This window comes from Prionailurus bengalensis, chromosome B2 (assembly GCF_016509475.1).
Source record: "Prionailurus bengalensis isolate Pbe53 chromosome B2, Fcat_Pben_1.1_paternal_pri, whole genome shotgun sequence".
In the NCBI taxonomy this organism is placed as follows: Eukaryota; Metazoa; Chordata; class Mammalia; order Carnivora; family Felidae; genus Prionailurus; species Prionailurus bengalensis.
Window position 1 is genome coordinate 94,199,407 of NC_057349.1, and position 243,793 is coordinate 94,443,199.

The following is a 243,793-nucleotide window of genomic DNA, read 5'->3' on the forward strand; positions in this document are numbered from 1 at the left end:
TATTTGTGGTTAGTGGTACAGTTTTTCATTTTTTATAAATCATAAAATTGACCTCTGTTTTTGTTCATATAAGACTTTCTATTTATAGTAAATGGGCCAAAAACAACAAGGAATTATATCATACACACACACACACACACACACACACACACACACACACACTACCAGGAAAGAAAATATTCTCTAAAATTAAGACAATTGTAGAGAATTATCAAAAAACTCCAGTCTCTGTACTGTTAGTACAATTACTGTATCTCAAACAGCCCTTCGTTCCTTCAACAAACCCTTCATCACACCTCTGTTTAACACCCTTAAATAGCTTTCCGGTTGCCATAGGAAACAGACAACAGTCCCTACTAGACCTACAGAGTATGCCAAAGCTCTTGTACACCCAGCCACCTCATACTCCATTCTGGTTCTCCAAGTTCCAGCTGCACCTGCCTCCTTTTGAGGCTTCAAAATAAGTCCATCTAGTTCTTGTCTCAGATGCTTTACATATATTCCCTCTGCCTGAAACACCTCTCCTGCCCCACAGCCCCATTCGTGCTTCAGAGCTCAGCTCCTTCATCACTCCCCACATGCTTGGTCAGGCTCTCCTACAAGGTTCTCATGGCACTCTCTACTTCTCTAATTATCCCCTTGTCACAATCAGAATTAAACAATTAATGGTGTCTGTAAGTTGTCTCACATCTAACTCTTCTACAAGAATGTAAATTCCATGAGGGAAGGGACTGTGAATCTCTTATGTCTCAATTGTCTCCAACCTTGGGAAAGTATCTTGCGCATAACAATGTTCAATGAATATTCAAAGAATATTAATGGGTATATAAACAAAAAGCCCACTCACAGACATTGTGTTAGTTACCAAGAAGACAGGAACAAGATAGAACCCAAAATTACTTCTGGGGCCCCTGGGTGGCTCAGTCAGTTAAGTGTCTGACTCTTGGTTTAAGCTCAGGTCATGATCTCTTAGTTTGTGAGATCAATTCCCACGTCAGGCTCTGAGCTGACAGCACAGAGTCTGCTTGGGATTCTCTCTCCCTCTCTCTCTGCCCCTCCCTTCCTCAAAAATAAATATATAAACATTAAAAAAATTACTTCATTAATTCTGATATTGGTCTTACGGAAGCCAACTGCTGTAATCAGATCAGAATATTATTCATAAGTTCAGATATTTGGTTTTTTAGGCTTGTAAAGTGTTCCTGCCAGCAGATTGCAACTCAACCTGTGATATTTTTACCTAACTCTTTCACTTGCTTATTTAGATCCTGGCTCAGGATCTGGCCTATTTTATCTATCTTTGATTCTATTAATAGCTAAAATTTCACTCTCCAAAGTAAGTCCTAATTGTACAAAAGAAATATTCTTGTATATTTCACTGCTCCTTTATTGTGGGCAAAGCAACAAACAAGAAAACAGCATAACAAGAATAAATGGGATTATACCAGTCAGAGATTTCCAGAGAAACAAAACCAAAAGATCTATCTATGTAGCTATCTATCAAGTGAGAAAAAGAGATTTAAAGGAATTGGCTCATTTATTTTAAGAAGTCACCTGGCCTCTTGATTGTGGGGGCTGGCGAGTCCAAAATTCAAAGGGAAGACTGGCAAGGAGGAAAATCAAACAGGATTTCTACATTATGATCTTGAGACAAAGTTCCCTTTCCTCCAAAAACCCTCATTTTTTACTCTAAAATTTTCCAATTAATGAGATGCATCCCACTCATATTATAGAGGGTACTCTTTTTTACTTAAAATCAACTGATTGTAAAAGCAAATCACATCTACAAAATACCTTCACAGTAACATCTAGACTAGTGTTTGATGAATCGGGTAGCACACCCTGGCCAAGTTGACACATCAAATTAATCATCAGAAGGACTCTGACAGATTGTATTCTTAACTACAAACATTCATTCCTTCCTATCCCCAGTGAGAGGAATATACTTTCCTGCTCTATGAATTGACATTATTTGCTTTGGCAAATGAGATACATGCTCATTCTGAGACAAATTCTTCCATGTGATTTGATGGTTTGACTGTTCCCTAGTGTCATGAGAATGGGTTTGTTACATAAAGGGACTTTCTTTTATTTTAGACCCCAGAATTAAGTAGAGCAGACCAAAATCTAGTCACCAACCTGGATTAGAATTTAAGTATAAGCAAAGCCACTATCACTGACGTACCACCACTGACATGTAACATGAGGAAAAATAAGCTCTTATTTATTTCATAAACTACTGATATTTGAGGACTATTTGTTATACACAAATATCACTAGCAAAAGCTAACTAATACAAACACTTTTGTGAAGCTTGCCACCTTTGATAGTACAGCTGATCCTTGAACAGTGCAGGGATTAGAGATAACTGACTCCTGCACAGTCAAAAATCCATGTATAACTTTTGACTCACTAATAGTCTGCTATTGACCAGAAGCCTTATTGATAACATAAACAGTCAATCAACACATATTTTGTATGCTATATGTAACATATACTTGTATAACATATACTGTATTCTTAAAATAAAATAAGCCAAAGAAAAGAAAATGTTAAGAAAATCATAAGAGAAAACACATTTACAGTACTGTATTTATTGAAAAAAATCTGTGTATAATGGAATTCAAGTCTGTGCTGTTCAGGCGTCAATTGTGTAAGGCATTGTACCAATCCATTTATGGTTTCCAAAAAACCATTTATGTTACCAATAATAAATATGCATTAGCTATATGCAGCTCATTATTACCTGGATAGATACACAGCATGGCCTCTATGGTAGAGATTTTATGTTTTATAAAACATAATGTAAGCAGAGCTATTTAAAATTTCTTTAGGATTCACTACGTTTCAGACAATCTTCTGAGCCCAGCATGTCCAGAGGTGAACGTGACAGTTTCTCCCTTTAAAAGCCAAGAGACTAGTGAGGAAGATTGTACATGTCAATGTGTAGAATGACAGGAGTGTTACATTAAAATATACCTCATGAGTTATGGCTATGCCTCTCTGCTGCAGCCTTCTGACCAAAGCCTTCCTCACATGCTTTAAGACTTGATTTGTTACTACTTTCTTCTATTGGCTCCTGAGAAAGATCCACTGCCTTAAAACCAACATGCATACACTCACCTTTTCATCTAAACACTCATCTTTCCTCTTTGTTAAGAGAACACAACTGAATGGCAGATACAATCATGACTTGGAATCCCATCTTTCCTCCTAGTCCATAAGTCCCTTTTGAAATTCAAATCAAAACAGCTCTTCTCAACATTCAAAGTTGTCTGTCACCTGTCCCAGCCAATGTCTACAGCCTTACCTCCTGCCACACCCAACATGAGTATTCCACTCCAGTCAATTTCCTCACTGCTGCCCCAATGTGCCCACCATGCTGCTTACAAAGGAGCTTTTGTCTCTCAGCTTCACACTCGGACTTCTCAACTTAGCTTTGTGGTGCTGGCACTGGACTCTACAAATCAATTCTCTGTTTTGCCAGGTGGGCTCTGCCAGTAATGTGCATCCAGGGAAAGGACAGGGAAAAGAAAAGGCTCTTGCTCTTTCCTATTTGCTCCCTGCTTTGGTCAGCCTCATGAAGAGTTCTTTGCCCTAGAAGGGGCAGTTAGTTTGGTCCTAGTTGCAGTGGCAGCTCTAGTTTGCTGCTTTTTTCTTTTCCCCAAGACTTCCAGAGCCAACCCTGGCATGCCCCACACAGATACCAGCACAGTCCCTCTTCTGTGGTTTGAGTCCTACCTTCTTGGGATCATTCCTCCAAACTTCTAAATTCTAATAATCCCAACTTCTTCTCTTTGTTCCACCAACCCTAGAGATAACTGCTGCTTCTTGCAGGCACTGCCTCTTGTCACACCTCTTCATCTTCTTTCACCTTTTCATTTTTCTAACACCTGGTCAGTAATTCTTTACAAGAAATTCTCCCTGATAAATAAGTGGTATGGTTTCTGCTACCTGACTGGATCCCAACTGATACACCCTAATATAGCATACTTACTCTTAACTCTTGATTTGGTTTTGGTTTTGCTTTTACCCCATGTTTTCCCCTCAAGTCACTCTCTTGAGTTACTATGGCTATCACTCTCTTATCCTCCAGTACTTGACTCTAGCCATTTTTCCTTGACGGAGGCTTCTGCCCCAACCATTCTCTCCCTCTGAACTCCAACAGTATGGTGCTTACAGGAAGATACACTCTCCATGGAATGCAACACGGAGGACTGGAAAGGAACCTTTCCAGGTCTCAGAAAACCTGGTTCAGGGCACCTGGGTGGCTCAGTCAGTTAAGCGTCTGACTTTGGCCCAGGTCACGATCTCATGGTTCATGGGTTCGAGCCCCACGTTGGGCTCTGTGCTGACAGCTCAGAGCCTGGAGCCTGCTTCAAGATTCTGTGTCTCCTTCCCCAACCCTCCCTCCCTCCCTCTCTCTCTCTCTCTCTCTTCCCCTCCCACTTTCACACTCTGCCTCTTTCTCTCAAAAAAATGAATAAACATTAAAAAAAAATTTTAAAGAAAGCCTCATTTAAGGACCAGCTCTGCTACTTACTAGTCCTATGAATTTGGGTCTCTCTGGGATTCAGATTTTTCCCCAAAACAAGGGGAAATCTCTCAACCCCCTTATAACTACACTCTTTCAGAACTGTTTTCTGTTTCTTTCTGGTGAATACTGTCTTTCAAAGAAGATTATAACCACCTTAAGGTCAAAAGCTTTGCTTGAACTGTCTTTAGTTTGCCTCCCATCCTACCCCATCCTTAGGATGCCTGGCACAGTTCTGTGGACTAAGCACACAGAGAGGGATCTCTAAACCTCTTCCAAGTAAAATCTCATAATTATATGGAAAATCTGTAAACCAGAAGTTGCAAATTAGTGGTATGGAAATCAAATTCTTCCCATAAACATGATTTGTTTGGCCCATGGTGATTTTTTGTTAACTTGCTGCCATGATTTTAAAACTAGGTTTTATATACAAATTCAAAATGCATTTTTCAGATTTCACAGATGAGAAAATTTATGATGAGGAGGTAAGGGAAATTGTCCAATGTCAAGAACTCCATCAAGATGAAAATGGTCACTGAACTATGAATGTCTCTTTTGATTTTGGGGTTCCAACCTCCTTGCTTCTGTAAAATGATACCATAAGTGGGGATGGAGGAAAGAGTGCTATAACAAAGGAAAGTTTAAATCTTGAACGATATTGGTCTTTGTCATTTGCCAAATTCTCTCATTTATCACCAATGTACAACAGGTTTTAATACTCTACATAAGACTACCTTAAAACATTTTCAATGCAATTTTATTTTCAAGTAATTATAAATGATCAACATTTCATTTGTATTGGCATTCATAATTCACAGAATTCACTGTGATTGATTTTGAAGAAAACTTATTCCCTGTAACGTAAAATTAATAGCAGATGCATGACTGAGGAAAATTTTTTCCTGCTGTTTTCATAGCTTTCAAAACTCTCGGACTATACCCTGAGTATATCCCAGATGCTATGCTGTCCCCCTCACCAACTTAATTCACTGCAGCATCTAAAAGTGGTGGCTACTCTCTCATAAAACTCTTTTCTTGCTTTCTGCTTCAAAGTAATGACAGCAGCCACCATTTCCCAAGCCCTAACTATGTGCCACATAGCAGATTAGGTGCTTGATAAACACTACCTTGATTAAACATAAGGGAAACTTTGAAAGTAACATTATCCCCATTTTACAGAGAAAAACAGATGAAGTTCGGAGACAATAAATAGATTGCCACCAATGACCCCGTTAGCATGAGGTGGCACCAGTGTTCTTGACATGGTACCATCTCTCTCGGTGTTCTTCTTCTGTTTCCTCTACTTCTTAGCCTCTTCTTCTGCTGGACCCCAATATGTTGGTATTTCTCAGGCTTCCATGTTCACCTACGTCACTGATGAATATAATACACCAGCAGTACATGGCCATCCCGCTTCAAGACAGTACATAGTTGTAGTTAAAAGCGGGATTCGGTGCCCAATGATACTCACTCTACCTTTTCCCAGCTATATGATCTTAGACAAGGTACTTAATCTTTCCAGGCTTTATTTTCTCATTTAGAAATGGGATAATAGAGCTATCCCAAGGGTTAAATGAGATAATACACTTAAAGCAACTGGCATTTAATACATATTCAATAAATATTATTAATATTAATATCAATATCATTAAGAATGCATTTCATAATACATTTAATACTTATTCAACAAATATTATTAATATTATCATTTTATTACTATTATTGTAATTCTTATTATTTCAAACTTCCTGGTTCATGCCACTGTAAGTATCCCAATAGCCCTACAAACTCCACCTGTCTACAACAAAGGTTTCATATGCTCTTGCAAGCCTGTTCCTCCTCTGCATTTTCTTTTATGATGAATGGTACTGGCACTCTTCACTGATTCACTCAGATCAGAAATCTAGGTAATTTCCTGCTCCTAATACAGGCATTCGCCTATGGATTGAAGAAAAAATGCCCCAATTATTAGCTAACCTCTAGAATCTATCATCCATACTTGCATAAGAGGAGTCTCTTTCAAAATTTCAAATCTCTTCACATCTGCCCACCTCCTTTAAACTCCCTCAGTAGGTTACCATGATCTTTAAAATAAAATTCAAGTCCTTCAGTAGAGCACACACAGCCCTTCAACATCCAGTCTCTGCTGATTTTCCAGTCTAACCTTGTACCCCTCCATTCCCCAAAGGCACAAAATCACTATTGATGCCCTGAACAGAAACTAGTCATCTGTGTCTTAGAATGCTGGCAAATGCGGTTTCCAGGAGTCAATAGTGCCCTCCTGACTAACCCTTCCTGCCCTTCTAAATGCTTCTCATGCCCTCTTCTTTCCACATCTCTGACAGCTCCCAAAGTTTGTTAGGCCCCTCCTGGGTGATGCTCACAGCTGCCCTTACCTGTTCCTTAGCTGGTTCACAGAGAACCCTTGCTGTTGGTCAGGCTGCTCAATCTCACTTTCTAGACTCTGGGATTCCTGAGTTGTTTATCAGCCCCATAACCTAGATCTACACAGTATACAAGAGAAGCATGCCAAGGAAAAACTGCTAGAAACTCTAGCTAAGTTCTAACACAAAAAGCAGGCATCTGGATGGTACAATTACAAATTGTATGTGCAAACATAAAACTTTAGTGATGAGAACATCTTTGAAATCCTTTTAACTTACGTATGAGAACCAGAGAACTTCGTTAGGTGAATTATTCAAGTTCATACAGCTGTTCATACAATCTAGGCTCATCCTAGAACACCAGTTTAGAAAAGGGTAAGCGATCTGAACCTATGTCTCAAAATAGAACACAATTACCCTTCAAGCTCACATAAATAATGTATTTACTTATAATCTGTCATGTTATAGAAAGGTCTGGGACAGTGTGGAGAAATACTTAAAATAAGACTTTAGTTTTCTTACAGCTAATGAAAAAATTCTACAATGGTGGAAGATGGAGATTGTGAAGTGGACAGGAGTATGAAAGCTGAAAACAGGTAGGCTAAAATCCCTAGTGAGATTAAAATTTAAAGTCCTGCTGTAGGAGCTGGTGCATTTTCTGAAAGTGGATTACAAATCTGCCTGCAAGCTGCTTGACAGCTAACACAGAGAGGCAGGTCGAATCTATTCTTAAATCATAGTATAAGATAAAAACCAGCCAGTGGCTGTGGAGAAATCTAAAAGGAATTTCTCCCATGGGTCTCTGTGAAGAAAAAAAAATGTGAAATAAAGCAAATGATGCCTTTAAAATAATTCTGAGTTTCACAATATCATTTGTATAATTTTATTGGATAAAGGCCCAAAGCCTTAAAAAGTGCAGTTGAGGAAAATTGAAGGGAATTTGGTGGAGGGCTAAATGAGATGGGATATATCTATTTCTCCAAACAAAACATGCTGTGCACTCCATGAGGGCAAGCAGCCCCTGTCTTGTTCATCGTTGTGCTCTGTAGTGCACCATCTCCCAGAATAAAGAGTCTCAATGGTTCAAAATGTTCAACCCAAAAACCAAATGAATCAATCTCCACCTCAATCAAATGAGAAAAGTAAAATGTGAGAAGTACAGCTTTTCAAGGCAGGACCACATTATTGACTAGGATCCCAGCAGACATCAGTTCCAGGCCTTACATTGGTATGCAAAGAATTTGAACAACAGTTTCAGAAGAAACATTTCAAGTTTGCAGTTAATATTAAATTGGAAGAGACAGCAAATAATGAGAAACAAAGGAGGCAGATAAAAGGGTTTTAGATATTTCAAGTACCTACCCAGCTAATAAATGCAAATGAAGTTCAGTGCAGATAAGCACAGAATTATGAGTCTGGAAGCAAAGAAGAAAAAGGAGGACTATCTGCTTAATGGAAATGAGCTGCACGGTGCTGACCAGGAATGAGATCTGGGGAATTATTGCAGAAGAAATCCCTCAAGCTTTCAACCCACTTTGCTGCAATGGAAAAGAAACATGATGATGAGCTGTATTAAACCACAATACACAACTATCAAGTCACGCTCCACATTGGGTGAAAATGAAACCACAGCAAGGAAAGAATAAGATTTTTTTTAATTTAAACTGTCATTCTATTCAGGGCAAACCATCCTCAATGATTTTTTTTTTTTTACATCTCAACCTTAAGTAATTGTCTTCTCCAGATTTATTTGGAATGTGGTTTCTTATGATTTGCTTGTATTCTCTGCCATTTCATATGCCATCCCACAATTATTCAAGGATTGCCAGAATATAGCCATCATGCCTGATAGCAGGAGCCATCACTGTAAACACTAGAAGACACTTGGATTACAAAGGTTGAGTGCTTCTTCTGCCAAAGCCTTACATTTTCTTTGTTGGTCAAAAAGAGAAGCATAGGTTCATAGCTTTTAAAGTTAGAAGACATTCTAAGTACCTAGTAGCTAATACTAATACCATGTTACAGCTGAATTCTCCCACTCAGAGGTCCAGTGATGTCACCTGACCACATTACAGTTTACTCTAGAACTATCTGAGTCAAATTCAACACACAGTTGAAGGAGACAGGCATGGCAGAAGGAATACCTAAAGGTTTCCCTGGCCAAAAACAGACCTCCCTTTTCTGGCTTTGGTTCCTGAAATCCCATGTTCATTCATTCAGCAAACATTTCTTGAGACCTTACTAAGGATTAGGTACGGTTCTAAGTATTGATGATATAGCAGTAAACAAAAGAGATAATATCTTTACTTTCACTGAGCTTAAATTCTAGTAAGGAGAGAAAAACAATTAACAAATATACACAGAAATGAGGCAGACACTCAAAAGTAATGGGAAGTCCCAGAAAGATAATGGAGAAAAACCAGAGAAGGGTACAGGGATTACTTAAGGAAAATGATCAAGAAAGACTATTCTGAGAAGGTGACATTTAAAGTCTTAAAGAATGAGGAGTCCATAGGGAAACACAATTATGACCTGGATAAATTAAGGCATTAAAACAATAATCATTTACTAAAATCTTATTCCAAATTAATTTCTCAGATTTTGAACCTAATAACTTTGTAGACTATGTTTTAAAAAAAGGACAGAGAATAGATTATATTTCATATGAAGGAAGGATACAATGGGTTATAAACACAGGATTCAGACTAATGAGCAGGCCCTCAACCTTGGTGAAGAAGAAAACCGGGGAAAATGCTTCCTGAAAAGGACTGTAACCTGAAGGGATAGAAGAATCTGAAACACAATTATCAGAGTATAGTCCACTAGATTTAGTCCCATTTTCCCCAATAATACCCTCACTATAGAGATGGCATTTTCTTCACCTAATCAGTGGCTTCCACATAGATAACTTATATAAATGAATAGTGGTTCACTTTTCTTCTGAAATAGGAAAAGCTGTAGGATGCTGTGGGGGCAGCCTCTAAATGATCCTCAATGGCCTCTGCCTGCTGTTATTCATGCCCTGTGTAGTCTTCCCTCCTGAGTGTGGACTGGACCTTGACATTCATTTCTGTAAACAAAATTCAGGGAAAGTGATGAGATATCACTTCTGAGATTAAGTTGCAGAGACCATGGCTTCCCCCTTACTCACTTACTCACTCTGAGACAAGTCAGTTGCCATGCTGTGGCCTGCCATGGAGAGGTCCATGGAGCAAGAAACTAAGGAAGGACTAAGTCTTGCCAACAACCACATAAGTGAGTTTGGAAGCAGATCCTCTCCCAGATGAGCCTTCACATGAGACTGCATCCCCAGCCAGTGCTTTAATTGAAACCTTGTGAGAGAAATTGAGGCAGAGGCTTCTAGCTAAGCCATGTCCAGATTCCTGACCCAGAGAAACTTTGAGATAATAGATGTTTGTTGTTTTAGGTTGCTAAGTCTTTAGAGTTATGTGTTACAAAGCAATAGATAAGTAACAATTACACCAAGAAAGCACTTCTTTCAAATTGTGTCCTTCCTCCCTTTAACATCTTGTACTTTCACCCAACACTGCTTATACAGTAAAATTCTGTCTCTCCAGTCTTCTTGAGTAAAAAAGAAGCTGAAGGTTGGGACTAGAATGAGGCTACCTACAAATGTAGCAAGTTAAAGGACAGTAATAATAATTAGCCATTAAATTCCTTTTAATTCTGAATATAATTTCATAACAATATCACATGGGATATTAACAAACCCTTGCAAAGTGTCTGTTATCTATAATTTTAACTGTTTGCTCAATCAGTCAGAAATTGACGATTTTCTTTCCTGCAGTTAGTCTGGGGCATCCCTAAGCTGAGGTAACCAAGGAATACCTCACCTTCTCCATCTGAAGAAGAGAAGCACATTCCCAGCCCCCCATCAACTATATGTATTAAAGTCAATCTCTACTTCAGCTACTGTTTCCTGGTAGCCCCTTGAGGCTCCCACTTTGACTTCACCATTCACAAAAGCAAAGAAAATGTGACAAACTCCCAACTAACACCAGCAAAGAAAATTAAATCAATTGAGATCATTAAGAGTTTGTAATTCAAATTGAATTACTTTTGGATTAAATACCATCATTTCTCTAATATAAACTCATTTATTTAGCTGAACCAAGGAGGAGATCTTATTATATCTAAATTAATAATACACTCCTAGGGGCGCCTGGGTGGCGTAGTCGGTTAAGCGTCCGACTTCAGCCAGGTCACGATCTCGCGGTCTGTGAGTTCGAGCCCCGCGTCAGGCTCTGGGCTGATGGCTCAGAGCCTGGAGCCTGTTTCTGATTCTGTGTCTCCCTCTCTCTCTGCCCCTCCCCCGTTCATGCTCTGTCTCTCTCTGTCCCAAAAATAAATAAACGTCGAAAAAAAAAATTTTTTTTTTAAATAAAAAAAAATAAAATAATACACTCCTTGCTTATCTTTGAAAAGTTAAGGAATTTCTCCAGAACACTGTACAAGGTTGCTCCGATCATCCCAAAATAAATATAATACTAATCAAAATAGACAGCCCCTACAGATTACCACCACTGGCTATTAGCTCTAAGGCACTACACAGTAGGTCTTCTTGAGCACAATAACTACAGTGATATTAGACTTTGCAAATTCAAGGAGGCAGTTCTGGACTGCAGAAAACTTCCAAATGTAAAGACAAAAAAATGCATTAAAAAAACCTTGGAAAGCATTACTCCCTTGCCTCATGGCCTCACCATGAGAGGAACCAGTCCAACAGGGAGAATCCAAAGGAGGAAAGCCTAGGAGAATTCCCCCACTTCCACCCCTTTGTTTTAATCTTTCCACAGCATTGGCCTACACAAAAATCAATACATACATCAACCTTTTATCATCAATAGGTCTTTCAACTAGGCTACCATTCCGGAAATAGCCATAGATTCAAGGCCAAACTCTCTGCTGTGGCACCACTGAATGCCAAGTAGGAACACCTAAAATATAATTTGGCCCTAACAACACTGATCCTCCCCACCATCATTTAAAATTTGTTTTATGGGAAGCAATAGAGAAACATGCCTTTCCTATAAACCACCTATAAACTACTCTTGACATATATCACTGTATATGTTTAAGGCATGTAGCATGATAGCTTGATTTATATATATTGTGAAATGAATACCACAATAGGTTCAGCTGACATCCATTTTCTCATTTAGGTACGATAAAAATAAAAGAAGAAAAGAAAAAAGCAAAAAAAAAATTTCCTTGTGATGAGAACTCACAGGATTTACTCTCTTAAGAACTTTCCTATATATCACACAGCAGTGCTAACTATGGTCATCATGTTGTACATTACATCCCTAGTACTTATTTATATTATAAGTGGAAGTTTATAGCTTTTGACTATCTTCCTCCAACTCCTCCTCCCCCACAGCCTCTGTCTCTGGTAACCACAAGCCTGATCTCTTTTCTATGAGTTTGATTGTGGTTTGTTTGTTTGTTTGTTTGTTTGTTTCAGATTCCACATATAAGTAGGATCATACAGTACTTGACTTTCTCTGACTTATTTCAGCTAACATAATTGTGTATATGTACATACCACAACTTTGTCCAGTCATCCATCAATGGATCCTTAGATTGTTTCCATGTCTTGTCCATTGTAGACAAGGCTGCTATGAACATAAGGCTGCAGATATCTTTTCACATCAGTGTTTTTGTTTCCTTTGGATATATTCCCAGAAGTAGAATTTCTAGATCACATGGTAGTTCTATTTTTACTTTTTTGAGGATCCTCCATATTACATTCCATAGTGACTGTACCAATTTTACAATCCCACCAAGGGTGCACAAGAGGTTTCCTTTTCTTTACATCCACACCACCATTTGTTATCTTTTATCCTTTTAAATGATAACCATTCTAACAGGCATGGCATGATATCTCATTATGGTTTTAATTTCCATTTCCCTAATGACTAGTGATGTTGAATATCTTTCCATGTACCTATTGGCCCTTTATGTATCTTTTTTGGATAAATGTCTATTCAGGTCCTTTGCTTATTTTTTAATTGGATTATTTGGGGTTTTTTCTACTGAGTTGTATGAGTTCTTTATATATTTTGAATATTAACCTCTTACAGATATATTATTTGCATATATTTTCCCATTCTGTAGACTGTCTATTCACTTTGTTGATGGCTTCTTTTTCTGTGCAAAAGCCTTTTAATATAGTCCCACTTGTTTATTTTTTATTTTGTTGTTTGTGCTTTAGGCATCACATTCAAAAAATCATTACCAAGACCCACGTCAAGGAGTCTTCTTCCTATGTTTTCTACTAGTTCATGGTTTGAAGTCTTACATTTAAGTCTTTAATCCATTTTGAGTTAATTCTTGTGAGTGGGGTAAGACATCGGTCTAATTTTACTCTTTTACATGTAAATATCCAATTATCCCAGCACTATTTATTGAAAAGATTATCTTTTCTCCATTGAGTATTCTTCACTCACTTGTCAAATATTAGCTGACTGTATATGCTTAGGTTTATTTCTGGATTCTCAACTCTGCTCCACTGGTCTATTTGTCTGTTTTCATGACAGTACCATACTGTTTTGATCATCATAGCTTTATGGTATAGCTTAAATCAAGACATGTGATGCCTCCTGCTTTGTTCTTTCTCAGGATTTCTTTGGCTATTCATAGTCTCTTGTGGTTCTATATAAATTTTGGGATTGTTTTTTTCTATTTCTATAAAAAATAACATTGAAATCTCAAAGACTGAACTGAATTTATAAATGGTCATTGGTAATACTGGAATTTTAACAATGTTATTTCTTCTAAACCATGAACACAGGATACCTTTCCTTTTATTTGTGTCTTCTGTGATTTCTTTCATCAGTGTCTTATAGTTTTCAGAGTAAAGATCTTTCACCTCCTTAGTTAAATTCATTCCTAAGTATTTTACCATTTTTGATGCTATTATAAGGGATTTATTTATCTTTTTCAGAAATTTCACTGTTACTGTATAAAAATGCCACTGATTTTTCTATGTTAATTTTGTTTCTTGCAACTTTACTGAATTCATTGATTAGATCTAAGAGTTTTTTGGTTGAATCTTTAGGATTTTCTATATATAAAATCATGGGATTTGCAAAAAAGGCCAATTTTACTTCTTTTTCCTGACTGATTGCTTTAGCTGGCACTTCTAGTACTATGTTGAAAAGGTGCTGGAAGCCGAGCTACCCAGTCTGAGTGGCAGGGCCCAGGCTGTGGGCGGATTGGTGATTGCAGGGCAGCCCACTGACAGTGAAGCTTCTGGGACTCCCGCTTTTAGGTAATTTGGCCTTAAAAGTACCTGGGGAATTGTCTGTTGGGGAATTGCCCTCGGCAGGCCCCCTGGGAAAAGAACCGTTAGGGAAGAAAATAAGCTTCCGCAAGAAATTGTGTGGCCTTACGTTTATCCCTTGCCATTCCCTATGGAGACTCCTCTACTTACAGGAAGGATAGCCTCATGCATTTGCCAGCAAAGGCGGCCAACGAAGGAGAGACATATGGATCCGAAAGCCCCACTCCGGTAACTAAGGAGTGTATCTATGGACACAGGTCACTCTGACCCCTAGGCCCACCTGGCACCCAGGAGGCATTCCAGTTGATGATTGAACCTAGTCGGTTAAAGTACAGAATGGTTCATTGGTTCCTAGGTGCATTGTCTCTCTGAGAATGTATTAGGCATGGGTTTCTAAGGCCCTCTTGGCCCCCTCCTGGCACCTCGGACCCAGGCAAACACTTTTGTTCTTCAAAACCACGAATGGTTCAGGGAAGCAACTAAGAGGTCATGTCCCTGTAACTGTTCCACTTGAGGTGTTGAAAGATAAATGGCCTTTCGTGAAAACAGCAAAGAAAATACTTTATAAATTATAGATAAACATAGATACATAATAAAAACAATAAAATAAATTAATCAATAAGCAAAGGGCAGGAGGGAACATTATGACAAAACAATCATGTTATTCCTTATTAGGAGGTTATACAAAGGAACAATTTTAGAATTGGGAAAAGTTAGAAAAACAAAGGGGCGCCTGGGTGGCGCAGTCGGTTAAGCGTCCGACTTCAGCCAGGTCACGGATCTCGCGGTCCGGGAGTTCAAGCCCCGCGTCGGGCTCTGGGCTGATGGCTCAGAGCCTGGAGCCTGTTTCCGATTCTGTGTCTCCCTCTCTCTCTGCCCCTCCCCTGTTCATGCTCTGTCTCTCTCTGTCCCAAAAAATAAATAAACGTGAAAAAAAAAAAAAGAAAAACATAGATGACGTATGTTACAAGAAAATCACTAGCATATATAATGCCACGTTTACTGCAGTAAATCGGCCAGTTCAACACACTGCTGTTGTCTGTGTCCATTTTTATTTTTTGTTTTATTTTATTTTCACTTTTTCACCGATGCCATTCATCCTTCAGGAACCCCTGGTTGCTGGAGCTGGTCTCTGGCAAAAAGGAGTGATGAGAGTGAGCATCCCTGTCTTATCCCTGATCTTAGAAAAAAGATTTAAACTCTCACCATTCAATATGATGTTAGTCATGGACTTGTCATATATGGCCTTTATTATGTTGAGATATGTTTCTTCTATGCCTAATATGTTAAGAATTTTTATCATGAATAGATGTTGAATTATGTCAAATGCTTTTTCTGCATCTATTGAGATGATCACATGATTCTTTTCTTTCATTCTATTAATATGATGTATCACATTAGTTGATCTACATATGTTAAACTATCCTTGCTTCCCAGGCATAAATCCCACTTGATCATGCTATATATGATCCTTTTAAGGTGCTGTGGCATTTTTTATTTTATTGAAAATTTTGACATCTATATTAATTAGGGATGTTGGCCTATAATTTTCTTTTCTAGTAGTGTCTTTTTTCTGGTTTTGGTATCAGGATAATACTGGCCTTTTTGTAGAATGAGTTTGAGAGTGCTTCAGTGTTTTAGAAAAGTGATGTTAATTTTTCTTTAAATGTTTGGTAAAATTCACCAATGAAACCATCTGGTTCTGAGCTTTTTCTTCATTGGGACTTTTTTTTTTTTTTTTAATTTAATCTCCTTAGTGGTAATTGGTCTATTCGGATTTTTTATTTCTTCCTGAGTCAGGTCAGTCTTGTTGTATATTTCTAAGAATTCTCCCATTTCTTCTAGGTTGTAACATCAGTTTCTTCTATCAGTTGTAATGTCTCCTTTTCCATTTATAATTGTATTGATTTGATCCTCTCTTTTTTCCTTCTGGCTAAGGTTTTGTTAATTTTGTCTATCAACTCAAAAACCAACACAGTTTGGTTAATCTTTTCTATTGTTTTCCTGTTCTCTATTTCTGCTCTAATTTTTATTATTTCCTTTCTTCTGCTGACTTTAGACGCAGTTTGTTCTTCTTTTTCTACTTCTTAAAGGTATGGAGTTAGGTTGTTTATTTGGAATCTTTCTTGCTTCTTAATACAGGCATTTCCTACTATAAATTTCCCTCTTAGAACTGCTTTTGCTGCACCCCACAAGTTCTGGTATGTTATGTTGTGTTTCTTTTTTTGTCTCAAGAAACTTTTAATTTCCCCTTTAATTTCTTCTTTGATCCATTGGTTATTTCCATGTGTTCATAAAATTTCCAGTTTTCCTCTTGTTACTGATTTCTAGTTCCATGCCATTGTGCTCAGAGAAAACATTTGATATGAATTCAATCTTCTTGAATTTGCTGAAACTTGTCACCCAACATGTGGCCTTTCCTAGAAAATGTTCCATTTGCACTTGAGAAAAATAGCGTATTTTGTTGTTGTTGGACAGAATGTTCTATATATGTCAGTAAGGTCACTTTGGTCTATAGCATTCTCAAATCCATCATTTCTTTATTGATTCTCTGTCTGGATGATCTACTGATTGTTGAGAGTGGAGTATTAAAGCTCCCAACTATTACTGTATTACTTTTTATTTCTCCTTTCAGATATGCTAGGTTTCGCTCTCTATATTTAGGTGCTTTCATGTTAGGTGCACAAATTGTCATACTTTCTTGATGTGTTGACCCCTTTATCATTATACAATGACCTTCTTTGTCTCTTTTTACCACTTTTAGTTTAAACTCTATTTTGTCTGAGATGAATACAGCTATCCTCCTTGTTTTGGTGACCATTTCCTTGAAATGTCTTTTTCCATCTCTTCACTCTCAGTCAGTGTGTGTCTTTAAGGCTAAAGGGAGCTCCTTGTGGGCAGCATATTTGGATCTTGTTTTTTTCTTATCCATTCAGCCTTTATATGTCTTTTAATTGGAGAGTTTAATCTGGGACACTTAAAGTAATTATTGATAGGTAAGGACTTACTATTGTAATTTTGTTAATTCTTTTCTAGTTGTTTTGTAGATCCACTGTTCCTTGTTTCTTATCCTATTGTCTTTTTTGTGTTTTAATGTCTTTTGATATCAGTTTGTTTGACTTCTTTATGGTGTTCCTTTGTGTAATTACTATAGAACTTCCCCTTGTGGTTACCATAAAGCTTACATATCTTAAACTTATAACACCCTATTTTAAAACTGATAGAAACCTGGAAACAACTTTGAGTACCCCTGCTACAACCTTCCTCCTGCTGCACCAGGGGAGTGGTTAAAGTAAACAAACAATGGCCAGGAATTACAAACCTTCAGCAGCTTGCCCTGTTTCACAAGGTGGAACGGGGTTGACTGGAAGACCTCCTTCTGGAATATGACCCCCCATCAGGTAATATTCGAGTGGCAACTGGAATGTCACCTGGAACAGCAAGACCAGGCTCTGGTGGTGGTCCCATAGGGACAGGAGGAATTCTGTCTTCTCAAATCAAAGTTGATGATTGTCCTGTAACACAACTAGGTTTGAGTGGAATGAAAACTGGAATGAAAGGTTCCCAGAGGCAAATTTTAGACAAATCTTATTATCTTGGATTTCTTCAAAGTAAAATAAATGAACTTACAATAGAAGTTAATAAACTTCAGAAAGATATAGAAATGTACAATCAAGAGAATTCAGTGTATTTGTCATATGAGAAGAGAGCTGAGACTTTAGCTGTTGAAATCAAAGAGTTCAAAGACAACTAGCAAACTACAATAAGCTGATAGATAAACTTAGTACCAATGCTGAAATGGAAGAAGTAATGAATGATTACAACATGCTTAAAGCTCAAAATGAGCTATCCACACAACATATGGATATCATATTTACTGAAAGACAAGCGAAGGAAAAACAAACTAGAAGGGTAGAAGAAGTTGAATAGGAAAAGCAAGCAGCAGATGACATTATCAGAAACACATCTCCTGAAAAACAAGTCAGGTACATAGAAATGAAAACCACAAATGAGAAACTGTTGCAGGAATTAGATACACTTCAGAAACAGCTAGATACACTGAACATAAAAAAAAGAGAGCTTGGATGCTGAAATAGCACACTCCCAGGTTAAATAGGAGGCTGTACTGCTGCACAAAAAACTTTATGAGTTGGAGTCCCATCAAGACCAAATGATTGCTGAAGACAAAAGCATGGGATCTCCAATGAAAGAAAGAGAGAGATTGCTCAAGCAAGTTAAAGAAGATAATCAGGAAATAGGCAGCAAGGAGCAACAGCTAATAGACATAAAAGAAAAAATAAAGCAATTTAATGAAGAAATTAGACAACTAGACATGGATTTAGAAGAACACCATGGTGAAATGAGTCAGAAGTATAAGGAACTAAAACAGGGAGAGGAAAATACGGACACTTTCATTGAGACTTTTGAGGAAACTAAGAATCAAGAACTGGAACAGAAGGCACAGATAGAAGCCAACATTGTTACACTTTTGGAGCACAGTAGTATAAATATAAATTGTATAAAACAGATATCCTCTATCACAAACCAAGAGCTGAAGATGATGTAGGATGATCTCAACTTTAAATCTACTGAAATGCAGAAATCACAAACTACAACTAGAAATTTGACCTCAGATAGCCAATGTCTACAGTTGGATCTACAGAAAATGGAGCTTCTGCAAAGTAAGATGACTGAGGAACAGTATTCTCTGAAAAGCAAAATTAAGCAAATGACAGCTGATTTGAAAACATATAATGATTTTCCAGCTTTAAAATCATCAGGTGAAGAAAAGAAAAAGAAATTACATCACGAGAGAACAGTATTAACAACCCGTAGAAATGCCTTTAAGAAAATAACAGAAGCTAAATGTAAACTATGAGATGCTAAAGACACAATTGCAAGAAAATGAGACACATTCTAAGCTTACAAATTTAGACAGGAAGTGGCAACACCATGAGCAAAATAATTTTGGATGAAAAAATTCATAGCAACCAAGAGTCAAAAGAGTGATTACCAGTCAATTATGAAAAATGTGACCAAGCAGATTGCAGAGTACAATAAAAACCTCGTGGATACTCTACATAGCATGAGCAGAAACTGAGTCTGAACCAACTGCAAGTCTCTGTAGCAGTGTCCTCCACTGCTAAACTTTGGACAAGCTGACTGAAAAAAAAAAAAAATAGCTTACCCTTGAAGAGTTTTACCTAAAATATTTGAGTGCTATAATTTTTGTGACCTCTTTGAAAAGTGATATTTTAAATAATAGTTCAATAAAAAGTTTGCATACAAAATAAATAATAATAAATAAAACTGATAGCGACTTAACTTCAATAGCATTCATAAACCCTACACTTTAATTTCTCCTCCTCTCACACCTTACATTATTGCTGTTACAACTTATATGCTTTTTATACTATGTAATTAATAACAGACGATTATATAGGTTTTTTTTAACGTTTATTTATTTTTGAGACAGAGAGAGACAGAGCATGAACGGGGGAGGGTCAGAGAGAGAGGGAGACACAGAATCTGAAACAGGCTCCAGGCTCTGAGTGGTCAGCACAGAGCCCGATGCAGGGTTCGAACTCACGGACCGTGAGATCATGACCTAAGCCAAAGTCGGACGCTTAACTGACTGAACCACCCAGGCGCCCCAATAACAGACTATCGTATAGTTTTTAATACATTCATTTTTTATCTTTAAAGTTAGCATTGTAAATGAATTACGCACCACTATTACCATATTTCAGAATCTAATTATGACTATATATTTACCATTACCAGTGAGACTTACACTATCTTTTCATGTTTTTATGATGTTAACTAGTATTCTTTTACTTCCACTCAAAGAACTCCCTTTAGCATCTCTTGTAAGGCAGGCCTGGTGGTAATGAACTCCCCCAGCTTTTGTTTGTGCAGGACACAAATGACAAGCTCATTGCTAACATCATACTCAATGGTAAGAGTTTGTGTCTTACACAAACAAAAGCTGTCCTTTGTTTCTGAAGGACAACTTCTCTGGGTATAGAATTCTTGACTGACAGTTATTTGCTTTCAATATTTTGAATATGTCATCTCATTTTCCCCTGGCCTGAAAGGTTTCTTTTGAGAAATCTGTCAGTTATCTTATGGGGGCTCCCTTCTATGTAACTTCTTTTCTCCTGCTGCTCTTAAATTCTTTCTTGGTTTTTGACTTTTGACAATTTAACTATAATGTGTCTCAGTGTAGCCCTATTTGGGTTCAATTTATTTGGGGTCTTTTGGACCTCATGGATCTGGATATCCATTTCTCTCCCCAGGTGTAGAACATTTTCAGCCATTGTTGCATTAAATATATTTCTGTTCCTTTCTCTTTCTCTTCTGCTTCCGGAATTCCCACAATGTGAATACTGTTTCTTTTCATTGTGTTCCATAGTTCCCATAATCCCATTCACTCTTTTTCATTCTTTTTTCTCCCTGCTCCTCTGGGTAATTTCAAATGCTCTATCCTCAAAGTCACTGATTCTTTCTTCTACATGGCCTAGTCTACTTTTGAAACTTCACTGAACTCTTCAGTTACTGTATTTTTCAACTATAGGATTTCTGAGGTTTTTATGGTTACCATTTCCTTGTCAAATTTCTCATTTTGTTCATGCATTATTTTCCTAATTTCATTTAGTTGCCCGTCTGTGTTTTCTTGTAATTAACTAAACTTGCTTATGAGGATTATTCTGAATTCTTTGTCTGACAGTTCATAGATCTCCATTTCTTTAGGGTCAGTTATTGGAGCTTTATTAGTTCCCTTGGTGGTGTCTTTACCTGATTTTTTATGATCCTTGATTCCTCATCTTGAGTAATTTAGCAATCAGGATCTTCTTCCAGACTTCACAGGTTTGCTTTAGCAGTGGCAGCTCTTCACCAATAAGTTCAGTTTGGGTTTCTGGGTTATGTCTTTGGGCAGGTGGAGCCTATTACCATGATCTATTTTGGGGCAAGGCAACTGTTCAAACTCTGAGGACAAGGATGGGGGATGTGCCACTGGCTGGTAAAAGTTGGATAGGGCTTCTGGCTTGATTCCTACCCAAGTGAGCTGAAGATGGACTCCATAGTTTCCTGGATTCTGTGGTCAGGTTCATGAGATAGTTGGGTAATAGATAAATTCAGTAATAGGTGGTACTATGAATTAGCTTCCCTGTCCTCATAGGGCAGCAGGATGGGACCCAGGACCTATACAGCTTATTGTTTATGTACCTGAATTAGTCCAGAGTGTACAATGAATTTCCTGATCTAGTGAAGCCATCAGTTTTGCTCCTCAGACAGGGAAGAAAAGCCATGGCTGTGCTCTCTATTTAGGTGCCACTGTACATAGGACTGTTGGATGGGCTACAGAGCTTCCCATGTACTCTGGCTAGGTTCCTTGGTCAGAGAGTCTAAAGGATATATTCTAAGCCCACTGCTGAATACAAATTAAATTTCCTACCTGGCACAGTGGGAGAAGCATCCCTAACAAAGAGCAGCCAAACAAAGGTAAAGCTCTTTGTTTGTTGACTTAACTTATACCAACCTGCACCCCAAGTTCCCTGACCAAGCAGGACCACTTGACTGTGCCCACCCACCTCTCAGCTCAAGTGCTGCTGGTCCACACACCTTCCAGGAGTTGTCTCCAGCCCTTTTGGTCTGATAGGGCCAGAAGACACTCCACAGCAGGTGGGGATGTAACTTAGCTCAATGCCTGGGTGTGAGTAAACAGGGCTCTAGGGACGTCAAAATTCATTTGAGGTTCCACATCACACAGATCTGTACCCTACTTAGTTCCCTAGTCAGAGGGCAACCCAATCTGCCTCCCTAGTCAGACATCAAAACCACTGGCTGGGATTACTACTTGGGCATCATATGTATGAACCCGACCTGCCAAGATCCATATGCTGATTTTTGCAAGCCCCTCCTCATTTACCCATCACATTCAGATTCCCATTGGTTGAGCAACACAGATGCCTCTTCAGTCTTTGTGGTATGAGATCAGAGTAGGGGCTCCCACAGAGCAATGCTGGGGGGAGCCAGTGGTCCCCACTGTGTTCTCTTTTCCCGCTGAAGGACTGGCGGCTCAATGGAGACCTGTTGGTGTGGTGCTGCACTGGCCTGGGAGAGGGGCAATGCAGTCAGCTCTCGTACCATTCTACCACAGTCTCTCTTGATCTCTGTGGTACAGGGGATGTTTTAGCTTCACCCATGTATTAAGGGATGCTCTCAGTGGTATCTTGTTCTTGAATTATTCTCAGTTGTTTTTTCTTGTGAAGAAAGCCAAGTCACCACTGTGGTAACATCAATGCCACCATCACCCAGGCATTCACTTTTTAATCTGTGTCCCTTACATTTACACTAGTGCTCAGGTATTAATGAAAACAAATGTTTGAAAAGTCAACAATGCTTAGTATCCTGCACTAAGCACAAGGAGCACAAAAGAGCAAAGTGGGACAAAGACAATGGTTTTTTTTAAATGTATTAATTTGCTAAGCTATCAAATAAAATGAAAAAAAAAAGAAAGGTTGATGTAACATCTTTTCATGAAGAAAACAAAATTGGGGCACCTGGGTGGCTCAGTCAGTTAAGCGTCCAACTTTGGCTCAGGTCATGATCTCACAGTTCATGGGTTTGAGCCCCGCATCAGGCTCTGTGCTGACAGCTCAGAGCCTGGAGCCTGTTTCAGATTCTGTGTCTCCCTCTCTCTCTTCCCCTCCCCCACTTGCACTCTGTCTCTCTCTCCCTCCCTCAAAAATAAGAAATAAACATTTTACAAAATTTAAAAGTAAAAATTATTCTAGCCTTCATCAAAATTGGCAGTATTTTCCATAATATGTAAAATTCATCATGGTTACAGGGGAAGCCTATGAGAGAGTCAATGACTTTAAAAACTACAGGATGAAAAAAAGATATGATTGTAGAAGTTTCCTTATATCCACACTTCTGACCCTTAGGAAAAGCAAAACTGTATTCATTTGAAAGAAGTATTCATATAAATGATACTATATTCATTATATAGAATAATAAACATACTGGTTAAAATGATTCTGTAAATCGAAATTAAAATACTTAATGTTTTAATGTTTTCACCTTACAAAATTATTTAAAATCCTTCATTAACTTTCTAGAGAAGTTCCCAAAAATATATCTACATTAGACTTCCCAATCCCTTAAAGGCATAACTTCATTAAGCCCTTTTATTAAAATAATTCTCCATAAAATAATGCTCTAAAAATAAAGTGATTTAAAAATACGTCCTTCACAGGAGGAAAAACTTGTGAAATCCAAATAAAGTCTGTAGTTTAATAGTATTACACCAATGTGAGTTTCTTACTTTAATAAATGTACCATGGTTATATAAGATGTTAGCATTAGGGGAAGCAGGGTGAAGGATATACAAAAACTCTCTATACTGTCTTTGTAAGTCTTCTGTAAATTTTAAATTATTTAAGAATAAGGTTTTTTTTAAGAAAATCATATTTTGAAATTCAACATGATACACATTTGGAGAAGAAAAACTTCTAACATTTTATTTGGAGCCTATTCATTAACATGCAATTAAAAGACAACATGTGTTCCTAATTGACTTCTGACATGAAGCCTATTTTATAGATCTAGAGACCACACTAAGGCAACAGGGTTATGACCAACATGAGCACAATATATTTGTATTCTCACTCAGGCCACAGCCTTTCAAAGTCTCTGTAAATCAACACTATTTTCAGTCACAGAAAAGTAGAGGAAGCAGTTCCTTCTCGACTAAGATTCTCCCAAATGAGTAAAGCATTTTAAAAAGCAGATATTATGAAAAATCATATTCATGAACAAAGCAGAATAATGAGTTTACTTGTCCATGTTCATTATTTACATGGAAATATTACATATAGAACTAATATCTATCTTGAGTCATGAGAATGTTGAAGACTTTGTGACTGGTAAGACACATTATGTAATCCCTTAATAAGTAGTGAAATCCCATTACACCAAAGTGTAACGGCGTCTACATAACTGCCCAATGAAGAACCCCATTGTCAGCTCAAACGCAACATGGAAATTATTGTTCCTAGCAAAAAGCCAAAGGAACTCATAACCTTCCTCTTCACAGACCTAACCAAGAAAATTACTCAGATGGAAATGGATAAAATGCATAGCCGAGAAAATAGAAAAGTTGTCATCAAATAATAGTGGACATAAATATTTTACAGTATATCAGAGAAAGCAACCCATGGAATCTATAGATGATGGAGGCAAAAGAGATCAAATCTTTACTTAAATCTGCAAGGAATAAAAAGCATTCCGTTACCAGGAAGGTTTGGATTCCAGCATGAATGAATGGGACAAGGCAGAATAGCATGGAGAAAAGAGGATATGGAAAGCCTGAACAACTAACAAACAGGAGAAATGGGAACCAGACCACAGCAGAAAACTAGTTCCACGGTGATCAGAGATACAAAATTACAGGTCATCAACTCCTAGTCAGTAAGGTCCACAAATAAATAGCTGAGGCCCTTGATACACCATCTGATATTTTTGTTTAATATAATTGTACTTAAACCAATAGTATAGTAGTACACAAAATAATGTATATAATAAATAATATAATAATAAAGTGCAACTCACATTCCACAACATGGGTTCATTCATTCTCAATACCTTTATTGTCTTAAACCTGAGTTAAAGAAACTTTCCAGGTCTTCATAATCCTTCCTGGTCACCAGACTAAGTGACCACTCTGATAATGGTGTTCACTCTGTGCCTGGAGGGGCCCAGGAGGGCAGGAGGTTAGGCTGACCCACCACTCACCTTCCAATGCAAAATGCTACTCTACCAAGCCTTGTTTCTGGGTGCTCCAAACTAAACCTCATTCATTTGACTATGTTTTACATTTAAAATGAAGTAGCAGTTGCCACTGGGCTCAAAGGAGAATAATGAAGTATTTGTTTTCAAACAGGACATTTGAGATTTATCCATGTTAAGAACTGCCTGTTTACTAGTATGCTTAATCACATTGAATATATGTTACAGATGTTATTTTGTATAAATATTTCATAATTCAAAAGAAAAAAGACTGTTGAAAGTTCTAAAATGATATTTGCATACATATTTACATATGTATGTGCACATAAACATTTATACAGATACAAAACATATATATTAGCCTTTATATCTCATCTTCCAAAACCGTTAAGGAAATATTTTATTTTCACTCTGTAGTCCTCCAAAGAGGCAGCAAAAAGCACTGCCTATTATCTTAGTTTCAGATACTCAAATATAAAAGTCACAAACCCTCTGCAGTATCAGGCACTGAATCAGTGAAAGAATAAGGAACAACTTTCAAAACATTAATGTCACAGTTCATAAAAGTTATATATCTTATTAAGATTTCACCATAAATAATTTAATATTAGTAAAGATAATTATTTTTTAAATCCATTAAATTAGAAATGTACTACATTTATAGCCCATTACACAGGTCTCCAGAAGTTCTGAGTATACACTGAAATAAGATAAATGTTCTTATCATTTTCTTCTCACTTTCATGACTTGAGGTTAATTGTAAGCTTCTAAAAACAATCTCTACTTCACTTGAACTAGCTTCAAATGAGAGGTCAGCAATGAAATAAGCAAATGTTTTTGCTAGAGGTCTGGTTTCAATGAACATGTATAAAAACACTTATTCTTTAATTCCTTGAAGCATTTTTTTAAGTCAAAATATTTAGTAAGGGCATTTGGCCTTCTTTCCTAAAAAGGATTATAGGTGCTAAGAAAATCAAAGTATAATGGAAATGGAGGATATTTTAATAAAATGTAAAATCATTAGACTATTTCAGACTAAAACTCACACTTGCCCAAAGTATCTCCACATCACATTCCCTGGGGAGAGCAGTCCCTAGAGTAAGGAGCAAGCAGAAGAACAAAAGAGGTCCAAACAGTGGACTCAGGAACCTTCTAAGCACTCATTGTTCTTCAGCAAATACTTGCTGAATGCACCCAGGCTTGGCACTGGACCACAGGGAAACACTGATGAGCCAAACGACATAGCACCTTTCTCCTGGAGTTGACACTTAGCAGAAAGGCAGACAAGAAACCAAGTATTTGATTTACCCTTCTAATAATGGCTAGGAAGAAGAATTTGAGAAGGACGTTTTCCAGGCTAGGTAGGAGACTCAAATACATTTAGGGAGATGGGGCAAGTAAGGAGAGGAACATCCATATCCTTAAATAAAAATGATGAGGAAGCCAAAAACAGCCTCAATATGGAGAGATCATTCTATGTTACAATGTATTTCACATTCTATGTTACAAAGTATTTCACATGCCTTCCCATTTAATTTTCACAGCCCTATGGGGGGAGAAGACGGGGAGGATTTATTGTTTCAATTATTCAGACCAGGAAATTGAAGTTCAGAGAGTAAGGGCACTCACTTAAAATGCCACTACCTAGGCAATTAACCCTTCTGTGGGTAGTCTTCACTGGGGTGAACCCAATGGGGATCACACACCCTAACCACACAAGAGGAGTTTGCTGCACTGCCTAGACAACAGAGGTCCAACAGAGGCCATTCCCAAGAAAACGTCCTCAGGATAAAGACTTTCCTCCTTAAATAGCCTTCAACAGGTGTGCGGGTAGGGGTGCCCAGATGGCTCAGTCAGTTAAGTGTCCAACTCTTGACTTTGGCTCAAGTCATGATCTCACAATTTGTGAGATAGGGCCCCACATCAGATTCTGCGTGCGTTTTCTCTCCCATTCTCTCTCTCTCTCTCCCTCCCTCTCTCTCTTCCAAAATAAATTTTAAAAACATTAAAAAAAATTAGTGTAATAGTAGGCATGTCTTTCTTCTAGGGCCCAAAGAGGGAAATATTCCACCTCATAGTCCAAGAGGCCCCAGAAAAACAGAAGAATCTCTTACAAATGTACTTTTTCAAAAGAGACCAAATAAAATTATTTCAAAATATGATACTATTTCATAATTACATTAAAAAGTTTAGAGAGAAAAAAGCAGGGCAGTGCATACATTCTCTCCTTTTCATTTTTTTTTTCAAGGAAAATAACAAAACTAATCGGGCCAAAACAGTTTCCTATATCTACTGTCACATACTAAAGGGAGAACTTTTCTTTTTCCCACCACCTCTTCCAAAAATTGCAGCACTGGATGAGACTGGCAGGTAACTGTATAACCTTTGGGGTTTTCTTTTCTTCTTATAAAACTATCATGCTGCACACATCTCAGCAATGTGTCTGTCTTCTCTTTACTGAAAGCAGCTCTATAAAATCGGAATACAATGTAAAAGACGACCTCAAGCGAGGCTCTGTGGTTTGGCTATAAGAGAGGCGGTGGTGCTTGGCATGCAGTCCCACATCCAGCCCGTGGTTCTGGCTCCCTGAGAGCTTTGCAGGACTGCAATGCAGTAAAGGGTCTCCATAAATGAAAGGAGATCGGAGAGGGGGAGTGGGAGAAGGAGGTTGCAATTTCCTTGCGTGTATCGAGCCTGAGCATTTTCTATTTCAACTAACTATGAAGAATCATGGCCTTGTTTTAAGGATTTCAGGAAAAGAAGACAATTTAAAACCAAATGCCTGCTCTCTACTATGGCAGTTGTATTGGCAGGCTGTAATTTGTCAGAGGGAGATAATGGAAATACAGTTATGCTTGTATAATCCATGGGCTCTTTATCAGCTAGGTAAAACCCAAGGATACAGGTGGCAGCAAATCTTTCTGTCTGGGAAAAAAATCTTTCACTTCTGTAGAAGAAGAAAAAGAAATTTCCACCATTTGGTTATACAATGCAGCTCCATTTCATTTCTTTGTAGGTAAATCTGAAGCAAAAGGAAGAGGTTAATGGAGGAAAAGAATCTGTGGGACAATGGGTATGTTTCATATCACATATGGAACATGAATGTGCATTAGTCAGAAAGAGAGATTTCCATTCATGTCCTGATATATCTTTAGCCCGTAATTTGGAAGCAAGTAATGTAAATGACAGTTCTAAACAAATCACTCCTTTGATACTAGGATTGCAACAACCAGAACCTTCCTTTGGGGGAAAAAGGTGTTGTAATTAATGCAGCCAATAATTTGTTACATTTGCTTTGTTTTCATTATTTCCGGCTTTCTAAAAGAATGTAGTTGTCAGCAAAACCTCACCCTTATCTGAAAGTATTAAACAAGCAATTACTAGTTTTGTAGTGAGAAATAACATACACAGATATAAATGTGATTGGCTCCTTAAGAACCATGTAAAGTAAACCCTGAAAATTGCTTCTTTATTCAGATATCGGCATTTACTTCTGAGTTTCCATTTTCTAGGCTGCATGTTTTACTCTGAGATACAATCTTGCTTCATCTTTTCAATGTCAGTATGTCAGTCTTCGCCTCAGTCAACAACGATGAATATAGAGCTTATTTAGTAAAAAACAGAAAGTACATGCACAGACTATAAAAACACCATGTAAATACATCTCAGGATATGGTAGCACTAAATTTCCATTTCAGCATATCTTGCAACCACACTGCATAACACTAAAGAGACTACAGTGAAATGACATTTCAGACCAGGGCTTCCCTGCATGGTTTCTATCCTGATCAGTGTCTGCACTGTTTAAATGCAAAGAGTACAAGACATAAATCATAAGCTCTTTCTTCCGCTTAAATATCCCTTACTGGAATTTCATTCTCTGTAACCTCAGGTGAGCTTCAAGAATGAATCCAGCCATCAGCATCCAGCCACACAAATTGCAAACCATTCTCGCTTTTTATGTTCTGATTCTTTGGGGGAATACTTGCTCCCTGGACTCTCACACAGTCCAATTTTACCAAACCCCTGAAAGTATTGGGGTGCTTCTCCAACTAACAGCATCCTTGTCAGGATTCAATGCAGCAATCTCCATAAAGAACATCACACAGCACCTCACACATGGCAAGTGCTCATTAAATCATGAGTCATATTTTGGTGTCATCATAATTGGTGATTTTCTAGCTATTTTCTCTAGATCAGAATTTCTCACTTCAAAGTGTTATAACACACCCAGAGAAGGACTGTTACAAAGGAAACTGCATGATTTTTAGGGGACCTGTATTAAAACTTTGGCTTTGCCACTTAACAAGGTCATGACCTTGAGTAAGTTATTTTAACTCACTTACCTTCAGTTTACTTATCTGTTCAATGGAGATGGTTATACTTAGTTTAAGGTTTGTATGAAATAATAAAGCTCCTCACCCCAAGAGGCAGTATGGCAGACAGTTACAGAGCATGGAAACTGGGTACAAATATTCGTGCTGCCAGTTGCTGTGTAACCTTGAGTTCTTTATCTGTGCCTCAGTTTCCTCATCTGTAAAATGGGCATAATAATAGTGAATATGCCTAATTTGGCATTGTGAGGATTGAATGAGTTATAAATAACTTCCAGAAGAGTGTCCAGAAGGCAGCAAGTATTAGTTATGGTGATAATTTTCCTTTTTTTCATTTAGTAATGATATATTTATTGAGCAACGACTATGCATCTGTCACTGTGCTAGTCACTGAGGATACTAAAACAGTATAATCCCTGCACTATGAAATTTAGAATCTGATGGGGAGATAAACATTAATCCAATTACCACATAGATAAACGTGTACTTACCAACTGAGATATGTGCTTTGAAAAAAGGAAAGGTTTTATGAAAACATAATTAAACAGAGACTGTTCCCTTGGCGAAGAGGCATTTGAACTGAGAGCTGAAGCATAAAAAACTAAGTAGGTAAAGAGGACTGGGCAGATTGACCCATGGAAAAGGAGCCATATATGCAAAGTCCTTGTGGTGAGGGAGTATGTTGTACCAGAGGAAGTGACTGGAGACTGGAGGAAGAGGAGGCATGATAGGAGCCGAGGCTGGAAACATGCCAGTGCCACACCATTCAGGGACTGTAGGTCAGGGTGAGCACTGGAGATTTCATCCTAGGATAATAGGAAACTTTGTAAGAATTTAAGCACTAGAAGTCAAGGGATGTTGGTGGCGACATAATCAGATTTTCACCTTAAGATCTTCCTGACTGATAGGACCTGGATACAGAATATTTTAGTGTAGGCCTGGGAGACCAGTTAGGAGGCTATGGTGGCTGGTATTAGAGCTGGTGGTGGAGAAGAAATCAAATGGAAAAAAACTGAGTGAATTTAGTTTTTGGTCTGTTAGAGTGTAGTAAAATAGTTCCCTTTCCTTGGCCTATCATTGCTTGGCACAGGTCTTCTATACCTAAACCCAGGGCATAGCTAGAGACAGACATGTATTATCACACCCTAGAGTGGGACATGACCTAAGGGTGGTCTGGGTCAGAATGACAGGAGTGAGCTGAGGCAAGCACTTTCACCCGGAGAGTTTTCCCCCCAGGCTCCCCAGACCGACCCTCGCCCAGCCAGAGCAGAGAGCATCACCCAGGAGCTCTGGGGACCATAGTAACTTCACATATGGGGCAGGGCTACAGCTACTTTCTGCTCCCGCTGCTGCCTCTTTGCTACCTGGCAAAGGAAATCAGCCCCGAGTCACCTAAGATCCACTCTGAGGTCTATGTCGGTGATCAATCAAAACAGTATCCATCAATCTTCTTTGTTACTTTGTTACTTTTTGTACTTCTTTGTTACTCCTTTGTTACTTTGTTACCTTTTGTACTTCTTCGTTACTTTGTTACTTTTTGCCCGTCTTTGTTACTTTTTGCCCAAAAACACTGCATAATACAACCTGTGCACATTTATCTGGTAGGTCTCATTCTTCGTCACAGGGAATAGATCAAGTGTCAGGTTCAGCCCCTGTCATTACTGACACGTCCCTGTGGAATACTGTTACTAAGCCTGGCTCTGTAATGAAATTGGTTCTCTTTTAAGCTGCCACTGATTGTGGCAATCATCTATTACTTAATACTGACTTTTATAAACAGATTCTCACTCAACAAAAATTCAGTATTTATTGAACACATACTATGTGGCATGCCTATGTCAGGTGCAGGATACCAGAAGATAAGTGGCCTATCCCCAGTGTCAAGTATCAGCAGTCTAGTGGGAAAGACAGATATAAACTAATTACAACACGACATGGAAGTGCAAAAATGAGGGGCATGAATAAATTGTAGAAACCCAGAGCTGGATATAATTAATTTCTGTCTGGGGTGGTACATAAAATCTCCACAGAATTTGTTGCAAAACACAATAAAAATTAGATAGCCTTTCGATTAACAACTTCCTTCTGGCATTTTGTTCTTACCCTTTAACCTCATTGCAATTGCCTTGTAGTTCCTGTGCTATATTATTAATGGAAATGTTTCCCCTCATTATCCAGCAACTTTGTTACATAGACAATTATGTTCTGGAAGATGCTTGAGAACTTCTTTAGCTGATAAAAGAATTAACCTTTTAGACTAAGGCACCACTTACTGCTGGGCACAACTCTCAAGGATTCTGATCACTCAGAAAATACACAGCATCTGTTTTGCATGTGTACGTAGTATAACCTAGCAAATAACTATTCATAGGAGTAAAATTTTATTACAGCAAAGAGATTAAACAATAATAACCCGCAAATCTTGCTTCTAAAACAATCCAGTCTTATTTTTTTTGAGCTTCCAAGGAACAGAAATGTCACAAAAAAACTCTGGGGCCCAGGGCCAACACTACAGGCACAACAGTGGTAGCCATCTGCATATAGTGACTTCAGGACTGTAGGAAAACTACCTTCACAAAAAATACCTTCCTCAGTGACTAGACTACTTGGACACTAGTGGGGATGTGAACACAATGCCCTCCTACATTCTCTGAGAAGGAAATGAATTTTAGAACATAAGAATTAGGAGACAGGTGACTCCTACTCCAGCGTCTCTGGAAAAACGTCCTTCCTCCATCCTATCACTCTCCATAAACCAAAGAACAGAATCCAATGGCTTTACCCAGGCACTCAAGGCCCTCTACAATCTAATGCCAACCTCCATTTGCCAACTCGTATCCCATCGTCCCTACAACATGTCCTTTATTCTAACCAGACTAGCATAACCATTATCCTCAGTTCCTGCTTTCCTCTTTCCCTTCAAGCAGAGATTGGGGCAGGCAGAGTTCTGCTGGTGATAGCTACACTGGCAGCTCCATTTTCTTGAGGGACGTCTTACACCATTCAGTGAGTTCCAAAGTCCCAAATTATATTATCGATAATCAAAATAGCAACTAAACCAAAGAGTAATCTCAGAAATAAACCTCTACAAATAGACATCTGACCAAGGTAATAAACTAAAAGAACAGGTAGCCTTCCTGAGGCATGCAGATTCTGTGCCCTTAAAGGCATTACAGAACAGATTAGGCTTTAAGCTGAAAATGGTGTGTTAACCAAATCTTTGCTACCAAATGAAAGATAAGGGCATAATCACAAAAAAATAGCTGATATTTATTGAGAACTTGCAGTGTACCAGCAACACTGTAAATGCTTTATGTGTATGGATTCATTTAATCCTGACAGGAGTCCCCTGAGCTAGGCAATGTTTATTACACCCACACCCTAAGTGAGAAAAATGAGGTTGGAGGTTGAGTCATTTGCTTAAATCCACGCAGTGCTTAAGTAGAGAATCAGAATGTGACCTCAGTCTAATTCTGGAATCTATGCTCTTGACTCAGTAGCCAGGTAAAAACAAACAAAAACAAACAAACAAAAATCGGTCAATAAGCAGAACTATATACAAAGTGGTTCCTCATGTTTCAGGTTTTCTGGGATAAAATACTGATTAAAAGTCAAGAAAAAGGATACACATGTTATTTTCTATAATTGCTAAATTCTTTGCTTTATCCAACCAAAATGTGAAAGAATAAAAAGCCTTTATATGCAGGAAAGATGAGCAATGTCCTGTCCCAAATTACAGTTAAGTTTAAAGAACTAGATTAAAATTTTCTCCAAAGGTCTAGATGAAAGAAACACTGACCTACCAGGTTTACTATGAATTTATCCCATTTGGCAAATGCCTTAATCTAAAGCAAGTTCGTTATTTTTTTAAAAAGTTTTCACCAAAAGAAAAGATTTCATTTTAACTTTATATTTACCTTAATAGTTCCAACCATGAGTCATAATAATTGCTGTATACAGTGAATATTTCACTTGGCTTGTTTCTAAGTTACACAATGGAATAATATGCATCTATTAAAATTACTTTTACAAGTAGTTTTTAGCAAGGGATAAAAATTATATTAGAGTGTCAAGTGAAAATGACAAAATTTTATATTTAGTATGACTATATCACTGGGAACATATATTCATAAGAATATGCAGAAAATGTTAGCAGAAAATGCTGATGTTAATGAAATGGTTGTCTTTGAGTTGCAGCATGTTCTGATTTTTTTTCTTTATGCCCTTTTATATTTCTACTTTTCTAGAGTCAACATCTTTACATTTGTAATGAAAAAAAGTAAGACTCTAAAGTAAATATGAACAAGAAAGTCATTAGCAATCCAAGTTCTGTTTCTACACTCATCTCTTGTAAGGAACATTTTACCATCTAGTTAAGAAAATTCTCTTTGAACCACACACCAGATGTAAGTTTACCTTTATGAGACCTCTCAGTATTTTATAGACAGCCGCTAATCCAGAATAATAAGGAAAATCAGGCATTCTTTCTCTAGAGGGGAAAAAACATTTTTTCTCTAATTTACAAGAAATAAAATGGGCTCTGTATTACATCTGAATCCTGGTTCAAATACTTCAGCAAATTAGTTAAGCTCTCTGAGCCTGAGTTTTCCCACATGTAAAAAGAAGTTGCTATTAGAATTAAATTCAATAGCATACATCAAGTGGCTAGCTCAGATGACTGCAGTCCCAGCCCACGTCTGATGGCAACTGCAATGCTTGTTCCTTTTTCTCTCTCTAAGCCCTTAAACCTGGCACTGCGTCCATAATTGGGAGGAAACACAAGTAAATTTCCCTTAAGAACTGCATTTTAGATTCACCTAAAATACCAGTGGCTCCAAATTGAGGGATATAGAAAATTTACAGTATTTTCCAGTCAACATGTTTATTGTTCTGGTGAATATAGAATAATTCCAGTTCTTAATGATCATTTAAATTTCTGAACAAAAATGAAAAATGATGTTACTTGATTTTAAACACATTTTTCACAACATAACTTGTGTTAAATTTAATTATCTTGCTTTTATTTCCTTTCTGTCTCTGTCTCATTTTCCTTCCTGATGTCTTTATTTCTTTCTTATTTTGGACATATGGACAATGCAATAGTTACCTTATTAAATACCAAAAATGTTAAGCATGATCTTAGAGCTAGGTAACATATCAGGTACAACTTGACTGATAATACTAAAATATGTTATAATCCCCATATGTCAAGAAATATATCAAAGAAAAATTTTTTTCTGTTTAGTGTAAACAATTACTAGAATAAGTTAGAACCCTCATGTGATGTGTATGGTGGGCATCTTCTTGTGAACATTACAATCTCTGCCTCATCTCCTGACCTTCAAAGTTTCCTTAAAAGCAGTCCAGTCCTTTCTAATATAGTTATTTTAACCAGGTTTTACAGATCATACAGTCCTTCTTACCCAGTATCAGTGACAGAACAATTATAAAATAGGATTAGATAAGCATAATTGAGATTTTATCAGAAGTGTGTCATTTCTATTAGCATTCATCATTCTTCTATTTGTGGCACTGGCAACTGTTCTCACTGCCCTGCTAATTCCATTTATTTTTTCAGTCCTTATATTAAATAAGACCCATTCTGGGAAGCCTTTTCTGAATCCCACTCCTACCCCTCACCCCAACTCACCACCTCAAATGACATTGGGGGCTCTCATTATATTCTCTCATTGTACACTAGATTTTTACTTTATACCACCATCACAACAGTAATGAATTCATTACTAATATAATCCTCTGCTTAATGTCTATCTGAATAAGCTGTGACTTCCATGGGACAAAGATGTACCTATCTTGTTCATCTTTGTACCCCAGGTCCTCCAGTGGTATCTGACCTAGAAAAGATGCTCAATAAATAACTTCTGAATAAATGAACAAAGCCAAAATTTGGTGCCAATGAAAATATCCAGGGTTACGCTTTCAGCTCTGGGTAAAAGAGCCTAAATATCAAGAGTCCATTTAGAATCATACTGTATTCCTTGTGTAGTTTAGTAAAATATGTCAAGGAACCATTTTTCAGCTTGTAATAAATATCTACACCAAATAAGCAAAGTCTGGCTGCCATTCACACAGGCATTTGTGTTACCAAAGAATATTTACAACACAGGGTTGACAGCAAAAGATGCTTTCTAAATTCAGAAACATATAGGCTACTGCTTCTCCAAGTACCTTTTTTCCTGAAGATTTACTATGACAGTCAATGAAATATCTACTTTCAGATATAACAAGGGCTATTTCTGACAGTTATCAGAAAGATGATATCCACTGAAGAGAGAATATATTATGAGGCATGAACAAAATTAAAATCAGAAGAATTTAAGTTCGTGTGCTCGGAAAGAATATAAAACAGAAATTTCTCTAGTGAACCATGGTCAGATTCTCAAAGTTGCCCTAAAGTCCGTAATAATAAACAAGCCCAGAGAGCCAACAAGATCAGTTTTATGGAGCACAGTGAGTTTTTTGAGCTGCTGGAATGTTTGCTGTGGAGTAGCCTCTAGGTTTATACATTACTTTAATAACGTGGTAATTCAGGTTACTCTGCTTGCCTTCTGAAGTCATGATAAACTGCTTCGTTCTGGGACAGGAACTAGGCATGGTGTCAAGTGGGCAGCTTAAACTCCCACTGTGTGCTAAAAAAGAAATAATGAGAACACAAGAGTGAAAACCAACGCTTCAAACCCTCATTATAGCAGGCACAGAACAATTAACAAAAAGCAACACCAAAGGTCTTGAGACAACATGGGCTTTTTCCTAACTTTGTTCAACAAATAATTTATATGCCAGACACTGAGCACGATTTTAGTGATTAAGACAGGTACGATGCATGCCTTCACTGTTATTTACACAATGTCTTTTCAAATCCAAAATACAAACACTAGTTTCTAAAAAGGTTGGCAAATGTTTTTTACTTGTTTATCATTAATGAAATGCTATAAATGGCATGGCATGTGTACCCAGGCACTTAGAAACCTTTCCAAGAACTGAACTAGACTTTGTGCTCACGAAGGACTACACATGACAAATGAGTGACCCAAATGATCAAGACTAAGAGAGTCCAAAAAGGGAGGTTCTCATGTCCCAGATGGTACTAGAGCTGGGCTTTGAAAAAAGTGAAGACCTGGAGAAAAGGGAAGAAGACCTTGAGCACCTGTGGAAAGACACAAGGAAGACATGCACGCAGGCGTGTTGATGGCATCCGAGGAGACGTCAGTAAGCAGGTCTAACTGAAGCATAAAGTACCAGTAATGAAGCAATCAAAGATGGGGTTGGAAAGGTGGGAAGACTTCTCAAATACCTTATACTTTATACTGTAAAGTTCTGAGCATTCATAAGAGACCACTGAAGAAATCTTTGCATTAGAAAGACGAATCTGGTAATAGTTCCTAAAATCTGATTTGAAAAATGGTGCCAACTGGCTTAGTTAGAATCACCTGGAGCACTTTATGAATGACACAAACCCCAAGACCTTCATTCCCTCATTCCTAGTAACTTAGAGTATATCTAAGAGAAGAAATGTATCTTTTTTTAATTTATATATATAACATGTAAAATATATATACTATATATATGTATTATTTATACACATGTGTATTTTTAACTAGTACTTTAAGTGATTTCTTACATGATTCTGAGGCACAGCCAGGCATGGAAAGCACTGATATAGAAGATAAAATTACTGAACTGGCTTAGGAAAAGTGACAAGGACCAGGCCTAGGGAGAGTGTGGACTGGCCTGACTTGAAAGACAGACAGACTGTTCAGTCTAAGTCAAAACTCTTAGGTCTAATTGACATCTGGAAATATTTGTAGGAACTTTTGACCCCCAAAAGTACATTACTCTCACATCGCTGTGCTCAATATTCAGAATAAAAGGTTTATTATGCAAGGACTCTAAATGAATCAAAAACCTACATCTGCACATATTGACTCCATCTGTTTTCTCCTACCCCCATCCTGTGAGAAGAAGACAAGCTCCTCAAATTAGAGAACTTACTCCCTGCTCTATCCCACCCCAACAATGGCATGAATCAATGCTTACGTGAATGAAGAAAAACCAGTCTTTTCAATCACTGGAAAAGAAGCAGATGCCATTCATTCACAGATCTTTGGAACTATATCTAAAATACCACAGGTGAAAACCAGAACAATTCAGTTATGGCCACCATGAATACTGAGTGCTTTTGTATGCTCTGTAGGGTTCCAACATAGGGAAGAGACCTGGGAGAAACTTAAAAAACAATGAGGTAAGGTACAGAGGCAGAGTAGCAAAATCCTCACAGTGGACTAATTTCAGCCTGATTATAAAGCACCTGCCATCTGTGAACATCATGCCTTTCTAGATTTGTTGTTGTTGTTGTTGCTGTTGTTGTTGTTGTTGTTGTTGTTGTTGTTTCACCTCCTAAAATCTGCAGGAGAAGTTCTGGTTCATGAAGCAATTCCTTCTCTTCCCATTTGAATTCTAGAAGTTTGAGTTTAGTATTTGAGAGTTCTAGAAATTCAGAGTTTAGTATTTAGGAGTTAGTAGAACTTCCATATTTTTTTTCCTGAAAATGAACAAGACTGTAATGGCTTATATAATCAATTATTATTCCTTTAACCCAGATTTTTAAAATTTTTAATTTTGCATAATTAGTTAAAATGACCATGTTGTTAATAACCTAGTTTCTTCATTAATGACCTTTGACAGCATCAGGCTGACCTTCAAGGAGGGAAACTGAGGCTCAGAGGCTTGATGCCATGCCTGAGGTCTCAATGGTTTATCAGCATCAGAGTCACCACTACAACAAGGTCTTTGCATTCAAGAGTAAATTCTAGGGGCGCCTGGGTGGCTCAGTCCATTAAGCTCAGAGTCTAGGTTTCAGCCTAGGTCATGATCTCAGGGTTTTGCAGGGTCGACCCCCACTTGGAACTCCGCATCATGCTCCATGAGCTGATAGCACAGAGCTTGCTTGGGATTCTCTGTCTCCCTCTCTCTCTGCCCTTCCTCCATTCATGCTGTCTTTGTCTCTCTCAAAATAAATAAATAAATAATTTTTAAAAAAGAGGAAATTCTACAGTATGATGCTGCTTGTCTTAAAACAAAGAAAAGCCTCAGATTTCATGTATTTTAAGTTTAGTGGTTTTTATTACATAGGCATAGGCATTTTTCCTTCAGTAATCAAGAAGCAACTCAATGAGAAGCCAGTTTTAAATTTTTGTGGGTGAGATTCCGGATTTCAAATAATTGTTTTACCAAATAAGAGAAATTAAGTTGTCCTTGAGACAGATTAGGATGGGAAAGCATAAGATATATAAAGTATGTTTGGTTTCTCCAACAGTTTTTAATAGGGAACATTGCTTGGGGAGGGGGGGTGGTGGGGGGCACAGGTGTATCTGCCCCTGAAGGTAGGACTATTCCTATTACTGGCATTGTTTAAACTCACTGAAGCATAACAATACAAAGCAGACCCACCTGGTTTTCTTAGTGTTCTTAAATTCTCTACAGATGGTGTACCCCCTAACTGACTGCCCTTGGTAGGCACCTTGCAGAGGGCCAAGCAGGAACTGTGCTTAGAGATAACCTGATGACACAAACCACTGCCACAAATATCGTCATCAGGGGTAGAAATAGTATTAGAGAAACACTGGAAAACATTTAAGATCTTAGTGAAGATCTTAGTAAAGATGTTAATTTCTCTTATTTGGTAAAACAATTATTTCAAATCTGGAATCTCACCCATAAAAATGGGCAGCAATGAAAGAAAAGCAGTTCAAAGTATATCTAGGTGATACGTTGGATGAAAGAGCTCTGCGTATATGGCACAAGAAAGCTCCACAGACTGAATGAAAGACTGTTCTAGATTGTTCAACCTCCTAAGACCAAAGGAATTGGCCTCAATTCCTCCATTAGGATCAGGCCTGGTTTGCCCTCACCATCCATTCACTGATGTATTAACTATTAATTGATAGGTTACTGTAAAAAAGAAAAAAAGAAAGAAAAGAAAAGAAAAAAGAGAAAAAGAAAAAGAAAAAAAGAAAAATAGAGAATATAAATACTATAGAATAAATTCAATGAAGCTGGAAGAACAGCTCAAAATGTGACATGGAAAAAGGGTCCTCATGTACTTCACCCAGCCTCTTCCATTCCTTACTTTGTGCTGTTAAGGATAAGTATCCAGGTCACCCATTCCTTCTAAAGTCTATCCTGTGTGGTAAGGAAAACACTTTAGATTCCTGGGTGAGGGTCCCATGACCTGGCCTACTAGGCAGGTGTCACTTTTTCACTCACAGTTCAGATTCTAACCCTTACCAGAGGTATAATGAAGACCTTCACAAACAGGGAAACTGACTATAAGCAATACATTCCTCCATCCTACAGTGAAGGATTCTGCTGTCCAGGGTTTCATGGCCTTAACACTAAGGTCAGTGCTAAGAACTATGTCTGCCTCTCAGACAGTCACAATGCACTTTAGTCATACCATACATTCTAAATAGTCACATGCTGAAGAAACATGTTTAACTTCATTTTACCAGGTATTTCTGCAAAATCGGTACAGCACAGAACTATTTTTCTGCAGAGCACCTACTAGTATGAATATATGTATAGACTGGAATTCTGCATTTAGAGCCAAGTGAAATTAGGGAATTCACCCCTCCTCTTAAACCTATTTTCTGAAACAGACCAGTTCAAAAGTCCTATACTTAATATTTGATTGTACAAATAAAGGGATAACTTTAATTACAGAATTCCAAAATGTAAAGGCAAGGCTAAATGGTGGCAAATCTTGAACACAGAAACCCTCTGTTGCATGTATTACTGGGGTTCATGTATGTTTAAAATTTAATAATAGTAGAACAATGTTGAATATCTCACTGATCGCATGTACCTTACATGCACCTGGATATACGAAGCCCGTGAGCACTCAGCTGTTCGCCTCAACTTCTCCCACACCCCAAGAAATCACTTTCTTTTTCTAGTAATGAAGTATCAAGAGGTTAAAAAAATGAGTTTTACCTTTTTTTTTTAATTTTCAGCTTAAGTTAATGACCCTTTTCTATCACTTTTGGATGCAGGGTATCTCCACTTTACAAAAACAGCTACATATTTCTTCAAATGTATGCCATCATTTAATAGGAAGTTTTTTAAAGTCTTAAAAATGCATGGGTATCAATTTAATTAATGTGCTATTTAACACATTTCTAACAACCTGTTATATTGACACTATATTTAGCAGATGTTATCTCTGAGGACAATTAGTTTTTTTCATCAGAGAAGGGTGTGGGAGGTGATAGATTATTGTTGCCATGTAAGAGGAAAACTTCACATTCATTACTATAAGCTTATAGTCTATTTTTTCTGGCACCTCTAATTTTTTTTGTCACATTCTTCCCTTTACCTTTAAAAAAACCTCCAGAAGTGGACTTTCTCTCCTTAGGGGCTGTTAGTTACAAGATGCCCTGAATCAGATGTCATTAGCTGATACAACATTCATCTTCGTATAGAATTAGAAAAATCACCAAATAATGATTAAAGACAGAGGGTTTTTAAATATTCTAACCATACATCTCAATTCAATATTGATTTAAGTGATTAATTTTTCTATGATGATATGGCATCATGACCAATCAAATATAATGTTTACAAGATGCATTAATCATAGTTTACAGTTTTCTAGAGGTATGATGGATAGCGAATGTTTTTTTTTTTGAATCAATAAATGCAAAAAAACCATTTGCATTAGAAATATGGGAGCAGACACATGACCTGCTCAATTTTTATATGTCTTCAAAATTCCAGCAGCCTCTTAATTATAAACTCCATATTAGTTTATATTTAAGGGTCTATTTGATCAGCTTGTTTTTATCGTTATGGAACAATGGAAAACAAGTTCAAAACATGGAGCTATTTGTGCACTTTATACAATGTCAAACTGCAAATAACAACTAGCAGTGTGATCTGTCCAAAGAAAAAAATGTCCAAAAAAAAAAAAAAAAACAGAACTGTATAAAAATCTATGTATGTTTCATTTCCTTGGAGAAAAGTCAATATTTAAAGATTATACCTAAAGTATAGTCAAAAGAAATGCATCAAGATTTTGCTAAGCAGAACTGAGATTTTGTGACAATAAGGGTTTCCTCTCACAATTCTATATTATAATATTTCTATTGTTTTTTACTCTTTATACAAATCCACGTATTCACATCATTGATTTTTTAATTTATTTCTATGTGATTTTGTTTACTGCTGCTTTCATCTTGTTCACTTTTGCTCCATTTTTTGTCCTTTTTGTTGGAATCTAGTAATTATACACATTCAGTTTCAGAGAGCCTTCCAGACTCTTAGCTTACCCCTATTTCTTTTTTTTTTTTAATTTTTTTTTCAACGTTTATTTATTTTTGGGACAGCGAGAGATAGAGCATGAACGGGGGAGGGGCAGAGAGAGAGGGACACACAGAATCAGAAACAGGCTCCAGGCTCTGAGCCATCAGCCCAGAGCCCGACGCGGGGCTCGAACTCAAGGACCGCGAGATCGTGACCTGGCTGAAGTCGGACGCTTAACCGACTGTGCCACCCAGGCGCCCCAGCTTACCCCTATTTCTAACACAAGGCAACTGCCTACATTGTTTCAATGGCTGCACCTTCCCTGGAGCAAATTTCTCAAAGGTCCTTTCATCTTGACATGTGCTAGAATAGGGCCTCCAAATACGTGGAACTGGGCAGGGGAATCTCAAAGTAAGCACTGGATCATATCATGTGCTTTCCGGCATTCCCCGGACAGCGCCACTACAGACGAGCATAATGATGTGAGAATGAAAATCATAACAAAGGTGATGTGTGACCGGTCTCACATCCCTGACACATGTAGCTCCAGAGTCCAGGCTGATCTGCCCATGGGCAAGGTGGGACACAGTGTTCACTGCTTGTCACCAACACCAACAATCCCAGTACCAACCCCTAAACAGTGTGTTTGATTTTTAGGAAATAGACTGAATTGATCTGGAAATTTATCTGAATTCAAAACGTTGCTTCTCTAAGTTTTGCATTTAGTTGTTCCCTCTGAAAGTTTTAACCAAGAGATGTTTCACTTCACTCAGAAAACAGCCCAGTGCTTGAGAGAAAAATAATCTGAAAAGTCTCCAATGCCACCCAATGATATATCAAATATGGGATTCATTTATGAAAGCACCCTTTTGGGGTATAAGGTTAATATTAGAGAAGGCAGTTTGAAAACACTATTTTATATAACCAGCTTTTCGCTGTGTTTCATTTGACACTTATCTAGGACCTATTACATAACAGGCATTTGCTCTACACTGAACACTGAAGAAACGGATAAGACTAACCCTGCTCTCAAGGAGCCCAGAATCTACTGGGGTTAGAAGACAAAAAAATAAATACTTTGGAATAGAAGCAATAGTGCTGTGACTCAAAAACAAAGAACAGTAAATATTTAAGGTCTGAGCAACTAATCTGCCCAAGGATGTCAGAGCCAATCCAAGACAGGCAGTGAATTTGAATTGTATTAAAGAATTGGTTAGGGGCGCCTGGGTGGCGCAGTCGGTTAGGCGTCCGACTTCAGCCAGGTCACGATCTCGCGGTCCGGGAGTTCGAGCCCCGCGTCGGGCTCTGGGCTGATGGCTCAGAGCCTGGAGCCTGTTTCCGATTCTGTGTGTCCCTCTCTCTCTGCCCCTCCCCCGTTCATGCTCTGTCTCTCTGTCCCAAAAATAAATAAACGTTGAAAAAAAATTAAAAAAAAAAAAGAATTGGTTAAAGTTTTCCAGGAGAAGAGGAAATACGTTGCAAGAAAAAGGAAGACCACGTGCAAAAGCACAGCCATACAGGAACTTGGTATGTCCCAGAAAAGATTAAAAGGTCCTGAGACAACAGTGTGGGGTGTTTGAGGAGGAGCCCCAGCAGGAGATGAAAGTGAAGCAGACTGATGTAAAGCCCCTTATAGTAAATATACATTGTCTGCCCATTATCTGGTCTTTGATGAAGCGCTCCTCTACTCCTCCTAGTTGGGGAGGCTGACAACACCCTATTTTTGGCTCTAGCTGCAGACAGGTGAGCAAAGCCTGACCCATTAGAATGCTCCATACACTGGACCAAGTGGTAAGTTCAAGAATAGATGCATAACCAAAACTAGGCCAATCGGAATCCCAGTCAAGTCTACCAGCAGATCTGGCTTGGTGTGTATAACCTGTTCAGCCACAAAGACCTCTTCAGTCAACTCAAAAGCATCCTATACTTGGTTTAATGGTCTGTTATTGCCATTTTTAAATTCTCAATAATTTTATCTTTGAACTTGTGCTTTATAAGTGAAGTCCTACAGGACAACAGGGCATGCACATGAGCAAAGAAACTACACACTCTATTTGCAGAGTAGCATTTATGATGCCCCATAAACACAGCCTTCCAGTAGACCCACAATGTGTAGCAGTTCTGTGAGACTCAAAGGACAAGGTAAGTATGTTACATTTAAAACTGAATAAGTAGAGGTGCTGACAGACCCAAGAGACCACACTTCCCATTTGAACCAGAATTTGCTTCCAATGCAGAAAAAAGGCAATGGCACTTTACAAAACAAAAACAGATAACTTCATCATATCCTTTCTTACTTGTGTCACTTCCCTTTACTAAACAAACTCACTAAAAACGATGACACAGAAGGAAAGGAAAGATAGGGTATTCATAGTTCCTCTTCCGTTCAGTTATTCCTTATTCATTGCTAAGCTGAAGGGCAAAAGTGGAATGTGAGTGTATCAAGAAGTAAAATAAAAGCAGTCGAGTTCATTTTATACAACAATTCCATTGGTCTGGTAAGAACAGAATATATATGAATTACACATATGAATTATAAATTGTATAATTTTAGTGCTTCCAAGTATGAATTAAATGCTCGTATATTTGCATTGAAAACTAGCATCGTACAATATGATAAATGGTTAGATTCATACTCATTCTTAACATTTTAGTTTTTCTTTACTTGGAAAAACATTATATAAGAAACTTTTAAAAACACAATGTCAAGTTTAAAGACAATACAGAATTCAAAAAAATACTTTATATTTTAGTACCTTTAATGACACTTTTTTCCTGGCATTTGAACAAGAGACCCCACAAATTACATAGCAAGCTCTGGCTATCAGGAAAGATATTTATTTTCCCCTAGAATCTCAAGTTAGAAGGGCAGTGTGAGCTGGAGTCTCATGACTGTCTTCCTTGGCCAGGTGGATGAAGTCACTTAGTTCTTAAATTGTTTGTTGTAATTTTTATTTATTTTTGATGGGGGGGGGGGGTGGGGAGAAGAGAGCACAAGTGCAGGAGGGGCAGAGAAAGAGGGAGACACAGAATCTGAAGCAGGCTCCAGGCTCTGAGCTGTCAGCACAGAACCCGACACGGGACTCGAACTCATGAGCTATGAGATTGTGACCTGAGCCAAAGTCAGACACTTAAGTGACTAAGCCCCTGAAGTCACCTGTAATAAGAAAAACTAAAGCAAAAATGCAAAGAGTAACATAATTGAGAAAGACAAAAGAGAGAATCCATACTGTTCTCTGAATCCATACTGTTTGAACTTCTGGATGTGGCCAGACCACAATTGAGGTCACATTTGTCCTTCTTTGTTATGTAAGTCAACAAATTATTTTTCTTTTGGGGGGAGTGGGTGCTTAAATCATTTGAACTGGATTTCTGTCACTTGCAACCAGAATATCGACTAATTTAGCGTCATATGCAAAGCATATGACAGAATTCTTAAATTCATATTCTTAGAAGCTGAACAGAGGCTTTAGAGAGTGAAGAAGACAGATGATTTGGATTCTTTTTAAAATTGGATTTGTAATTCCAAATGATAAGATATTTTTAAAAGATATAAGTAATATTTGTGAAAGGTAGAAAGATACCAGTAAAAATTAATATGCATGTACTTACTACCCAATTTAAAAATATCTACCAGTGCCTTTGATGGCCCATAAGACCTTCCCCAATTACTCCTCTGACTATTTCCACTCACCCACCCAAAGGTAATCACTGTGAACTTTGTAATTGTCCTTCTCTCGCTTTTCCATATAATTTGGGTGTTTTTTTTCTGGTAAACTGTAGAAAAAGTAATTGGAGGAGGCTAGTCTGAAGACTAGCAGACAGGGGTAGGAGACAGGATAACTCTGAGCTCAACTTATCATCATTTGTGTGTGCTTTGGGTAGCCACTAGATCATGTTTCATCAAATAAAATTTAGGCAACTGATAAATGTATAAAATTATGTTGCTTTTTTTTCTGTTCTTTTTTCTTTTTTTCTTTTTTCTTTTTTTTTTTTTTTTTTTTTTTTTGAGAGAGAGAGAAAGCAAGTGCAAATGAGGGAGAGGGGCAGAGGGTGAGGGTGAGAGAATCAAGAAGGTTCCACACTCAGTGCAGAGCCCAACACAGGGCTCAACATGGGGTTTGATCCCATGTCCCTGAGATCATGACCTGAGCAGAAATCAAGAGTCGGATGCTCAACGAACTGAGCCAGCAGATGCCCTTAAAATTACATTTTTTGAAAGTAGAAAAAGCATCTTGCCCAGTTATTCCAGCACAGAAATGATCTTTGGGTTTGGGGTAGGGACACAGAGGGTAGTAGATTTGCTACCTGCCTCACCAGTGACAACCAGAAAGGGAAACAGAAAAGAAGAACAAGAGAAAGAAAAGAAAGGAAAGGAAAGGAAAGGAAAGGAAAGGAAAGGAAAGGAAAGGAAAGGAAAGGAAAGGAAAGGAAAGGAAGGTACAAACAATTCTGTTTCATGCTATATCCTTTCCCAACATGTAAAAAAGGTACCTGACACATAGTATGGTGTTTCTCATGACTTTATATAGGACTGTCCTTTTCCTTCTATCAAATTCATTTTAAATGAATCACAAGAATTAAAGAAGGACTAGTCCAGAGAAGTAATCCCTAATTATAAAATTTTGTGCAGTATGGCACTGAGTTGTAGGTCCATAGGAACGGAGTTTCCCAGTGTGAGTGGAACCTTCCTTTCACATCCTCACATTCTTGCTGGTTCACAAAATGAGAACTTCTGCTCTAGCTGTAGACACTGTAGCTACATGGATGCTACTCACTGGCTTCTAGTAGGAGGGACATTTTTCCTCTGTGTTTTGTGATGAGAGCCTGATGTTCAGTAGTTCACTTTTCACCATTGGATGGATCAAAGGGTTCAAGGCTACTACATACGAGTGGCCTCTCACTCAGGTTCTCTAAGCCCAACAGGTACGAGTGGGTCATAGTACTTCAAGGAGATGGCAGGGGAAATACCACTCTGCAGGCCCAACCCATCCTCCATTCATGTCCGAAACTTGTTGGGGAGGTAGTAGGAAGCCCATTTTGGCCCCACATTCTCCAGTTTTATCCATAATAAAATTTCCATGTCTATTTCTGTGTTTTATTCTCATTGTCCATTTCCTGTGTCTATTTCTCAGTTGGTTCAGAACTCAGAGGGGAGATGGAATTGACTGAATGGCCCCCTTGAAACCCCAACATACAACATCTCTCAAATTATATAATCTAATTAACTATTTCTGAGACTGTCTCATAAATCATAGAAAATTTTCTCTCCACATGAAGAAATTAAATGGTACAAATGAATATATAAGAAGATTCTGAAGAGTAGGAAAAAAGACAGACATGTAAACTCTATGAAAATCAATCTTATCCCTACTCATAAAGTCTTCAATGAAACAATGTGATTTTTACCCTCCTGTTTTTCTATAAGCCATAGTCTCCTCAAATACAGATTCAGGATTTGTAATGCTCTCCAGACTCCATGCAACAATCTCCAAATACTTAAATCAGCAAAACAAATTTACCCATGAACAGCCTAGGAGCTGCCAGCATCAATTAAAAATAAGTGGTGTATAACAAATTGATGAAGGATAATTTTGATGCAACACCATTTCAGTTTATACAATGCCTTCCATCTCTAAAAATAAGCAGACCTGAATAACAAAAAAAAAATCCCTAAGAAACAAACAAACATTTGTTCCATTCAATAAGAACAAATTGCTTTTATGTTATCTGAAAGGGTTTAGTCAAACAGAAATATTGGCACTGAACCACAACATTTGAATATTTTGGCAGAAGTGCTTTTAAACCATTCCTCTACATAATTTAATAAAAATGGCACTACCATTGGAAAAATAATGGAACAGAAAACTTTGCAACATACAATCAAGTTACCATAAAATGTGAACATTATAAAAGCAGTTAAGCTTTATTATGTTGTTCATGGTTTATATGGGACTTACTCTTTAATGCCCTTGAAACTATATTTTTTTAAAGATGAGTTTTAAAATAACATGACTTCAAATGCTACAAAATAAAAGTTTCTATTTTAAAACCATTGTCTCCAAATAAATAAGGAAGAGCTGTTTCTAAATAAGCCCAGAAATCTTTATTAGTCAGTACTTTTCAGGGCCAGTTTCTCACCTTCCACTCCAAGTTTGGGCATCTTCTCATTAGTTCCTATTATGATTGCTCCAAATCTTTTCCATGTTTCCCAGGCTCTAGTGCTATGTTCTCCACCAGACTCATAGTGATGAACCTGTGATACTAAGAAACACCTCTCATCTTCTCTTCCTCTCTTCCCCCAAATGTCTGGAGAAGCTCTTCCTTTATTCCACTTTGCCCTCTACCTGTTCCAATTCCCTTCTCACCCGCAACAGCCTCAACACAGACTTCTCCCTGCCCTCTTCCAGTGATGCTCAGGGCCCCTCTTTCCCCTTTCTCTGACAAACCATGTGACAGATTTGGATCAAATCCAAATCCCAAAATCACTCTCCTACAGCAGCCACCGAGGTCATGCAAGTGAGAGAAATGAGCTGGTAGAAAGGATAACCATCAGGGACAGGGGGTCAAGAAAGCACATTATTTTCTAAAATGGACAACCAATTGTTGCCAAGAGGAAGCAAAGGCCATTGTTGTCAGATCTCCCAGTTTTTTCAAGAGAAAGAAAAAATTATGTTTTATGTGAAACCTCCCAATTTTTAAATATTGAAAACTAATTTTTTTTAGTCTTTGAACACTGTGGAGCACAACGACGTGCAGGTCAGCTAAAGCACAGTGCGAAGCACGTGTGTAGCTAGTCTCTTGCCTCTGTCTACACTTAATACCTCCATGACTCCAGTGTCTTTACCTGTTTTGCAGTTTGGCTTCCAACCACATCACTATACTGAAACTCGATGCAACACTCTCTGGCTTCTTCTCATTCCTTACCATCCCTAAATTGCCACAGCATTGGACATCAGTGATTGACACCGATGACCAACTCACGCTCCTGGAAGTCCCCTCTCTTGGTGTCTATGACATCGTGTTTTCATGGCTCTCTTCTTCCCTCTCTGACTTTCTCAGGCCCACTGTCTCCTCTTCACCTCCCACATCTATCTATACTACCCTATAGTGTAGTATAAGGAGGTTCACATGGAGCGAATAACTACACAACAAATTCCACAGGGCAGTTTCTGAGAGGACAGTATCGTAAGGTAAGCATCAATCATGCTTCTCAGGGGAGATATTTGGCAGTGTTTCTGACCCTTGGATGCACATTAAAATCACCTGGAGTGGAGGGCCTTAATTGGCCTGGATTGTAGCCTGGCCTCAGGAAGTTTTAAAAGCTCCCCAGATGATTCTAATGTGCAGCAAAGCAGAGCACCCCTAGTATACTTGGTGACTAAGTAAGTGGGTGACTATTCAAAATTGATGACTCTCACCTTGTGCAAACTGCTGCTTTCAGGGTATGCCAGACAGTGTGGCTCCACATACTCATCCAACAAGGATTTCTGAGTGCTAACAAGTGCCCTGCACCATGGCCCTAAAGGAAGGCAATGGAACTGGCCAAGCCAGCACTAGTTGCTAAAAGCATCCTTTCTCTGAGTATATCCTGTATAATGTGAATAAACTTTTCAGTGAAAACAAGCTGTTTGTTTCAATGGAATATAATTTATAGAAACTTCTCTTATACCAAAATTTGCCCTTGGCTTATAAATAGGAACTTTCCAAATCTATTTTCTCTCTCTCCAATTCTGAATACCCTTATCAAATTTATTTCTGCATTTCCAACTACTTGGTGGACATTGCTGTTTTTCTTCTCCCTACTATCCAAATCTTCTCCTCTTCCCAATTTCCATTATGATGTTTCCATTCCCACTGGAGTGTGAAATCTTGACCCAATCCCTGACTCCTCCTTCTAACTTCTCCTTTATATCTAATACTGTTTCTTCTCTCACTCTGTTACTGCCATCTCACTGTATCTCCCCATTCCCACCATACCTTCCAACTTAAGACACTGCTACTTCATACTTGACCTAAGGCAAAGGTCTTTAGTACTCTCACTGTTCCCAGCCTGTTCCTTAACTGGTCCATTGGGCTCCATCATTGTTTCCCCCTTCTTACAAATCTTTGTTGCATCTTGGAGGAATAGACAGCCTGGGTCTGCTGAGCTATTGTACCCATTCCCTTGAGTAAAGACTCAGAGATGTGCTGACCCATTCTGGAACAGTTTCTTGTACCTGGTGAACAGGAAAACCCAAGCTAGACTCTACTGTGTGGTAAGTAGGTGGCTATGAAATCCACCCCCCCCTTACCCCCCAAGAATGCAAAGGTGAGCCTCTCACTCCTGGTCAAAACCTCACCCTCAGAAATAGATTGAGTAGTTAGGAGTAACTTCTACAGGAACTTTGGGAGAATGATGCCTCCACTTGGGAACATGCCAGTCTCCTGTTTTATGTAGTTATTTCCAAACGGGGATATTTCTGGATCCTCTGCCACTAAGAATTTTCATCCTCTTGTTGCATCTATTGGCATCTTTCTGTATTCCATATCACCCTCCCAAAGCGACAGTCCCACAGATTCCAATACTCAATAATTAAGATCTATTTTTCTTAGAGCTGGTATCCTAGGCCCTTCCCAATCTGGCTTCACCATCCTTCTGGCCTTGATTCCCACTACACCTTTATTTTTACCCTGTACTCTGGTCTCAATAGGCTGCTTGTAACATTCATTAAGGCCAATAAGAGTCTGAATCACTAAGATGCCCCATCCTAAAAAGGGAATGGCCTTTTATATTTTCCATTTACTGAACTAAAAAAACACAACATTTCTGAAGCTAAAACTACAGCATAATGAGAAATGTTGGAGATTATCATGAAAAGTTATTCTTGATGATTTTAATAAAAGTTCTGTCCATTTCTCACTTTAACATTATGACTATAATTTTATATAACACTTGATAACACTTGACAAAGTGCTTTGCATATATTATCTCTCTATTACATACAATCATCCTGTGAACACCTACAGATGAGAAAGTGGACACACAGATATTATTTTTATTTTCCCAAGGTCGCACAGTGTATCAGTGGCACAGATGGTTCCCAGTCCCATTTGCCATAATTTTAAAATTCTATGAACATTCTACTACCTGGTCTTGCTTTATTTACTAATATAAACCTCCACACTGTTCACCAAAACTTACAATGAGAATTAATACAAAAAAATACCTATCTTTGAGAATTTCAATGCTAAGCTTTCTTGATACTGTTCTGACTCCTTTAGGGCTGTAATAAGGAGAATATGTCTCTCTGTAGATTAGTATCATTAGGAACATCATATACTCAACGAAGACTGTCCACAGATGGAGAAAAGAAAGCTTGTAAAAGGCACTGGAACTGAACAAAAAAGATAGTAATGAAAAGGTAAGAAGACAAATAGCATTTCAGTGATTACACTGTTCAGCACAGAAACCTGTCCATCATTAAATATTGGCCTCTTTATGTTGTTATGCAAAAATCTAATTGCACCATTTGCCTTCTATTGTGCTGTAGAGAGAACAAAAGAGCCAAGCATCATTTCTTTATTACTGTCATTTGCCATGGATTCCAACACTAGAAGGAAGAAGTAGAGATAATGTAGAACTGCAAGAATCTACTCTGTTCTAATACTAGTGAAGATAAATGTGTGTCCCCAGGAAAACCTTTGGCATACAGATGGGAAAGGGGCTGGGAACAGCTGAAGTGAGTGAAGGAGGCATGAGATGAACTCTCAAGGCCTGTCTCATGGCACACTGCTTGGAGGGCTCAAATGGCTCAAATTAAAAGTAGTCAAATATGAATATTTTTCACAGAAACAAATTTTACTCACTTGTAAAAAAGAAATGCTTCTCAAATCTTTGACTTAGCTATCCCACTTCTAGGAATTTACCTAAGAAGAAGAAATACACAGGGATACCTAGGTGGCTTAGTCGGTTGAGCATACAACTTCAGCTCAGGTCATGATCTTGCAGTTCCTGAGTTCGAGCTCCATGTCAGGCTCTGTGCTCAGAGCCTGGACTCTGCTTCAAATTCTGTGTGTGTGTGTGTCTCTCTCTCTCTGCCCCTCCTCTGCTCGCTCTCTGTCTCTCAAAAATAAATAAACATTAAAAAAAATTTTTTAAGAAGAAATACACAGACACATTCACACACACAGACACATTCACACACAAACAGACACAGAGTCACTCATACCTATGTGATAACAGTAGTTGAGTAAGACGAGGATGGCAGAGGGAAGACATGGAGAGGTTAAAGGAGATTTAATTTTTACTGTGTCCTGTGGTCCCTTTGCATTTTTATCATATAAACACCTATTATATATATGAAACTACCTAAATAAACAGGATTATTCTTAATTCATGCTTCAAATACACATAGTCTATAACCCAGAAATGTCTCTTTAAGCTTATTTACAAATAAGCACCAAAATCTGTACAAGGGTATTTGGTGCAGTAGTATTTATTATACAAAAATCAGATTGAATCTAACTTCCAGTCAGCAGAAGAAGAGTTTGATAAATTCCAGCACATCCATTCAATGTAAAACGCTGCAGCCATGAAAAGGAATAATATATCTACACACAGAATACTCTGCAAAAAGCAGAAAGCCTAACTCACCTACCCATATTAATCAGCCTTGTTCTTTGTTCATAAATCTGAACAATCAAGAATTAACGGTATATAAGGAATAGCAACAATCTAAAAGAGAAGGACCAATAGAAGCAAAGGAAACAACTAAACTGGCATGGAGGGAAGTCACTTACTATTCCCAGAGATATGTGAGATAATAATATAACCTCCACCCCCTAAAAATAAAGAAATGGAAAACAAATTGTTCTTAGAAACCAAAACTATGATTGATAAATATAAAAAAGATCATATGTATTATGCAATCAAAACAAAAAGAGGGGTGCCTGGGTGGCTCAGTTGGTTAAATGTCAGACTTCCGCTCAGGTCATGATCTCACAGTTCACAAGTTTGAACCCCCACATCAAGCTCTGTGCCAACAGCTCAGAGCCTGCAGCCTGCTTCAGATTCTGTGTCTCCCTCTCTATCTGCCCCTCCTCCACTCGTGCTCTGTCTCTGTCTCTCTCTCTCAAAAATAAATAAACACAAAAAAAATTTTTAAAGAGAGAAAATATGAAAGAAAAATTGATACACAGAGGATAAATCTTTAAGAACACATATTTACCTAATAAAAGTTCTAGAAAGTAAGAACAAAAAAGAAACAGACATAAAATAATCAAATAAACGGTTGAAGAAAATCTCCCAGAGCTGAAGAAAGACATAAGACTTCATACTTGCAGTCCCAGTGACAGCCAAACAGAAGAAATGTACAAACTCTTAGGAAATTAAGAACCCCAAAAATAAAGAGAAAATTCCAAAAGACTTTCCTGAGGATGAAACAAACCAACAAAAACAAGTTTCTTACATAGGAATGAGACACAGAATCACAGGGAATTCATTATCAGTTACACTAAATGCTAGAAGATAGCCAAATGATGGCCTCAAATAAAGTGAAATTAATTTTGAATCTGAAATTCAGTACCCAGGAATCTAATCAAATGTGAAGGTAACATAGATATATCTTCAAACATTAAAAAAAAAAACTGAAGCAATTAAGCAATCCTTATCAAAATAACACCAGCATTCTTCACAGAGCTAGAACAAACAATCCGAAAATTCGTATGGAACCAGAAAAGACCCCAAATAGTCAAAGCAATCCTGAGAAAGAAAAAAATCAAAGCTGGAGGCATCACAATTCCAGACTTCAAGCTGTGTTACAAAGCTGTAATCATCAAGACAGTAAGGTACTGGTGGGGTGTTGGTTGCAGGGGATGGGCTAAATGGGCAATGGACTTTAAGGAGGGCACTTGTTTGGATGAGCACTGGGTGTTACATATAAATGATGAATCACTAAATTCTATTCCTGAAATCATTATTACACTATATGTTAACTAACTTGAATTTAAACTTAAAAAAATAATAATTAATATAAAAAAAAATAAAATTTCCAAAAAAAAATCCTGAGACAAATCTAAATTAGTTTTAATTGGGCCTTTTAGATGGCCACTTAAGCACTTACTTTTCCTAAACTATCTGTTTTTTACAACTAAATATGCAACCTGTTGCCTTCTAATTTCTTTAATTCCCTCTTCTTTTCTCAGGAGAGAGTTCTGTATAATTGAGTATGCTATAACTAGATGAACCCAATCAAATGACTCAGACTTTGGTGTAGGAAGATAAATATCAGTGAGATTCTGTAGGGACAGATAATGTCAAAGATACATTTAGGAAGTGTCTACTTAAAGTTTTATGAAATCAATGCATTTATGTATTTTTCCTAATGAATTTGTGTAACATGTTAAAATCTTCACAAATGCTGAGTTTTAGGACATCATACAATAATATATAATTTGCAAAATTATGTTTAATTTCTTTACATTTTTTTGTTATTTTAATATTCACAAGTGTGTCTATTCCCAAAGAAACTGTATGTGTCTTTATATGAAACAAAATCTTTTGGTATCCTTAAAAAAAAAAAAAAAAAACCTGAAGCAATTAAAAAAAAAAAAAAAAACAGAGGCAGTTTATTTCCCCTGTACTCTACTACGGTTCCTTTTTACCTACTATGGTGGATCCATATTAAAGAAATATTATTATTAAGCAGCAAAACAATCTTAAGAAATGATGTCTTTCTTATATAGAAAAGAAGACCAATTAGAAGTATCAAGAGAAACAAAGAAATAAAGAAGAGACTGTGGTACAAATAGTGTCATGGTTTTGAATAATTGACAATGTTAAAAAAAATTAAAGTCCATTTGATCTTTATGCTTAGAATGTTCTTTTATGAACACAAGTTTTATGACATTAAGATGATATCTTCTCCACAGGTCCAATCATACTATTTTGCTCTACAAAGAAAATATTTTTTATTTTATAAAATTATAAAAACTATTGATTCTCAATTTTCAGAATCAACCTACTAACCAACATGGAAAACATAATAAATATAATTACCAAACAGAACATAAATATATCTTGACAACATAAAATAATAACGTATCTGATGATAGCTGGGAGTTAGTTATATGGGTAGCGGGGGCTGGAAAGGATAAGAGCAGGAATTTCCTCATGATAACAGTAGGGATCCAGAATTTTGTCTAATGTTTGCTAGGTCAAGAAACAGGGCTATGTAAATAATTCAAAGTTATAAAAGTAATGAATAGAAAAACGAAAATGTAATGAACTCATGGGGCTAGTAGGGTAGATATGGAAAATGGCATGGAATCAACTGATAGTGTTTAAAGTTGATAAATCATCTTATGAGTGTTTGAGATATATTTTACATAAAAATTAACTTTAAAGTATTTCTTAATGGCTTCCCCTGGGAAGTGAGGTCAGGCTGTAGGGCAATAAAGTCTTTTCATTTTTCTTTTATTCACATTTATGCTGTTTGAATTTTTACTTCTATGTTCTTAAGCTTTTTTATAATTTTTTAAAATGTGCTTATATAAATCAGCTCATAAATTCTAATCAAGACATTTATATAAGTATTATTATTAATGATAACAGTAATAATGAATAATAGTTAAATTTTACTCAAGGCTTTTTGCATGCTAAAGGTTTTTTGTTGTTTTTTTTTTTTAATGTTTGTTTTTGAGAGAGAGAAAGAGAGACACAGAGCACGAGCAGAGAGAGGGAAGGAGGGAGACACAAAATCTGAAGCAGGCCCCGGGTTCTGAGACGTCAGCACAGAGCCTGACATGGGGCTCGGACCCACAGCTCATGCGATCATGACGTGAACCGAAGTCGGACACAACCTAAAGTGAGCCACCCAGGCGCCCCACATGCTAAGGTTTAATGAGCACTCCCACAGAACCATCACAATTATGATACAGATACTATTATCTCTGTTGTTTCATGCATAAGGAAACTAACACTTGGAGGTTAAGTAATTTCCCAAGGTAAAAACAGCAGACTCCAGGGGAAGTAGTACTCAAACCAGGTCCGCTGACTCCAAGGTAATGCTTCTTTTTTTTTTTTTAATGTTTATTTATTTTTGAGAGAGAGAGACAGAGACAGAGAGACAGAGCATGAATGGGGAGGGTCAGAGAAAGAGGGAGACACAGAATCTGAAACAGGCTCCAGGCTCTGAACTGTCAGCACAGAGCCCAACGTGGGGCTTGAACTCACAAACCGTGAGATCATGACCTGAGCCAGACTGAACCACCCAGGCGCCCCCAAAGATAATGCTTCTAACCACTACAGTCTGCTGCCTGTACTTATCCTGTGATTTTTGAATTTGCAGACCCTATTTTTTCTATCAGCTATATCAGCTCTGACAGATGTTTATTTGAATTCAACGGTGGCTCCTTTGAAGCCGATTCCCAAGACCAACATTTTATATATCAGCTGCACTCAGTGCTAGAAGATGACCACAGATTCAGAGAGGGAGAGAAGAGATAATTCAATACCCAAGGATATCATCAAATGTAAGGCTGAGGAGCACCTGGCTGGCTCAGTTGGTAGAGCATGTGACTCTTGATCTCTCCGTAACTTCAAGCCCCTGTTGGATGTAGAGATTGCTTAAAGATAAAATCTTTTTTTAAAAATACAAGGTTAGGACAGAGACATTTTCAGACATAAATAAGTCTGACTTTATTTCCTTTGTACCCTTTCACAAAAAATTGCATGAAGATTTATGCCACGTGGGGAATAACAAGTCCCAGCACAACTGGACCACTTGAATTAGGGAAAAAAAAAAAATCAGTCCTTCCTCTCACTAGAAGGTTTATAATTAGGAAAACAAAAAAGTCAGCACCCCTAACTTCATATGACAAGTTACTTAGTTACTACTTTTGGCAAACAGGATGGTAATTCCATCATTCAATAAGTGTTTAGAATCACATAGCTGGGTGCTGGGGTATATGGCAGTGAACTACAGACATCATTTTGAGGAGTTCCTTGAGGGGCACTTGTGGCCCGCTCATCTCAACCAGCCCTCCATGCCTACCATCACCACCATTATTCTGACTTTTCATGATGATTTTAGTTCTGGGAGAACAAAACTTCAGGCCCTCCACATATTCCTCCCCTTCAAAGGACTGCTGTCTCAAGTCCATCCTACATAAAAGTTCAGAAACTATTATTATAGCTGAGGATCTAGTGGGGATACACAAACAATTAACCAGAATTATATAATTCATGACACATACATGGGTGATGAAGGATTCTAGTTTTTTAGTATTTATAATATTTTACTGTTATATTGTTATATTAAGTGATAGAACAAGAAGTTATGGGCCAAGCAATACAACACAGTTTCAAGGTAAACGATAAGAGTAATCAATCACAGGGGTGCCTGGATGGCTCAGTTGGTTAAACATCCAACTCTTAACTTCAGCTCAGGTCATGATCTTAGGAGACTGAGCCCCGCATCGAGCTCTCTGCTAACAGCGTGAGGCCTGCTTGGGATTCTCTTTCCCTCTCTCTAAGCTCCTCCCCCATTCATTCTCCCCCCAACACACACACACCTCTCTCTCACACACACAAAATAAATAGGTAAACTTTGAAAAAGAATTCTAAAAAGAATAATCACATTTTTCTTTTTTAACACAGTTTGATTAAGTTATGAATTGTATTTTTACATTTCAAAAGTATTTAAAATCTCCACATTGCTCATATAGGTATATATGCAAAAATCTCTTTGGGAAGTACATGTTTCCATTTACCAACTTCAAACAAGCGTCAGAATAGTACATATTACTAAGATAACATGAAATGCATTCTTTTTTCTGAATCCTTTTCATAAATCCATGACCAGATATTTTGCAGAAGGCTCTTCAGCTTAAAGTAGAAGTTCTCTTCTGGAAATAGCTAAAGAAAATTTGAGATGTTTAACCACTCCTTTATGGGTCAAATACAGATATGCTTCAGCCCTCAAAGCACAGCTAAACTTTCAGTCATTGACTGCCTTAGTTCCCATTTCCTTCTTTCCCTCAATGCCTTTAAGCTGAGTCCGTTTACCACATTGGTTTACAGAAAATTCATTTGATGGTTCCTCCCAGTGCCTTCATACCAAACAGTGAAGTTTGATTAGAGATGTGGAAAATTATGCTACCCATAGTAGAAGTGACCCAAATCCAACCCTGTCTTCCCCCTTGCTAAAAGGATGCCTTTATTGTTTGGGTGTTCCCTCTCCTCTGTATGTGCTGGTACTCAGGAAAGGAAAACAGACCCACCCCACATCCCTGATTTCATGTTCCTATTGCCAACAATTAGTTTGAGCAAGAGCATGTAGTATAATTCTGAATACTGTGATGTGTAGGAAATCTTGGAAAGGCTCTCCTTATTAACAATAAAAAAGGTTGAGGATAAACATCCCCTGCTGCTGGAGGTCACTATGTCTACAAGGATTCCCAGAGTTGTGGGCAGCCATTTTAGAACCATGTGGAGAACTAAGTCAACAGGCCCAGGAGGGCAGAACAGAAAGATGCAAAGAACTCAGGTTCCTGCTTTTTTGTCAAGCAACTGAATCAGTCAATCTGCAGCCCTCCCTCCCATACTCATACTTCCTGTTATGTGAGATAATAAATGTTCCTCATTAAGCCATTTTTAGTCAGTTTTCTGTTACTTAGCATATAACGCATCCAGATTGGTACATATGAATTAGTTCTCTCTGTTATCCCTCTCTTCCTCCACTGAGCCAACATTTTAAATATTCTTAACATAATTTAATTGGTATTAACATTTTTATGTAGGTAGATTTTGGCTTTCTTCAATGATAAATTTAAATTTATCCTCATGTTTTATACTTTAGCTTAGCAATCTACTTTAAGAAACTGAATCTCATCAAAGATACCTGGTTCCTATACCCATACTAATTATATTTTTTTAAGGTCATGCAAATATCAGTATGAGACTACAATGTTTTTTGATAACCAAACATATCCATTTTGACCAAAGACTCTTGCCCCTATTAAAAAAAAAGAAAGAAAGAAAAAGAAAGGAAGGAAGGAAGGAAGGAAGGAAGGAAGGAAGGAAGGAAGGAAGGAAGAAAGAAAGAAAGAAAGAAAGAAAGAAAGAAAGAAAGAAAGAAAGAAAGAAAGAAAGAAAGAAAAGACTAGAAAAAAACTCAGTTATATGTCGAAGCTTTCTAATTCCTATGCCCAACTTTTTTTGGATAGACTTTCATTACAATTCCTTGAAGCCTATTTGGCTTTCACAGTTTAATTTCTTAGCTTTGAGTTAATATTATTCCCCTAATCTCACTAATCCCCTGAGGAAGATGAACATAATGGTGAACTTCATATAAGGAATATTCTATTAAATTTTGAAAAGATTAAATTGTATACATAAAAATAAAATATGAATACACATTGAATTTACATAACTTCCTGCCCAAATTTCTAGATTTAAGCCATCTTTTCACCAATTCCATTTCCAAACATCCCTCTACGTGAGCTTTATCAAGACAAGTGTCAGAATTCATAAAATCAACCAGAGCAACTGAAAGGCCTATGTTAATTATAAATCATAACACAAGTCAAGGTTAATTACACTTAGATTTAAAATGTTTTGCTTGAGGATGCTTAGCTTAGTCTAGAACATATTTTTTAAAACGAAATGCTTACGTAAGATAGATTAACTTTACCCACAGCTGGGGGGGGGGGGAAGCACTAACCAGCACTATTTAAACATTGCACTTTCACCTTAAAACTAACAAATGCAAGAAGTTTGAATGTAAATTATTCTCAGGGCTTTTTAGCTCTTAAAAGGAAATGAATGTAAAGGCCATAATCTCTTAAGCACTTCTGAGCAATAATAATTTTAAAAAATTCTAACTGGGATGAAACTAAAATGCCAACATTTATTTATGGAATTTGCAGCCAATTATGTCATACAAATGCTTTACTAATATTTTCTCATTCCTGCGTATTGTTCTAAGAGTTCTCCAAAACAAAGCCTTAAGTTTAAATCAAAGTCAAATTGAATCCACCCTACCATATTTTTAGTGACTCTCTGGTTCCTTATAAGGAAAAATATTGGAGATGGAATTAGAACTTTTGGGTAACTATAAGAATGTGAGAGAGGAGGGCACCTGGATGGCTCAGTCAGTTGAGTATCTGACTCTTGATTTCAGCTCAGGTCATGATTTCATGGTTCATGGGATCAAGCTGGCATTGGGCTCTGTGCTGACAGCACAGAGCCTGCTTGGGATTCTCCGTCTCTCTCTCTCTTTCTCTGACCATTCCCTACTCATGCTCTCTCTCTCAAAATAAATAAACATTAAAAAAAAAAAAGAATGTGAAAGAGAACAATCTTACCCAGTCTGGAAAGTGGGCATGGGATTTCTAAAGTACAAGTATACTGGAAACTCTAATATGAAACTGAATGGAGATATTCTACAAGTAAAAATATAAACCCTTTTCCTCAAGGGAAATTCAAAGTAATTTTAAGAATTGTACTTTGGCTATGCAGCATATAAATGTCTGAGGGATCTAGTAGAAGATATACAGAGTTCTCATTTTTCTAATTTTTTGAAAAATCTGAAGTTAATACAAAATGAAAAATGTAAAAATGCTTTAAGATGCTTAAAATTATTACTATTTTCACATGAGAAATTAACTCAATTGTCTAAAATTTTAGTTTCTGACCAGGGTCAAACTAGGTAAGAATTTTAATGTGTTGGAAAAAGCTTCAATATGTTGTCCATAGCCTCAAATCTTGTCTCAGTTGTCAGTGGTATTTAAAGACACCAATCTCCATAGATAGATATTTATTTCATATGGCTGAGTTTTACATAGAAGAGATACTGCAAACTCCATGGACATACACCTGAGTTTGGATAGTATCTGAAATCTGACTTAAATACATTGCTCTTTTATTTGGTAGTTTATCAATTCCTGTCAAATTGCTTCATAACATTTCTAATTTTATGTTTCTTAAAAATAAATCACAGAATTATAGACCTAAAATGACCTATAATTATAGTCATACACTCAGAGCTCAAAACGATATTACAGATTATCCTAAATGGCACAGGGATGTGAAGGGACTTACCAGAGGCAACACACTATAACCTGATATATAACATCACACAACATAACACAACAGTTAATTTCAATATGGGAACAAAGACTGGCTCATATCAAAGACATTCTTGTAACAATTAGGGTATTTAAACATGGAATGACTACTAAATAGCATTATACCATTACTGCTAATTTCCTTAAGTATAACAACTTATAATAATAAGTTATGTTATAGAATATAATACATAATAATTATATTAAAAATTATATAATTAAGTATATTTTGTTATATAAATAAGTATATTAAATATAACATAGTTTTACTTTAATACACTTATACTTAATATACTTATAAAATAAATATATAATATATAGTTACATAATAATAAGTTATAAAAATAAGTATATTCCCATTGTCTTTATTCTTAGATGATGCTTGATTTATTTATGACTTTGGAACTCATTATTAATTTTCAAATGGTACAGCATATGCATCTGTGTGTGTGTGTGCACGTGTTACCATATTGAGAGGGCAAGATAAAGAAACTATGAAAAAAATGTTAACAATTATTTTATTTACATGGAGAGCACATGGGAATTCAAATTTTCTGTACTTTTAAAAATACAGAATATCACTATACTTCACCAAAAACCAAAACAGCTCTCATAATAGTACTTCGTCTCTCTCACATTAGTAGCACTGGTACTAGTGACTTTGTTTAGAGCATCACTGATTCTTTATAAGCAGACAGCTCTTAACAAAGTTGATTTTTCTCTTTTTCTTAAGTACGGTGATTAAAAGCCAAAACTTAAGAGACAGAAATGGATGTCAGAGATGGTCACAATCCATTTGACAAACATTTATAAAGTATCCACCAGACTTGTGAAACAGCATTGGCCAAGATATGATCCTGGTCCTAAAGGAGCCCATGATCCAGCTGGCAACAGAGACATGCAAACAAATAACCACAATGATAACTAAGGTACCTAATACAGAGGAAGAATAATAAACAGTAGATACAACTGTATTAATAACCAGTGAGAAATGAAACTCACAATGATGACCCTGAGTCAGAAGTAAAAGGTCAAATTTCATTTCATATACATTTAGAAACTTAGAGAAATTAAAATTATATTTTATAAATACTATTGTGAAAATATTTTAATAACTAAAGATTTAAAGCTTACAGAAAAAAATGTTTTTACTTATTAAAAATTTTATTTCCCTGGATAGTGTTGGGGAGGAAAAACTTCCCTTCTACCCTTCTAGGTTCTTTGGCTGGTCTAATAATTAAATTAACATAAAACAGTGTAATGAGAGAAAAACAAATTTAATTACATTACCAGGGCCTCATTACGAATGTAAGACCTATAGGCAGTCAGGCAAATGAGGCTTATATGTTACCCTGAGCTAAGAAGAAGGGAGCAGAGGTTTGGGACTTCAGAGGGGAAGAAAACAATTCACAGATAGATGGAAACAGCAAATGTTTAGTAATCAAACATTTGCCATGCTATGTGGAGAAGTCTTTCTTATGTCAAACAAACATATCTTTGGTGACCGCTCTCTTCCTGGTGCACACTCCTTATCTATCTAAATTATTTTGAGCAATTAAGGGAGAAGTAAAAAGAAAAACTTCTTCAGCCTTCTGTGTCTTAAAGATAACCTACCTAAAATAATCCTAATGCCAAAGAGACACATTTTGGAGTGGCGATTTTGCTCTCCAACCGTAGGATGTCTCAATATTCTTCAGTTGTCAATTCTTCCTAACTTGATCTATTGATTCAGTGCAATCCCAATCAAAATTCTAAAAAGTGATTTTGTGTATCAACAAATATATAAACTAAAATTTATATGAAAAGACAAAAGACCCAGCAAAAGAAAAACCAACACAATACTGAAGAAGAACAATGTCTGAGGACTGATACTACCTAGCTTAAAGACATACTATAAAGCTAAAGTAATTATCCAAACAGTATGGTATTGATGAAAGAATAGACAAAAAGATCAATGGGACAGAATTGAGAGCCCCAAAACAGACCTACACAAATATAATCAACTAATCTTTGACAAAGGAACAAAGTCAATTCAATGGAGAAAGTGTAATCTTTTTAACAAATGGTATTGTAACAACTGGACATCCATATGTGAAAGAAGGACAGAAAGAGAGAGAAAGGGAGGGAGGGAGGAAGGGAAGAAGGAAGGAAAGGAGAAAGAGGAAGAGTAAAGAAAGGAGGGAGGAAGAAAAAGTAAAATATAGACACTGGCCTTACACCTTTTACAAAAATTACCTCAAAATTAAAATGGATCATATACCTAAATGTAAAAAGCAAAGCTATAAAACTTCTAGAACATACAAGAAAATCCAGGTGACCTTGGGTTCGGCAATGAGTTTTTAAACAGAACAACTAAAGCACAAGCAACGAAGGAAAAATTACTAAGTGGTACTTCATGAAAATCAAAAACTTCTGCTCTACAAAAGAAAATGTTAAGAAAATGAAAAAAAAGGCACAGACTGGGAGAAAATATTTGCAAAACATATAATGAAAGACTTTGTATCCAAAATATACAAAGAACTTTTAAAACTCAACAATAAGAAAATAAGCAACCCAATTACAAAATGGGCAAAAGATCCAATCAGATACCTGATTAAAGAAGATATACAGATGGCAAATAAACACGTGAAAAGATGTTCAACATCATATGTCAGAGAATGGCAAATTAAAACGTCAAGGAGAGACCACTATATTCCCATTAGAATGGCAAAAAAAAAAACAAAAAAAAAACAAAACAACAAAAAAAAAACCTAACAATATCAAATGCTGGCATCGATGTGGAACAACAAGGACTCTCATTCAGTGTTGGTGGTAACAAAAAGATTCAGCCACTTTGGAAGAGTTAGGCAGTTTCTTACAAAACTAAACAGTTTTATCATATAATCCAGCAATCACACTCCTAGGTATTTACCCAAATGAGTTGAAAACTTACTTCCACACAAAAACGTGCACACAAATGCTTATAGCCGCTTTATTTATAATTTCCCCAAGCTAAAAGCAATCCACATCCTTCAAAAAGTGAATGGATGGGGCGCCTAGGTGGCTCAGCCAGTCAAGCATCCAACTTCAGCTCAGGTGATGATCTCACAGTTTCTGAGTTTGACAGGCTTGCAGCCTACTTCAGATTCTGTGTCTCCCTCTCTCTCTGCCCTTTCCCTGCTCATTTTCTTTCTCTCTCTCTTTCTCTCTCTCTCTCTCTCTCTCTCTCTCTCTCTCTCTCTCTCATAAATAAACATTAAAAAAAAGACCAAAAAGTGAATGGATAAACAAACTGTGAGACATCCATACAATGGAATATTATTCAGCAATTAAAAAAAGAGCTATCAAGCCACTAAAAGACATAAAGAAATCCTAAATGCATATTGCTGAGTGAAAGAAACCAATCTTAAAAAGCTAGGTATGTTATGATTAAAACTACATGACACTCTGGAAAAGCCAAAACTATAGTGACAATAACATCAGTGGTTGCCCAATAGTTCAGAACAGGAGTAGAAGAGGGATAAATAGACAGAGCATAAGGGGTTTCTTAGACCAGTAAAACTATTCTGTAGGATACTATAATGCATACATATAGAACATTATGCATTTGTCATAACCCATAGAACTGTACAACACAAAGAGTGAACCCAAAGGTAAAATATGTTTTTTTAGATAATAATAATGTATCAACTACAGATATTAATGATACTGTATCAATATTGGTTCAATTATAATAAATGTACCACATTAATGCAAGATGTTAATAAGAGGGGAAACTGATTAGGGGAGAGAGGGAGTATATGGGATGTACCGCTCAATTTTCTGTAAACCTAAATTGCTTTACAAAGTAAAGTTTATTAATTTAAAAAAATTTTTATGTAATATTCATTTTCCCCTAATGCCAAATAACAAGGCTCCTTTGGAATAAGCATGTGTTGCTCACAGGTAAGTCTTTATCTACACTAAACTGGCTTTTTATGAATTGTCAATCACTTTTAGATATGCTAAAATAATGAGCACATAAATTATGGGTAGGCCCTGGGCAGAGTTTGGAGAAGTGTGGTCTTCAAACCACCTGCACCAAAATCATGTGGATGCTTGTTAAAAATCATATCCCTACTAAATCAGAGCCTCAAGGGGTGGGCAATCTGCATTTTTAACAAGTTCCCTGGGGATTGTGATGCACAGTAAGCGTGGGAAGTACTGCATTAATAGTGTATAAGGATACTTAAGGAATACTCCTTTTATTTTACTGCTTATAAAAAGCAAACAATTAAAACATACCAGCTGCCCAGTAATTGAGAACAGGTTTTTCTTCATCTCCCTGGCAGAAGATGACAATCAGTGACTTATTTTGCAATTTCAGGAATTCTAGCCATAAGGACTAAATTCTCCAGAAGCACTTTATCATGTAACACCTTGTTTTTTTAAAATACTGGTTTTTCAAGAAAGAAATAACTAGATGGTGAAAACTAGACTGATGCTTATGGTCCTTTTGTACGTTTTTTAATTGAAGCTTTATGAATCATAGTTTTAATAAAGGATTAAAGAAAAAGCCGATGCTGTATCATTTATTATTTTCCAAACTGAATAAATATTTTTTAATAAAAATTTCAGATGACACTGCCAATTCCTTTTTTCCCCAAGAAAATTAATTTCTATGAAATAATTCTGGTCTTGCCCTTTGCAGGAAGATATAATTTTACTCTGTCTATATCAAAGAAGGTCACAGAGTCAGAACACAGGGTAATGCTTCACAGCAAAGCCCCAGAACAATGATAGAGTGAGCCTGATCAATCCTAGCTGTCATCATTTCTTTCAGACTCTCCACCTTGCCCTTTTGTGATTTTAGCAATCCACCTTTAAGCTGTATTGTATTGTTACTACCCAGATTTATCCAGTGGTCAAACTTCAAGCAACCTTAGCCATTCATAACATAGCAGAAACATACGTTTGTCAAATCTTTGCGTTACCTTTCTGTATCCTCTCCCTGCTGCTCTAACATATCATTTACAGTCCTTCCTTAGTAGAAATGATCTGATGGGAGTCATTTACACTTATAATCTAAGGCAGTGCTGCTCAAATCTGAGTGTGTACCAACTGTCATCTGGAAGGCTTGTTAAAATGCAGATTGCTGGGCCCCACCCCCACAGTTTCTGATTCAGGGGGTATGAGATGGGGTCTGAGAATTTGCATTTCTAATGAGTGATACTGATGCTGCTAGTACAGGGAACACACTTTGAGAACCACTAATATAAGGTAATTTACACTTTTGTTTGGTATTTGTTCCAGATACTATTGTGACCAGTGTTGTGATTTATGTAAACTGTTCCAAGACTCATTAGAGTGAGCATCCTAATTAACAACCTCTGGATGGTATATTAAAAATGATGCAAATTAGGGGTACCTGACTGTCTCAGTTGGTAGAGAATACCACTCTTGATCTCAGGGTTGTAAGTTCGGGCCCCATGTTGGGTATAGAGATTACTTAAAAATAAAAATCTTTTTAAAAAAAGAAATGATGCAAATTGATGACTCCTTTTGACAGTACAGTGGTCACAGCACCATACATAATCATTTTTCTATTTTCCCAAAGAAGATCATGCAACAAAAATCTCAAGTTAGCACATGAGAACTCTGGCCTTTTACTTGTCAACCAAGTCTTAACTAGCCAAATCTCGCATCTGCCTCCACCTTGAAAGCACTTTCACTCAATTTCCACTTGCCTACCTGCAGTCTTGCCTAATCTTTTGGAACATGGATCCACTACATGAGGACCTGTGTCTTCCCACCATGAACCCACATCCCCCACTGCCATCCTGCAGAACCCAACCTATGATTCTGATCTCATCGTGGATCCTCTCCATCTTGGCTCCCTGAGTACCTGAGGAGTTCTGGCCCAATTCTTTCCAGGGCTCCCAGGACTTAGTGTGGATAAATCTTTGGCATCAGTCCTCTTGGCTGCCTCTCCCTGACATGATTTGGAGAAGCATGTTTACTCTCTTTTAAAGGGAATTAGAAGCATGCCAAAGATGAGGTGAGGTAAAAGCCACAGTGGGAACTGGGTAAGTGAATGGGGGTGCCCCCCTCAGTAGATGGCAGGAGAAAAGGGAGCTTTCACACATAGGAGTGTATTGTTGAAAGAATATCAAGTCCTGCTTCTTTAGTTGATGTTCTCCAATATTTTTCTTAAGTGAAGTGACGACCAGAGTATTTTCTCACCTTCCCAGAAGACTGGCATGCACTGCAAAAGATGTAGCACTAGGAAGATGAAGATTAAGGCCACAGGAAACCAAGCAACAAGAAAAGTGGGCCACTTTGCCAGCAGAGGGCGGCAGACCACATTACAAAAGGACCCCATCCACAGCCACTATTCCCACAGGAAGTCCAGGTCTGTAACTACTGCTCATTATGGGGACGCTGAAGGGAGCACACTGAAGTATTACTGTTGCTTCCCTGTTGTTATTTCTCATGGCTCTAATACTAACAGGGAAATGTCAGCATTGCATAGGAAAATAGCACAGGACTTGGGAGAAGCTGGACTCCAGCATTTTCTAGCTATTTGACTTGGTCAACAACCCAGAGCCTCCATTTTCTTTTCAGTGAAATGGAGGGGAAAAAATAATAAAACCAAGAGCAATCTCATGTGGCTCATCAACATCACAGGTTTGCCCATGGGGTGATGAGTAAAAGGAAAAAAAAATCTTTATGCACAAACATTACTTACTTCTCAGAGAAGATATGGGCTGTGAACTCAAGACAAAAGAAGTGTGTTAACCCCCAAAAGGCCACCTCAGCTCTTCACAGGCTCCAATGCTCAAGAATTCTTTAACCTTATTGCTATTGTTCAAGGCTATTTGGGGCACCGGACTACTGAGATAGAGGGGATTTCTAGGGTAGAAGTCCATTCAGGGAGGTACCAAATCCCACTCCGTAATTAATGGCACAGAGGAATCCACCCCAATCACAGGTACTTATGTGACGCTGGCAAAAGAGAAGCCAGGAGCCACAGTGCAGAGAATTAATGTGGGGGAAGATTAAGAGAAAGACCAACGGGCACCTGGGTGGCTCAGTCGGTTAAGTGGCCGACTTCGGCTCAGGTCATGATCTCGCGGTCCATGAGTTCGAGCCCCGTGTTGGGCTCTGTGCTGACAGCTCAGAGCCTCGAGCCTGTTTTAGATTCTGTGTCTCCCTCTCTCTCTGACCCTCCCCCGTTCATGCTCTGTCTCTCTCTGTCTCAAAAATAAATAAACGTTAAAAAAAATGTAAAAAAAAAAAAAGAGAGAGAAAGACCAAATCTAGGGCTGTCTTTCCCAAATAATCACTGGAAAATTGCGGAACCAATCCTCCCCAGGATATCTCTGGGAAAATATTACTTTGATTGTGTGATTGCATCTTTCACAGAGCATACGAGAGCACTGCCAGGCATTGCAAGGCAGAAGCTAAGAGCTCCAGTAGTTATGGTATGCCTTTATGGGGTTTCTGTGCTTAGTTAATGTTGAAAGAAGCACAAAATTTAAATGCCAAAGTTAAAATCACAAATTCTGGACTACACTACAAGTCAGAGTTCCAGATGATTTCATTCCATTATGTGACAGGCTATTAATTGCAATCACTGCACAGAATTTTTATTTTAGGACAGCTAAGGTTTCTCCTGCCTGCAAGTCCCAAGCAACATAGTCCCCTCTGCTACAGAAATTACTCTAACCAATTTTCCCGTCATCTGCCTCACAGTCTTGTTCAAACTGACACCTGAGAGTTAATTTACACCTTCCTATTTTATAAAACAATCCCAGAAGAAGGTACCAAATTCTCTCTCCCATTTGAATTAAAAGCCTAAGTTCTGATTTTCAGTCTCTGCTATGTATTATATAAATGGGAACCCTTGAGGAGGACACTCAGATGAATGCCCTACCAAGCTAGTTACTTTCAAATCTACCTCTACCTCTTCTTTAAAATCCAGCTAACAAACAAATCATTATAAATAGTGCCTTTTTAGAGAAATGGAAGGTATCACCACTGAATTGTTCAACAAGGAAGTTATTAACATAGGTAGGTGAAAATTAGAACCACCTCTGAATAGTCATGTATTTTCTGAACCTTAGAATAGATACAGGGACGTTTATAAATTGAAGATAATATGTATTCGAATTTTTTTAAACTAAAATATATTCAAGACCAACACAGGTTTCTTCTGAATACATGTGGTATTATGTTTATCACTGACACTGCCTGTTGCCTGCCTTCCAGGCAAGTACGTGATAGTATTAACACTTCCCTGTCCTTCTGAAATTAGGCAGGGCCAAGTGAACTGTTTTGGCCAATGAAATGAGACAGTAAATGCACGCATCACTTCCAACAGAACATTAGAAGAGCCAATGCCTGATTGGTCTGTTCCCTCACCCAGCTACAGTGTCCAGCTATGTAGCCTAAGCCCCAAGTAAGAAAATCATGAATCAAAGGCTCCTCGAAGGCAAAACAGACACGTGGTACCCATGACTGATGTGCAATAAATATTTGCTGTTTTAAGCCACTGAGATTTGGGGGTTGTTTATACTGCAGCATAATCCAGCATAGCCTGACTGATGCCACATCAGAAAATCGTACCTTAATAATGCACCAAGACACAGGCTTTGTAGAGGCAGAGGTCAGGGAAGGTATCACTGGGCAAGGTTACAGAGAGATTTAGTTCTCAAGAAGTGGTAGGAAACTGCAGAAAGAGCTAAGCTTTCAACACTGAAACAGGCCAGGTTCAAAATCTGGCTCTGACAACTATCCCTGATTACAGAGGCAAGTTCTTTAATATCTCTAAGCCTCCGTTTTCTCCACCAGAAACATGAGAATAATAATACCCTCCTTAAATGAGAACCTACATGCTGTAAAATATCACACAGTAAAATATCAATATAGCTTGAAAATAGCTATTATTATCACTTGTTCTTATAGAAGAGAATCTGAACATGAAAAGTGCAAGAGCAGAATAAACATTTCCACTTGTTCATCCTTAAAAAAATGCTATGTTAAGCACTGACACTTAACATTTTCTAGTTAAACAAGCCCTGTACAGGAAATACAAATTTTATGAATAGCAGTGCTGGCATCTTATGAATGCAGAAAATAATGAATATATAGATGTTAAGTACACAGCAAGTCGATGATAGAGAGGGAATTATTTATTTACTCAATTTATGAATTTGTGACCTTGAAACTCTTATGCAAAAAAAGCCATTAATCCCAATTTGTAAAGTACATGAAACTAGCAACACGAGAGGTAATATAGATAAAGGACAACACAAGAAGAATTAGAATGGCTTTTAAAGCAACATTTGTCTTCTCCCTTCTCATTAAGACTGTTTTAAAAGGTGAGGTATATTCCTGACCCCCAAAATTAAAATTCCGTACCCCAATCAATCTGGTTTTGTACATTGAGATATACTGCCTTCCTCCACAAGCTCTAAAAGATTTTATAAACCCTGGGGTAGCCAGAGATGAATTTCTTAATAAAAATTCAATTTGCAGGGTTTAGATATTATTTACCTCTTGATTGGAGAGCAATGTGTAAACCTTACCCAGCATGGCTATATAACTTCTTCCTCTGGCAATGGGAGTAAAATTGATTGGATCTTTTCACGAAATAACACATGGGTTGATACAATTTTTTTTTTCTCTCACATATCACATATGGCCTTGCTATTTACTTTCTGTCAAAATAATCCTAGCATGCCAGCCACCAGAAAAAACATAAATTGTTATCTAAGAATTTTCATCTTTGTTTACTAAACGATTCTGTCTATAACAGATTCTTCCTGCTCACCAAATCCACATAGGGCGAAGAAAAGGATAATTTGGGTTTATCCATTTGTTTCACCTTCATCAAAAATCTGCTGACACCAGTCCTTGCTTCTCATTTGTACTAAGGACTCCTTTCCTTATTTTGCACTTCTAGAGCTATTAGTTCTCTTCAATAATCACTCAGAACTTAATTATACCTCCAAAGCCAGAAAAGACACATCTACTAGCCACAACCACATGCCCTCTTCTCAGTCACACAGGCCAGTTGACGGCCCTCTTTGGACTTGGCCATGTTTCACGTTTCACTGGCAAGACAAGATAGTCCATATGGGCATGGCAACACAAGTGTTTCAGAGCCTAAAGGAAAATCCATCCTATTACGTTCTCTCTGTATTTATCAGTTTAGGTCATAAGTACGTGGAAAGAATCCCTCCTTCTCATAAGGGAGTCATTGCTGGGAATGGGAAGCATGAACACATGTGGCCCTGCAGTGGCCTGATGTGCCCCCTAATTGAGGTCTCTGACCAATGGCTGATCATCCAGCTAACCTTAAATTCAGGGAAAAGTAACAATAATAAAAATAAAACACTCGAATATCATAGCACGTTGTAGGATAATCATACAGCACCCACAAGCCCAATAACACCGGGGGGGGGGGGTGCGTATTTCAAAGTTGAAACCTGCCTTGGATTCTCCCTGGGGCAAGGAGAGAAGATACAGTAAAGGAGACATCGAATTGAAACTACTCAGAAGCCTCCAAGTGCTTCAGGCTGAAAGGTACCAAGCACGATGTAAAAAACTGGCTGGGTAGTCTGCATTTCCTTTGCACTACATCCTGGGGATCTAGTTATAATCATGGTTGTTACTGATCAGAACTGGACTTTGGTTGATGGTGTGTGAAGTGGTATAAGGATGTGTGCTCTTACGTGCAAACGTACACAGCTCATTGACTTTACTCTCAAACTCCTACACAGTGCTCATCAAAACATTATAGGAGCTGCCCCAGAGAGGAATATCCATCCAAAACAGTCAGTTGAAAGATAAGACAAGGACGGTGTAGCCAGAGAAAGGAATTCCAACATGACAGATGTTTGACTGCTGTAAGTTCAAAAAAGCAAAGAAAATGAGAAACAGAAGCATGAAGCTGAGGTTAGAAAGGCTTCTTTCGTGAAGGCCTTGCCCAAGAGCAGCTGCTCAGAGAGACCAAACTGCCATATAGGCACCTCTAAGAAGACAGTCAACAAGAAGGCTTTACCCAAAATGCTAAAGATCAGAAAGCTGCAGACATCTTAGTTCCAGCCTAGAACATTACAGGTCAGAAAGAGCTGGCTTAGAAGCCTCTGGTAAGAGATAGTAGTGATAGCTTATTTTGATAACATACAATCCAAATAAAGTTGTGCTTGCTCCTGCTTTAGGACCAGCCTATTTTTAAAAACAAAATCCTGGGATGCCAAGGTGGCTCAGTCGGTGGAGAATCTGACTCTTGATGTCGACTCAGATTGTGATCTTGCTATCGTGAGATCAAGCCCCATGTCAAGCCCCATGTCACTGAGTGCAGAGCCTACTTGGGATTCTCTGTCTTCCTCTCTCTCTGACCCTCCCCTGCTTGTCCTTATGCACGCACATACACGCCCGCTCCCTCTCGCTCACTCTCTCTCAAAATAAATAAACCTTTAAAATTTTAAATTAAAAATAAAAATAAAAATGAAATCTCAACTCTGGATCACACCTGAAGATTTTTATTAAGGAAAGCTGGTTGGGAAGCAAAAGAGGTATACATTACAATACACAACACACACTTAAACTTTCTAAAAATCCTCTTTTCTCATCTCTGCTCCTAAAAGTCCTACTTCTTGGAACAGCTGCCCCGTTCTCATTCTCTATTTCTTAACATGTTCCAGAATCAGTAGGCTCTACTTCTCATTAGCCTATCAGCATCTCTCCTGTATTCCTCGGACAGTTTCAGGTTCTTTCTTATGTTCAGTCATCATGCTCTTCAGTGTCTTCAGGTTTTATCTCTGACCATTTCCCCAAGTAGATCCAGTAGCTTTGCAAGGAAGAATCCTGGCTCCCAACAAGACAGAAGAAGGAAAAGGACTATCTAAATTGTTCTCTGAATATTCATTTTTCATTGCACACACACACTCACACACAGGTACACATACAGACACTTACACAGCACAGTGATGGGATACATGGAGAAGCTACAGTCATTCAAACATTCACTAATGAACCTACTCTGTTTATCCCACTCTTTGCAACAGCATCTATCCACTCCCAAGCTCTCTGAGGTCATCACTTTGGTTAGCGCCTGGCTATATTAGTATCATATTACTATAAACTAAGTCCCTTGAAACAACACAAATTTATCCTTCTACAATTCTGGAAGTCAGAAGTCTGAAGGGGTTAATATCAAGGTATTGGAAGGGCTTGAGCCTTCTGAAGGTTCCAAGGCAGAATCTGTTCGTTGCCTCCTCTAACTTCTAGAGGCAGCAGGCTTTTGTTGGCTGGTGGCTGCATTACTCCAATCTCTTGTTTCCAGCCTCAATCCACCACTCATTCCGATCTCTTACCTTCCTCTTATAATGACCCTTGCGATTACATCAGACCCACCTGAATAATCCAGAATAAGATGTTTATGATCTTGGAGTGCCTGTGTGACTCAGTCAGTTAAGCATCTGACTCTTGGTTTTGGCCCAAGTCATGATCTCGGGGTTTGTGAGTTCAAGCCCTGTATTCTCTCTCTTCTCTCTCTGCCCCTCCCCCACTCTCGTGCTCTGTCTCTCTCTCTCTCAAAAATAAATAAACTTAACAACAACAAAAAATCCTTATGATCTTAAGAGGCTTCACTGAATCATATCCACAAAGTCCCTTTCACCACATAAGGTAACATTCACAAATTCAACAAATTAGGATGCGGACATGACTGGGGAGGCCATTATTCAGCCTATTACACTATTAGATGTCACAAACTTTATTTAAAAAAATCAGTACAAATTCAATGCAAGATGATCACAAAGAGAAACTGTCAGACTTGCAAAAGATGAATGAATTCATAGTCAACAAAAGTTATGGTTGAGAACTGCTGAAATTATGAGCAAAGCCATTGACAAATGATGATTCAGCAAGACAGAACCTGAAACAATTGAAAAAAAAATAGAAAATCAGCAGGAAGAGTAACAGCTGGGTACAGCAAAGAAAAAATTATGGAAATACTACCTGATTAAGAGAGAATCTTGGAAAACTGATGAAGCTCCTCAAATTTTTTGCTTATGATGAAAAATGTGAAATGGTGTATATATGATCATCCAATTGTCTTACAGATTTTTTTTTACCAAAAGCAAATCAATCTGGATTCATTCCTTACTGAATCTAAGTTCATTATTATAATTATTGTTAATTTTATTCCAATAAGAAAACTTATTTTCGTAAGTTTTTAGTTTTAGTTTTCAAGGCAAGAAGTCAATTTAGGCCTTTTTCATATTTACTAGAACGTTTTGGTCCCTATTCTAAATGGATTCATTTTAAATGGCTATTTTCTTATAAAAATTAGCCTTAGAAAAAAATAGGGGGTTGGGGGAACCCTCCAAAGAAGCCAAAATATACTCTAAAGCAAAAAGGAAGAGGCCCAAAGCCATAGCACAGCTGAAGGGGGGAAGCTATGGAGACCAAGGTTCTAGGACACCTTAAAAAGAGACCATTTCTCTATCTGGGACAAAGATTTTTCCCCTTATTACAGCCCAGAACTTCAGCTGTGGGGGAAGAAAATCACCAGTCTGGTAAACTTCACACTACAAAGTGATCACAAAAGCACAATGCCATATGGGAAAGTATTTCACATTTCTGAAGGGGGAAATATCTACCATTTACTGAGTGCCTCCAAAATGCCAAACAGGATAGGATACATTGTCACTAATCCTCCACAAATTAAGTGCAATCCACCATTTACTGAACAAGAAGCTGAGATTCTACAAAAGTTGAATAATTTTCCCAAGATCTCACAGATAGGAAAGAGCAAAGTCAGGGAGCAACTGGAATATTCCCCACCCTACAGCTTCTTTTACTACATCATGTTTCTTAGCATAGTTGCATGTCATAACAGGTGTGCCCGTGGTCTCAAGAACCTGCCTTTCCCTGACATAAAAGGACAGATGAGACTGACTGGATGTGTAGGCCATAGAACAACAGAAAGATCAGGAGTATAAAGGGAGAACATCTTGTCTTAGGTCTTCTTCAAGATTTGTCATTTTTGTGACTTTGAGCAATAACAATGTTTAAAACCTCTAAAAAGATCTCTGCTTCCTCTGTAAAATGAGAATATTATTAACATTTGTCCTCATACATTTGTTGACTTCAAGAAGTCAAGTTAAAATTCAGATGAGTAGCTAGTAAAACTCAGTATTAAAGATAGCCATTTAATGCTACCCCAATAAAGATACCAATAGGAATATTTGGAATGAAACAAGTTAATTCTAAAGTTAAATATGGAAAAATAAACTTGCAAGAATAGTCAAGGATGGTTTTTAACCTACTTTATAACTGGATTATAAGAAAATAATGAATTTGACTCCATAACAATTTTTAATTTCAGCTTGAAAAGAAATCACAAAGTGGAGGAAAACAGCCCCACTATTCTTTCCATTCTTCTTGCATGCCTCAGGTATTTTTACTTGCTATTCTCTCTGCCTGAAAATGCTCTTTCTCCAGGTTGCAAATGTCAAACAGGAGAACCTATCTGCAATACACATAAAGATTCCAATATATCAATCAGAAACTATCAACAACTCAAAGGAAAAAATGGGCAAAAACAGTAAGTCACAGAAAATGAAATACAGGGTGCCTGGGTGGTTCAGTCAGTTAGGCATCTGACTCTTGATTTCGGCTCAGGTCATGATTTCACGGTTCATGAGATTGAGCCCCACAACAGGCTCTGCACTGACAATGCAGAGCCTACTTGGGATTCTCTCTCTCTCCCTTTCTCTCTCTGCCCCTTCCATGCTCTCTCTCTCTCAAAATAAATAAAATAAACTTAAAAAAAGAAAGAAAGAAAATGAAATACAATGGTTTTCCTACATGTTAAATAGTCAAGCTTTCACAAAATAAGTGAAATTCCAATAACACTATGATTCCACTTTTTAGCAATCAGATTAGAAAAAAACAAAACTTTGACCGCATTATTATATTAGAGAGATGAAACAAATACTCTTATAACAATGTTTGTGGGAAGGTAAGTAGAACATACCTTCTGTTTGGTTCACAACCTTGGGAACGTCCCAAGTGAAATCTGAAATTAGCTCCCATACACAAAGGGCAAGGAGAGACCCAACTAAACAAGCAGATCACTCACTCCAGACTGGTTGGTAGCAGGTTTAATAAGTAAGGGAACTTAAATAAAGGCGTGATTTAAATGGCTACAAGAAAAGTAGATTTCTATACATACCCGTCAGAACTGTAAAATTTTATATAGAGCCCTTAATGGAGTTCAGTCAGGTATCCATCCAGATGGTCTCAAGAACACATTACTCTCTGAAGGCTGTGTCGTTGAAAACAGCTCCAGCTATGGGCACGGTGTGTAAAAAATATATTCTAGGGACAGGGGAGGGGGTGATGAGCCTCTAATTGCCCAGGTTCAGCTCGAAGATTAACTGGTGGTCATGTCCTCATCTCTTCCAAAATCAACCTCTTTACAGAGAAATTTGGGAGTATCTACCAAAATGTAAATGTACAATTTTTTTTAAGTTTACTTATTTATTTTGAGAGCAAGAGTGAGTGAAGAAGGAGCAGAGAAAGAGGAAGAGAGAGAAAACCCGAAGCAGCCTCCACACTCTCACTGTAGCACCCAAGGTGGGACTTGAACTCACAAACTGTGAGATCATGACCTGAGCCGAAACCAAGGGTCTGACACTTAACCGACTGAGCTCACCCCTAAATATACAAATTTTTGACACATAAATTCTACTTATATAAAAATATCTATGAGAAGTTTATATATACATATTATAACCCTAATATATACTGCAAAAATACTCTCACATATACACAAACAAGTAAGTAAAAGGGAATTAAACGTAACTCTTTTTTTGGTAATAGAAAACAATCAGATAAAAATCAAACACCCTTCACTGAGGACCAGTTAAATAAGTGACTGAACACACACATTCTGCAGTCGATGATGGTAGTGAACGAGCTCCAAGTGATATTACTATATGAAACAAATCAAGCTGCAGAACAGAATATACGGCATGCTACCATCAGTGAGTGTTTTAAGCGATATGTGAATACAGTTACAGCTGCACATTGTAGGATCAAGGATAGATGAAGACTTTTGATCATGTTCATTATCTACTCAAAAAATTACAGAAAAAATGTTCAAGCAAGGCCTTGGGCAATTATCTGTGATTTTCCTCTGCCAGCACCACTGAGACTTGTTGTTGACACAGATAAGGAAAAACTAAACGTACATCATCTCTCACTGTTCACCGAACACTGAATTCAGCGAAGTCTGAATTCAATGGGAGATATATGATGCAGTGCAAATACACAGGAAGCACAGGAGCTGAAAGACCTGGGTTCAGTTTTCAGCTCCACATCATCAAAGCTGTGTAATCTAGAAAAAGGCACTTATATTTCAAACCTCAGTTTTCTCAACTATCAGTAGGAACAAATCTAAAGAGGTTTCCTGTGAGGCTCCAACTGGGTAATGATAAAACTGAAAGCGCCATATCAGTTTAATGTGACACAAACATGCTAGTTAATATCTAATTCATATCTAAGAATTTAGTGCCATATAAACTGAAAGTGACATAAACAAGCTCATTAATAGATAATTAATTTTTAAGAATTAAGAAACTCAGTGGCCTGAGTAGAAGACAATAATCTGGAAAAATCTTAATGAAGATCACATGGTAATGAGGCTTAAATTTAAAAACCCACAGCTGCATCAGGCAAAGATGTTTAATGTGCCAAAGGAGACAGCACCATCACACATATGTCCAAAGAGTGGGGTGTGTGTGTGTGTGTGTGTGTGTGTGTGTGTGTGTTTGGGGAAACATAGTATTTTCACCGTTCAGCTTGAACCCCAATCAAGATGTCTGTCTTCTTCTTCGAGGAATTTCATGAATTCAACCCTTCCCTCTGCCCTGACAGATGCTGAACACAAAGCAACACAACCCGGAGGCAGCTGGCTACAGAGCACAGAGCTCAATGAAAGGCAGAAAATTATGACAAGCCATTTCCAGGTGCACCAGAAGCATTTGGTCAAGTAAATGTGAAAGCCAAATTTCCATACAATTGTTAAAAACATGTTATTTATGGGGCACCTGGGTGGCTCAGTCAGTTGAGCTGTGACATCGGTTCAGGTCGTGATTGTGTTGTTTGTGAGTTCCGGCCCCGTGTCGGGCACAGTGCTGACAGCTCGGAGCCTGGAGCCTGCTTCAGATTCTGTACCTCTCTCTCTCTCTCTCTCTCTCTCTCTCTCTCTCTCTCTCTCTCTCCCTCTCTGCCCCTCCCCCACTCAAACTGTCTGTCTGTCTCTCTCTCTCCCCCCCCAAAATAAATAAACATTAAAAAAACATGTAATTTAAAAATCTAAATTTGACTAACCTCAAATAAAAACTGAAAAAAAAAACCCTGCAAATAATACTAAGGACCCTAATATAAGGAAAGGATACTACACATGAAGTAAGAATGAATAGAATGACCAGTAGAGAACATAAAAGTCAAAAAAAAAGGAGGGATCAGACAAATCTGGATATGAGGATTTTAATATCTATCTGCAAATTCTGCAACACTTCTGTCATCAGAAGTTATGTTTCTAGGTTCTCTGCCTTTGAATCTGGGTTGACCTTAGTGAGAGTGACTTTCCTAGTCATGGACCTATGAAATCATAAAAGGCCCCGTGCTCAGAGGGCTCCTTACTGCAATCTTCAGATTCTTAGCAACCAAAGGACTCACATTTTCATTTTGTAGTGCCACCCCCCCAAATTATGTAGCCAGTCCTGCTTCTGAGCCTGGGTCACAAAAGGCAATGCAGTGTGCACTTGGTTCTCTGGGACACTTATGCTGAAGCCTTAAGCCACCACATGAGCACTCTGAATTAGTGTGAGGCCATCATGCTGTGAAGAAACTAAACTATCCCACCCAAGGAGACTACAAGTGCTGAGTCTACATGAAAAGAGAAGTGCCCAGCCAGCACCCAGATGCCCTAGGTCCCTGATGTTCCAGTTCCAGAAAACATAAGACTGTAAACACAGGAGACCTAGAGCCAGAACTGCCCAGCTGAGCCCTCCAAATTCCCAATCAGAAATTGTCAAACCTAATATAGTAGCTGTCAATGTTCTATGACTTTAAACTTAGGCTGATTTTTTATTTTTATTTTTTTTTAATTTTTACAAAACAGTTAACAGGAACAGTGGAATATGCCAGACTAGATTGTATACCTCAAACCTTAAGTTCCTAATCTTTTTTATGACTGAAGGAGAAAAGAGCAGGTAACAAAGAAAAGAGACACTTTCTTTAGCCCCTTCTCTAGCTATTAGCCATGAAACAAGAAAGGCAGTCAGTTTGGGAGAGCAACTAGGCTTGGTACCCAAGAAACAAAGTACATCCTGACCAGTCAGTGCCTGGAGTGGAGCCTCATCCTGGAGCCCAGTGAGCCAGGGATGCATCAACCCCAAGAGCCTTAACTGAATGAGATAAAAAGAGTGAAAAGAGACCTTATCTTATTAATCTAAGTAATCTCCATTTGCTTTGTGTGTCTCCTGGGATCAACCTCACACTTGCTGAGCCCTTCCGAAACTCCAACCTCTGATGTGGTTTGCAGGACTAAGGGATAACGGCAACCATTCATCAAGAACTCTCATCGTGAGCCAGACTCTCCACCTACACTTGCTCTCATTCCATAAACAACACCATGGAGAGGGTTTTATTGTACCCATTCTAGGAGTTAGGGAAGGAAGCTTAAAGTAATGAGGTAACTTTATAAAGCTGATGTCTACTGAATGCTGATTACGTGCAGCTTCTACTGTGTGTTCCACATGCATTATCCCACTGCTCCCTAAAGTAGGGAATAACACCATCCTTGTTTTACAGCAGATGATACATATTTCAGAGGTTAGATAACTTGCCCAGAATCAGAGTGGCCTTGAGAAAGCAATCCTCCTCAGACCCTCTCTTCTATGGTAACTCCAAAGGCCAGGCTTTGCCCACAGGATACCTTGTTGCCTCTTTGTAAAGCTCCCTCTTTAGAAGAGGGAAGGAGAAGCGAAAAACCATGGGAATATATCCCCAAAACCAAGAGCATACTGTACACACTGTACATTAGCCAACTGACAATCAATTATATTTTTTTTTTAATTGGAAGAGGGAAGGAGAAGCAGTGCCCCTAACATCAAGACTATGGTCTTTGTAGGGTGAAAGGGGACATGTCCCTCAACTCTCATGGCCATGTTATAAGATTATTGAAAGGCACGGACTTTACAGGTTGGGAGATGCCTGAAACATATTTTATAACAGACTATTATAAAACTTCACTGAGTTCATTTTGTGCCCCACAAGGGCTCCTGTCAATGGAGTGTGCCATTCAGTTTAACAGTAGGAAATGGTATAGTATAAGATCTGGCAGCGGCCTAGGGAGAGCTCTCTGGAAACATAGGAGCTCATCTTGCCTCTACTTGCATGAAATGCCTTTACATGCCTGTAGACCTACCTGACTTCTGTGTGGTTCCACTTCTCTAAGACAAGGCAGCTGTACTATCCTGGTTGGGTCTAATCACCATTATGCAAGTGACATGAAGCAAAAAGAAGTCTAAACTTTTTCTGTCTTTTGGCTTATATTCACAGGTTTTTTATAACTTTCAGAGCCAATTTTGTTGGCAGTTCCTAAGGTTAGCAGCATCAACCCCATCAAACACCTCTTTTCTATCTCCTAGATGGGATCTTACACCGTCTATTCCCAATCATTGCTTCTTGCTTATTGTGTAAATTGCATTTATCACTCTAAAAGGACTTGAAACATCTTGACTGTTTTCTTCTTTGCGGAACTTGAAATGCATCGATTTCAGTTGCTACAGCCCTAGCTATATGTTTATTATCTGTCACTTCTAGTTTACTTAGAAGTTGCCTCTATAGAACCTAACAGTCTAAAACTAGTTCACAAAAGAAAGAGAATCAACAGCCATATTTCATCCAAATGTTGACACTTGCCACCCACCTTCCCAATTCTACTCAGCATGTTTCCACTGGAAAGACCCTGGCATCAGAGGACTTTCTCTCCTTCAGTGGCCATCAGAAAAGCCTTCTAAATGCCTCCACTTGCTAGAAGAGAACAAAGTTGTCAAATTCAGATCACAAATTTAGACCTGTGACCAAATTCAGAAATTCCTGGTATTTCTCTCACCATCATGAAGTATGTTACACAGCAAAGCCATGTGAACCTCAGTTTCCAGGACCCCTATAAAGTCAAGAATATCTTTACTCCAGTTAGGTCCTCAGAAATAAAAGCAGGTCTAGAGAAGGAAGGGTAGGCTTTGAAGCCAGATGGATGTGTTGTTGGAAAAGTCATTTAACTTCTTTTGAGGGGTAGTTTTCTTCTCTATAAATGGTATAGATCAAGGTTCTGTAAGAATTAGAAATAATATCTGAAAAAAACTTGTTGTCATGCTTAACAGATAGAAGGTCCTCAGTAAACAGTAGCTATTATTGCTATTTAAAGAAACTAGTATAATAGCTTTCTTTTATTTATTTATTTTTAAATATTTATTTTTGAGAGAGGGGCAGAGAATAAGCAGGGGAGGGGCAGAGAGAGAGGGAGACACAGAATCTGAATCAGGCTCCAGACTCTAAGCTGTCAGCACAGAGCCTGACGCGGGGCTCTAACTCACAAACTATAAGATCACAACCTGAGCTGAAGTCAGACACTTAACTGACTGAGCCACCTAAGCGCCCTCTTAATGGCTTTCTTTTAAATGTTAGTTTTATTTTTGGTTTTATTTTTAACAAAGTCACACCTGCACATATTTTAAGGGGTAAAATGGGGCTATCAATCTTGTTATAAAAATGCTACTCCTTATGTTATGCTTGCTTCCTATTTGAAATGCAATGACAAACTGTTTTCTAAATTGGTTCGATCCATTTACACTCCCATGAGTCCATAGGCTCTTTGATTCTGGAAACTCTTGTCCTTCAATATTGAGATATTTTAAAAATTATTTTTGGGCACCTGGGTGGCTCAGTCGGTTGAGCATCCAACTTTGGCTCAGGTCATGATCTCACAGTTTGTGAGTTCAAGCCCCACGTCAGGCTTTGTGCTGACAGTGTGGAGCCTGCTTCAGATTCTCTTCCCCGCCCCCTCTCAAAAATAAACATTTTAAAAAAATTTAATAAATAAATAAAATTATTTTTGGTCTATATTCTGGCTTATTTCTTCAACTTTATCTTCCTACCCTTCTGCTGAATTTTCATTTCTTCTCTCATACTTTTAATTTTTAGAATCTCTTACAGTTTTCTGAATGTTACTTTTTATAGCCAATATTTTTTTTCTCTATGGCTGCAATATCTTCTTTCATCCCCCTGGTTAATAATTTCCTTTGGTCAGGGGTGCCTGGGTGTCTCAGTCAGTTGAGCGTCCAACTTCAGCTCAGGTCATGATCTTGCAGTTTGTGGGTTGAAACCCTGCATTGGGCTCTGTGCTGACAGTTCAAAGCCTGGAGCCTGCTTTGGATTCTGTGTCTCCTTCTATCTCTTCCCCTCCCCTGCTCATCCTCTCTCTTTCTCCCTCTCTCTCTCTCTCAAAAATAGACATTTTAAAGAATTAAATAACATTAATAATTTCCTTTGGTCATATTTTTCTCTTCCTATTGTCTTCCTAGTGCCTATTCCCTCCAAGATTGTTTTTCAGGTTGTTTCCGTCTCCATCAGCCTTACTAGCACACTTTCCTAAAAGGTTAGAAGATCCCTGGTTGTCTGCCTCTAAAAGTGTCGCACCAACAAGTTCATTAAAGCTCTGTGTGCATGGGTGAGACCTGGCAACTTTGTTCTGTCTAGTCATCTGCCTAGGTGTTTCACTGGCCGCCATTCAATGTCAGGAGATGAAGGTCTTTCTCTTGCGCTGGTCAGATTTTTCAGATCAGACTCTTCCAGTCTCCTACATATACATATAGATGAAGTCTGACTCCATATTCTGGGAACGAGTAGAAGAAATGGACAGGGAATGTATCAGTATGTGAGTATTCACTTAATCTCCCCGTTTTTAGTATGGTCCTGCATAAATAAACCTAGTTTCCTGCCAGGGTAAGTGAGAGGCAGTCACCTGGTTGTGCAAAGTGGGAAAGAAGGTCTTAAGATCTGTTTCTATGTTAATTTGGAAGATACTTTATTTCTTCCCAAAACAGTTGAAAAGAAGGTAGTTTGTCCTGGTTGAGTTGACTTTGCTCCATAAGAAGGAAAAAAAAAGTCCAGATGTGTTCTATTTCTTGCTCCACCTTCTTCTAGGAGGTCCTCTTCAGATGGTACAAGTCAACTCAACACATGATATCTATATTCCAGCTCACAGGAAGAGAGGAGAGAGAAATTGGAGGAAAATTAACTTCTTTTCTAAGAGCCTGACTCATCACATCCTATTAGCTACAATTTATTCATGTAGCCATCTCTCCCTGCAAGAAAGATTGGGAAATGTCATTGCTAGCTGGGCTGTACATGCTTAGCTAAAACACGGTGATGAGGGGGTTCCAAAAGGCAGAAACAGAGATTGGATTTGGAGACAGGAGCCTTCTCAGCTGTAGCTTCTCAAACAGATTTTCAATCAGTCCTTCTGTTCTTAGCCCTACTTCCACTTCCCCTTCTAGAAGAACCTGTGACACTAACCTGTGACAGCTTTCTTGGGGTTTTGTAGTGTTAATAAGATTGCTTTTTTAACTTTTACAACTGTGGGCCAGGATTCAGAATTCTCAAATCCACTTTACTTTTTGGAGATAATCCACCTGTTCTCTAGTTTCCCAAATTTCCTGGCTGTTGTCTTCTTCTGATCTCCTTTTCCTTGAAGATGTATTCTTTGTGAAATACAATCTTTTATTCTTATTTTAGCGGGACTGGGGAGGGAATGGTGGTTAAATATGTGTGCTCCATCTGCCAATTTTAAACAACTATGATTTTACCAATACTGATTTTTAATCAGGATTAAAGGTGATAGGCATCTACTTTCGGTCCTTTCATTGGTTGCCTTTCATTTACTCATTTATTCATTCCAAAGGATTTAAAATATCTGTTACATGGTAGTCATTGTGATAAACACTGAAGAGACAGTGGCTTTATTAACCTTAGAGCCCAAAGAAATAAACAGACAGTAAATACATTTTAAAAGTCACATCTCGGTGGCTCAGTTGGTTAAGCATCCAACTTCAGCTCAGGTCATAATCTCACGATCAGGTTCACGAGTTCGAGCCCCATGTTGGGCTCTGTGCTGACAGCTCAGAGCCTGGAGCCTGCTTCAGATTCTGTTTCCCTCTCTCTCTGCCTGTTCCCCACTCATGCTCTGTCTCTCTCTAACTCTCAAATATAAACATTTAAAAAAAAAACTTTAAGAGGTAAACATTGAATAAAAACTTAAGAAACATTCAATAAATAAAACAGTACACTGGGCTAGAAAATAAAGAGTTAAGAGAAGGCCTCTTTGATGTGGTAACACTTGAGGTAAGATTTGAAAAAGACCTAGAAGCCACCAAAGCAAAGCACATGTGCTATGCTTGCTTTGTTTCAGGAATTAAAAATATGCTACTGTGATCTTGTGGCTTCCCACTTTTACAAATTCCTACTTCCTGACTGCCAAATAGTACCACAAAGTTTTTTCTTGTTTTTCTTTCTCAACTTATAGTTGGTGGTGGTATAATGACATTACCCTCTGACTCAAAAGATAGTTCACATTTTAGTTCTGCCATTTTCCAGCTGTGTGACTCAACCAAGTTTTTCAACTTCTCAGAACTTAATGTCCTCAGGTAAAAAGTGAAAAATTATGGAAGGCTTATAGTGAGAATCAAAGCAGATGATTCATGTGGAAGTACCTGGCATATAGCAGGTACTCAGAAATTGTTGAAACTAAATCTAAATATTGAACATGTTCTCAGGTACATTAATGGATTCTTCCCTAAAGTGGCAAAAGACCCACCAATTCGTTTTCTACTCAAATAATGAGAAAAAGAAAAAAAATCTGTGAATGTAACAAACAAGTATTTTAGGGAATGAAATCAGAATGAATGGGTCAGATCCATGTCTCTCCCCGCTTAGAATCACATCTGATGGTGATCTTCAGAAGCATGTTGTGTAAGGCAGTAGCTATGCCCCCCAACATCTGTTTCAAGGGTGGGATGTAACATGCCTCAACATTCTACCCTCCCATAACCTATTACAGAAATACAGCTAATGGACTTATCTAATGTGCTTTGAATAATTCTCCTTTGGCAGCATGTATAAACTTTTGGGAAGTGTAAGTTCCATAAGTTTAAATTTGAAGTACTCCAGTTTATTTTTCTACAACTTAACGTCTTGAATACTTTGTAATGCCCCAGGTGATATTATTTAGACTTAATTCAAGAAACCTTGATCATTCACTTCCTAGACATACAATACTTTGTTAATGTGCTGGGAGGTATACAAGGATGAACTTAACATTTATAGTCTAAAATTACAGACAGTTCCAAAAGTCCTTTTTCAATGATTGGGAGAGCACTTAATAATCTTACAACATTCCAGAGTAATCACTGTGAATATCAGTTACTATTCTATATGGTCATACTTGTAAGGAACGGCTGAATAACGTCTATAAGATACAAAATAGTAGCAAAAGATTGAGTTCTCTTCTCACTCAGTTCTATGTGGAACTTGGGAGCTTAATATTGTAGTAATCCAAATCCTGAGAGAACTGCCCTTCAGATTCTGAAGTATTCAGGAGCCAGGCCTGTCCATTTTTGCATTCTTAGTATCTAAAATCAGGTGTGGTATGCAGTGTGCACTTAAAAAATGTGGAGGGTTGAACAGAGAGATGACTGTCTAAGGCCTTCTTTTTCTATTTATTGCCCTAGAAAACACAGAGTGGTAAACACTGACATTAAAGACATTCCACTATAATACTGAAACTTAGCATTTGCCTTGCACATAGTGATGCTACCATTTCCACAGCAGCATGTATAAGTGTGAATAAAGGGTTAATATCAGGCCTGGCTGAGGCAGGCCTGCCTGAGAATGACCTCCTGCCTCCCATGGCCTTGTTTCCTTGGAAACAGTAGAGTTAAGATAAATGGGGAACAGTTGTCTCTCCCTCTGTATTGTGTAAAACAAAAACCTGGGCTGAGGGATCTGTGAGCTGGCATGCAGACCTCAAGCTTGATGAAAACCATATACAAGACTGGTGGGGGAAGTGGCCTCTTTGTGACAAGGTGACCCCACCCACCCTGACTCTCACACCTTGGACCTGTGTGAGTGAGGGGGCAAACAAAAAGCTGCTACTAAGGTAGCTGCTAGGCATCCTCATGAGCTGATGACACTATCTCCTTGCTGGTCTTCGGCTGTGTTTCCTTCCAGGAAGTTCAGTAAGAGTTGTATTGATTAAAGCCTGTCTGTGTCTCCTGAGTCTGATTTGCCAACTCGAATTCATAATGGCAACTGAGCTGATGCAGTCAGTAATCTTCACAAATGGCTCTCCTGCTCCCAGATGTAACTTTCAGCACAGAGAAAGGGGGAGTTAAAAAAGAAAAACAAAAGAGAAGAAAAATCTCCAATACTATGTTCCCCAAGATGGAAAATAAAAGCTTCTCAAATATTGGGGGATGCCATGAACCCCAGGCAAAACGCACACCAGCTCCCAAGAGGTCAGCACACTTGATGGTCACATCCCAGCAAATGAGAACGAAGGGGATTAAAATTAATCCAAGTGCCAATGTCTGGTGTAGGCACTGCACAATTTAAACTGCATTACCAAAGAAAGGCCATTTGGGAAAGGAAGTGCAAAAGAGAAAAAGCAGGATAAGGGTAATTTGATGACTAGGAAAAGGTCAAAGGGGCATATTTGAGAAGGTCCCTCTGGATCTGTGAAATAAGAGGGGATAAAAGCACATGCATGTTCACTGAAATTAAAAACCCTTTTAGGTTGTCTTCTCTGCTAAATTCTTAGGACTTGAATGATTTTAAACTCCTGAAAGCAACTCCTTCCCCTCTGAGTGAATGTTTAGCCACTTTAATGTGCTTTACCTGGGACTTTTGTATGTGCCTTCAAGCTAGGAAAAGAGTTTTAAGAGGGTCTAATTCTCCTTTCAGGCATATGTATTTTTTCAAGCACCAAACAGAGTCCACAAGCCAATGAAGACCAAAGAAGCCATGCAAGTGACATCAGACAGAGCACCACCCAAAGGACTTGGTTCAGAGCACTTATGACCATCTTTACTACCGTTGATTCATTATCATTCATTTTTTTAATGTATTGAGAGCCCACCATGAGCAAATCAAATTGGCCCTAAGTTTCTTCTACTTAACTTATTCCATGTGTCTAGTTCCAAAGAGAAATGTGCTACAGGTCATTACTCTCCACATATTTAAAAACATCTAAACAACCTACAGTGGATCAATTCCAAGAAATATTGATAGTTTTAGTTATAGCAACATAAAATTAGCATACATGTCTTTGAAATGATACCCCTCCCTCCAATAAAATCCTATATGCAATATATTTAAAGTAGCCTAATCGTGCTAATATTATTTTAAGAAAAATTGCTTATATTCCTACAGCCCTTTATATGTCTAAATACCTTGCATAAATCATCTCATTTTTATTCTCAATAACCCTGCAAGGTAGCAAGGCAGATATTATCATTATTCGGCTGTCCTAGAAATACAAAGTAGTTTAAAAATGCCCATAAGAAGACAGAAAGTTGTTAAATGACCTTAAACGACAACCCAGATAGTCTGATTTCTAGCAAAATCCTTTTTCTACTATACAACTTAATAAAAACACAAGTTTTTTTCAGTTCACTTCTATAAAATTTCAGTTAATAAAAACAAATAAAAGTTGTTAACTATCTCCTCTCAGAAATAAGGTTACTAAGTAATTTGTAGGGGATTATGTAAAAACTCAAGCTTTTGAGAAACACAGAGCCATTTCTGTGATGCTACTGGGTAAGGAATTCATTCCATTTCTTTTTTATTTCCCAGGAGGGATTTACTAGACAAATACCAAGTTTAAAAATCCATATAGCTCAAGCAAAGTTCAAAAAGTTTAATTCCAGCAATATGAATAGTTTAATTTCCTGGGAATAAAAATTTTTTTAAAAATCAAAATTCAGACCCACTTCCTTTAGTATGCTGCATTCTAACAGTTTACCAAGCTCCATATTTTGTTTCAGGACAGATCTAGTGGGCATTGTAACCCTTTGAGGTAATCTTCAGATTTGCTCTGAATTCTACTGGAAGATTCACACTTTTATAGTTGGGGGGGGGGGGCAGGAATTAATGACTTCTGTAAAGGATAGAAAAAAGTATTTATAATGGGATTTAGGGGCAGGGGCTTTGCAATTAAAAATACCATTTAAACATTTTACTTAAATCCAACCAAACTGGAGTGTCAGCACAATTCTATTCGTTAATTTTGACATGATTTACTGAGTAAAATCCCCTTAAGTCAGAAGCTGACCTCCACAGCATTCAAGCTTCCTGTGGGATCAAAAGGAATAATAAGAAACATGTTACTACTGTAAAATAAGCAAGTCTGGTGTTGTGCCATATGTCTGTTCCTATGTTGTCAAATAGACAAGAATGCAGCAAATACTCAGCAATAACAAAATAAGTGTCCAGAGACCTTTTTCCAACCAACAAGCCGACAACTCAGCAACTTCAAACAGATTTTTTTTTCTTTCAGAGCCAATTCACTTGCAGTGTAGGCTGATAAAGCAGTATTAATCTCCTGCTTTAAATCAAGTTTCTGTCACTGGGCTCCATTAATCTCCCCCCTGTTATCAAGTGTCTCCATGGCAGGAAATTATATTTCTAAATTGAATTTTGTTCTGTTTCGATGTAGTAAGAAATATTTTCCAGACTACTAATAGGATGCATAAAGATTGTGACTCTGACAATACCGTTAGATAAATAAAAGCTATAAATTAAACCCACCTTCATTCACTAGCAAGCATAATAGCAAAATAGAAAGCATTGATTACCTGGAAAGAGTAATCAAATAAAAGATTTTAAATGAAAAGTGAGGTAGCAGATGGTTAACTTTTTAATTTACCTTTTTATAGCAATTGCCCATAAAGGTAAAAAGAAAAAAAATCAATCCAATGAGTCTCCTGGTGCTAATAAAACACATATTGATTCTCAGTGCATATGCTTACTCTACAAGATGCTCAAACCTGGTTCTACCACTGGTAATAGAAGCAGATACTGTTTACGAGCACTTCAGTGGAGACAAATTTACAGTAAAGCGATGTCTCTGAGCTAGATTTATTATTAAAGAACAAAACTTTATAACCACAAGCAACAAAGAGATTTCGTTTTACGGTGAGGGATCCACTCATAGGAGGCCAAGACAACTCAAATGGCAATTCAGTCGCTGGAAGAGGCCTTCAAAATTACAGTCTCCCTTTTTGTCAGTGAACAATAGTGATTTCAAGAATGTTTAGGGTTTTTTTCCATTGATATAAATTTCCTTGTACTGTCTCCCTTAATACAGGTCTAGTTTCTCATTGACAGTAACAATGTGGAAAAAATCTCTTCAACCACTTATTGAAAACGTGGTCCCAAGGTGGTCCATTAAAACTTTGCATACTTAAAGCAACATTGCATGAAAGAAGCTTTTCATTGTGCATCAGTGTAAGGGGCTTATAGAAGACGTAATTAATGCTATCTGACAAATGTACAGAGGAATGTGGGGAAAGTCTTCCAGACAGAAGAGAGATGAATGGATACCAGCACCTCTTTTCTACTCTAACCTACAGATTTTAACCTGAATAGACAAAATAAATGGATCAAATCACTATACCCTCTTTAACTTCACATTCAGAATACCATACTTCAAACAAAATTACCATGGTGATTTAAACCACTGTTACATACACTATCTTCATCAATTTAGGTATTTTCAGGTCTCATTAAACATGTAAACCTTATTTATAATGAGTAAGAGAATAATAACAATGTGAAGTCACAGAACTTAAAGTTTACAAAAGTAAAACTGAGAATCTGATGAAAATTATAAAGAATACCTTCAAAATAATAAATCAATATTAACCAGAACTAGAAAGCAAACTGAAACAGAATAAATTACTTTCAAAAGAAGAAATGCAACATGTTTTTCTAAATAAAAGCAGGTAGTAAAAAGAGAAGTCAGCATTTGAAAAACATACATCCTCCTCTTTTACCATCTGAGAAGATCTTACCTACATATGTGAGAAAGAAAACTACAGCATCATAAACTACAGGTCAGAAGTCACATTCCTTAAGAGTAACAAGCAGTAATGGTACGTTTGGAAAACTCTGAAGCTTATTTGTTATTATTATCAACACAATTTTGACTAACATGTAGACTATAACATGTTCCTGGGAGGAATGGCAGCAAAAGAGAATGACAACCATTATTTTTCTATATGCTGCAATTTGACAATGTATTTTGCATAAAGCACACCACCAGATGTCTAGCCTCTGGACTCACTTTTTGTTAGAAAGCCCATCTCATCAAGTGTGATGTACATTTCAAGCATTTACATCATGCTCTGTTTAATGCCAAAAGGTTTGGTGGGATTCCACATGGAATTAATTTGTGATGCTGAAAGCCAATTCAGGACAGTCTCAATTTCAGGCTAAGTCCATCTGCCAAAATGTTGCTTCGCAACATGAAATGCACTTGCTCATCACTAATTTTCAGAAGTGTCTCTTAATCACCTACTGATATATAAAACATAGAGTTCAACTGCTATTCATTAAGGGGAAAAAATATATATATTGCCTAAACAAAGCACAAAACAGAAGCCACAAACAAGGACGTAAAAGCATTTCAGTTCTACAGTAGAGAAATTTCCTATACTGCATGTATTAGAGTTTTCCAGGGGCGCCTGGGTGGCGCAGTCGGTTAAGCGGCCGACTTCAGCCAGGTCACGATCTCGCGGTCCATGAGTTCGAGCCCCGCGTCAGGCTCTGGGCTGATGGCTCAGAGCCTGGAGCCTGTTTCCGATTCTGTGTCTCCCTCTCTCTCTGCCCCTCCCCCGTTCATGCTCTGTCTCTCTCTGTCCCCCCCAAAAAATAAAATAAAATAAAACGTTGAAAAAAAAGCATCACCTTACTTGGCAAAACATCTTTACATACCCAGTTGTGTGGTTCAAAAGTTTCTAGTTCTAAATATTTATAGTTAAAAAGAAAAGTGGTAGAAATCCACTTCACCTTGCCTTTACCTGAGATTTGAAAAAGACTGATTGGGGCACCTGTGTGTCTTAGTCACTTAAGCAGCCAACTCTTGATTTCAACTCAGGTCATGATCTCACAGTTCATGGGATCAAGCCCTGCATCAGGCTCTTTGCTGACAGCACGGAGCCTGCTTGGGATTCTCTCTCTCTGCCCCTCCCCTGCTCACTCGGTCTCTCGCAAAATACATAAATAAACTAAGAAAAAAAAAAAAAAGACTGATCAACTACACATCAGAACATCAGGATATGGCCAGAGGCTTTGTTCTTCAGCTGTGAGATAACGTTTTCTCAGGAAGGAAATCTTAAGAAAGGTATCAGGAAACTAAGAACTATCCCAGTCATCTTTAAAGAGCTCAAAATACTTCAGAGAACAAATGTTCAACCACGTTCTTTTTTTTTTTTTAACAGAGAAATCAAATCTCAAGATCAGCCAAGGAAAAAAGATCACAAGGAATATCCTATCTCTATCTCCAAAAAAAATAAAAAAAAAAGAAAAAGAAAAAGAAAAAAAAGTGGCACCCATTTTCCATTTTTAAAATGTAAGTATTTTTATCACTTCCAAGTATAACATTTAAATATATTGAGAGCTTTTCTCTGAATAATGGTGCTGAATTCTCCATAGTGTATTTCCCACACCATTCTCCTTGAATGTCACATTGCCCAGGAAACTTTCTTAAGAGAGCCTTACTTCCAAAAGATACCAATCCCTAAAACTTGAGCTGAACAGGAGAATAAATGCTTGATTTTAAAGCATTTTTTCAAGTTCTAGATGAATAGAAGGGACAACTCCCAGGACTAACATAAAGTATCTTTGAAGATCCAAATTAATAAATGACTGATTAATCAAGAATCAAAGCTTAAGAAGGGAAGAAAGTTCACTGACATGGCTTCTTAATACCTATCTGGTTCAAAACAGTCAATATTTATATTGAAAGGCTAAAGCTAATAATTTTTTTCCTGTCTGTATCAGTCTTAAAATACATCAAATCTACAATATCCTAGAATTCCTCCAACTAAATTCTTCAGCAACATCTATCTCCAATCCACAACATGAGGAGAAATATAGCAGGATACAAAAAAAACTAAAAGAGCAGGGTCTCTCACCTTAACAGAGTTTTAAATTCACTACTGCCATTTTAAAATTTGAATATTTCCTATAAACATACAGATTAATGTTTTTTTTTTTTCTTTAATTGTAGGATCCAACATCACTGGGCCTTCATTGCAGTCTGGCAATAACTGATTGGCAATGAGTAGCTACTGTTTAATCCATCGGTTAGACTATCTCCAAAATCCTTCCAGGAACAAAAATCTGAGTGCCTAAATAAGACTGTAGTTAGTTTATTGTTAAACTTTTCATTCAAGTAGCATTAACAAGGTGCCTACGTGTCTCGGTTGGCTAAGTGTTTAACTCTTAAGTTACTCTTTCTCTCTGCTCCTCCCCCATGCTCTCTCTCTCTCCTGCCCTCTCTAAAATTAAAAAAAAAAAAAATTAACAGCATTAACAAAATAGAATTCATAAGTGTGAAGCTCAGAACACTTCTTTGATGTGAAAGTGAATTTCAGAATTATGATTCTTAAAAATGACAGGGAGGTTCCTCTTGTACTAAATAAAGCAGGACTGCCTTACCATGGCAGCAACACATTATCAGTAAGGTAAAACTAACCTATCCCATGATGGTCTAATCCCGACTCTCCCTCCCTATTAATGAATGAATAATTCACCAATGCTTGGTGAATTCTACTTCACAATGATAGGAAGAGACAATTTCAAAGGATCATAAACCAACATTGTTATGAACGTTTGGCCACCACAAGCCAGTTATCCTTGTGGTAACTCTTCTGACACCTCCTACTTAAAACTTACCAAGATATCAGAAGGATCATGAGGGCCTGTTTTCACAATGTGTATTCACACTGAAAATCAAGATCAAGGGAGCATTTGTCCTTCTGCTCCATGGAAGCTCACCTTCCTGAGCTCACCTTAGGACACCTGCATTACGGTTTGACAGGTATATCACCCCAGGCCTGTATGGCAGCCTGCCAGCCCCCACTGGTAATGTGCTTGTTGAACAAGATTTGAGAAGGATGGCCCACTCAGCGTACTCAATTATGTTGAAGAAGGCTAAGGCACCATCTTCATCCAGACTCCCAACCTTGAACTGCAGCCTCTTGAAGACCTCTTCCAGGGCCTCAGATGTCTTCCAGTCAAGGTAATGAATCTCACTCTTGAAGCTCTGCATACACCACCCCTGGACCAGAGAAAGGAGGTTCCAGGGGCAAGGAAGAAACACAGGTGGAGCTAACCAAGGTGGACTGTGGTCTAGGGCCAGGCCAGGGCTGCCATGAAAGAGGAGGCTGCCCAGCACATGATGCTCACAGGACCTGACATAGAGACTGACAACTACACCAGGCACAACCTGACTGGCCACAGCCCCATCCAGCTGTACCCCTCTGTGCCCCAGGCTGAGCCTAGAGAGACATGGGGCCCACTTCATCACGGAACAGTGTTCTATGCATGTGTGTGCCCTTATCACCAAAATCATATGGAGCATCACCTACCACAGCTGGCTGGCCTTCATGCCTTTGTGCTGCTGCTCTGGGCTTCCCTCATCTGGTCGATGTGCAGCTGCCACCAGCTGGCCATGCTCTGATCACCTTCCATCCTGCACTACAGGCTGGCACTATGTGGGCTACCCTACATGTGGGTCATGGAGGAGTGTCCTGAGCTCACCACAACCCTGGCCCTGTCAGCCTAGCCATCTGGAGCTAGAGAACACCTGCTACCTCTGCTTAAACCTTGGTTCCATGGTGCTGTACATTCTTACCTTCTGGCTCCTGCTACACCTGGTGTATCAAAAGGTAGCTGCTCGGGTGCCAGAGTAGCTCAGTCGTTTAAGTGTCTGATTTTGGCTCAGGTCATCATCTCACAGTTAATGAGTCTGAACTCCACATCAGGCCCTGTGCTGTCAGTGTGGAGCCTGCTTCAGATCCCCTGTTCCCCTCTTCTCTCGGCCCTGGTCATGCTCTCTCTCCCTCTCTCAAAAATAAATAAACATTTAAAGAAGAAGGAGGAGGAGGAGGAGGAGGAGGAGGACTGGGGAGAGGAAGGGTGTGGGGAGGGGAAGGGGAAGAGGGAGGAAGGGGAAAAAGCTGCTGAAGGTGAAGACCCCACTGCACTAATGGAAGTCACCACGGAAGACACAGAGTTTATGTAGATGCTGTTACAGAGCCTGGGGGAGCCAATCACGGGTGTCTATGCCAAGTACTGAATCTACATGTCTGATGGCATGTTCATTGGTGTCAGCTTTGCTGGCTGCCCCATCATCTAGAAGATCGTCTCTATGTTCCCCTTTTTGCTCTGCCTCACCCTCTTCCACATCTACTATAGCCGGTAGCAGAAGTTGTTCAAAGCGTTCTGGTGGCTGGGTGTAGCCTACACCATGCTGGTGTTCATCGCTGTCTATACTTTCCAGTTACACAACTTCACCATATACTGGCACAACCTGATGGGCAATGAGCAGTTGGGGGACCTGAGCCTGGAGCAGCTCAGCATGTCCAAGTTCTTCTCCAGCATCTTCATCCCTGGCTTTTTCCTGCTTCCCTGCATCCTGCACAGCACTCCTTCCACCAGCCCTTTATGCAGCTCTTCAGTCTGAAGCATGTCCCCTGACCCGGCACCACCTCCTGTGCTGGGTTCACAGGCAGGGTGTGGTAAGTGGCACCCCACTGGTCCAGCAGCAGGAGGAGGAAGAATAGGTTTCTAAGGACAAGGGGCTGAGCACAGCTGGCTCCCACCAAGCCACACAAGTTCCAGAAGCAACAGCAAACAAGTGGGGCCTTGTGGGCAAACAGCTGTTGGAGTTGGCCACTGGCTTCTGGGATGTCCTCACCGACATGCAGGTGTTCTTGTGATAACTGCTAAAGCTGCATATCTTCAAGCTGATAGTCTTATACACTATCTGGATGGCCCCAAAGGAGGTGTTAATGATGAACCTTTCACTGGTTGTGCTGTGGGCCTTCATCCTGCTTTACCCCCACTTCTGGTCCATGGCTTCTTGCCAGTCTACTGTCTGGATCGGCATCATCACCCTGTGCGAAACTGTCTATCGAGATCATCAACCCCATGAGTACTCCAAAAACTATACTGAACCCTTTCTCAATAGCACCAACTTTCAGAAGACAGAAGAAAAAAAAAATCAGTTTTTGCTATACCAGAGGCCCATTAACCCTGCTAACTGGTTTGGGTGTGTGGAAGGGCTTTCCAAACCTGGGCTACATCCAGAACCACCTACAGACCCTACTGCTGCTGGCATCTGAGGCCACCATGTACCAATGCCAGGAACATCACCATCCACAACACCTGCTGGCCCCTGCTGTCTATAAATGACAGCACTCTCCAGTGGCTGAGCCAGGACTTGCTCAGCTGCCTCAAGTTCTTCTTCTACAAACTTGGGCTGGGGATATTCCTGATGGCCGTGAACGTGTTTGGGCAGTGCAGGAATGTCATGATCATCCTGCATGGCCATCCTCACCCACCAGCACTCTGGTCAGTGCCTCTTCCTGGCACTCTTGCTGCTGCACCAGTACCTGCTGTACCTGGGCATTCTCCCCACCCTGTGCATAAACTACCTGTAGCACTGGGGCCAGGCCATCCTTGTGAACTCCACATGCAAGTGGGGTGCCTGCCCAATTTATTCAGGGCCCCCAACTCTACCAACCTCATAAATGACTTCCTCCTGCTGCTCTGCACCTCCTGCCAAGCACACAGAGGGGTGGCCAGCATCAATACTGACCACCTGGAGCCTGTGGAGGGGAGCCTAACCCACGCCCAACTTCATTCCCTGAAGGTCCTACCTCAACATGATGAAGGTGGCCATCTTCTCATTCCTCTTCTGGTTGGCCTTAGTCAAGGGGGCCACTCACATCAGCATCTTCAAGCTGGGCTACGTACTAGCCTGCTTATACCTGCTGCTCTTCAGCACCAAGCTGCAGAAGAACACACGTGCCTGCCTCCTGCCATGGGACTGCCACATTCTCTATACACGGTCACCACCATCATCTCCAAGAACATGCTCTTGTTCCTGTCCTGTATGTTTGTGGAGTAAATGCAGAGCAACTTCAGCTGGGTCACTCAGCTTTTATTGAAGTCAAAGGTTACTATGACTCCAAGGAGACGCTGGGCAGGAACCAGGACTGCCTGCTGCCCGCGGAGGAGGCCGGGTCCTCTGCGACGGCCTCTGCTCCCTGTTCTTGCTGCTGCAGCGCTGCCTCTTCCTCAGCCACCGCTTGCTGCACATCGAGGCCAAGGTCCACGCCACCCGCCCTGCAGGCCTCCAGGAGTTTCGCCCTCTACAATGCTGTCAACCTCAAAAGCATCCACCCGTGGCACAAAGCAAAGAAGTCCCTGGCACAACTGTGCCAAGCAGGAGAAGCACAGGCAGGACCCAGCGGGCGGTGGTCCGTCCCAAAACCAGGAGCCAGGGCCCGGCAGTCCAGGGGGCTTCTCCCTGACGCAGAAAACAGTGGAGGTGGCTGTGGCGAGACCGCCCCCGACCCGTCCACTTCCGCCCGGGACTACTTTCTTTTCGAGTCCGACAGTGAGGAGGCGAAGGAGGCCCAGTCCACGGACCCCAGGCGGGGGGCACAGAGCGCCCTTCAGGTGGCACAGCAGGAGCGGGTGTCCAACGTCCCGGCAGTGCTGAGGCGGCGGTGGCAGGGCCCGGCAGGACAACTGTCCGCGGGACGGCCTGCGCCCAGAGGCGGAGCCAGCGGAAGGCCTGGCGCAGCCACGTGACCCAGCCAGAGCTGAGCACGAGCCCCGTGGAGTTCCCGCAGGGAAGGAGGCCTGAGCCGAAGGCGCGGGCCGACGTATTGGCTGCACAGCTTCGCGCGGCACCACAGCGCTGAGAGCGACGTGCTGCGCGCCGGTGCCAACTCCACTCGCAGGATCTCCTTCGGTGGCGGAGAGACGCACCAACGCCTGCTGGACCAGCTGTAGGAGAGCAAAGCCCAGGCCACGCTGCCAGGCCCCTCAGAGGCCCGCGCTGCACCAAGCACAGCATCAGGTGAGCCGCTGAGCAGCACAACCGACGACACAAGCAGTCCCCTCAGCACCGGCTACAGTACCCTTAGCAGCAGCAGCAGCAGCGAGGAGGAAGTGGTCCTGAGCTGGTGGGCTTCCCTGTGTGACCGTGGGAGCTTCTAGCCCACACTGGCAGCCGGACGCGCATGGGCAGTGAACCTCTCCTCACCAGGCACCTGTGCGTCCCAGAGCTGGAGAAGGCCCAGCGGTTCGCGGTGGGGCAGGGCCAGGCACTGAGGCTCTTGTAGACCACTTACTAGTGTATGGCCGCCCACTCGGAACTGCTCTGCTCCGTCCTCATCGTCCTCAACCACGTGGTCACCGCCTCAGCCACCTTCCTGGCGCCGCCGTGTTCATCTTCCTGTGGGCCATGCTGTCCATCCAGTGGCCAAACAAGCGCTTCTGGATGAAGGCCATTGTCCTCACAGTGTCACCAAAAACCTGTTGCAGTTTGGCTTCTTCCTCTGGAACAGCCACACAGTGATGCGGCGCTGAGAACAAGCCCTGCTTCGCTCCATGCATCCTGGGCCTGAAGAAGACTGACAGCTACATCACCTATGATCTGGTGCGCCTTGTGGCCCTTTTCTTCCACCTTCCCCAGATGTTGTGCTGTGGTCTGTGGGACCACAGGGAGGACCTGCTTGCTCCCCAAGAAGCATGACAGGAGCAGTGAAGAGAGGGGCTGAAGAGAAACCGGCTCATCCAGACAGCCCTGCTGAGACCTCAGACGGAGGAGGGCCCCACAAGGAGCCATCGCCCCCACCAAGGAGGACATTCAGGCTGAAGTGAGGGACCGGCCTAGGGACAAGTTCCCAGTGAAGCTCAAGACCCCCAACACAAAGTTCTTTGGCCACATTTTAGGAGGGAGAGCCCAAAACCCAGAAGACCCTCAGGAGCAGGGGACAGGGGCTGCTCTGGGAGAGAGAAGGGGTGGAGTGGCCCCCAGGAGAAAGTGAGGGCAGCTGGGCTCCACCTACGGAGCTCCTGTCTGTCCCTGGCCCAGAGCTATTGCTAACTCAGAGCATATATCAGCAACAGGTGGCAGCTGGCCAGGCAGTCTGGCAGCTTGATGACCGCCACTCAAGGAAGCCAGCAACCCCTGAGCCACACTCTCCTTCCAACGCTGGACACTCATGTCATGGTAGTCATCCTCCTCTTTGGGCTGCAGCTCCTTCATAGGGTTGGCTTCAGGCCTCCTGGGTACACAGATGTAATTGGGGAAGCGGTTGGGGATGGCCTGTAAAGGGTACCCTCCAGCAAGCTGGCTGGCTGTCCTTGTACAGTGCTGTTCCACAGTGTGATTCTCAGTGTACTCCATGGAACTGCTTTTGGCCAGGTCTTTCTGGAAGTTCCAGGCTGTCTCTTCTCTGTGTGAGTAAAAGCATTGTTCCATCCAGTGTTTAGCTATGTTCCGTTTTCCTTCGTGACTCTGATACTAAGATGCAGTGGGCACAAGTATTTGGACTCTATACCAGTTGGCTCTCACTGTAATGTTCTTTTCTATCCTCCGTGTAGTTGGAGTCCTCTCCTGTCATTGATTACTGGTACACAGTGTTCTGCTGGACAGAATGCTAATGGATACCTGGGTTTCTTTTGGGTGATCAAAATTGCCTAAGCTTAGATCATGATGGTTGCACAACTCCACAGATATATTAATAGATGACATGGCAACAGTGCTCTTTGTGGATAAAAGTTCACTACAAATTCACTAAAATTAAAACTCTGTATAACCAGTGCTTTCTGTAGCCTGGGTCCATGTAAGGATTATACCCTCCGGGGACTTAAATTCCCAAGAAGAGAGAAGCCCATCAAGCCAGGCTTCTCATGCCCTCCACTTTAAACATCCCAGTCAGCCTCCATATTCAAAGATCTCAAGAAGCCTAAACATAAAAGCAAGCTGTGATGCAAGGGATAGTGTATAGGAGACTTTCCTCTAACACTAGTTTCAATACTTTCTTTGCTGATCCACCAGAGATAAATTGGATGTCAACTTAATATCATCTTGTCCTACAACTCATGCAGGCTGGGAATGTAATGTCAGGCATTAAGGGTAAATTTCACTAAAATCAGATATTCCATTCATTTTAAAAAAAATTTTTAACGTTTATTTTTGAGAGCATGAGCTGGGGAGGAGACAGAGACAGAGGAAGTCACAGATTCTGAAGCAGGCTCCAAGCTCTGAGCTGTCAGCACAGAGCCTGATGCAGGGCTCGAACTCATGAACCATGAGATCATGACCTGAGCCGAAGTCGGATACTTGACCGACTGAGCCACCCAGGTGCCCCTCCATTCATTTTTTAAAAGATGGTTTACGTTTTAGCATACTGCTACTTCAGCCGTCTTGATAGTATTGTTTCTTCTATTAAATTCCTAGGTCTATTCAGAAAGGGGAAAGGGAGAGATGCTTATATCCCCAAATATTTTCCATTGTTCATCCCAGAAGATGGATCCTTTTTACTCCCAAATCTAATGGTAGTGAATGTTGTATGAGTGTGGAGCAGAGTGGTACCTCAAACATTGTTACTGATTTAGCAGTACATTGGGCACAAGTAAAGTTGCTATTAAAAGCAATGTACTCTTCCCTCCCTCACATATGCCTGGGGTCATTTTTGTTTGGCATTTATGCTCCCTCACATTATTACAAAACTGTACCCCAGAGAATTGCTAACTCAGTTTTCTCTTTACATCACTACATTCGATGTATTTTTCACATCAAGGTGTTTCTATAGACGACAGAGTTAGAGTTCAGCTTTTTCTAGCCAAAGTGTTTAAATTTGACTAGACAGCAGCAATTGCTTTTTAATCAAAGCAAACTGATCTGTCAAAGGCAATCAACTCAGGGAAGTTATTCCGGGAGGATCCTAATAATCCCGATGTATCACACTGCCCTATGTGAAACTCAGCCACTGAACTCTTGACATAGTGTCACAAGCACTTAGGGGAATTAGTACATACAGCTGAACCCTATGTTCACACACAAACTCTAGCCTCTCGTGCATAAGCTAATGATTACTGCATTCGGTCTGGGGAGGAGCACACTGCTGTGTGTGGTGATGTCTGTTCATCTTTAATGATGTTATGTCACCTAGGCTTCATATTGTGTCATGTTCACAAGCATTTAGCAACAGGATGCTCCATTCCTCTAGATGTAAATAAAAGTTTGTCATGGTTATTTTTTTTTAATCACCTCCTATCTTTTAACAGGGGTTCCTAACCTCTTAATAATGCTTATACCAATTTAGGGCTTTACTGTCACCGGGATCTTTAAGTACATTTTCTTGTTTAATTATTGCAACAACACTTGAGAGGTCTATAGACATGGTAACATCATTTACCTCATTAGTAAGTTACAGAACAGAAACTCAAACCTAGAGCTGATGGCTTGAGGTTTTGAAGTCTTCCTGATGCTGTAAATCTTGGTTTTGGAGCTTTTGTTCTAGTGTTAGGATTAGTAGGATGGGGGGGGGGGTAGCATTGTTGAGAGTCTTGTCCCCAAATAAGGCAGCCCTGTCAGGTTCCCTCTGCTCCCCACAGAGAACCCTAACAAACTTACGATAAAGAAACAAAATAGATGAGGAGGCAGCAATAATGAATGGGATCTCATGGAAGGCTGGGCTGAAAATTCTTTCTAAGTGATGATACAGGTGTTCTTTGAGAATTATCTCCTCTAACAGTTGGAGGAGAACTTTAAGAGAAATAATGACACACACTCAATTCAGTCAGAGGGCAATGAAAGAAGAGATTGGTTACCAGACAAGCTTGGAAGAATAATAGTAATATAATAGCTAATGTATATTGAGCACTAATGTATAGTGCTAATGTATTGAGCTAATGTATATTTTCCACTATTCTGAGTGCTGTATGTATATTAACTTATTAAATTCTCATCACAACCCTCTGAAGCAGGTACTGTTACTCTGATGAAAAATTGAGGCAATAGGATGTTGAGTTACCTGTTACCATACAGCTAGTAAATGTTAGAACCAGCATTCCAACTCAGGCAAACTGATTCTCCAACTTGTGCTCTGATTATTGTGTGGTAGTAATGGTGAATTTTCAAAGACTTCCTGAATTATGAGAAATTTCATTTGCTTTTCTGACTTAAAGACAATAATGAGTATTTCCATCTCAGGCAGTAATTGTAGCCTAAATGGTCTGACTGACCCTCCCTTTGAAAACACACAAAATCAATACAGAATATTAAAAGGAAAAAAACTTTTTAAAATATACTAATAAACTGGCAAGAAAGTAAGGAATACTTAGGTGCCTAAAATCACGTGAAAATGTGGACCCAAAGAGACAAGCAGAACCCCGAAGTCAGTTTTCACTCTGATAATATTCAATGTTCCTGTAGACCTTGATCTTTGATTTCTCATAGGGTCATAGGCCATGGAGACACAAGTGGCCTGACTGGGTGGAGAGACTAATAGGAGACTTCAGTGACCCACAGATCTACTGCCTACATTAGAGATAATAAGAAAAACTAACTTTTCAATCCCTAGGTGCTAGTAGAGGGCCAAAAAAAAAAAACTCTCCTAAGAATTCATAACCACAAACAGACCTTTATTTGGGTTCCTAGTCCAAATTTACACTACTAGAGTGGTGCCAAAGAAACTTCAGGTTAAGAATATGGTTTAAATTATTGTGTTGGTAGTGCACTCAGATGCCTGGAAGAATCAAAAGCGACCCCACTCAAAAGGGGCCAACTGTAAAGTCGATTCCCAAAGAATTCCCACAGATAAACTACCAGACAATAAAATCTAGAGTATCACAAAACACATAAATAAAGGACCGTGAGTTTAGGGCCATTGGAAACTATAATCATAAGAATTAGACCCCAGAAGACACCAGAGAGTGTAATTATGTAATAGAGAATGACAGGTGTAATCTGGTACTGTTTCACTTCAGCTGTTCCACTTATCTCTTGCTTTCTATCCCTGGGCTTCTCTCATGTCAGTTAGGATGTATTCAGAAGTCAAGAAGGCACTCATGCGCACACATCTGGAATTATGGAATGTTGCCATCCTGGGGCAACCTTTGACCAAGGGAGTATGAAAGTTAATGGATAAATGCCCTCATTTTTCACTCTTTTAGTGGACAATTCTAAGGTATGAGATCTTCAGAAGTCATGATGGAATTGAGTCCCAATTGCCCACAGTGAAGATCAATCCATAGGACACCCTTATATTGGCTTTCCCTCCTTTCCTTGTTTCACTTTCTCCAATGTTTCCCTGGGTTCACTTCCTCCAATAAATTATGTGCCTGAGAATTTAAAATATGAATAAAGAACAAAAAAAAAACACAAAAAGGAAGGCTCAAAAAAAGAACCAAATAGAACTTCTAGAAATGAAAAATAAAAGTTTTATTTTTCCTTTATTTATTTAGATATAGAGAGAGACAGAATGCCCAAGCGGGGGTGGTATGGGGGGAGGGGTGGAGGAAGAGAAAAGTGGGGGAGAAAGAGAGAGAGAGAGAGAGAGTCTTAAGCAGGCTAAGCAGGCTCCACACCCAGTGCAGAGCCCGATGTGGGGCTCGATCCACCCTGAGATCATGATCTGAGCCAAAATCAAGAGTCAGATGCTTAACTGACTGAACCACCCAGACACCCCTAAAATAATTTTAATTTAAAATTTAAAGGATGGCTAAACAAAAGAATAGACACAGCATAAGACAGAATAAACTGGATGATAAATCAGAATATTTTGCATAATGCAGACAGAGACACAAGCATATGAAAAATCTTGAAGAGACGGTAGAGTGGAAATATCTACTTTTACAAAAGTCAAATTGGAATGTGTGAAGGAGTGAATAGGGAAACTTTGGGGAGACTATATTCAAAGAAATAATCGCTGAATTTTCTAGTTTGATTTAAATCTTCAGATTCAGGAAGTACTAAGAAAAGAGAAAAACAGAAAAGCTGGATAAATAAAAAACAAATTCATGCTTTTTTTTTTAAGTTTACTTATTTTGACAAAGACAGAATATGTGAGTGGGGGAGGGGCAGAGAGGGTGGAGAGAGAGAATCCCAAGCAGGATCTGCACCTTCAGCGGGGAGCCCAATGTGGGGCTTGAACTCACAAACAGCGAGATCATGACCTGAGCTGTAACCAAAAGTGGCATGCTTAACTGAGCCATCCAGGTGCCCCCAAAATCATGTTTTAATAAACATTAGCACATGAAAATAAATTTAAAATATGAATTATTATGTAAATTTAAATTAAAAAATGAATGTGTTTAAGAGTGAAGGTTATTGGATTGGGTAAAAATAAATCCACTTATAAGCTGCTTTAAAAAGAATCCTGTGTTTGTGCACCTGGGTGGCTCAGTCATTTAAGCATCTGACTTTGGCTCAGGTCATGATCTCATGGTTGATGAGTTCCAGCCCCACGTTGGGCTCTGTGCTGACAGCTTGGAGCCCCACCTGCTCTGTATTCTGTGTCTCCCTCTCTCTCTCTGCCCCACCCCTGCTCATGCTCTGTCTCAACAAATAAACATTTAAAATTTTTTTAAGTAAAATAAATAAAAAATAAAAAGGATCCTGTGACATAAGGATAACTAATAGTTGAAATAAAAAGATGAAAAAAAAATATGCACATTGCAGATAACCAAAATAAAGCTGATGTTACAATATTAATATCAGACAAGATAGATTTTTAAGACAAAGGGCATTGAGACAAACTACATAATGAGAAAAGGTTAATTCACCATCAGATATAAAAATTCCAAATAATAAAGCTCTAAATAATATAGCTTAAAACTATATAAAGCTAAACTTAAAAGAATTACAAAAAGAAATAAACACAATGGTAGAGCTGAAGAAGTTTTTAACACACCTCAGACCTCAGTGATTGATAGCCCAAAAATCAAGTAGAAAAAAATTAATAAGGATATAGAAGATTTAAACAATACAGTTAACAAGCTTTACCTAATAAATATATATAGAACATTTCACCCAAAAAGTGAAGTATTTCAGGCCTCTCTAGAAATGGTAATTTACAAGAACTGAATGCATTCTGGGTCAGTGTTTTAAAATTCAACTAATTTTAAATGATTGGTATCACACAGATTATATTCTTTGCCACAATGCACTTCATAGAAGACTGAAGCACAAATGGCCAATAAATTATAAAAATGCTGCTAAACTTTTTAGTAATAAGGAAAATGAAAATTTGAGTCACACTGTGATATATTTCACACTGACTCTCTTGGCAAGATTTTGAAAATCTGACAATCTGAAGTGTTGACCACAATCTAGGAATAGTCACCTCTCTTATACACTGCTAAAGAAAGTATTAGCTGATATCACCACTTTGGAAAACCATTAGGATCACCTATTAAACTTGGAGAGGTGCATTCCCTGTGATCCAGCAATTCCCCCAGAAAAACTCTGGCACATATGAAGACATTCAAGAATACTTATAGCAGTATTGTTTTAAAACAAAAACAGGAAGCAGTACAAACGTCTACCTTAAACAAGGCCACAATTAACAAGTTATAATGTCCCCTTATAGACAAGTGTGAAACTCTTCTAGGAAATATAAAGCATGAGACAACTGAACCATAGGCACACACATATTTAGTTTTACCAAATTGTTCTAGAATTATTTTTTGGAATGGCCCTACCAGCTAACACTCTAAATATCAGGGCTTAAGAGTTCTCACATGGTCATTAAAATTTAGTATTTTCTATTTTCTAATATTTGCTATTCTGATGTGGAACCTAATTTTTATTTGAAACTTGCCTGTTTTGTTTTGCATCTCTTCATATACTTGTTAGCCAGCTGGGCTTCTCCTTCTGTGAATTGCCTAACCATGTCCTTTGCCCATTTGTCTCTGGGTTTCCTGTCTTTTTCTTGTTGATATGCAGCATTTGTTTATATATTATATATATATCAATCCTATGTTGGACTTAGACATTATAGATCTCTTTTCCCCATCTGTCATCTGTCTTTCTGTATGATGTCCTTCAAATGAAAGAACCTCTTAATTTTGGAGCAATTTTTCACCATAAAGTTTGAATTTTTTGGGTCTTAAATGTTTTCCTCCACCTTCAGGTCATAGTCTTTAAAAATTTTTAAGGTTTTATCTGTAAAGTTTTTTTTTTTAATTTTTGAGAGGTTATTTCTTATTTTATAGTTTTAGCAGGTAGTGCCTAATTTCCAATTAAATTTTCTGATTGGTTATTGCTGATAAAGACAAACGCTATCATTTTCATCCCATTAGTTCTAACAGTTGTTCTGTTCAATCCACTTATTTCTTACGTAATTATATCTGCAAATAATTTTCTCTTTCCAATCCTGATAACTTTTACTTACTTTCTTTACAGCATGGCATTAGTCGAACCTTCAGTATTATGTCAAACATTAACAGTGATATTGAGGATTCCTGTCTTGGAGCAGATCTTGATGAGAATAAAGTTTCCCCATTAATATGATATTTACTGTAGAATTTTTGGTATACAATGTGTCTTTATCAAATCAAGAAATTCTTTTAAATTCTGAATTTTGACAGTTTTTATCTAAAGGGACTGAACTTTATGAAGTGCTTATTTCTACACTTATTGATGTAATCATACAAATTTTCACCCTTATTCCAATAATGTTCTGACCTCATGAATTGTTAAGATAATAAATGTTTGTGGTTTTAAGACACTAAATTTGGGTAGTTGGTTACAGCAGCAATAGAAAACTACATAAAATATGTAATTCTCATAATTTTACATCTCCTTTATAAATTGTAGCAGGGAGCAGTTAAGAAACTTGCCCAAGGTCACATAGCTGAGGAGTCAGGCTGGCTCATGGTTAAAAACCTATGTGATTTTTCAGATGTGACCATGGCAATTACAAAGGCTTTACCTGGCAAGCCTGGTGGGAGAAAGCTGCTGCCCCCCACCCAGACTTGGCACACAGCCAATGCATTGCAGTCTTTGAAGGCAGTTGCAGTCCACTCAGGCTCCCTGCTTACTCATGCTCTTCACATATTTGCATTCCTAGCCTGGTGTCTTCATCTCTGGGTCTCTTTATCTGAGGCCTGGGGCAGAAGCCTTCTTCAGGTGCTTCTGCTGAGTCTTCCTTTTGACGGGAAGAAGTGGAAACCCTGAAAACACTTTGTTCCACTGTGACTTTTCCCTGTGATTTTCCACTCCTAACTTACCTCCTTCACCCTCCCCTCAACGATAGGGTCCATAAAATTGCTGCAGCCTTTAGTTCCAGCAACATCCGACATCTGTGCTGATATACCCAACCCTGGATTAGTGCATCTTTCCATGATGGAATGTGACAGGGGGCATCAGTGCCTCCTCCAGTTTTATACTCTCACAGGTACCATTGCAGCAGATTAAAGCCCTACCTCTTTCATTCTGAGTTTGTTGCATTAATTAGCTACTCTAACATCTGAAGCTCAGCCCGCTTTCCCAGCTGAGGTGAGCTCCTAACAGTTACCAGTGCGAAAGCTGGAATTCAAATCCAAGCAGTTCAGTCTAACCCTGTATTCCTAACCATAATGTGCTACTGCCTCCCCTTGTGTTAGAACACTCTAGTCCAATAGATACTGGCGAGGATGTGGAGGAACGGGAACCCTCTTGCACTGTTGGTGGGAATGCAAACTGGTGCAGCCACTCTGGAAAACAGTGTGGAGGTTCCTCAAGAAATTAAAACTAGATCTACCCTATGACCCAGGAATAGCACTGCTAGGAATTTACCCAAGGGATACAGGAGTGCTGATGCATAGGGGCACTTGTACCCCAATGTTTACAGCAGCACTCTCAACAATAGCCAAATTATGGAAAGAGCCTAAATGTCCATCAACTGACAAATGGATAAAGAAATTGTGGTTTATATACACATGGAATACTACGTGGCAATGAGAAAGAATGAAATATGGCCCTTTGTAGCAATGTGGATGGAACTGGAGAGTGTTATGTTAAGTGAAATAAGTCATACAGAGAAAGACAGATACCATATGTTTTCATTCTTATGTGTATCCTGAGAAACTTACCAGAAGACCATGGGGGAGGGGAAGGAAAAAGAAAAGAAAAAAAAGAAAGGTTAGAGAGGGAGGGAGCCAAAACATAAGAGACTCTTAAAAACTGAGAACAAACTGAGGGTTGATGGGGGGGGGGGGTGGGTGGGAGGGAGGGTAAGGGGTATTGAGGAGGGCACCTGTGGGGATGAGCACTGGGTGTTGTATGGAAACCAATTTGGCAATAAATTTCATATTTAAAAAAAAAACACTCTAGTCCAAAGAACTTATCATGGTGACTTAGACAGGACAATAGAAGTTGACTAAGGTGTACTAAACAGGTAAACTCAACAAGAGTTGGTAATGGGTCGGATGTAGAAGGTGAGAAAAAGGGAAGAATAACGGATGACTTTTCGGTCTTCAGCTTAGAGCAATGAGGTAAATGCTGGTGCCCATTTGCTGAGACAGGAAAGATTGGGATGGGGTGACAGGTGGCAGGGGGACAATGGAGAAACAAGAGATCATCTCTGGATATATTTAAGGTTTCAGATTCTTAATAAACACCCAAGTGAAGATGTCAGGTAGGCCACTGGATATGGAATTTTGGAATTTGAATGAGAGTATTACTTTTTTTTTTTTTACAGTTACAGTTTTACTTTTTTTTTTTCCTATGTCTAGACATTAGGAAAAGAGAAATACTGTATAAGAGAATACTGTGCAGATACCAACTTAAGCACTCCTCCCCACTCAAACAGTAAGCTTTCAGAAAGAATCAGATATTGCCACTCTTCTGAGAAAAATATAGAGCCATCTTCAAATATGGTTGGTATATGGACACAACAGTCTCCAAATTATGAAAACTACCAGATCAGAATTCTCAAGGAATGACTAGAATCTAGAACTGAGAAAGCTAATAATTCACTAAGTAAAAATCTGAGAACCCAGTGACTGCCACACATTAGCCTAGTTGTTGCAATTTTATCATTTTTAACCTGATGTTCAGTTTTGTCCAGTCAACAGGGTGAACAATTTATTTGTCTCCATATCTAGAGAGCAACTTAGTAATTCAGTTAGGCCAAATATTTGAAGCTACCTTGGATACTCAGTTTATGTTAAACCCTTCTTCCCCTATACAAATACATTTCTGTAGCTGGCTTTTATACTTAATCATATGCTACACTGCACAGTTTTAAAATCTGTTTCAAATATGCCTTCCATCTGCCCAACCCAATTTCATTTCCTTTGAGGGTAGGGACTGTGACCCAGTCCCTAAACCAATGTTGAATACTTTTAAGGGAAATTTGTTGATTTGGAAAGTTGTCTCCACTAACTGCATATCCAGCACTCACCTAGGATGACTCACTCTCCATTTCACTCAACTAGACTCCATTCACTCACACAAGTATACAGTAATAGTCGTCATAGTCTCGGTTTATGGTTTTAATGGTATTGCAACATTAGATTCACAACATATTTCCAAGCACCAAGTATGCTTGAAATTGAACATTTTTATAAAGATAATAAAACTTAATGACTACCCATGATCTATGATCTGACAATACATCTGTTCTTTTTCATCTTGAGATGGTAAAATACCCACCCTAGCTCATTGTGGCACAGTGGGAGAGAAGAAATATAGTCCTATTAATCACTCTTAACTATCAGCTTATTAAGTTATAGTTTCCCAACAGGCTTGTCTTACATGATTGCTAATAGGCTGCAGGTGTTTTTTCCAAAAGAGTCTTTTTACAATGCAGTTATGTCATAAAAGAGACAGCATGGAGTAAAAGAAAAACTGGTGGACTAAGAATCAGAAAATCTAGGTTTTAAATTCTAGTAGTAAAGTAGCCCTGAGACATTAAGCCAGTCACCACTTCTCTGATCTCCACAATTTTCTCATCTGCAAAATGAGAGGACTTATTATAAATTTTAAGAATAGATTTATGACATTTATACCAGATCAGTAGGCAGGTAATCATAGCCCAGGACCTAAGAATTTCTTTCATAAAGGACATTTAAAAGAAAAAAATCTCTCCACATTAAAATAGCTTAAGCCAAAGTGTAAAATTGAGATTTGTTACTATTGTTAACTTTTAAAGTAAATTTTGTTACCTAACAACTGAGGATATGCACAGGAATAGAGGAACATGTTTCACATGAAAAAAAAAAAGTGACTATTGACACATGTTAATATGCCTAAATCGTCCTGAAAACAACCACAATTTTACTATTAGCTAGAAACTCACTCATAGACACAGCTATTATAGATACATTTTGCAATTGATGAAAGGGTTGCATTCCAAAAGCTTGTAAATCCGTTTTTGGAAAACTTTGTAAATGGAAGCAAGGTTTCTAGTTTAACCCATAAGGGCATAAATAATTGTTGATATACCTGAACTATATAATATTAAATGCTCAACTTATATATAGGTCCTGAGAATGGGGCTTGGGTGATATTGATGAGTCTCCTCCCCTGTTCTTGGAAAGACTAGAAGTAAGCAATGATTAAAATTGATTTACCTTTATCACACCCTTCTACCTCTCTAACTTTTTACACTCTGATAGAGCACACAGCCCTAATCATGCTGCTGAAACAATCCTATCCAGTCCTACCTACCATCAGTTTCAACAGCACTTCCTTGAACCTTTAAATAGTAATTTCACAACTGTGAAGCAGTTGATGGATATTTCAACAAATAACCCAGACAACATTACCACTCCTAAAGTAGAACTAGTGTTGAAAGAGACTGTTACTTATACAAGCAAAAATATTAGAATATTTAAAATATTAAAACTTATACAAGCAAAAATATGAGAAACCTCTTAAAAATTTTACAGAGATGGTCAAATAAATTGATACATTGATACGACTATTATGCCAACGTTTAAAAAATGTTTACAAATAAGTTGTAATGACATGGCAATTGTATAAAATAAAATGCTAAATAATTAAAAATGATACGTGCTATGTTCTTTATGAGCTCAAGTATTGAAAAAATGTATTAAGACTAGGAGCTAATAAAATTGTTGGGTAGACGACTTGTAATTTATGGCTTTTCCCAAGTGAGTACATGAATCCATGCTTTCCAGATTTTCCCATACCAGTAAGTGCTATTTAAAAAAAAAAAAAAAAGAGGAAAATCAAGGGAAAAAAGTATAAATTCAAATAAATCTCTAATAGGTAGAATTTTAGAGAGCTATAAACAGTGCTAATTAACAGGGAACGTGGAAATAGAGTTTTGTGAGCAAAAGAGCATTCCTTTGTTTGCAAAAGAGTTTAATTAGGAGACTTGTGTGTGTGTGTGTGTGTCTTAATTGAAAGTCCCTTACTGATCCTGCTCCCATAAGAGGCTGCCACCCAAAGAAAAGGGGAGGGGGAACCAGGTGGTCAAGGAGGGGTCATCCCAACATTCCATTTACATAGAACTAAATAGACAAGCACAGAGTCACTACTGAGGTTAGAAGTTGGCAGCATGGGGGGGCGCCTGGGTGGCGCAGTCGGTTAAGCAGCTGACTTCGGCTCAGGTCATGATCTCACGGTCCGTGAGTTCGAGCCCCGCGTCGGGCTCTGTGCTGACAGCTCAGAGCCTGGAGCCTGTTTCAGATTCTGTGTCTCCCTCTCTCTGACCCTCCCCCCCCCCCCCCCCCCCCGTTCATGCTCTGTCTCTGTCTCAAAAACACACGTTAAAAAAAAAAAAAAGTTGGCAGCATGGGAAGAGGATAGAACAGGTGGGGAATTGGGAGTTCCATTAAAAAATCTCAGCCCCCTCCCAAACTGGGGTGCCTTGGAGGAACTTGGTCTGCTTCAACCCAAGAGGAATCAGAAGATCAAAGACGGTTTGGGAAGACCATAACTGTCAGGGATCGAGGGAGGAAGAAGGTCCAGGAGGTGAGGGGACTATTTGGGAAATGGGCTGAAGAGATGGCCATTCCCCTGCTGGGATCCCCCAGGCCCTCAGGTCTGGCAGGACAAAGGCAGCCTGCAACACCCATGGGCATGTCTGGGGCTGCCAGATTCTCCAGGGCAGGGGGCTTAAGGGGGCTTTCAAAGGCTTGCCCTCCCGGGAGATGTCAGCACTGCCCCCCAGCTTCTCTGCCAGGGGCCAGGGGTCCTCGACCTCCTCATAGCAGTTTACTTCTAATTCATGCTTGATCTCCATCAGCTTCTTCCTGGTGGCGTCCTTGGAGCTGACACAGATCATTTTACTCTTAAGGGGTGCACACAGGTGCACACCAAGTCTTAATCTTGCTCTCCTTGGTCTCAAAGGTTGTGTCGTAGAGGGCATAGCAGCTGTCCTTGTCTGGGAGCATCTTGACAAAGGTGGCATGGGGTCTACAGTCTGGCCCACATCAACTACCAGAATCTCCTTGCCCTCCTCCAGGATGATGTTCTTCTTGTCCTCGCCCAGGCAGAGGAGTACTGCCTCCTCTGGTGCTGGGGGCTTATGCACCTACCTTCATGTCACTGAACACTTTGATGACACCCTCAGAGACCACCACAGTGGAGGCCATGTTTCTGGAAGCAAAAGGGTGATAGCAAGGAGAGTCAGAAGAGAGAAGAGCCACTGCCACTGCCAGGATCTGACTGAAGGAGACTTATTTTAAATTAATCACATTATAAAACGGTAAGTTTTGTGGTTATAAAATATCACTTATTGCTATTGTTGTGGATTTTATAGATCCAATAAAACCTATTACTGATACTTGCTTCCCTTGAATAAAGATACTAGACATTTCTTTTTACATATACCACATAGAAAATAACACAGGCATGTGATTTAGACAAACAGGAAAAAAAGGTTATACAATGAAGGAGTCTTCATCCCATCTTACAAAGCTTTCCCACCTAGAGCAATAATCCATGGCCCAGAAATTGTTTCTGTGTAAAACTATCCCGTGTAAATTGTATTTATATGCTAATCACTCTTCTATACATCTTACCTCATTTAACATACCTTAGAAACATTTACGTACCAGTATTATACATGTATAAATCCATCTTATTCTTAGCAAATACTACTTAATATTCTCCTGGATGGCTGTAATTTATTAGGAACCCTTTACTAATGGACATTTACTGACAGACATTTAAATTATTTCCAGTTTACCTTTATAACAAGGCTTCAGGGAACATTCTTATATAAATATCTTTATGTACATGAACAAGATTACCTATGAGATAAATTCTTAGAATTGTTGAGTGAAAGAGTATATGTACATTTAAGAAATCTGATATTGCCAAATTGCCTTCCAAAGAATTTATACCAATTTACACTGCAGGGGAACATTTCCGATCACAACAGATTCCTTAAAGAAAACTCCAATGCTATCAATGGCCAGGAGGGTAACATGAATTAGTAAGGCAGGCTGGAGTAAGAAAATGGTCAACTGAAGAGCATATTCAGTCAATGAAAGAAGCAGCTTCAAGCCTACTATGCCTTCTAGAAATCTATGCCTAATATTGTTATTCCCTTGATGTCTCAAAAGCCTAAAATCTAGACTTATGCATGAAATCTCTAGATTTTTAAAATGTTGACAACTCATTACATTTCTAGAATCGGCAAGACAGACAAAACTGTGAGTGGCAATCATGTTCTGGGGTTCCAAACTGTGGCCTATGCTTTAAAGCCTTAATTTCCACCTCCACATCCAACAAAGACTGTCATGGCTTTACTTGGTGTGTAGTGTACAGTTTTAAAGCTGGGATTTCCTTAGATTCCATTTTGGCTTTAGATGAACAAGAAGATTTTATTAACAACATGGTCACTATTCCCTCAAAGTATTTGAACAACTTCATCTACTCTTGCCCAGATGTTTTTATTAATCAGTTTCTTACATTAGGGTCCTTTGCCCTACATGATTCTTCCTTTAGAGTGCTGTGTTCCTCTGTTTTCTTTGTTATATGGAACTACAACATGTATTAAAGGTTGAGTCATTTTCCTGTTAATCTTTTACCCGAAGGAGTTGAAAATCTCTAGTCATTTTTCTAAACTACTTTGCATTCAACATATCCATCTACTTACAGAAGAAATTATGGGAATAGAGTATATTAAAAAGACCTGCTGCCTCTTGCTTATTTTCAATCCACATAAAATATTTTATATAATAACTACATTCTTATAGTCAAAAATAAAGACAATATAAAAATATAAACCCTGAAATCACTAAATCTGTATCAAAAAATATTCAAATTCAGGGATAAAATACCATGAGATTTTTAATATTTTATTATCTCTTCTACATAAATAGTTGCAAAAGAACCAATCTGACAAAGCCAATATATTATATGATTATTAATGGAAATGAGTATTTGTAAAAATTATAATTATGAGCAATATAATTTTAATTATTTTTTAAGTTTATTTATTTTTGACAGAGATAGAGTGTGAGCATGAGCTGGGGAGGGCAGAGAGAGAGGGAGACACAGAATCCGAAGCAAGCTCCAGGCTCTGAGCTGTCAGCACAGAGCCTGACACGGGGGTCGAGCTCACAAACCATGAGATTATGACCTGGGCCGAAGTCAAATGCTTAACTGACTGAGCCACCCAGGCACCCCATAAGCAATGTAATTTTAAAGAGGTCAGTTATCTATTTAAAAACTCAGAAGGCAATGACCTCTTATACAGATGAATTTTGAAAATCAAAATTTTAAAATTAACTTTATTTATTGTAAATAAGCATGTGAGTCTTAATTTTAAAACTAATTATAATTTTTAAGAATTTCTAGTTTTAAAATTAATCTGCTGAGAGACTACACACACACACACACACACACACACACACACACACCCCTACAGTAACAAAAGAAAACTAAGACATATATTAAAGAAGCTTTATAATGTAGCGAAGTTTTCAATGTATACTGAAAACATGAGCGAAGCTGTTCATATGAGAAAATCTGCATGAGTCATTTTACCAACATTGATGCCAGTAGACAGTGTATTTTTAGTTTCCAAAGGCAAAGTTCTAAAGATTCTACATAGGCAAAGTTCTACAGATTCCTCTCTTAGCACTTCTAAATATGTGAGTGTTCTATGCTGTAACTACTCAAGTGTACCTTTTCAAAAGAAAACTCATAAGATCACCTTTAAAAGCCCAAAGCTCTGTATTAGGCATATGTCACTTGAACTCAACATTTTAACCATGAGAAACAAATAAGAAGTTCAAAATTACAAATTTAAATTGTAATCTGCACACTGGATTACTTCTTCCAATGTATCATCAGAACTCAGAGATAAAACAAAAGTAATGATGTGGTAAAATATTATATTTAATTTTACCTAAAATATAAATTAAAATAGGGCATAAGAAAAACGTTGAGACCATAATACATATATGGAAAAGTGACCACTGAAAGATGCAAATAATTCATACAATATAAGCTTTAATATATAAATTAAATGTCATTTCATCAGCTGTTAGTCACATCAGTCTAAACTTTATATATTAAAATATTAAAAAGCTAAAAAACATCATTGCAATATAGATTCAATATGGGAAAATACATATTTGTGGCTTTATACACAATCTAAATTAATCCATTCTATACAATAGTTGTCCAAAATATAAACGGCACTTTACATGCAATAGAACATACCAGGCTGGATGTCCTAATATAATTTAATATATAGGAAAATAAAGAGAAAACACCCTTTTAACAAGACAGTTATATAGTGTAGGTGGAATGTAGAATACGGTTTTGCCTTGACACGATCTTGGATACGAGTAAAGAAATATGAAAAAGGACAGTTTCTACTACTTTCAATTAGCATTTTTTAAATTGAAGACTACTGTGATTTTATATTTTCTAATTGTATCACAAAGAGAAAACAAAAAAAGGAAGCAGGGAGAGGAGGGTAGAAAGCGTCATCCTTTATGAATTTTAAACATCACCCCTGCCTGTGGGCTGCATTTAGGCTCCTTTTCTGTTGACAGTTTCCTAAATTATTTCTGCCACTTGGAACTGCGCATCAGTAATCAGACGAATTTTCCAGACTTAAGCCATTGTGTAACCATAGCTGCCACAGTGTAGTGCCACAAGAAGTCTGTCCTTGAGTATTTCTTTACTTGGGTATTCAGGTAACTTGAGCATGTTGATGCTTTAAAAGAAAAATATACCACCATTAAATAGGAAATCTATGAAATTTCTGATTGTTTTGTCTAGCAGTGAAAACACTACTCAAAATTAACATAAAACCACGCTCTAAATTTGCATTCAAATTGGAAAACCCTGAAGAAGTATTTAAAAAGACAAAAAAAAACAAAAAACAAAAAACTGCTGCATTGCAGTTTCCTTTAGCATGCAAATGTAGTGAAAGAAAATAAGTTCCTTTCAGCCTAAAATAAATAAGCAATAAGGGAATTTAGTTTGAAGTGATGGTGTAACTCAGTGATACTTATGACAGGATAACTTCAGTGATATGTGAACTACATTTAATTAAATTAAAGGTAGTTTCCCCAAATATTTTCCCTAGCACAAAAGGGAGAGGCAAGGAATTATGTTGGTACTTATTTATCAGCGATTCCAAAATGATGAAAGAGATTATTGTTGAGGTTTTCTTCTCAATGCAGCAGTACAATAGTTAGACCTTTAATTATTCAAAATTAATCAAAAACAATTCACAGCATTTAAAAAAAACAATTTAACATACCATGTGCTTGAAGTTGGTAGGAGATTTGGAGTATATGGCACAGCAGCAATTGTAAAGTTTTGCAGTCCACTTCCACCCATGATATTAGCAAATCCACCATGTGGGACCCTGGAACTAAGAGTTCGTATCTTAATAAACTAATCATGCAAGGAAAACCTTTGTGATACATATATTTCAACTGATCAGTTAGGGTAAGAATATATTCAACTATAGGATACTGACCAGGTAACATTTCTGGTTCTGCAAAACTCCCCAACTCATTATTAAAAGGTGCTTCATGGCCAGTTAGCAAGCTTCCACGGAGACAGTCCCGGAAATTTCTATAAGCCATACTATGCTTTCAATTGGCCATAGCACATACCTCTACTATTGTACATAGTGTCTCCCTACTAAACTGGGACTAATTTGAGGACCCAAATGTGTCATGTTTATATGACCCTGGGGTTAGCAAAATGACTGGCATCTAAGTAGATATTTGTTGAATACATGAATGTTTGCTTGATTAATTCAAGCAATAGAGAGGCTCTTAGAAATAATCCAAATGATTTCCCTATTTGTGAAAAATATCTAGGGTCTGATGGAGTTAAAAGCAGGCCACCCCAAAATATGCCACTTTGGCACACTGATTATTTTGAATTAAAGTTACTTAAAAACAACCAGTGCAAAAAGGACACTCTAACCTTCCCCTGTCTCCCTGAAAACAGGAAATAATTCTCACTTGTAAGAGGTACTCTCCCTGTACCAGGAGGTAAAGAAACATCCTATGACCAGAGATAGGGAATTCAGGGCTGTGAAGGTGTAGAAATAAACCTCATTACTTCTTCATCAATTTACTAACCCAAGCACAAACTCCTTTGTCTTTTTTTTAAATATATATAATTTATTGTCAAGTTGGCTAACACACATATGTGTATATACAGTGTGCTCTTGGTTTTGGGGGTAGATTCCTGTGATTCATCACTTACATATAATACCCAGTGCTCATCCCAACAAGTGTCCTCTTCAATGCCCATCACCCATTCCCCCCAAACCCCCATCAACCCTCAGTTTATTCTCTGTATTTAAGAGAATATGTATTCTCTTCTTTGTCTTTTCAATTCCTCAAACATTTATTGTCTCTTTGGTCTAAAAGGTGTAAAACCTGCCTACTTTGGTCACTTCTCTGAGACTCCTTTTTCTATGACCTCCAAAACATGTGAATTAAATTTGTTTCCCTCCCACCATTGATCTGTGTATATCAATTTAATTCTTAGGCCAAGCAGAATAACTTTGAGTGGTAAAGGTAAATTTTTCCTTCCTAATAGGTCAAAGTGATGAGGGAGCATGGTAAGCTGAGGGCAAAATACAGCTGGAACACCCCCCAGCCAGGTGGAATACGAGTGATATTCCTCGAACACTCCTGGCCACCCAAGAACAAAGGTTTAAGTGCTTGCCATGGTAATGTGAGAAACTAAGGCAAATGAGAAATTAAATTCTCTTACTGCCTATGCCCATTGACAAGTCCTTGAAACCAGCAGGGTGACCTCCCTCTAGGAGCTCAGCTGCCTGAAAGGATGACACTTTGCTAGGGGCAAAAGAGAGTCTTAGCTAAACATTGTCCCAACCTGGAGGATCCTGTAAGTCTACTTCCTTTATCTTAATTGCCCCAAGAGAGATGCTGGCAATCATACTCCAAGCTTATAGCCCCCCACCCCATATACATCTGAAGGGTCTCATGACTGAGGTTTTATTAAATGGTAATAAACGGTGTTTCCCTAGCAACAGCTAGTCCCTTGAGGTCCTAGAAACCTTGCTTCCAAAATACCTTAGAGGCTTACTCTATCCCTGAGCCCCTCTCCCAACCTGAGGATACATATTGAGTTACCATCAGGACCCCAGTGCAACTCTTCCTGCCCACAGGTATTGTCCCAGGGCTTTAATAACATCAGCTTTTTGCACCAAAAACATCTTCAAGATTCTTTCTTGGCCGTCTGCTCTGGACCAGCCCACCATCACCCCAAAACTTCATCAAAAGGGTTTTGGGTTTCACAGTAGGAAAACTAGAATATTCTTTACATTTCTGTTCCAAAGATTCAGAATATCAGACGTATTTATTTTTTAATGTCACCTAACATAACAACATCAGATTCAAATTGGAAAACCCTAACAAAATGCATAAACAGTACTAGAAAACTTAATCTTGAATACATGGCCATAGAGAATGTAATTACAACTTCCTAAATTCTATTGTTTACATTTGAAAGACAATTAGTATTTCAAATTAGCCTTTGATGTATCATGATTAGACAATCTGATCCTGTAAAACACTTTGTTAGTTTTTTGTTTAAAAAAACTTTTTTAATGTTTCTTTAGTTTTGAGAGAGAGAGAGCGACCGAGGCAGAGACAGAAAGACAGAATATGAGTGGGGGAATGGCAGAGAGAGGGAGACAATCTGAAGCAGGCTCCAGGCTCCAGGCTCTGAGCTGTCAGCACAGAGCCTGAAAGGCCTCAAACCAACAAACCGTGAGATCATGAGCTGAGGTGAAGTTGGACCCAGGCAACCCAACACTTTGTCATTTTAAAAATGAGATGCTGTAGTGCTTTTAGATAAATAAGAATGATGACAAAGAAATATTTAAGGTACAGGTAATTAAATGCATAGGCAGAAGTCTGACTAGTATTAAAAATGTTTTTTTAGGGGTGTCTGGGTGGCTCAGTCGGTTAAGCATCTAACTTTGGCTTGGGTCATGATCTCATGGTTCATAAATTCGAGCCCCACATCAGGTTCTCTGCTGTCAGCACAGAGCCCACTTTGGATCCTCTGTCCCTGTCTCTGTGCCTCTCCCCCACTTGCACTCTCTCTAGGTCTCTCTCAAAATAAATAAATAAACTTAAAAAAATTGTTTAAAAAATGTTTTCTAACATTGGATCCTGAGTACAATGCATAATTCAGTTTATTAAAAACAAAAAAAAGACCAAAAAAACCCCCAACTTGTTGAATCTCAAATAGCGAAAATAATCTTGAAAAAGAAGAACAAAGTCAGAGGTTTCACAGTTCCTGATCTCAAAACTTAAACTATAGAACGATGGTTATCAGAACAATGTGGTACTGGCATAAAGACAAACATACAGAAATAGAATAGACAACCCCAAAATAAACCCTTGCATATATGGCCAAATGCTTTTCAACTACTCAACTGGGAAAGGACAGTCTTTTCAACAAATTATGTTGGGAAAACTGGATATCCACTACCAAAAAATGAAGTTGAATTCTCACCTAATACTATACACAAAAATGAATTCAAAATGAATGAAAGATGAAAACATGAACCAAAACCACAAAATTTTTGGAAGAAAATAAAGAGGAAGAGCTTAACAACACTGGATTTGGCAATGATTTCTTGGATTTGACATCAAAAGCACAAACAAGAAAAGAAAAATAAGTAAGTTGGATTTCATCAAAATTAAAAACTTATCCACCAAAGGACACCATCAACACAGTGAGAAGGTACCCATAGACTGGGAGAGTATATTTTCAAATCATAAAACTCATAAGGAATTGATATCCAGAAAAATAAACAGAACTTCTAAACAACTCAACGAGAAACAATAAAAATCCAATTTAAAAATAGGGAAAGGACTCGAATAGACATTTCTCCAAAGAAGATATACAAATGGCTTATAAGAATATGAAAAGAGGGGCGCCTGGGTGGCGCAGTCGGTTAAGCGGCCGACTTCAGCCAGGTCACGATCTCGCGGTCCGTGAGTTCGAGCCCCGCGTCAGGCTCTGGGTTGATGGCTCGGAGCCTGGAGCCTGTTTCCAATTCTGTGTCTCCCTCTCTCTCTGTCCCTCCCCCGTTCATGCTTTGTCTCTCTCTGTCCCAAAAATAAATAAACGTTGAAAAAAAAAATTTAAAAAAAAAAAAAAAAAAAAGAATATGAAAAGATGCTCAATCAACATTACTAGTATTAGGGAAATGGAAACCAAAACCATAATCAGATATCATTTCATACACATTAGGATGACCATTTTAAAGAAAAAACACAAAAATGAAAAAAAACACACAAAAAGAACAAGCATTGGAAAGGATATGCAGAAAATGGAATCCTTATGCACTGCTGGTGGGAATGTAAAATTTACATCAGCTGTGGAAAACAGCATGGCTGTTTCTCAAAAAATAAAGATAGAATTACAATTTGTAGCCCAAAGTATTGAAAACAGAGACTGAAAAAGATTATTTGCACATCCATGTTGACAGCAGCATTATTCATGAAAGCCAAAAGGTGGAAGCAACTCAAGTGATCATCCATGGATGAAGGGGTAAGCAAAATGTGGTATACACATACACTGGAATATTATTCAGCCCTAAAAAGGACAGAAGTTCTGACATATGATCCAATGTAGATGAACCCTGAGGACACAATGCTGAGTGAAATAAGCCAGTCACAAAAGGACAAATGATGTATGGTTCCATTTATATGAAGTACCTACAGTAATCAAATTCATAGAGATAGAAAACAGAATGGTGGTTGCCTAGGGTGGCAGGGAAGGAGTATGAAGAATTAGTGTGTAACTGGTAGAGTTTCAGCTGAAAAGGATAAAGTTTGGGAGTTGGATGGTGGTGATGATTGCGCAATATGAATGCATTTACTGTCACAGAACTGTATACTTAAATGGTTACAATGTTAAGTTATATTATGTATTTTCTGTCATATACACTATAAAAAACTATGAATTTGCACCAGGATTTTATTTGAAGTTATAAATGATATGTATACATTGACAGGGGAAAAATAACAATCTAATATAAATAAATATCTAAGAATAGTTTCCTTTTATACCTGGGAAGTCATTTGGTTGCGATTAAATGCTTTACTGATTAAATGCCTTAGCTTACCTTAGAAATCCAAGTGAATACTAAAACATTCCTGAATATTTTATATTCCTGGCCTGTATCTTGTTAGAAAATACTAATGCATGAGCAATTTCTACTTAGGGCAAAAGAATAGCTAAAGAAACTTGGACTGAAATAAAATTCAACACTAATCTATGCATATTAACCTTTGCTTGAAAAATCAACAAATGCAACCAAAAATGAAAAGGGATAAGAAGCCAAGTTGTTCTCAATTTCCTGTAGAGGCAGAATTTATAAAAGTAAGTTCCAAATAGGCAAGAAAGAAGTCAAACTTTCACTATTCACAGACAGCATAATGCTCTATGTAGAAAACCCAAAAGAATCCACCAAAAAATTGCTAGAACTGACACACAAGTTCAGGAAATTTGCAAGATACAAAATCAACATACAGATATCTGCTGCATTTCTATACACCAATAATGAAGAAGCATAAAGAGAAATCAAGGAATCGATCCCATTTACAACTGCCCCCCAAAACCATAAGATACCTAGGAATAAACCTACCTAAAGAGGTAAAAGATCTGTACTCTGAAAACTAGAGAACACTTATGAAAGTAATTGAAGATGACACAGGGAATAGAAAAACATTCCATGCCCATGGACTGGAAGAACAAATACTGTTAAAATGTCTACTCTACCCAAAGCAATCTTCCCAATTTATTGCAATGCAATCCCTATTGAAATACCACCAGCATTTTTCAGAGAGCTAGAACAAACAAAAATTTGTACGGAACCACAAAAGCCAAATAGCCAAAGCAATCTTGAAAAAGTAAAGCAAAGCTGGAGACATCACAATTCCAGGCTGGCACAAAAACAGATACATAGATCAATGGAATAGAATAGAAAACCCAGAAATTGACCCACAACTTTATGCTCAACCAACCTTCAACAAAACAGGAAACAATATCCAATGGAAAAAAAGACAGTCTTTTCAATAAGCAGTATTGGGAAAACTGGACAGCAACAAGCAGAAGAATGAAACTGGACCACTTTTTTACACCATATACAGAAATAAATTCAAAATGGATGAAAGACCTACATGTGAGACAGGAAACCATCAACTCCTAGAGGAGAACAGAGGTAGCAACCTCTTTGACATCAGCTGAGTAACTTCTTACTAGATGCATTGCTGGAGGCAAGGGAAACAAAAGCAAACATGAACTACTGGGACTTCAAGATAAAAAGCTTCTGCACAGTGAAAGAAAAAATCAACAAAACTAAAAGGCGGCCTACAGAATGGGAGAAGATACTTGTAAATGGCATCTGATAAAGGTTAGTATCCAAAATCAATAAAGAACTTATCAAACCCAATACCCAAAAAACACTTAATCCAGTTAAGAAATGGGCAGAAGACATAAATAGATATTTTTTCAAAGAGAGCGTACAGATGGCTAACATGAAACATGTTAAGACACATGAAAATATGTTCAACATCATTCATCATCAGGGAAATACACATCAAAACCACGATGAGGGGTAGCTGGGTGACTCAGTTAAGTGTCTCTTTTTTTAATGTTTTTTTTTGAGACAGGGAGAGAGAGAGCCTGAGAGAGAAGGAGACAGAGGACCCAAAGCCGGCTCTGCGCTGACAGCAGAGAGCCCGTTGAGGGGCTCAAAATCATGAACCGTAAGATAATGACCTGAGTTGAAGTCGCTCAACCACCGACTGAGCCACCCAGGAGCCCCCTTAAGCATCTGACTCTTGATCTCAGCTCAGGTCTTGATCTCGGAGTCCTGAATTCAAGCCCATGCCCAGTGTGGCGCCTACTTACAAAAAAAAAAAAAAAAAGAAAGAAAGAAAAGAAAAAACCCATGATTAAGATACCACCTCACAACACCTGTCAGAATGGCTAAAATTAACACAGAAAACAACAGATGTTGGTGAGGGTGCGAAGAAATGGGATTGGTGGGAATGCAAACTGCAAATGCAGCCACTCTGGAAAACACTATGGAGTTTCCTCAAAAAGTTAAAAAGAGGGGGCACCTGGATGACTCAGTAGGTTAAGCATCTCATACTTTGTGAGTTCTAGCCCTGCATCAAGCTCTGTGCTGACAGTATTGAGCTTGCTTGAGATTTTCTCTCCCTCTCTCTCTCTCTCTCTCTCTCTCTCCCCCTCTCTCATTGCTCCTCCCCTGCTTACACATGCATTCACTCTCTCTCTCTCAAAATAAATTAACTTTAAAAAAAAAGAAAATAGTTGCATTAATTAAAAAAAAAAAAAGTTAAAAATGAAACTACCCTATGACCCAGCAACTGCACTACTAAGTATTTACGCAAAGGATACAAAAATACTGATTTGAAGGGGCACATGCACCCCAATGTTTATAGCTGCAGCATCAACAATAGCCAAATTATAGAGAGAGCCCAAATGTCCATCAGCTGATGAATGGATAAAGAAGATGTAGTATATATACAATAAATAATACTTAGCCATCAAAAAAGAATGAAATCGTGCCATTTGCAATGACATAAATGGAGCTAGAATAGAAAAAGGTAAGTACCATATGATTTCACTCTTCTGTGCAATTTATGAAATGAAACAGATAAACATAGGGTAAGGGGTCAAAAAAAAACGAGAGAGAAGCTAACCATAAGAGATTCTTAACTATAGAGAACAAATTGCGAGTTGATGGAGGGGAGGTGGCAGGTGATGGGCTAAATGGGTGATGGGCATTAAGGAGGGCACTTGTTCTGCTGAATACTGGGTGTTATATGTAAGTGAGGAATCACTAAATTCTACTCCTGAAATCAATATTACACTATATATTACCTAACTTGAATTTACATAAAATTTTGAAAAAAATTTTTAAAAAAGTAAGTATACCACTTTACCAGGATAGGATGAGAAAATGAGACTTGACAGTTTCTTACACAAATTAATACAAAGTATTTCAATATCAGAATAATTGAGCTAATGTTTTTCGTATTACTAAATTTTCAAAAATAAGCTTGAAAATCAGAAGATTCCCCAATTTTAAGATCTAAGCTAAAATTACACTGTAAACTGATATTCACAAACAATCTCTGAAACTACTCCTCTTCTTCTAAACTACAAACAAATATGACTGGGCAGCTTAAGCATGTATGAGAAAAATAAATGAAATGGTCTTTGAGTATTATGACACTTGGATTATACAATATAAAATTACAGTCAATGAAAATGACATAATACTTCTTTTTTATACACAAATTATTAAGTCTGATTTTCATTATTCTTAAACAGTAAGAAACACAAGAGTAAGACATTTAATTAAGACAGTCTAATAGACCAACAAAATAATGTTATACCATAAAAATATTAAAAAAAATTTTTTTAATGTTTATTTTTTTATTTTTGAGGAAGAGAGAGAGAGACAGAGAAGAGACAGGGCATGAGCATGGAAGGGGCAGTAGAGAGAGAGAGACACAGAATCTGAAGCAGGCTCCAGGTTCCGAGCTGTCAGCACAGAGCCTAATGCGAGCCTCGAACTCACAAACTGTGAGATTGTGACCTGAGCCGAAGTGGGATGTTCAACCAACTGAGCCACCCAGGTGCCCCACCATAAAAATATTAAAAATTATTTTGTACTGATTTTTGCATCTAGTAATTGGAACGCATTTGACATTTCACTGAGGTTGCACTAAACTATACTATGTATGTAGAGAAAGAAATATATCTAAATATAAACAAATAGATAAGCAGAATTTTCGAAACACTGCTGAAGAAAAAAATATATACATATATGTACACACACACACACTAAGTTTAGAAAGGCAAATGCTATACCTATGCTTGAGTCCAATATAAAAGAAAATTCAGGTTTAAAAAAACTTAGAACTTAACTCAGCCTGAATTCAAAACAAGGACTCTATGTAGACAGTATTGAAAGGTGGCTTCTTTAGCATGATGGTGAAGCTGAGCTCTCTGTTGTTCCCCTCAGCTTCTGTGGCTTCTATTTTTTACTCACATCCTTCAGTTCAAATGGATTCACATTTTTTACTCACATCCTCAGTTCAAATGGATTCACATGTTACACTTCATGACCAGTTAAATAATAAACAGTGCAATCCTTTTCAGTACTGCTAACAATGATTATGCTATTGAACTGGGATGATGCACTCTGACACCAAGTGGTTTTTATTCTACAAGAGCACAACTTAACAGACATTTTTAGTACCAGAAAACTTGAGTAGACTCTTATCTGCACTTTAAATCACACCAACCAAATCATGGTGTGTGTTTTGGGGAGAGGGGATGTAATAATAATTAAATAGTGCTTCAATATAAATCATTTTGAAAATAATAAGAGCTCTACCTCACAACATAAAACAAAGTCCAGATGATTTAAAAATTAGAATGTAAAATAAAAAGTTACAGAAAAAAATGCTGATAAACATATATATCAAATCTTGGGAGTGGGGAAGGATTTAAAAAACCAAAAGGAAAGGTATTGATAATGAACTTACAAAATTAATTTGATTTTATAAATGTTATAAAGTAAATTTATAACTTTTTTAAACTACATGGAAATCTGTATATTTACCTTTATGAAATTAAATGGCAAACAATAAACTGGAAAAAGTATTTGCAGCGTTGATGTCTCATATAAAGAACATTTAAGGGGCGCCTGGGTGGCGCAGTCGGTTAAGCGTCCGACTTCAGCCAGGTCACGATCTCACGGTCCTTGAGTTCGAGCCCCGCGTCGGGCTCTGGGCTGATGGCTCAGAGCCTGGAGCCTGTTTCCGATTCTGTGTCTCCCTCTCTCTCTGCCCCTCCCCCGTTCATGCTCTGTCTCTCTCTGTCCCAAAAATAAATAAACATTGAAAAAAAAAATTAAAAAAAAAAAAAAAAAGAACATTTAAAAATGAATTTTTCTTTTTTTAAGTTTATTTATTTATTTTGAGAGAGCAGAGGGGTGGGGGGGAAAAGGGGAAGCAGACAGAGAGAAGGCAAGGGCTAGGGTGAGGGAGAGAGGGAGAGAGAGAGGGAGAGAGGGAGAAAGAGAGAGAGAGAGAGAGAGAGACAAAGAGAGAGAGAGAATCTCAAGCAGGTTCTGCGCTGCGATCAAAGACCCTGATGTGGGCTTGAACTCATGAATGGCAAGATCATGACCCGAGCTGAAACCAAGAGTTGGACACTTAACCAACTGAGTCATCCAGGCGCCCCTAAAACTTAATTTTTGAAAACGACAATAGAATAATGCATACATTTAAGACAGGCAATTCACACAAAAATTACATAAATAAGGGGGTGCCTGGGTGGCTCAATTGTTGGTTAAGGGTCTGACTCTTGATTTCGGCCCAGATCATGGTCTCATGGTTTGTGAGTTCAAGCCCTGTGTCCTCTGCGCTGACAGCGTGGAGCTTGCTTGGGATTCTCTCTTTCCCTCTCTGCTCCTCCCCCGCTTGCAGGCACATACACACACTCTCTCAAAATAAACATTTAAAAAAATTATATAAATAACAAATTATATGAAAACGGAAATTATTACACCCTGTACTGATGCAGTAAATGGAACAGACCCTCTCATTACCTGTTGATGTGAATGAATACTGATAACTTTTTGAAGGGTAAATGAACAATATGTATCAGGTTATAAAAATTTACATACTTTCATATCCAAAAATTTCCCTTCTAAGAATTTATTCTATATAAATAATCAAACTGGCCCACAAATGTATAAGTGCAAGAATTCCTTATTTGTTCAGCATTATTCACAAGCAGGAAAATTACCAATTAAGGGAGGACAATACCAATTAAGGGAGGCCCATAAATTGCAGACGAGGTAGCCATGAAAAAAATTAGATCCATATATGGAACCATTAAAAAAAATTTTTTTTAATGTTTATTTATTTTTGAGAGAGAGAGAGAGAGAGAGAGAGAGAGAGAGAGAGTGCATGCATGCAAGCAGGAGGGGTACAGAGAGACGGAGACAGAAGTTCTAAAGCTGACAGCAGACAGCCCAATAGCTCAAACTCACAAACCAGGAGATCATGAAATGAGCTGAAGTCGGATGCTTAACCAACTGAGCCACCCAGGCACCCAGAACAATTTTTAATAATATATTCTTAATTTCAAAAGTTACAAAAGAAGAACAATGTTTCAATGTTTTTAAAAAGTAAAAATTTATGTATGTGGGAAAATTTCTAGAATCCCAGATACTGATATTAGAGGTGACTTTTTAAAATTGAAATTGCCTAACCCTCCTACGTAGAATATATAATTTTTTAAATTCTTTTTATTAAATTACTTTTTATTAAATCTTTGGGTATTTCTTGGCATTAAGAAGTAAAAAAAAAAAAACCAACTTTTTTCTGTTTTCTTTCATATCTTAAGTCTATAATCTGTGAATATTCATGGTGTTTTTTAAAGATTTTATTTTTAAGTAATCTCGACACCCAACACAGGGCTCAAACTTACAACCCCGAGAACAAGAGTCATATGCTCTCCCAACTGAGCCAGCCAGGTGCCCTTGAATATTCATGTTTTATTTATCATTTAAAAATAGACATATAATGTGATTCCAACTATTTTTCTAATTATATAGTTAAAAGACTTAGAAAATAGGGGTGCCCGGGTGGCTCAGTTAGTTAAGCATCTGACTTCGGCTCAGGTCATGATTTTACCATTTGTGAGTTCGAGCCCAGTGTAGGGCTCTGTGCTGACAGCTCAGAACCTGGAGCCTGCTTCAGATTCTGTGTCTCCCTCTCTCTCTGCCCCTCCCCTGCTCAAGCTCTGTCTCTCACTCTCTCAAAAATAAACAAACATTTAAAAAAATAAAAATAAACATTTTCAAAGACTTAGAAAATAAAGCAAAATGTTAATAGTATTATCTCTGAATAGTGGAATTACTTAATGGATTCTCATTTTCTTCTATCTATATTCTTCATTTTCCAAATTTTCTATAATGGTTATAGACTACTTTAAAAAAAAACTAGTGGACTTTAAATTACGTGTATATTTCATAGAGACATATAATCACAATTATGTTTTTAAAATGGCAGAAAAAATAGAAGTAAATACATCAAATTGTTTATAGTAGTTATTGCTGGCAAGGAGTGGTTTTCCTTATTTGTTCTCATTTTATGTGTGTTCCAACTTTCTTAGAAGAACCATGTACATTTATAATGGAACAAATGAACAATGTTTCCAATAACAGGAGGGCACAGATGAAATTCTAAGATACCAAGAAGGAAAATCAGATTTTTTTAAAACACCTTTCAGAAATATAAATTAAAGGAGGTTAAAATCATCTCGTTTTCTAGTATCCATGATATTTAATCAGTCCAAAAGTAGACTTTTCAAAGAAGTGTGGTATCACAAATTATTTTTTAGGCCATGTGTCTTGAGACTTTAAAATTTGATAAGAACTGTAGAAAAACTGCTGAGTGTGGGTATTACATATGTCAGGTATATGTGTCTGTCTGTTGTCCAGCAACACACAAATATTAAAAATTTGGCACTATCATTGACTTACCTATGGAATGAAAAGATTACCAAATTATAAAATACAATATATATGCTGACAGTCCTGATTGGAACAGCTTATTTTTTATACAGCAAATAAACATTTATTGAGCACTAGTTTATGTTTTATCTTTAGTAGCTAAACAAATCTTTGTTTAATACTGAAAACAGGAAAGGGAGGTGGAAACTGACAATTCAAAGTCATAATGCATTTTTGTTGTTTAAGTAATTAAATTTGGAACACATTAAGTTCTTTCCACATTAGCATATAAACACTTCTTACCTGCCAGTAACAAACTGCAAGAGAAGAACTCTCTCCTCTGGAGTAATGTCTTCCACAACTTCCCAAAACCACTAACAACAACAATGACAAAAAAAAAAAACCGAACTCACATTTCTGAGCAATTGTAGACTTCCTAATACCCGAGAAACATGCAATATTCATAAAGCATATTTTATTCTATGAAACTCATTTATCAAAAATGCTTTCATACAAAGCTTTCACATGCAATATCCCCATGAGAGGAGTTTAGGGAAAATTTTTACTTTGTTAATTAATGTAGGTTTTCATCCAATAGTGCTGTAAAGCTTATAAAATTAAATGGCAAAACTTAACTTCATTCTAAGCTCTAGAGAGATTTTACCTGAATAACTGGATCTTCTCTTTCATAGCCACTTGTGTATTCTGTATTTCTTATCCAATCGCTCACATCAATTTCTGGCATGCCAGAGAGCAGTAGTTCCTTTGGGGAAGAAGAAAAGTATTTCATTAATCTTCATTAAGAAAAAAAGCTATTACATTTAAATAGTAAATTTGCCTTGATTAGAAACTAATCCCATGTAAAACTGATTTATTTTTGTGACAGTTTCTGCACGTCATCAATAACAAGTACTACATGGGAGAGAATTCTTCATCCTGATAATCTCAAATACTGCTGAGATGTGGAAATGTCTCCACACTGATATCTCACTAAAACATAAGAAGAGATAAATACATGAACACATATGCAGCAAGTTTACATTTGCAACAATTTTATGAATGTTATTATCTCTGGTAAATATGCCTATGTTTATTTTATGAATTTGTTAAATTCTGAAGAGACCATACTCTCAACATGTAAGTGACAACAAAGCCCTGAATAAATTCTGGGTTAAGCAAAGGAAAAGATCATCCAGAAACTCTAATCACTATGAAAAAGGAGTAATATAAAAAAAGGAGGTATAACAAAAATCGTCATTATGTGGAAAAAAACAACAAATTTAGGCCCGTGAAGAACTCTATTTTGGAATGATTCAAATCCTTTAACGTAAGCATTCCCCAGCGTAAGGGAAAAAGCAATTTTCCTAATGACAGTCTTTTTTTTTTTTTTTACATAAAGATCATCAAACAAAATATTAAGTAAATAAAAATGAAATTAAGAATGTCAAAAATATTTACCATTATGTTTTCTAAGAGAAAAGAGAACATGGAAAGAACTTGTCCATATGGCTCCATCAGCCCGTATCTCACAGTGGATGTATTTACATAGTCAGATAAGGCAGTGACTATACTACATTTAACTAAATACTGACAAGCCAAACAGCAGGGTTTGCTGTCACAGACATGGACAGAATGTGATTCAAAATCACATCTCCTAGAGCACACATCTGACTAGTAAAGAAGTGTGCTCTGAAGAAAATTAGTGAAGGTTAATATCAGATGGTATCTGACAACTCTTGGGAGTTTCTAAGATCTTTTCAGGGTCTGCAAGGTTCTCCCTTTTCCAACATATCTGAGGCCGGAATTTCTCTACACAGTTCAAGCAAACAACATATTACAATTGATTATATGCAGAAGCAGACATGAGAACCCAGTGTCTTCTATTAACCAGATAGTAAATATACTTACAAAAACACAAAACAATGCCACTCTTCCCACTACTTTTTAAAATTTTATTTTTTCTCGTGAAATGCCTTCAATTTTTTTTATTAGAAAAATTATAACCATTGAGGGGCGCCTGTGTGGCTCAGTCGGTTGAATGTCCGACTTCGGCTCAGGTCATGATCTCGCGATTAATGAGTTCAAGCCCTGCATCAGGCTCTGTCCTGACAGCTCCGAGCCTGGGGGCTGCTTCGGATTCTGTGTCTCCCTCTCTCTCTGCCCCTCGCCCACTCATGCTCTGTCTCTGTCTCTGTCTCAAAAATAAATAAACATTAAAAAAAATCACACTGAAAAAAGAGATCAAAACAAAATCACTATGAATTCGTCATCTAGCTTCAACAACCATCCAAACGTAACATAATTGTTTGCATCTTCACCCCTATGTTTGCTTATGCATTTTTAAAGAAATCCTAAGTGTTATGGCATTTCATTCCTAAGTATTTCATTATACATCTAAAACCACTATAGAATTTCCTTACCAAACCACATTGCAATATTACATAAAATACAATTAATCATGACTTCTTGAAACCATCTAATATTTGTTCATATAAATCGCCCTGACTACCTAGAAATGTCTTTTTATAATCAATTCATTTATTTTTTTAATATAATTTCTTGTCAAGTTAGCAAACATACAGTATATACAGCATGCTCTTGGTTTGGGGGTATCTTCCCACTATTTTTAACTTTATCCTGGAAAATGCAATTTTCAAAATATTTTTTATGTTAATATGTAATGGATCATTATTTCTATATTAAGAAAATATTTTATATTTTTGTTTTAATTTCAAATATAATAAATATCAATTAATATAACCCACATAAACAAAACTTTTGTTGTAAGTGTGTCCTGAAACCAAAAAGTTTGAGAACTGCTGATCTGAGATGTGTTTTAGTCCTCCTTCCCATAGTATTATAAAATACTTTTACTAGATGGACATTCTGGTTAGTCTCCATTTTAACATTCCAAATACATTCTCCACCTTTCTTTGTACTATTCTGTGCCCCTGGAGACCAATCCTTATAGACTGGTTCTCTTGCCTATCAGCTTTAGACTGGGTTCCATCCTTAGGAAACAGGCAGGAGTGTAGAGGTGAGGATATTTTCTGCTCCCACCTTGCTTCAGCCCATCTTTACGGTAGCCATGGACCCTCAATAATAGCTACTACCAGGTGGCCCTCATTGAGGACCAGGGTCCTCACATACAGTAGCCCCCCACTCTTACCCACAATTTCGCCTTCTATAGTCTCAGTTACCCATGGTCAACCGCAGTCCAGAACCAAATGACTCCCCTGACATACTGTCAGAAAGTCAGTAGTAGCCTAACGCTACTGCCTACATGATTTACCTCACTTCATCTCATCACATGGGCATTTTAACTGACGTCATCACAAGAAAAAGGATGAGTACAGCACAAGAAGATATTTTGAGAGAGAGACCACATTTTCAGGCATCTACTGGGGATAGTAGGATGGATTCCCTCTTGATAAGCGGGGACTACTATAATTCCTCCACCTGTCTCTTCAATTCTAAGGATGATAAGGCGATCCATGTTGCTAGTCTGTGGATGCCTCACCCTACTGCTGTTATTCTTAATACTGCTGCACCTCTATAGTAGCCCTTTTGTTAAAGTTTCTATTTGAACCATCTGGGGAAATTCTGTCCCCTGGCAAGATCCTGATACAGATCTTGCCAAAAGGGAGTGGGGATGAATTTTACACATTTTATACAAGCCATGAGAGTTTAATCCTCTTCCCTTCTAGACTGAAGATAAGCATTTAATAATATCAAGTATGCTTTCATTATTAATAATTATGAATAAAAATGACTGGGACTGTATTCTCTCAAGAAATTTAAATCATTTCATGAATATATTATTATGACTTTTGTGAAGAAGATGAAAGATCTTTATTATCCCATTTAACACCTAGGCAAAAAAAAGTTATTACACTGACTAAAAACAAGTAGATAAAATGGTAATTCCACAATAAAAAGAAGCAAGAAGATTTCAAATCCCAATCAATAATTTATTGCTTTTTAAAAAATATGACAGGGGTGCCTGGGTGGCTCAGTCAGTTAAACGTCCAACTCTTGGTTTCAGCTCTGGTCATGATCTCACGATTCATGGGTTCAAGTCCCACATGGGGCTGTGCCTGCTTAGGATTCTCTTCTCTCCCTTATTCTCTGTACCTCCCCTGCTCACTCACTCTCTCGCAAAATAAACATTTTTTAAAAATGGGAAAATAAATGAATTAATCCACTGGAAATTGGTATAACACATATAGCCCATACCAATGGTCAGAGACTGAGTCATGCAAATGTTCACAGCCCATTAGCTTACCTAGTATTCACATGGTTCAATGTTTTAATATTCTGGTACCATCATGGATAAGCAGCACAGTATGAAAGGACAGTCCCTCAGATATTTGGTAGGGATCCCTCAACTGTTATTGTATTATAAGTGTATAAATAATAGCAGTGTTGTCACTATTTGTTTTTTAATGTTTGTTTATTTTTGAGAGAGAGAGAGCGTGAGTGGGGAAGGAGCAGAGAGAGAGGGAAACACAGAATCCATAGCAGGCTCCAGGCTCTGAGCTGTCAGAAAAAGCTCGTGAACCACGAGACCATTACCTGAGCCAAAGTCAGACACTCAACCGAGCCACCCAGGTGCCCCAGAGTTGTCACTATTTTTGAACCTGATAATCATCTCTTGACTTGGAACTTGCATTCTGTCCACAGTGGATGAATACAACCTCAGTTCAGGACACTGACACTACCAGCTACCTTCCTATCACTAAAACTTTAGAATCTAACCTGTATCTTTTAACTCAGATGCACATCTAGCTCAAATGTTGGTGCCAACTTTTTAAAAAAGAGCTTCCTAACCCAGTGTAGCATAGCCCTTTCCCATAGAAGACATAAAGTCATACAAAAGGTTCTAAAAGTCCCATTTAGAACTCATGCCTCTGAGAGGCCGTCTGGCAATACTGATAAAGACAGACTGGGCTGTAGGTCACAGAACATGGGTTCCCAGCATGGCTCTAACACATACTCTATGAAGGAGCAAGTTCTGTACCTTCTTTGGCTTAGTTTTCCTCATCTGTAAAATAGTAATAGTAATACCTCAGGGGTCTGTTGTGAAAAAATTTTAAAGTTAATACATATAAAGTGCCTGGCAAATACTACAATTTTAATAATAATTTTCATCACTACATAAATTAGGATCATGCTGACAACACTGCTCTTCCCAAATAATCCCTCTATTTGAATCAGCTCAGTGGAATAAAGCCAGAATCTAACACAGAGTAGGAAACCAGACCTAACTCCCAACATAAAACCACTATAGAAAACTTAACAGTAACAGACCTAAATATGAAAGATAAAGGAATACAGATAAAGGAATAAAGGAAAAATAAAGATAAATAAATAAAGGAATAAAGGAAAAATAAAGGAAACAACCTTCATGACCTTGGAATAAGAAACACGTTCTTAAACACACAAAAAGAAAGACACAAAAAGGCTCCATTCATTAAACAAAGAAAAACCAAGTGATAAACCAAGCTGTGTTAAAACTAAAAGGTTTTATTCACAAAAGACACCAGAGTAGAAGACATTCACAATACAGATAAAAAAGGCTCCCAAAAGAATCCTATAAATCACTAACAAAAAAAAACCCAGAAAACATAATAGAAAAATGGACAAATTAGTTAAACTTCAAAAACAGAGTGCAAATGGCCAATGAACATACAAACACACTCAACTTCATCAGTCAGGGAAATGAAATACCACTACTGATCCACAAAAATGATAAAAATGAAAAAGAAAATATCAAATGCTAGCACAGATGTGTAATATCCAAAACTCTCACACCTACTGGTGGGAATGTAAACTGACACACACACCCTTGAACTATCTGCTAATACCTACTATAATAGAAAATGAACACCTGTATCCCAGCAATTCCACTCCAAGAATGCATACATATATTCTCCTAAAGACGTGTATGAAAGTGTTCCTAGTAGTGCTATTTCAAATAACCCAAAACTGAAAAGTGCCCACCAAATGTTCATCAAGAGTAGAAACAGACCTCTCTACACACACACCCACGCACACACACAGACACAATGAAATACTATAATGCAAAAAAATGAACAAATTACAACTTCATGCAACAATATGTATAATTCTCACAAAAAATTAAGCTGAATAAGTCAGATATATTTTAGGTGATTATTCCATTTATATGAAGTTCAAAAACAGGAAACCTAATCTATGGTATCAGAAGTCAGAAGAATGGGTTCCCCATGAAGAGGAATAATGGCAGGAAGAAGATAGGAACAGACATCTAAGGTGCTAGGAGGTTTCTCTGTTTCTTGATCTGGGTACTGGGTGTATTCAGTTTGTAAAAATTCATCAAAGTATACATTTATGATGCATGTGCTCCTCTCTATGTACATTGTAGATCAATAAGTTTCATAAAACTTAGCACTATCAGTAAATTAGGAGGCAAAGGGGTGCCTGGGTGGCTCAGTCAGTTAAGGGTCCAACTCTCGACTTTAGCTCAGGTCATGAACTCTCAGTCGTGGGATCGAGCCACGCATTGGGCTCCATGATAGGCACTGGGCATGGAGCCTGCTTGGGATTCCTACTCTGCCTCTGCCCCTGCCCCACTCACACACACTCTTTCACTTGCTCTCTCTCTCAAAAAAAAAAAAAAAAAAAATTAGGAGGCAAAGTTTTTGTCAATTATTTATATTGTTGCTTTTTTTTTTTTTTTTTTACATACAGGTCAAGAAAATAATGTAATTATCTGTTTTGAACTTCATAAACGCTAATTTAATACAAGCACAGACATAAAAAGTCAGATTTTAGTCATGTTTAATAATAGCTCATAAGTACTTCTCAGCTTTTAAATGCTAAAAATAACTTATTGCTATGCAAAAACTAGACAAGTCTATATACTAAACAAAACTATTAATCTTGTAAGCAAAAACTCAAAACTGACATTTAATCAAACTAAGTCACAATGGACAACTTCAAACTTAATTAACAATTTTGTTCACTACCGTACTAAAATATACTATGAATGATAAACTAAAAATACTGGCATATATGTAAAATTAAAAGGTATAAACCAGTGTACTTACTCATACAGTAAAGTGAAAGGCACAGGATAAAACTAATTTTATGGAAAAGAATAAAAACCAAAGAGGGACACCTGGGTGGCTCAGTCGGTTTAAAGTCCGACTTCAGCTCAGGTCATGGTCTCACAGTTTGTGAGCTTTTCTGACAGCTCAGAGCCTGGAGCCTGCTTTGGATTCTGTGTCTCCCTCTCTCTCTCTCTGCCTCTCCCCACCTCACACTCTGTCTCTCTCTCTCAAAAATAAACATTAAAACAACAACAACAACAACGACAACAACAAAGAATACTTCTCCACTGATCTAAAATGTGCTATTCCAAATTATAATTTTTAAAATAAAAAACAGGGGCACCTGGGTGGCTCAGTCGGTTGAGTGCCCGACCTTGGCTCAGGTCATGATCTCACAGTTCATAAGTTTGAGCCCCACATCAGGCTCTGTGCTGACAGCTCAGAGCCTGGAGCCTGCCTCAGATTCTGTGTTCTCTCTGCCCCTCCCATGCTCATGCTCTCTCTCTCTCTCTCAAAAATAAATAAACATTAAAAAAAATTAAAAAATAAAATAAAAAATACTTCTACTCTATTTAAAATACTGTGTTTTATTAAGGAGTTAGACAATTCAAAGTTTCAAAATAATTCATTACTAATGATAAAAGAGAAAAAGGATATGAGGGAAAATGCAAACATAAATCATATAAAATTAGAAATCCTGTTAGGTCACAGTAAAAGGCACGCAAATTAAAAAAGCAAAACAAAACATCTACTAGATATTGGAGGCCACAACAGAGAGGACTCCACAGAGATTTAAAAGGAGAATGATAAAATTATATATATGGTCAAATGAGAAACGAGAGAAAACTAAACAAATAGAATAAGAAAAACCCTCTTAATTCTCCTTTTTGGACGTACAGGAAGACAGTATCATTATTTTTTATCTCATACGGTCAAATAAAAAACGGAGAAATACATTTGATTCTTGAACAATGCAGGGGTTAGGGACTACCTCACACAGCCAAAATCCACATGTGACATTTGAACTCCCCCAAAACTTAACTATTAATTATGTACAGTTGACCAGAGGCTTTACTGATAACATAACCAATTGACACATTTTGTACATTGTATGTATTATATATCATATTCTTTGAATAAGGGAAACTAGAGAAAATAGTACTAAGAACACCAAAAGGAAGAGAAAAACATTTACAATGATATACTGTAACACATCCACATTTTAAGTTTCAAGCCACACAGTTCAAACACACATTGTTCCAGGGTCGACTGTAATATGAACACCGCTTTTGAGAAGACTGGCCTTCAACATCTCCCACATAAAATATTTTGAAAATGTATTCCATCTTTGTTTATCACCACTTCACCCCGTTTCACACTGAGGAATTATTAATCTGGTTATTAAGCTCAAGAGAAGCACAATCACAAATCTTGTAACAAACCTCTAAACATGAACATTAAAACATAATGTCTTATTATATATTATTTCATTCACAGTACCACAAAATTATTTCTGAATTGCAGCAACTGGAGTTTTGTGTGGTTTATAACAACAAAAGAACTGATGTTTTTCCTTACCAATTCATATTCATCGAAAAGTTGTATGAGAGAAGGTGGAATGAACATATGAAAGCCCTGTAAAAAAGCATTGATCTGAGGCTGAATGGCTCTTGTCATCCGAAGTTCAGTAACAAGCTGGACGTACTCCGCCTATTAAAAAAAAAAAAAGTGATGATTTTTCTTCAATTTCACATATTTAAGACACTATTGATATACTCATTTCTCATTTTAGAGGTAAAGGCTTGGAATTAATTTGGCACCATTATCCACATATCTCAGTAAACCCATAATCTACCAATCACTAAGCTACTTAGGCCAAAATCCTAGGAATCAATCACCCGTGACTTCTCTCACAGGCTGTATCAGTGGGTGCTATCACAACTGCCTCCAAAAAAATACTGAGTCTGACCTTGTCTCACCACCTCCACGGCTAGCAAGCGGTCCAAGCCATCATCTCTCACCTGGATTACTGCAACACGCGGTGCTCCAGCTTCCGTTTTTGCCTCTGTACTGCTTCTTCCTTACTACTGAGTGGTTTTTTAAGTATGTTTTATATGTAATTTCATATACAATTCAGACCACATAACTTCTGCTTAAAATCCTACAGTGACTTAAATACAAATTACTTTCCTAGCCTGTAAGGCCCTAAGTGATCCAGCCTCTGCTTTGCTCTCTCATTTCATTTCCTCCCACTCTTCCCCTTGTTCATTCTCTCTGTTCCCCAAACTAAAGTTTATTCACTCCTCAGAGTCTTTTTTTTTTAATGTTTATTTGTTTATTTTGAGAGGGAGAGCCAGAAAGAACCAGCGTGCACATGAACGGGGGAGGGACAGAGAGAGAGACAATCCCATGCTGTCAGCGCAGAGCCCAACGTGGGGCTCAGGTCTCACAAAACATGAGATCATGACCTGAGACGAAATCAAGTGTCAGACGACTGAACCAACTGAGCCACCCACCCAGGCACCCCTCAGTGTCTTTACACGTCCTAGCATCTCTAACTGAAATATCTTATTAGAATATAGTATCTCTGCAGACAGGGAATCCGTTTTGTTTACCAGGATACATACATGTTCCCAGCTCCTAAAAAAGTGGCTGCCACTTTGTAGAGTGTTCAGTAAATATGTGATGAATGCATACATTCAACAAGTGCACTTAATACATAGTTGGAACTTGATAAATGGGCCATTTAAACATAGTCAATTTGATTCTGAATTAAGGTAAACTATTTTCACACATTTTATTTTAAAACACATCATCATGTGAATAGATAAAAAAAGATGTGATATATATACACATGCACACACAGGCACAGTGGAATATTACTCATCCATCAAAAAGAATGAAATCTTGCCATCTGCAGTGACATGGATGGAACTAGAACATATTATGCTAAGCAAAACAAGTCAATCAGAGAAAGACAAATACCATATGATTTCACTCATATGTGGAATTTAAGAAACAAAACAGATGAACCTATGGGAAGGGGGGAAGAGGGAAACAAATCAGAAGAGACTCTTAATGATAGAGAACAAACGATGGGTTGATGGAGGGAGGAGAGTGGGAAATGGGCTAGACAGGTGATGGGTATTATGGAGGGCACTTGTGATGAGCACTGGGTGTTTTATGTAAGTAATGAATCACTGAATTCTGCACCTGAAACCAATATTGCACTGTATGCTAACTAAAATTTAAATTAAAAAAAATGGAAATAAATAAACATAAATAAATAAAATATATCCTCACAGAAAATAATGTCACTTAAAATTTAAGGTAATAAAAACATATTTTGGCTCAGACAAGAATGAGTTGCCATATCTCTCAATCAACTCTATCATTGTTATCGTTTATATATTTTAAATTATGTCTAAGTGAAACTTTGTCATTTAACAGCAATATGTTGTATATATTTCTCACCTCTCAGGTATGATTACTCTAAAGAGGTGAGAAAGCCTGTTTCAGGTTCCTTCCTTAATTTTGTTTGGCACTAATCTAATGCTTTGCCTCCACAAGCACTAAGTCAGCAAACTGTATTTAACCACTAGCTATGAATTCTCCATACATGCCAAAGCTACAGAAGTGTCATGGTGGATTCCCCACAGTTCTTCCCAAACCCAACGTGGTCCCTTGTGTAATCTGGCACAGCAAAAGCTGCCATCTCTGCTATTCAGTCTACGCCCACCCCCAAACTGCACTCCCTACCACCCAAAAGTTTTTCTCCACTAGACAGGAATGAATCAGTTACTACAAGTTATATTCAGGTAGTTACTAGAGAGAGGGAGATGGAAATGTGTGCCAAACAATCAAACAGAAACATAAACTAGATTTTCCAATACAGGAAATAATATACACAGCACACTTCCAAGTGATAACCAGCAGTGATTTCAACATTAGCACCTCATTATCTTTTAATTTATGTCTGCTCTAAAACTGCCTACTTGAACTACTACAATTTTTCTGCTCCATTCACTTGTCAATTGTATGTTTAAGGTACTATATGAGACCCTATCTTCCTTTAAGAAGAATAACTTTTTCCCAGGGGAACCTAGTTGACTCAGCGGGTTAAGCATCTGACTCTTGATTTTGGTTCAGGTCATGATCTCAGTTTGCCGGACTGAGCCCCACATCAGGCTCCACAGTGACAATGTGAGTCTGCTTGGGATTCTCGCTCTCTGCCCCTCCACCATTCATGCTCTCTCTGGCTTTCTCTCAAAATAAATAAATACACTTTTAAAAAATAGCTTTTTCCCAAAAGGTTTTGCACTTAGAATTTTGTAGTACTATTCAGTAATCATTGTTTAAGATGTTAAATTATGAAGCATAAAAGTAAAAAATTTGTGAATTGCTCAAGGGCACTTTACCTATTTTAATTTGCCATTGCAGTCCATATTTATCAGAATAGTACACATTCCATTTTCTACCAGCTAATTCCTATTATTTTCTCACACATTCTTTTTAAAAATTTCACAAGTATACTAATCTTTCCTTACATGTTCCCTTCTATTCCGTCTAATATTAATTATTTTCCACATTTATTTCTATAACTTTGACCCCTAGCTATTGGATATCAACTTATGGAAATCAGCTCCTTCACATACCATTCTCCATATTAATTTAACTGTGGATGAATCTTCGTCTAAATTATTTCTCAGTAAAATAATAAAATCCTAGCCATCACAAATCCTCCTGAGGTATTTAATAAAATAGTTTTCCATGTAGCTGTAAGATAACTGAGTTTAATAAAAGAAATCTAAATCCAACTGCTGCTAAAATGTTTCCCTGCTTCCTTAAACATTGCACATCCTCAAACAGAAGGACACAAATTAACATTATCTTGATGATACAATTATTACCATGAACAGCCACTATTATCACACACTAACATTTTGACTATTCACACTGTGCAGAAATATACTGGCTGCATTCCCATTACCTATGCAGACATTCAAGGGACTCATCCCCCCACACCTTATGCCCCTGCATCAAATATCTTACATGTTTTAATAAGGAAACAGTGGATGTACAGATGACAAGCAGTCCACAAAACACTGGTATAAAGAGTTGCATAATTAAACATTAAATACAAACCATACCTAAACTCTCATTTTGTTTTAAGTTATTAAAAGAGATTGATAGAACTTGGAGGCAGGAGATCTTTTATCCCTAACAGATGGCATATCCTAGGAGTCCTATTTGCTCCCACCTGAGTTTTGCCGTCAATTCTTTGAAGGCATAAATTAATACCAGATGCCAAAGAATTAAAGAATTGATCATATTTAAAAATCTTAGTACTTATAATGGTGAAATAATTATGTTAATACATGGAAATCTTTCAACTGGGAAAGTCTGAGCATAGAAACAACAACAGCAACAAAAAAAAGAGTCGTAGCAACTTTTTTCTGGCTTTAACTTCCAACCCTGGTCACTGACATAAAATAGGTAAGCAAAAAAGAAACTGCAAAGTGAAAAACATAAAAAGATTAAGATTAAGAAGAATGAACTTCTGTACATTAAATTCCAATTAATGTCTAGTTACAGAACTATTTTGTTTTAATAATCTCCCAGTCTTTTGAATATGGGAAATAAATAATATCCACCCCTCAGAAATCTTCCTTAAAATTTTAACTTCTCTTCAGGCTTTGAACCTAAACTATATCTTCTTATGAAGAGTGGTGGTGATGTTGAAAATTAATGCATTTGTTAAAGCCATCTTTCTTCTTGAAAATCTTTTTTCTCTATCTCTTAAAAGATGTCCGGAAAAAAACCATTTACTTAAATAATAGTTAACTCTTTTTAAAAAAATTTTTTAATGTTTATTTATTTTTGACAGAGAGAGAGAGACAGAGCATGAGCAGAGCAGGGTCAGAGAGAGAGGGAGACACAGAATCTGAAGCAGGCTCCAGGCTCTGAGCTGTCAGCACAGAGCCCAACGTGGGGCTCAAACTCAGACCATGAGATCATGACCTGAGCTGAAGTCATACACTCAACGGACTGAGCCACCCAGGCGCCACAATAGTTAACTCTTAATAGTGAAAACAAGATTTCTCCCCCCTCCTCGAAGTAGAGATAAAAACTGGACCACGTTTATAAAATGGTTTTGAATAGTTATTTTTTTTTAATAGTTAACAGGTTAAATGGTGTTGTTATTGGCATAATTCAAGTTACCGTTTGAATATAAATCCTTTGGTGATAAAAAGCGCTTTCCTGGGTTTATCCACTTATTATCGCTCTAGTATGTAAAAGTTCTCACTGAAAATTTCTCTACTAAGAACTCCAAAGAATAATCAGGTTTCTTTTGTAGAAATAAGCAGAAATATCAAAAAGGCTAGACACTATCTCATTTTATCCTCACTGTCACTGTCTTATAAAATTCTCATGCATCTTCCCCAGACCATTGCCACAATCCCCTAGCAGCTGTCCTGACTCCCGTATCGCCCTATTTCAATCCATTCTTCACACTCCAAGTTGAGGCTGTTTTGTGGTTTTTTTAAACACCAGAATTCACTCAGGAAACTTGGCTCTGTAACACCTGCAATCATCCCTGCAGTCGTCACATTAATTTTCAAATTCCTAATTGTGGTTGCAGAGTCTTTCAGAATTTGGCCCCATATACTCCCCTCATCTTTTACCACTCATTTACTCCACAACCGAAGCTAAGATCTACAACTCTGATCTACCTGTGGTTCCCCAAACACATCATCCTCTGTCATCCTCAACTTCGTGTAAGGGCCAGAACATTTCCTTTCCCCCTTACTCCTCCTATCTGACCACTTAATGCATCTTCTCTATAAGTTAACTTCCATGGCACCTCCTCCATTCCTTGATATACTGTCTTACCCCACCCCTAATTCTTTCCGTCCCAGCCTGAGTGAACTTTATGAGTAGTATTGTAAAAGTGTTAACATTTAAAACTCATGTAGTTTACTCTTCAGTTCGAGGAGACAGAACTGAAGATCTAAGAAAAACTGTCACTTCTAACACAAATTTTATGGTTCCATGATTCCAGTTTTTGGTCAAGAATAAAAAAGTAAAAGTGAAAAATAAAAGCAAAACTTTTAAAAGAAGGTGAAAGTATTATTTAAATGTTAATGTTTAGCTCCCGGTTAATTCAGCCATTTTCAAAAGTGAAACCAGAGTTTCATTTTGGTATTTGTTTTTAAGATTTTTAAACAAATTGATAGATACAAAATTAAATTTAAAAGAACATTATATTTCAAATGTGGAACAGATATATATTCTCTGCATACATCATTTGTATTTATTTAAGGTACTCCTTTTTAAACAAAGTTATTTTCATCTATTTGGTTTCCCTCTATAATTACCAAAGACTTTCCATAAAATTCAGGAATAAATGACTCCCCCATGTGGACATCAGCTTACACAGATTTTCTCATACTAAAAAGCTTGGCAACTCATTTAAGCTTCAATATGCTTACAGATTTTGACATTGAACTCCAAACGACAGTTACAACTTTACATCTATAGAGAAGAGTAAGTAAAAGGCTAACCCTAAAGTAACAAAAAAGTTCATGAAAGGAAGGTATGTTTAAAAGTAACAAAATCTCTAAAAAACATGGTTTGAAAATTGTATTTACAAAGTTAATACTTTAACAATCTTAGAGCAAGTGATCAATTTAAGATGCAGGTATGTTTCTAAAGATTTTTAATTTTTTTTTTTCCAAGATTTTTAATTTTAAAAAATTAATCAGGTTGCTTATTGGGTAAGCATTAAATGTTTAAACATCAATAATCTGATATACAATTATACTTGACTCTGGTAATATTAGAAAATGAAGAGGTTCAATTATTCCGAAAAAATGTTTACATCACAAAATGAAAGCTGAGAATAATGAACATATTAGTGATTGAGATCCTGCTTTTATCTCTATTACCGAAACTAATCATTAAAAAAAAAAGTTAGCCTACAATCAAATTAGTTAATACAGTGAAGTAAAAGTGTATTAAACTTAGAAGCAACTTTCAAGTTCTTTAATATTACAATAGTATTCTAGCCTCAAACTAGGCTCACAACGAAAGGTATACCCCCAATATCCATATATTATTTTTGTTATTACTTACCAATACTACATTTCATAAAAGACACAAATGCAAAAGAATTAATACAATATGTATTTTTAAAAATCTAAACAAAAGTCATTTCATAATGAGAGGGGGACTATTAGGAGATACAAGGATAAATATAACTATGCATCATGCAATTGTTAATGGGTCTTCCAACTTTGTCCCATAAAACGTACCTGACAAGAGTGACAAATCTACTCATCAGATATAATATTCACAGATAAGAATCATATTTGAGTTTCTTGAAAAGCAATCTCTTGCTTATAACAAAGATTCTATAACTTCATTACTCTTAATTGAGAATAGGTCTCCAGTGTAAAATAAAATAATAAATGCACGACAGGGTAGACAATCTAATTAGATTTTTTAAAGTATTTTAATTCACTGGCAAGCTTATATACATAATCTTAAAAATAAGCATTTTATAATTTTCATCTTCTAGAGCTTAAAATGACTCGTTATGTTAAAAATCAAATAAGATCTTCCTCAACATGTTTTGCAAACAGGAAGAACATTAGTTTTGAAACTGGGTTTTGGCCCCAGTTTTACCATTAACTCTTTAGGCTTCAGTGTCCTCCTGGATAAAATGAAAGAGGAGACTAAAAATTTTCCAAGTGTACATATGCAAATACTCAGTTCCTGATCTTATTTTCAACAATTACACTTAATGTTTTTTTTATGTGTATAGTATCTAAGTTTCGAAAGGTAAAACTACAGAGCTTAATATAACTTTCCAATACCCTGTACGTATCTCAAACTAAGAGCCTCTTTATAGAAAACTATGCAATAACAACTGCCTTTTGTGTTGTGGTTTTCAGTCAGCAAAACGCTAGTAACAATTCTGTATCAGAAGTATTATTATCCTGGGGCGCCTGGGTGGCTCAGTCAGTTAAGCGTCTGCCTTCAGCTCAGGTCGTGATCTCATGGTCCGTGAGTTTGAGCCCCACGTAGGGCTCTGTGCTGTCAGATCAGAGCCGGGAGCTTGCTTCCGATTCTGTGTCTCCCTCTCTCTGCCCCGCCCCCACTCACGCTCTGTCTCTCGCTATCAAAACATGAATAAACGTTAAAAAAATGTTTTTTAAAAAAAGAAGTATTATCTCAAGTCTATAGAATAGAAAACTGGGGCTAAAAGAGGTTAAAGTGCAGCCAAGTCTTTTGGGCTTTTAAAAAAGAATATATGCTTTACTAAATCAATGGACATTATTTCTTATAGTTAGTTGCTTCTGAAGCCGTCTTGGAATTATAATCCAACTAACGGAAAGGGAAAAGATTTTAGTCTTGTTTAACCAAAAGTTGCTACTGGCAAATGACAGAAGTGGAATTGCCAAACCAGATTTTCTGACTCCCAATTTCCTACATTTTCAAACATAAAAATGTATTATATATTAAAATAACATATTTTTCAACAATGAAATTTAAAACATATGCCAAAATTTAAAACTAATATGTACAGGTGTATGTCAATTATTTCTCAGTAAAACTGGAAAAACTACTTACAAACAGAAGATACAATACATAATCAAGTTATAAAGCTTAAAAAAATCAAGTAGTCAAATAGATCTACTAGATCCATTAGCTCTACTGGATCCCAAAAGCAGGTACAGAGCTTAACATGGGAATTTCTTCTTTTCTCCACTGGAACTCTTAATATCATACATTAAAACATGAAACAGTGACTGATCAAATATGTTCTTGATGTAAGCTTCCATTTCTAATTGAATTTTTCAGTATACAGTTGCCCAAGTTATACAATCAACTAAATTGTGCTCTAGGCTGCTTCAGGAACTGCCTTGACTAACACAATAGTGATTTAATCCTAATTCAAAGTTTGATATTTGATGGTTTAGTTAATTTAAATATCTTATCTGTTATAAAATGCTGTGAAACCCTGTAACAGTAAAAGCTTTTCTAGCTAGTGGCAGGAAACTAGAGTAATTAGCAATCAGGGACAAGTTACAAACATTGGCTAAGGTAAAAATTCGAATACTCACTTTGTTATTTTGTGTCACAAGAATACTTCCACCCCCAGGTTTCAAAGGCACCTCTTCCATTGCTCCAAACACATCAGTTTCAACAGAAAAGGTTAGTTCTAGACCTAGATCACTAATATCATTATCTAAAATCCACTGCAAATTTTTGGCATATTCTGGATCAATGGATGCCACATCCTGGTAATTTACAGGAATACCTAAAAATGCAAACATACAGCAGTTATATTCTAAATGTTTCTGCCTTTCCTTGTTTGTTTAATGGTGAAATACTGCCCTCTACAGATATTCCATAACACTGCAAAATATAATCCAATTGACAGCAAGATTTAAATACATGCTAATTCCTGGATTTGGAACTCTATTAATTGAAGCTTGTGGTTTTTCCCACATTTTTACAATGTATTCTTTCTTTGAAATAGCTATACAGGAAAATTATCATGCACTTCAATAAGTGCCAATTCTCTTAAGTATATTCATATTAAATTGCATTCTTAGCATGAACATATACACACTAAATGAAAAACAATTTTTTTTTTTTTTAGGAAAAAGGTAATTTTTTTCCCTCTCCCTCAGGCTCCCAAATGCCTTACATACACAGATAGTCTCCAACTGAAATAAAAATTACCTCATCCAAAATGCCACCTTTGTCTACTTAGTTTTTCCTAAAGATTCTAAGAAAAACACTTTAAATAAATGCCTATGGAAATAACAATAGAGCCGTACCAAGAATGTGCTTATAGAATGATCTTGTAAAGTAAATGTTGACCAGCTGCCTGTGGTTTAAAGCTAATCCCAAGATCTGTCCAGCAAACCGGAAATAGTTCAAGTGATCAGGATTTACATAGGAGTTGCTATTAGGCTGAAAAGTTGTTCCTATTAAAATAAATACAATATAATTTATTTCTAAGAATCCAGATGCAGAAGAAAGATCATTTCACTGCAGATAAATCAGTTCAAACACAACTTTGACAAAACCAAAGTTACATGATGTATAAACTTCCACAGTAATGTTCTTTGTGGAATATATAGCAGACAAGGGAATTGACAGAAGATAATCATTAATTCACACATACTTATCAGAGTTAAGTCTTTGTGCAGAGAGAAAATTTTAGAATACTTTTAACCAAAAGGTTGGAAGATGTGCCAGAGAGATAGTGGAAATAATATATTATACGCTAAAACACACACACATTTTCCTCGGCAGTGTAGAAATATTAGGCTATGAATTAGGGCAGGTATTGTTTCATTCATCTATACATGCCCAGTGCAGTAGGTATTCACTACTTTTTGTTTCTTATGGAACAGAGCACTATGAGAGGGTAAGAATTTTAAATGTTCAACTTGTTCTTAAGTAATGAACTTGATGCCTTTTAACAATTTTCAGAAAATCACCTAAATCCACAAGTCAACCAATTATTCTTCACTTCAAATAAGTACCACTGAGGTATAAAAGTAAAAATGGCAAAGGCAATAGTTACCAATTACTGTCAAAACCCAGTATGATTCCACTTATATGAAAAAAAGATCTGGAAATAGACAGTGGTGATGGTTATACAACACGGTCAATGTACTTAACACCAGTGAACTGTATACTTTAGAGTGGTTAAAACAGTGAATTTTGTTATATATTTTACAATAAAAAGTCTAAAAAAAATCTAGTGCAATGGAAAAACCTAATACCAAGCCTTACCTTTAAAGAATTCTTTCCGTATTTTTCTGTGATGATCACTAACTCTGAATACAACTCTCATTCATTGAACAAATATTTATTGAGCTCAGCCTATTTACTACTCTTCTAGGCAACTGGGCTAAAAGAAAGAATAACTGCTAAATCTAATAAATAGTATCCCTTCCAAAAAAATAAATAAATAAAATAAAGGAAAAATGGAAAGTTTTGGAAAGTGAGATGTTTGGTCATTTAGTATACATATTTTGATAATAATTCACTTTGTGCATTGCTGGTCTTTGATGTCTCACTGTTAGCACTAGACTACATTTTTGTAACCAGTTTACTTAGATAAAAGGTACAAATTTGGAAGCTTATGGTTGAATGACTTAAAAGGGCCACATGAAGCTAGTCATTCACTGCCAAGTATCTTTTGAAAATCATTCCCAGTCATGGGTAAGCCTGGGTATTAAAAGTCAAAACAAGGGGCACCTGGGTGGCTCGGTCAGTTAAGCGTCCAACTTCGGCTCAAGTCATGATCTCGCGGTTTGTGGATTTGAGCCCTGCATCAGGCTCTGTGCTGACAGCTCAGAGCCTAGAGCCTGCTTCAGATTGTGTCTCCCTCTCTCTCTGCCCCTCCTCTGCTTGTGCTCTGTCTCTCTCTGTCTCTCAAAAATGAATAAATGTTAAAAAAGTCAAAACAAAGTTTTGTGAGATGAATAAAAGACTTCAAGGACAAACATAATAATTCTAAAAATATAATATTTTAAGAATAGTCACAAGTATTGTTTTTACCTATCAAAATAGTAAATGCTTAGGGTTACTGATGAACCAGCAAAGATTTTTGATGACTCAACTTTCCTTTCCTAGGTCTGTGATTTATAATTCCTTTGCTAAGTATTTTCTGGGAAATCTGGGTTCTTAAAAAGGAGAAATTTTTTAAAAATAAGGAAACAAGTTGGGGGGAGGGATCTTCAGGAAAGAAATGTTATTTTTAACTTGAAAACTACTTAAAACAGAACACAAAGTTTATGTTCTCAGTTCAAAATAAGTGTAACTGTGACACAGTTCTTTTCATTACTCAGAAAAATCCTATAGAACAAGAAAATATAATTCTCACAGAATAATAGCTTCTAATATTTATTTCTGCTTTCTATGTGCCAGGTACTGAGCTAAGCATTTTTACACATCAGCTAATTGATTTCTTTCACCACATTACAAAACATAGGTTATCATCATTTTCAAATGGAGAAACTGAGGTCCAGAAAGGTGACATTTACTGGCCCAAGATCGTAGCAAAAAGAGGTGCAGAGCCAGGATTCATGTCCGGTGTAACACCAAAGGCCAAACTCTATAGTAAGCATCTTAATATAATGAGAAAGCAAGTTTTAAAGAAATTGTTAGACATGAGATCTAGCCAAACATTTCCCACATTTAGGAATTTTAATTCAAAATTTTAATATAATTCCCTCCATATCAACTAAACGTAAGAATAAAGAAACATTTCATCTAGATTTTAATTTATAAATAGTGTGACTCTAAAGAGAAGACTTATATGGCTTACAAAAAGGACAAATCAGCATCTTTATGGTCTCTGTTAGCAGAGCAACATATGCTCTGCTAATATATTTGTAATATGAGGAAGAATCTTGACTTACGATTCCACACCAAATCTGTTTTTCAGGTATGAAAATAACAGACATAGAGTAAGGGACTATAAAGAAAAGAAATAAATCTAAAATAGAATGTTCTAATTCTAAATCTTGCTTCAAAGGTTAGGCCTAATTAAACTCAGCACCTCATCAAACTTGTCATCAAAATCACAAAGACACCAAATTCACCTCAGAGTAAATAATCAGTAGTTACAAAATTAAAGCAGACAGTCCCATAATCCTAAGTAACTTCCAAGAGACCATGTGAGTCTGAAGCCCATTACACAGGTGAATCCCTGCAGCTCCCTGGCATCACTGCAGCCCCCCACCCCCTCGCCTCTCTTAGAGTCATCCTTCTTACTCAATGGAGATTTGCCTGCTGGTTTGGGTAGAGGCAATCAGAAGCTGTAATTAATGATATACTCTCTGCTTATAAAAAGAACTTAAACACCAGGAAAGAAAAGACTTTCAGGAAATAAAAGCAACTGTGTAAAGCATTGAAAACTTGGAATCCCACCTTCACTTGGATATGTCTTTATTAAGTTAGAGAACTGTCAGGTATACCTCCCACAGATGAGGCAATAACCATTTCCATTTTGCCTACAATATCAAGTTACAATTGTGCAGATTCAAAGCATCATTTCAACAAACAGTTTATCTGTTTTATAAGATAATAACAGGTTTTCAGTTACCAGATTTTGATCTTTTAAAAGGGCTGAAAACTAAGCTACTATACATAGATTATAAGTTAAGATTTAATACCATGATTTCTAGACTTTTTTTTTTTATGATCCAAAAATTTTAAGACTTGGAAACTCAAATAAGCAATAGCAAATTTTAATTTTTCCACATAAGGCTATTTTTAAGCCCATCTACTAGCACTGTTTCACAAAAGGAAATTTTTAACTCAAAAATGAGTCTAAGGACAATCCTTAAATTGAGTAAGTTTAGTTGTACTTTACAAAGGACTGATGAAAACTTCGTTGGGGCCAGCACTAGCCCTTGAGACAAATATCTAAGAACCAATTATTTACAGGAAAGAATACCAAACTGAATCAGATTCTATTCATGATCCTACCGCTCACAAACTGTGTTAATGTAGATGGAAACTCTGAATTTCAACTTTCTTTTCTATGAAATGGGAATACCCCACCTAGCTCACAGGATCACTACGGGAATCAAAGGGTACAATGCACTGAAGGAGTTTGAAACTGTGACAAGCCACAGAAAAAGTGATGTAGACTGTGCAACTTACCATCAGCTGACTGGGTAAACAATGCATAATCAGGATTGACTATCTCATTAGACAGAATATCAAACCACTCACGCACAACACCTTGACCCTGAGTTCAAGAAAATAAAATTAAGTATGAACAGAAATATATGAGGAAAAACTTTTTTCTGAATAACAAATGAAAATAAATTCAAGTTTCTTCCACTATCAATTAAATACTAAACTTTATTCAAGTGTATTTCAATCTTTTATATATAATGACCTTAACAGCACTTATTTTTATACCCACCATGCCTTCTTCTCCATGGAACCGTACAGCAATTCCTTGCTTTAGCTTTGCACAATTTGCTTTTGACACAACTTCACAGCTACTCCTAAAAATAGAATCTAAATATGTAGCATTGATTAATTTTACATATTAAAACTTGTAATAACTAGTAATTTGTGCCTCACACACATCAGTTTCTTTGTCAAACATACCTCTGTGAACCAGCAGGATATCATTTTCATTCACTGGCCTGTGCACCATGTCTGAATCTGGTTGTCCTGAATGCAAATGTTCATAGAACCATTCACAGCGATCTTTAAATGGCTACCCCAACAAATAATGGTAAAATATGTTAGCATTATTTCAGTTTTCTATCAGATTACTTAATAAGCCTGCTAAATCCCCTTTCTACAAATAATCATTCTTAGACCTTTATTTATAATAAACAGTTCTAGATAATGTTCTGACATTTCAAAAATTATTCACAAAAAGGCAGGTCTTAGCTGAAATGCTTTGATTACATAGAGTGTACTTTTTTTAATTATATTTTTTAACAGAAAAGACTTAATAAGTTAGGTTATATCTAAAAACTTAATATCAGATATGTAACTGATATGTAATTTACTCTCAATATCTTTCAATCCCAACAACACTTGTAAGGATGAATTTACAGGGGCACCTAGGTGGCTCAGTCAGTTGAACATCCAAGACCCTTGGTTTCAGCTCAGGTCATTATCTCACAGTTCATGGGTTTGAGCCCCACATCGGGCTCGGCACACAGCCTGCTTGAGATTCTCTCTTTCCCTCTGTCTCTCCCTCTCTCTGCCCCTCCCCTGCTCGTTCTCTCTCTCACACAAAAATAAATAAACTTTAAAAAAAGAATGAATTTCCAAATCCAGAAAGATTACACTTCATGTTACATTTAATTTTCCATGAAAATAATCTTTAGGCCTAACTTTATTCTTATTTCTATCCTTTGAGTATGTAGTGTAAACCTTGATAAATGGGGTATTTTTTCTTACTTTAATGTAAGTGCCTGACTTAAGCTTTGATTGCCAAGGCAACCACTTCAAAGATGGCTATTTCAAATAAACAGAATGCCAGCCACACATCTAGATAAAGAGTCAGGCCACCTTCCCACATGGAAGCTCCTCCATTTTAGAGATCTTGGTTCATTTCTGTAACTGACCATTTGGACCACTTGTTTTTTTCTCTTCCCGTGCTTTAAATTCCCACTCTTACGTTGTAAATTCACCAATAGTAAGCCTGTGAAATCCTAGGCTCCTACCTCAACCCCAGTAAAAGCAGAACAACAGGTCCATGCATATTATCATGCTCACACTTGTGTACACACTCTCCCACTCCCCCACCTCCACTCCCATGTATACTGTGTAATATCCAGGTCCTATAAGTAACAAACCTTTATTTTTTTTTTCAGTTTCCTGATAGTTATTGCTGAATGGCATCTTGCAATCATAATAAGAACCACAAGGGCTTCTCTAGCCACAAAACTGGTTAATGACAAGACCAACACACAACTGGCATAGTCGGCAAGACTACATGATTGCCCTTGCAACTAACCAAGGGTTATGCCTTTACCTGCAACTTGCCTACTAACTGCCAAACTCACCATCTAAGAAAGGGACACCTTTAGCTAGGGGTCATACTACTATGTGCTTTCACACATTGCCTCTGTTGTGTGTTGCCTGCAGTATCCAACCTAAAGGTCATGGCTGCCATAATAATCCAAAAATTTCCCCAGAGCAGCATAATCAAGGCCATGTGGTCTAATGCGACAGACTACTAATTATAAAGATCTTATTTGATTACTAATGTGCATAAAGATCCTCAGTGGCCAAGGAAAGCTAAGGAGGGTAGGTAAGACTGCAAGGCTATTGTCACTGCCCAAGGAGGGTTCCGAGCCAAAGATAGGAAGAAATTATTCCCCTTAGGTGAGGAGGACTGAAGGTTTCCACCTGCAACCACTGAGTCAACTGGGTTGTGCCCAAATTATATGTCCTAACCCAGAAGAGTGAAATAGGCTTACAGCTAGAAGCTAATGGCACCACAAAGGGAAAATACAAGAGGCCTACAGTCTCTGTGTTACCACTTCACTCACTGAAATTGCTATTGTCCCCTGACCCAATGGGATACCATGGGTCTAATTCCTGGTGTGGTATTGCTGAAAATTAATGACAAATAAATAACCTGAACATCTGGTGCCAGCACGTCCTAAGAACCCTGAGGAGGTACACCGGCTCTGTGATAACTGCAAAACCCACGAATGCTTCCTGGGTATTATTCAATGTCATGCATGCCAACATGCCAAGACTCTGATTTATGCTCCAGAGGCCTAGGGACTTTTCCCAAACACCCTGTGCATATCACGCTACTGAAGACAGACTCCAATCCTGGAGATGTCTATTGGGACACCCTGGAAAAGAAAGCAACCACCTGTGAAGAGGGCTGACAGTGATGTCATCCAAAATTTTCTGGTAACAACATGGAAGATTAAGGTCACAGGAGAAAAAACACGTAGAAACCAAGATCAAAAACTATACCTTAATGAAACTCAAACCTTGCTTAAAGATTTTATGCAGCAGGAAAGAGAGAAGAGAGCTAATTGGCTATTGTGGATTTTCTTGTTTGTTTGGAACAGGCTCTAAATGCCTCACAGTGGCCAAAATGCACTAACAGGCCAGTATCTAAAGACCCTAAAATCCATAACTTTCTCAGAGATCCATCTGGGCTATACTGTCCTTCCTTCTGAGATACCATAGATCCTGAGCCCCCTTGGCTTTCCACTGAACAGCTTTCCACTAGAAGCATGCCTCATGAGGTGTCTCTTCCAACAAGGGAAGAGCTGACAGGATTATCGAGTCCTCTCCTAGAGGAGGAAGAGGGAACTGGGAAGGCAAAGGCCCCTAGAGCCACTGATACTCATAGCCGAGCCCTCCCTCTCCTCACCTGGACATACATTGCCTGGCACTGCACCTGTCCTTCCATCATCGTGATTACTGCTAAGGTTCACAGAGGAAGCCCATCTCCTGCTGCACAAAATTCCCATGGTCCAATGGGTTCATCATTCTTCCCATGACCACAATGACCCAAATGACCCCTTCTGCATTTCCAACCTGAAGAGGCCCCATTTGATGTGGAGTCCAGAGAATTATTTTTACAAGGCATTCCCCCTAATTACTGGGTAGCACTACTACATTTTATTGTGACTGCCAAAACCATCCAAAAGGCACTAGAACTCTTAGGGGAAAGCTTGCATTCTACTCTGTCCCTTGAAGATTTAAGGGGCGCCTGGGTGGCGCAGTCGGTTAAGCATCCGACTTCAGCCAGGTCACGATCTCGCAGTCCGTGAGTTCGAGCCCCGCGTCGGGCTCTGGGCTGATGGCTCAGAGCCTGGAGCCTGTTTCCGATTCTGTGTCTCCCTCTCTCTCTGCCCCTCCCCCGTTCATGCTCTGTCTCTCTCTGTCCCAAAAATAAATAAACGTTGAAAAAAAAAAAATTAAAAATGAAGATTTAAGATCCAGCCATGTCTTTGAAATGTAAACACCCAGGGGGTACCTAAAGCCCTGCCCACAATCGCCTGAAACCACAGGAAAAAAAGGGGGAAAACAGGCCGTTTAAAATACAAAATGCTATAAAAGCTCTTTTGCCCAAACTCTAGTCCACAGCCTCTTTAAGATTATTTGTTAAGGATAAGTACAAATCTTAAAAGTCGTCTCTACAAATATTAGTACAAAGCTTTCGCTACTAGAGCAGGCAACCTTTTCTTATTCTGTCTGCCAATTTGGATTCAGCCCTTATTTATAAACTAGTGAGTTTTATATTGCTGTACCTGATTCATGGCTAGAATGCTGAAATGGAAGCTACAGGTCTCTATGTCTGTCTGCATTTTCATGTATGTCTATGGGTATGTTATGTATATGTGATTTTTTTCTCTCTACCTCCAGAGACAGGATCACCAAATTAATTTGTAAAAGAACTATTTCATTGGCTTAAAAATAAGCACTTAGGAAATAAGTATTCCTAAAACTCAGAAATACTGAAACTAACTCAAATATTTTCAAGTTCACATGATCTGGAATAATCTCTGGTAAGTAAAAGCTACTTTAAATTTGGTTTAATTAAAAAAAGTATGTCTTCAGACACATAGATATTCAGTATATTGCAAATTATATCTAATTCATTTATATTATAAAATTATACTGTTCATGTATATTATATATAGTAAATATAATGCAGATCATATTAATATAATTAATTACGTTAAGTATAATTCAGATAAAAAACTTACTCTACCTGGGTTTACTAGTCAAATAAATTCATGTTATATCTTATAAAATTTGTCAGCAAGAAAAATAGCTTGGGATGGTGGTTTACCTTTGTCTACTGTCTAAAGAAGTTTTTCATGGGTAGTCTAAACATAATTGCTGTGATCGAGTGATTTAGATAAATGTTAAATGAGATAGAAGTTTCTGAGAGAACTTTTCAGCAATATTTATGTGATGACATGTCTACTTAAAAGTAGTTTCTAAAATTTTTGTTAACTTCCACCCTCAGAATTTTGCTAAATTAAATGAAAGGAATTCACTGATTATCTAAATCATTTCCAAATAAGATAAAATACTGAAATATTAATTGCAAAACAAGCCTAAGTTGACCTACTTTTGACCTCTTATTACAGAGGAACTAAAGATATTTGGGTCTGTTAGTAAATGTGTCTTGTGCCACCACACTGCTAAGCTGTACTACGAGGAAATGTATGTTTATAGAAATTATGAAATATAGTCACAAATTTGCCAGTCTAAAGAATGCTGATATAATAATTCACAATCTTACTTCTTACTTTTTGTGAGAAATTAAGGTTTCTAACGGCTAAGAATTCTAAATAATATATATAATTACAGCTACTAGAAATAATAAGGGAAACATCTCTGCATGCAAGAAAAGTAGGAATGTATCTTCAGCTAAGAGAAGGTATGAGGTATGAAGATGTATTTTTGCAAAGGAAAAAGAAAGCACTTTGCCTTAAAATTGGTTTTTTCAGAATGGGAAAGAGGAAAATAAAGCACAAAATGGTATAGAAAGTTGAGAAGAAAAAGAATTTTACCTTGTGCGGTCAAGTTGGCTAAAACTGAATTGTTGTTATAAATGGTGGTTTTTAAAATAGTAAGCTTTAAAATCAATACTGTGCTTATATAATTTTCTTTCATCTGCTATAAGGACAAAGTTTTCTTGGGAGTATTGGTCAGCTCTTGATAATAGATTATGAAAGGTTTTGCCTTATCTTTCAAGTAATCTAGCTAGAAAGCAAAGATTTTGTGTTTTATCAAAATAATTAACCTGTTTCATGTGTCTTAATCAGATCTTTGATTACTTAAGCAAACAGTCTTTTCAATATTAAAGGAGCTGAATTTTGCTCACAACTATGTAACCTTCTATATTTGCCTTTAAAATCTTTTGTCACTGCAGTACCTGGGTAGCTCAGTCAGTTAAGCTTCCTACTTCAGCTCAGGTCATGATCTCATGGTTCATGGGTTCAAGCCCCTCATCAGGCTCTGTGCGGACAGCTCAGAGCTTGATGCTTGCTTCAGATTCTGTGTCTCCCTCTCTCTGCCCCTCCCTTGCTCGTGCTCTGTCTCACTTTCAAAAATAAATGAAAACATTTAAAAACTAATTTAAAAAATACAATCTTTTGTCACTTAAGTAGATAATTAAGTATTGTTTCATAATCATCTGTGATCCTATTTACTCAAGTGTCTAAAACCTTTTGATATTTTTGACAACGTTCCCCAAATCAAATTCTACATCAAGTCCTTTTAACGTGGAAATAACTCTGGGATTTCCTAGGGAACCCCTGGAACATCTCAAAAGATGTCTTTACTTTCCTTATAAAAAGAGAGATGATGAATTAACTAGGTTTATTTGATATGTTAAATTATAAGAGAAGCATTATCAAATAAGAAATAACACTAAACCCTCCTTATGGATATCCTTGTATGGATATATGCTATTAATGTAAGTGTTCCAGAAATTCTATAAAATTCCTAAAAATCTGATATGAAATGTTATCAGTCATCATTTCCAGTTATCATCTTAAAACGTGTGGCACAGAAATAGCCAAATTTCCTTGTCAGCGGTGTTATAATTAACTCTCATCAGAGCTTTAAATTTAAGCACTCTTAAGTCTTTTATCATTTACAGAAGTTACTGTTTCACTCTGATGCTTTTGCACAAATGCTTCATCTTCAAGGAGATTCCTGGAAAGGAATCTGACAAGCCCAGGTTTCTGATAACTTTCAGATCGTACCACTAAACTAGGTAAGAACGGACAGAACTCTAAGGAAAAACTAAATTCATAAAACTGCTAAAAAAAAGATCACGACCAAGAATCACTAGGACTGAATGAACTGAAGAGAATAATTATAATTTTTTATGAGTTTTGTTTGAAATATTGCTGGTTCTTTAATCTTCTGTTTTCCAGATTGAAGGAAACGTTTTCTCTTAAGCTAGCTATGACTTACAGCAATTTGGTAAAATATATACCTTTGTGAACAAAGGTGAAACAATCACTTTTTCCCTCCATCTGATCCCTCCAGAATTCGGAAACTCTCAGTGACTATACTTTCACAGCAGTACAATTATTTGCATATGTTCACTTAAGAATCTGTTCTCCTTGTACCAGGACACAACTGGAAACAATGGTTACATTACCAAGGCTTTGAATGGAATGTCATAGTTGAGAGAGACATACATAGATTCAGATATGACCAGATAGTTTTAAAAAATTAAGGTTGACTTTATGGAACCAGTAAGGCCCCTAGGGAAAGTCTGGTGCCTTACATACAGGGTTCCCAGCAGCCTTACCAGGTAAGTGAAGAAGGTCACTTCCTGGCAGGCCCAGGAACCTCAGAATAGTTGAGAGCCTCAAAAAATGAGGAATTCACCCCAATCTATCTGTATTACAGATGAAGTCTGACATCCAAGTCCTTGGCTTGGCTTCGTAGCCTTGAGAAGCATCTACAAGTTCAATGTATGACTCCTTATGAAAAATTCAGCAAAGCTGAATTAAAAGAGTCTATATGGTCAGTAGCTATTCATGCTGCACTTATGTAAATAACCAGGCCAAATTTAAAGAGACTGGACTTATTTTACAAACACTTGAGCCTTATTTTCCTGATCTCTGATAGAAATGGGGGTGACTGCAGAAAGACCTAATTATGTTTCAGTAATATGCCTTTCCAGATATTAGATTTAAGTGCTTTTAATTGTCCTTGAGGTTTTGTTTTTTACCTGTAAATTGAAATGGATCATAAATTCTTCTAGTTTCTTCCAGTATTTGGCTACAACTCTCCAAACTAACATGTCCAGTTTTTCTCCCACCCTTGTGACTTGGAATCATTGAGAACTAAAATTGCCTTTCTCCAAAACAATGAGAGCTAGAATGGAATAACTGGATATACACTTCAGAGAAATCATCACAATCTCATATACAATCTTCGTGTCTGTTGCTGTGTGGGCAGTAAAGAGTTTGCCTGAACACCTGATGTCATCATCACAAAAATTCAAACTGCAAAGCTGTTTTGACCCTAACATCTAGGAATCCTGCCCTCCAGATTCAGATTCAGTTTACAATTTGCTTCAACCATTAGCCTTTATTTTTCCTTTACTCCATAGAAATGCCTCTTATTAAATACCTGATTTCTTGCAAATATAGGCCTAACTTTGGGAATCCACTTGCAAGACCACCTTCTGAAATGAGATACAACTATTTAACTGATCTATTTTCATAGCTGGACCTTTCAAATTTGGGACAATGGCTACAGACTGGATATCAGACTACTGCCTGTATAATTATTAAGTTTTGCTATTACAATGTGCTATTTAGATGTGTACTGGGTTTTACACATGCCCCATAAAAGACTTATATCTGCTACCCAGGCAGTTAAGGCCCTCGCCATTGACTCTGATGCCTCAGAGTGGACTACAAACACTGACACTTGTTTGGGGTGTTTGCCTTTTCATAATGCATGCAAGGGCCTGACTTAAACTTTGATTGCTGTGGCAGCCACTTCAAAGATGGACTATCTGAAGGGGAAGAATGGGGGTAGGGGGGTGGGGGTATGGGACACAGCCACAAAACTAGATACAGAGCCAGGCCATCTCCTCACACTGAGATTCCTTTGTTTTAGAAATCTTGGTTAATTTTAATAACTAACCATTTGGGCCACTTGTTTTTTCTCTTCCTGTGCTTTAAATGCCTTCTCTAATGTTTTAAATTCACCAGTAAAAAATGAGCCTTCAAAACCCTAGACCCCCACATCAACCCCAATAAAAGCAGAACCCCAGGCTCAGGCGTGCTTATGCCCTTTCTCTCTCTGAGTGACCTCACCGCGTGGCCTCAGGTATGCTGAGTAATTTTCAAGTCCTGTAAGTAATAAACCTTCATTTTCAAAGTCTCCTGATGGCTACTGTTGAAGGGTTCAGAACCACAAAGGCTGGTCGAGCCACAACACTGGTTATTGGTAAGCTGAGAGTTAACACACAACCAAAAATATAAGGCAACTAAAAAGGAACTGTTACCTTTTTTCTTCCCTTCCTCCACCCGAAAAACTGAAAAATAAGATCTCTTGAACAGTAAAGAAATCTCTACCTTTTATTCATTTGCCAGATAAGCATAATTTTTATGATTAATCAGGCAGTATTGCATACCTACTAAGTGCCAACACTGCAGGGAACATATGAGCTTTAAAATCTCAATTTCATTGTTAAAAATGATTTAATACAGTTAAAAGAGGTAAGACTAGCATAAAACAAACAATACACATATAGTATCAAGTTCTAAACCATTAAGTGAAGACTATAGTGCACTAAGAATTTACATACTGCAAAGATGAGGAGAGTACAAAGCTTTCATGAGGTCACAGTTTGGACTGGAATATAAAGCTGGGTAAGATTTACTCAAGCACGGAGAAAAGAGAGCACACCAGGATAAGGGAGTCAAGGAGAAAGGCACAGAAGGAGAAACTGTCTTTCTGAAAGATGAAGTGAAGGTAGCTGGCATACCCAGAGTTCTATTCCTGCACATTATGAAGGAATTAAGTTTGTGCAAGTACATTGATGACATAATTATGGATCCTGAGAATCAAGTGAAGGATACAGGGGCTACTGTATTTGGTCAGAGGAATAACATGGTAAATGTGGTTATTAAAATGTGAGTTGCACCAGAATAAAAGGAGACTGTCTAGGCAACAGTTAAAATGTTAAGTACTGGGTGATAATGTGTGGGTCATGGGATGAAAGAGGAACAAAAAGGAAATGAGACATGACTTCTTTGATAAAGATGAAAAGTAAGAGAAAATCTCTAGAGATAGAACTTAATGATAGAAACAGCTTAGAGGGGGAAAACCCTCCTCTCACAATCTACCTCTAAACTCCTAGGAAGCAGAGGTGAAGAGATAATGAATGAGGTTTTATATATTCTGAATTTCAGGTTATTTGGGATGTAACTACTAAGAGCTTGGAAATAAATACTGGAAAGTACCACAGCTAAAGCACTAGAAAGAAAGTCATGAACAAAGCTGAAGATGGACACAAGGTAAGGTCTATTGTTCAAGAGATTAAAGATATAGGGAAAAAACACCTATAATGGAGTTTATGATTACAAGTCAGGACTGAGAATCTGCTTGGCCAAATGATACACAAAGCTAGAAAAGTCAAAGGAGGACCAGGGTGGTGTAATACCACAAAGCCAAGAGTTTCAAGAAATAAATATAATCAATACACAAGACCACAAAGAGGTTATCTTACAGGAAATTTACAAGACACCAGTAAATTTCTTCATCTGAGCTAAACTAAGAATTAGTTTATCCTCAAAAGGCTTAAATATCACTTTTTATTAATTCTTAGTAAAAATACTGTTGTGAAGATAACCGGTGAAAGATTAACTTCTGCCTTTTATTTATTTTATTTTATTTTATTTTATTTTATTTTATTTTATTTTATTTTATTTTCAACGTTTATTTTTGGGACAGAGAGAGACAGAGCATGAACGGGGGAGGGGCAGAGAGAGGGAGACACAGAATCTGAAACAGGCTCCAGGCTCTGAGCCATCAGCCCAGAGCCTGATGCGGGGCTCGAACTCACGGACCGCGAGATCGTGACCTGGCTGAAGTCGGACGCTTAACCGACTGCGCCACCCAGGCGCCCTTATTTATTTTATTTAAAAAAATGTTTATTTTATTTTGAGAGAGAGCGAGAGAGCATGTGAACACACAGGGGAGGGGCAGAGAGAGAAGAGAGAGAATCCTAAGCAGGCTCCATGGTATCAGTGCAGAGCATGATGGAGGGGGGTGGAGATCAAACTCACGAACAGCAAGATCATGACCTGAGCCGAAATCAAGAGTTGGATACTTAACTGACTGAGCCACCCAGGTGCCCCAAATTCTGCTTTTTAATGTCTGCTCTTTCAGTAAGAAAGAGCAGATTCTTTTTAAAAGTTAAATGTATAAAGGCGTCTGGCTGGCTCAGTCAGATCATGTGATTCTTGATCTGAGGGTCATGAGTTCAAGCCCCATGTTGGGTGTAGAGATTACTTAAATAAATAAACTTAAAAAAAAATAAGTTGTTAAGTTGAGTTAAGATGACAGAATAGTTGGGGCACCTGGGTGGCTCAGTCGGTTGAGCGTCCGACTTGGGCTCAGGTCATGATCTCACGGTCTGTGAGTTTGAGCCCCGCGTCAGGCTCTGTGCTGACAGCTCAGAGCCTGGAGCCTGTTTCAGATTCTGTGTCTCCCTCTCTCTCTGCCCCTCCCCTGTTCACGCTCTGTCTCTGTCTCAAAAATAAATAAACGTTAAAAAAATTAAAAAAAAAAAATGACAGAATAGTAGGAGGACCTTATGCTTGCCTCATTCCTTGAACACACCTAGATAAATATCAAATCATTCTGAATATGAAGGAAACAGATCTGAGGACTGAGAGAACAAACTGCACAACTAGAGGGAAAAAAGAGGTCACATCATGGAAGGTAGGACGTGTGGAGACGTGATTTGGGGGAGAAAACAATCCCTAATGCTGCAGAGAGGAAGGAGCCCTGATCAGGGAGAGAGGAGAGAAATAGAGAGAGAGAGCACACTCTCTCTTGTGCAGGGCACTGCAAAGAAAAGATACTTGTCCCAAACCACTGACAGGGAAAACAAGAGGAACTGATAGTCGCAAGTTTTTACAAGCAGCAGAGTTCAAAGTCTGAAGCTTTAGAAGTCCCCACTATCACTGGATGGAGCCTGGAGGGTACAGAGGTGCTTCTGTGGAATGTAGGGCAGAGGCCCTCACTGTGGGAGCAGAGTGTGGCCTGAGGATCCCCTGGGTGGCACTGGGAGAGCCAGTTCCCCTTGTTGGAGTGCATTTTGAAGAGGAAGCACTGCCTCTCCAGGGACAAATGAGCCAGTGGGCAACACTGAGCTACCCCATTCGTTGGCACAGGAGCAGAGACGCCTGCTGTGGGCCACTAACCTGGACGCTGGCTTTTTGTTGCACGTGACCATAAACTCCAAGTCCCTGTGCAACTGCCCTTCTGGGACAAAACAGCACCAGACACAGTGTAGCAAGACCCTGCCCCAGAGGATCAGAGAAGGTCCTTGCTGGGTCCCTAAAATCTGGAGTTTTGAAATCCAGTTGGCACACCTGAGATAAAACACAGGCACACAGGGCTGCCGGGTGAGCAGACGGTTTGGACACAGACAGAGTGAAGTCAGGGATCTGAGGGAACCTGTGACAAACGAGGAGAGACTGTTCGCTCTTCTGTGAGGGTTTCCTGAACAGCGGCAGGTGCAAACTCTCCCACTGGGGGAGGAGAGAGCCAGGTGACCCTATGTTTACCCCTGCCCGTCAAATTCCAGTGAACAGCACAGAGCCCACAGTGGAGGCTTCAGCTGCTTGCACCAAGCTCTGTGCCCCCTGCGCTCCGCAGGTGTCTTTTCTTAATGTTTGATTTATCTATTTTGAGAGAGAAAGAGCATGAGACAGAGCTCACACGTTGGGGAGGGACACAGAGAGAATCTCAAACAGGCTCCCTGATGCCAGCACAGCGTCAGATGCGGGGCTCAATCCCACAAACTGTGAGACCATGACCTAAGCCAAAATCAAGAGTCAACACTCAACTTACTGAGCCACGCAGGCGCCCTGCAGGTGCTTTTTTACTAAAGCAAGTGTGCCTGAGAGTCAGATCAGCAGTGGGACCCTCCCCCAGAAGACCAGCACAAACCTCCCACACCCACCAAGTCTAATGACCATAGAGTCCTGCAAAGCTTCAGCTCTAGGGGAAACAGGATCTAGCCTCTTTTATAATACAGATCAAAACATATCTAGATAAAACTCACCATATAGTGGACAAGGTCCAAATACTCCCCCACTGCAGGCAAGGAGAAATTCTGCAGAAGACTGACCTCAGGGAAAGAGGAGCCAAAACACAACAGCAGAGTGCACACAGCATATACCAGAAATACTTCCTGAAGCATCAGACCCTGGACAGTATGTGATCTCTTTTTAATATAGCCATTACTCTCAGGAGCAGAAAACATAACAGGTTTTCCTAATATACAGAATACTTAGACAAAAAGCCAAGAGGAAGGAATTCATCCCAAAAGAACAAAAAAAGGGAGCTAATCAAAAATGATGTAAGTAATATGCCGGACCCAGATTTTAAAACAACAATCATAAGGATACTAGCTGGGCTTAAGAAAAGCAAAGAAGAAACCAAAGAGATCCTTACCACAGAGTTAAAGAAAAACTAAAAACTAGTTAGGCTGAAATTTAAAAATGCTGTAACTGAGATGCAAAACTAACAGACTATAATGACCACAAGAATGGAAGAAGTATAAGAACACATGATATAGAAGATAAAATTGTAGAAAATACTGAAGCTGAAAAGAAGAGGGAGAGAAAAATACTGGATCACGAATATAAACTTAGGGTACACAGCAACTCCATAAAGCATAATAACATTCACATCATAGGACTCTCAGAAGAAGAGAGGGGAAAAGGAGCAGAGTTTCATTTAGGCAATTATAGCTGAAAGCTTCCCTCAACTGGGGAAGGAAATAGATACCCAAATCCAGGAGACACAGAGAACACCCATTAAAATCAACAAAAGCAGGCCAACACCAAGATATACCCTAGTAAAATTTGCAAAACACAGAGATAAGGAAAGAATTCTGAAAGCAGCAAGCGAAAGGAAATCCCTAACCGACAAGGAAAGACAAAGTTAGCAACAGATCTCTCCACATAAACCTGACAGGTTAGAAGGGAGTAGCATGATATATTCAATGTGCTGATTGGGAAACATGCAGCCAAGAATACTTTATCCATCAAGGCTGTCATTTAGAATAGGAGACTTAAAGAACTTGCCAGACAAGCAAACTAAAGGAGTTCATGACCACTAAACAAGCCCTACAAGAATATTAAAGGGGACCCTTTGACTAGGAAAGACCAAAAGCAACAAAGACTAGAAAGTAACAGAGAAAAATCTCCAGAACCACTGACTTTATAGGTAATACAATGGCACTAAATTTGTATCTATCAGTAATAACGCTGAATATAAAGAGAATAAATGCTCCAATCAAAAGACACAGGGTATCAGAATGGATTAAAAAATAAAACAAACAAATAAACAAACAAACAAAAAAAAACAAGACCTATCTACATGTTGCCTACAAAAGACTCATTTTAGATCTAAAGACACCTGCAGATTTAAAGTGAGGGAATGGAGGGGCGCCTGGGTGGCGCAGTCGGTTAAGCATCTGACTTCAGCCAGGTCACGATCTCATGGTCTGTGAGTTCGAGCCCCGCGTCGGGCTCTGGGCTGATGGCGCAGAGCCTGGAGCCTGTTTCCGATTTTGTGTCTCCCTCTCTCTCTGCCCCTCCCCTGTTCATGCTCTGTCTCTCTCTGTCCCAAAAAATAAATAAATGTGGAAAAAAAAAATTTTATAAAGTGAGGGAATGGAGAACCATTTACCATGCTAATAGATGTCAAAAGAAAGCCACAGTAGCCATACTTATATCAGACCAACTACATTTTAAACTAAGGACTGTAACAGGAGATGAAGAAGGACACTGTGTCATAATTAAGGGGTCTAACCAATAAGAACATCTACCAATTCTAAGTATTTATGCCTCCAACTTGAGAGAACCCAAATACACAAATCAATAACAAACATAAAGAAACTCATGATAACAATATAATAATAGAAGGGGACTTTAATACCCCACTTACAACAATGAACAGATCATACAAACAGAAAACCCAACAAGAAAACAATGGCTTTGAATGACACACTGGACTAGATGGGTTTAACATATATATTCAGAACATTTCATCCTAAAGCAACAAAATACACATTCTTTTTGAGTGCATATGGAAAATTCTCCAGAACAGACCACATACTGGGTGACAAATCAAGCTTCAACAAGTACAAAAAGATCGAGATCATACCATGCATATTTTCAGACCACAACACTAGGAAACTTGAAGTCAATCACAAGAAAAAACTTGGAAAGACCATAATACATAAATACATGGACGTTAAGTTAAAGAACATCCTACTAAAGAATGAAAGGGTCAACCAGGAAATTAAAGATAAAGATTTAAAAATATGTGGAAGCAAATGATAATGAAAACACAACACTCCAAAACCTTTGGAATGCAGCAAAAGTGGTATAAGAGGGAAGTATATAGCAATACAGGTCTACCTCAAGAAGTAAGTAAAAGTCTCAAATACACAACCTAACCTTAGAAAAGGAACAGCAAATAAAGATTAAAGCCAGCAGAAGAAGGAAAATAATAAAGATTAGAGCAGAAATAACTGATATAAAAATAACAACAACAACAACAAAACACAGAACAGGTGGATTAAACTATGAGCTGGTTCTTTGAAAGAATTAATAAAATTAATAATGCCCTAGACAGACTTATAAAAAAGAAAAGAGAAAGGACTCATATAGATAAATCACAAATGAAAGAGGAGAGATCAAAATCAACACCACAGAAATACAAACAATTGTAAGAGAATATTATGAAAAATTATATGCCAACCAATTGGGCAATCTGGAAGAAATAGATAATTTCCTAGAAACATATGAGCTACCAAAACTGAAACAGGAAGAAATAGAAAATTTGAACAGACCCATAATCAGCAAAGAAATTGAATCAGTAATCAAAAATCTCCCAACAAACAAAAGTCCAGGGCCAGATGGCTTCCCAGGGGAATTCTGGGAATTCCAAAAATTTAAGGAGTTAATACATATTCTTCCCAAACTGTTCCAAAAAAATAGAAATGGAAAGAAAACCTTCATTCCAAACTCATTCTACAAGCCCAGGATTACCTTGATTCCAAAACCAAAGACCCCACTAAAAAGGAGAATTACAGGCCAATATCCCTGATGAACATGGATGCAAAAATTCTCAACATACTAGCAAATTGAATTCAACAGTACATTAAAAGAATTATTCACCATGGTCAAGTGTGATTTATTTATGGACCCACAACTATATGGTTAACTCATCACTGACAAAGCAGGAAAGAATATCCGATGGAAAAACAACCATCTCTTGAACAACTGGTGTTGCAAAAACTGGACAGCAACAAGCAGAAGAAGGAAACTGGACCACTTTCTTACACTATATACAAAAATAAATTCAAAATGAAAGAAAGACCTAAATGTAAGACAGGAAACAATCAAAATCCTAGAAGAGAACACAGGCAGCGACCTCTTTGACCTCAGCTGAAGCAACTTCGTACCAGACACATCACTGGAGGCAAGGGAAACAAAAGTAAAAATGAACTATTTGGACTTCATGAAGATAAAAGGCCTCTGCACAGCAAAGAAAACAATCAACAAAAGTGAAAGGCAACTGACGGAATGGGAGAATATATTTGCAAATGACATATCTGATAAAGGGTTGGTATCCAAAATCTATAAAGAGCTTATCAAACTCGACACCCAAAAACCAAATAATCCAGTTAAGAAACGGGCAGAAGAGGGGTGCGTGTGTGGCTCAGTCAGTTGTGTCCAACTCTTAAACTCACGGTCGTGAGTTCAAGCCTCACTTTGGGCTCTGTGCTAGGTGTGAAGCCTACAAAAAAAAAAGGAATGGGCAGAAGCCACGAATAGACATTTTTCCAAAGACAACTGATGGCTGACAGACACATGAGAAGACGCTCAACATCAGTCATCATCAGACAAATACAAATCAAAACTACAATGAGATACCCCCTCACACCAGTCAGGAAGGCTAAAATTAACAATAAACAACAGGTGATGGTGAGGATGCAGAGAAAGTAGAACCCTCTTACACTGCTGGTGGGAATGCAAACCGGTGCAGCCACTTTGGAAAACAGTATGGAGGTTCCTCAAAATGCTAAAATTAGAGCTACACTATGAATTAGCAATTGCACTAGTAGGTATTTACCCAAAGGATACAAAAATACTGATTTGAAGGGACACATGCACCCTGATATTTACAGCAGCACTATCAACAATAGCCAAATTATGGAAAGAGGCCAAATGTCCATCGACAGATGAATGGATAAAGAAGATGTGGTATATATACACAATGGAATATTACTTGATGATCAAAAAGAATGAAATCTTACCATTTGCAACGACGTGGATGGAGTTAGAGGGTATTATGTTAAGTGAAACAAGTCCATCAGAGAAAAACAAATACCACATGATTTCACTCATCTGTGCATTTAAGAAACAAAACAGATAAACATAGGGGAAAGGGGAAAAAAAAGAGGGAAGCTAACCATAAGAGACTCTTAATTATAGAGAACACACTGAGATTGACAGAGGGTAGATGAGCAGGGATTGAGCTAGATGGGTGATGGGTAATAAGAAATGCACTTGAAATGAGCACTGGGTGTTATATGTAAGGATGGATCACTAAATTCTACTCCTGAAACCAATATTACACTATATGTTAACTGGAATTTAAATAAAAACTTGAAACAAAAAATGAAATAACAGAAAAAGATATATGTATTAAAAATAATAAAGTTAAATGTATAATCTTGTTCATACTTCTAATAGTCTTTCCATTCTGAATAAAGCATTGCTGTTGTTATAAAACTTCTGGGCATATAAATTTTAATAAACTAGAATATAAAGTGCTTTCAGTTTTAATGCTGATTATTTCTAAACTCTGGTAAGGAAAAAAAAAACATTACACAGAAGTAATGTATTTATGTAGGGGCTTTGAAGTTTGATACACATGGTTTGGAATACTGGCTCTGTCACTACTAAGTTTATGACCTTAGGGAAATTAGTAAACCTCTCAGAACTTGCTTTCCCACCTGTAAAATAGGGAAAATATTACAAGGTCTAACTATGAGGATTAAATGAAATAATGCAAATAGAGATCCTAAGAATCATAACTATAATCATTAATTAGCTAACAATTATTAAAGCACCTATGGATGTGAACAGGTACTGTTTTAAGTACTTCACATGCACTTTCACATGTAATTCTCACAACACTAAGAGAAAAAGGGACTCTTATCATCCCCATTTCACAGAAGAGAAAAGTGAAGCAATAAAAGGTTAGTTAAGTAACTTGGGGAAATACTCAAGACTCAGAATGCTCAATAAATACATATTGTTCTTATTATCATTTGGAATAATGTTAAAATTATTTAACATGACAGAAAATGTATTCCCCTATTGTAAGATATTATCTATAAAATATGAACCAAGAAATAAAAGCAAATGGCATTTTTTAAAGTAATTCAAATGGAACATTAAAACGTACAAAATGTTATCTTCAAAAGCTAATAAGATATCTGGAAGATCAAAACACATTTATATACAACTACAAAGCTGAAGGGCACGTTTTGTATATAAACTTTCTGAGTACCTGCACTTCCATAAAATAATTCACAAGACTGATTACAGGCTCCTCTTAATAGCATTTGTACAGCCATACAAAACATCTCTTCCTTTAGCCACCAACAGAATAAGAATTCAACCCCTTACCCCAGGTAATTGTTTTGTTTTGTTTTGTTTTACCCTTCTTGTTTTCTGCCTCCAAGTTACAGAAAATTTCTAAGTACAGTAGAGTACAAGTATTTTTTTTTCCCTTATATGAGAGTAAGCTGCCACCATGAAATCCAGTCACCCTTAAATACTTCAGTGTTGTATTTCCTACAAACAAGAGAATCCTCCTACATAACCAGGTAACAACCATCAAAATCAAGAAATTAACCCTGGTACATTACTATAGCTAATCCTTAGACCCCATTTCAAGTTTTACCAATTTCCTAATAATATCCTTTATAGCATCATGACTGATGAATTGCATTTAGCTGTCATGTCTCTTTCACTCAAGTACAGTTCTTCAGTGTGTTCGTAATTTTCATGACCTTGATTGATAGTTTTAAAAACTGCAGGTCATGGGGTGCCTGGGTGGCTCAGTCAGTTGGGCATCCGACTTCGGCTCAGGTCATGATCTCACAGTCCTTGAGTTCCAGCCCCACATCGGGCTCTGTGCTAACAGCTCAGAGTCTGAAGCCTGCTTCAGATTCTGTGTGTCCCTCTCTCTCTGCTCCTCCCCTGCTCATGCTCTGTCTCTCCTGTCTCAAAAATAAATAAAAACATTAAAAAAAATTTATAAAAACTGCAGGTCAGTTATTTTGGAGAATGTCCCTCCTCTAGAGTTAGTCTGACATTCTCAAGATTAAATTCAGGGTGTACATCTTTGGCAGGAATATAAAAGTGATGCCAGTCTCAGTGCATCCTATCAGCTGGCACACTGATATGTCTGTTTTGATCACTGCCAAGTTTTTCCACTGTAGTTTTTAATCTCTGTAATTTTTAACTATTCTTTCAGTAGATACTTTGAGACTGTAAACATACTCCCTGCTTCATCAAACTTTCCATTTATTCATTAACTTTTTCAATACAGACTTACGGGTTCCAATTTTATTTGTAATATTTTGCCATCATTATTTATTCAGATGTTCACATCATTTAGCTTTGGCCAGTGGAGTCCATTCAAGTTGGTTCTGTGTCATTTTGACATAATCCTATCACTCTTCGAGAAACTTTCTTGCATTATAAGAGGTTCCAGGCTCATCTTGTATGTTCCCTGACTCAGCCGTGAAATAAGCCATTTCTCCAAAGAGCACTAGTTAATTGAGAACGGTGTTCAGAAGCCAAAAACTGGGTGCCAGGTTTGCTATAGCTATCAATCTACACTGAAAACTGTAAGTTCACACTGATACGTCCAATTCTAATCCAACAGCATATGGTTCATTCTGTTCTCCATTTTGTAACTCCTCCCTCCAACACTGAGAAACCAGGCTCCCATATGAAGTATACTTACTTATTTGATGAACTGACCCACCCTCTGTATAACCAATCTCCTGTCACGGACATGCATACTTTACTACACCGATGCCCTCTACCCTACCCGGGCTCTGTCAGTCTACTCTTAGCAACTGTCACCGCCCTCCATGCTGGACATCCTCCATATGCTCTTCCAACTCACATACTCCATGCTGAGCCCCTCTTCTACACAGACAACCTCCTTACCACACCCATGCTCCAAAACCACACATTAGGCCATTATGCATGTGAACACCTTCCTCACTCTGGCCAGGCAACAAAACTTCCTCTATAGGTAAAAACAGTGGACCTCTTAATGCAGATGCTTTTGACTAAATTGTTCAGGAAGGGAAGAGGAAAATAAATGCACAGATAATAAAAGATAATAAAAGCAGAGATAATATTAAGAAGAGCAAACTATCTCTTTCAAAAACTAAAAGCTTCTTACACCTATAATTTCATTTGCCCTAGAATGGAGTCACATAGTTTAGATTAGGAAAATGAATTTAAAAACCAGACAGACCCTTAAATCCTGGTTCTCCCACTTGGTAGCTGAATGACTTAAACAAGCTACAAAATCTCTTCAGTTCAAGAGTACCCATCTCGCATGATTGCTATGAAAATAACCCAAGTAAAGCAAATAATATGGTAACTGACCGAAAGTCAGCATTCAAGAAATGTTATTATTACTATCTTCTCTTTCACATTATCATTTTTAACACATGTCAAAAGGATACTTATATACAGGTGTATAATTTTATAAGAATTAGTTCTTAGCTTTAATTTCTGAAAGGGTCAGTGTCCCTAAAAAGATTTAAAAACACCTATAATATCTACCTTATGATTACTAACCAAACCACAGCTTCCAGTCTGTCCTACACTTCTGACAAATTATTTTTTAAAATTTTGCCAGGATCATATCATTCTCCTGAATGAAAAGTTATCAGGGGCTGCTGACAGCCTAGAAAACAAAGAAGATTCTTCAATCTGGCAACCAAGGCTTAACACAGCATGACCCCAAACTACCTTTCCAGAATTACACCTCACTCCTCACCTACACAACATTTCTGCTTCAACCACTGTAATTTTATATACTTCTTCATCTACAAGCCTTGGACCATATCTTGGCTAGAATGTTCATCTACCCAATTCACTCCAAGCAAAATTGTTTTTCAAGGTCCAGCATAAAATCCACCTCCTCTTTTTAAAAGTTTCCTTGACTATAGCAGGCAGAAGCAAAGTCTTCCTCCCTTAAAGTCCTAGGCAGTCAGATAATGATGTAATTACTCTTTTATAGGTACATTTATTATCTTACCTGCTAGACTGAATTAAGATCTTTGTGGAGAAAGGACATATGCTTTCTATCTCCAAATAACTGCCACTTATTGAACACATATACCAGTTATTATTTAAAATTTATTCTTCACATAGTTTTTGAGGTTGGTGTCATTATCTCTATTTTACAGATGAAGAAACCAAGGCTCAAGGATGTTGGAAATGTGCCCAAAATTACATAGCTAGTAAGTAGCAAAAAAACTTTTCCCTAGCATGTTTCACGAAACATGAGATATGTGGAATGAACCCTGGTGGGGGAAAGGATCTCAGGTCAAATAAATTTGGAGGATTAAGAAAGTTAAATCACTATTTTTACCAAAGGGTTTCTCAAAGCCTTTTAACAAGCTGCTGATAAGCTTTACAAATCTCCAACAGGGCATATTGTATTTTCCAAACGTATTTAGGGATAAAATCCTTTCCTCAAGGACCATCAGCCTTATAGGACTAATGCTCCATAAAACTCATTTCAGGAAATGTGGCAATGTGTTCTGTTGTCTTTGCACAAGCTTTTTTGCACACACTGGACACTCAGTACACACTTCTTGAAGATAAAAAAAATGCCCCTCATACTAATGTAACATATTAATGTAATTCCACATACTGAAGTAAAGAATAAGGTAATTTCACTCCTCTTCTAGCAAGAGGTCTCAAGTATAATAATTATTTCACTAAAAAGTATTCAAATTAAAAAACTAATTTTCATTAGACAGACTAAAAACAAGATTAAGAGAAATCTCTACCTGTGCTTTTATGATATGCATGAATCTTGACATCAACTCAGGACATTCAAGGAGGAAGTGAAAGTGGTCAAATATAATTTTGGGATTTCTAAAAGAAAAATATATTTTGTTTAAATGGACAGGAAGGATGAATAAGTGAAATGCAAATTCAGATATACAGATACTGAAACAAAAGAAAAATATTAATCTACACCTACTATATTTTTACTTATCATTGAGCATTTTTTGAATTGTAACAGAAAAAAACATTATTTCTGTTGAGATAAACACTGTAAGCAAAGAAAGAAAAGCCTACAAGAGCGATCTATGAATCCAAGAAAGCCTTACCTATTAACAAAGCATTTTAAAACTTCATCATGTTTGCAGACAAATTCAATGAAACGGGGTGAAGTCATTCTGTGGGGGATAAAAAAATCAGAACGTATGGACGGAAATTGGTGATAAAGCAAATCTGGTAACTATGTATACAATTGGACTGGCTCCTAGCAGAAGAAAAAAAAAAGATCTGTGTTTGGAAAACTAGGCATGCCTAGTCAATTTATAAGATGAAAAAATATATAGAACTTTTCATTAACAGAGGATATGAACAGTGACTTTTTAAAAACCTTGAAATTTAAACATCTCTGCTCTATACACTTTGAATACAAAATTAAGTAATCCTGCACAAAGTGACATTCACCATTCTACACGTTAATCATTTATATAATGCTTAAAACTCAAATATTTTAAACCAATTCTAGATTAGTACGATGAGTGTCCTAAAACAGATCAAAACAGAACCTAAAATCAACAAATTATTGTTTGTTACTGAAATTACCAAAAAAAATCATAGCTTTTCTTCATCTATCAGAAAAGGAAATAATAAGCAGAAACCTTCTTACCCTGGGGGCATCTGACAAGAACAGCACATGTAAAAGGCTTGAATGACAGCACTTAGCCGGTTAGCTGTCATAGAAATAACATCCTGACAGTCTGCACTGGCTTCCTGTTTCCCTCCAAGAGCATCTGGTTTAGATTCCCCTGTGCCAGTGGATAGATTTTCATAGCTCCCAGGTCCTGGAGGTTCAAATGGAGGAATGGAAGTACCATCTTGATCTTGGCCTTTTTGTTTCAGCAAAATAGAAGTGATATCCGTTGAATCCTTCTTGTTTTTCATCAATTCTGTAGCTATTAAAACTAGCCATTCATCTAATGAGTGCCAAAGCAATTCAAGAGGCTAGGAGAAAAACAGAAGGGTTTTTTTAACATCATTCTTAAACTCCAGGATAAAAAAACTCACTCAAGCAAATATTATAAAAGAGAAAATTTACTCTAGCTACTGCTCCTTTCCCAAGTTAATGTGACAGCAGTGCCTGAAGGTAAATAACAAAACATATGAATGCCACACAAATAACAATTTCTTCATTTATAGCAAAAATTTAATTTCTATTTATTTACTCCTTGGAATAAAAAGGTAAAACCTAAAATCTAACAAAAAATTCATAAGCAATCTTTCCTCTTTTAAAAATTTTCAAATATTTAGTTCTAAAAGCATATATTATTTTTAAATATACAATCCCCCAACCTTTACTATATTCGTGTGTTAACAATTTTCAACTGTCTTTTTTCAATTAAAAAAAAATAAGAAGTCCTAAAAAGTCTAATGAACAGTTTGGTTCTGGGGTGCCTGCCTGGGTTAGCTGGTGGAGCATGTGACTCTTGATCTCAGGGTTGTGAGTTCAAGCTCCACAGAGAGTGTAGAGATCACTAAAAGAAATAAACTTAAAAAATAAAAGCTTTATTGTACTCTTTTCATGTAATTCATAGAATTTTGAAAATTTATGGAGAGAAATTTAAAAATTTTACATAATATTTATATATATGCACATACATGCATATGCTTTCATACACATATACACAAATTCCATCTAATGACTAGTAACTATCAAAACTGCCTAGCAAATCCTTAATTCCAAGTAAAGATTAACAGCTTGAAAAAGAAAAAGGGAGGGAGTAAACTGTTTCTTTTTTTTACACTATTTAAAATATTCCTTTTAAAAATAATGAAATGTCTTTTGTAAACTAACAGCAAATGAAATTTTCTTTTTAAAGTATTATGTAATCACAAATGCTACAACATTAGCTACAACAGGACTAAGTACTAAAGGAGATGAAATATTTACATCATCCCTAATAACTAGTAATTTTTAACAAGCAGAAGTATAAATGCCCAAGTACTATCAAAAGAATGCTACCAGGGATCTAATATGCAACATCATGTCTAGTTTTCAATACTGTACCATAAATTGAAAGCTACCATGGGGCACCTGGGTGGCTCAGTCGCTTAAGCGTCTGACTTCGGCTCAGGTCACGATCTCATGGGTCATGAGTTTGAGCCCCATGTTGGGCTCTGTGCTGACAGCTCAGAGCCTGGAGCCTGCTTCAGATTCTATGTCTCCCTCTCTCTCTGCCCCTCCTCTGCTCATGCTCTATCTCTCTCAAAAATAAATAAACATTAAAAAAATTTTTTTAAGTTACTATGAAAGTAAAGCTTTAATGTTGTCACCATGACAAGAAAATGGTAATAATGTGAGTGAAGGATGTGTTAACTGACCTTATTGTGGTAATGTATATGTGTATCAAATTATCAAATTATACACCTTGAGCTTACACAATGTTATATGTCAATTATATCTCAATAAAACTGGTGGGAAAAAAGGTCTGCAAGAACATTTTTAACCCCAAATAAAAATTAACAGTCAGGGTCAAGGAGAAAGATATAGCACTTAAATGCTCCTTCATTCCTACACTATTGTTTTGTTTTGTTTTTGCATCCAACTGTATTAGTCTCTTCTTATTCTTTTAGTAATCTTTCCCAGAGTTCACTACTTCTGTTTGTAGGTGATGAAATGTGTAAAGAATCCACTTCAAATATTGGCACAGCTATGAGCATGGTCTTTCCGTTTACTTGAACTCAGAATTAAGACTTTGGGTTCTTGTTTTTAATACTGCAGTCCCAGAAGTAGTTCTCACTGTAGACTTATCTGCAGGAAGTCTTATGCTTTCTAGCAGTAGTCTACAACCAGGCTCTAGCTTCCCCAGGACACTACACAGAGTGGATTTAAATATGTACTAAACGAAGAGGCCATTCTCTCAAATGAGTTTAAATGCGTATTTTTTTTTTCTTAAAAACAATGCCTCTACTCCAAATAAATCAAGGTCAAAATCAATGAAGAGCTCAAGATGACATCAGTCCCATTTGTCTAAGTCCTGGTGTTGTGTGGATGAGGAGCCACCAGTTATGACAACAGGGGATACATCCAGAGTAACAGCCAAATTTGTTAACATGTTTCCATTTCTAAACCATCATTAAAGGACGTATGTGGGGTCACACCACTCTCACGGTAGTCCAGCAGGGCAACCATGCCATCTAGATTCATGTTTTCATCAATAAAGAAGTGGTCATTTTTGAAATTAGCAAGGATGTGCCTGATTCGTTCTGCAGGCCCTGTTATAAAAGGTTTTACTCTTTCTGGCCTCTTTTCTTCGAGCTTGCCTTGGATTGATTTCATTTGATGTACTTCTTGTAGGCTTCTTTTGTGAAGCTGGTTTCCTTCAAGTGATGGTTCATGACAACATCAACACCAGTGATTACTGTGCTTTTGGTACCTTCATACACATGACCTTCAGCGGAGGCATTTCCACCAATGAACGATCCACCAATGTTACCCTCGGTCCTACCAACCATGTTCCTCTCCACCTCCAGGCACAACCCACCCATGATCTCCAGATGTTATAGATGTCAGAGAACATCTCATCATGACTGATGAGGTCCTGGTAGATAATCATGATGGCATCTGGAGAGAGACGATGGCAGCACTATCTTAGCAGGAGCAGGGAGCCCTAAACGCAGTGCAGAAGAAGTCACACTGGGGGTGTGACGAAGAAGTTGGGGGGCAGGGGGAGTTTGAAAAGCTATATACCATTTTAAATAATACTGTTGAGAATGATAAACTGTCTTTCTGCAAATGAATATAAGAGTTAATCTTTTTGTTTCTTATGGGATCACAGAATGCTACAAACTAGACGATGCGCTTCAGAAAGACCCACAATATTTCAACCAAAAGAAATGTTACTTTTAAATATTAAAATCTTACTTTACGGAAAGAGATTACACAACTATAATTGGAAGTTTAAGAAATGTTTAAATAACATGTTCTTCCAGGAAATTCTTTATCATTATTTTCTAACAAGTTCTTCTGCTATGTGTTCAGCTTTTCTTCAGGCTTGCAGAACATTGTCTTTTTGAGAATTTTTATTTGACTTACTAGATTTGCAAATAATTAAATCAAGCTTAAGTTTTCACTTAAACATTAAACCAAAAAGCAGAAAACAAAACAAAATAAAGCAAAAAAAGCTCCCCCTATCATCAGCAAAAACCTAGTCCCTTCTTTCAACAAATATTTAGTTAGTACATACTACATAAACAGGTAGGCAAAGTGAGAAACTGATTATACTCTCTGAGGTTGAAATAAGCACCCCTCTCCCCAACAAAGAGGGCTCTTCCATGGTTAGGCATAGCAGCTGCAAGATTCAGGATGCCTGAGCTGCTTCAAAGGAAGGATAAGAGGCACCAGCTGCCATAAACACTGACATGATACCTGCACAGAAAATGTCTTAATTCTCGTGAGCAAAACATCAAACCTGCTGTAAAGAATGAAAAAGAACATTTTACGTCAGTAAAACTTTTAGCTTTACATCACAAAATGAACTTCCAAAATAGAAAGAACAGGTGGTAATGTAAAACTTCTTGAAACAAAAGGCAAAAGGAATAATTGGCCTCTAAATGAGGACTGCAACCTAGAAAAACAGCACACTGGATAGAGATGAAGCCTAAGGCAAGAAATGATACCTGCTGCTCACACAGATGAGAGCACTGAGCCTGAACCAGCAACAACCAGCAACAATCCCATTTTTTTCTTTCTCTCTCTCTTTTTTTTTTTTTAATGTAGGTTCCACACCCAGCATGGAGCCCAAAGAGGGGTTCAAACTCACAACCCTGAGCTCAAGACCTGAGCTGAGATCATGAGTTGGACGTTTAACTGACTGAGCCGCTCAGGCACCCAACAATCCTATTTTTAAATACTGACAATGTATAAAAATTAAAGGCAAGTTTTGAATAATCCAGAAATAATTTTTAAAGCCCATATCTGTGTAAAAATGATAGTCTAGAAAGAGTTTCAATAAAGGAACACAGCAAAAATTAAAAGAGAATGAGGAGAAAAAAGAAGTAGTACGTCATCTTAGGCCTTTCTTTTCTCTTTTTTCGTAGCTTTTTTTTCTTCATTCACATATGTATTAAAACTAAATCCCAACCTCAAGGTATTTTTACCTACAGAGTTTTCCTTTGAAGATCTGTTCACAAAGTTCATGCCTCAACAACAAAAAAATTACTGTGAAAATAACTTTAATTTCTAACTGTGGTACTAGCCACAGATAAAAAGGATTAAAATAAATTTTTAAAATTAAAAATAAACCATTTCAAGCCTTATCTATGATGCTTCCTATATTCATAAATAATAACGATAAAAACATTAGCTAAGACACAAAGCACCAAAAAAATAAAGATATAAAGCACCATATATATCAACTTTTACTGAAAAATGAGTCAATGACTATGGAAAACATTAGCAGATCTCACCATTGTGAAATATTGCTTCATTTCACATTATTGACAATCATACATAATTTTCAAAACATTTTAAGTTCTATTTCAAAGCTATAGTATATAGTCTCAAACTTGCTGGACAATTTTTTAAAAATTTAAGATCCATGTACCAACATGAGATACGAATTTGACAGGAAAGCATTACTAAATTAAGTTCTTTAATAGTATCTTGAAATACACTCTTGAAATTTAACAGTATAGGGGCGCCTGGGTGGCGCAGTCGGTTAAGCGTCCGACTTCAGCCAGGTCACGATCTCGCGCTCCGTGAGTTCGAGCCCCGCGTCTGGCTCTGGGCTGATGGCTCAGAGCCTGGAGCCTGCTTCCGATTCTGTGTCTCCCTCTCTCTCTGCCCCTCCCCCATTCATGCTCTGTCTCTCTCTGTCTCAAAAATAAATAAAACGTTAAAAAAAAAAAAAAGAAATTTAACAGTATAGTCTCACTATTCTCAATTTGACAATGTCAAATGTTACAATCCAAAATATAAGATTTTGAAGTTAAAAGTTTCTCAATCATTCTCAGCTTCCAAACTTTCCCAATTACAATTCTGTGTAAGTATTAACAGTCACAGCTTACTAGTCACAAAAGAAGAGCATATCAAGATTCAATAAGTCTAAATTGTCTTCCCCATGTTCACACTGCTTCAATAAACATAACTACCTTCTCCTTCAGATGCTCCGAAGTTCCCAAGGCATTAGATAAAAATCTCTTAACACTGAAAAAATGGCTAAGTGTTAAGATTAACTTAAAAGATTTCTAAGATAAATCAGAAAACTAGTAACAGGATGTTAAACAATTTCACCTACTAAAACCACATGGCCTATAAACCCACTCATTCGTAATGGAAAACCCATTAGTTAATCCTAACAATAAAGTGACATGTTAGAGTACCTAGTTAATGAAATGGAAAGTAGGGATCAATGGCAACCTTAGACAAAATGTGGTAAAAATTAAAATGGTATTTTCCAGTCTAACATTGCAGGAACTCAGGAAATGGTTATGATCTTTACAACTCTGAATCACCCCACAATGAACACAAGATTATATATAAATAGATGACAATGTAGTTTCTATTTTTTTATCCTGGTAAGTGGGAGGGCATCATTTTGTCATCCTCCAGTCATAAAATATAATTCATAAAATTATATGTCAAGAGACTAATAAATTTTTAAGAGTAACATTTAATGTTTTTAAAAACGTAGGTAGTTTTGTAATAAAAATGTTTTACCGAAGTGTAAGGTCAAAATTAAAAAAAAAAAAAAAAAACAACGGTCAAGGCAAAAGCAGTTGTCAATGATACATAAAACAATCCCTTAAAAAAGATACTAACAAATGAAATAAGATAGAAAAAAAAGAGCTTTTTGTAATATATATGTCATTGATATAATAATCAAAACAGAGTTTAGATTTCACAAAAGAAAAGCTCAAAGAAAACCAGGGATACCCTCTTCTACTCTGTTATACCAGTATTGACTGGCTAGATAGGAAACTAACATTTTAAATCAAGCACAAAATTCCTATAGAGATGCTACGAATTAACACATACTTATTTTCTGATCATTAGCAAACACATGGCAGACTCAAATTTTAACCAAAAAAAAAAAAAAAAACAAACAAAAAAACAAAGACAAAAACAAAAAAACAGACAATAGTGAATATAATCTATACCCAATTTGGAGAATAGTGACTTTATCTATACCTGATTTGATTTTCTATTCATCATTTTGGTAAGTAGAAAGGATAAGCAGAAAATTAAATCAGCACAAGCCATACCAGAATACATTAAAAACAACTGCATGTAATGTGACTATTTAAGCAGTAAAACTCACTTAAAATAACACTGACAAAATAGTGGATCAATATTTAGATTCAAATTTTACAAAGATAGTAACTTATGACTCCAAACTAGTATTGAAGAAGTGGTTTGTGAAAAGCCAAAATTTGAATTACAAAAAGTTGTATAACTGCCTTCTTCCAGGAGGTGGCACAATAGGGGAAAAAAAGGAAAAAAATAAGAATCAATCTCTTTCTCTCTCTCTCTCTCTCTCTCTCTCTCTCTCTCTCTCTCTCTCTCCCTCTCTCTCTCTCTCTCTCTCTCACACACACACACACACATACACACACACACACACACACAAACAGATGAAAACTCTTTTCTGCACTAACTCTTTAGAAACAGTGAAGAACACAAACAGATGCAAGACCCTTACACACATCTTTCTAAAAGCCTATTGTACCTATTTTAGCTATTAAAATCCACCAGTGTCAAAATGCTTACAAAGCACTTATTTGTAGGTGCCCAAAAAGTTCCATGTAAGAAAAGAATCACTTAGCATTGGTCATTAGTTTTACTTCAAATTTTACAGACAGTAAAGCTGTCAATCATAACTAGTTTTTTAGAAAGTGACAAATAAAAATGTTTATATCACTTTTTGGATAGATAACCTATATTTATACTCAAAAGACTATTTAAAGAAATACAAACCTTCATGAACCCAAAAGCAAATTTTGTACCATGAAAATTTCTTAAGATAAGTTACCTTTAAAAAGCTAATACGAAAACAGTTATAAAGTTACACATTTGTCCAAAATCTGAGTTATTTAAAAATACGCCTCAAGAAAAAAAAAGCCTTAACAATAACAATTATAGCCACATTCATTTTGCTTAATTCATAAAATTATACTTTAACTTAGGTAGCAACACTGTCTTGGGTCTTACAGGAAGCAGCTGAAGCAATACAAATATTTTAAGCAAATATCTCAGGGTGCCAGGGTGATTAAGTCGGTTAAGCATCTAACTCTTGATTTTGGCTCAGGTCATGATCTCACAGTTCATGAGATTGATACCTCCATCAGGCTCTATGCTGACTTTGATGAGCCTGCTTGGATTCTCTTTCTCTCTCCCTCTCTATCTGTCCCTCCCCTGCTTGTACTCTCTCTCTCTCAAAATAAATAAATATATTTTTTTTAATTTTTAAGAAAAGAAAAGAAAATATCTCAATGATTCTTCCTTGAAGTGATCCCAGGAATTAACTGGTAGTAAACACAGGAAATGAAAGTAAACTTACTTTTAAAACACATATATGGACACACACATTAACTCCCTTCTGAAAATATGCAATAATAACCTCTAAATAGAAACTAGGTATTTTCAGAAGGGAGTGGGGAGAAGGAATGGGTTATATAGGTGATGGGGATTAAGGAGGACACTTGTGATGAGCACTGGGTGATGTATGAAATTGCTGAATCACTATATTGTACCCCTGACACTAACATAATACTGTATGTTAACTAACTGGAATTAAAATAAAAACTTTAAAAAAAATGGACACAATGAAAAAAAAGAAAACTAGTTATTTTCTTTACTTCTGAATAATTTTTTAAAAAGCATGATGGCTGCATATTGCTACATTTAAAACCTGTAATCCAATTTTAAAAAGTAGATTTAAGTATTAAGTATCTTTATCTTTTGAATACAACACTAATGGAATTAAAATGTTACTTGTAAGAAAAATACAGAAAGCTTACCACTTAAGAATTGCTGTTGATTACACAGGGATGAAAGGAGAAATGTGTGTCTAACTTAAAATGTGATAGGAGTATGAACCAAACTTAGTTTATGAGGTTTCTGACTAATGAATGCATGCTTTGTCAAATTCATCTCTTTTTTGTCTATCTTCTTAACAACATCATATACTTTTCTGACCTTGAACACCTGGCTTCTTGGAGTTTTATTCCCATTGTAGCCCAAATCGATTCCATTACTGGGAGAGGATGGACCAATTCGAAAGACATGACAAAATATCCTCACAATCCTTAAAAGGCTCTTCATTTGAGCATCATAATTACTAGACAAGCTGAAAATAAAAGTTGAAATACGAACAGGTTAGGTGGAATAAAACAAATTACATCTTAAAATATTTCATTTAAAACATTTTCATCACATTAATCATCTGTTTCCTAATATAACTAGCGAAGTTCCTTCCTATTGTGATAGGGAACGGAATGCTTTAATAGGAAGTTGCTATACATTATTTGGATTGCATATGAATGAATTATTAATATTTAAGCAACCAGAATAGAACCAATAATCAAAGCACAAATATGAAGGAAAGCACCAACAGTTGGTTTCTTGAGGCATCAACTTTAAGCAATCTCTAACTTTCACTTCCAAAAGTATATTTATAAATTAAACGGACTCTTAGGAATTCTGAGGACATTTCACAGAGAAATAGAAATGTTGATTATGTTCTCAAGTCAACCTACAACTCCATTGTAGAAGCTGAACTTTCTACTCTATCCATAACCTCATTTCCCCTCCTCACCCCAGAATAGTAACCAATTGTTCACATATAGCAGAACACTTACAAATTGAACAATCTTAAAGTTAATATCAGCATCAAGGAAGTTCTCTAATGGTAGTCTTAGTAGTCTTATGACTCTACATAAATATAGGATATACACACCACTGTGAAGAAAAAAAGAACTCAAATCCAATTAACACAACAATACTGAATATAATATAAACCTTTGACAAATCAAAAAACCCTTCATTATTTTATAGTGCCTGGGAATTGTTCATCATTACAAATATCAATCAACTATTCTTCCATAGAGAAATTGTAGGAGTTAGGCTAAATCTGTATTGAAACCAGTGACAGATCTTTAAAAAAAAAAAAAAATGTTTGTTGTTGTTGTTCAGGGGGTTGTTTAATTTGGAATCTCTAACATCAGTTATCTTGTATTTTAATGGTAGCACAAAAGCAGAGTAAAGAGTTACATAAACTTTTGGGCAGAATGGTTTTGGTTGTATATATTAATTATCATAGCTTATCCTAAATTCTCCCAAGTGTACTTTACCCAGCTCATAGAGATGAAAAGTCAAGGAGATGAAAAGTACAGCATAGGGAATATACTCAATAATACTGTAATAACACTGTATGGTGACATATAGTAACTAAACATATCATGTTGAGCCCTGAGTAACATGGAATTGTTGAATGACTATGTTATACACCTGAAATTTACACAACATTGTATGTCAACTATACGTCAATAATAATAATTAAAAGGATTAGTAGGGTGAGTGGGTGGCTCAGCTGATTAAGCGTCCGACTCTTGGTTTTGGCTCAGGTCAAGACCTCACGGTTCTTGGGTTCAAGCCCCATGTTGGGCTCCGTGCTGGCAGTGCAGAGCCTGCTTGGGATTCTGTCTCTCCGTCTCCTTCTGCCCCTCCCCCACTCACACTCTCTCTCAAAATAAATAAACAAACTTAAAAATAAAATAAAATAAATAAAATGCATAAGTAATGTGGAAACAGCAAATGCCTACTTCTAAGTGTGTAAGTGCCAACTAGAGCGTATTTTCTCTGCTGGTGACATGTGAACCCAAAATTTCCTGACATTTTCACTTCAATATTCATGTTGTTTCTCATTCTAAGAATTAAATTGTTAAAAATATTCAATAAAAATTAGCTACCAGTTACAACTGTTAGTAAAATATGACAGTTACTGCTATCCATACTGTATTGAACTGGGATACCTACATCATATTAACAAAATTTTTTGTTTTAGTAACTTTGTATTGATTTTTATGTATTTGTCTTTATGAAGTGTTTCTAATTTTATATCATAAGATTGTTGAGACTGACAAAACAGAAATGTAGTGTGACTGAAACTACTTCCTTCTTTTGTGTTGTGACTATTGGAAAAGTTAACTATGATGACTCTCAAATTTTTGTATGAGAAAGAGGTGAATTTGACTTTCCTCTGCAAAATTACCATACATTTAAATATTTAAATAACTGATCTAGGAAACATTTCATGACCTAAGAAGTATTTTCTGAACAATGGAATCTGAATATGACTCTCAATTATAAACACTATCTAATAATTTTATATTACTATAACCAGCTTAAAATTCTTCCAAGCTGAATCACTGATTTAAAAAATGTTATTTTTCACTTTACAACAACTGAAATATCTTTAGTATTATACAAAAATATCACAAAATCTAAACTTCATCATATCTTTCTCCACTTGATCATAAAATGATAATTTCTTCCCAAGCCATAAGGTCTCAATATAAAAGTTTTAACATTAGTTTCCTAAATCAAGGCCCTATCAATTAACTTACCTTTGGTTTATATGTGAAAGTATACTTTCATTCAATGTCTTACTAAGCAAACAGCTGTGATTTCTCTGTTCATTTGCACATTGATAACTATCTTTATCTTTAATCATAAGTATACAGAAAGTAAGATAATTCACTTATTTAGTCAAACACATTATGTGCAAAAGGGACTGCAAATAAATATTTATTATCTAGGGGCACCCGGGTGGCTCAGTTGGTTGAGTGTCCAACTTTGGCTCAGGTCATGATCTTGCGGTTTGTGAGTTCGAGCCCTGTGTCAGGCTCTGTGCTGACACTCTTGAGTCTGGAGCCTGCTTCAGATTCTGTGTCTCCCTCCCTCCCTCCCTCTCTCTCTCTCTCTCTCTCAAAAAAACATTTTAAAAAACATTAAAAAAAATTTTTAAGTACATATTTATTATCTTTAGTAAATATTCCCAGAATTGGTTAGACAAAAGGCTATCCATTTTTTTCAAAAGTAAGCTAATTAACATCTCAATTGTCACTAAATATATATTTGAATCAGTTTTCTTAATTAAAATTTCCATTAAAGCGGCCAAAATTATATCCCATTGTGGGTTAAGAAGCATAAAATGATTTATAAATTAATGAACAAAAGGGAGACAATTTGCAAAAGTACCATGAAACATAAACCCTCAGGAGGGAGTAATTTGTATTTGAGACCCTCTTATTCTATCTTGGCAGCTGTGAGGCAATAGAAAACATATATATTGGTCTCTACCCCTGGTTCCTGGTACAAAGCTCCTAAAACCCTCATTATTTCCTAAGTGATAAGAGCACTAGGAACATCTTTTGTTCTAATATTTGGTCTTTGACTGCTGTTCCTGATACAGAGTTCCTAAATCTCTTGTCATTTCCTGGGTGACAGCAGTTGTCTTTTGTTCTACTGAAGTGAATCTTAGTGGGCTCCTGGATGGAGGCTGGTCACCAGAAAGACTAAGCCACGATTAGAAGCTTAGAATTTCCAGCCCCACCCCACGTTATCCAGAGAGGGGAGAAGGACTGGAAATGGAATTATTGATCAACATGCCTACAGGGTAAAGCCTCCACAAAAAGCCCAAAACTATGGGGTTCAGGGAACTTCCAGATTAGTGAACATGTCCACATACTGGGAGGGTGGCACCCTCAACTCCATGGGGACAGAAGTTCCTGTGCTCGAGATCCTCCAATACCTTTTTCTTTGTATCTCTTCATCTGGCTGATCATCTGCATCCTTTATTGTGTCTTTCAATAGACTGGCAAATCTAAATAAGTGTTTCCCCGAATACTGTGAGCTGTTCTAAAAAATAACCAAACCCAAGGGGAAGGAGGTCATGAGAACTTCTAATCTGTAGTGAAGTCAGACAGAAGTTATGGCTAACCTGGGGATTTACTACTTGGAATTGGCATCTGAAAGTGGGAGCAGTCTCGTAAGAAAGAGTCCTTAACCTATGAGACTTGATGTGTCTCTAGATGGATAGTTTTCAAAGCTGAGAAAAGCTGTACACCAGCTGGTGTTCAAAGAATTGCCTGTGTGGGGAATGAAGAACCCACACAACTGGCGAGGTGGTAACAGTGTCAGGTAAAGGTAGTAAAGAAGAAACACGGGACTTCCCAAAACAGTAAACAACACAATAAATTCTAATATAATTCTAATAACCAATACTCACTACCAATCTCAAGAAAAAGATACTTAGGGGTACCCAGGTGGCTTAGTAGGCTGAACGTCAGATTTCGGCTCAGGTCATAATCTTGCCACTGTTAGTGCAGAGCCTGCTTCAGATCCTCTGTCCCTCTTTCTTCCCCTCCCCACTCTCTCTCAAAAATGAATAAACATTTAGAAAAATAAAAGAAAAAGATACTTAGAGCCCCAAAATGGCCATAATTAACAGATTTCATAGAGCATTTGAAAAGTAGCACTGTAGGTGGTGAGGCAGTACAGTTTAGTAAAACAGTTTTAAAAGTCGTTCTGGCCATGGCCCCCTTTTTCCTACCGTACTTCTGTTCCACTCATCTCCCTGTTACTTTTTTTTTTTAATTTTTTTTTTTAATGTTTATTCATTTTTGAGAGACAGAGAGAGACAGAGCATGAGCGGGGAAGGGGCAGAGGGAGGGAGACACAGAATCTGAAGCAGGCTCCAGGCTCTGAGCTGTGAGCACAGAGCTCAACGCAGGGCTTGAACTTACGAACTGCGGCATCATGACCTGAGCCGAAGTCCGACGCTCAACTGACTGAGCCACCCAGGTGCCCCTCTCCCTGTTACTTTTAAGAGCTAGATTGGAACCCAGAATCTGCTCTCTATTAATGAGAATAGGAATCCTCACTCTTCTATGTATTAGCTTGGTCAGTTGCTAACTTCAGTTTTCTTCCATGTAAAATGGAAATTACTACCTAAGTAACAAAATTATTATGAGGTTTAAATAAAATAATGTATTTCAATGCTCCTTAGCTTAGTGTCTGGTTGTAAGTATTAAAGGTGAACTTAAAATAAAACCATAAACATTTAAAAACATAGGCCTTCTCATTACTGTGGAAAAGCAAAAAACAAGACAAAAGATTTAGGTAGAAAAAAACAGGAAATTTTTCTAATATAGGAAAACAGGGTGTTTAAAATAATCATCATTATCTCTGGCATTTTCCATTTATATAATCATCATCACCATCTCAGCTATGGGCCAAACATTATGCTTGGCACTTTACAGTATCTTATCATTGCATTTTTACAACAATTCATTAAGAAGATATTTACTACCATTTTCCAATAAGGAAACAAAATCCTGACCAGGCTGTAAATTAAATACAGGGAGAGATCTTGTCTGTTTTATTCACAATCACCTACCAGATGGCCTGGGGGGATGGTAGGCACTCAAAAGTATGTATTAGACGGATGGGTATATGAAAAAGGGAAACTCAAAACAGTCACTTGCTGAGATCACACAGTAAATAGTGATATCTGGATTTAAACCCGAGTCTGGCAGACTCCTGAGCCATGCCTTTAGTATGTCTGAATCACAGAAAGCCCTCATCAAATAAATGGATTAATGGAAACAACTAAATAAAATGAAAACATTATATAAAGGTGAAATTCAATGAATCCCATAAAAAGAATCTTAAGTAGTCTCAAAGTTAGAAACTGAATTATAAAAAATTAGCAAATAGTATAGAGAGTAGAACTGAAGAAAGACTTAATGGCTAAAAGAAAACAAGAGGGTAACCTTGGTACCACAAAATTTAAGGGGCCTAGCAAAGATCCTTCTACATAAATGTTATAGAGTGTGATTCTGGCCTGAGTATATGAAAACCCCAAAGGAAGACAGAAAGGAGCCAACATAATGGGCTTGACAATGTAGCTGATATATAGAAATATCATGGAGTTGGGAGGAAGAAACTCCAGTTGCGACCACAGAGATAAGACCATGACCTGTTCTAAGAGTTGGGTGTACTAAGAGAAGTGAAATGAAAACTACCCAGGGAAAAGCATCCATATTAGAAGTAGGCCAAATTTATAAGCTAAGAAAGAATACATTAACCATTTCTAAGTGGCTGTTTGTTCCTATTTGGGGCAGCTAACCATTTACAATAATGTAAAGTTGCAGGAAAAGGCATATATAGAAATGCAAGTAATATAAAGGCATTACCTCCAAGAACATAAAAATCAGCCATTAAAACCATAGCGTCTTTTGGAAAGAATAAAGAACTGAACAGAGGGGGACAGTTTAGGGCAAACACTTTGTAAGGAATCATGAAGGTATGCTGAGACTCTGAACAGTAGCCTGTACCCAGAGTTCTATAAATTAGAGATCACGATTTGATTCCCAAACTATTTTCTTGGGGGAGGAACAACAACAACAAAAGACTCCTAAATTTCCTTGATTCTTCTTCATGTATATTTTACTTAGATGACTAACCTATCATTTTATAAAATTTTAGAAACCTATCCAAATCCAAAGTAAGCCCCTATTTTTCTTCACCTAGAGAGACTAAAATTTCCCAGTAATAGTTGATTGCTCTGGTCCGTTAAAACAAAACAATAATAAGTCAGCAAAATTTTAGAACATCTTACCACTGACAAAAACATCCAACAAAATAAACTATTCCCAGAAAAGCCTGAAAGGAGACAAAGCTGACAGATTCTGCTGCCTATTGATTTGCTTATATTTTGAAACACTTACCTAAGCAGTTTATGGCCATTTGTTGTGGCAACTTCAGCAAGGCTTGTTAGAATCTTCAGGTACTGGCTTTCACTTTGCTGAGACAAATGTTCCAGAACTTGTCGTAACTAAATTTTTTACAAATAAAAAAATGTGATTACACAATAATCCATTAAACTTTATCAAGAAAGTAAGTACCTATTAGTTTAAAAAGTATCCCAAAGCCATCTAGTTTAAATCAACTCCTTTACAGTTATTTTGCCTTACAAAAGCTAATACAGAGATAAGACAAAAAATCTTTTCAAAATTACCCAGCAAAAAAGCAATAGAAAACATAAACAGAAATCACCAAGTTCATTTACAGAAACTTAATTCCAAACTTCTAAAATATAAGAGAAATTCAAACTCTGCAATTTTTCAACGAGTAAAACTATTACAAATAAACTCAATAAACTAGTGATTACTAATGATACTATGATATTCCTCCTTAGATTACTTTCCCCTACCTCTGGGGAAAATTCTAATTATTTTAAGCAAAAACCAAAGACCCAGAGGACAGAAGATTCACAGGGCTAAATATCAGCACAAAGTTTATTAGTGTATAATTCATACTTTCCTGCAATGCAGACAATTTGAATTATTAAAATACTTGTAATAATAAAACTACCAAGCACATTCTAAAATGCCATATATGACAAGCATGAATAAGGCTTATTCTTTTACAAGCTATTAGCACAATTACATCACCATGTTTTCTCGGAGATCTTCATTCTGTGTCATTTGAATAATTGTCTGGAAAAGCCTAGGGTGATACTGAATTAATACTTCACAAGTCTCTCCATAGCCACCCTAAAAAAAAAAAAAAAAAAAAGATTTAAACTTATCTAGATTTTTAAAAAGTTCCTAAAGGAAAACTGGTTTCCTCTACATACCAGTCTGACACTGTATGTTTAGGTTTCCACACCAAGAATTTCCCAACTGTCTGTGGACACCAACTGAACGTCATACAACTTAATTCAATCCAAACACAAACTAGCCAGAGTGAGCACGGGCTCCATGGGTTCGAAGCTCAGTCTCATAAGAGTGCCCCCTCCTTTAGAAGCCATTCACAAGTTCAGGCCACCTATACTTCTGACTAAACCAGCTATAAGTCATGATTTCTCACAAACACCTCCTCAGGTTTGATAATCTGCTATTTGCTGTTTGATAACAGCTCACAGAATTCAGGGAGACACCTTATTTAATATTACCCGTTTATTATAAAGGATATAACCCAGCAACAGCCAAATGGAAGAGATGCATAGGTAAGGTATGTGGAAAGGGGCACAGAGGTTCCACGCGCCCTCCGGGCATGCCACCATCCCACAACTTTGATGTGTTTGCCAACCTGGATACTCCCTGAGAACCCCACTGTTTATAGGGTTTTTATGGAAGTTCCATTACATAGGCAGGATATTGGTCATTGATGACTGAACTCAATCTCCACTCCCTCTTACCTCACAGGGAATGGGATAGGACACTGCCCTATAGTCACATGGTTGGTTCCCTTGGCAACCAGCCCCCATGCTGAAGCTTTCAGAGGCTTTTAGCCACCAGCCATCTCATTCACATACAAAAAGACATTCTTATCACCCTGGAGATTCTAGGAGCCTTAGAAGCTCTTGTGTCAGGAACTGAGATGAAGGCCAATATATATTTCTTATAATGCCATAGTTCCTATTTAAGGATCATATTCTTTTTTAAAAAAAAAGCTAAAATATAATAAAATCAGAACAAAACAGAATAAAAATCTTTCTCATTTCAGGAAAGTGGTTTTACCAACCTCAATTTCCATTATAAAATAAAAGGCTAAGAATATACACTAACAGCATACCTGTACACATAAATCCAGAGGCGTTACTCCATTTTTATCTGACAGATATTTGGCTCCTCGTAACAGGAGAATCTGTGCTGTGTCTCTCTGACCGTGACTGTATAGAAAAAGCCATGTTAAAAAAGTAATCTTTTTAATTTAGTCTTTTTCTATGAATTATAAACAGTTAATATGAATCAACAGAGGATTAACAAGGTTTTGGGGGTTAGAATTTTTTTAACTTTATTTATTTTGAGAGAGACAAAGACAGCACAAGTGGGGGAGAGGGAGAGAATGGGTGGGGAGAGAGAGAATCCCAAGTAGTCTCCATGCTGTCAGCACAGAACCCAATGCAGGGCTCAAACCCACGAAGCCTGAGCAGAAACCAAGAGTTGCTTAACCGACTGAGCCACCCAGAAGCTCTGAAGACTAATAATTTTTTTTAAACTATTTATTTTTTAATGTACATCCAAGTTAGTTAGCATATAGTGCAACAATTTCAGAAGTAGATGCCTTAATGCCCTTCACCCACTTAGCCCATTCTCCCTCCCACAACCCCTCCAGCAACCCTGTTTGTTCTCTATATTTAAGAGTCTCTTATGTTTTGTCCTCCTCCCTGTTTTTGTATTATTTTTGCTTCCCTTCCCTTATGTTCATCTGTTTTGTATCTTAAAGTACTCATATGAGTGAAATCATATGATACTTGTCTTTCTCTGACTAATTTTGCTTAGCATAATACCCTCTAGTTCCATCCACATAGTTGCAAATGGCAAGATTTCATTCTTTTTGATTGCCGAGTAATACTCCAGTGTGTGTGTGTGTGTGTGTGTGTGTGTGTGTGTATACCACATCTTCTTTATCCATTCATCCACTGATAAACATATGGGCTCTTTCCATAGTTTGGCTATACACTGAAAACTATAAAAAGCTTATGAAAGAAATTGAAGAAGATAAAAAAAACCCAGAAAAATATTCCATGCTCCTAGATAGGAAGAACAAATATTGTTAAAATGTCAATACTACCCAAAGCAATCTCCATATTCAATGCAATACCTATCAAAATAACACCAGCATTCTTCACAGAGCTAGAACAATCCTCAAGTTTGTATGGAACCAGAAAAGACCCCGAATAGCCAAAGCAATCTTGAAAAAGAAAACCAAAGCTGGAGGCATCACAATCCAGACTTCAAGCTATACTACAAGGCTGTAATCATCAAGAAAGTATGGTACTGGCATAAAAACAGACATTCAGATCAATGGCACAGAACAGAGAACCCAGAAGTGGACCTACAAACATATGGCCAACTAATCTTTGACAAAGCAGGAAAGAATATCCAATGGAATAAAGACAGTCTCTTCAGCAAATGGTGCTAGGAAAACTGGACAGCGACATGCAGAAAAATGAACCTGGACCACTTTCTTACACCATACACAAAAATAAACTCAAAGTGGATGAAAGACCTAAATGTAAGACAGGAAGCCATCAAAATCCTCCAGGAGAAAGCAGGCAAAACCTCTTCGACCTTGGCCGCAGCAACTTCTTACTCAATACATCTCTGGAGGCAAGGGAAACAAAAACAAAAATGATCTACTGGGACCTCATCAAAATAAAAAGCTTCTGCACAGTGAAGGAAACAATCAGCAAAACTAAAAGGCAACTGACAGAACGGGAGAAGATATTTGCAAACGACATATCTGATAAAGAGTTAGCATCCAAAATCTATCAAGAACTTATGAAACTCAACACCCAAAAAGCAAATAATCCAGTGAAGAAATGGGCAAAAGACATGAATAGACACTTCTCCAAAGAAGACATCCAGATGGCCAACTGACTCATGAAAAGATGTTCAACATCACTCATCATCAGGGAAATACAAATCAAAACCACAATGAGGTACCACCTCACACCTGTCAGAATGGCTAACAACAACTCAGGCAACAACAGATGTTGGTGAGGATGAAGAGAAAGAGGATCTCTTTTGCACTGCTGGTAGGAATGCAAACTGGTGCAGCCACACTGGAAAACAGTATGGAGCCTGCTTCAAATTCCGTGTGTGTGTGTGTGTGTGTGTGTGTGTGTCTCTCTCTCTCTCTCTCTCTCTCTTTATCTCTCTCTGCCCCACCCCTGCTCACACTCTTTCCCCTCTCTCTCTCAAAAATAATAAATAAACATTAAAAAAAATTTTTTTTAATGGAGAGGATGATCTGAATTACATCCTCAACAACCTGGAAAACTTCTCCCAATGTTAAAACATACTTTTACTATATAGATAAGAAATTGACCTATTAAATCTTAGAATTGAACTTAGGACACATTATCTACAATAAATCATAATATTCTGGGATAAACAGCTGCTACTCCGGCTTATGCTGCTTTGTTTTCTTCCAAACAATTCCCTTTGCAACTCTAACTTTCTTCCTACCACACCCTCTAAGTTTCTAGACTTCTTACCTCCAAAAAACCTTCAATATTCAAAACAAGTACATTCTATAGCACTTTAATACTTTGTAAAAAATAAAATAAAAATAAAGTAAAATGGAAAGATGTAAGGCAAAAATACAAATATCAACATAAGAGAATGGGGGACGTGTGTGGTGGTGGAGGGATTAATTAGCCAAAAATACTATCTAGCGCTCAACCTTCATTTATCAACCCACTCAGTTTGGCTTTTGTTGACAGCTATTCAATTTGACCTAAAATGAACAGTGCTCTTATCCACATGCTCATTCTAATTGTTCTCTTTTCTAGTAGGAGTAAAATCAGTAACCACAACTCTTTCAGCTAGGAGGAAGCTACTTTGGGGACAGCAACCACTAGACTCTAAGTCTCATTATTCAAAGAGCTAATCTGATCCTAGATACTAGGCAATAAAAAAATAAATTTACAATCCAGGGACACTAAAGTTTAAAGCTAATTTTAAGAAATTCCCAAGGAACTCATAGAGTTTGGAAGAGTATCTGATCAAAGATTTTTATTTTGTAGATGGTAAGAACTATTAACTCAACCATAGGTGAAACTAGAACTTAGATCCCTGGTCGTCTATACCAGTACTCTTTCTACAGTACCATTATACTTATAAAGATATGTCATTTCCCAAAGAGAAAGGACACACAGCCTCCTCAGAAAGTTTAAAAAAAAAAAAAAAAAGCCTATTCACCCTTTTTCACAGAATGACACTGCATTATTTATAACCAAATGGAATTAAACAACTAAAAATATTTAAATTTTAAATCTTAAAAATTTAATAGATTCCTAATATGAATCTAATAGTAGACATTATAGGTATACCACTCTCTTGATACTCTATTGTAATACTGATTATCTTGCTTAATGCAAGTATCAAGAGGCCAAAACTGACCTAAGAGCAGTATCTAATTTATACCTGAAAACCAAGAAACCAAGTAAATCTGCAATCTCTCCAAAGGCAAAAGTAGTTATACTATTGTACATCAAGAAAAGTCTTCATCAAGCATCATTTGTCATTGAGCTGGGAGTGCTGGTCAACACAAATACTATAGCTAATATCAAATACTTTACAATTAATACTGTTGTATTCTTTATAATACCTAAAAAGGAAAGCTAAGTGAAAAGAAACTAACTTGAGCTTAACTTATTTAGGGAAGACAATGATATCTTTGCTAAAACCCTTGTTTCTGAGAAACTCAGATGTGCAAAGCTGATCTGTTCAACTTTAATGACATTTCTTCTACAGATATTTAATATCCACATATCCAATCCTTCCAATTAAACTGTAAACTTGACAACATATTTGTTCCATAACACAGAGCATGATAGTTGGCTTATAACATGCACTCAATACATTTGTTGAATTATATTATAGTTTTTAAATTCAAGTACCATTCATTTGACAAATAAGCATTAAATAAGGTAGTTTATTATAGAAAATAACATAGGGGCGCCTGGGTGGCGCAGTCGGTTAAGCGTCCGACTTCAGCCAGGTCACGATCTCGCGGTCCGTGAGTTCGAGCCCCGCTTCAGGCTCTGGGCTGATGGCTCGGAGCCTGGAGCCTGTTTCTGATTCTGTGTCTCCCTCTCTCTCTGCCCCTCCCCTGTTCATGCTCTGTCTCTCACTGTCCCAAAAATAAATAAAAAATGTTGAAAAAAAAAATTAAAAAAAAAAGAAAATAACATAAAAAAGACTGGAATCATAACTGATTTAGGATCTACTAGGTGACAAGCATGATGCTCAGTTCTTTGTACAAAGTCTGACTTAATCTTGACACTGTTATAAAATAAGTATTCATTCTATTTTTCAGTTGAGAAAACCATTAAGTTGCTCAAGATCAACAATTACGTAACAGGAGAATCTGAATCAAGATCAGTTTGATTCCAAATCCTTCATCTATATCATACTATTCCACCAAGATGATAAACATAGAGTTTTACCTCAAAGAGTAAACAATTCAATACTCAAGAGAATAATGTATAAAGTGCAAGGGGATTTATGTTATGAGAAAAATACGATGGAGATCACACACTATGAACAGAAGAGATCACCATCTACAAATGGAACACAGTTGAATATACGTGGTTTTTAAAAAGTCTGCAAATGATCAGTTATTTACCATATATAGCAAAATGGATAATTAGCATGAAGGAAAAAAGTACCATTATGACATTTTTACAAAACTGGAGTTATTTCTAAAACCACATTAAAATCTCACCCACGATCAAGTGATGTTTCATTTCAAAAATAAATTAAAAGAAAAAAACATGAGCTAAGTAATATACAAAATCTGCATAACCCAATTAGGATATCAAGTGCCTCACCTGTAATATTAAAGAATTAAGATTAACCTATAACAGACTGCTCAGAGTATTGCATAAAAGATTTTTCAGTTCAAATAACTGCAAAACTTGGCCCAATGAATAATTTTTCTTTGCCATTCTACTACTTTTTTTTTTAATGTTTGTTTTTGAGAGACAGAGAGAGACAGAGCACAAGTGGGGGAGGGGCAGAGAGAGAGAGAGAGAGAGAGAGAGAGAGAGAGTGAGAGAGTCAGACAGACCATCCAAAGCAGGCTCCAGGCTCTCAGCTGTCAGCACAGAGCCAGATGCAGCGCTGGATGGAACTCACGAATTGCAAGGGCAAGACCTGAGCCCAAGTTGGACGCTTAACTGACTGAGCCATCCAGGCGCCCCTCAACCACTTTTTTTAATATTGATCATTCTCATTGAAGATCATTCTCCCTTCAAGGAAATGCCAATGCATTTTCTGGAAACCAGGAAGTTGGCAAAGATTTAAGAAGAATGGTGTAGTACTTCTACAGCACTTAGAACTGATTTTTTAAGCACTTTGAGTCTCCTAAATTTAGGCTCTTTTCAAGCAATATGATCAGAAAACTTGCCTAAGTGCATCTAGTACATATACTGCAGTATTTTTTGGAACTGCTAATAAAACAAAGAGACTACATTTTCCAATGGTCCTTTTCTAAAAATTTACAATTTTGAGTCTTTGGGCTGTTTTATATGGCTTTGACTGTGAATTCCACTAACTGAAAGGAGATGCTTGGCAGTAGCTACAAATCTATGTTCAGAATCATACCTAAGTGCAAAATCCTCTGCTGGATGCTTTACATAAGCCATCTCATTTAATTCTCATTACAGTCCCACAAGCCAGATAGCAGCATTTCTATTTCACAAAGAAACAGAAGCTTCAGAGGTCAAGAAATTTCATCAAAGTTGCATAGCTTTGGGGCTGAGATTTGCAACCTGCCTCCCAAGGTTCTTTCTACTATATATCTCAATATCTTTTGAATTTAATTCAAAACAAAACAAAAAATTTTCAGTAGTTGATTCTTAAATAAGACATATGATGATATATCTAGTAATACCGCTCAACCAATAAAAACTTAATTTAAGTTTAGCTTTTTAAAGATCTACAATTTGTCTATAGGGCCAACTTGTTCTATTCCCCCACATTCCTTTCCCTTTTCATTTAATCAGAGACAATACACTGGGAATAATATGTTGAATGTATACCTATATCTATATATCACAAATAGAATTAAAAGTCTGCCTGCAAATGAACCATGTTCCGTATCTATCATCCTGCTACAATGATAAATTTATTTTCTAGTTTCAATTTCAATCAGACTTGCTTAACTAACTCTGTTCAAAGAGATCCAGTATTTGCTAGATTAAAAGTTAATGATGGGCATATAATACTAACAGAAAGTACTTCTTTTTTTTTTTTTTTTTTTCAACGTTTATTTATTTTTGGGACAGAGAGAGACAGAGCATGAACGGGGGAGGGGCAGAGAGAGAGGGAGACACAGAATCGGAAACAGGCTCCAGGCTCTGAGCCATCAGCCCAGAGCCCGACGCGGGGCTCGAACTCCCGGACCGCGAGATCGTGACCTGGCTGAAGTCGGACGCTTAACCGACTGCGCCACCCAGGCGCCCCCAGAAAGTACTTCTAAAATATTCTTTTACCATACTTTTAAGTTCAGACTAACTATAAGAATATCCAAGCTCTATACAACCCTAATATACCTATATTTAACTATTATACAGGGCATTATTTATATATTTTTCAAACATGTAATTACAGCAAATCATTCATTCAAAAAACACTTACTAAGCATCTAAATGCAAAACACTGTACTACACATTGAATATAAAGCAGTGAATAAAATAAAATTCTCACTTTCATTGAGCTTCCAGTCCAGTAGGAGAGACATGCCATAAACAAAGTAAATAAATAATTACAAAATACAAAGTGGTATAAAAGAAAGGATTGTGATGCTGTGAAAGAAAATTTGGGGAGAGGCCTACTTAGATGGTCAGGAATTGCCTTCCTAAAATGCAACAGTTAAGCTGTGACATAAAGAGTCAGCTACATAAGAAGCCTAGAGAAGAGCATTTGAGGTAAAACAAACAGCATGCAGAAAAGCTTGCTAGAAAGAGTCCCTTGCATTTGGTAAACTCAAAGAGAACCAATGTGGCAAAAGCACATTGGTCAGACCATGCAGGTCTCATAGGCAAAGGCAGAGTATGCAACAGAGGCACTGAAAAAGTTTTAATACAGGGTTTAAACACAGAATGGCAAAAGTCGATTCATTTTCTTAAAAGATCATTTTGGCTGCTGAGAAAAGGACAGGTGGGAGGGAAACGATAGAGAAAGGGAGACCAGTTAAGAGACGGCTACAGGGCTCTAGATGAGAGGTAACAACATTAACTAAGGTCACTTCTCTGAGCTGGAGAGAAGTTAAGTGATTCAGAATATATTCTGAAGGTGAAATTTATAGAACTTACTAATAAATTCCAAGTTGAGGGTGAGAGAGAGACAGACAGAAATACAAAATCACCATCTAGTTTCTGGTTTAAACAACTAGAAGGATAAGGGTTCCAATAACTGAGATGAGAAAAGGTGGATGAAAGGTTTGAAAAGGAAAATCTAAGGCTCTAGTTTGGACATTCTGACATCTGAGATTCTACAAGACTTGCAAGCGATGATGTAAATCAGGCAGGTAGCCATTCAAATCTGAAGCTTCAAAGAAAAGAACTGATCTAGAGATAACTCCTGAAGATAGGATATGATTTCAGGAAACCAAACAATGACATTATTCATAAATTCAGGACACTACAAAAGGAATTGGCTTCCTAGCCAAGCAACCAAATCATAAGTATAATGTAAGAAAATGGCTGGGTTCAGACAAGATATAAAAGTCTAGAGATCCAAAAGTCCTTGTATTCTAATTCAAGGTTGTTCAATGATGATTTGAACCAGTGTAATCACAGTAACATTAGAGACCCCAAAGAGAAGCTAAACAAGAACAAAAGCAGGTCTTTTAGTCTAAAATAAACCTCCAATGAAATGATATACAACAGAAAGAAGGATAACAAAAGAGGAACCTTCTGGAGACCTTTATATCTGAATTTAAGAGCCTAAATAAGTAACGCAATTCATATAATCCAAACCAAAGACAAGAAATACTAGCATACTGTAAACTGCTTCTAATTGTAAACTACATTTACATAACATTATGTATATATGTGTGGGGGGGGGGTTATGGAGTGGAATATATGTATAACTTTTATATTGTTAGCTCCTTAAGGACTGAGGTTTATTACTGTATCACTAATGCCTATAATATACGGCACAAAGTGAGTGGTTAAGTCAATGTTTTCTCATTACATGAATGAACCAACAATCAAAATGTATGCTCCAAGAAAATGAACCAAGACAGAAGTGCAAAAGTAACCTAATGGATAACTTAATACCTACAAGACAAATTCAAAGATTTTTTTAAAAGTTACAAATCCGAGGGGCATCTGGGTGGCTCAGTCAGTTAAGTGTCCAACTTCAGCTCAGGTCATGATCTCACAGTCCGTGAGTTCAAGCCCCACATCGGGCTCTGTGCTGACAGCTCAGAGCCTGGAGCCTGCTTTGGATTCTGTGTCTCCTTCTCTCTCTGCCCTTTCCCTGCTCACATTCTACCTCTGTCTTTCTCTCTCAAAAATAAAGAAACACTAAAAACATTAAAAAATATATATATTTGCAAAAGTTACAAATCCAAAGAAAACAAAGACATGGCTCTGGTCCAAGACATACTTTAATAGCTTATGCCTTTGGAACTGACCTAGTACTTAATAAGGCAAACTTTGGAAATCACTGGATTTTAAACATGTCTTTTTTCATTACCTACTAAGTAATTAGTTTAAAATTTAAATAGTCAAGTAAATCAAAAGCTCCCACCTATAACATATAAAAACACTGGCAATACAATAGAAAAACTTTTCCTTACACAGTTAAGGGAGTGCAGTATTTGTGGGAAAACAAGAGAGGTTTAGAAAGTGTACAGAAATGCCTGTGTTTGGAAACATAACAGATACACAACATTCTTTAATGCAAGCATCTAAAAATATAAAATATCATACCTGCAGGCAAAGTACAATGGAGTGGCTCCAGATACATTTGGCCTGTTAATATCAGCACCACTGTCTAGCAAGCACTGCACTGTCTGAGGGGGAAAAGAACAATTAAAAGTAAATACAGAGAAAGACACAATTATCACAGTTTAAATAGATATACGGAATTCTCTTGCTCCAACGTGAAATTTTAAAGCAGAACAAGTAGGAACATGACAATTACGATGGCTGAACAGCTTCTACTTTTTGGTTAGCTCTCCTGAGACTCTCAGGCACTAAACAATATATGTGGAATTATAATGTAACATAACTTGTGTTAACCTGGGAAGGCTCTAGAAAATCACTGACACATGGAGATATCAAGGACTTGAAAAGTGGCTACAACAACTGAGAAACTGAAATTTTATTTTACTATAATTCACAAGTTTAAATAGCCACATATGGCTAGCAAATTGGACAGCACTGCTCTAGATATTTGAAATCAAACACCAGAATTTCTTGGGGTGCCTGGGTGGCTCAGCCGATTAAGCATCTGACTCTTGGTTTCGGTTCAGGTCATGATCTCACAGTTTTGTGAGTTCAAACCCACATCAGGCTCCGTGCTGGCACTGCAGAGCCTGCTTGAGATTTTCTGTCTCCCTTGCTCTCTGCCCCTCCCTCGCTCACTCTGTCTCTCTCTAAAATAAATAAATAAACTTAAAAAAAAAAAAAAAAAAAACTACACAATTTCTTGCCTCTAAAAGCCAAAAATAAGTACCAGAGCTATACCTTTCTTAAAATCAAACATAGCTATTAAGCATAAATATTAAAGTACAAAATGTTAAAAAACTACAAAGTCCTTTTGCTATTAACAGTAACCAATACTGACTCAGTTTCTTTGATAGTCTCATTCATCCATACTCTGTCTCCTAAGCTCTACTTCTGCAATCATCTGAGTCAAACTAAGAAAATCAAGTTAATATAAAATCTTAAAAATACATATCAGTAATTAGAGTGAGAACGAGGCTCGCCTGAAACCCTTAAAAAAAAAAAAAAGAATTTCTTCTGGTTTATTTCTTTAATCCTCATTTGAGTTTCTCCTGCAAAAAGGAAGAAAACATGTAAAAATCCAAAAGTTTTTGGAATTACACTGTTTAGTATTACTTCTGGATTGAACACACATGTTCATTTTTGCTGCTCTAAAACCTAGCACAAGGTCAGCAAAATAATAAGACTATAAACCCACAAGGAAGAACAGGAAAGAACACAACAGCATACTAGATAAGTCAGTAAGTTCTGGGAAAATGGCAAGCAAGTGGAGGAAAAGTAGCTGCTTTAGCAGATCAAAGACAGCTGAAGTCAAAGTGCCTATAAATGTGGATTTCAACAAACCACCAAATTCTCACTATAGAACACAGAAAACACAGGAATTGGAAGTACCAAGTACCTTGGATGATGGGGATAGTTACAAAAAGTTCTAAATAGGAAGAGCAGTTGAAAGCCTATAAAAGAAAATAATTGGTGGGGTGCCTGGGTGGCTCAGTGGGTTAGGCATCCAACTCGGTTTTGGCTCAGGTTGTGATTTCATAGGTTGTGAGTTGAAGCCCCACAATGGGCTCCAAGCTGACAGCACACAGCCTGCTTGGGATTCTCTCTCCCTCTCTTCCTCTCTCTCTCTTTCTCTCTCTCTCTCTCCCCCCTCTCTGCCCCTCCTCCATTCATGTTCTTTCTCTTTCTCAAAATAAATAAACTTTAAAAAATAGTAATAATAAAAAACAGTTGAACTTTACCCCAGGACCTTTCCTCCCCATGCCGTAGAGTTAGACACTATCCCTCCCTATACTATCTCAAAGTAGGAAGGTTTATTCTCTGGGCAAAGTAAAATGGGAGGCTCTAGACTGCAGGCAGGATATACAGGTAAAGCAGAGATAAGGAGCCATGATGAAAACAATTCAGTGAAAACTTCCAACCCCCATATTCCAGTAGGCTCCCAAAAATCCAGTAGCCAGGCTTAAAACCTCAAAGGGCAGAGATTGTAAGTTTCCTCTCTAAAGACTGGCACCACTACAAATAAGGCATTACAGAGTGTCTATGAAATATCTCAGTTGTCCCCTAGGGAACATTCAGAAATGCTGATTTTTTTTTTTTTTTTTTTTAATGACTGGAGAAGAAAGAGTACAAATGGCAGCTTGTAGGTAGAGGTCAGGGATATGTCTAGACGTCCTAAATCTACAGACAGCCTCCATAACAAAGGAAGTTCAGGCCCCAAGTAACGATAGCTAGCGGCAAAACTGAGAAACCATAGCATACCGTGAGGCCAGCCAACAAAACCCAGCCCATGTATACAATGCTTCCAGCCAATATTTTAGTGCCTCACCCCTATACACAAATGGATAGACAATATTTAAGAGACAATTAACCCAATGGCTAACTAAAAGTAGGTCTCTAGCTTGAAAAACAAAAATTAAAACAAACAGAAATAGGAAGTAAAAAATATAAAGATAATACAGGGAACCAAAGAAAAAATAAAAATCAGGTAAGATATTACCCTCAAACAGAAAGGATATTATATCCATAGGATAAAACAAGATGCTGAAAAAAATATTCAGAGAATAAGAAATCAAAAATATGATGGAAGAAGCAAAAATTCAATAGAAGTTAAACAGTTTTTTTAAAGTGTATTGTTATTTATTTATTTAAGTAATCTCTACACTCACTGTGGGGCTCAAATTCACAACCCCTCCCCCGCCCCACCCTCAAGAGTTACAGGCTCCTCTGACAGAGCCAGCCAGGCACCCTATGAATTCAAGAGAAGTTTAGAAAGACAATGTTGAAAAACTCTACAAGAAAGTAAAACAAAAAGACAAAGAAAATGGGAAGAATGGGAAATTGGTAGATCAATCGAGGGAGACACTGTGAAAATCCAGAATAAAGACAACGAGGAACCAAAAGGAAGTAATCAAGAAATAATATCGAAAACTTTCCAGAACTGAAAGACCTGCAGTGCCAGACTGAAAAGGCACACCAAGCGTCTGACATAATAAATTAAGACTTTCAACAAGGTACATCAAAGTGAAATTGCAGAATACTAGGGATGTACGATTCCAGAGATAAACAGAAATCAGATTAGCGCTAAACTTCTCAACCGCAACACTGGAATTTAAAACATGAAATGCCTTCAAAAAAGTAAAGTAAATAACTTCCAATGTAGAACCCTACAACCAACCACACTACCACTCAAATACATGGTTTTAAATAAAAAATATGCTGAGCTATGTAAGATTTGAGGGAAAAAATTCCCTCCAATGCACCTTTTCCAAGAAGCTACTGGAGGATATCCTCCTCTAAAACGAAGGAACACATCAAAGTAGAAGATGCGAAATCTAGACTATTTGGGATTGAACATAAATAAGAGAGACTAAGAAATTCCCAAGTTAAAAAAAAAAAAATGGAAGTGATAATTAATGAATTTGTCTTTGTTGAAAACAGTACTAAGATATTGTGTAGGAGCATACAGGAAGAATTACTGATTTATAAAAAGAAAAATTAAACAAGGCCAATTATTAACTTTAATAAAAGTAGTCACCCTAGATAGAAAATGTTATTACAATTCATTACTTGACTCAGCAGTAAACAATATTTACCTAACTATATATACAACTAGTCTTATCTAGCCAAAATGTACAATATAATTTTAGAAATGGGGGAAGAAGGCATGGGAAGAGGATTTAAATGAGTTAAATCCTCACTCAACCAGGACAAGAAATGATTCAGTGTTACCTAAAAGTTGAGAAAGAGCAATAGAAGCATATTGTTTGAAAACAGATACCAGAGGAAAATCTAAGAGTTGAAAATTGCTGCCTGGTGATCATGGCTTCACAAAAAATGGTGGTTCAAGGGACTATCATTTTTACTGCAAAGATTTTGATAAAAATATTTTAAGATAACAGTACTCACGGGGGCACCTTGGTGGCTCAGCTGGTTAAGTGTCCGACTTAGGCTCAGGTCATGATCTCAGGGCTCATGGGTTCCAGCCCTGTATTGGGCTCTGTGCTGACTGCTCGGAGTCTGGAGCCTGCTTTGGATTCTGTGTCTCCCTCTCCCTCTGCCCTCCCCCACTCACACTCTGTCTCTCTGTCTCTCAAAAATAAATAAACATTAAAAAAAGAAAAGAAAAAGAGGGTTGCCTGGGTGGCTCAGTCAGTTAAGCAATCGACTTTAGTTCACGTCATGATCACACAGTTTGTGAGTTCGAGCCCTGCATTGGGCTCTGTGCTAACAGCTCAGAGCCTGGAACCTGCTTTGGATTCTGTGTTTCCCTCTCTGCCCCTCCCCTGTTAGCACTCTCTCTCTCAAAAATAAATAAACAAACATTTAAAGATTTTTTTTTTAATTTAATAAAAATAAAAATTAAAACAAAGATATCAAGTACTGCTACTTTATTTACTTCTATCCCAAGAGGAACAGAAACACTGTTACATAAGACTTTATCATCAGCTATATAATTCCTTTAAACTAAGGACAAGTAGTCAAGCACAACTTTCAAATATAAGAAAAATAAGCATTTAGGTCAGTATTTTATAAGACAAAACCTATTTAAGCCTTTTGATCATGACTTTCTCCTTTCTGAGCTTTGACCTAGAAGCTGCATCTGCATGGCCCAAAAGAAGAATGAGATAGACAACAGCAATAATGTTCATTAACTGTTACAGCAATTAGACACAAGCCACAATTCAAAAGGCTCAAGAGAGATGAAAGCAAATTTATTGAAAATATATACTAATATGCAATTAAAACCAAGCAATCCAGATAGAAGCAGAAATTAATTATTAATAAAACATATTATACATTCACAAAAACTATACAGTTTGAAATGTTTAAAATGTAAAACATATAATATTTTAAGTAACCTTAACATGTGCCTGGAAACTGTGCTAATAAATTTAATACATCCTGTGAGGAAACAGATATTCTTTCTACTTTTAAAGTAGAAAACTGAGTCTCACAGAAGTCAAGTAATGTGTACCCCAACATACAAATAAACAGGGATGCAGGGATTAAACCTAATCCTGTATTCATAACCACTATGCTACCTACCCAAAGTAGGAATTCTAATTTTTCTGAATTCAGACTACTAAATAGTATTATGGCTAACTGGCATACTTTCACAAACTGCATTAATTCTACCAATTCCCCACTAAATAACTACTTGAGAGTCAAACTTAAGTGCCTAGACAGCTGTTTGTGTTCAGTTTTAAAATAATACATTTTAAATCATATACTTTTTACAGTACTTCTGTGTCTATACTGTAGAACTTAAGAGCACAAAAACAATTTAGCCATTAGACTAACATATTCCTCTCTACTGTTCTCTTCAACAATGTGATGAGACAAACTAGGCAAATCATAGCAAGAAAGCATGACTTATAATATGAACTATCATATGTTCCTATCACATCCTCACTTATAGGAAATATCTGATGAAGACATGAAAAATTATTTCTGTTCTTAAGAAAAGATCAAGAAAGTAAAAATAGCTCCTTCTAGCATTTTCTTTTCCATTTGTAAATCTTTCTGCTTTTCTAACAAAATTATCATCAAAATATGTACCTACTAAAAGAAACATGTATTTTTAAAAAGCTTTCAACAGTTCCACTTGTACCTAGAATGTTGCCTGAAGACAAATAAGGAGAAAAAAACAGTTCCTTTAGAGTAAGGATAAATAGTATATAAAAGGATTTGAATGTGAAGAATGAAAACTGCCTCTGCCTCGTAGCACTGAAATGACTGAAAAGTCATTAATCTTTAGGATTAAAAAAACGGGTTTGTATACAGACTGCTTTTTGTAAAAGCTCTGAAACAGGAGGAGAAAGGATAATTTAGAATTCAATCACCAGTTAAATGGAAGAGGAGGAGGAGCAAGAAAGTCACAGATAACCTAAATCACAGTTTTTAAAAAATATTTTCAGTCTATGTAGAACTACTTGTATGTATACAAAGGGCAAAATAACTTTGAAACTAGTAAAACTCAGGTGGAGGAAACTCTGTGTGTTTATTAAACTAAAATAAATACATGAAAGCTCTCTACTAGAGGATTTTAAATTATACAGAAGCATAAGGAAAAACATAATTGAAGAAAATAATTCTAGATTTAACAACTAAAATCCCTAACAGGTCTCAAAACCAGAGATTTTCACCAGTAGAAACAAATTAAACCCGAACTTTTATAAGAATCAGCACTATGTACAACACTTAAAGGCACAAAATTTTAAAGTGACAAACATTCAGAAATGGAAAGAAAATGGCAGGAAAAAACTGGCTGAAATAGTACTGTGTTTGTCTTGTCCATTCCATCTTTAAAAAAAAAAAATCCAATGTCTATTATGTACTAGAGACGACTCTAGATGCTGGAGTTACAGCAATGAACAAAAATCTTTGCCCTCATGAAGTTTATGTTCTAGCAGAAAAGGAAGACCAAGAGACAAAACAAATAAAATATGTACTGTGCTAGACAGTAACTAGTGATATGCAGAAAAATTAACAAGATTCTCTACGAGAGATTTGGAGTCAATGTGCTTTAGCAAATTCCTCACACCTGTACCCCTATATACAAATACTTCTGTAAAAACTGCATTGTGTCTATTGTATTGTGACTATAAACCATGAAGTTCAAAAAAGACCTGTGGTTTACAACAGTCCTAAGTTCTTCTGTTTTCAAAATTTTGTGACTTCTCACTTACTTGAAAAAAATTAAGCTCAACAGCTTACAGTATAAAATGCAGACATATAAAAGCATACCAACATAAATATCCTGAATGATAACTGGTTGTCTACATTTTCCAATTTAACATAATACATAATTTTAAGAATGACAATGAACTGAAATCATTTTATTTGCCTAACACAGATCATCAAAATATGCTTTTAAAATAATCAAAACTTTAGGGGCTCCTGGGTGGCTCGTTGGTTGTGTTTAACTGTAGCTCAGGTCATGATTTCACAGCTTGTGAGTCTGAGCCCTGTATCAGACTCTCTGCTGTCAGGGCAGAGCCCACTTTGGATCCTCTGTCTCCCTCTTACTCTGCCCCTCCCTCACTTGCTCTCAAAAATAAAAGAACATTAAAAAATAATAAAAATAATAATCAAAACTTCAAATTCCCTGTCCAACAACCCCCCCCCCCCCAGCAAACAAAACAATTCTCCTATTCCTAGATAATCTACAATGGGGGGTCCTTCCTCCTTACAGTATAAGAAAGTGCTGGGAAGGAATGTTGAAAAAAAAAAGCACTGAAAGGGGATTTTCCTATGGCTTAAAGAAATTCTTGAAAAGAAACAACACATCTTCAACAGACTGTTCATGACCTTTCAAGTGATACAATAATATTCTAAGTGGAAAACTAATGTGCAAAAGCTAATGTTTGGGTCAATCTCAGAAGTCATTTAATTGAAGGCAGTGACTAACCAAGACCACCTGTGCCCAATACACTGATAAATTACAAAGCAAGAAATCCAAGGCAGCTCTACTTTATCAATGTCAACTCTCTAAACAACACTGATCAAAGTAAAAAGAAACAGATATTCAATATTAAAACTACAAGTAAAAATCTGAGTTATGGTATCATTACTACCTAAAAGAAGACCAAACAACAACAAAAAAGCATCTTTATCTTTTATTAAAAATAATTCTGATGACATGACTTGACAGCAATGTACAAATAACTTACGCACCAAGAAAAAATGGCCGACTCACTAATCAATGACTGATTTATATAGGTTTTCTATAGAAAACTGTCCACCTAAACCTATCAAAACTTTGAAGTCATATGAAAACATCTAGTAAACATCTAGTAAAACTCATTATTTTCCAGTTGTGTTTGAAAATCACAGTAACAGAACTTTCTATTATTTGCTCACATTTCCCAGAAGTGATTAAAGGAGAATTCTAACATTAGAATAGATAAAATTACTCTGAACCTAAAAATACAATCCAAAATGTTAATCTATCTACCTTTGTGACTCAAGGCTGAACCCAACGAATGTTTTTGTAAAAGCTTTCAATTAAGTTTGCATGGCTGTCCTGTAATTCTCTAGATGGAAAGCTTGGAAGCTGACTGAAAGGTATCAACAGAGCGGACTGAAAGTAAGCAAACATTGTTCCTTAACAAGCTTACAATTTCAGTAAAACATGCAGTCAGTTCTATCAAAGATAGTCTATAATGTCAGTGTCAAACAATGTTTTTAAGTTTCAAGGGCTTAAATCTACTCTAAGCAGGGTTCAACTATCATTTTATATTGTCAAGCTTCATATTTAGCTATATAAATTTAGGAGTATAAAGTTAAAAATAAAAATTAAGTGAAGTGAAATTAGTCCATAAACTAATCCTGCTGTATACTCTAATTTATATAAATTGAGATTAAACCATTTGACAATTTCCTAGGGCTTCTAAATCCAAGTTATTCTAGGAAACCAGTAATCAACCTTTTGTGGCAATTTAACACATTAATACATCTTAAAAAACTAATGACGAAGAGAAAAAGTATCAAAAAGTAAGTTCCATTTATGGCCAAAAAAATTGGTGTCAATTATATCTATGTAGAATAATATTATGTTTTATTATACTTTCTAAAACTGAGATTAAAAATCAAACACACTGGTCCTAGCTTACCATACAAGAGTAAATGAATTAAGGGTTCAGAGAATGTTTTCTACCTTTCCTTGCAGAATCACATCATCCATATTAATAATGATAGTAAAAATAAACAATAAATGTAATAACAATACCAATTCTATTATCGCTCTGAAATGTCTTCCAAAGTGTTGACAACAATTTCCTAATTACATAATCAGTAAACAGAATATACCTTAGGAGGTAGATAAGGGCAAGGGAAGAAAAAGTTGCCAAAGACTATATACTAGGCCAGCTGAATAACCAAACTCTGAAGTGATTTTTTAAAATCAATATCCCGGGGCGCCTGGGTGGCTCAGTGGGTTAAGCGTCCGACTTCAGCTCAGCTCGTGATCTCGCGGTCCATGAGTTCGAGCCCGCGTCAGGCTCTGTGCTGACAGCTCAGAGCCTGGAGCCTGTTTCAGATTCTGTGTCTCCCTCTCTCTGACCCTCCCCCATTCATGCTCCGTCTCTGTCTCAAAAATAAATAAACGTTAAAAAAAATAAAAGGCAATGATGGAAGAACTGTAGAGGTAAGGGAGCTGACCTCTGCTAGCCGCCATCTTTAAAAAAAAATAAAAAATAAAAAATAAAATAAAATCAATATCCAAAGACAAACCATACAACTAATAACAGCTGACCTAAGGAAAGTTATAGAAAATTAAAATATTAAGGAGTTATTATGATCATTTCTTTCACCTGATCATTTCTAAATCAGAACAGAAGTAGTTTAAAATCATAGTGCTACTCTGTTGCAAGAACAAAAAAATGGTCAGACTGCAAGCAAGCCACTTTCTTTCAGTAAGATGCTGACACCTTTATCTTGGTTTACCACTACCGAAACCAATGCATCTATATGAAATCATGGCAAAGATTATTCACTTTCTTAGTTATAACAAAAATGAATCTTTCTTCCAAATCTTTTGTCTTTTAAAAAAATAATGCATATCTGAACAGCATTTCTTGTCATCAAAGCAAGAATGCAGTATTCAATGACAAATTCTACAAAGCTTTAGAGTTCTTAACCAGTTGATCAGGATCTTTCCATGTACTCCTGAGATTTACCCTAAAATGGAGTGAGAAAGTAAATTTCAGAGGATTAGCATATCTGCCTCTTTAATTAGAAAAGTGCTAATATCTTTTAAAAATAATTTTAAATGGAGCTTTTGCCCTTTAAAGTTTTCTATTTTATTCTGTAAAATATATATAAACAATATGTAAGTTTTTAAGTTTAAATATAAATCCTGAAACCTACACGCACTGTTATATGTCTACATGGAACCAAGTTTTGAAGACCTTTTAATAAATTTATGCATGAACTGGCTACTTGGAGACAATAAAAAGGCCATTTTTCTCTTGCTGCTAAAATAAGTCACTAGGATACCTGACAAAGCATTTTAGACTCAGTGTTCAACGTAGGGAAAAATATACAAAGAGTTAAAAAAAAATCAATAATCCCTACCCTGTAATAATCATATCATATGCTCATCCACTGAGATTTGAACATGTCCCAGAAATATGTAAGTAATTATGAGACACAGGTAATATTAGCACAACTACCAACAAAGATTTTTAGAGGTATATTTCAGCCTGGAAGCTAAGAGATAGACTAATTTTTCAAGATTCTTTCTTGCCCTAATTGAAGAATTAAAGATGCATACAATGATTCACAAAATAGTCAGTGCTAAACATACTTTCTCTGTTCATGATCTTTGCAGATAATTATAACTGACCAACTATGACAGAATGGAATCTCACTCACCAATACAATCAACCACAAATCAACATGGCTTTTGTACCCTTCCTCCTCTATATCTGCAAAATCTCACTCTGTGAAACTCATCATTGTAGTGAAGTCAGGCCCCCTATAAATCTTCTGAGAATATAATTCTTCAAAGGCATTTGACTATGAGGAATTCTCCCTTCCTTCACCACACCTGCTTTAGGTTGTAAACCATATGGAGTATATTATACTTATACTAACTATTCTTCAATAACTTCAGAAGGCAATTCTAAATTTTTAATGCAGCCTGTAATACACATGTTTTGAAATAAGGTTTTCTTAGTAATTCTTATTTCTTCACTGGCTCAAGGCAAGTAAAATTGGGTTTTGTAGATCTCTTCTGATCAGAATTCCAGTGTTTTATACAAAAGTTATGGGCAACAGGTAGGGTTTATAATCTTAGTAAATGACACTCCAATCTGTTATAACAGAGAATGTTTGTATTAAAGTGGGTGCTTTTCTGTCCTATGATAGCTGCCAGCAGGACCCCTTCTCTAATACACAACAGTTCTTTAAAAACCTGGGCCGGGGCGCCTGGGTGGCGCAGTCGGTTGGGCGTACGACTTCAGCCAGGTCACGATCTCACAGTCCGGGAGTTCGAGCCCCGCGTCGGGCTCTGGGCTGATGGCTCAGAGCCTGGAGCCTGTTTCCGATTCTGTGTCTCCCTCTCTCTCTGCCCCTCCCCCGTTCATGCTCTGTCTCTCTCTGTCCCAAAAATAAATAAACGTTGAAAAAAAAAATTTTTTTAAACCTGGGCCATTCCACCACATTAGAGCATTTCGGATCATTTTTTTTTTTTCCACACAGAATGCTTTTTCAATGAATAGTACTGACTCTCAGAAAGTAAAAACTAATGAGAAGGAAATACTGGGTCAGTTTTCAGATGATGAAAGACCAAAAAAAATAAAATAAAAATGAACAATTGGTGTCCAGAAGAAATTCTAGTAAAGAAAACAAAAATCCTATATCCCTCCTTTTATCCAATTCTTATAAAACATAGCAATGTCACACTCGGCCTATCTTAAAGAAGTGCAATATTCTGTGAATTATAGTCATACATAAAGCCTCTAAACATGAAGGATCCTACATCCTGAACCCAAATTAAGGAAAAGTATTTGCAGAGATGAAAATCCAAATTCTCCCAACATAAAGACTCAGAGAGAGTATGTACAAAATAATAAACACACTAATTTATGTATCTTTGCAGTTACTGGTGATTTTTTTTTTTTTTGGCTGGTTTTTGCTGTTGTTATTGTTGTAGTTAACAAGTAAATAAGTAACACTGTATTATCAATAATGTTAAATATGAAAAAAAACTCAAAAGTAACCAGGATAGAAAATTATAGCAAAGCAAATATTAAAATCTTAAGCTAACAATTTTTACATAGGCAGCAGTTCTCCTAATGAAAGAGAAAACTATTAGCAAAATTTTTTTTTATTTTTTTAAAGATTTTTTTAATATTTATTTCTTTTCTTTTCTTTTTTTTTTAATTTTTTTTTCAACGTTTATTTATTTTGGGGACAGAGAGAGATAGAGCATGAACGGGGGAGGGGCAGAGAGAGAGGGAGACACAGAATCGGAAACAGGCTCCAGGCTCTGAGCCATCAGCCCAGAGCCTGACGCGGGGCTCGAACTCCCGGACCGTGAGACCGTGACCTGGCTGAAGTCGGACGCTTAACCGACTGCGCCACCCAGGCGCCCCAATATTTATTTATTTTCAAGAGAGAGAAAAAGAGAGTGCAAGTGGGGGAGGGACCACAAAGCGGGAGACAGAGGATCTCAAGTGCGCTCTGCGCTGACAGCAGCAAGCCCGATGTGGGGCTCAAACTCATGAACTGCAAGATCATGACCGGAGTCAAAGTTGCACACTCAACCAACTAAGCCACCAAGGCACCCCAACTATTAGCAATTTATAAAGCTAAAGGCTTTGTACATGGGAGTAACAGGAAAGTACTGACATAAAACAAATACATGATTTTAGAACTCTAAGAAAGAATGAAAACCATCACTCTAGTCTTGCAGCATATTCCAAGACAGCAGAAAAATATGATAATCCAAGCTGAACTATTTAAGTAATGTCAGTGTTCACTTTCTTACTATCTAATCCCAGTAACTGGGGCTTAATGGTAAAAAATAAAATATGAAAAAGTTATGTAATAAGACTGAGAATAAGAACATTATTACTTAAAATTACATGCGAACATACACTTAAAATTTTAGTGAAAATCTATGAAGCAGAAATAAATTTGAAATCCAAATATTTTAAACAGATTTAAAAGCACTGTTTTCTATTCCTTTTATACACAAAGAATATATTAATCATAAGTCCATATAATGCATAAGATTTTGCTATGGTGCTTCATGTTCCCAATTATGCACAGTGAAAAACTTTTCATAAATTCAAAGTTTTCAAAAATAAATACATGCAATTTAAAGTCCTCAGGGATGAATTTACCGTCTTGTGACCATTCTGGCAGGCCACATGCAGTGCTGTCTGCCCCATCGCATCCTCAACATCGACGTCACTGACGTGTTGTACAAGGTCATGGAGTAGTTCTGTCCGCCCATTCACAGCCAGCCAGTGTATCTGTGCAGCCATGGAGTTACTTAACATTTGTGCAAGGAGTGTTTCATATAAAACCAGCAGATAAATAATGCTATTACATCTCAAATGTGAGCATGATACACACACTAAAGATTAAATTAAAATGAAAGCCCCTACATTTTCCTATATTTTTATATGGGGAAAAACTATGCATCCAGATGTAGGTTACACACCATGTACTTTATGTACTTCAAAATCAAGCATTCCATAGATCAAAATAGTTAAGGGTTCTAGACTTAGGCTCATCAAATACTCTGCTTCCTAGATGATCCTGGACTCTGCATAGCTTGTCTCTAAAGAAAAGGTACTGGATACTTTTCCTTCCCCAGAAGCAAACATGAGTAAAAAAGTAATTAACACAGTAGGCACCATAATCTTTACCTCATGTCTTTTACAAGTAATGCATGTAACATACATAAATAATAATATATACGGAAGATAAAACACCTATAAATCTACCACTCAAAGATAATCAATATTAAAACTTTGGACTACGCCATCCATGCATTTTTTTAATGTTTTATTTATTTGGTGGTGGGGGGGAGACAGCGGTTCCCAAGTGGGCCCCATGCTGACAGCAGTGAGCCCGATGTGGGGCTGGAACTCACAAACCATGAGATCATGACCTAAGCCAAAGTCGGATGCCCAACCAACTAAACCACCCAGGCGCCCCAATCCATGCATTTTTCAAATGACTTTTTTCCATTAAAAAAATGTATCATGAAACTTGTTTTAAGATGGCAGCTTGAACATATGCATCAATTTCTATTTCTTCCCCAAACTCCATTGAAATGACAATAAAGAGTACTTTTTCTTAAAAGATAGATCTTTATCTTAAGATAAAAAAGAGACTAAATAGCAACAAGTTTTGGAAGCTAAAAGCTTTTGTCAGAGTTATCAGAACAAAAAGCTGAATCCTAAACCAGCAGTAGAGAAAGCCAAGAAGGTGATTCAGATCACTGAAATCCCAAAAGGCTCAAAATCAGTAGTAAGCACTTTGCATCTCTTAAAATAGGGGTGTATTAGCAGACCTAAATAAGATTTAGACCCTTAAATTACCATCCCTCTTGAACTCTTCAAGGCCAATAACTGCCCCTCCCCATCTGAGAGAACACAAGAGGCATGAAAACAGTCTCTACATAAGAGAGACACCAGGCACAATGAAGCAAGAATATCATACTGAAAATGGGAGATGAAATGCAAGTTTACACACACTGAATACTGAAATCCCAAAGCATTTTCCTCTAGCCAGTATCCAGTTTCCTCCTGGAAACTGTTAGAGCTTTCTCTGAGGAATCTGACCAACTTGAGAGTAAATGCCTAAAGAAATTGACAGCAGAAAGAATCCTAAAGGCAAATGCCCAAGCATATTACCCTACACTGAAGTCCACAGTGAATAAACCTCCTTCATTTAAACAGAGCTTTCAAAGAGCTTTTCCCAGTTCCACCAAATATTTGACAAATGCATCTAGTCTGAAAGACAAAATACTAAATAAATAAATAAATAAATAAATAAATAAATAGCAAGAGAAAAAAAGGAACCATGGATATTGAAGGAAAAACTGCAAAAGAAAAAGTTATATTTAATACTCTCAGAGAGAGAAATAGTGACTGCACCCTTTAAACAAGAACAGGGTACTGTTTTTTTAAAAAGGACAATGCAATTGGGGCGCCTGGGGCAGTCAGTTAAGCGCCTGACTTCTGCTCAGGTCATGACCTCACAGTTCGTGGGTTCGAGTCCCGCATCGGGCTCTGTGCTGGCAGCTCAGAGCCTAGAGCCTGCTTCAGATTCTGTGTTTCCCTCTCTCTCATTACCAATCACACTCTCTCTCTCTGTCTCTCTCTCTCAAAAACAAATAAAACACTAAAAAAAGATGTCGAAAGATATAGGTTGACATGTCAAAAGATATAGATACCAAAATTACCCAAAAAATACAAAAATACCAATTCAAAGGGATACATGCACCCTGATGTTTATAGCAGCATTATCTATAATAGCCAAATTATGGAAACAGCCCAAGTGTCCATCAACTGATGAAGGGATAAACATGTGGGGTGTGTGTGTGTGTGTGTGTTTGTGTGTGTGTGTGTGTGTGTCTACAATGGAATATTACTGAGCAATAAAAAAGAATAAAATCTTGCCATTTGCAACAATGTGGATGGAGCTAAGAATATTATGCTAAGCAAAATAAGTCAGAGGAAGACAATTAGCATGATTTCACTCCTATGTGGATTTAAGAAACAAAACAAGCAAAGGGAAAAAACAGAACCAAGAAACAGACTCTTACGTATAAAGAACAAACTGATAGCTATCAGAGGGGAGGTGGGTGGGAGGATGGGTTAAAAAGGCGATGGGGATTAAGGAGGGCACCTGTAATGAGCACTAGGTATTTTATGGAAGTGCTGAATCACTATATTGTACATCTGAAACTAATAGAACACTGTAGGTTAACTAATTGAAATTTAAATAAAAACTTTAAGAAAGAAAAAGAAGGAAAGATATACAGATAGCAAAAAAGGACATGAAAAGATGTCAATTAGGCAAATGCAAATTAAAACCACAATGAGACAGCAACTGCACACATCATAACAGATGAAATAAAAAAACAGTAATAATATCAAATGCTGGTGAAGATGCTGAAAAACTAGATCACTCATACATTGCTGCCGGAGGTATAAAATGATGCAGGCACTCTGCAAAAGTTAGGCAGTGCATTTTAAAACTAAACATGAGAGGCGCCTGGGTGGCGCAGTCGGTTAAGCGTCCGACTTCAGCCAGGTCACGATCTCGCGGTCTGTGAGTTCGAGCCCCGCGTCGGGCTCTGGGCTGATGGCTCAGAGCCTGGAGCCTGTTTCCGATTCTGTGTCTCCCTCTCTCTCTGCCCCTCCCCCGTTCATGCTCTATCTCTCTCTGTCCCAAAAATAAATAAACGTTAAAACTAAACATGAAACTACCATATAACCTAGCAATTGCATTCTTGGGCCTTTATTCCAGAGAAGTGAAAACTTTTATGTTCACACAAAAACCTGTACACTAATACAGGTTCACTAGTACACTATAGCTGTTTATAGCAGCTTTATTTGAGATAGCTCCAAACAGGATATGACCCAGATGTCCTTCAATGGTTATACAACCAGTAGTACATCTACGCCAAGGAATACCAGTCAACAATATAAAGGAACAAACTATTGACACATACAACAACTTAGATCAATCTCCATGGAATATGATGAACATATAAAAGCCTAAAGGTTCCATGCAATATAATTCCATTTATATAACATTCTTAAAATGATGGAGTGCAGATTAGTGATTGTTGAGGGTTAGGCATGGAGTGAAGGGGAGAAAAAGTATGGTTATGAAAGAAAAGCAAAACGAAACATCTTTGTGGAGGTGGAAATGTTCAGAATATTGACTGTGGTAGTGGGCACATAGACCTACACAGGTAATAAAACTGTATAGTGCTATACATATACACACACAAGTAAAACTGGGTACAGATAAACAAGTAAAACTAGGGAAATCTGAACAAGAAAGATGATGTCAGTATAAATATCTTGGTCATGATATTATACTATAATTTTGTAAAATGTTGCCAGTGAGGGAAACTGGGCAATAGGTAAGGGGATTTCTCTGTATTACTTCTTATAGGTACTTAAGAATCTACAATTATCTTGATATTTTTTAATGCAATTCTTGACTACATGAAAAACAAAATGCTATGTGATAAAGAGAAGTAACTATAACAAACTATTTGGTACTACTATAAACAGTATAAATATAATTTAAATATTAAAATACTAAAAAATGATCTAACTAAAATTACAACAACTATATTGGAAAGGTGTGACAGAAAAGTGCTTATACATGATAGGATAAAAGGAGGCAGGATTGGAAAAGAGAGCAAATAACCTTATGTTCCATAAAGTCAATTGGTAATGCCTAAAACTGAAAAATCAAGAAGTAGCAACAATAGTACATTATTTAGATTTGAGGAAACTAATTTTTTATATCCATTGAAATAGTTAAGAGCTAACTACAGAGTTAACAGTTTATAAAGATTGGGGAGGAGAGTCAAGAGAATGTTTCCTTTTTTGGAGGGGTGTCACAATATAGATGTATATTTATTTGAAGTATAATGCCATACAATTCACATGCCATACAATCCATACAATACACAAAGTGTAAAGTATACACTTTAGTGTATACTAAAGTATACACCTTAGTGGTTTTTAGTGTATTCACAGAGTTGTGCAATCATCATCACCACAATCAATTTTAGAACATTTTCATTTCCCCAAAAAGACACCCAGTACCCATTAGCAGTCACTACCCATTTCCTCCTTTTCCTGAGATAGACAGGTAAGATACAGGTCTCACCCTGATTTTGTCACCTGGGTGAAATAAGTCAACATTGCCTTCAGTATTTTTTACTAATGTTCTTTGCTTTGCTCTCACAGACCTCTGTTAGAGGCAGTGAATTGTCAGACGGTGGTTGGGGGATGCTATAGGCGACATAATCAAACAAATATTCCATCACTCCTATTGCCTCACTTTTATAATTTTGCTGAGTTTGGAACAAACCAACTCAGTTTAATTACCTCACCCCTAACAGCAATATGTGTAAGGCAGGGAAAAGTCTACAAAATCCTGCCATGATTTTATGGTGGGTACTGAGTGACAGAGTCTTTGCACACACTAATACTTTGAATTGCTCTTTTGTTTGACACTACCCCAGGCCACCCTTAACAATGTGCCTTGGCAATATTCAGGAAGGCTGAGCACAAAATGTACTTCATTCAAAAAGTGGTGGAAGAATGGGGCGCCTGGGTGGCACAGTCGGTTAAGCATCCGACTTCAACCAGGTCACGATCTCGCGGTCCATGAGTTCGAGCCCCGCGTCAGGCTCTGGGCTGATGGCTCAGAGCCTGGAGCCTGTTTCCGATTCTGTGTCTCCCTCTCTCTCTGCCCCTCCCCCGTTCATGCTCTGTCTCTCTCTGTCCCAAAAAAATAAATAAACATTGAAAAAAAAATTAAAAAAAAAGTGGTGGAAGAGTGATTTTGAAGGTGAAGGTGGGAAGGGCAGGATATCTACTACAGAATGTTCCTTGAGCACATAATCTTGAGAAAAAAGTACATATAGTAGCTAAAGGTCTGGAAAGTGATCCCTGTAACTATCCATGCCAAAGACCTTTGGGAAGTTTCCATGAACCCCCAGTGGTACCTGAACACCAGTTAAGCTCACCACTCTAATGTAGCGTGCTTTCATCTCTAAGCCTTCATCAGTCTATTCCATTGAGTCAAAACTCTCTTCCCCACCCCCTCTGCCAACCCCACAACTGCGACATTCACCAGTCTAACTTCTGTTGGTCCTTCTGGACTTAGCTCATGTGGTATGTCCCTGGGATACCTCTTCCAATGTCCCAAGTGATGATGGGGCCCCTGCTAGGACTTCCATAGCATCTCCCTTTTCTATGTTGACATTCATTACACTGTGTTACCACTGCCTGTTAACTTTCCTGTCTTCCTTAGAAGTTTGGGGACCAGGACCAGTCAGTCATATTCATGGCTCTATCCCACAATATCAAAGTGCTCAGCACACAGTAGGTATTCAAGAACTGTTGAAAGAGCAAATGAATGAAGAAATATGAGAAGTCCTTTGTGAGGGTAACCAGCCTAGAAAGCATACAGTCAACAGCTCTCTCCTTTTGTAAGAAAAGTCTTGGGGCTCTTGGCTCCTCATACAAGGTTTCTTCCAACTCAGGAGCCCTTGGCTTTACTGTCCCATGTATTTGCTGGCAACTACTCAGTTCTGCAGCAACACATTTTCACCAGCCCAGTTTCCTTCAACTGATGGAGTCAAGTGGCCCAGCTGTTGAATTAATTCCATCATGGTGGTCTGGGCCTAGGCAGAATCATGGTTCATGGCCAGAATAGTTTCCAAGAGGAGGAGGCACACTATACTATTCAGGGCCACAGGAGAGAATATTAAGGTTGGTCCCAGTCAGAAAGAGTGCAGAGACTATTTTTCTACCACAAGCTTTGTAGAATCTTTTGACTCTTTAAATATATGCACAAGGGCACCTGGGTGGCTCAGTCGGTTGAGCATCCGACTTTGGCTCAGGTCATGATCTCCCAGGTCGTGGGTTTGAGCCCCGTGTCAGGCTTTGTGCTGACAGCTCAGAGGCTGGAGCCTGCTTCAGACTCTGTGTCTCCCTCTCTCTGCCTCTCTCATGTTCACGCTCTGTTTCTCTCTCTCTCTCAAAAATAAACATTAAAAAAATTTTTTTAATATATGCACTATTAATTTTTTAAGTAAAAATTTGATTTTTAAAACTTTTCTACTCTACTTTCCTTAAAGTTCAGGAGTGGGAAATTAGCAGATAAAAACTTATGTGATTAAACAGATTATGTTAACACTGAACATCTTAACTTGCCTATATCAGATAGTGTACTAAGGACAGGTCTACATCACTGCCATAGTTTTATAATACCCAAATGGTAGCTACCGTATCACTAAGCATCTTGTAGATATTCAGACTACAGTTTTTCTTTATAGACGGCATTATGTTGTTAATATATAACAAAATCTGAATTATCACAGGAATTGTGGGTTCCACATAATAATCATGATTGAGCTTATTCTTTACCTTTAGTAAGTCATTCACAGAATAAAGTAAATCTTAGGCAAGCTGTTTGTTATGCCCCAGTACCCCCTACCTTCAAAAATATTTTTAATCAGAAAGGTCTTAAAAACTGGCATGGTATGTAAATACTCAATATTCTTCTTTATCCACAAATTAAAAGATTTAGAATCTACAAAACACTACCAAAATCATTAAAAAAAATTTTTTTTCAAACCAAGAAACAGACTCTTAACTATAGAGAATAAATTGATGGTTACCAGAGGGGAGGTGGAGGGAGCAATGGATGAAATAGGGGTTGGGGATTAAAACACACACTTATCATGGTAAGCACTGAGTAACATATAAAATTGTTGAATCACTATACTGTGCACCTGAAATTAATATAATGCTGTATGTTGACTGTATTGAAATTGAAAATAAAAACTGAATAGAAAGGATTCTGACCATCAACTTAATTAATACCATCACCTCATATATAGGAAGGTAAAATTTGATATATAAAATTTAACATCTGTCACGAGTTCAAAACAATTTTTCAATAATCACATAATTCTATTTTATCTCAACTTCTAAAATGAATAATGTTCCATTAATGAAAATGATTATTTTTTTTATTTCATGTACAGAACTATTGAATCACTACATTATATACCTTCAACTAAAAACACTGCATATTAACTACACTAGAATAAAAATAAAAATAAATAAATTTTTAAAGATTTTTGGATTTCAACAATCTTTTCAGAAATATCCCACACCACCTCCCTATGACATCTATATGGATCAAAAACATATTAACTTATGTGACATAGCAAAATGGATAAAAATTCTAGCATAGGTAAGATATAAACAAGTCTAAAAGGATATAGGCCAAAATATTAACAGTGATTATCTCTGAGTGCACAGGATACAGTGAGTGATCATTCCATTCATTGTCTTTTTTTTTCCTTTCTGCCTAGCCATCCAATTTTCCTACCATGTACATATTAAAATATTTTAAAGGACCTAATAAAAAACAGCTCTCCTATGAAGAAGGAGCAGAGATGCCCCTAAGATGTGTCCTGAAAGTCAGTGACAAAAGCTAGAAGAATAAGCCTTCAAAATAAGTGAAAGGTCACAAACAAAAAGGAGATAGGAGAAACAAAGTGAAACGTAACTTCTCTTAATACAGCAGAGAATCAGGTCTCAAATCATTCTGTATCTTCTTCATGAACACCAAGAAGTAACTTGCAGAAACACTTGTACTGCACTTTGCATTACTATCACCTTCAATATCATTTTCTAAAAGTATTTTAAAATTCTCAGATAAAATTCTTAGCACTTACTGCTGTAAGGCCTTCATTATTACAAATGTTGACATCAGCACTGTATTCTAATAATTTACTCATGCATTTCTTCTGCCTGAAAAGAAAAAAAGATACAGATAACTGGTACAAGAAAAATAAGCAAATGACTATTATTTTATTGAAATACTGACTACACTCAATATTAGTTGGTGGCAAATATTAATCTGTATCTTTTTAAATAAACATTATAACATATAAAATAAAATGAAAAATTGTTTCTACAATTCAAGATAATAGGATAAAGAAAAGGTACAATGAGGTTTTCGTCTCATTAAGACAAATTTATCATTCAAAATGCTAAGGAAAATGGGACGCCTGGGTGGCTCAGTTGGTTAAGCGACCAACTTCGGCTCAGGTCATGATCTCGCAGTTTCTAAGTTCGAGCCCGCGTCAGGCTCTGTGCTGACAGCTCAAAGCCTGGAGCCTGCTTCTGATTCTGTGTCTCCCCCTCTCTCTACCCATCCCCTACTCATGCTCTGTATCTATCTCTCAATAATAAATAAATGTTAAAGTAAATCAATAGGGGCGCCTGGGTGGCTCAGTCGGTTAAGTGTCCGACTTCGGCTCAGGTCATGATCTCACGGTCCGTGAGTTTGAGCCCCGCGTCAGGCTCTGTGCTGACCGCTCAGAGCCTGGAGCCTGTTTCAGTCTGTGTCTCCCTCTCTCTCTGACCCTCCCCCGTTCATGCTCTGTCTCTCCCTGTCTCAAAAATAAATAAAATGTTAAAAAAAAAATTAAAAAAAAATAATAAAGTAAATCAATATATATATATTTTTTTAATGCTAAGAAATTTCTACTGTTGACTGAACATTTGGAATAGTAACCTTCCTCAGAAATATAAGACAATGGGGGGTGGGGCGCCTGGGTGCCTCAGCTGATTAAGCTCCTGACTTCGGCCTAGGTCATGATCTCACCATTCCCAAGTTCGAGCCCTGCATCAGGCTCTGTGCTGACAGCTCAGAGCCTGGAGCCTGTTTCAGATTCTGTGTGTCCTTCTCTCTCTGCCCCTCCCTCACTCATGCTCTGTCTCTCCCTGTCTTGCTCTCTCTCAAAAATAAACATTAAAAAAAATTTTTTTAAAGAAATATAAGACGGGGCGCCTGGGTGCCTCAGTCAGTTGAGCGTCGGGACTTTGGCTCAGGTCATGATCTTGCAGTTCATGAGTTCGAGCCCCACGTCCAGCTCTATGCTGATGGCTCAGACCCTGGAGCCTGCTTCAGATTCTGTGTCTCCCACTCTCTCTGCCCCTCCCCCACTCACACTCTGTCTCTCTCTCTCAAAAATAAAGTTTTAAAAAAATTAAATAAATATAAGACAATGAAAGTCAATGTTCTAGTATCCTACATTCTTGATTACAAGATATTTAAAAGTTAATACTTAGATGAGTTATAAGAACATAACTATAAAATTAATGAAGTGCATATCTATGCATCCCCCTACCTATTTCATTTCTTTTTTTTTTTGTCATTTTTACTGTGGAAAAATACATAGAACCTAAAATTTGTCATCTTAACCATTTTTAAGTTACAGTTCAAGGGTATGAAGTACATTCATATTACTGTGCAACCATCACCACCATTAAAGCACAGAACTTTTTTTCATCTTGCAAAACTGAAACTCTATACCCATTAAACAGTAACTTTCCATTTCCTCTCCCCCTAGCCTCTGGCAACCACTATTCTACTTTATGTCTCTACAATTTATCTAAGTACCTCACAAAACTGGAATCAGACAGTGTTTGTCCTTTTGTGATTGGCTTATTTCACTTAGCATAATGCCCTGAAGGTTCATCCATGTTGTAGCATAAGTCAGAATTTCCTTCCTTAAGGCTGAATGATATTCCATTGTACATATCTGCCACATTTTGCTCATCTATTCATCCATCAATGGATACTTCGATTGCTTTCATTTTAGCTAATGCTGCTATGAACATGGGTGTACAAATACTTCTTTAAGACCCTCCTTTCAATTTTATTGGATATATACTGAGAAGTGGGATTTTTGGATCACATGGTAATTCTATTTTTTTTTTTTTTTTTGAGCACCCACCAAATTGTTTTTCAGGCCATCTATACCATTTTTTTTTAATGTTTATTTATTTTGAGAGAGAGAAAGAGAGAGAAGGGGCAGAGAGACAGCACAGAGAGAATCCCAAGGAGGCTCTGCACTATTAGCACAGAGCCCCACATGGGGCTCAATCTCACAAACCATGAGATGATGACCTGAGCCAAAACCAAGAGTCGGATGCTCAACTGAGCCACCCGGGTGCTCCAAAGTTCTTTTTTTTTTTTTTTTTCCATTTTTTTGAAGTTTACTTACTTATTTTGAGAGACAAAGAGCAAGGAGGGAGGAGCAGAGAGAGAGAGAGAAAAAAGAATCCCAAGCAGGTTCTGCACTGTCAGTGCAGAGCCTGATGCAGGGCTTAAACTCACGAACCATGAGATCATGACCTGAGCTGATATCAAGAGTCAGACGCTTAACTGACTGAGCCACACAGGTGCCCCTACATTTGTACCATTTTACAATCCCACCAACAATGCATAAGAGTTCCTTTTCTCCACATCCTTGCTCACACTTGTTATTTTCTGCTTTTTTTTTTTTGATAGCCATACTAATGAGTTTGAGTTGGCATCTCACTGTAGTTCTGATTTGCATTTCCCTAATAATTAGTGATATTGAGCATCTTTTAATGTTCTTATTAGCCATTTGTAGATCTTCTATGTAGAAATATCTGTTTAAGTCCTCTGTCCTCTTACGAACTGCCTATCGATTTCATTTTGCTCACAATGTTTACTCTTAGCCTGATCCATTTCCAGTGACTATTCAATCTCCATTTCCTCTTCACTAAAGAATGAAAATTCACAGGGGCGCCTGGGTGGCGCAGTCGGTTAAGCGTCCGACTTCAGCCAGGTCACGATCTCGCGGTCCCGTGAGTTCGAGCCCCGCGTCAGGCTCTGGGCTGATGGCTCAGAGCCTGGAGCCTGTTTCCGATTCTGTGTCTCCCTGTCTCTCTGCCCCTCCCCCGTTCATGCTCTGTCTCTCTCTGTCCCAAAAATAATTAAACGTTGAAAAAAAAATTAAAAAAAAAAAAGAATGAAAATTCATGTTTTAGAAACCAAAAGTGGGGCGCCTGGGTGGCGCAGTCGGTTAAGCGTCCGACTTCAGCCAGGTCACGATCTTGCGGTCCGTGAGTTCGAGCCCTGCGTCGGGCTCTGGGCTGATGGCTCAGAGCCTGGAGCCTGCTTCCGATTCTGTGTCTCCCTCTCTCTCTGCCCCTCCCCCGTTCATGCTCTGTCTCTCTCTGTCCCAAAAATAAATAAACGTTGAAAAAAAAATTAAAAAAAAAAAAGAAACCAAAAGTGATGCACACACAATATATTTATAATACACATTTTATACCCACACATACACACACACACAAATATATATATATGCTTGACAATGCTCAGCACTAAATTAAGGAAATAAGATATAATCCATAGCATGAAGAAGTTTATGATCTGGTTGAATGAACAATTATACATATAAAAAATATGTAACAGTGTACATATAATAGCATATTATGTACTATATGTCATATGTAATATATACATAGCATTAACATCAGTATACTACCTATATAATGCTGTATATGATATATACAAAGTATATAATATATAGAGTATGTATGTGTATATATTATTATTTACTCAATTAGATCATAAATTTCTTCATGCCTTAGACTGTATATTTCTTAAATAAACTCAAAAAGCACAGCTAGGTGCTCTCAATGAACCTCAATAAAATGATTAATTGATTAATTATTCAATCTTATTTATAAGTTAACAGCTAAGCTTTTTATTAACTGAATAAATATTTTTTAACAGAGAGCAAATTACTTTTCTTGCTTTGGTTTCTGTATCTGAAATGAAGTTAAATGTCATTTAAAATCAGCATTATAATCAAAGAAAAGAAAGTTCTGAGTAAACTTATAAGTTCAAACATTTACAAAGTTCCTTTATCTAACACATTGTTATGAAAATCTTAGGAAATAAATCCTCCATAATCCTAAGACAACAGACCAGATAGTCTTATTAAAATGAATACATTTGTTGGTGCGCCTGGGTGGCTCAGTCAGTGAAGCGTCTGACTTTGGCTCAGGTCATGATCTCATGGTTCCCAAGTTCAATCCCCGCATCGGGCTCTGTGCTGAGAGCTTAGAGCCTGGAGCCTTTTTTGGATTCTGTATCTCCCTCTCTCTCTCTGTCCCTCCCCCACTCACACTCTGTGTCTCTCTCTCAAAACTAAATAAACATTAAAAAAATGTTTTTATGAATACATTGTTTAAAATGTGTGTGTGTGTGTCTGCGTGTCTGACTGTCTATATCCACATTGCTGGATTTCTAAAACATCTTCAAGCTGTCTTAGACCACTGGCCTATTGACAAAATAAACACTTCCATGGGAATGGGCCAGGGAAACAGTCCCAAGGAGGTGTTGGGGGGGGGGGGGGGTGTGTTGATGAAGAAAAACAGCAATCCATAATGCTCCCCTTCAAAAATGAATTGCAAAAGAGAAATATGAGAGAAATTATGTTTTCTTACTTAACAATCATTATTGCTACTTTCCAGAATCTCAGTAAGTCAAAGCAACCCACTAAATGAGCACCAATTTTGCCAAGAATTAGAGCTAAAATATTAATTAACACACAGGCTCTGCCCTTTATGAGCTCACAACACAGCCCAAAAAAATAAAGAAAAAAAATCGTATTTCAAATCTGAGCAACATGCAACCTAAGAATTCCCAACAATTTTGAAGTCTTCTCTTTTAATAATCTCATATAATCATGAGCAACCCTGGATCCTCCTGTACAGGAAGCAACTATTTTCCAGCCCCAATATTGCAATAATTATAGGAAGCTTATGGTAACCCAAATGACACAAAGACCAATCACCCAAGTGGTCTGTGGTAGCTTAATGGGTCTTCTACTAGAAAGGAGGGCAATTCAGTACTAATGTACCCAGCACCACTGGTTACAGAGAGGACTGCTAAAGCAGGCCAAGAGAATTATACTACTCATCTGACGATAACTGAGGGAACAAAACAAAAAACTAAACCCCAAAAACAGACGTATGAGCAAAAGGCAAAGACTTCTGCTTCAGTCTAGACAAATCTAAACTCGAAGAAATTGTAATACAAAGTTATTTTTGAAAACAGCAGCAGCTACAGGAAGTAACATGCATTCAAGTCACTCAGCAAACATTTACGGAACAAGTCTAAAATGTACAAGGTACCCAGTAATAAAAAAGAAAGTAGTTAAGTATTAAATATCAAAATTAATCTTCACAGAAATAGAAAGGCATCCAAATCAGATGTTATGTTAGGGTTACAAACTCTTCTTATTCCTTCTCTCCTCACGGATTTGCCATGTGAATCAAGTAATTTCTGTTGTATTTCTTCATCTTTTAAACTTAAAGCTCTCCAACTTAAATGTTTCCACACATCCCCCCAGCAAAAAAGATAAATATGTGAGGTGTTAATGATGGATGTGTTAACTAACTAAATGAAAGGAATCCTTTCACGATGCATAGATCTACCAAATCATCATGACGTACACTTTAAATATCTTACAATTTTGTTAGTTATACCTCAACAAAGCTAGGGGGGAAAAAAAAGTAACGGTCTCCTAAATGACTTAGGTCTCTGACTACAATGGCAGTAGACATTTTATCCCCAGTGTGTAATGATGTGTCCTCTCACTTACAGTTGTTGAGATAGAGTACTGAGATATTTTTTATTTGTAATTTTTTTTTTTTTTTGAGAGAGAGAGAGAGAGAGAGAGAAAGAGAGCAGGGGAGGGGCAGAGAGGGAGGAAGAGAGAGAATCCCAAACAGGCTCTGCTCTGTCAGAATAGAGTCCTAGGCAGGATTTGATCTCACAAACTGCAAGATCATGACCTGAATTGAAATCAAGAGTCAATGGACATTTAACCGACTGAGCCACGTAGGTACCCCTTAATGTGTAATTTTTTTAAAGAGCTTTGTTACTATCCTACCAACACCTGGGATAATGTATCCAGATGTGACATCAATTCAGCAAGGAATGAATTCAACAAGATCTATGACCTTGAGTGTGACACCCTACAAACATATCTAATGTAGCTAATTATTATAAAAACAGCTCTTTGATCAGCACAGTGTTACCTACCAGAACAGTGGACAACTAGTTCACATGCTAAATCAGGAACTGGAACAGAACAGTCAGTGTCAAAGGACCATGCCTTCCCCTGGTCCAACCTAGACGTCACTATGATTTTTGTATTTTTGGTTCCACTTTAATCCTTTATATGCAAAAATTTAGTCTCAGAATGATGCAGTGTACAATTTTAGCCCCATATCTATCTCAGTTAGGCAGCTACCTCAACTACCTAGAATCCCAGATCAAAAGAGCAAACAAAAACATTTTCAAGAGTAATCAAAGAGACACATGGGAATAAACTTTATAGCATTTGAAACATGTTTATAAATGTAAATTCCTCAAGTCCTGAGTCAAAACTACTTTTTTTCATTTTAAACATAATTTCAGCCATTTGATATGGTTTTGCAGTCCAAGAGAATTTTAAGAAGTAAAAAACAGTGGTAGAGGCAGACACAAAGATGTGACATCTGAAATTTTCAACAACAAAAAAAGGAAAATGAAAACCATAAAAAGTATAGTAAGGTTTAAAATAGCACATAATAACATAAAGATGTTCATAATGATGACCAAAGTTATCCAAAAAAGGCAAAAATATATTTACATTTTGGAAATACTAGTTTTATAATGGGAATAAATTTATTTAATAAAAAATTCAAAAGGAAGGCTAGTAAACACATAATTTATTAAGAAAGCTTTTTGTCATAATTAAAAGAAAACACAACTTTTGGCCCTGAAATGAGTTAGCTAGCCTCACTTAGAAAGCTGACTATAGGACAGCCCATTCTCAAAAAATTATAAATAAGCTAGGTACAATATATTTACTCTATCTTTAATTTCATTAATAAAACTAACTAAACAAGTAATTTGGAAAATAAGGTATGAAATTAGACACGGGAAAAAATTATCAGGAAAAGGGATACCAAAACAAAGAGGTGACAACTCTGCTTTTCAGAAAATAAAATGTCATTATAATACAAGTAAAAATGAACCTCAACAAGAGTATTTTCAAGAAAAAATATTAGTAAACAATGTAATAAATTATTAAATACAATAGTTCTTTAAAAATTGAAGACCCACAACCCACTTTCCAAGGCAAATAATGGTCAAAAAACAAAATCATCAAGAGTGCCTTGAATACTGTTAGACATAACTGATAATGCAACTTAAGCTCCTCAAGGAAACAAAATATTTACCCATTTCGAGCTGCCAAATGAAGGGGCGTACAGCCTGAAATATCTTGATAGTTAGGATTCGCTCCTTTCTTTAAGAGCAGAACCAAGCATTCCACCGATCCACAACTAAAACAGTATTAAAAACAGTTCAGATACATTCAATGAATAGCCACAGTTGACATAACTTAATTAAAAAACAAAAAGCTCTAGTAAACACATTATTTTTGAGGTCCATTATTAACTTACAATTTGATTTAACTTCCGTCACAAATAGTAAATATCCTCTACTTTCAAGATGGTACATTCTACTATGAAAGCTACGAAGACATTCAAATAAATCAAAATAAAGTATTAATACACACAAAAAAACCACATAGTACTTCCAGAAGCCAAATTTATAATGAAAAATTAATTTTAACACATTTACCTAACTCTTGAAAGGAAGTTAGATGTCAACTAACTGAGTGATTGATTACATACTTGAAGACTATGGATAAAAATCATTCTCAGACCTAAGTAAAAAATATAAAGCCAATGGCTCTGTGAGCAGTTAACATATAAAATTTCATACTTGTAGGATAAGAAAAAGATTACAGTGAATATAACCTTTTTTTTCCTTTTCAAATTTTTATTTAAATTCTAGTTAACAGTGCAATATGGTTTCAGGAATAGAACTCATTGATTCATCACTTACATATAACACCCAGTGCTCATCATAACGGAAGTGTCCTCCTTAATACCCATCACCCATCTAGCTCTTCTCCCACTGATCTCCATGTCCCACAGTTTGTTCTCCATCATTAAGACTCTTACGATCTGTTTCCCTCTCTCTCTTTTTTCCCCTTCCATATGTTCATCTGTTTTGTTTCTTAAATTCCATTTATGAGTGAAATCATGTGGTATTTGTCTGTCTCTGACTGACTTATCTGGCTTAGCATAATACACTCTAGCTCCAGCCACGTTGCTGCAAATGGCAAGATTTCATTATTTTTGATGACTGAGTAATATTCCATTGTGTATATATAACACACCTTCTTCATCCATTCAAGAGTCGATGGACATTTGGGGTCTCTTCATAGTTTGGCTATTGTTGATAGTGCTGCTATAAATAAGTGAATGTACCCTCTTAAATACATCCAGGAAAGGCAACCTACTGATCTGATCTAAAACAAGCTAAGACAGTAGATGTGAGACTTGAGTCTGATCTCAAGGTTATCTAGAGAAAGAATACAAACATAGCATACTATGCTCTAAACAGAATAAAGAACCATTCAGCAGTCTATTCTCATCTTTCCCCAAAACCACTGTAGGATAACAATGATCCAGAGCTTACTGATCATTACTCTAGATCAGACTTTAATCCACAATATCTTTTTTCTTACTTTGCTGCAATGTGAAGCAAGCTTCTTTTCACACGTCCAAATGCATAATTGACATCAAACCTCGAATTTGATAGTAGCTCAGAAACAGACCTACACCAAAAGAAAATTAGTAAGAGTCAATATGTTAAAAAACGTGCTTTTAAAAACATAGTAACTCAAGTTAATAGCTCTTCAGTTACTCTTAACAATTATCCAAAAAGCTCTGTCCCACAACAACCAAGAAACAAAGCACTATTCTCTAAGCATAGCATGGTAGCCAGCAACATTTTATCCAAAAACCAACTGCACCGACCTATAAACTGGTGTTGAAGGTTTCTTCATCTGCTGATCTATATCATCTGCTCTGAGGAAACCTAAATTGGCTTCAGTTCTCCCTAGATTAAGAAAGACTCTTGGGCTGGCTAATCCCCTTGCAAAAAGTATGGCTTATCTGTATTAATCATAGCCAAATAAGAAAAATCAGATTAAAATATGTTTTAGTTGCATAAGACAGGAAGTTTAAAGCAAAAAATTATTTACATTGTAAACTACTGCAAAATAGTTCCCTTGTCACTTTCTTATTACACCAAACTATCCAATGGCTAACCACAGCAGAAATGTCTGCTACAAGTGTAAACATCTCAACATCTAGTCAGATAACTGTGTCTCATATGCACCAAATAAAAAAAACATCAAAGTAGAACATTAGGGAAGTAAGTTGTCCATCAGCCCTAACCTTTTGCTATAAAGATCAGTAGTGACTTCTAACTGAACCCATCACAGTGTTTTTCTGTCAGTGACCAACCAAACACCTGACTTAATAGCTGACAATTCATTCAGAAAATCTCTTACCATAGAATTTTACAGGTGATACAGATCTTGGAAAATTTTGGTTTTTATTTCACAGACAGTAAATTATAACAGAGGTTAAACAACATGCCCCAGGACAACATCTATGTCCAAACTGTGTGTGTATGTTTGTGTATGTGCATGTAAGTGTACACAACATTTAGGTAAATTTATGTACTTCCCTTACTCATTTAAACAAAAAGTATACATGTGAAATAGGCATGGAGTGCCTGGGTGGCTCAGTCAGTTGAGCGTCCGACTTCAGCTCAGGTCATGATCTCACGGTTCTTGAGTTTGAGCCTCACATCAGGCTCTGTGCTGATAGCTCAGAGTCTGGAGCCTGCTTCAGATTCTGTGTCTCCCTCTCTCTCTGCCCCTCCCCTGCTTGTGCTCTGTCTCTCTCTCTCTCTCTCAAAAATAAATAAATGTTAAAAAAAACAATTTAAATAGGCACTCACCTGTGTTGATCAGCCATAACCATTGGCATTAATGTATAAACAGCAGTTTCATTATCTGAGTAAAAAACAAAAACAAAACAAAAAACAGAATTAATTTATCTATTTTCTTCCAAAGATACTTAAGACTACTTTAGAGTTTTTCTAATTCCATATAAAAAGTAACAAGAGGTGGAAGAAGGTTAAAGATAGTACAGAGGGGTGCCTGGGTGGCTCAGTTGGTTGAAGTTGAGCATGTGACTCCTGGTTTCAGCTCAGGTAGTGATCTCACAGTTCATGAGTTCCAGCCCAGAGGTGGGCTCTGTGCTGACATCACGGAGACTGCCTGGGAAGCTCTCTCCCTCTCTCTCCGCTCCTCCCTGGCTCTCTCACTTTCTTTCAAAATAAATAAATAAACTTAAATTTTAAAAAGTGCACAATACCAGAGGTATTGCAAAATTTGCAGCAATGCAGAACTAAATGTTCAGTCCCTTTAAATCATCACCAAAGTGCTTATTAGCTTCTGGAAGTGATGGGGAAAATGAGATACATATTAGTTTCTGTAGCTTTACAAAAGAAATTTCTTTTACTTCCAAAGATGTGTTTATCAACTTCATGTTTTATCAAACTTACATGTAGTTTGGGGAAAATTTTAAGTATATATGGGCATTATAGATACATATGCTAAAATAATTTTAAAACATTAAATATACATAGTACTTGCTTCTTGCCAACATTAAAACAAAAAAAATTATTTTAGAAGCTTTTATGAAACTATATTTTACGAAATTGAATTTTTTTATTAAAAAAATTTTGTTAATGTTTATTTATTTATTTTTATTTTTTTTCAACGTTTATTTATTTTTGGGACAGAGAGAATGTTTATTTATTTTTGAGAGAGACAGAGACAGAGCTTGAGCAGGGGAGGGGCAGAGAGAAAGGGAGACACAGAATCTGAAGCAGGCTCCAGGCTCTGAGCTGTCAGCACAGAGCCCAACACGGGGCTCAAACTCACAGACAGTGAGATCATGACCTGAGCCGAAGTCGGACGCCCAACCGACTGAGCCACCCAGGAGCCCCTATTTTATGAAATTTAAGTCTTAATTTTTCCTATTACTTTACACTATTCACATTTCCATTTATATCTTGTATAGAGTAAGTTCAAAGAAGTGTGATCCAAAAGAAAAGGTTAAATGTCAACAATATCTATGATAGATTATACTTACATAAATTTCAGCAATGTTTGGATTTATTTTTACATATTACTAGTGGTCGTTTCTCAATTCAATGCATTTATGTTTTTTTATGAGTTATTTACTGAGAAGTAACTCTGACAATGACCATTTAGCCCTTAAAACATTAATGCTGACACTAAATTAATGAGTTAAGTTTCAGGAAGAAAAGGGTATTTGCAGAGTATCAAAGTATCTTCCCAAAATATTGACTAATTACAAAGGAAAATAGTAAATTTACAGTGGAGAACCCAGCTGATAATCACCTTGATCAACTGATAAAGGGTAACATCACCAGATATAACACATATCAGTATCATGTAGTATCATGTAGCCTCTGATATATAACCCACGTTTTTTTATAAAAAGCACATCATGAAAAAAATATCAGACAAACCCATATTAAGGGGAATTCCACATAACATCCAAGCAGTCTTCTTAAAAAGTCTCAAGGCCCAGGGTGCCTGGGTGGCTCAGGAAGTTAAACGTCTGATTCTTGATTTTGGCTCAGGTCATGATCTCACAGTTCATGGGATCTAGCCCCTTGTTGGGCTCTGCGCTTACAGCACTGAGCCTTCTTGGGATTCTGTCTCTCCCTCTCTCCCTGTCCCTCCATCACACACATGATGTGCACGTATGGATGTGCACGTATGCACGCACTCTGTCTCTCTCTCTCTCTCTCCCTCTCTCAAAATAAATAAATAAGCATTAAAAAATGTCTCAAGGCCATTAAATTCAAGAGAAGCTTGAAGAACTATCACAGTTTGGGAAAGCTAAGGAAACATGGACAACTAAATGCAATATGGTATCACCAACTGGATGCTAAAATAGAAAAAGGACATTGTTGAGAACGCTTGTCAAATTCTAATAAAGTCTGTAACGTAGTTAACAGCATTACACCAATGTTAATTCCTTAGTTTTGACAACAGTACTATGGCTGTACAAGATATGAACATTATGGGACACTGACTGAAGGGTGCATGGAAATTCTGTGCTATTTATGCATTTTTTTCTCTAAGTCTAAAATTACTTAGAAATAAGAAGGTGTAAAAAAAAAAAGGGGGGGGGGCTGTTATCATTAAAAGAGTCTTAAGAGATGATCAGCCAAATGTAATATGTGGACTTTGGATACTGATCCAAACAAACCAACTGTAAGAGAATGTTTCTGAGAGAAGAAAACTCAATATGGACTGGGTATTTGATGATAACAGAAATTATTGCCAACTGTGTTGGCTCTAACAATAATATTGTGATTATGTTGGAAAAAAGCATTTTACATATTTAGAAATATATACTGAAGAAATATATAACTGAGAAGGAAAAAAGTTATCACCATTTCTTCACATCTTTGCTCATTATTTCACTATTTGTAAGTATATCCATGAAAAGCAATTTAGTTCTAGTCAGGACTATTCACAAATTCAGCATGCAGATGCAACATTTTCACTACAAAAAAATAATAACAAAAAATCCTAATCGTAACAGCCCACGTTTTAAACTATAATCTTTTGGGTTTTTTAAATTTTTTAAAATATTTTTTAATTGTTTTTAATGTTTACTCATTTTTGAGAGCGAGCGAGCGAGTTGGGGAGGGGCAGAAAGAGAGGGAGACACCGAGTCTGAACCAGGCTCCAGGCTGATCAGCACAGAGCCCAACGCAGAACTCTAAGTCACAGACTGTAAGATCATGACCTGAGCCAAAGTCAAATAACTGACTAAGCCACCCAGGCACCCCTTAATGTTTATTATTTTTGAGAGAAAGACCGACTGCAAGCGGGGGAGGGACAGAGAGGGAGACACAGAATCCAAAGCAGGCTCCAGGATCCCAGCTGTCAGCACAGAGCCCAACACAGGGCTTGACCTCACAAACCCTGAGATCATGACCTGAGTCAAAGTCGAAACTCAACCAACTGAGTCACCCAGGAGGAGCCCCTAAAACATAATCTTAAAGGCACTGTTCTAAACACTTTATATACATCATCTCTTTTAACTTCACAACCATCTTATGAAGGAAGTACTATTATTACCCCCATTTTGCAAATGAAAAAACTGAGCACTACATTAAGTAACAAGCTGTGTGATGGTGTCAGTAAGGGGCTCAGTTCAAACTCAAAGCTGGCTGAGTCCAAAGCCCTTACAGTAAAAAACCTTACAGTGCACCCAGTATACTACATACAGTAAACAAAAGGCCTACATACTTATTCTTTTATGCACAATACACTCTAATTTATTCCCTTCTATTTCAATTTTTTTGTTAATGCTGACTGCAATAAATTATTCTCATTAACTATCAGTGAGTCACCACCTGGAGCTGAAAAACAGGGCACTAAGCCTCCCTTGACATGGCAACATTCTTTCTCTCTCATATGATACACGCCCTAATAAACATCTGAACTTCCAAACCATGACAATTTCATTAAGTCCCTCCATAATAAAGAAAATCACAAAAAGGAATACCCTTATTTTGAATTAAAATTTTTAAGTCAAGTTAGTACATAATTTTAAGTGACCATGAATGAGCATCATAAGGTTCACATGGGTTTTATTTAAAGGGTATTTATTTAGGTAAAATTCAGATGTAGATCTTACTTTTTAAGTCACATATAACCTTATAAAAATTCAGTTCACATACACTAAAAGTATGAGGAAATAAATATAACCACAACTATGATGCTAGAAGGAGACTATCCAGGAAATAGTATACTATGAAAGAACAGAACAGGGGCGCCTGGATGGCTCAATCAGTTGAGCATCTGACTCTTGATATCGGCTCAGGTCCTGATGTCAAGGTCATGGGATTGAGCCTGCTCGGGATTCTCTCACTCCCTCTCTCTCCACAGCTCACTCACTCTCTCAAAAATAAATAAGTAAACATTACAAAAAAAAAAGGAAAGAACAAAATTTGTTGTCACATGCTTCCTTCTCCACACTCATGAAGACACGTTAAGAATTAGGCATATAATTAAAGTTTTCAGAGTGATAAGAAGAGTTTAATCTCAGTTTATCAGATATGGTGACCATTTTGATCAATTGATAAAGCTCCAGAACTCTACAACTAAAAGGAAATCCTTTAAGAACAGTGAATTTGTTTAGTAAAATAACACTAAACGGAAATCCTTTAAGAACAGGGAGCTCAGGTTCATTATATTATTTACAATTTCTCTATAAAACCATCAAATGGGAGTGACTTTTTAAAAAGTGATAATCACAGGGCGCCTGGGTGGCTCAGTTGGTTAACAGCCAGACTTCAGTGCTCTCTTCAGCAGCACAGATACTAAAAAGAGCCAGACTTCAGCTCAGGTCATGATCTCATGGTTCGTGGGTTCCAGACCCATGTCAGGCTCTGTGCTGACAGCTCAGAGCCTGGAGCCTGCTTCAGAGTCTGTGTCTCCCCCTCTCTGCCCCTCCCCGCTCACATTCTGTCTCTCTCTCTCTCTCTCTCAAAAATAAACATTAAAAAATATTTTAAAAAATAAAAAATAAAAACTGATAATCACCCTAATCATCATTCAAATATATGCTAATATGGGTTCAAGTTCTATTATTTTACTAAACAAATTCACTGTAAATTCAGTAGTTTAGGACTATTTTTTCCACATAAACAAACAATATAAACCAAATTTTTAACGTCCACTGAGAATCCACATCCCTAAAGTAATTTCTTTCTCTACACTTCCTCTCTCACAAGAATATTCCAATGTAGCCCTGCCCAGGATGATTGAACAACCTGCACTCCATTACTTAGTGGTATTACTTAGTGGTGATACTCAGGTTTTCATCATCCCAAGGAAACATAAATGTGTTCTACCAGAATCCAGTTTCAGTAAATCAAATACGCAGTTTAATCCTATGCAACAAAGTTAACTTTAGAGTAAAAGGAGATTAAAAACTTTCCAACCTTAGTATTGTGTTCCAATTAGACGTTTATTGATCACTGAATTCTAACATGGCAAAATAAGTACAGTATCTGATTATTTTCTAAATTTAGAGAGATCTCAGGACTTAATTCTGCAGCTTTTAAAACGCAAGCACAACAAGCTGGATTTTTGTAACCAGAATGCAATACATACACGCACGCGCGCACACACACACACGCGCGCGCGCGCGCGCGCGCATGCACGTGCGCACACACATATATTACATACTTGAAAGAGCCAAGCTCAGAAAATTCAAAAAGATACATCAGAACTTAGGGACAAAGACAAACTAAAGAAAAAAAAAATGAACAAATTATTACAATGAAACAGAAACAAATGTAAGCAAGATGCCACTTTTGCCTAGCAACATGAGAGAAATGTTTTAGTTTTACTTACTACTCTAGTTTCCAAGGACTCTAGATCATTGGTGAAACTTTCTATGGGAGGGTGATAACTCAGAGCTTTAAAAATGTCGATGTAATTAGGTCTATAATTTTTCTCCCACTTATTAATCCTAAGGAAATATTTAGAGGAAGGCTAAGACTTTAAACCTACAAAGTTGCTCCTCATAAAATCTATTATCAAAACAAAAATGAGAGTCAATATTTGTTACATGTATCCTATGAAATGCTGCAAAGTCATTAGGCATATTTAAAGACATGAAAAATGTGATATTTTCTAAAAGCAAAAGACTATATGCAGTAGGTTCTTAATTTGATAAAGAGAAAAAAACACTAAGAAAAGGAAATAAAATACTTACACTTTATTACTAAATGGTAGAATAACAGATTTTCAAAATTATTCTTGAAATTTTCTACAATGAAAATACATTACTCTTCGGAGCAGGATACATTATCAAAGTCTTCTAAATCATATTTGTGTAAAATATAGTGGAATTTAAACTAAGCAACACAAGTGCCTGGTTAATTCAACTGTACGTGCTGTGTTCTTCATCAGCCTACACCCATAATTTGTGAAAAATGAGTGAGGACAGCACCTAAGAAATGGACTCAAAGTAGAAGCTGGAAAGAAAACACAGAATGTAGAAGTTCAAGCTAGAAGTCTAGTTACTGACATCATTCATTATTTTCAGTCAACTACTTCATACTAGCAGAATATCAAATAGAAAATCATTTTTCAGAAAGTCACACAAATCATCCCTATTCTTAATCCTAAATAGAGACCAGGGGGGGAATTTTTCGTGAAAATTACCCCTAAAGTCCTCAGTGCCACATTTATTTGTTTGATGACTCTCTCCCAAGGTCCCCTTCCATAACCTACAAGTCACCTCTCCGGCAGCAATTCAAAAAAAGTTTTGAAAAATGAAAGACACGGGGCACCTAGGTGGCTCAGTTGGTTAAGCGTCCGACTTGGGCTCAGGTCATGATCTCACGGTTCGTGTGTTCGAGCCCCACATCTGGCTCTGTGCAGACACACTCGGTGTCTGGAGCCTGCTTCTGATTCTGTGTCTTTCTCGCTCTCTGCCCTCCCCTGCTTACGCTCTGTCTCTCTCGAAAATAAAATAAAATAAAACATTTTTAAAAATGTTAAAAAAAAAAAAAGGAAAGGAATTCTATCTTAAAAAAAAAAAAGAAAAAAGAGAAATGAAAGACACACTAATACAACGCATTAAAAAAAATTACCAGCCATAACCTCCTAACCCTTCTCTCGCTGGGGCATACAGAACCGAAAGCCTATTAGATGCAGCACTGCCATCTCCTGCTGCCACTAAACGGTGGGAATTCATGAGGCTGCAAACAACAGTTTTCTCACCTCCTTTATTGCTAGTGCTTTACCCATTCTGAAACCCTGGCACAACTAACTAAAATCCCGGAACTACAAGGGTCATGCCTTATTCCTCTCTGGGGAAGGTCCTCGCCTCACTCTTAAATCTGATGAATAAATGAAGAAGGCAGGCAGGCACGCGTATTTTTAAAGTATACACATATACATACCTACATACACAAACAGAACTTTAAGAGTACAAGTGTGGTATCTGACACCCTTTTATCTGTTTACCATCAAAATACAACAGTGCTCTACATTTCCGAAAAGAAAAGAAAGGCTACTTAATTCCCGCTCTGCAACTTAAAGCAAATAATACTGTTCTGATGCATCTCTCTACCCCCAACTAGCAGCGACTGTAAAATGCCCCACAACTGTAATGTTTTCTGGATCCGGGTCTCCGCCATCCGACTGACATTTCTGCCCCTTTGCTAAAACCTTAAATCGACAGTCGGGAGAGACTTCGGTCGTGCTTCTTCCAGCACCAGGGCCCCGCCGAGCCCAGACCTCCCGCAAACTCCCATCTGCCAGGGCGGGAGCCGCGGGCGAGGGGCGGCCGCGGGTTCCAGCCTGGCCCCTCCCAGCTAAGGAAAGTAACTGTGGGCGTTTTCTCGGCTTCGGGTCAGTTTCTTCACCCGACCTAGCCGCGCCCCGGCCCCGCCCTCCGGCCCCCTACGGCCGCCCCGACACGGCGAGCCCCCTTGCCCGCTCACCGTCGGGCAGCTCGACGGTGCGCGCGCGGCGCAGCGAACGCGTCAGGCGGTTGAGCTGCTCCATCGCTCTCTCCATCCTCGGCGCGCCCTCCGCGCACACCCCGCCGCGCCGGCGGCCTCCGCGCCCAGCGCCCTACATCCCGCCCCGGCCCGTTCGGCGGGAGGAGCCACCGGCTCGCCCCGGCTCACGCCCGGGGCTGCACGGGCCGCTCGGGGCCGCGTCCCCCGTCCCGGGACCGGAGACTGCCGGACCGATCACTGACGGGGCAGCCGCGGCCGCCGATCGCGCCCTTCCTGCCACCGCCGCCGCTTCCCTCCCGGATTCGCACGGCCTTCTGGGAACGGTAGTTCCGAGCCGGCGGACCCGCGCGCCTGAGGCGGAGCCACGCTGGGCGCGCCCGTGGCTCTGCGCCGAGGCCACGCCGACGCTGGGGTAGAGTGGTGAGTGCGGGAAGCCTGGCCAACACCGGGCTTACCGCCAAGTTCCTGGAGAGACTTGCTGGGTGGCCCCACGCCCTCTCTTGCCCTCCAGAGTTGTACAGGAGCAGCTTCTTTCAATTCTGTCACTCCCCTGTATGGCAGATTGGGGTTCTGCGCGGTTCTTAAATCCTTCCTCGCCTTCCTCCCAGTTTGGGTACATTTGTTTTCCAGATCCATGAACTGTTGAAGTAGTGTATGTTCACAAGTCAAATTTAAAGAAGAACGAAGTCAAACAAATGCAAAGCAGGATACACCTTTTCTCTCAACTATTTGTCTCCCCATTGGGACAACTTCGTGAGGGCAAATCACGAACCTATCTTGCATCTTGTACTCCCGTGCTTGCCACGGCACCTGACACAACGATGAAACTTTAAGGAAGATACAGATGATGACATCCTGAAAGAAAACTTTGGTTTCTTTAGTACACTGCTGAAGTTGAAGGGGACAATAGATACCAGTGGGGAATCCAGACTTTGACTTTATGGCTTGCAAAAAATTTGACAATACCAACAAAGTGTGGAAGAAATGAATTATGAGGAAATCAGTGGGGGGAAAAATCATTTTTGTCAGCTCTGCACTGAAGTTGAGCACAAGCCAAGGTTAAAACAGAAATTTGAGCAGCTGAAACATGGAAGAATCCGATCCAGGTAAATACGAGCCTGGCTAACGCCACTGACAATGAAAAAGTTAAGGGACGAATTTTCTTTTCTCGGACGCTGGAGTAATAAAGAAGCAAAGAGCTTGGACTTTCTCAGTTTCTCCTTCCTCAAGAAGCAAAGCTGTCCCTGCAATGAATGGGCACATAGGTGTTAATGTTACATGTTGCCTGAGCTAGAGAAAGAGTCTCACCTGCCCGTCCAGGATATGCAGGGGCAGATGGTGGCCGGCATAGTGTTCTCTGCCAATGCCCCCCTAAATTAGTTCTAAACTGCAGCTGTTGGTCACTTTTGCCAGCAGTGCAACAGGCTCAGGGCAGACCTCCTAACTAGCTGGTTCAGATGAGACCTAAACCAGTCTAACAACAAGATTGGGAGGTCAAAGCTTCAAAGGAATACCAAATGCTACAGCCCAGTCTGGTCCATGTCCAACCCTTTGCAATCTGGTTTCCACTGGAAATGCTTCAGCCTTTCTTGGCCTCCCCACTCCATCCAGAAGATCAAGACCACTATTGTACAGAAGCTAACACCTCAGTCCCTGTTATCACCACCACTCCCTAAGCTGTTACTCCCATTTAAATTACTTCCAATGTCCTGTGGGCACCAAGCCCAGAGTCTGGGTACACTGGCAGGAGCCCCCAATAACCTCCATAGTGGGCATTGCTCCCCATGCTGGTCACTATTCACCACAGGAGCAGAAGACGCTGGAAGAATGCTGCTATAGATTGTCAGGTCTAAATTCTGCAACATGAGGCAGTCTCTCAAATAGCTCTGCTCCATGATGTATGAAACTACAGTACTATGATAGGCTTATCACCTCCTATCCAATACAACTTTCTACAATGATAGAAATGTTCTATAATCTGCACTGTCTAAAATAGTAGTCACTGACCAAGTGGAGGTACTGAGTGCATGAAATGTGGCTAGTACAAGTGAATTTTAAATATGTATTTAAATGTAACTAATTAAATGGGGTGCCTGGGTGACTCAGTTAAGCGTCAGACTTAGGCTCAGGTCATGATCTCACAGTTGGTGGGTTCTGGCTAGCATCAGGCTTTGTGCTGACAGCTCAGAGCCTGGAGCCTGCTTCAGATTCTGTGTCTCCCTCTGCCTCTGCCCCTCCCCTGCTTATGCTCTCTCTCTCTCAAAAATAAATGAATAAACATTTAAAAAAAACACACACACATAAGGGGTGCCTGGGTGGCTCAGTCTGTTAAGGATCTGACCTCGGCTCAGGTCATGATCTCGAGGTCCCTGAGTTTGAGCCCCGTGTCGGGCTCTGTGCTGACAGCTCAGAGCCTGGAACCTGCTTTGGATTCTGTGTGTGTGTCTCTCTCTCTCTGTCCCTCCCCTGCTCATGCTCTGTCTCTCTCCCTCTCAAAAATGAACATTAAAAAAATTTTTTTTTAACACACAATACATATAATTAATTAAATTAATAGTTTAATTAAATTAATAGTTTCTATTAAATAGCCATACATGCCTAGTGGCTACAATGTTGAACAGGGCAGTTTATCACACCAAGGATAACAAAAACACCAAATAGCTTTTCATAGGTTATTAGCTAAAAAACTGAGGATGTTCTCACTTGTCCTGTGGAAGTCAACACCAAGAATATCAAATGGAAAAATTTTAAAGGTCATTTTGTATCATAAGTTCCGTTATTAAAGAATAGAGGTTTTTACTTATAAGAATCCAGATTTTTTGTGGCCCATTTTAACTTTTGGAAGAAGAAAACAATCAATTTGACAAAAAAAAAAGAGAACAGGGGAGGAAAAAGCAAAGAATAAAGAACAGTCACTGTAAAAACAAAACACAAAAATCAGATCCATGGCCACAGTCACAGAAAATATAAACAGACAAAACCTAATGGTTAAAAAACAGAAGTCTTGATTGTATGAAAAGGTAAAACAAAACAGCTATTTGCTATTTCTAAAAGGCCACCATTTGCAGGAGACCGCCATTTCCAGGAGGAAATGGGAAAAAAGATACCTAATAAATTTTTAAAAGCTGTTGTTATGTTTTAGTCCAGGTTATCCAGAGACACAGGACCAATAGGATATGTGTACGTATGTAGAAGGAGATCTACTATAAAGTGTTGGCACATGTAATTATGGAGCGTGTCCAGCTCAAAATCTCAGTGTGGGCAGGGAGGCTGGACACTCAGTAGAGAGGATGGTGCAAATCAAGTGTGAAGGCAGTCTGCCAAAGAATTCTCTCTTGCCAGTCCTTTCCTTCTATTCAGACCTACAAGATATTGGATGAAGTCCACTCACGTTATAAAGGACAATCTGCTTTAGTCAGAGTTCACTGATTTAAATTTTAACTCATCCAAAAAGATCTTCCAAATGGACACATAAAATTAACTGTCACAACACTATTAACATTAGCAAAATAACCTTTAGAGCAAAAAACATTATTAGAGTCAAAGAGACTACCAAGAAGTTTATAATAGTCCTGAATCTACACCTGACAACAGAGACTAAAAATAAATCTACACTTGACAGAATAACAAAAATAAGTTCCACCACCAACGGTAGATTTTTAATACCCTTTTCTCTGAAACTGATAGAGCTAGAAGAAAAAAGATAGGTAAGGAGATACAAGATTCAGGAAATTGAAACACAATCCTTATCAAGGGCATGTGTGAAACATTCACTCTCCTAACATAGAGGGGATACACATTCGTTTAAAGTACATAAGTTACAGGGAGCCTGGGTGGCTCGGTAAGCGTCCAACCCTTGGTTTCATCTGAGTTCATGATCTCATGGGTTTGTGAGTTTGAGCCCTGCGGGGGGCGCTGCGCTGACATGTCATATTTACAAAAACACAAAGGGCACTAGTGCTTGTCTTCAAAACAGCCTCAATCAGGAGGCAACTAAGGAGACCATGAGAGAAGCCAGGCTAGGGTAGTGTGCAAACTGCAAGGAATGAAGTGTACAGAGGCAGCTATCAAAGGAAAACAAAGCAGGCTGCAAGTCAAGGAAGGCAAGGGACAGAGTAGCCAGAAAAAGGAACTCTGGAGACGAGCCACAAGAAACAGCCACGGGTCTCATTAAGCCACACTCTCTCATTCCGTATACAATCAACATAATTTTTAAATTAAAGTTCAGGATCCTATACTTGCCCTGTTGAATTTCAGCTTTGAATACTGAGACCCCTATTGTATCTGCAAAGATCTTTTTGGATCCTGCATCTACTAATCAGGTGTTTAGTATCCTTCTGTGATGTGTATCATGTACAATGTTGACAAACATCTCTCTATAGAGATTTAAGTCAGGTAACAGTGCTGAAATAAGAGGGGGCCAAAGGAAAAAAAAAATATTACAATTGCCACTTAAAACTTTTCCTACATTATCTTTAATTCATTAATGGGCTTTTTTGGAGAGAATGTTTCATACTCATTTATGAGTATATCTAATTATCCATCTATTGAAAGCCATGTAAAATGGTTGTGCACCTTTTAGCCCTATGCAGAGGCCCGTGTGGTAAGGAACTGAGGCCAGCCTCTGACCACTGGGGAATTGAATCCTGCCGATAACCACCTGAGTGAGCTCAGAAGCAGAAGCTTCTCTGGTCGAGCTTTCAGATGACCCCAGCCCTGGCTGACATTTTGAAGCTTTGTGAGAGACTGAAGCAGAGGACTCATCTAAGCTGCACCCTGACTCCTGACCTACAGATATCAAGATAAGAAATGTTGTTTTAAGCCATTTAAAAAAAAAAAAAGTTATTTTAATCAATTCATTTCACCTCTGGGAATGTAGCCCAAAGAAATAATCTGAAATAAAGACAAAGATTAATAAGTAAATATACTCATTTATTCATTCAGAAGTATGTGTTGAGTACGTCCCATGATCTAAGCACTATGCCATATATCTTAAATAATATTTTTCAAATAATTACACTCATGGATATATAAGTACAAATAGAGATAGATGCTCTGAAAGAAAGGAAAACCATTCTGTGGTAGGGTGAGGACATCTAGAAAGGATTTCCCAAGAAACAGACTTTTAAGCTAAGAATCAAAAGATGGATAAGAGAGGGGCGCCTGGGTGGCTTAGTAGGTTGAGCATCCAACTCTTGATTTTTGGCTCAGGTCATGATCTCACAGTTTGCGGGATCAAGCCCAGGATCAGAGCCTGCTTGGGGTTTTCTCTGTCTCTTTGCCCCTCCCTTGTTCATGCACGCGTGCCCTCGCTCTCTCTCTCTCTCAAGATAAAATAAACTTTTTTAAAAAGAGCACAATTTTTTAAAAAAAGACAAATACGAGGTATCTATGCATAGGAGAAAGGCTGGTGAGGAACATTCTGGATGGAGAGAAAGGTATTTGCAAAGATCCTCTGATGCATGAAATGTTTAAGAAACCTAAAGAAAGTTATCTTTCAGTTATGTCGCTAAAAGCTATGTAATAAAAGGGAGTACACTGAGATGAAACAAGAGAGGAAGAAGTTCACACAGGGCTTTGAAAACCATGGTAGGGCCTAACTGTAATGGCAGTGGAAAGGCATTAGAGAATTTTAAGCTGGTGGGAGTAATGTGATCAGAATGGTCTTCAGAAGGAAAAGTCTCTCCACCTAAAGTATGAAGAATGGATTAGATTCATGGTAGAGGAGATAAGAAGAGCTAGTTAGGAGTACTAGTTAGTTTAAGTGAGAGGTAATTGTCTTTTGGGCTAGCACGATGAGTCTGTAAGTAGAGAGTACAGGATGGATTGAGAAATATTTTGCTGATAAAATCAATAAGAACTGACGATCAATCGAGATGGGAAATGAGAAAGAGAAAAGTGGCTCGTGCAATTGCATGTATGATAGTACCCTTCCCTGGAACAGAATAAATACACTGGAATAGAACCAAGTTTAGACGAGGAGATCATGTCGTGAAGAGTTTGAAATGCTTTTGAGGTAGTCCAGTGGGGTATCAGGTACATACATAGCTATTCTGGGGTAGATAAATATTTGGAGATATCACTGTACAGATGGTGTTTGAAAACTAAGTTAAGAGCATAAAGTAGAAAAGTAGACTTAACTTTTCTGAGATTGATCCCTGCAGGTTGACTTCCTGGAGGGGAAGCTGTCTTCCTGAAAGCTCAGTGGAAAGTGGGTAGATAAATCTGAGTGGTAAAGGTAGTCTATTCCAATAGAATATTGAGGTGTTGGATCAGGGTGTGGAAGGAGCAAAGGGTAATACAGAGGTAGGTGAAGTGAGATGGGAGGTTGACAGAAAGTTTTCTGTTTCCAAGTAATCAGATGATTGAGGATGTTTTAAATGCTCTGGTTGAAATTAATTGAATATTCCAGAGAAAAAGGCAAGTGTTAGTGCATTCAGGCTGCTATAACAAAATCCCAGAGAGTGGGTTATTTAAACAACAGACATTTATTTCTCACAGTTCTGGAGATAGGATAATCAATATCAGGGTGCCAGCATGGCCTGGTTCTGGTAACACCCTTCTCTAGGTTGCAGACTGCTGTTTTCTTGTACCTTCACATGGCAGAAAAAGCTAGAGAGCTCTCTGAAGTCTTTTCATAAGGGCACTAATCCCATTTTTGAGGCATCATCCTTATGACTTAATCATGTCCCAAAGACCCCACTTCCTAATGCCATCACTTCAGGGGATAGAAATTCAACATATGAATTTTGGAGGGACACAAACATTTGGTTCATAATAAGGAATAATCAGTGATGTAAGATCTAAAGCGCAGGAAGCTTTGTAAATATATTAAATAAGTAAGCAAA

General features: G+C 37.6%; 1 protein-coding gene and 4 pseudogenes across 7 annotated transcripts; 2 read left to right on the forward strand and 3 right to left on the reverse strand.

Annotated features, from left to right (window-relative positions):
• The first annotated feature begins 17,527 nt into the window (after window positions 1–17,527).
• LOC122489003 lies at window positions 17,528–19,325 on the forward strand (annotated as a pseudogene).
• Window positions 19,326–93,503: 74,178 nt separating this feature from the next.
• LOC122490515 lies at window positions 93,504–98,470 on the forward strand (annotated as a pseudogene).
• Window positions 98,471–110,726: 12,256 nt separating this feature from the next.
• LOC122489004 lies at window positions 110,727–113,093 on the reverse strand (annotated as a pseudogene).
• Window positions 113,094–114,401: 1,308 nt separating this feature from the next.
• Window positions 114,402–237,244, reverse strand: HACE1 (HECT domain and ankyrin repeat containing E3 ubiquitin protein ligase 1). 7 transcript variants are annotated; one of them, XM_043592018.1, is made up of 24 exons: window positions 236,925–237,244; window positions 229,302–229,356; window positions 228,016–228,105; window positions 226,655–226,759; window positions 219,265–219,340; window positions 211,142–211,273; window positions 198,267–198,349; window positions 189,383–189,479; window positions 188,257–188,358; window positions 187,531–187,637; window positions 180,935–181,085; window positions 172,406–172,740; window positions 171,852–171,920; window positions 171,525–171,612; window positions 150,266–150,377; window positions 150,075–150,172; window positions 149,807–149,894; window positions 145,957–146,106; window positions 145,234–145,430; window positions 136,682–136,813; window positions 128,674–128,772; window positions 128,313–128,383; window positions 115,686–115,799; window positions 114,402–115,133 (listed from the first exon to the last, which is right to left on the reverse strand). In XM_043592018.1, the coding sequence occupies exons 1-24, from the start codon at window positions 236,998–237,000 to the stop codon at window positions 115,031–115,033; spliced, it is 2,730 nt and encodes a 909-aa protein (XP_043447953.1). In that variant the 5' UTR covers window positions 237,001–237,244; the 3' UTR covers window positions 114,402–115,030. The 7 variants fall into 7 exon arrangements, 6 of the variants coding, with proteins under 6 accessions (XP_043447953.1, XP_043447954.1, XP_043447957.1 ...); XM_043592020.1 differs by lacking the exon at window positions 114,402–115,133 and adding an exon at window positions 122,222–122,345 and having other exon boundaries at window positions 115,689–115,799; window positions 236,925–237,241; XR_006299010.1 differs by lacking the exon at window positions 128,313–128,383 and having other exon boundaries at window positions 236,925–237,240.
• LOC122489804 lies at window positions 174,337–175,728 on the reverse strand (annotated as a pseudogene).
• Window positions 237,245–243,793: the final 6,549 nt, after the last annotated feature.

Excerpts from the sequence above, each read along its gene's own strand:
- HACE1 (XM_043592018.1), bottom strand. The coding sequence starts at position 237,000 with ATGGAGAGAGCGATGGAGCAGCTCAACCGCCTGACGCGTTCGCTGCGC. Across the intron at positions 189,480-198,266 it reads CCATTGTACTTTGCCTGCAG|TCACGGTCAGAGAGACACAG; the intron begins GTATGATATTTT and ends TTTTCTATACAG. Across the intron at positions 171,613-171,851 it reads TTAAAATGCTTTGTTAATAG|AAATCCCAAAATTATATTTG; the intron begins GTAAGGCTTTCT and ends TTTTTCTTTTAG.